The sequence below is a fragment of the Rhamphochromis sp. 'chilingali' genome (genome assembly GCF_963969265.1).
Source record: "Rhamphochromis sp. 'chilingali' genome assembly, chromosome: 1".
Classification (NCBI taxonomy): Eukaryota; Metazoa; Chordata; class Actinopteri; order Cichliformes; family Cichlidae; genus Rhamphochromis; species Rhamphochromis sp. 'chilingali'.
The window spans coordinates 35,573,649-35,857,544 of NC_137929.1; the positions used below are offsets into that span (position 1 = coordinate 35,573,649).

The window sequence follows — 283,896 nt, forward strand, 5'->3', positions numbered from 1 at the left end:
GTCAGTGCAGCCCGGCTCTGAGCAAGTTCTCTTTTGCTGCCCTGTGCAAAACGTCTAACGTGTGTTTCCTTCTGTACATAGATCCCCTGGACCCCTTTGTGGATCAATAAAGTATCTATCTATCTATCTATCTATCTATCTATCTATCTATCTATCTATCTGTAACGTGAGGGTTCACTAGATGGTTGGGAATCTCTCTGAATAATTAGGAACAGCAAGACGGAGACGGATAACTTTTTAGCAGCCTCTTTACTTTTAGCACCCTGCAACAACAACCCACACTTCCTGTGTGCCGCCCTCATGAATACTTCACTGGCCTCTCAGAAGCCAGGAAATCTTATACTCAGATCAAAACAGGGAAAACAACCAGGTAGATATAACACATACTTATTACTGGTTTGAACATGCATGTCTAAACATTCAAACATGTAAACATGTAAATATCAAAACACGTAACCACCAAATAGCTACATAACTAGCTTTATAACCTTTGTAAACACCTCTTTGTATATCAAAATAGATTTAAATTTACTTCTACACTTTACATATCTATCTATCTATCTATCTATCTATCTATCTATCTATCTATCTATCTATCTATCTATCTATCTATCTATCTATCTATCTATCTATCTATCTATCTATCTATCAGTATTGACCTGTTTAATATGTGTCCTATGTTGTAAACTGGCTGTGCTGGATTATTCACTCACATTAGGAACACCATGTAGAAAGAATTTAACGACTGTTACGCCCCTCAAAACAGAAACGCAAAACAACACGGGAAAAGTGTGTAACGCACGCAAAAACCACACAGCTGCTGCTGAATTGACGAGGTTTATTTTTACAAAGCTGAAAAAAAGGAAGACTCGCAATAAACACAGCTGAGCCAGGAAGCTAAAAGCATCAGGCTCTCCAAGGCCAAAATAACAAACAAAAACTCTCCCCCTTCCTAGAAACAAAACACAGGGTAAAACTTCCCTGATCAAGAAAAGGAAGATGCAATGCCTGACCTTCCTGGCTGTCCACAAAACAGGAGAAAACTGGGTTAAACAAAAGTGGGTTAAACCACTGCCTGCTTCCACTCTGCTGAAAACTGGTGAAAAATCCACATGCAGCAACTGAGCTGAATAAACTGGGATCATTACATTTGTGTTTCATTTTTTTTAATGAAATTTACTGAATATGTCTTTCAACTCCACATGCTTCTGTCACAGTCCTGGGTCTGTGAACCAGTGTTTTGATTTTGTATTACAGTGGTCTCTCCCTCGCTACAATGCAATTCACCTCGGTTTCCCTGGATCTTTTCCTGGCTGTTATGAGTAAATTATGAGCTTTGCCGGTGTCGCCCGAGAATACCCCGAGATTGCCACAACAGCACTAAAAACCCTGTTGCCATTTCCGACATCATAACTGTGTGAAGCGGAGTTTTCTGCAGTTACAGCTTCCAAAACAAAATTGCGGCGCAGACTGAGCAAAAGCAACACACTTCAGGTGTCACTGTCCCCCATTAGGCCCAGGTGGGACCGGCTCTTTGCAGAGAAACAAGCACAGGGCTCTCACTGATTCAGCGTTATGGTGAATTATATATTTTCATGTACTTTATTTTTATCTTTTTGTAGTTTTGTCTCTTATTTTGAAAGAAATATTTACGTGTTACCATAGCGATCAGCGAGCATCAGGGAGAGAGGAGGAGGATCTTACTCTCAATGTAAAAGAAAGACTGCGATAAAGGACCGCTGCTGTCCAGTACAGAATGCGTTCAGCTTGTCAAATTTACATAAATCTTTGATCGCTAGCAGTGTGACTCTGAAGTGCTGCACTGTATGTTTGTAAGTTTTCTCCCCAACAAACACAACACTGGCGACAAAACGTGTTGCACCGTCAAAGGCAACCGTGGGTGCCTTTGGTTTCATTCTTTAATTTTGGACTTATTTTTCTAGAAGGTTTGAACTTTGAGAGTTTAAACAAGAGAGAAAACTGTGAAAATGTTCGTGCCTGTCTGAGAAAAGTGAATAAAGTGTGTAGTGAGGGGTTTAACAGCCTTAAAACATCTATAATAATTGTAAAAAATAAAGTTGGCTACTTCGCAGATTTCACCTATCGTGGATTACTTTTAGAATTTAACTCCTGACATAAACGAGGGGACACTGTATTTTCTTGTTCCCCAGTCAGTCGTGTCCAGGGTTGGGTATCGTCACTGATTTCTAGAAGTCGATTCGATTTGAATGTGGGAAATTTTGCCTCAGACAGTCAGAAATATTATAATTCTGATCACTTATCAGTACATATCCATATTTTTACATCTATAAAAACAAAGCTGACACTTGTGAGACTTTATCAAAGGTGTGAGCATCACAGCAGGTGCCTGCTCTCATTTACTGTTTTAGCTGGTTGGTGGCTGTTGAAATCTTGTGGTTTAACCTGAGATTCTGGCGTTTCGGGAAAAATACATTTATATTTAGAAAATCGATTCAGGATTTTATTGAATCAATATCACGTTATTCAAGCTAGAATCGATTTTAATCGGAAAATAGATAATCAAAACCCACCCTAGTCGTGTCTTTTGTCTCTCTGGTCTCTGTGCTCCGTGTTCCCTATGTTCAGTGTCTCGTCCGTGTCTGTGTTATAGGGGAGATCGGGGATAGTTGTAACATTTTTGACATTTCTGTCTGTAAATTGGAGCTCGTTTAAGGTAGTGGGTTCAAAATGTAATGCAAAGTATTTACATGTCTCGGCTATTAAATAGTGCAGCTTTTTTCTCTGCAGCACAATTGCCCATTGCATGGTATGGCCTCAAACACAAAGAGTGAAATGTTACAATTAACCCCATAGTCTGGGTTAGTTGTAACATATCCTGGGGTGAAATGTAACACAATGAAATAAGGGTATTGACAAAATATTAACATGTAATCTTTGTTTATTCAACACATGAATGCACTTAGAGCCATTTATGTAGCTGTGTATGTGTGACAGAATGCAGAAATCTAACTTTTGAACATATTCCAACCCCCCAAAAAAAGACAAATTATGGAATTTTCTGCAACTGAATATTTCATTAATTTTGGTTGGTCTTCCTTGAGTTTGGCCTCATTGGCTCAGTGGGCATTATAACCTACAGCTCTTGCACCAATTTTGAACATAACAATGAAGCTGAAAAATTGTAGTTGTGCACCAGCACCGCAATTCCATTACTTTTTATCATGGCTTACCTTGGTGTGGTTTGCAAAGTGCTTCAGAAAGATGAGGAAATCTGTTTCTTGCACCCATCCTGATTTATTTCCACTACCAATACTTCCTACTGGTCCATCTCTGACACAGTGGTCTGCATAATGTATGTGTGGGAACACAAACAGTGGAGGAATTGTGTTGCCAATGGCATTAACCGCATATACAAAAGCGACCAGTGAACCTCTCTCTGCTGATGCCGTTGCCCCAACTTGTTTAATATAAGTTAAAGTAATAGTGTGGTAAGTTGTAACATCTGCATTATTATTACAACTAACCCAGACTGTTGCTGTTACAACTGACCCAGACTCCTATAGCCATGAACTAACTAACATTACAGCCAACGGCTTAAACATTAGCACTAAAGACCTACACAGAATATATCCCCATAGACATACAAATAACATAATTTAAGTTTGATGAGTTTAACTGCAAAGCAGATAATGCTATTAAACATTGAAATAAAGTAGAAAAACTTACTTTTTGGCATACAAATGACTTTTTTTTTCATGTTAAATTGTCTGTGTTAGACAAAATGTGCTGATTTTTCACATGTGATAGCAGAACTGAGTTGGGCATGCACAGGATGAGTCACATCATTTGAAACTTAGCCCTGACTGGAGAAATTGGAAGTGTTACAACTGACCCACGTTACAACTATCCCCGGTCTCCCCTACTTGCTGTTTTACTTTGACGGTCTCTTGTCCTTTGTCACTGTTTCTAGTTTTGCTTCACCCTGGTCTCGACTGTTCTCCCCTCATGTGTCTCATTCCCTCGTTTCACTCAGTGTATTTCAGACCCGTGTTTCTCTCTGTCAGTGTCACGTCGTCCCCTCACCATGCTGCGTGTTTCCGTGCTCCCTGAGATCAGTGTCACTAGTTTACAGGTTTCCCAGTGTTTTTGTTTTTAGTTCCCATTTTTTTGTTTTATTTTGTTTTTGCAAGTTTTTTTCTTTTCGTGAAAATTATACCACTGCAATAAAGCAGCCTTTTAAGTTCATTGCTCTGATGATTGTTTTGCGTTTGTGTCCTACATCCTCCCTGCCACACAGCCGTATCATAACAGTTTCACTGTGAGTGATTGCTGTGGATTTTATGTAAAACTTTATGTTGCATCTTCAAAAAATAGAAATAAAATAACTGAGACTAACAATGAAGTAACGTTGACACTGGTTTACTGAACCTTCTTTTCAGTGCATGTACAGAACATGAGTATCCATTTTCTACTGCCTCCTACAGGACACACTCTTCTTCCACTTCCTTACAACATTAATGTAACACAGAACCACTACTGCCTCTCCTGGCATTACCATTGTAACGACACACTCATTCTTTTTCTTTCAGATGAATAACAGGAACTTAGGATGTAGGTATCTATGAATAATAACTATTATGCATACTCATATATTTATATAACCAACTAATTTCTTGCGATACCACACTTGAAAACTTGTTTTACGCTACTTTTGACACTAAAATGAGAAGAAAGCCTGCAGTTTTATTGAAAGACATGATATTTTCTTGTTTTTGCATCAAACGTTGTGCAATAGAAATTTTTTTTTTAAAAAAAGGTGAAATATGCCCAACTTACATGACACAGTCAGTGTGATGATGTCACTCCACTGTGTTAACAAATACCCCAGAATCCCACAGTACTGATGAAATTATTTTGTTTTGTTTTTGAAATTAAAATGAAATGTGTCCAACTTACCTGTTACTTTCAATGTGGTGATGTCACTCCACTCTGTCCAGGAAAAGCTTCTTTTGCCCCGGCAGCTGTATCCTCCACTGTCAGACTCAGCAGCGCTGCTGATTCTGTATTCACTGGATGTATGACCTGTGTTTACTTGGCCTTGTCTCCATTCATACGTCCACTGAGCTCCTTCACCTCCCTGAATCTCACATCTGACAGTGACTGTCTCACCGCTGTATATCACACCGCTGTATATCTGAGTCCAGGATGGCTGCAGGGTCACAGTGGGCTTAGGAGGAGCTGTTCAAATAAAAAGATATCATTAGCAGACTGATAATTTGACTTGAAAATCAACAATAAAATGTTTTGTTTTTATTAAATAAATTAAACCAGGTAATTTACTGATCTTTATATTTGACTGTTTACTTATTTCTACATATTTGCATTTATTTATACATTTATGAACATGTAACCTATGAGCTGTAAGTTAGCTGTTGTTTGCAAACAATGCTGTTAAACCTCCAATATATCCAAATAATCACACAAAATTAAAAACAAAACCTGTTGTGTTGTCGCAATACAAAGAATTTTGTTGTGTTTTTGGATGAAACATTGTAATTAAAATGTGTGAAACGTGTCCATCTTACATAATACTCTGAATGTGATGATGTCACTCCACTCTGTCCAGGAAAAGCTTCTTCTGCCCCGACAGCTGTATTCTTCATTGTCAGACTCAGTAGCTCTGCTGATTCTGTATTCACTGGATGCTGAACCTATGTTTACTTGGCCTCGTCTCCATTCATACATCCACTGAGCTCCTTCACCTCCATGAATCTCACATCTGACAGTGACTGTCTCACCGCTGTATATCTGAGTCCAGGATGGCTGCAGGGTCACAGTGGGCTTAGTGGGAACTGTTCACATAAGAATGATCCAGTTAGAAGAGAAACATGAAAACTCTGCTGTTTATAACGTAAGAGTAGAGTGACTGCAAAGCAAATGATTCACAGACAGTTTGAAGTCTGAAAATCAAAACAAAGTCACAATAAAACAATTTATAGCTTTCACACTGTAACACAATATTTTAATATAAAATGTATTAGAATTTACTTTGTAAAGTTATATTTTATTTATACTCCAAAACTCACAGATTTTTCTGCTTTACATTTACTTTGAGGTTAAAATCAGCGTGAAGCTGGGAGCCAGTATGAAAAATGGGAGTGCTGGGATCCTATGTGATGTGTTTGAGCTCAAAGCCTGGCAGCTTAAATCTGTTTGGTCTGCAGTCATTCAGCTGATTGTTTGCTTAGACTGTTGCAGTAATCTAGGCAGGGGCACCGTAAGAGGAAGAAAAGTGATAAAAATTATTAACCTGTCACCACAAAATATTGTTTGCTTCACACTGTACTTTTAAATGTTTATGTTTCATAGCGTTAGTTTTGTTTTTTTCAACAAAGAAGAGGCTAGAGCAGCACCTCTGCAGGACAAAGAGACTGTAGGATGGGTCTGTTAGAAGTAAGGACTGTTTTTTTTTAAATAGAAAAGTGAGACAGGTGGAAATTAAACTCAGAGGAAGTCTGCATGAAAAGCTTTCCTACTATTAGTCAACTTACTTCACTTCTAACAGAAAACAATGTGTTTGTGTGTTTTTTAGCCAACATGCAGTTAGTTGGTGCAGTCAGACCCTTTGTACATATATATGCTAAATCACTTATCTGCTGACCTGCTGGCAAGACAAACAGATCAAACCACTGGCTCAGGCTTAGCTGTCCCACTGCCTCTGCACCCACACTCCTGAAATTGAACCAGCCCACTGATATCTGAAGGAGGAGGTGAGTCTTTTATGTCAAATGTGTCCAGTTGAGGGAGGCCCCTTGGGAATTGTATTTTTTTTTCTGCACACTATTTATTTGGTAATCAAAGAGTAATTTGAAGGGCAAACTGTGCCAAAAGTTCAGGCAAAACAATCACAAAGGCCCAGTCTTAGTCTTAGCCTGTGTTTTAGTCTGCTTCTAGGAACAAATAGAAGCAACTTTTCAGCTGACCTTAGAGTTCTGTTTGGAGTTTGTTTATTTAAAAGATCAGAGAGCTACGAGGGAGTGAATCCATTCAGAGACTTAAAAACAAACAATTAAATAATCATTATAGCCTGACTGCTACCAAAATAAAGCATATTACACAAGAATGGATGAAATAAATGCATGAATTACTTTCTTAAAGTGAGCAGATGACATAACGAACGTCATTTTTGCAAATGCCCGAACCCTTTTACAACACAATTTATTTATTTCTCAAATGAGAAACTGTCATCAAGGATCACCTGCAGATTTTTTTCAAAGAGAGTTCTGAACTTTTTCAGAGGAACAAGGTTACACGAGCAAAACGAGGGTCTGAAGGTTCAAATAATACAATTTTTTTGATCGTTTACATTCAAAAAAATGAATTGCCAACCATGATTTTATGTCATCACAGCAGTCTAGCAAAACTTTTAAATAGACTGTAAAACTCATGTCATCTGTTGGAAGGGTGTTTTATAGGAGTTTGATGGGCAGCAAACATTAAAATCCCCAAGAGTTAGAATGCTGTCAAATCTTTATATGATTCCAAAGAAAAGGGTGGAAATAAAATCCTTGTTTAGCTTGAGGGGATGATAAACAAGCACAGGAGGAGACAGATCCACCATAAATAATTATAGTTCAGAGCTGCCATAAATATCAGCAGTGAGGTGTTGGCATATAAAAGGGTTCAAATAGATGCAAGACCTCTGCTGTGACCAGGTTCCTGCAGGAAGCTGCCTGTGACTGTTGCAGGTGGTGAGAGCTTTCAGTCAGCTGAAAGAATTAAAACCTTTTTGAGTTCCACCAGGTCTCAGCACAGAGACACATTTTAATTTGTTTTACTTTGTTTAAAAATGTATATCCAAAGAATTACTTATGTTATAATTGCCACTATTTAATAGCATAATTACAAACAGTAATTTAAGAAGTAAGAAATGTCTTCTACACTATTTTATAGATAAGAAATTCAACATTAAAAATATAAAAATATTATAACATATGACAATATAACAAAATCTTTTCCATACTTCAGATGTTTAACTTTGAGTCTTTACTGTTAATTTTTATCAAAGCCATTTTTGATAGACTTTTGATAATAAACAACAAATAAACAAAAAAGCATTTGGTGTGTTACAATATAAATTAAAAAAACATAGTGTGAGTGAAATATCTCCAACTTACGTTTTACATTCAGTGTGATGACATCACTCCACTCTGTCCAGGAGGAGCCTCTTGTGGCCCGACAGCTGTATCCTCCACCATCAGACTCACTAACACTGCTGATTGTGTATTCATTGGATGTTGGAGGTGTGTTTAACTTGGCTGGATTCCATTCATACGTCCACTGAGCTCCTTCACCTCCCTGAATCTCACATCTGACAGTGACTGTCTCACCGCTGTATATCTCACCGCTGTATATCTGAGTCCAGGATGGCTGCAGTGTCACAGTGGGCTTAGGCAAAGCTGTTCAAACAAAAATATATCATTAGCACACTGATAATTGGACTTGAAAATCAAAAAGTTCTTTCTTTTAAATAAATAAATTAAATCAGGTAATTAACGGATCTTTATATTCAACAGTTTGCATTTATTTCTACATATTTACATTTCCATATTTATACATTTATGAACATATAATCAATGAGTCATCAGTTAGCTGTTGTTTCCTAACAATGTTGTTAAACCTCCAGTGATGGATTCAAAGCTGGAGGCTGCTCTGCTCTCATAAACTGTTCATAAAATGTGAAATACAAAGTTTTTATGTGGCACCAAAGTCAAAACTGGCAAAGAAAAACTAAGAGTAAAGGTTCAGTAACCAGGAAAGGAGCACAAACTGTTTTTTAAATCACTCTAAAAATACAAAACAGCACCATGAACTCCTCTGTGTCTGTAAGTGATCTGAAGACTGAACAAAGGTGAAACAATGTACTGAGCCTAATAATTAATAATTTGACAGATTTAGTGGTTTAAGTACTGGTGATTAGTGAATATTGATTTCCATTACAATTTGGAGAAGACGTTTTTCAACTCTCAAAATTTTTTAAACTCATCAGTTTCCTGAATAATGACTGAATCGCTTTTAGTTGTGACTAAATTCGTGTTTCTTCTCCTTCCTCTGCAGGTGTAGATGCCTCCATCAGAGACAGAGATTGCACTCTTAGAGCTAAAAGAGATGATCTCATTTTCAGATGAGGTTTTTCTGAACAGAGTAATTCACCTCACAGGTCAGTGTCACACTGCCCCCTGCTGGTGTGGTTGTGCTGTCTGCTGTCAGAATGGCCTTGACTTTAAGTTCTGTAACTTAGACAAATATGAGGCTATTATTGTGGTCCTTTTAGTGGAAGAAGGACAAACCCACCACATCTGCCACACAGATGTTCCAGCTGGTTTTATTTCCTACTGCAACTGAGACTCAAATACAAGGTGAAGAGCAGGTGAGCCTGGCTGAGTAATACGCCACCTGGTGGTTTGTTCTGAGTGTGACAGAAAGCCTGAGCCTGTGAGCCTGAGCTCAGGGTTAATGAACCCTCGATTACAGAAAACCTTCTACACTCATCTGTGGATCTGTCACAGCAGAAGTGCAGCAAAGGTCACAAGTAATAAAACAGACAACAAAGAGAGCAGGTGAGCTGAAACTTGACCACACGTCTGTATTTTAAGTGCTTCATGCAAAACTTTAAGACTTTCCAGCTGATAATATCTGTGCACACAGATGTTTCGACATATTTACAAACCTGATCACACACAGAGATAATAAAATGCACACGAGGGTTAATATATATACACATGACTTTGCTACAGTAAAATCTCCAAACTAAGCTACTATCATAGAAACACCAAATTAGAGAAAAAGTATTTTGTGTCCATTCTTCCAGTAGAGTCCACAGACTTGCAAATATGTGTCTCTGTAACAATGAGTGGAGTGCAGAGGTGTGAACTCAAATGCAGGAAGCAAAATAACTTAAATAAAGCTGAACTAGCTGAAATAGTCTAAAAATGGAAACATACAAAGAATCAAAATGTAAAACCAGAAATAAATAAACTGTCAATAGAAACAACTAAGAGATGAACACACGTGAGTGTTCACAGATGCTCTGACAAAGACTGACAAGACACAGCAGAACTATTTATATATGAAAGAAACAAACCTTCAAATTAAAGAGGAAATATTTTTTTAAAAAGCTAAACAAAGATGAGGAAGAAGCACTCAGAGTAAAATGATGAAAGACCATGACAGTGACAAATGAATAAATCTATATCAATGGCACTTTGTCCAGTTTGTTTTACTTGTTACTCTTGTGTATGTGAAGTCTTATTCATTCATGACTTTAACAACTTTCAGAGGTTTTTTCAAGAGGACACTGAGGCAGACAGCACACCATGACACTATAAATAACTGAGAGTAAAAATTCATAATAAGACTGATTAAAGTCTTCAGGCAGGACTTTAACTGGCTGATCTGTGGTTGAGTCTGTTTTCAGATTTGAGTTACCTGCATTTACCCTCATCACGCTGTGCTGTAATACATTAGATTGATCCTCCAGTTCATCAGCATCTTGTGAATCATAACTGTGATCTGTGAGGATGGACAGATAAATACTCATGAAAAGGAAATCAGTCAGTTTCAAGGCAACAAACTCTAGTAAATATAAAGTTTGTGTATCGGCTGAGTGAAACATCTGCTCACATGGTTGCACTCTTGATATGATCTTTTAATATTTTAACCAATAAATGCAGTGGAGTGTGAGCTGCATCATATACAATATTTTGTCCCTCAGGTTATTCCTGAAATATAGTTTGTTTCAAGTTTGTTATATGACGGGTCGCATTTATTCATCTGCTTCTTCCTGGTCTGCTCATGTCAAAGTCCGCCATCTAGTGGTTAAATGGAGGAAGTGCCGAGTAATAATGGCTAGAGCTCCCTGTCTGTGATAGTTCTGCATCTGCTGCTCTTGAGATGGGATAAAGTGTAAGTTTGGGCAGATGATGGATTGTTTCTACATATTAGTGCTCTGTGGGTCTGTGAAGTTTACATTACTACTGTAAGCTAACTGTTAGTGCTTTGTTTTGCCTGTTAGCATAAAACATGTCAGTATGTGGTATTTGTATTTACGTCACTTGACAGGCTTTGTCCATTTATTGTTAATGTTATGATCTTGCATTGGTCATGTGACATTTGTGCATCTACACTGAGATTAAATGTACCTGCTCTGTTTTGTTGTTACAGTTTTACAGACTGAAAGTGGTACAAATGGTACATCAGTAAAAGCTCTGAAGAACGCCACAGTCTCCACATGGAGCGCTTACTGAAGCCATTTATGTTTAACTGCACAGGCTGAATAGAAGCATTGAGTCTGTGCAGAAGATAACATGTAAACACAGGGAGGATATTATTGAGCACATTATAGGAGATAACAGCTACATATATGAACAGGAAGAAAATAATCATTTCTTACCTTCAGCATTTCCACAGATGACAGTACTGAGCACTAAAATAATGAATAAAACCTCATCAGCCATTATACAACGATTAAAATCAAAACAAAAATAAATTAAGACTTTATTGAAGATGAACAGTAATAACCAGTAATCTGTTTGACAATAAAATAAAATAAACATAAAAATCCAAACTGTTGTAACACAGTGTGGGGTGGCTGTAGCTCAGGTGGCAGAGCAGGTCATCCACTAATCAGAAGGTCGGTGGTTCGATCCCAGGCTGCATCCTGGCTGCATGGCAAATATCCTTGGGCAAGATACTAACCCCGTGTTTTCCTACTGGTGGTGGTCAGAGGGCCCGGTGGCGCCAGTGTCCGGCAGCCTCCCCTCTGTCAGTGCGCCCCAGGGCAGCTGTGGCTACAATGTAGCTTGCCATCGCCAGTGTGTGAATGTGTGTGTGAATGACTGAATGTAGTGTGAAGCGCTTTGGGGTCCTTACGGACTAGAAAAGCGCTATACAAATGCAGGCCATTTACCATTTTACCATTTAACTATAAGTGATGCAAAAAGCAGCAGTGTATCAAACATTTAAACACTTAAAGAATCACAAGTCTGCTTTGTTCCAGCTCTCAGGTAAACAGGTTAAAGCAGTGACTCACTGTAATTCTCACAGATCAGAAACATTTTCATTAATCGCTGCCGTTCAAACAATGCCAGACGTGTACTTACAGAAAAAGCCCATCATGCAGAGCAAAGAGTGCCCCATCGTCACATCCAGCCGGCTGCACTCTGATCCTCAGATAATCAAACAGTTTTAGTTTGCAGAAAAAGGAGAAGTTGTGTTTAATATAGATACAACAAGAGTTTTTCTACAGGCTCTTATTCTGATTGGTCTCTCTGTGCTTCCTGCCCTTTGACATGAAACTTAAACAGCTCGTGTAGCTTTGACCGCAGCAGTTGGTTGACATGTTTATATTTCCTGTCCACTGCAAACATAGAAGCTTGTTTCTTGTGTTGTGTTGTTTCCTTTCTCTATAATATACAAAGCTGTTCTGTTGCTTCATGTCAGGATATTTCTTTTGCCCGTTTGGGGGATTTTTTGGCTGCAATATCCACTAATATTTGTCTCCTGGCAGGTTTCTGCAGACTGGGAGTCACTGAGAGTGAATATAACCAAAACAGCTTTTCTACTTTGGTGCCTGTATTTTCACAAAAGCCTTTTTAAATCATTTTTCTCCTTTTAATTGTTTAACTGCTAAATTAAAATTAAATTCTTACTTTAGGCTGCATTAAAATATGTTTATTTTATTCGACTCTTAGCTGAAACATCATCATGCAGTAATATAGTGAAAAGGCTCCTTTGACCTCAGACCTGTGAAAGTTTCCACCTTGTGGTTAAATTCTGGTTTTAAGTTTTGTGGAGACCCAAACACAGGAAATGACTCAGTGTGTGGCTGACGTGAGACTAAAGACCTTTATGTTTCACCAACTAAAGAACAATTAAATTCATAGATAAATTCAAAGTTATATTTATTATCTGTTGTCATTTCAAAGTAAAGCAGGAACTCATTTATTCTGCAGACTGTTCTTTGTCTTGCTTTGACATGTATGTGCAGATGCACACTGACCTCAGCCTCTGACTACATGTAAACACAATAAAATAAAACAAACTGATGATGTGAAACAATGATTGAAACACTGTAATAATGATGTTTGTGTTGAACACCACATGTTACCAACACAGATCATGTGATTGTGTCCAGAGTCAGTTCAAAAAGCAGACCCATATCCAGAGCAGGACTCAGAGTACCAAACAAAGGTGACCTTTATTATGAAGCTGATAGTTTCAGGCCTCGATGGTAACAAATGAAGAAAACTGAGTTACAGATAACTGATCACATGAACACAGAGACTTACCTGTGGGTCATCACAAAGTCTTCCAGATCACAGAAGTTTCAACTTACACCCTCCAGTCAACATAAATAAATAACTGAGACTTAAACACTGTGTGATTCCACAAATGTTAATCTGTCCAAATGATTCAGTGATGTGTAGACTAATAGATCAGAAGATACTGTGGTGTATTACCTACAACATGACTGTAGACGGATGTTTTTTTTCTGTGTATCTAATGTTATAATAATTATTCCTGATAGACTTTTGCCCTTATTTTTACTCATGTTGCCATAGTAACTTTGAATCGTAAAAGTCTACTGAGAAAATGCACAAAGCAACAAACCACATGTTGCTTCATTGTGTTAAACAGTTCACTTATAACTCGAGCAAACTTCCACTTCCTCTTTACATTTACTGAAGTTTGCTAACAAGAATAAGTAACCACACCAGACACCACATCCACACCAGAGTTTTTGAAGTGTTTTAGAGCGGTGGTTTGATGTGGATGATTGTTTGTCCTTGTATATTATGTGCATGTGATCACAGCCCTGGGCCTTGTCCTCAGCTTGTGACGGGTCCCTGGACTCTGGGAGGGTCGGCTGCCCGTTGCCTCTGGTTCTCAGAAGCTCTCCTCATGGGGTCTCTGTCTTCCTTCTGCTCTCTTTCAGGTGCTGTTTGTTTTCTGTATCGCTACCTCTTTTTTCTCTTTCTCTCTCTTTCCTTCTCTTTCGTTCTTCTAATTTCTTCTTCCTAGTCTGGACCTCCCCACCTGTCAGCTCTGGCACTGTTACAGTAAAGATGTGTAATCTTTTTTTTTTCTTTTACTTTAATACCTGCAAATAGTTAATGTAGCAGTTAAAGCACAGTTTCTATAGTAAATGTTCTTCCTCATTTTAACTCTGCAGGCTGATGAAGGAAACAACAAAAGATCATTGAGGTTTGTTTCAGTGCAGAGATGGTGCAGATAAGACTGCAGCTCTGTGTGAACTTGCAGTTAAACAAATAACAATGTTTACACAATATTTTCCATCATTTTGAGAAGTGATCCTTCCTGTCACAGTCTGATCTACAGGTCAGAGTTTAAACACTTTCTGCATATGTTCATGGTCTCAATCATTAAAGTTTCACATCTTACTGACATGTTAATATTTTAAAGCAGCGGTCCCCAACCTTTTTTGCGCCACGGACCGGTTTATGCCCAACAATATTTTCACGGACCGGCCTTTAAGGTGTCGTGGATAAATACAACAAAATAAAACTAGTACCGGTACCGAAAAAAGAAGATTTATTCATAACACACGTGAAAAGACCAAGGAAAACCGAGTAAATGATAAAAACGATAACAAAATAACGCTGAAAACCGATAAAAACCCTGAAAACTATACATTTCACACCTGAGCCTCAACTCTCGCGGCCCGGTACCAAACGACTCACGGACCGGTACTGGTCCGAGGCCCGGGGGTTGGGGACCGCTGGTCTAAAGTATTGTCCTCATCAGGGTATAAAGAGGACAATAAAGTGCAGTGTGCTTTAGGACCTTATGTTTGCTGGATACTGGTGGCTTAAAATAAGAGATTGCTACACACAAAACTGTTGTTTCAAACCACAGGCTGCATTTCCTCTTTTCTATGTGGCCCAGTCGAATATGAGGCCGTTCAGTGGATTAAAAATAAACCTGTTGCAGAACAGACAACAACCACCAACAACCCTTCATGCACACTGTAGCTGCCGCCCTGTGTGTCGGCATTATTCTGTATTGTCATGTTTGCAGTTTGATGAATTTATAGATAGAGTTAGAAGAATATATATATTTTTTTCTTATTTTAAACATTTAAATATAACTGAAATAACAAGAGAAAAAAGAAAAAACAAAACGTAAAAATCATCAAGTTTTCATGTAAATATCTATGTCTACAGAATGTGTGTGCTCGAAAAGGAGTAGGATGAAGTTTACACTTTTAATAATAGTTTGCATTTATATAGCGCTTTTCAGGACCCCTCAAAGCGCTTTACAATTCCACTATTCATTCACTCTCACATTCACACACTGGTGGAGTCAGCTACAGTTGTAGCCACAGCTGCCCTGGGGCAGACTGACAGAAGCCAGGCTGCCATATTGCGCCATCAGCCCCTCTGGCCATCACCAGTAGGTGGTAGGTGAAGTGTCTTGCCCAAGGACACAACGACCGAGACTGTCTGAGCCGGGACTCGAACCGGCAACCTTCCAGTTACAAGACGAACACCCAACTCTTGAGCCACGATCGCCCTTTTCCTGTTCCTAGCCTCTTATCTCAAATGTAATTGCTTACAGATCCATAGCTAGAATTCAACATTATTTGATCCATACATGTTTAACTATGTACAAGTCTAACACATGAACATACACAAATAAAACCATTTGCAGCATGTAAACCAAAACAACAACAAACGACATTTTTACATAAACTAAGCATCCTGTGTTTAACATCTGCTTAATCTCTGAGCTTATTTTATGTGACAAACACCTTAATAAACACTTTGGTTAAGCTTTGGTTACTCTGGCCTTGATCTATTAGAATGAGGACACAATGAGACAACTCAGTCACTGAGAGGAAGATTTCCTATATTCATGCAATTTATATTATTAGGCAATTGTGTGAATTTTTGTACTGATGTACTTGTCTTGATTTCATCTGTACAGGTGTTCCACACACTAACTCCTCTGACTGTAATGCTGTGATATTTTACATTTGTCCTTACTATTGGCTTGCTGAACATAAGGATTCCTCTCATGAGTATTTGGTCTTATATGGAACAAGTTCTGAATTTGTGGGGCAAAGATTTATTTGCTGATTTGTACATTGTTTGCACAGTTCTGAGGTCAACCAAATCTTTAAATTTGAGAATATTTAATTTGATAAAAAGTGGATTTAATGGTTCTCTTGAACTAGTTTTATTTCTTATGCTTATTGCTCTTTTTTGCAGAATCTATATTGGATGGGTGTGTGTTTTATACGTCTTTCCCCACACTTCCCCACAGTATGTCATGTACAGCAGTATAATAGAACAATAGATAATATAATGATGTTTGATTGATGAGATCCTTAACCTTGTAGAGAATTGCCAGAGAATTTGATATTTTGCCTTTGATATAAGTAGTTTATAGTTTGTGATGTATTATCACACCGATGAATTTTATTTCAGATACTTTGTCTAATTCAATGTTATTTATTGTCAGTTTACTATTGGTAGAATATGTGCGATTCCCAAATATTATGAATTTTGTTTTCTCAGGTTCAATGTTAATTTATTAAGGTCAAACCAGGTCTTCAGATTATTTAATTCACTTTCTAGTTCATTCAGACGTTGCTCCAAGTTACTTCCACAGCACAGTAAGTTTGTATCATCTGCAAATAATATTACTTTAAAAGAGTTTGAAATTGCACATATCTCATTAATGTACAATATGAAAAGCAGCGGCCCCAAAACTGATCCTTGGGGAACCCCTCACACAATTTTGGCATTTATGGCATTTATTTATTTATTTATTTTTACAGTTTTTAAGGTAACTGTTAACCCATGATAATGCCACCCCCCTGATTCCATATGTACATAGTTTGTTAAGTAAAAGGTTGTGATCAACTGTATCAAATACTTTCTTTAAATCTAAAAAAAACTCTGACAGCATATTCTTTGTTTTCAAAACAGTGTTTACTGTACCTATGAACTCCATTAAGGCAAGCGTTGTGGTCCTTTAGGGTCTAAATCAATATTGCTCTTCATATAGTACATTGTTTTTTGTGATAAAGTCATAAAATCTATTGTAAAATATTCTTTCCAGTATCTTAGAGAACTGCAGTAGTAGAGAGATGGGCCGATAGTTTGTGAGAAGATGTTTATCTCCAGCTTTATATATTGGAACTACTTTTGCAATTTTCATCATATCAGGAAATAAACCACTTTGTAATGACAGATTACAAATGTAGGTAAATTGTTTCACAATGCATCCAATAATATCTTTAATTAAGTCCATATCAATGCCATCACAGTCAGTTCATTTCTTGAAGTTAAAGGATGTAACTGCATCAATAATTTCCTCTTCATCTACTCCCCTCATAAACATTGAGTTTGCTACATTAATAGTTTTAGTTTTAGGAGGGTTTCCAGTTTTTACAATTTCTTTTGCCAAGCCAGGACCAACATTAAGAAAAAGGTTATTAAAACGATTTGCATTTTTTTATGTCACTGGTGTCTTTGTGACAAAATTAATATAAATTTAATCCTGTCAGACAGGACAGGATTGGAAGGTTGATGGTTCGCTCCAGTCTGCGTGCCAAATATCCTTGTGGAAGATACTAACCCCAAGCTGCTCTCTGATCCATCTGCTGAAGTGTGAATATGTGACAGAAAGCAAGTAAATAGAAAAAAGTGCTTGGGTAAATTGGGCAAGTTGTGTACAGCGCATTGAGTGCTCAGAATAAAAAAGTGCAGTATAAGAACCAAACCATTTATCAGACATTCCTCAGAGGTTCCTCACACCTCGATGCTCTTCCTGGTTGTGTTGTTTTGTCTTTCTCCAGGTCTTTCCCTGCAGGATGGTGGCCCTCTCTTTTTTTATGTCCACTTCTGCATCACTTATTCTCTGGTGTAGTAGAGAAACATATAATCAGTAGTCAGGGAGTGAATGTTAGTTACAGATGATCTTACACACCACCTCAACATAGTATAGTATAGTTTGTATAGGCGTATAGGTTAGCTTGTAAGCCTCTGTATACACACACAAAAAACAACAAAGTAAAGAATCAACAGCATAATGTAGTGTTTGGGATTTATGAGGTTCAGCAGTGCTGGGAATAGTGGGAGTGTTACTGGGAGGTGCTTGGGTAACAAAAGGCCATGCACAGGTGTAGTTGGCCTCTTTGTCTTAGTTTTGTTGTGTTAATGAAGCTAAGTTTTTCCTCACAAATCAGCTCTGAGCCTGAAGGACTGAAAAGAAACAATTCAAACTTTCACAGCTGCAGAAAAAGATTCAGTGACTTTGTGATTATTTCCTTATTTTCCAACAAAGATCCGAAGTTCAAACTTGTGGCTTCAGACATTTTCACATATCTCAATTCTGTTAAGGAGAGATGCTGACACCATGTGGACAAATGCTATTATTGCTGGTTTGTGGGTTACAAATGTTTTTATCATGGCAAACCATATAAGTAATAGTAATACTGGTCCAGTGTGGAAATATCTGTGTGTCCGTTGTTCCAATAAGTGTTTTTATTCATCATTTCTATGAGGAAAAGAAGAAGGGAAAATGTTTCGACATTAAAGTGGCAAATTTGTGAGAAAAAAGTGGCCCTTTAGTGCCGAACTGCCATCGCCTGCAGTACAGTAACTGATACCCAATGTCTCATTTACAACAGAGACCTGTTTCAGACAAACATATTTAAATTACAACATCAGCATGTTTGTGATATCAGTGTTGTGACCTGTAGATTGTATAATTCAGAAGTGATATGCTCACTCACACAAACAATCACAGACTTTTTCATGTTTTTAATCCTGTAAGGAGACAAAAGTGATCCAGAGGAAATGTTTTAAGCGCACTGGCGTCTGTTGCATCAGCAGTAAGATTATTTCTAAATTGGTGAACCCAAAATCTTCAAGATTTAAGACGAGGATTGTTTCGAAGGCTTAACTGGTGCAAAAGGTCAAAACTCAAGATAAGATTGGGAGATTTGTTAACATATATTTGATTATTTTATTTTTTTAACCTTTTCCTCTATAACATTATTTTTGCTTTTATTTAGGCCAGAAACAAAAGTAGGCTAAATAATTAAATTTGAAAGAGAGATTATTTTGAAGTAAGAAAGTTAAAAAAAAAATCACAAACAAAAAATCACACTTTTAACACTTATTTAAAAAAAAGTAAGATTGATTTTAAAAAAAATTGCTATGGTTACTGCAGGATGCTGCCTTTAAGTTTTCTTAGAGGCGTGAAAAACAAAACAAACACCAAAGAACAAAAATGTCAGCTCTTTCAAACAACAAGGATTTTATTTCTCACAGTTTTACTGACAACAAACTGTATTTATATAATTTATTAGACAAAAGAATTTAAACAAAAACAAAGTCAAGCAGTAAATAAATGTTGTTATGAATAAAAAAAAAAGCCACATTCTTCTTTTTCCAAATATCAGATAAAACAGTAAAGAGTGGAGTGTGTTGTAACACATATTCAAAGTGTTGCAGTCATGTTTCTAATCCAGCTCATTACCAAAACTGTCTTTGAATAATTTTACAGAGAGCAGCGGAAAAACAGAACAACACAACCAAAGATTTTACAAAAACATCAGATGATGTCAGGAAACAGACCAGTTTACTGTTGTTTAGTATAATAGTATAATACTGTATAGGGAAAATTATGAATGCATAGTTGTTATTAGGACTGTCACAAATGATTATTTTTATAGTCGACTAGTCACCGATTATTTTTTTGATTAGTCGACTAATCAGATCATCATCCACTGGACGTAAAACGTACAGCTTATTGCACCAGCAGCATCTGCTTTCATATAACTATCACTAGCTTACAGCTTGAAGTGTTTAAGGTATGTGCTCACTATAAAAAGGACCAGATGATAGTTCATTAAACTTTTCATTAAATTTGCAGATTGTGTCGGTGGATTTTAATAAACTCGGCCTTCTGCTCTTTGCTCCCTAAAATGTAACACTACACAGGAGTAAATTCTCGATCATGTCACACTTCTGTTTAATCAGTTTTCTGTTTGACGTTTATTTCGCCGTGTGAAAACTATAACTTTAATCTCCGCTAAACTGATCTACTCAGGAAAAAGTAAAACACTGAAAAAAGCCAAATAAAAACATTTTTAAGTTATCTAAGTTATCTAAACCGGCGAACCGTGGGCAATATGCCAGGTGACACAGCCTGACGGGACACGTCCACAGACAGGGGAGCAGCAAGAGTGAACTCGCGAACGAGTTCTTTCCCTGCATTCTGTGTCTCCCTGCATCGCCATTTAAGGTTTCAGGTTTGTTTGTGTTAGTATTTTCCAGTTTAGGTTTGCTTAGTTTCCATCCTTGCCTTCGCGGTTTCTCTTTATTTCACCACTTTATGAATAAAACTGACTTGCATCTCAGCTGCCTGCATCTTAGGTCCTAACTCTCAATGTCCAGTCATCTGCCACGGCAGACGTGACAACAATGAATTCAAAAGCAACTGATGTTTGTTTAAAATAATAATAAAAAGTATTTTACCAACCTGGTGAAGCAGGAATCTGTGAAAGAGACAAATGTTATTACACATGTTTGTCATGTATAAATTGTTCCAGTGTAATTTTGTGTCATGAGATCAGAATACATGTATATGTGTGAATAATTAAAGTGTGTGTAGTAAATAAACTCTCTAATACAGCATGAAAAGAAGAGGCTCTTACACTTGGACTGTCTGCAGCGATACAACAAGAGCAGGAGAATAATAATGAGAGAGACTCCACAAACCAGTCCAACCATCAACCACACAGGAGATGAAGAGCTGTCAGCTCCTGACACAGTTACTGTAACAACAAACAATAACAAGACATCTGAGAGCACAAACCTCTGCCAAGGCAGCTCACAGGGAACAGTATCGTAGTATCTATGTATTCCATTGTTTTATTTGTACAATGAGAAGTTTGTAGAGAATAAAATACAATCACTTATTTGGTGGTTGTATGTTATATCTGATATTACAAAACATAGTTTAATGACAGTTATTACAAAATAGACCCGGGTGGCTTCAAACATTAAAAGAGATAATATGATGTTATTTCTAAGCCATGAAACTCATTTACAGAAACACATCAAATGTTTTGATCCTGCTCACCTTTAACTGACATCCAGCTCTGTGCTGACTCTCTTCCTGAGTACTGACACTTGTAGAAACCTTCATCAGACTTTGACACTGCAGAGATCTTCAGCTCCCCTCGGGGATCATTTTGAAGAAGTTTGTCATTGTGATAGAAAAACACATTGGAAAGTATTTTTTGTGTTTTCAAACTGCAGCTCAGACTAACAGAAGCTCCCTCAGTCACAGGATGAACAGGACTCACCAGGATAGAAACATTACCATCATCTGTGACACAATCACACACAATTGTTTCAGTCACATCAGCTGGTGCACACTTTTAGAAAAAGGTGACATATAAATTTGAATTTCTAAAAACTAAACAAAAGTTTGATCTGTAAAGAAAAAAAAACATTTAAAGCATTTCAAATTCCAACTTTGAGTCGTGTCTTATGATCTACACAGAGACCTGACTTCAGAGAGATTTTCTGACCCACTGGTTCAGCTAAATGGCCTTTCAAGTGTTTGTATGGACAAAAACTATAAATCAGGTAAAATGAGGAGTGATGGCCTCATCATTGATAATGATGTAAAAGTTTTACGGTTAAGGATACTGTATTTACTCTTGATCTTGAGCTTTTATGTTTAAGTTTAAAACCTTTTCACCAACTGGGAGAATTCAGTAATATTTTTATGTGTGTTGTAAAAATCCCACATAGCGGACTGGAAATATAGTTTCCAGTCCACTCATGATGAAGGGAGTTTGGATGCTCCCTTCATCTTCCTTGCAGGAGTTAAATAATTATCAACACAATTATTGAATGGTTATGAGTGAAATTGTAAATGAGTTCTCTAGCATATCGAGACTCTTCACACCGTTACATATTCCATATGTACCGGGTACCCCCCTTGGTCGTGGTGCATGGATGCTTCTTTAAGACACTGCGGCTTGCCCAGCCACGCCCCACAACTCACGTATAAAACGGCTGTGCAGATGTGACATCGGTGATTGTTTGATCTCCGACTTGTGTGAGTGACTTTTCTTCGAGTGTTCGAGTGCTGTGTCTGTGTGCATCCGTCCATCAGGAGCCTGTTTCGACAGCCTCCCATGGCCCCGCCTCTGTGAGGACTAGGCCGGTGGAGGTTGACTATCAGGAGGTGGATGTTGAAGAAGCTTCCATCCTCTCCTCCAGTGTCGCCCACCTGTCCCTGGGCTGCTCTTGCAGGACCCCAGGCACAGTGTCGGGCAAGATGGGTCCCTTTAGCTCTTGATTGCAGCATGCTTAACAGGGGCGTGAGGGTAACTGATGCTCCGCTGGCGGCCATTTTGTCGCTCCCTTTTTGGCTGCAGGCAGGCTGGGGACACGGAAAGCCCTCCCCCATCCTGTGCTCCTCAGGCTAAAATGGGGATGATGGCTGCAGCATTCCCTCCCATGGCCCTGCCTCTGTGAGGACTGGGCCAGTGGAGGCTAATTATCGTGAGGTAGATGTTGAAGAAGCTTCCATCCCCTCTGGCTGCCACTGGAGTGGGGCCCAGACAGGTGGACCCATGGTCTGGATCGCCTGATTTCTGGGCCCCTCCCGCAGCGTTCCCACCCATGGCCCCGCTTCTGTGAGGCCTGCGCCGGTGGAGAATGATTGTCGGGAAGTTGATGTTTATGACGCTTGGCTGCAGTCAGACGACCAGGGTTGCCCGATGGGACTGCCTGTTTACCTTGCAGCCACCTCGGTGTGCTGAGGGGCCTATGCAGGCATGTGGGGACGGTCGTGTTCAGGTGAGGTGGTAAGGACTCGGAGCCTAGGCTCATCTGTCCTCCAGCCACCATCCTCCCTCCTGACATCCTTGAGTTGGCCTAGTGGCCAGCACTGGTGCAGGCTGTGTTCCCCTAGCATATTGCCTGTGCTTCGCCGTTTTATAAGCCAGTCAGGCCTCGCTGCGTCTGATGCCTCGGTCAGCAGTTGACAGTTCTCCAGCCTTCAAGGCTGGCTCTCTTTCTGGCAGATTGCTCACATGTTGTGGGTTTACGTGGCCGGCAGGGCCTGCTCAGTGAACTGACACCCCCTGCGAGTCACTTCCCTGGCTGCACTGCAGCTCCAGGCTGTGTTCCCCTGGCGTGTTGCCCGCGTTTCACCGGCTTACGCGCCAGTCAGACCTCGCTGCGGCGAGAGAGCATTATCCAGCCTATTTTAGCCAGGATCTCTCTGGCTAAAATAGGCAGCTGGCATCTCAGCTGTTGCAGCTCCAGGCTGTGTTCCCCTGGCATATTGCCCGTGGTTCGCCAGCTTACATTCCAGTCGTACCTCGCTGTGTCTGATTCCTCATCCAGCGAAAGAGTGTTCTCCAGTGTTCTCTGGCTGGCGATCCTTTGGAGAGCGTGCACACGAGCTTGTCCTAACTCACTGCCCATGCTTTCTGGCATGCTAACCACGTCCGCGGGTTTACACACTTGTCAGACCTCGCATTGTCTGACACTTCGGCCAGTGAGTGCGAGCTCTCCAGCCTGTCTGGTGTGTTTCCTTTGTGTCCCGGCCAGAACAGGCCCGCTCGTCGCCTTGCTCAACCCTCCACTTCAGCAGGCTAGGCTGCCAGCCCCACTCCCTGTCTGTCAACAGCAGGGGGCGGCTTCGGCTCTGTGCATGGACAGGTCTCATCCCTAGCGTGACCTGCTACTGTAGGCTGTGCTCCCCTGGCGTGTTGCCCACTTCATCAGTAGTCGGACCTTGCTGTGGTGAGTGAGAGTTCACCAGCCTGTAGCGCTGACTCTCTGTCTGGCATTGCCTGCATGTGATAGACTAATGCGACCTACTTGGCAGCTAGGTGTGCTGTGCTACCTGGTGGTCTGCTTCGCAGTTCCCGGGCTAACCTTGAGCGGCCGATTACTTGCAGTCCTGCGTCCTGCACGACTGGTTCTGGCCTGATATTTTATAACTACAATAAACTGTTTTACACTACTTTTGATACTAAACTATAAAGACACTCATGGTAGAGTAATCAGGAACGACATGCCACGTCTCCCTGTCTGATCTTTTTTTCCTGGTTGCAGGACACTTATAGCTGTCTACAGGTGCTGCCACTCAGTACCTGTAACACATGATTAACCATTAGCAAAATCACATATAGATATAATTAGCACTCTGTGTTACGCTAACCATAAGGAGGTGGATGTTACAGTATGTCCTTTATGTCACTCTTAAGCCAGAGGATTTGAACCTTGTTGAAAAAATAAACATTTAAATACATTTACAACATGTAACAACCAGGAAGAAAACCAAATTGTTCCTACAGAATCTGATGCTCAAATAACAGATGGACCTTCCTCTCCAGTAATCTGGCATAGATCTTCCAGGACAGGCTGCGAGCTGTGATCCTCTAAAGTTGGAATACACTCTCCAGTCTCCCTGCCTGAAGAGAAGAACCCTCACCCCAGTCTGCCAATCCAAAGGCGCTGTCCCCAACTCCCACACAATATTGCAAGAGTGTGTCAGCCATGAATCCATGAGTCCCATCCACACTATATACAGTGGGGGTACTTAAAGGCTTAAAACCTTCATTTTTGATAAAGCTTATAGTTAAGGCTGGATCACGTGACCCAGAATCCTCCTTTAGTGTAGGCTACTGCAGGGTTCCCATGATGCACTGGGTGTTTCTTGTCCACTCACCTTTTTCACTCATTATGCTGTTTTCTTTCTCCTCTCTCTCCTCCCACCCAACTGGTCACAGTACATGGCAGCCCCCTCCCTGAACAATTCAATTGATAGTCCCCATCAGGCCCGCACACCTCACCTTTCTCAACCTGTGGTGCAACAACTACTCCACTACCTGCCTCATCATCAGAAATTTGATGACGCTGCTCTAGAGTTATTATAGCTGTTTCAAGCAGCCGCACAGCCCGCTCTTCTTCAGTCTCTACCTGCTGGGGAGACTGTTTCATGGGCGGTGACTGCACTCCGCCACAAGCTCCCTCCTCATTAACAAAAGTGGAGCTTTGCTTTATTCTTTCACTCTTCGGGGCTGGAGTGGGTCGTTTGGGCTCTTTAGATATATCACAATCTACATAACCTCCTGTCACTTCTAAAACTTGGCCATTTTCACCAGAGAGACAGCCCTGCTCCACCCTCAGCACAGGGTAAAGGGGGGCGGGGGCCTGATAGGGAGGGGGAAAACCAGTGAGCGATGACTTCACCGGAGAAGCCGGCAGCATCAGCTTCTCAGGCTCCTCCCTTCTCTCCCTCATCCAGTGCTCCACCCCCTGGCATGTCACAGCCCACCTCGTTACGCGGGCTTTCTCCTCCTGCACCTCCTGCAACTGTTTTTTAATCCTCCGCCTTGTCCACAAAGAGGCCTCCTCTAACTGTGTATTAACCTCCTGCTCTTCCTCCTGGAGCTTCTGTGCTATTCCCAGAAGCAATTTTGCCAACGAACCTCTTGTTTCTCCTCTCACTCCTTCCTTATCACACAACTTTTTGACTTTCGCTGCCACAGCTGCAGCCTTTGATTTTTTCTCACCCGCGCTGCCAGGTCGCATGACCCTCAGCGCCCGCAACAACTCCTTCACCTGCTCATCAACAGTTTTCCACTCACCCTGCATCACTCCTTTTTCTATGTCAGATTTAAGACCCGACATATTCACACCACCACACACTTCTCACCCTTTCTCTCCTTTTTTTTTACTTTTAATACTTTTTAAAATGTTTACACCACAGAGTAATACACCCAATTATGCCCGTCTATCTCTATGTGGCTCCAAATTCCCTCTTTATTCTAATTTCACACTCGTCAGGGGACAGGCACACAACAATTTTAACCACTGAAACGAGGAATTTTAACCTTTTTATTTCTTAACTAATCTAGACTCAACCTTTGTTCGCAAAATGTGTCTTGTTCTAGTCCGGAATAAATGTGAACCCGCGATTACGCTGCGGTCCCAGTGTTATTCCGTAGCTTTGCGGGGGCCCTCACCTCCCCAAGTCACCACCTCGGCACCCGGACGCCGCCGGTCCTGGCCGCGCGTCCACGAACAGGAGGGTCGCCACTCCTAGGGCAAAATTATTTCCACAGGTACACTAGGCATCAACCTTTGATCCTAAAATGTGTCTTTGCTCTAATGTCCTCCTAATCAAACACATCAACCGTCACTGTCACTGTGTTCACGCTTCACACTTCACACATAAAACACACTCAGAGCGCGCCTCACTCACACTCAAAACAACACCTAGAGCGCGCTTTACACACAAGACAGCACCCAGAGCGCGCTTCGCAGCTTCGCACACACTCTCACTCAGAGCGCGCCTTCACACACACACACAACACTTTTCCTCAGCGGGAATTTTACACAGAAACCTCTGAGCTCAACTATTAGATTTTCTTAAAGCACACTGCACCATAGACCAAAATACCCCTTTCTCTGCGCTTATGACCGCCACAACGGGGCAAAGTCGCATCATAAAAGTGATGCTTGCATCCCCGAAGTTATACCAGACATCATAAACCAGGTTTTGCTCTATGTACTTCTTGGCAAGTAAAATTTTACTTTGTTTTATGACCGCAGCCCTTAAAAAAAAAACTCGACTGACGCCACAAACCACCGTCAAACCTCTGTTCAATGTACTAAAACTAGCACCCACCACTACTGCACTTCACAGCCGCACCACCGGAACACGGCCGTATCATAAACCAAACCTACGGACGTGTTTCGCTCTCGCGTTGCCAGTGTTCAACCGCACCGTGAAGCCAGCATCTGCTTTTCCTTAAATCAACTTCTATTTCATAGCCGGCAAGAGCTAGGACGTAACCGACACCATAAACAAACTTCAAACCTCGACTTCAATGTACTGAACTAATGGCCGCGTCTTCAGAAGAAATTCTAATGTATTATTGCTACAGAAGCCAGTATTAGACAAAATTAAATGTGGAAGGTAAAGTGGCTGCAACTAGCTCAACGTAGTATCTTATTAGTTTCTCGGTAGAAGCAGTTTACTGCAACTAGCTCAACGTAGTGTCTTATTAGTTTCTCGGTAGAAGCAGTTTATTTAACACACTGGAATTCAGCCTCAACTTATGTTGTTAGTATCTTGCGCCAAAAACCAGACACCGACAAATTTACTGTGAAAATACATGTGACTCAGCGAACAGATTAATTTGGAAAGCCCAATATGCACATTTGGTATACAACAGGCTGTGCTTACCTTTTTGTTGTTAGACCGGTCTTCCGTTCGCCTCGCCCCACGATCTCACCAAAGGCCCAATTTGCACTTCCTCAGCACACCAAAGATCCGGGTCACGGCACCAAGTTGTTGAAATCTCCCAATTCTTTGAATCTTTGGGCTGAAGGAAGGACAATACTCGGTGTATAAATGCTCAATCAACAATCATTTATTTCCATACAATTCAACAGTCAAAGCATTACAACGTCCGGACGGGAGAGATGCTTGCAGAGGTTCGACAGCATGTCTCAAAATGGTAGCAACTTTCACAGACTTTTATAGCTAGTCACAGCCCCCCTCTTTGTCATAAAAGCTGCATCTTCACATGTTTTTCTAATTCTTAGCGAGCCTGGCTCCTGACCTTGCCTCCCTGTCTTTCTGTGTGAAGCAGGAAGGGGGGTAAGGAATGTGGTTTTATCTCTTCTGCCCAGACACCTAGTCTCCCTCTTACAGCCTTCTTCACATGATTCAGCAATAAAACATCTCAAGAAAACAGTGTCAGACATTCACAGCTGATCAAGGATACAGAGTAATGCACACTTTGTCTAATGAACTACAAATGATTATGTTTCTTTTATTCAAGAGTATAATAGAGACTAAACTACATACATAGCACACCATTAGAACTAAAGGATAATAGATGGCCTACAGCTGTTAAGCTAATTTACTACATTGACTACTGGTCATAAAATGGCACATGTTTAACTACTAGTCTCAACATACTTCTATATTTAAATTGCAAAAATGTTGACTACAGCCCTCCAGTCAACCTCAATAAATAAATGAAATGTATATACTGTACAAATCTACAAAAAGTAAGCCGCCTGTAAAAGATAAACTATTATTATTCCCAGAGATGGGAAATTCACTTTGTTACAGCAGCAAAGTAAACAGGGCAGAAATGAATAAATGCAGCAAACCTAAAAACAACACTACTATGCAAAATAGAAGAGAATAAACCATTGAATTATGTGAAGAATAATATGTCAGAGTATACTGTGGTGTCCCTACAATATGACTGAATTAACTCACAACCTCACCAGCGTCACCTCATGTGTCACACACAGAGGTGCTGGTTGGACCAACTGAAGCCTTTTGGTTTGTTTGTTTTTGTTTCTCCAGACAGAATATAAAATATTCACATTTTACTTCATTCAAATTGTGCTGTCACTTAAAAAGTAACATTTCATATGTCATGCAAGAAACCTAAACTGTAACGTAAATGTAAAATGAGCAGCTCGTGTCCAGGTTCACCAAAGTCAGTTTTGTGACTGAAAGCTGTCGGCCAAATTAGCACGATGATGTTTCCACAGGAGAGGAGCTGCATTATTATAAACTGTTCCACCACATAAACCTGAAAACTACCTGTGACAGCTGACCTGGGTGATTTGTAGAAGAACATCAAATTTTATTTAGCATCAAATCCGTGTGTTAATGAAGAACATGTTCCTGTGCCATGAGCATAAATACACATCAATCTTGTTTTTGTGTTTTTCCTGTGGGCTTTGTGAGGCTGCAGGTATTTACGAAAGTCTGACAGACTAACACAGTCATGTGACGACACTGTGAAGAGCCGAGAGTTGCTTCTTCATCTGAAACCTGAAATCAGCTTTAATTCTGTTCAATTTCAACAAAATCCATGTATCATTATTAGAATGGACTAACACTGCACCCATATCTCTGAGTCATCCACCCGTGATTTCTCCCTCTTATTGTGTGTTTTGAAAGTGAAAGTCACTGATAAGCCACCACAATATCAGGGTCCAGGATATGAGAGTACACTCATCCAGCTCTGAAACACCACAGATCACTGTCACATCTGCGACGGACAACATTTAAGCATCTGTCAAACTGCTACAATTAATGCGAATCAGAAAGACCGGAAATATTTAGGCTGGTGTCTGATTTCTACAGTATATAATAGTGTAACGAATGTTAAAGGTTATTTTGCTGTGATAGGTTGAGCATCTCTGTGCACTGTTGCTGGTTCTTTAAGAGACATGTTTGTTTGTGCCGCAGTAAAAGTCAGTGAGTGTGGTTTTTACAGAAGTAATAGTCACTCACCTCAGCGTGACGGCTTTCTTTCCCTTTTTATACTTTTAGGCCACATGTCGAAACTCATAGCCACGAATTTCTCTTTTTTTGGTGAAACCTTGGACTCGTCTCCAAATCTTCCGGCAGAGATCATCCAATCGGATCCTTTTAGGGAATCGGACCTCTAAACTGTCGGTCGTCATGAGACAGGACCACCAACAGATACCTCTTTCCACATTTATCTTCGCCTGTGTTATCACTCCACAACAAATTTGATGAGCTCCAGATATTGTCAGGTTCCCGAAGGAGTAAAACAGCGCCTTTCTGTTTGTTGTAATGGAAACTCGGCTTAAAGAACAATGATGTGTTCATGTTGAAGTCGGAAGTTTCAGCTGGAATGCCCCATCAAGACAGCTACCAAGTCAATAAGCTCCACCTGCCCTGACTTAATGGGAATGGCAGATGAGAAAGTTGGAGGAAGGAGAGATGACTGACTTTTAATTACTTTTATACAAAATGATTGATTACATGGATATAAGAACAAACTAAGCATTTTGTGTTTTATGATCTTGGATTATGTTCCTTTGGACCACCTTACAGGCTAATTATGGCACAGCGGGGAATCAAACTGAAGAAGAAAAGTAGGGTCAAAAGAGCCAAACCACAGAGAGGGATGGGTCTGAGGGCGGGAGTGAGAGTGTTGGTGTTCATGAAATAGTGTCTAAATTTGAGTCAGTGGATTTAAATTTCTTGTTGCATTTAAAGATGTGTGTGAAGAGGCTCAAGATGCACAAACAGCATAAAGATGAGATGAGAAATGTGTTGAATATGAAAATGCTACTGAATGGGAATATTCTTGATTTCTATAAGTCTGAGGTGCAGAGAGTAAAGGCACTGACAGTGATTTGTTCCCAGTCAGGGTAAAAACGGACTGATATGAGCCCTGAGAGTCTGAAAGTGCTGTGTTTAAAGATGTAGAAGCAGCTGAGGTCAAGATTGTAGGTTTAAAGAGTCGGGCACTGCTGTATTGTTGACATTCAGACATGATGCAGTTACAGTGAGCTTGGGGTACATGAGCTATCATGTTAGGCAAATACCAGCAGCCTCCATTGTGATGCAGCGTTTTGGTCCTGTAGCAGCAGTGTGCAGTATTTCCTTAAACAAGTAAAAAAATAAAAGTATAAATCTGTAAGTTTGGTCAGCAGCTGTGGTTCCAGAGGAGATCTTTGGAGTTAGACCAGGATCTCTGAGTTTAGGGTTTCACTACAGTTAAATACAGTATCTCCATAAATTCACCAAGTTACACAGTAAATGGTGGGAAATAACACCAACAACTATATAGTGTATTATGAAGTACTACAAAACAACAACAAAGTAAAACTCCTGTACTGTGGTGTTTCACTGGCTACTTTAAATAAAGGGATATCAAGTATTACTCTGACAGTGTCCTCAGCATCTGTAGCCCACTACACCCCAGATGGTTCAATGATGCCAGTAAACTGAGGACTCATCATCTCCGTCCACAAACATAAGTGTACAGTCTTCTGGGTTGTAACACTGCTCACATGCTAAACTGCTCCAAAGTCTTTTTTATAATTCTTCTTTCATTTGGAAACATTTTGACTCGTCTCGACTTATAACATCGACTTATTGATCACAGTCCTGTCAAAGCAGATCAGCAGATTCATTATAATTAAGCTGTTGAATGATCAGCTCATAAAAGTTATGTTCATGTTTTCAGTGTTTTCTCCATCCAAGCTCATCCCAAAGTCCAGACATGCAGGTGATTAGAAAAGACATCTGATCTGAATGTGCTGCTGACTCTTTGAATATTGTGATTTCCTGATAACCAGGAGAAACATGTCTGGAAAACATGCAAAATGTTTAGAATGAAATAGGCTGTGGAAATGTGCAGTGAATGAAGGTTATAGTAGGAGACACCTGGTCCTGGTCAGATGAACCACTTTAACTGGCTCCTTTCTTTTTAGCCCACAATCATCATTTTGATCTGTGTTTTATTCTCATTATTTTAATGGACTCAGTTAACAAAGACCAGTATAGCAGTAAAAAAGCACAATGGCTGTAAACAATAAAGATCACAGATTAAATTAAGACATCAGCCTAAAGAGCAACATAACAATGAGGTCACATAAAAGAAGCAATTATGAAGCTTTGACTGCAAACTACAGATCTGCTAAAATAAGAAATCAACCAACTAGACTTGATAATTATATTATAACAGCAGGTGGCAGCAGTGTGCTGGTTGGCACTGTCTCCTCACAGCAAGAAGGTCCTGACTGGGTTTTCCCCGGGTCTGCGTGGCCCCTCTCTGGGAACTCCAGCTGCCTCCCACAGCCCAGGGACCTGCATGTTAGATTAACTGGTAATTCTAAAGTGGTCGTAGGTGTGAATGTGAGCCTGAATGCTTGTGTGTCTCTGTCTGATAGTCATATGACACAACTGTGACTTGTCCAGGTGTACACTGCTTCTGGATTGAGGAGTAATAATATTTTAAAAACAAACAGACAAAGAAAGCAGAGCTGCACCTCACAGTTTGTATTGATGATATTTTTGGACCCAGCTGTGTTTTGTTCTTCTAGAAAGCCACATGTGGGACGAGCACAAATGTAAAGGCAGCCAGTGATGCCTCAACATCTTTAAAACTCAAGGCTGCATCATCAACTCACAGAGCTCTGGACACAAATGTCTGCTGGGACCTAACCAACTTGTTTTGATGACCAGGCCTTTATTCTTTCTTCAATAATAAGAAATAGTAATAATGTGTACGAGTACTTCTAAATGGAGAGCACCTTATTGAAAAAATAAAAGGTAACATCACAATATAGCTTCAATAAAAACTTTAAAGCAGCCAATCATGAAGAGTTCTGTGGTCCACTTCCAAACCAGAAAATCTAATCAAGCACAAACAATCTTAAATCTTTACTCTGATAAAAATATAAGAGAAAGTGAAGTCAAGGTTAAGTTTATTCATATATGTTTAAAACAACAGAGCTGATCGCAGCGCTCTACATTTAAAATATATAACCTTAAAAAAAAGTAAAATGTTAAATCCAGAAAAAGTGAGAACAGCAAACAACATTAAATTAAAATTAAATAAAAAATAAAATTCACAGTATCTGACATCAAATGAATCAAGCTCAGCTTTTTCACAAATAATTCATTTTTGCATGATGCAGATCTTTAAACTCAGACAGTAAACGTATTTGTTGGTGTTCATACCAGCACTAATGTGACTCTGCTGACTTTAAGTTGTTGCTTTCAGGTAATAAAAAACACAGACTTAAAACTTTTTTCTCACTTGCTATTGGAACAGGATACATTCAAAATTGTATATCAAAGCTTAAAAATGAATAAAAAAATATCAGCTGCATATAAAGAGCATGGATCTGAAACAGGACACACCTCTGTGTGCTTTATGCTAAAAGATAGTACCAAGTCTATATCATATTATTATTCAATATCATCTTCATAAACACTAAAAAGTGAGCACGTCTGATATTTGGGCAGCAGAGGAGCAACAGTGGAGTCATAAAATGCTCCTTTTTGCTGCTGCAGCTCTCCTCACTGACCTGCAAGACAAACACACAAAGAACAGAAATGTCCAAGTTTCAGGATGTTAGACATTTAATAACTTGAAGAATAACTCATCCTGCACAGAAGCATAATTACCAGGAAAGCTTCCTAACGTGACTTCAGAATAAACTGCTGCATCAGCTGCAGGACTTGATTTTCCTGTGAGTGGAAAGAAGATTTTAAGACCAGATAAACATGTTGAACAACATTCACTGGAGGTGATGGCAGACTTTGTTTACCTGCTTTCTTCTTGGCTTTTCCTTTTTTGGGGCGTTTGACCTCAGCATACATCAGACTGTCCTCTAAGAGAGAAGTCAGAGCTCAGGATACATTTGATCAGCAGGTTTATGACACAGAGCTGTTGGACACATGTGGATTTAAACTCTGCAGATCAAGTCTGATTTGTCAGCCACAGCCATTAGATTATTACTTAAGCTGCCAAGTAAAGAACAGACTATTTTAAGTGCTAAGAGCAGCATGTAAGAACCATTGACAAGATGTGATACGTCACAAGGTTTCTTTTACTGTTACAAAAAAAGTTAACAATTTAGACTTTTGAACACAGGATATTTTATTTAAGCAAATTAGCAGGGGCAAAACAAAAATCTTAATCAACTAGTAATAATCACTTGATTCATTCACCTGAATTTTATCCAAATGTAACTAATCTACTCAGTGCTATTGCTGATTTCAGATATAGTGTGGAGGTGAGGAGAGGGGTAATCAGTGCTGCACTCCTCTCCATCCTGTGCATGAAAGTCCAAATGAGGAAGCAGTAACACAGTACAAAGTCTTCCAACTCTTTTGTGAGACAAAAAATGATAATTTCACTTCATAAGTCCACAGTGATTGTTCAACTGAAACTTTTGACTGTGAACTCCACAGTGTTTGCTTACGATGTTACTCATCTTTAGCAAACTACAAAAAGAACCTCGAACCTTCCCAAACAGCTCCATTTATACTCATCTGCCCGTCTGCATCTCTCCCTTCTTTCATCCCTTACTCATATTTATATGCCCTACATCTATTTCACACACACTTTCCATGCTATCGGCACATCTGATACTTTCCTGTATCAAAAAACCAGCTTAAACAGTTCTCTGCTGTGCCTCCAGTGATCGAGCACACTCAGATTATGCGTTTTATTTGATGGTGTTTGGTTTTGTGATCGTTGGTCTGGTTCAGAAGCTCTGGATGCTGTGATTCAGTAAATCCAGCTGAAAGGGGACTTTTTTTGCCTCCCAGATTAAAGACTTTGATCAAAGGCCTTAGATTAGAGATTAACCTGTGATCTGATGAAGAGACTGAACGCAAACTGTGGAAGAAGTTTGTTTTGAGTTTTCTTCGTTCTTTGCAAACATTCTGACCTGCTGTGTTTCTGAATCACATCAATAAATCTGTTCACCTTCTCCAGTGTGTCTGTGTTTGAGTGCTTTAAACAACGACAACAACACAACAACACAATATCATGTTAAACAAATACACCTGACTTAATGACTAACCCACCAAAACCTAAATGACTGCAGATTAACTCTGCTGATGTATAGTGGTAGTGTGTAGTAGGTAAGCTTGATAAGTGAATAACTAAACTCCATGTTGACCTATAATTAGCTGCAACATAATGAAATGACACATTTCAGTACAAACACTGAATGAGACTGTTGTGTCTGTACCTGCAGCTCCCGTCTTCACCTCAGAGTAAACAGCACTCTGCTCTGGTTCATGATGCTTCCCTGTGAAGATGATCAGGTTATTTGACACAAGAAAATAATTAACTGTTAGATTTTTTAAAATATTTATTTATTTTATTTTACATTACATTTACATTTAATTGCACATGTTTTATGTACTTACTCTTCTTTTCAACGTTTTTAAGTTCAATAAGAGAGTATGTGACATCTTGATGTTCATCTAATCCTGAAATGTTCATATTTTAGTTACAGGATTGTAAACATGTCATATGGAATTAGTTTCATTAAATCAAAAACAAGTTTCATCTGTAACTGCTCTGTGCTTTTCAGCACATATACTGCACCATTTCTGTTGTCTTCCACTTGGCTAACAGATTCATAGAGGTTATTAGTACCTAAAAAAAGATGAACCAGGGTCACATTAATCATTTTAATAAAAACCTAAAGCAGAGTTTAAAAAATTCTGTTTAAGTCAAAACCAGGACTGTAAGATGTTTTCAGACAATAAAACCATAATGTTGTTACTGTTTGTGCTGTTCTGATATGAAACAATAACATTATGGATTTTTTCAGTCGAGTTAAAGACACAATCAGGTTTCTAAAATTATTTTTGTTTCTCATTTAATGTGTCAGTTTACTGTTTGGATGTTTGTCCAACTGGATTTTGACAAATATTCTCTTAAAAGCTGCTGAACACAAAGTTAATCTAAAAACTGTTACTGTTAATGAAGACAGATATAAAAGTCAATATTAATAATGATAATATTATTTAAATGGTTTAAATACTGACCATGTTGAAGAGAGTCGTACTCATGAGTTTCATTCAGGTTGACTCCATGATTTGTGGAGGAGCCCGGACTGTGACTCTCAGACTGGATCGACCTGAAACAGGAAATAAACACAATAAACTCAAAAGTAACTGATGTTTGTTTAAAATAATAATAAAAAGTATTTTACCAACCTGGTGAAGCAGGAATCTGTGAAAGAGACAAATGTTATTACACATGTTTGTCATGTATAAATTGTTCCACTGATATTTTGTGTCATGAGATCAGAATACATGTATATGAGTGAATAATTAAAGTGTATGTAGTAAATAAACTCTCTAACACAGCATGAAAAGAAGAGGCTCTTACACTTGGACTGTCTGCAGCGATACAACAAGAGCAGGAGAATAATAATGAGCGAGACTCCACAAACCAGTCCAACCATCAACCACACAGGAGGTGAAGAGCTGTCAGCTCCAGACACAGTTACTGCAACAACAAACAATAATTAATTATTAATAAAGTGTAAAAGAAGAACTCTGAGAGCACAAATCTCTGCTAAGGCAGCTCACTCTGTTGACAGCATTTACTTTTAAGGAAACAATATTGTATTTTCAGTGTATTTATTTTGTTTTGTTTGTACTGTGAGAAGTTTGTAGTTCAGTAAAATAAGTTCAAAGGCAGATTTTTTCAACATGACAACAAGAGCAGATGTGAAATGTAAAAGTGAGGTCAGAGGTCAAACGTAACATGATATTTTAAATCTTTATACAGTATTTTCTATATGTTGACAATAAACAGCACCTTTATAAGAATCAGTTTCTATGTTAAAGGATTTCTATTTTTATTTTCCCCTTGTTTCAGTTTCTTCCTGCTTCAAGATTCGTTTTCATGCCATCATTCACCTCCAGTCAGACGCCTGCCGCCTTGGATCATTACCCCCCTATTCACCACCACTGCTGCCCCCCTCGGAGCCTCTTCCTCACTTGCCTGCCTGCCCATCGTTCAACAGTTTCCACAGACCTCTGCTTTATCCTTTACCCCCAGCTAGTCTGGACTCCAAGTAAGGCATTGTTGCAGCCACTTTATGAACACTCTCTGTCTTGTCACATTCCCTCAGATTTCCTGCCCTAACTGCTCTCTCCTCTCCCACAGATCTGCCGCCCTCACGCTGTTATGTCCGCTCCTCTGGCCTGTCTCTCTCACCTCAGTTAAGATGTTTTTGTAGGACTCACTCCTTAAGTTTAGGTTCATTTATGTTTTGTTCTTGTTGACTGAGTCAAAGCTCACAATCTGTTGTGTTAAATTATTTATCCTTTGTGTGAATAAAGAAACTTTCACTCATTACTTCCTCTGCTGTTTTCACCTGAGTCCCACACATGAGTCCTGAACCACAACAATATTAAACCTGACAATATAGAGATATTACATAATAGTTTTATAAAGTTCTGACTAAATAGATCCAGGTGGCTTCAAACATTAAAAGAGATAATATGATGTTATTTCTCAGTCATGAAACTCATTTACAGAAAGACACACTGTTTTGATCCTGCTCACCTTTAACTGACATCCAGCTCTGTGCTGACTCTCTTCCTGAGTACTGACACTTGTAGAAACCTTCATCAGACTTTGACACTGCAGAGATCTTCAGCTCCCCTCGGGGATCATTTTGAATAAGTTTGTCATTGTGATAGAAAAACACATTGGAAAGTATTTTTTGTGTTTTCAACCTGCAGCTCAGATTAACAGAAGCTCCCTCAGTCACAGGATGAACAGGACTCACCAGGATAGGAACATCATCATAATAATAATAATAATCTGTGAAAACAAAAAAACATGTTGTTTCAGTCAGACCAGCTGGTGCAAACCTTAGAGAAAAAGCTGTGAGTCGTGTCTCATGATCTACATGCAGACCTGGTTTTCTGAGTGATTATGAGGACTGGAAATATAGTTGGGTTGTTCCCTGCAGGAGTCAAATTATTGACGGTGACATTATTGAATGGTTGAAGGTGAAATTGTAAATGTTTGTATGTTTGTGTTATTTTGCATGATGTGTTTCACAAATTTCTCTGAAATGAGACATTAAAGGTTCATCTAATGTGACGACAGAGATGTTGAGCTTTGTTGAGTTTTATTCTGACAGAGAAAAAAAAATACTGTTGGCAAATTATGACAAACTGGATTATGAACGGATGAAGAGAAATTAGACCAACAACCAAGAATATTTTGATGCTTTGTTGCCTGAAATTGTCTGAAATTCTCATTTTTGTTTGTGTTGCCACATAGAATTACTTCACATAGAGCAAAGCTGAGACAAATGTTCATGTGACGTCTAAATCATTCAGATCCAAGAAGTAAATGTATAATAACATACTCTGTACAGTGATGTTGACTGCACTGCTGAACTCTCCTGATCCAGACTCACACCAGTACACTCCAGTATGTGACTTTGATGTGTGGATGTTACATGTGGATCCAGTCATTCTCCTACAGTCAGAGAGTCGGCCATCAGAGAACTTCCTCACTCTCCACTCAGTGAAGTTTCCCTCACAGGTCAGTGAGACAGAGTCAGAGGTGAAGTGTTGCACTCTGTCAGGACTCACTGTGAGAGACGCTGCTGAATGAACATCTGGAAACAACATGCAGTGAAGAGACAAAGCTCACAGATGTTAGGATTCAAAATATCACAGTGGAAATATTTGTTTGTTTGAAGCTTTTGTTTTGAAAATCAAATTTAATAGTTCAATATGATAAAGTGTTTGTTTGGTGAGACAACACTGAGTCTGACAACAAGCCCTGAATCACACAGACAGTCAAATCAGTGGAAAACAAAGGAGCCGAATACTGACATGTTTAAGATGATCTAACCCACATGCTTTATCTGCTGGCAGCTCATGTAGAGCTTGGTACACGTCATGTGACATCATGAGCTTTGAGTCATCACTCTCAGCATCATCCACCTGATACAGATCACTCTGAACACACTTCAGTCATTTGCTGTAATGTTTCTGTCATAATTCTGTGATATTGTCTGTTTCACAGATTCCTTCTACAGTGAGATATTTTGCAGCAGCAGGACCAAAACTAAAAACCTTTGAAGTATATTTTAAATGAACAATAACAGCAGCTGTTATTTGTGACGTCTTCTTCTAGCGTCCATCTGTAGTCAGTGTTTCTCTTGTATTTGTCAGAGCTGTTAACCTGCCTGCTGACATCTTTGTTTCTTTATTAACTATATTTGACTTTTTTATCTGAACACCTACCTGAGCACTAAACAAAGAGTCTTAACTGTGTAAATCCTGTCTGCGCACTAAGTAAAAATAATCAGTGCAAACAGAAACATGAGTTTAAGTATAAAAGTAAAAGTATTCAAATAGAAAACATTTAAAACCTCATAGAGGTCTTTTTTTCATGTTATCACATTAAATAAAACTGAAAAATAAGAAAAGGAAAATAAATTCAGTTTGGTTTGATCACAGAGAGAAAGGAAAACATTCAGTTCAGTTCTTCTTTTGGGGAGTTTTAATATAAACGGAGATAAATGGTTGTCATGGAGATGAGATTTTAATGGTCTAAATCCTGGTGAATAAAAATGATGAGCTAACATGAGCTCATTGAAAGGACAGAGAGAAACAAACTGACCTGCAGACCAGACAAACTTTGGTTGACTGTGATCAGTGTGATACTCTGGGTCTCCTCTTCCAGCTCTGCACACATATCCTGCTGTGTGTGTCTGTCCATGAATGATGTAGGAGTCCTGTGCAGTCCCACTGCCATCAGGTAGCAGCTCATAACTGGAGGATTTATAGTTGAATGTTTTCAGATCAGGAACAGCTTTATACCAGTAGAAGCTCCATCCTGCAGACGGATGTTCAACCTCACAGTTCAGAGTTACTGAGGCTCCAGGACTCAGCCATGATGGAGACACAGTGAGGACAGGACGGGGTTTATCTGTTCAACAAAGATTTTCTCTCAGTGAACATGTAGTACAGTCTCTGAACAGTGAGCTCAGTTTATACAAAGAATAATAATCTCAGTCTATGAACAGAAACACATTTTACAAAGTGTTCAAACAGCTTAAAGCAAACATGACTTACTGTCAGAAACTGTCAGTGTGACTGAATCACTCCACTCTGTTGTTTCATGCTGTGAACTTTTCACTCGGCCCTTACAGCGATAGTTTCCACTGATCAATGATGAAGCAGAAATAATCCTGTATTCATTTAGATTTGGAGGTTTTCTGTTGCTGTTTGTTTTCCACTCATAATCCCACTCAGTGTCTCCTCCATGGATCTCACATCTGACAGTGATCGTCTCTCCTCTGTATATCTCAGACCAGTTTGGATACAGAGTCACAACAGACCTGTTTGACACTGTTAATGTTCAAGAAAGTACAATAAAAACACATGAAAGACAAAAGGTTCAGTTACCATCAGATGTAGTGTTTTGTAGGAAGTTACATTTACACTCACCAGTTGTGTCAATCCTGACTGGCTGACTGTCCTCTGTGTAGTAAACTGGTTCTCCTCTTCCTCCTCTGCAGCTGTAGCGTCCTCCCTCTGAGACACTGATTTGTCCATTTGTCACAGGTTGATAAGATTTCCCATCTCTGTACCAGTAGTATTTCCATCCAGATGATGATGATGATGATGATGATGATGATGATGATGATGATGATGGGGTCACAGAGCAGGTCAGGGTCACACTGCCCCCTACTGGAACAGCTGTCCTATCAGCTCTCAGTTCAGCCTTTGGTTTCGCTGCAGTTCCGTTTAGAACAAGAACATAAAAGTAAAAATGACTGAATCAGAACAATTTAAAGATGGAAATATGTAAATGATCAAATATCACAAAACCATAGTTGAGATAAAACAAAGTGTGTCACACAAAATATTCTGTAATACTCTTTTGATCAAAACAGTGAATTTTTTTGTTTACTTTTGTGTATTTTCATTTATTACATACATGCACATTTCAAATAATTAATTTGAAGCATGACTGAGTTTATTGATCAATAATGAGGAAGTAACCCAGGTTAATATGATCTGATTGTATTTTGAACATGTGAGAATTGTTCCTAAATGAGTGTGAGCAGTTATCATTTCATTGGTGTTGTTCTTTACTTTTGTTTTTGGTGTATTGGGATTTGGTGAGTAACAGTTAGTTTTCTTTGGTGTCAGTTAGCACGTTATGTCCTTGTGTTCTTCACTCAATCTGATGTTGAAGCCTCTGATAGCTAAGATGAGACCTAGTAAGGTTGTTTTATATTCTTTTGCTGTGGAAGCTGACATTTCCTGTCGCACAGATGTCTTTAGACCACACTAATACGCACAGTCAACTCCAGAGGTGTGGACTCGAGTCACATGACTTGGACTCGAGTCAGACTCGAGTCATTAATTTTATGACTTTAGACTTGACTTGAAAAAATGTTCTAAGACTTGTGACTTGACTTGGACTTTTACACCAATGACCTGGGACTTGAATTGGACTTGAACCGGTTTACTTGAAAAGACTTGATATTTCACCCCAAATATAAAATTTAACATGCATATTATATAGAGATTGAAAATGTGACGTCATTCAGGGGTAGAACCACAAAGGATTCTGGGAACTCGTGGCAAGAGGTACTAGCGCACGCAGGCTTTCAATTGAAATCAGTCACACAGCGATAAAAAGAAACACAAAAATGGCAAGAAGCTGTTGTGTTATTAACTGCAATAGCCGGTCGCATGACAGCCACGGGAAGCCGACGGGTAAAGAGATCGGTTGTTATCGGATTACGTCGTTGAAGAGAAATTGTTCGAGCCATGTTTCCGAAGTAACAAAGACGCGACGGGTGGCCTGGATTGCAGCCATTCAAAGATCAAATATAACGTCCCAGAACCCTCCAGCTCACAGGTTAGTCTGCTCCAAGCATTTACACAAAGGTCAGTCTGCTGTTGTAGTTAATGCGTCATTTTCTTAACATAATTGGTGATATAGGTTACAAGCAAGTCTGGCACTGAACAGAAATTGTCGCTCCTTTGTTTATTGTGCATAAATAGTGAATTGTCCTGACACAATATTGCGTTTCACTTCTGTTATTATGGTACATTGACAAAAACATATACTTTTATTCACAGGATAAAACAGTTGTTTTGTATCACTAATTGCCCAGTACGATTACAGCATACAGTATTATTGTCACTGCTACATTTCTGTGATGCTACCAGAAATTATTTCCACTGCTAATTAATTACCGTTGAGCTCAAAGGTCCTATTAATAAACGGTTAACGAATGTGTATTTATGACGACGATTTGTGAGACTGGTAAACTTATGATAGGTACGATGGTCTTTCGTTCTACACGGTGCATTTCAAGGTCCTGTACCCATCCGTCGGTAAACTGTACCTGGGCTTGTTGCAGTGACCTGAAGTTACTAAACTTCATGAGTGTATGCGCTCACTCCAAGAACCGTATAATTATAAATATGCATATAAATATGCTACGATGAGATAGCTGACTTCATCTAACTAGCAAATGTTTTCCAGGCTACGTTGGTGATACAGTTTTTTTTTAATATGTATGATATTTTTGTCATGCGATTTTAAAGCCGGTCCTACAACCGCATCCAAGAATAACATGCAGCTTATCTCAGAACTGTCGGTGAAAATTATTCTTGGAGCTAGGTTTAATTGAGCTGCATTTTAAAGAGGTGCAATTTCACAATTTGTGTATATTTTCTAAGTTCACTATTTTGTCATGTGTTGAGAAAAACACAGATTTAAAAATTACATGGTCTAATGTTTACATTTAGCATATAACTGCAACATGCTTTTTTCGTTTTTTTTTTTTTAAAGACTCAAAAGGACTTGAAATTCAAAATTTCAGACTTGTGACTTGACTCGGACTTTTACACCAGTGACTTGAGACTCGACTCTGACTTGCCTGACATTACTTGAGACTTGACTTGTGACTTGAGGATAAAGACTTGAGACTTACTTGAGACTTGCAAAACAATGACTTGGTCCCACCTCTGGTCAACTCTACTGCTGACATTGCAGGGAGCAGTTTGGATGTGATTTCCAGCTGAGCTGTTAGGAATGCTGGAATAAGACTCCAGTGTTTGTGTTGCAAAACAGATCAGGTTAATTAGCCGAGAGCAGATCTCAGAACTGAAATCTGAGACTGTTGAATCTTGACGGTTCTGTTCCTGATGGATCAACTCATATTCCAGAGATCAGGAAACTGACTCACACTTCTGAACTGTGACACGACTCCACCATAAACTCTGTTACTGCGACACACAGAGGATTTAATCCAAGAACTGATTCCACACCAGACTGTGACTGTGAAAGTTTTCTCTGTAAATCTGTGGACAGCTAATTTTGTGCGTTCAGTGTTGTAATTCCATTCATTGTGTTGGTGTTGTACTGGTGACTCACTGTGTTACTGATTATAACTAACCAGCCACTCTGCAGGTCTAGTGAGTGAACTGAGCCGACTTATATTGATCAAAGTTTGAAGAGCAGCTGAAAGAAAGCTGGTTAACCCTGAAGGAGCTAACACAGGTTAACAAGTAGTTAACACAGATAAGAGTCAAACTAACCTGAACTAGACAGAGAGAGATATTTTTACATATTGTTGTTTAATTTTATTTAAATATTTTATTCTGGTTTTCGGATGCATAACTTAATGTAAACTGGAAATTGTTGTATATTTCCGTCTTCTGTTTCTCACCTACAAGTTCAAAGTTCACCCTGGTCCTGACTCTTTAACTCAAACCTTAAACCTCTAAGATTGATTTCAACAATGGGCAACATGTACGGGCTCAAATTGTGGTCATAAATATTTTGTACTTGTAAATCAAATGTGTATTTGTGAACTGAGGTTTGTTTTGTAACCTTGTAAACCAAAATATGTGAAAATTGTATGTTTGTGCATCTACAGATGAGAATGTGTGTGTGTGTGTGTGTGTGTGTGTGTGTGTGTGTGTGTGTGTGTGTGTGTGTGTGTGTGTGTGTGTGTAAAAAAGATTTGTGTTTGTATAAAAATATTTACACGAGTTACAATTTTTTTTGTTAAGGTCTGCTTACTGAAACAAAGCAAAAACTATTTGTGATTTTATACTACACACAGTAATTTTGACCTGATTTTTCTTCGTTTCAGCTGATTGGTTAATGTCATATCAATCACAAATGTAACAATCCAATCAGAAAACAGATTTGGCTGCTTGTCGTGCTTTACTGAGCTTCAGGTCCTGGAAGGGTAATACAGTTTAGTGATGTGCGATACCACTGATTTCCTTTCCGATCCGATACCAAGTAAAGTTACGGGTGGTATCGATGATACTGATCCGATACTGATACTTTGTACAAAAACTTAATGTTTCATTGTATTTCATAATACAGTATTTAATTGTATTATGTAATTGTAATAATACTATTAAGATATAGCTTCATAGTGATTACAGGACATCAGACTACTTGTACTTATTGCTTAATATTGCAGAATAATCATATAGAAATTTAAAAAAACTTGAAGTTGTGCGCTATTATTACATATGACTATGAAAGGCATAAGAGGAAGTAATTCCTTCCAATTTAGACGATCCAAATCATATAGAAATATATATCATATATCATATCAATATCATATTTAAAATATCGATATTTTAATATGAGAATCGATTTTAGAACATAAATTACAGGTATCGGAAGAATTGATATTTCAATATCGATCCGCACACCACTAATAAAGTTTAAAGCTGGAGGATCTCTATATAAATATCCCATACAAGCTAGGTCCAGAAACTTTCGGATGCTGTTGAAATAATAAAGTTGTGGTATGTCAGTGGTTAGAAATACCATTATTACTTTAGGATTAGTTTAACACAAAGTCAGTGCTGACCCGGGACTATTGCTGTGAGTCACAGAGCGCAGCATAAAGGCCCTTTCACAGCGGACGCAGCATGCGCTACTAATGCTAAATGCTAACTAAAAGCAAAGGATCCAGAATTTGTTGTGCTGGCCACTGAGCTCTACCTGTACTAAATGCACCTGCTCCTTGTAGTTTCTATCTTTGACTTCATGTCCTCTACTAGAGTTTGTGGTGTTTTATCTTTAATTGTTTAATAAAAACATGTAACGAAGAAAGCTTTGTAACTCTCCCCACTAGTGAAGACTGTCATTTCCACAGCACTGCTTTCCCCCCGAGGTCCGCAGCACTGTTGAAAAGGCTCTGGAGGTCCCTGTGTAAGCACGTAAACCTGTCACACAAAAATCACCGAACTGGGACAAACACTGTTTTCCTGTTCTGTAGAGCTGCACAGCAGAGACGATACTCTGATATGTTTTTTGTCTTCACTGTGAGTAAAAAGTTGCTTTTCATGTTTTTTGTTGTCAAACTGAAACCAAAATATTTTAGTGAGCAGCACAAAAGAATCAGCTACAAATCTGCAAGAAAGCGAGTTTTCACTTATTTTAACAAAATGAATTATCTGTACGGAACATCTTCAACTTACATGATACAGTCAGTCCAGTAACTTTACTCCAATATGTTAACAAATAGTCCCTTCTGCCCCGGCAGCTGTATCCTCCACTGTCAAATTCAGTAACTGTGATTGTGTATTCACTGGATGTTTCAGGTATGTTTTTCTGGCCTTGTCTCCATTCATACGTCCACTGAGCTCCTTCACGTCTCTGAATCTCACATCTGACAGTGACTGTCTCACCGCTGTATATCTGAGTCCAGGATGGCTGCAGGGTCACAGTGGGCGTAATGGGAACTGTTCACATAAGAATGATCCAGTTAGAAGAGAAACATAAAAACTCTGCTGTTTATAACATAAGAGTAGAGTGACTGCAAAACAGCTGGTTCACAGAGAAACAAGTTAAACATAACAAAAAGTCACAACATAAAAGTTTCAAACTGTAACACAATATTTTCAGTAAAATGTAAAAGGTAAAGTCTTTACTTTAGTTTTTGTTTAGATTCCAAAAAATTACAGATTATTTTTCATGAGTTGACAGCAGATTAAGAAGACTGGAAGAAATTATGTGAGAAATGTTTTCTAAAAGTTGTGATGAGGTCATCATGTGAAACTGGTGCAGTTGCTGATTTGGGACATTGGAGAGTGTCACACTTGTAGTTATTGTATAACAAACAGGTTATTGTGGCTCTGACTGATTTTTCATGAACTGAACCTTAAACCACTGATCCACTAATGCATCTGTTCTACACTGGAGGTTCTTCTAGCTGTCGTATCATTAAAGATATTATGACACTCATGAACACCTTTATTTTTCATTAATTAAAATAACTGAATGCCATTAACAGTAATTACAGGAAAGAATCTAAGTGGAACCTGTAATGTAGCAGAACAGTCTCTAATAAAATGAGGTTATATTGTAGTCAAACCTGAAACGTCGAGGAATTAATGTAAAAATGCTAAAAACAAAGGAAGTAACTGATCTGCAGTGATAAACTCCACATGTGCAGCCATGAGGTCAAGATGGGAGCGACTGGGATTATTACATTTGGACTGAAATCTTTCATCAAACTAACAAAATATTTTCCAGATGTTTCACTGAGTGATTATTAAATATCTTTATAATGATACGAAAAGATATTTGAAACTACTTTTGATCCTAAACACAAAATAAACCTACAGTGCTGTTGAAAGACAAAACGTTTGGTTGAGTTGATGAAACATTGTTCAGTACAAATTAAAATATGTGAAATATGTCCAACTCACCTGTTACTCTCAATGAGGTGCTGTCACTCCACTCTGTCCAGGAAGAGCTTCTTGTGGCCCGACAGCTGTATCCTCCACCATCAGACTCATTAACACTGTTGATTGTATATACACTTGATGTTTCACGTATGTTTTTCTGGCCTCCTCTCCATTCATACTTCCACTGAACTCTTTCCCCTCCATGAATCTCACATCTGACAGTGACTGTATCACCGCTGTATGTCTGAGTCCAGGATGGCTGCAGGGTCACAGTGGGCTTAGGAGGAGCTGATCAAAGAGAAAATATCCCATCATCAGACTTATAGAAATATAAAATGATCATTAATGCTTTCCTGGTTTTATTGCTCTTGTTAGTGGTAATCAAAATTTTTTCATCCCAGTGACAATTTGACTGAAAATCAACAATAAAAAGGTAATAAAAAAAAAAATCAGATTAAACCTGGTAATTTGCTGATATTTAGAATCTACCAGCAGAGTGACTGAAAACAACCAGGTGTGCACAAAACTAAACTGTGCGACTGAACATCAACACATCAACACACAATATCATGTAAACAACTTCAGTCTCTCAGATTGTACATTGTAAAAAAGAAGTTTTATACTCAAACATCGCACTATTTACTTATTTCTACATCTTTACATTTGCATATTTATACATTTATGAGCATATAATCCAGAGTTGTCGGTGGGCTGTTATTCTTCTGAATAACCTGAGACCTTACTTTCCTGTCAGGTATAAAATCCCTAACATATTATACACAATATCCATTTTACTTTAACTGTTTTCAACTAGGGCTGCCACAAACGATTATTTTGATAGTCGACTAGTCAGCGATTACTTTTGCGATTAGTCGACTAATCAGATCATCATCCATTGAACATAAAACGTACAGCTTATTGCACCAGCAGCATCTGCTCTTATATAACTATCATTAGCTTACAGCTTTAAGTGTTTAAGGTCTGTGCTAACTAAAAATAAAGACAAGATGATAGTTTATTAAATTTTAATGAAATTTGCAGATTGTTTCGGTGGAGTTTAATAAACTCCTTGCTATCTAAAATATAACAGGACACCGGAGTAGATTCTCACACTTCTGATAATCAGCTGTCTGCTTGATGTTTATTCAGCTGTGTAAAAACTATAACTTTCCTCTCAGCCAAACAGATTTACTCAGGAACAAATAAAACACTGAAAAAAGCCAAACAACATTTTGAAGTTATCTAAGTGACTTATATATCATGTTTAACCTGAGTAGTGAAAGACGGCGGTGGGTTTGAAAATGATCTGCCAGGAGTCCGGTGTTCTCACGGCTCTAGTGAGCCCTGCCCCCGGCTAGCTATCGAGCTAGTGGGTAACAGATGCCTCCGAAAACGTCGGAGCGCTTTTGAAAATATGTGGTGTCCTGATAAACTGAGCAGATATTTGAGGTTTACACAGCTACATTCTCGCCTGAAAATATGTTAAACGTTTATTTTGTGACCCAGAAAGAATAATAAGAATAATATTAAAACTAACCAGCTGCTGCCATTGTTGGAAACTAAGCAGGGCCGCGATGGGCCGCGCTATGAATTCTGGGACACAGTTTCTTCTTCTTTGGTGTTTAACGGCAGCTGGCATCCTTGGACATGCAGTGCTGCCATCTTCTGTTTCAGTCCATTATTACACTCTTAAATCCTGCTACTCATTCCTGCGTCTTTTGTGATCTTACAAAGCTTCAAACGATGCGTTGACTATTAAATTAGTCGTTGACGTTTTTGATAGTCGACTAATCGTGGCAGCCCTATTTTCAACAAATTTAATTTTTACTTTTCTTTTTCACTGTTGTAAATATAAAAATTCCTGCGCTGTCTCATAGAGTAAGGCCCTATTTTCACTTTTTATCATGCTGCTCTAACACAACAATTTGCTTTGTGGATCAATAAAGTATCTATCTATCAGTATTGACCTGTTTAATATGTGTCCTATGTTGTAAACTCGCTGTGCTAACAGCTGGATTATTCACTCACATTAAGAACACCATGTAGAAAGAATTTAACGACTGTTACGCCCCTCAAAACAGAAACGCAAAACAACACGGGAAAAGTGTGTAACCACACAGCTGCTGCTGAATTGACGAGGTTTATTTTTACAAAGCTGAAAAAAAAAAGGAAAAGACTCGCAATAAACACAGCTGAGCCAGGAAGCTAAAAGCATCAGGGTCTCCGAGGCCAAAATAACAAACAAAAACTCTCCCCCTTCCTAGAAACAAAACACAGGGTAAAGCTTCCCTGATCAAGAAAAGGAAGATGCAATGCCTGACCTTCCTGGCTGTCCACAAAACAGGAGAAAACTGAGTTAAACAAAAGTGGGTTAAACCACTGCCTGCTTCCTGCTGCCTGCTTCCACTTTGCTGAAAACTGGTGAAAAATCCACATGTGCAACAACTGAGCTGAATAAACTGGGATCATTACATTTGTGTTTCATTTTTTATGAAATGTACTGAATATGTTTTTCAACTCCACATGCTTCTGTCACAGTCCTGGGTCTGTGAACCAGTGTTTTGATTTTGTATTACAGTGGTCCCTCCCTCGATATAACACGGTTCACCTTTCGTGCCCTCACCGGGACCGTGAGTCATTTGGTACCGGGCAGCGAGAGTTGAGGCTGGAGTGTGAAATTTATGGTTTTCAGAGTTTTTATTGTTAACTCGGTTTCCCTGGATCTTTTCCTGGTTGTCCTTTGTCACTGTTTCTAGCTTTGCTTCACGCTGGTCTCGACTGTTCTCCCCTCATGTGTCTCATTCCCTCATTTCGCTCAGTGTATTTCAGACCCGTGTTTCTCTCTGTCAGTGTCACGTCGTCCCCTCACCATGCTGCGTGTTTCCGTGCTCCCTGAGATCAGTGTCACTCGTTTACAGGTTTCGAAGTGTTTTTGTTATTAGTTCCCAGTTTTTAGTTTCATTTTGTTTTTGCAAGTTTTTTTCTTTTCGTGAAAATTATACCACTGCAATAAAGCAGCATTTTAAGTTCATTGCTCTGATGATTGTTTTGCGTTTGTGTCCTACATCCTCCCTGCCACACAGCCGTATCATAACAGTTTCACTGTTGCTGTGGATTTTATGTAAAACTTTAAAAATTGTTTTACGCTACTTTTGATATTAAAATAGGTACAAATCCTGCAGTTTTATTGACAGACATGATATTTTGTTGTTTTTGCATTAAACATTGTGCAATAGAATTTTTTTTAAAAAAGGTGAAATATGCCCAACTTACATGACACAGTCAGTGTGATGATGTCACTCCACTGTGTTAACAAATACCCCAGAAACCCACAGTACTGACGAAATTATTTTGTTTTGTTTTTGAAATTAAAATGAGAGAAATATGTTCAACTTACATAAGACAGTCAATGTAATGACGTCACTCCACACTGTCCAGAAAGAACCTCGTCTACCCCGGCAGCTGTACAATCCACTGTCAGACTCAGTAACTGTGATTCTGTATTCACTGGATGTTGCAGGTGTTTTTAACTGGCCTCTTCTCCATTCATACGTCCACTGAGCTCCTTCACCTCCATGAATCTCACATCTGACAGTGACTGTCTCACCGCTGTATATCACACCGCTGTTTAACTGAGTCTTGGATGGCTGCAGGGTCACAGTGGGCTTAGGAGGAGCTGTTCAAATAAACAGATATCATTAGCAGACTGATAATTTGACTTGAAAATCAACAATAAAATGTTTTGTTTTTATTAAATAAGGGTTGGCGTAATAAGCAAATGCTTCAGCCAATACCTTTTGATTAGCCTTGTCTCATGCTTTCTTGCTTTGTGGTAGATCTTTGTTCTGTATTCATTGAGATATTTGAATGCTAATCAATAAAATCAAATCAAATCAATCAATCAAATCAATTAAATAAATTAAACCAGGTAATTTACTGATCTTCATATTTGACTGTTTACTTATTTCTACATATTTGCATTTACATATTTATACATTTATGAACATGTAACCTATGAGCTGTAAGTTAGCTGTTGTTTGCAAACAATGCTGTTAAACCTCCAATATATCCAAATAATCTTCATTCAGAAAAAAATTGAATTCTTTCTTTGCCATAAATTCATGATATTTAATTTGGGAATTACAAGATGATCAAATCAAAAAACTGCTGCTATGAGTAAACATACCAACAGTTAGAGAAAGGCTAACGTAGCAGAGCAGTCTCTCCTAAAATGAGACCAAATTGTAGTCAAATGGAAACTTTGAGGAATTGGAAAAAATAAAAATGCTAAAACAAAAGATCTGCATCATGACGCTGAGCTGCAGTGATGAAAAGCAACTGAGCTGAATAAACTGGGATAATTAAATCTGAATTTACAGGGTGGGCCATTTATATTGATACACCGTAATAACATGGGAATGGTTGGTGATATTAAAGTCCTGTTTGTGGCACATTAGTATATGTGAGGGGGCAAACTCCTCTAGATGGGTGATGACCATGGTGGCCATTTAGAAGTCGGCCATCTTGGATACAACTTTTGTTTTTTCAATAGGAAGAGGGCCATGTGACACATCAAACTTATTGGTAATGTCACAAGAAAAACAATGGTGTGCTTGGTTTCAACGTAACTTTATTCTTTCATGAGTTATTTACAAGTTTCTCTTTGTTCACAGCCATTGACATGTTGAAGAGGTTAACACATGAGGAGCGGATCAAAATTGTGTTGATATCTGGTGAACGCAGTAACCGGGTCATTGCAGCAGATTTCAATGCAAGACACCCTACGAGTCCACCCATCTCCCATGTTACAGTCAGCAAACTGCTTGCTAAGTTTCGTGAACTTGGTTCAGTGTTGGATTTGCCAAAATGTGGAAGCAAGAAAACTGTCACTAATGAAGAAACATCAGTGGCTGTCCTAGCTTCATTCAGCAAGAGCCCACAGCGTAGCACTCGCTGCATGTCACTGGAAAGTGGCATTAGTCGAACATCCCTTCAGCAGATATTAACTACTCACAAATGGCACCCTTACAAACTCCAGCTACTGCAGCATCTCAACGAGCATGACCCAGATCGGCACACAGAATTTGCAGAATGGGCAAAACAAAAATTGGAACAGAACCCTCAGTTCACGCAGAAGATTTTGTTCAGTGATGAGGCAAACCTTTATGTGAATGGTGAAGTTAACAAACAAAACCACCCCTATTGGTCTGACACTAACCCACATTCGATGGATCCTCCAAGACTGTTGGAACAACAAAAGTGATGGTTTGGTGTGGTATATGGGGTACAACGATAGTGGGTCCATTCTTCATCAATGGAAACCTCAAGGCCACTGGATATTTGAAATTGCTACATGATGATGTGTTTCCCTCTTTATGCACTGAAGCTGGCACGTTCCCTGAGTTTTTCCAGCAAGATGGTGCACCACCACATTATGGGTGCCAGGTCCGAGCATTCCTAGCTGAACAGTTTCCTGGAAAGTGGATTGGTCATCGTGGGCCAGTTGAATGGCCCCCAAGGTCTCCCGATCTGACCCCATTAGACTTTCATCTTTGGGGTCATCTGAAGGCAATTGTCTGTGGTGTGAAGATACGAGATGTGCAGCACCTGAAACTACGAATACTGGATGCCTGTGCTGGCATTTCTCCTGCGGTGTTGCTATCAGTGTGTGAAGAGTGGGAGAAGAGGGTTGCATTGACAATCCAACACAATGGGCAGCACATTGAACACATTTTATAAGTGGTCTGAAACTTGTAAATAACTCATGAAAGAATAAAGTTACGTTGAAACCAAGCACATCGGGACAGGCCAAAAAAAACCAAAAAAAACCAAAAAAAAAAAACCAAGCACATCATTGTTTTTCTTGTGACATTACCAATAAGTTTGATGTGTCACATGGCCCTCTTCCTATTGAAAAAACAAAAGTTGTATCCAAGATGGCCGACTTCTAAATGGCCACCATGGTCACCACCCATCTTGATGAGTTTGCCCCCTCACATATACTAATGTGCCACAAACAGGACTTTAATATCACCAACCATTCCCATGTTATTACAGTGTATCCATATAAATAGCCCACCCTGTAGTTTTTCAACAAATGTACTGAATATGTTTTTTCTTACCCAGATGTTTCACTGTCAGTGATCACTGTATGTTGTTATAATTAAACAAAACCCGTAGTGTTGTTGAAATACAAAGTATTTTGTTGTGTTTTTGGATGAAACATTGTGTAGTATAAATTATAATGAGTGAAATGTGTCCAACTTACATAATACTCTGAATATGATGGTATCACTCCACTCTGTTAACAAATAGGTCCCTGTGCCCCGGCAGCTGTATTCTCCACCATCAGACTCAGTAACGCTTCTAAATGTGTATTCTCTGGATGCTGAACGTATGCTTGACTGGCCTCGTCTCCATTCATACGTCCACTGAGCTCCTTCACCTCCATGAATCTCACATCTGACAGTGACTGTCTCACCGCTGTATATCTGAGTCCAGGATGGCTGCAGGGTCACAGTGGGCTTAGGAGGAGCTGATCAAATAAAAATATATCATTAGCAGACTGATAATTTTGACTTGAATACATTTTAAAAAATAAATTAAACCAGGTAATTTAATGATCTTTATGTTTCACTATTTACTTTTTTCTACATCTTTACATTTACATATTACACATTTCTAAACATATAATCCATGAGTCATCAGTTAGCTGTTGTTTCCTAACAATGCTGTTAAACCTCCAGTGATGGATTCAAAGCTGGAGGCTGCTCTGCTCTCATAAAGTGATTAATAGTTCATAAATGGTGAAATACAAAGTTTTCATGTGGCACCAAAGTCAAAACAGACTGGCAAAGAAAAATAAGAGTAAAGGTTCAGTAACCAGGAAAGGAGCACAAACTGTTTTTTAAATCACTCTAAAAATACAAAACAGCACCATGAACTCCTCTGTGTCTGTAAGTGATCTGAAGACTGAACAAAGGTGAAACGATGTACTGAGCCTAATAATTATTAATCTGACAGATTTAGTGGTTTAAGTGCTGGTGATTAGTGAATATTGACTTCCATTACAATTTGGAGAAGACGTTTTTCAACTCTCAAAATTTTTTAAACTCATTAGTTTCCTGAATAATGACTGAATCGCTTTTAGTTGTGAGTAAATTCGTGTTTCTTCTCCTTCCTCTGCAGGTGTAGATGCCTCCATCAGAGACAGAGATTGCACTCTTAGAGCTAAAAGAGATTATCTCATTTTTTAGATGAGGTTTTTCTGAACAGAGTAATTCACATCACAGATCAGTGTCACACTGCCCCCTGCTGGTGTGGTTGTGCTGTGTGCTGTCAGAATGGCCTTGATTTTAAGTTCTGTAACTTAGACAAATATGAGGCTATAATTGTGGTCCTTTTAGTGGAAGAAGGAGAACACCACATCTGCCACACAGATGTTCCAGCTGCAGTTTTATTTCCTACTGCAACTGTGACTCAAATACAAGGTGAAGAGCAGGTGAGCCTGGCTGAGTAATACGCCACCTGGTGGTTTGTTCTGAGTGTGACAGAAAGCCTGAGCCTGTGAGTCTGAGCTCAGGGTTAATGAACCCTCGATTACAGAAACCCTTCCACACTCATCTGTGGATCTGTCACAGCAGAAGTGCAGCAAAGGTCACAAGTAATAAAACAGACAACAAAGAGAGCAGGTGAGCTGAAACGTGATCACTTGTCTGTATTTTAAGTGCTTTATGCAAAACTTTAAGACTTTCCAGCTGATAATATCTGTGCACACAGATGTTTTGACATATTTACAAACCTGATCACACACACAGAGATAATAAAATGCATACGAGGGTTAATATATATACACACACTTGTAAATATGTGTCTCTGTAACAATGAGTGGAGTGCAGAGGTGTGAACTTAAATGCAGGAAGCAAAATAACTTAAATAAAACTGAACTTTAATACCTAAATAGTCTAAAAATGGAAACATACAAAGAATCAAAACGTAAAACTAGAAATAAATAAACTGTCAATAGAAACAACTAAGAGATGAACACACGTGAGTGTTCACAGATGCTCTGACAAAGACTGAGGAAAAGATACAGCAGGACTATTTAAACATGACTGGGAATGAGAAACAGTTAAAAACAAACAGGAAAATCATAAAGGAGGAAGAAAAATAACACAAAGGAGGAAAGAAAACAAACCTTTAAATTAAAGAGACAATAATTTTTAAAAAAACTAAACAAAGATGAGGAAGAAGCACTCAGACTAAAATGATGAAATCATGACAGTCATAAATGAGTGAATCTATATCGACGGCACTTTGTCCAGTTTGTTTTACTTGTTACTCTTGTGAAGTCTTATTCATTTATGACTTTAACAACTTTTAGAGGTTTTTTCAAGAGGACACTGAGGCAGACAGCACACCATGACACTATAAATAACTGAAAGTAAAAACTCATAATAAGACTGATTAAAGTCTTCAGGCAGGACTTTAACTGACTGATCTGTGGTTGAGTCTGTTTTCAGATTTGAGTTACCTGCATTAACCCTCATCACGCTGTGCTGTAATAAATTAGATTGATCCTCCAGTTCATCAGCATCTTGTGAATCATAACTGTGATCTGTGAGGATGGACAGATAAATACTCATGAAAAGGAAATCAGTCAGTTTCAAGGCAACAAACTCTAGTAAATGTAAAGTTTGTGTAGCAGCTGAGTGAAACATCTGCTCACATGGTTGCACTCTTGATATGATCATTTTAATATTTTAACCAATAAATGCAGTGGAGTGTGAGCTGTATCATATACAATATTTTGTCCCTCAGGTTATTGACTATGTGCACGTTAGCATATGCTACTTCCGGTGCGGAAACTCCTGTGGGGAGCTTTGTTTCCGGTGTCCTGTTCACGCCCTGTTTACGGTCCAAAACAAGTTAAGCAAATGAATGAATCAAGCGGCGATTTACATTTCTATAGATGTCTTGGGCATTTACCCAATATATCTGTAAATGATGTTCATCGACTTGTCGATATTTTCCCCCTGCGCCTCAGAGCAAAAGAGAAAAGGGATTCAAATGTTATATTTCTCAGCTGTCCCTCGTTTATCGCGGGTGTTATGTTCTAAAAATAACCAGCGATAGGTGAAATCAAGTAGCCAATTTTATTTTTTGACGGTGCAAAACGTTTGGTGGACATCGTCGACATACAGTACTGCACTTCAGAGTCACACTGCTAGCGATCCATGCAGCGATTCTGTACTGTACAGGAGAGACGTCACGGAGGAGATCGTCTGCAGCGATCAGGACGCAGGACACAATGTGACGTAAAAAAAAAGGTGCAAACTTGCACTAAAAAATCCTCAAAACAGCGAGGTGAAAGGTGAACCGTGTTATTGCGAGGGACCGCTGTAATTTTGAAGGTAAGTCACAACATACCCTTCGTACATACTAACGTATCGAAACCGTTACCAGCAATCATTCATTTTTTGTGTGGCTTTTTTCACGGTTTGTTAACATGCTGTGTAGGTGTGTACTTGACTAGCTGATATCGACATAACGGGGAAACATCTGGTTTGACTATTCTTCACCTGTAGTTTGAATGCTGAACATTTGCCTGTTTAAATCATAAGACCAGTCACTATACAGAGATACTTCTGAATGTGGACGATGTGTCTTCTGCTGCAGTAATGCAGTTCTGCTTGTGTTGAGTGATGTAAACAACTGATCGATCTAAACTCTTTAAACGTCAAAATTGATCATTAGATTTTTTTTATGACATAACAGTGGTGAGTGTTTCCACCTTCTGCTCTTTGTAACTTAATGCGATCTTTCCGTTTTCGAGTTTTGGACATGATTTTGGAGTATATCTTCGCAGTAGCGATTGACCACAAAGTAAAGCTACTGGAAATGTACAACCCTACATCCGTTGGGTTGTTCAGTGATGACGCGACGAATCCTACTTCCGGGTCTAAAGTAGTCTGCGTTTAATAGAGATTGAAAATGTGACGTCACTCAGGGGTAAAACCGCAAAGAATTCTGGGAACTCGTGGCAAGAGGTACTAGCGCACGCAGGCTTTCAATTGAAATCAGTTATACAGCGATAAAAAGAAACACAAAAATGGCAAGAAGCTGTTGTATTATTAACTGCAATAGCTGGTCGCATGACAGCCACGGGAAGCCGACGGGTAAAGAGATCGTTTTTATCGGATTACGTCGTTGAAGAGAAATTGTTCGAGCCATGTTTCCGAAGTAACAAAGAGGCGACGGGTGGCCTGGATTGCAGCCATTCAAAGACAAAATATAACGTCCCAGAACACTCCAGCTCACAAGTTAGTCTGCGCCAAGCATTTACACACAGGTCAGTCTGCTGTTGTAGTTAATGCGTCATTTTTCATAACATAATTGGTGATATAGGTTACAAGCAAGTCTGGCACTGAACAGAAATTGTCGCGCTATGCTCCTTTGTTTATTGTGCATAAATAGTAAATTGTCCTGACACAATATTGTGTTTCGCTTCTGTTATTGCCATGGTACACTGACAAAAACATATACTTTTATTCACAGGATAAAACAGTTGTTTTATATCACTAATTGCCCAGTACGATTACAGCATATAATATCACTGTCACTGCTACATTTCTGTGATGGGTACCAGAAATTATTTCTACTACTAATTAATTACCGTTGAGCTCAAAGGTCCTATTAATAAACTGTTAACGAATGTGTATTTATGAAGACGATTTGTGAGACTGGTAAACTTACCTTTGTTCGTAGGATGGTCTTTACTTTCTACACGGTGCATTTCAAGGTCCTGTACCCATCCGTCGGTAAACTGTACCTGGGCTTGTTGCAGTGACCGGAAGTTACTAAACTTCACGAGTGTATGCACTCACTCCAAGAACCGTATAATTATAAATCTGAGCGTGGTGAAAGTTGGGCAGCACGCTAACGTATTTTGTCCCTCTGTGTGCTCGTAAGGGTCTAACACTTTCACTGGTTTGATTTTTTTCCTCGTATCTTTTCTTTGACTTTTCATTAAGACTGTCTTTGTACGGACCGGCATTGTTCTCCTTCGTTTTGTACATACCTTTTTGGGGGGCAAAGAAAAAGCAAGAATTTATTGGAACCGAAGAATGAACGTTTTGCGGTGCTGCAAATGCTTGCATTTGATGCGGTACTTGGATTGTTTTGCCACGAGTTACCGGCATGCAATGCGCGAAAGTCACGTGGTCTGTCAATCTCTATATGGCTTTTGTGTTGTTAACATGTTTAATGTTATGTATTTTCTTTTATTTGATCTCAAAAAGCTCCTAAAACAGTCAGTGATCCCTGTTGACCTCCCTCGGCTTTTATTACCGCTAATCATTTATTTAAGCTCAGTTTTTAAAACCTTAGGATGTAACTACAGCCCAGCCCATGCAGCAGTATATGAATGACTAACCTCGTATTGTGGATGGATTATCTCAGTTGTTCTCCTGGCTGAAGTTTGGTCCTTTTACAGCATCCTGCCATGCGATTACATTTGTTTCTGACCACCGAGAACACTCACGTTAACTTTTATCGAGTGGAAAAAAGTTAGCTTGTTTATATTATGCTAACGTAGCTGTGTCGCTAGCGGTCACGTAGCACATCATTATATACCAGCTAGCCAAACTTCAGTAACCCTACAAACGTCACTGCTGTTTAGTTTTCTGTCTTCATTTATGCTGGAAGTGATAACAGAGCTGTACGTTTGAATTTGTTTCCAAAACCCCGCAGTCAGGACATGCTATATTGTATTTAGATAGAAGCTAGCGAGCTAACTCCCTGCTAACTTCTAACTCCGTTAAATGTCATAAATTCCGTTTTCATGGATGCTTGGATGTTAAACTCAATTGTTACACCTGGTAGAGCAGAACGCTGATCATTTTATTAAAGATGAAAGACTTTATACAGTTTTTCAACTCTCAGTAATGCCATAGTGATCGTTTGATATATGGACCTGCAGCGGAGTTTAGACCCAGACACGGCTAGTGACGTCAGACTGAACAACCGGATATCTTCGCAGTAGTGATTGACCACAAAGTAAAGCTACTGGAAATGTACAACCCTACATCCGGTCTCAAACCAGGAAGTTAGCATTGTCTCGTGCACATAGTCAATCCCTGAAATATAGTTTGTTTCAAGTTTGTTATATGACGGGTCACATTTATTCATCCGCTTCTTCCTGGTCCGCTCATGTCAAAGTCCGCCATCTAGTGGTTAAATGGAGGAAGTGCGGAGTAATAATGGCTAGAGCTCCGTGTCTGTGATAGTTCTGCATCTGCTGCTCTTGAGATGGGATGTCACTACCCGATCCGTACCGGAAACCCGATCGGTACCCCGCATGCGCGAAAGGTTTCTACTTCCGGTCGTAGCGTTTTACGATAGTTATGGGTCAGAGTATCTGTTAAAATGTTAAGAATAACAAGTATATCTTAAAATGTTTGCAATAATGAAGCATTTCAGTACAATGTAGACAAAAACGAAAAATAAAAAGAAAGTTACAGATCAGGACTCTCCAATCCTTACTGCGTGTAAATGACCCAGATTATTTGTTTATTTGATATTTTTCAAATAGTTAAATCCCTGAACGAATTATACCTTATAATATAGATTAAACTCTTATTTTGAAATTCGTAACGGGCAACTTGCGGGAAGGAAGATCGTACCGCAACTGCTTGCCGCAGAAAGGATTAAATGAGAAGGTTATCGTTTTCCATCCATCTTAAAATTAGCATCTAGCTGGAAGGCGAACAGCTCTTACGATGTGTCTATGGCAATTTGTGAATAAATGGGTTGGAATACCCCACCATGGTCCATCCGTAATGATCATTGAGTGCATCGTCTGAATAAAGTCCGGCTGGAATGCTACAGTAAGAGCTGATCCCCCGCATCATCCTGCTGCCATCCTGCACCACAGAACCACGAGGACGAGTCACGGAGCTGTGTTGCTATTCGTCTGGGATTGACAAGACATTTCACGGAGCAACTCAGTGCCATTCTATGGGTCTTCTAGACAGAGACTTTATAATCATCATGCAGCTGGCTTAATGGTTTGATGTGACGGTCAGAAAAGGTATGGAACATTTCATTCTAATCGACAAGGAAAGGACATTCATTCTCATCAGTGGTGGTTAAAGGGAGAGAGAAGGTCGTCAACTACTGTGGACATCTGCTGCATTAAGACACGACGGACATGAAGTAATAACAAGTGAAGTAATTTTGTTTATTGGTATTTACCACCACTACTGTATATTTATCATTCTTTCTACTGACTCAAAAGGGGGTGAAAGAGGGGCATTTAGTTCAATTTGTAACTGTACAATAGTAATGGTGTATTGATCTGTGTTTAGCATAAGAGGTTTACTTTACCACATCAGTTTGCAACAGCTAGCAGGTTGCATTCATTATTTTATACATTTCTTCTCAATGTTGTGTTGGTTATCCGCTTCTATTTCAACTTGGTTTAAAGTGCAAAGATTCTCCTCCCTTCTGTTAATGCAGCCTGTAAGTTATAGTAACCACAAGCAGCTCATTAACTAAAGCCTGCAAATTAGATAAGTAAATAACATAAACACGAAGGAAATGGAGACTCCCTCCTCACAAACAGAACTAGAGCATCAGATAGTCGACCTGCAGAATAAAATCAAAGGGCTTAAAGCGTCTCTTGAAGACACATCAGAAACTACGGAAATAGAACTTTTGGAGAAGGAAATTCAACGCAGAGAAGAAACGTTGAACAACTTACAAGGTGAGCTTAAGGAAGGCCTCCGACGTTCCACTCGAACAAAATTCCCAACTCCAAAGGCGCTCGAAATGCAACAGGAGGAAGCAAGAAAAAGGGAAAGAAAGTTCATCTCAACGTACGAAAGATGGAAGATTCGAGCCCGAGAGTCAAGAGAGCAGCTCAAGTCAGACATTAGTAAAGGCGAGCTGGCATCTTTGATGGATTCTTTGGAGAAAGAGAAAGAAACTGTGTTAAACACTTACCTTGAAATACGAAGTCACATTACACCTTCTCCAGAATTAAGACGTCACGTTGACAGTTGTGAGGCAGTTACAGCCGAAATTATGAAAGTTACCTACGAGAGAATGTCAGATCTCGATGGTGATTATGATGCAGAACAAGTACATTGCCGTCTCAGGGAGCTGCTTAAGAACAGCTACGCACGCTCCATCTATGGATCCACTGCATCTAGAGTGACAAAGTCAATCCGTAGTCACAAAGGCACTACTCTAACACTCAAACAGGCGGATGCAGCAGCAGAGCTAGCTGCTAAGGAAGTCGAATTTGAAGGGTTGCTGGAAGAAGAGAGACAAATGGAGAAGATAGAGGAACAGCACAGAAAAATGGAAGTAGAAAAGCGCAGACTTGAACGCCTCCAAGCAGAAAAGAATTCGAGGGCCGCTCGGGCCAAACTGCAAGTCTACAGCCAGGTAGCCTCGCAGGAAGGCAGTCTCCATTCCTCTAATAGTTCAGTGGGAAACCATCATGTTCCCCCTGCTATCAACCCTCCAACTCCCACCGTCACAGCATCGCCACCCGACCTAAACGTGTCATCCCTTGCCCAAGCCCTACAAGACAGTATGGCTCTAAATAGACTTCCAGTTCCAGAGCCGTCTGTATTTAGTGGGGACCCCATTCAGTTCATCGAGTGGAAAACTTCATTCATGTCACTTATTGACAAAAAGGCCATCTCCCCAGCAGACAAACTTTATTACTTGAGGAAGTATGTAGGCGGCCCAGCTCGTAAAACATTAGAAGGAACTTTCTATAGGAATGACAGCGACGCTTATAAGGATGCGTGGAACAAACTGGATAACAGATATGGCCAAACCTTTATTATACAGAAAGCCTTCAGAGATAAGCTCACAGATTGGCCAAAGATCCAACCAAGAGATGCAGAAGGATTAAGAGACTTCTCAGATTTCTTAAACGCTTGCCAAGATGCAATGACACATGTGAAGAGCCTCGAAATACTGAACGACTGTGAAGAGAATAAGAAGCTAATCCTTAAACTACCAGAGTGGATAGCATCTCACTGGAACAGGAAGGTTACTGAAGCCTTAAAGGGCAATAAGGAATTCCCCAGTTTTAAGGACTTCGCCGCATTTATGGCGACAGAGGCAGAGATTGCTTGCAATCCAATCACCTCAGCTTATGCCCTCCGCAGCTCTGAGTCGAGCACTGCAAAACAAGGCAGCAGAGACCCTAAGAGGAACAAGGCAAGCGTTCTAAACACACAGACTGAGGCTGACACCGAGAGGCTCAAGCCAGTTAAAGGAAAGGAAAGGTCTCCTTGTGCCTTCTGTCAAAATAATCAACACAGACTACATGGATGTCCCAAGTTTATTGCTAAAACTCTGGAGGAGCGTCGAGATTTTGTCAGAGAACATAAGCTCTGCTATGGTTGCACCAAACCTGGACATAGTGCAAAAGACTGTCGACATCGACACTCATGCAACACGTGCAAGGGTAAACATCCCACTTGTTTACACGATGACAACTATTTAAAGAAGGAAAGAGTTCTGCCACAGGAAACCACTATCCTGAGCAATGCCGGCCAAACGGAGGCTGCTGCAACTTCAATGTCAGTGATTACCGGACAGCCAACTAACACATCAATGATTGTGCCTGTGTGGGTGTCAAAAAAGGATACAGGAACTGAGAAACTGGTTTACGCCTTGCTGGACACGCAAAGCGACACGACGTTTGTTGACCAGGAACTGAGTGATGTATTAAAGGCAGATTCCTGTCCAGTTAAGCTGAAGTTAACTACTATGATTGGACGCGACGTGATCGTAAAGAGCCAAAGAGTCTCAGGGCTTTGTGTTCGGGGTTATCGCTCTTCCCTCCTCATCGACCTTCCTCCTGCTTATACCAAGGATTGCATACCAGTAAACAGAGCCCATATCCCAACATGCGAGACAGCTAAAAGGTGGAATCATCTCTCCAAGGTCATAGAAGAGATTCCACCTCTACAGGACTGTGAGGTTGGTTTATTGATAGGCTATAACTGCGCACGAGCAATGGCATCAAGAGACGTCATAACGGGAGGAGACGATGAGCCTTATGCAATTCGTACCGACTTAGGATGGAGCATAGTTGGTGGTACGTCGACATGCCCCGACACCTCAAGTACGGCGGGACAGTGCTTCCAAGTTGCAGTCAGGGAGCTCCCACCAGTCACTCCGGCAGATGCCATTCGCATTCTAGAGTCTGACTTTAAGGATGCTAAGGAAGACGGCAAACCAGTGTCTCAGGAGGACATCCTGTTCCTGGACAAACTCAAGAACCACATCGAAAAGAACAGTCTAGGTCACTACGAGATGCCGTTGCCCTTTAAGGAGAGACCTACCTTACCTGACAACAAACAGCTTGCAGTCATACGTCTGAGCCATCTAAAGAGGAAGCTGTTAAAGGATGAAGGGTACAAAGAACAGTATATCAAGTTCATGGAGGAGGTCATAGAAAGGGGTGATGCAGAGGAAGTCCACGATGATGGGAAAGAGGGCGAAAAATGGTACATACCTCATCACGGTGTATTCCACGACAAGAAGCCAGGCAAACTGCGCGTGGTGTTCGACTGCTCTGCCAAGTACAAGGGAACCAGTTTGAATGATCATCTGCTCACTGGTCCTGACCTGATGAACAATCTCAACGGTGTACTTCTTCGCTTCCGGTTGCACTCCACTGCATTGATGTGCGACATAGAGAAAATGTTTCACCAATTTCATGTGAAGAAGTCAGACCAGGATTACCTGCGCTTCCTTTGGTGGAAGAAAGGAGATCTCGGTGCACAGCCCCAAGAATACCGTATGAGGGTGCATATCTTTGGCGCAGCGTCATCGCCTGGCTGTGCAAACTACGGATTGAAGCATTTGGCTACAGAAAATAAAGACCGGTACCCATTAGGCTCTCAGTTCATTCTGAGAAATTTCTATGTCGACGATGGAGTCACAAGTACAGACAGCTCAGAGAAGGCTATCAAGTTAGCAGAAGAAGCCAGAAAACTTTGTGCCCTGGGTGGTCTTAGGCTCCACAAGTTTGTGTCCAATGACAAAGCTGTCCTGGTAAGCATACCAGCAACTGAACGTGCATCAGACATTAAAGACCTCAACCTTGCCTTTGATAACTTACCTTCAGAGAGAGCGTTGGGTATCCAATGGCACGTCGAATCAGACTGCCTGAAGATCAGCACCAACCTTAAGGAACAGCCTGCAACACGTCGAGGCATATTGTCCATTGTTGCATCCCTGTACGATCCCTTGGGTCTCATAGCCCCCTTTTTGCTCATTGGAAAGGAAGTGCTGCAGCAGATGTGCTGCCATGGAACAGGTTGGGACGACCCTCTAACCAACGAACTTCGTCCACGGTGGGAGAAATGGAAAAACGACCTCAACAACTTGGAGAGGATAAATATACCCCGAAGTTATGCCCCGGCAGATTTCGGAAGGGTTATTAAACGTGAGTTACATCACTTCTCCGACGCAAGCACTACTGGCTATGGACAGTGTTCATATCTGAGGCTTAGCAATGAAGAAGGAGACATCCACTGTGCTTTAGTCATGGCCAAATCTCGCGTCGCCCCAACAAAGGTCACCACGATCCCAAGATTAGAGTTGACGGCTGCAGTCATCTCTGTGAAAACCAGCAATGTTTTGAAGGAAGAACTTGGATATGCGGACATTGAAGAGCATTTTTGGACCGATTCCAAGGTTGTACTAGGGTACATCAATAATGAGGCTCGACGTTTTCATACATTCGTAGCCAACCGTATCCAGAAGATACATCTCTACACGAATCAAAGGCAATGGAGATACGTCCCTACTGACCAGAATCCTGCGGATCGTGCTTCTAGAGGTTGTTTTGTCCATGAGCTAATATCATCGGACTGGTTTACCGGCCCTGCATTTCTATGGGAAAAGGGAGTTGACCTCTCAGAAGAGGTGGCTCCGGAACTGTCAGTCGGAGATCCAGAAGTTAAGGAAACACGGACTCTAAACACGGAAACTGTAGAACAAGATTCTCTTACTTATCGGCTGGCAAAGTTCTCATCCTGGACTCGCGCCATCTGTGCAGTGGCTCGCATTCTTCGAAGGATCAACAAGGATAAGTCAATCGGCCTCTCTACAGTGCAGGAAAGAGAAGAAGCCGAGCGCCTCATCATCAAAGATCTGCAGAGACAAACATATTCGGAGGAAGTGCGGCTACTGAAGAAAGGTTGTCAGCTGCCACCTCATAACAAGCTACATCACCTCAACCCCTTCTTGGACAACAATGGTGTGATTAAGGTGGGAGGTCGACTCCGTGATTCAAACCTTCCTCTCTCAGTTAAACACCCTACCATCATTCCAAAGGAACATCATGTTACAAGGATGATCATAGCATACTGTCATGAAGAAGTCAAACATCAAGGCAAGGGGATGACTCTCAGTGCAATTAGGACAAGAGGTTACTGGATACCAGGAATTGGCAGGACGGTTGCATCCTATCTTCGCCGATGTGTAGTTTGTCGGAAGCTTCGGAGACGGACAGAAGAACAGAAAATGGCCGATCTCCCTCCAGAGCGAGTAAATCCATCTCCACCCTTTACCTACTGTGGAATGGATTGCTTTGGACCCTTCTATAGCAAGCAAGGACGTAGTGTGCGAAAACGATATGGTCTCCTTTTCACCTGCTTCTCCTCCAGAGCCATCCATATTGAAATGCTGGAGGATCTATCTACAGACTCATTCATAATTGGACTGCGCTGCTTCATTGCTATACGTGGAGCCGTACGCCAGATCAAATCTGACCAAGGCAGTAACTTCCTAGGAGCCAAGAATGAACTGCAGGAAGCCCTCACGGAATTAGATGGTGATAAACTGACGAACTTCCTTTCTAAGAAGCAGTGTGACTTCATCCTAAATGCTCCTGGATCAAGTCATGTTGGTGGAGTGTGGGAGCGTCAAATTAGAACAGTCAGGAGTGTTCTCAACGCGACCCTTGGACTCTCACCTGGAAACCTACCTGATGCTTCCCTCCGAGCATTCTTCTATGAAGCAATGACGATAGTTAATAGTCGTCCTCTCACTATTGAAAACCTACATGATCCCAACAGTCTTGAGCCACTGACACCAAACCACTTACTTACCCTGAAGTCTACCATGGCCCTTCCTCCCCCCGGCAAGTTCATAAGGGAAGATATGTATGCGAGAAAGAGATGGCGCCATATACAATATTTGGCCGAGCAGTTCTGGAGCTGTTGGCAGAAAGAGTACTTAGCCAACATTGTCTTTAGACAACGCTGGCGCACCCCAAAGAGAAACCTGCAGATCGGGGATATAGTCATAATGAAGGATGAAGACTTGCCCAGAAATGAATGGAGGTTGGGAAGAGTCGTAGAGACTACAATGGACAGAGATGGACTGGTTAGGAGAGTGAAGCTCTGTCTAGGTGACAGGAAACTTGGCAAAAATGGTGAACGTCTTACTAAGCGGTCAGTGCTCGAACGGCCAGTTCAAAAACTAGTCTTATTGTTGGAAGGTGACTAGTCCATTCCTTGCATACTATGCTTCTGTTGTTTGGTCATTATTTGTATTATGAAATCATTGTGTTCTTTCTTCCTATGTTTATGGAGTTATGTTTTTGAACACTAATGATTTGGTGGGAGTGTAAATGACCCAGATTATTTGTTTATTTGATATTTTTCAAATAGTTAAATCCCTGAACGAATTATACCTTATAATATAGATTAAACTCTTATTTTGAAATTCGTAACGGGCAACTTGCGGGAAGGAAGATCGTACCGCAACTGCTTGCCGCAGAAAGGATTAAATGAGAAGGTTATCGTTTTCCATCCATCTTAAAATTAGCATCTAGCTGGAAGGCGAACAGCTCTTACGATGTGTCTATGGCAATTTGTGAATAAATGGGTTGGAATACCCCACCATGGTCCATCCGTAATGATCATTGAGTGCATCGTCTGAATAAAGTCCGGCTGGAATGCTACACTGCGCATGTGTAAAGTCTGACCGTACAAATCGGGTCTACCCGATCCGTACCGCGCATGTGCAGATGTTTTCTTCTTCTTCTGTTCGTTTAATGGCAGTTTACTCCCCAGTGTACGAGGATACCGCCACCTGCTGACCGAGCGAATAAACCCTATTATAAACTGAATTATCGTCATTACAAACGTGTGTTAAATCTGATTTAGCGATAGTCGAGTGTGTTTATGCTTGTCTGTGAGGAGAGGATTGCTGGAATAGTGATGATGATGTGCGCTATCACTGTCAATTGTCAGTAAACACTTAATCCGGCTGATGAATCTACACGTGAGATATTACAAAGTCTGCATTATTAACTCTGTAATTAGGCGCCATTCTTCTTATTTTACGGCGCTGTTGCTCAATCGGGGGACGCTCTCTGTTGAGGAGAAAAGCATGAATTTGTTTGTACACGGATTATCCATTGTTTAAATGTCCCGGGCAGTCGAAAATGAGGCAGAGCTGTTGAGAAATGCTAGGAGCTAACTGGGCGCTAACCGTACCATTCAAATATATTGAATGTCGCAATGTTGGCAAAGAGAGGAAGTGACGTAAGATTTGCGCATGCGGGGTACCGATCGGGTTTCCGGTACGGATCGGGTAGTGACATGGGATAAAGTGTAAGTTTGGGCAGATGATGGATTGTTTCTACATATTAGTGCTCTGTCCTTCTTGTGGGTCTGTGAAGTTTGTTACATTACTACTGTAAGCTAACTGTTAGTGCTTTGTTTTGCCTGTTAGCATAAAACATGTCAGCATGTAGTATTTGTATTTACGTCACTTGACAGGCTTTGTCCATTTATTGTTAATGTTGTGATCTTGCATTGGTCATGTGACATTTGTGCATCTACACTGAGATTAAATGTACCTGCTCTGTTTTGTTGTTACAGTTTTACAGACTGAAAGTGGTACAAATGGTACATCAGTAAAAGCTCTGAAGAACGCCACAGTCTCCACATGGAGCGCTTACTGAAGCCATTTATGTTTAACTGCACAGGCTGAATAGAAGCATTGAGTCTGTGCAGAAGATAACATGTAAACACAGGGAGGATATTATTGAGCACATTATAGGAGATAACAGCTACATATATGAACAGGAAGAAAATAATCATTTCTTACCTTCAGCATTTCCACAGATGACAGTACTGAGCACTAAAATAATGAATAAAACCTCATCAGACATTATACAACTGACAAGATCAAAAACAATATAAAGTAAGACTTTCTAAAGATACATCCAGATGAACAGCAATCACCAAATTTCTGTGCTTCTGTTTGTCAAACAGGCTCAAACATAATAACTCAAACTGTTGTAACACAGTGTGTAACTATAAGTGATGCAAAAAGCAGCAGCGTATCAAACATTTAAACACTTAAAGAATCACAAGTCTGCTTTGTTCCAGCTCTCAGGTAAACAGGTTAAAGCAGTGACTCACTGTAATTCTCATAGCTCAGAAACATTTTCATTAATCGCTGCCGTTCAAACAATGTCAGACGTGTACTTACAGAAAAAGCCCATCATGCAGAGCAAAGAGTGCCCCATCATCACATCCAGCCTGCTGCACTCTGATCCACAGATAATCAAACAGTTTTACTTTGCAGATAAAGAGAAGTTGTGTTTAATATAGATACAACAAGAGTTTTTCTACAGGCTCTTATTCTGATTGGTCTCTCTGTGCTTCCTGCCGTTACACACAAAACTCAAACAGCTCCTGTAGCTTTGACCGCAGCAGTTGGTTGATATGTTTATATTTCCTGTCCACTGCAAACATAGAAGCTTGTTTCTTTTGTTGTGTTGTTTCCTTTTTCTATAATATACAAAGTTGTTGTGTTGCTTCATGTCAGGATATTTCTTTTGCCCGTTTGGGGTATTTTTTGGGTGCAATATCCACTAATATTTGTCTCCTGGCAGGTTTCTGCAGACTGGGAGTCACTGAGAGTGAATATACCAAAACAGCTTTTCTACTTTGGTGCCTGTATTTTCACTAAAGCCTTTAAAAAAAAAAAAAAAAATTCTCCTTTTGATTGTTTTAAATTAAATTATTGCTTTAGGCTGCATTAAAATGTCTTTATTTTATTTGACTCTTAGCTGAAACATCATCATGCAGTAATATAGTGAAAAGGCTCCTTTGACCTCAGACCTGTGAAAGTTTCCACCTTGTGGTTAAATTCTGGTTTTAAGTTTTGTGGAGACCCAAACACAGGAAATGACTCAGTGTGTGGCTGAAGTGAGACTAAAGACCTTTATGTTTCACCAACTAAAGAACAATTAAATTCATAGATAAATTCAAAGTTATATTTATTATCTGTTGTCATTTCAAAGTAAAGCAGGAACTCATTTATTCTGCAGACTGTTCTTTGTCTTGCTTTGACATGTATGTGCAGATGCACACTGACCTCAGCCTCTGACTACATGTAAACACAATAAAATAAAACAAACTGATGTGAAACAATGATTGAAACACTGTAATAATGATGTTTGTGTTGAACACCACATGTTACCAACACAGATCATGTGATTGTGTCCAGAGTCAGTTCAAAAAGCAGACCCACATGCTAAATGGTTCTTATACAGCACTTTTTTTACTCTTCTGAGCGCTTCACACAACTCGTGCATTCACCCATTCACACTAGCACATTTTTCTTAGTGCTTTCTGACAAACATTCACACACACATCCATACTCCGATGGATGCCTCGGAGAGCAATTTGGGGTTAGTATCTTGCCCAAGAATATGTGAGAATTAGACTAGGGGAAGCCAGGAATTGAACCAGCAACCCTCTGATCAGTAGATGTTCAGCTCTACTGCCTGAGCTACAGCCACCCATGCAAAGCAGGACTCAGAGTACCAAACAAAGGTGACCTTTATTATGAAGGTTTCAGGCCTCGATGGTAACAAACGAAGAAAACTGAGTTACAGATAACCAGTGTTGGGACTAACGCGTTATTAAGTAACGCGTTACAGTAACTACATTTTTATTGTGGTAACGAGCACAGTAACTAGTTGTGTCCTTGGGCAAGACACTTCACCCGTTGCCTACTGGTGGTGGTCAGAGGGCCCGGTGGCGCCAGTGTCCGGCAGCCTCGCCTCTGTCATTGCACCCCAGGGTGGCTGTGGCTACAATGTAGCTTGCCATCACCTGTGTTTGAATGAGTGGATGACAGGTTGTGTAAAGCGCTTTGGGGTCCTTAGGGACTAGAAAAGCGCTATATAAATACAGGCCATTTATTATGCCAAAATCAGGAACGCGTTAGTCGTTACTGGGATTTAGATAGGCTCGTTACTCGTTACTTCGTGTGGTGGCTCTCGCAGAGCTTCCACAGATTCAGTAACATTAGCAAGTGGTGGAGGCAGCAGGTGGATGAGGGAAAGGGGAGGCAGGAGGAGGAGCAGAAACCCGAGGCAGCTGCTGGTCCGAGTGTCAGGTGAACTGAACTTCAGGTAAGAAGTTATGACCTGCAGTCTATCTGAGTCAGATATAAACCAAGTTTAGGTGGAGTTTATTTTCCTTATTCTGACTTTTTCCGTACTGCGTACTAGCTAGCATGACGGAGTTTCTATACAGCTTGGTGGGTGCTATGATGTTACTGATGTTGAATTTTATTTTGTTCATAAGGTTAATTATTAGAGTTGCCAACCGTCCCGTAAAAAACAGAATCGTCTCGTATTCAGAGAAGATATTACGCGTTTCGTATTGAGGTGAAAAGACACACAGCTTGTCCCGGACTGCAGTTTTTGTGTTGGATGTAAAAAGCGCACATGATGCTGTGACGTGGGCTGGAATCATGGCTGCGGTCAACGACGGTCCAGGCGTGGGATTTCTCTTGTGGAAATATGCACATTATTATTATTTTTTCTATTGGTAGGTGGCACAGTGCACTTGTTGCAAGTAAGGAAGCTAGAAGACTGTAAAAGTTATGGAAGCAACACATTAACAAGAGAATTCTGCGTAAACCAAAGTTACTTTCCCTAGTAACTAGTTACTTTGAAAGTAACGAGTAACTTGAAGTAACTGAGTTACTTTTGATAGAAGTTGTCATGGTCCTGGGTCGAGCGACCCAGTGTTTGAGTTTATGTATCTTTTGTATTTATTTGTGCCTTAGCTTAGTTCACCTAGTTAATTTCTAGATTACTGTGTAGTCCTGTTTCTTAGTTATGTCATCTCCCCTGTACTAAGTCTCCCTGGTTCATGCGTCATGTCTGTGTGGTTATGTTCGGTTCCTTGTCTAGTCTGTCATGTGTGTTAGGCCTGTTAAGTTGTGTTGTCGTGTCTAAGTCTGCATGTTTCCTGTTTTATTTTGAAAAGGGTCTTGTATTCTGTGTTCATGTGGTTAGTTTTACTCTTGCCTGTGCATCATTATGTTTATCCTAGTCAGCTGTTTCCTCATGTGTCTCCACTTCCCCTGATCACCTCATGTGTGTATTTAAGTCCTTTGTTTTCTGAATGTCATCGTCGGGTTGTCTGTTATCCCCACCATAGTCTTAGTACTTCATAGTATTTGTTTCTTAGTGGGTTTTTTTTTTTTTTGTTTGCTTAGGTTTCCTTGTTTAACCCCTGCAATCATCCAAATAAAGGATCGCTTTCTGTTTAAACCTGCAACACCTCGTCCACATCTGCTTTTGGGTCCTGTTTCAAAAAACACACCGGCGCACCCCGCCGTGACAGAAGTAAGTAGTAATGTAACTAAGTTACTAATTTAAAGTAACTTACCCAACACTGCAGATAACTGATCACAGGAACACAGAGACTTACCTGTGGGTCATCACAAAATCTCTGTTGAGATCACAAAAGTGTCAACTTACACTTTCCAGTCAACATAAATAAATAAGTGAGACTTAAACACTGTGTGATTCCACAAATGTTAATCTGTCCAAATGATTCAGTGATGTGTAGACTAATAGATCAGAAGATACTGTGGTGTATTACCTACAACATGACTGTAGACGGATCTTATCATAATTATTCCAGAAAGACTTTTACCTTTATTTTTACTCATGTTGCCATAGTAACTTTAACCTCCGAAGACCTGAACTCTTTCATAGCATTTTTATTTCTCTTTGCTATTTGAGCTGATTGGGACCTGATGAATGTAAAAACAAAGAATTACTTTGTACTTGATTTTGCTGTACAAGGGCCTGATATCCACATATGGGGACATTCGATTGAAAATTTGATAGAGCAGTGGCAGAATAATGTGCTCGTGAGTGGATATCAGGTCCTGTGGAGTACTGTGGTCTAGACAAGACAAAATGTGATGTCCACATTTGTGGACGCCACAGGTTAAATCTTGAAAGCATGCTGAGAAAATGCACAAAGCACTGCAACAAACCATTATTGAACTGTTCACTTATAACTGGACCAAGCTTCCAGTTCCTCTTTACACTTACTGAGGTTTGATAACAAGAATAAGACAACACCACATTCACACCAGAGTTTTTGAAGTGTTTTAGAGCAGTGGGTTGATGTGGATGGTGGTTTGTCCTTGTATATTATGTGCATGTGATCACAGCTCTGGGCCCTGTCCTCAGCCCTCCGTCTTCCTTCTGCTCTCTTTCAGGTTCTGTTTGTTTTCTGTGTCATTTCCTCTTTTTTCTTTTTTTAAATCTCTTTCCTTTTTCTAATTTCTTCTTCCTAATCTGGACCTCCCCACCTGTCAGCTCTGGCACTGTTACAGTAAAGATGTGTAATTTTTTTTTATTTTACTTTAGTTAATGTAGCAGTTAAAGCACAGTTTCTATAGTAAATGTTCTTCCTCATTTTAACTCTGCAGGCTGATGAAGGAAACAACAAAAGATCATTGAGGTTTGTTTCAGTGCAGAGATGGTGCACATAAGACTGCAGCTCCGTGTGAACTTGCAGTTATACAAATAACAATGTTTACACAATATTTTCCATCATTCACGTCTTTTTGAGAAGTGATCCTTCCTGTCACAGTCTGATCTACAGGTCAGAGTCTAAACACTTTCTGCATATGTTCATGGTCTCAATCATTAAACCTTTACATCTTACTGACATGTTAATATTCTAAAGTATTTTCCTCATCGGGGTATGAAGAGGACAATAAAGTGCAGTGTGCTTTAGGACCTTATGTTTGCTGGATACTGATGGCTTAAAATAAGACACTGCTACACACAAAACTGTTGTCTCAAACCACAGGCTGCATTTCCTCTTTTGTATGTGGCCGAGACGAAAATGAGGCCGTTCAGTAGATTAAAAATAAACCTGTGGCAGAACAGACAGTAACCACCAACAACCCTTCACACACATATCGGCACTGTAGCTATTCTGTATTGTCATTTTTGCGGTTTGATCTTAATACCTTTAAATTTAATACACAAACAGATGTCATGGTCCTCCAGTCCTCTCTGACTTCCTGTCAGTGCTGTTGTTGTTCCTCTCTCTCTCTCTCCTGCTGTCCTCTCCACCTGGGTGGTGCACCATTCCAGGTTCCTGCCTTTGGCCAAAGCAACTGCTGCTCATCATCCTCATCCGATGCTTAAGGTGGTGGCTGAGCTTTAGGCTTTGCTGGATTGTTGTACTTAGTTTAGTTACTGTAACCAAGACACAGAATAACTCCAGCTTTGTGTCGTTTTCATTGTAGCTGAAGTCCGGGACAAACTGTTCCTTTTCACCTCAACACGAAACGTGTAATATTTTCTCTGAATACGAGATGATTCAGTTTTTAGGGGACGGTTGGCATCTCTACTAATTAACCTTATGAACAAAATAAAGTCCAACATCAGTAACTTCATAGCACCCACCCAGCTGTAGAAACTCCATCGTGCTAGCTAGTACGCAGTACGAAAAGGTCAGCATAACGAAAATAAACTCCACCTAAACTTGGTTCATATCTGACCCAGATAGACTGCAGGTCATAACTTCTTACCCGAAGTTCAGTTCACACTTGGACCGGCGGCCGCCACGGGTCTCTGCTCCTCCTGCCTCACCTTAGTTAGTTTGTTGTCTTGTGTAGTTAGTGTGTAGTGTAGTTGTTGTTTTGTTTTGTGTGTCAGTTCTACTAGTGAACGTCACAGTTGCTGTCTTAAAGCCACCAAAGGCAGACTGCAGTGTAAATGCTGAGTGACACACCTGCTGTCAGACCTGCAGGATTTACCCCTGTGCTGTTCTCATCTGTGTTATAGTGACAGAAACTATTTTTTGGAGTTGCATAAATAATTTGTTCTCTTCTTAGTTGATGCAGAACACCTGATTGTTCTGTAAACAGTTTTAAATGGTTATATAAAAAACGTCTGAGCCTTGGCTGCATTTTTAGGTAAATAGTACCATATAACTTTGTTGTTTGCAAAACTTGTGCATATTTTTTAAAAATGTACAATTTGTATTTGCATTTCAAGTTATGAAAATGATTCATTAAACATGCTTTTGGTTTTTACAGTCAAAAATATCACTTTGTCTGAATTTAGATAAATTGTGCTGATACATTATATCAAAATGGGTAAATAACAGATTGGCAAGATAAACAGTTTTTAAAGGTGAAATATAGAGGCCGAATCAAAAGTAGTCAAAAACGGCCAGTTATACCCTGGACCCCAGAGGGTTAAAGGCTAAAAGCAAAGTTGTCACCGAGTACTGTTTATATTTGTGTGTATTGCTGCAGCTTTTTTAAGTATTAACTTGGTGCCTTTGGGTGAAATAATGGTAATATGACTGATCCATATGCTCACAAAGAATAGCCACTTGTTTCTGTGCTACCAAAAGTTCCCCGGCTTTCATTCAAAATGTGTTTATCGTCAGCACCGACACATTAAACTAGTTAAACATTATAAATGTGTTCAAGCTCACACTGAGGCCTGTGGGGCACAATCAGCCACTGAGACAGTTCACACATTTATATATATTTGTATATGGATATTTCATACTTTAAGGCTGCCTGTTTATTTAAGGAAGATGAACAAAGTACATTGGAATTGCACATAATAATATCATAGATGATAAATTAAATAGATTTTAAGTAGATGCTTGTGCATTCTTAAAGTCTCATATGTTGAATTGAACCATGTGATCTGTTCAAAGCCTCCCAGTCAGTGCTGTTCTCCATGACTGTCTGACTGTGCATGATGTTATCAGCACAAACACTTTAAAAGTGATCATTTAGGACTTCAGCAATAATACAGACAGCAATGTAGTTAGCAACAAAACAGTTAGTTTTAATGGGAATTAACTTAAAAAACAAACAAACATCAGTCTCCTATTTTCTATCACACAGGAAAGAAGCATCAATATCTGATAAGGCGTATTTATTTATTTATTTATTTATTTATTTATTTTGGGGGGGGGGGGGGGTTCAACAGGAGAAGAATATCTCTAACAAGTTTTGTTCACATCTTAATTTTTAAGTGAAATGTGCATTTTGAGTTTATACACCATGTATATAAGGCGACCGTCCTTTTGCAGTATTTTTGTGTGCTGCGTTTTTCTGTCTTAACAAAAGGGGAACAAATGTGTTTAAGTTCACCCAGGATGATTTGTTTTAATTTTCACATGGTCTTACTGAGGTAATGCGAAAAGACTATGTGCACCTTAGCATATGCTACTTCCGGTGGCACCCAAAATGCACACAGATGGAAGCAAAAGGTGAACTTAAATACAGCTTTAATGCTGGACGACAAAACAGAAAACTGGCTGAAGTAAAATACAAAATAAACTTACACAGGCAGACAGAACACACAACATGAATGAGGGTAGATCGCAACACTTTTGCACTTTTGCAAATATGTAATGTCCTGATAAATCGAGCAGATATTTGAAGTTTACACAGCTACATTCTCGACTGAAAATATCTTAAACATTTATTTTGTGACCAAGAAAGAGTAATATTAAAACAAAGTAGCTGCCGCCATTGTTGGAAACTAGAATTGGCTGGGCCGCGCTATGAATTCTGGGTTAGGTGGGGCCACAAAGAATACACCCGACCCATCCTTCCAATCTAGGGAAAAGGACACATTTGGAGGAGTCTTCGAGGTTGGACAGTCTTCGTTGCGTTGCTGTAACGTTATCGACCTACAAATGCGGCCTGCAAAGGATGCAGCCCCTGAATTTGGACACAGCTACGATCCTGGAGACGGCTTCTTCTTGTTTTTGTGTTGAACACTAGCTGACCTGATCGTGACTAGTCAACGAATCGTGGCAACCCCAGTTGTTATTATTGGATGACTCTACACAGGTTTAGCTGAGAGGTCGGTGACAGAAAGTGATTATAGGGTTGTAGCTTACACCGTCCCGATCATTGTGTTCTTATTTCTTAGAGCAAAAGAAGTGTCAGTCTGGACAAATGAACAGAAAAACTAAACAGAGGCAGATTCTGTTGGCATTGATATTTTTTATATTGTCATTTGTGCTAAAATATATAGATATAGAATCATCGCCTTTATCTGTCCTAATATGGCTATAATTATGAAGAAGGCAGACAGTCAGAGGATTTATTTTCAACCTTCTACTATTTCCTTTATCTGTGTCTGTGCTGACAAAATGTGCTTTCTTTATTTAGAGTGCAGCTTAGTCCAGAGATGAGCTATGTTATACATTAGGAAAGCACCATGTTCTGTTTCTTCTAAAGTGCAAGATTTCACACCTTTAAATGTTTGTTTGAGACATGACTTATTACAAGTTCCTGTTTTTATAGTTTAGCAAGGTGCTTGTTTCTGCTTTTCTGCATACCTCATACACACGGTTTAAGGTCATTGAAAGGTCGCATGTCTATGTATGGTATAGCTGGAAACACATACACGCACACATGCAGTCTGAGCAGAAGAAAAGCTGCTCTGGAAACATGAGCAACAGTTTGACAGGTGACCAGAAAGATGGTGAAGCTCAGCAAACACGAAGCAATTTGATACCAGAACAAAAGAGAAATGTCTCCCAAGAACAGCAACGACTTCACAGTTTAAAGAAGAGCGATGATTCATAACCATCAAAGAGCAACTCAGAGGATAAACAGAAGAAAAGTGATTTGATTGAGAGGAGAGTGATTCTCAGAGACGGTCACTGAACAGGAGACGTGACGACTTTCAGGACGCCTCACTGACATTCATTGATGCAGATGATGATTTGACTGTGACTAACCCGAAGATAACAGTTATATTTGTTACCATTTATGATATTTTGACTCTAAATGATGTATTTTTTATTATCGTAAAGCATTTCTAAAACGAGTAACACTGAGATTTTATCCACTTCTGTCTGTAGTTTTGTGTCATGGTCACAAGTCTGTGAAAACAAAGTGAGTGTAATCTCTAAGAGTTCAAACTTAAGTGCAAATTAAAATATTTTGATGAAAATAAAACCATCAGAAATGTTTACATGAACCAAATCACAAAAATTGGAAGATAGAGGATGGAAAACATGGAAAACAATCAGGTACTGAGCAGAATTAATATGTGGAAATGTCACATCAGGTGTTCAGCATTAAAGGGGACATGAAACACTACATGTATAAATGCTGATGTACATCATGGAGCCCAGCTCTCAAAAACTGACACAGATGTAACTCTGACTGTGAGGCTTAATTTAAGAAATAAGTGCTTAGAGTTATAAAAAGATGTTCAGCGCCATCTTCTGTCAGTACAGAGCATCACATCACCAGGTCAGTTGGCTCATTTCAGTCAAAAGACTCACATCAGTTTATGTTAAGTAACTAATAGCAGAACCAATAACTCAGTGAAAATAAGGACACTTAAACTAAACATCAGTTTAATGGGGTCACTGTTGTGCTGCTGTCAGCTGCAACAATGAGTTTTATGTTAAAACGGAGGACATACTGTCTGCTTTCACCGTCTGTCTATTTAGCAGTAAGAGGTTCTGCGTTGTTTGGTTAGCTGCACTGACACAGGAAAATCCAGCTGTTAGCTGTAATGTTCAGGTCTGTGAAGCACTTTATGAACGAGGACTTCATGAAGGAGAGTCTGTTTGACATGTTTTGTGAACTTTAAGTTCTTATTTCTTGAATCCAGTTTCACAGACAGTTACATCTGAGTCAGTGTTTGAGAGCAGGGCTCTAAGATGTAAATTATCGTTCATACATGTGGTGTTTTTTAACGTCCACTATAAAGGACAAATGTAATTTCATGCATTTGAACCTGTTTTACATACAAGAACATGTTTGAGTAAATATTTAACTATTTTTCACGTAGAACCACTTAACAGTGTCCCAGCTGTAGATCTTCTGTCGTGAGCTGAGAGAAGAAGTGTTTCTATAATCTGCTGCAGAGGACTGTGGAAATGTTTGCTGCATAAATCAGCAGCTACAAACACTGAGAACCTGCCTGGATATCAGCATAAGGACGTGTGTGAGGGGTCACTGGCTGCCCCTGTGTCTGTCCCACCTGTGTTGGAGAACAATAAGGTTTATTATAAAAGCATTGTGTCCCCTTGATGCAACGTGAAGTTCTGTTTTGTGTTTGAGTCTTTACAGGTGTGTAATGTTACTGTACCTTATAGGATTTGTTTAGAAGGCGCAGACAGACTCTGTATCTGTGTGGACGAGGAAATCATCTGGTTTTACTTTCATGTAAACATCTGGCCTCAGACACATAACTTATCATTTGTAATTTGTTCTGTGTTGTAAAGATTTTTTTTAAAACATGTGAAGCTGAAACACTTCTCTATCTTCTTCTGTATCAGTAAAAAAACATTAAGACCTCTCCTGGGAACTGACAGTGACTTGAAAAAGTATCATACCCTTTGAACGTTTACACATTTTGTCACCTTACAACCACCAACTTAAATGTTTTTATTAGGATGTTCTGTGATAGACCAACACAAATAGTGCAGAACTGTGAAGTGGTATGAAAATGATACATGGATTTCAAAATTTTAAGCAAATAAAACTCTGAAAAGTGTGGCATGCATTTGTTTTCAACCCACCTTCATCAATACTTTGTAGAGACACTGCTCGCTGCATTTACAGCTGCAAGTCTTTCGGGGTTTGTCTTTACCAGCGTTGCACATCTACAGACTGAAATGTTTGACAATTATTTGTTGCAAAATGGCTCAAGCTCAGCCAGACTGTGAACAGCAATTTTTCAAGTCTTGCCACAGATGCTCAATGGGATTTAGGTCTGGACTTTGACTGAGCCATTCTAACACAAGAATATTCTTTGATCTAAACCAGGGGCAGGCTGGTGTCCTGCAGGTTTTAGAGATCACCCTGGTTTGCAGTTGTAGCATGCTTTTTCCATTTTTGGATGATGGATTGAACAATACTCCTTGAGATGTTCAAAGCTTGGGATATTTTTTTATTACCTAACCCTGCTTTAAACTTATCTCCAACTTTATCCCTGACCTGTCTGGTGAGTTCCTTGGTCATCATGATGCTGTTTGTTCACTAATGTTCTCTAACAAACCACTGAGGCCTCCACAGAGCAGCTAAATAGGTGACTTCTGAAGGTAAATGAATGCACTGGATTTTAATGAGGGATCACAGAGTACAGGTGGCTGAAAACAAATGCACGCCACACTTTTCAGATTTTTACTTGTTTAAAATTTTGAAAACCATGTATCATTTTCATACCACTTCACAAATATGTTCTACGTTGTGTTGGTCTTTCACAGAAAATCTCAATTAAAAAAAGGTGTCAAAATGTGTAGAAGTGCAACAGGTATGAATACTTTTTCCAGGTACTGTAAGCTCATGCTTTGTTCAGATTGATCAGAACTAAATACACAGATTAAAAAAGATGAAAAGAACAAGACAATACATTTGAATAAATGTATTATTCAAATGGGGGGGAATAAATGTCCCCCCTCCCAGCCCCAAAATTAATTTCATACTAATTAAAAAAACTTTCCAAACCAGGTTTTCTTTTTATAAAATTAACTTTGGTGTACTCACTCTTAGTTCTAAGATCTTTAAACTCAATAAGAGAGGAGGTGATGTCATCGTATTCATCTGAACCTGCAATGTTCATATTTTTATTTACAGGATTGTAAAAACATATCACATGAAATTAGTTTCATTAAATCAAAAAAAAGTTTCATCTCTAACTGCTCTGTGATTTCCAGCACATATACTGTACCATTTCTGTTTTTCACTTGTGTGACTGATTCATAGAGGTCAGCAGTACCTAAAGAAAAAAACAAGCCAGGCTCACATTAATCATTTTATTACAGTTACACTAAAGATCAGAGCAAACACAGAAACACTGTGTGAGTCAAAACCAGGACTGTAAGATCTTTAAATGTTCTTTGAAAAACTGCTGAACACAAACTGAACCTGATAACTGTTTGTGTTAATGGAGGTTTAATAAAAGTCAGTATCCATCCATCCATTCGCTTCTGCTTATCCTTTTCAGGGGCGCTGGAGTCTATCCCAGCTGTCATAGGTCGAGAGGCAGGCTACACCCTTAATGTGTGTGTATGTGTTAGTCCCCATAGGGAAATAGTTCCTCTGCATTTAACCCATTCACCCAGTGAAGCAGTGGGCAGCCACCAATGCAACGCCCGGGGAGCAGTGTGTAGGGACGGTACCTTGCTCAGGGGTACCTCAGGGTAGCCGTTCAGTGGAGTTGAACCCCTGACCTTCCGATCATGGGGCCACCACTCTACCTACTGAGCTATCCCTGGACAGGTCGCCAGTCTGTCGCAGGGCTCACACACAGGGACAGACAACCATTCGTGCTCACATTCACTCGCACATTCACACCTATGGGCAATTTAGATTGATCAATTAGCCTTTCCCCACTAAAAGTCAATATAAATAATGATGATAAAGATTGTTTTAAATGCTGACCATGTTGAAGAGAGTTGTACACATGAGTTTCATTCAGGTTGACTCCATGATTTGTGGAGGAGCCCGGACTGTGACTCTCAGACTGGATCGACCTAAAACAGGAAATAAACATAACTGTCATGGTCCTCGGTCTTTTGTGTTTTTCATTATTATGATCTTGTGTTTGTTCTGATTGTGTACTGGGGTTTAGACTTTTTAGTTCCCAGAGTTTGGTTTCTGTGTTTCCTCTGTTTAGTGTCTGTACCGTGTCTCTGTGCATTTCCTGTTTTATTGTTAATTCCATATTCTTAGCCGATACTACCATAAAAGAAATAGTAGCAATCGTAAAAAATTGTAAAAATAAAAAATCTACTGATTGTGAAGGTATAGACATGGTCATAATTAAAAAGACAATAGATTGTATAAGTACTCCTCTTTGTTATATTTTTAATCTTTCGCTACAGTCAGGAGTATTCCCTGACAGAATGAAAGTGGCAAAAGTAATACCATTATATAAATCAGGAGATAAGCATAGTTTTAATAATTATAGGCCAGTGTCTCTTTTATCACAGTTTTCAAAATTGCTAGAAAAACTCTTTGCACAAAGACTTGATAGTTTTATTGAAAAATATCAACTAATACATGAAAACCTATTTGGATTTCGTAAAAATAGGTCAACGGCATTAGCGTTGTTGACTTTTATTGAAGATATTTCATCTGCAACACATAATAATAAATACACAGTGGGAGTATTTGTTGATTTAAAAAAAGCTTTTGATACGATACAACATTCTATTTTGATTTCTAAATTGTATAACCATGGAGTGAGAGGAGTAGCATTGAATTGGTTAATGAGTTATTTAGAGAATAGGTTGCAATATGTTTATTATTTTGGCAATACTTCTGAAAGACTGAAGATTGTATGTGGTGTTCCTCAAGGTTCTATTTTGGGACCTAAACTCTTTAATTTATATATTAATGATATTTGTGACGTATCTAAAAGGTTAAATTCGATTTTATTTGCAGATGACACAAATTTTTATTGCTCTGGAGAGAATTTGAAAGACTTGGTTGAAATTATGACTTCTGAGATGTTAAGAATAAAAAAATGGTTTGATGTAAATAAATTATCTTTGAATCTGACAAAAACGAAATATATGATATTTGGCAATCGTGTAAAGGAGGATAAAGTCATTATGTTTATAGAGGAAGAATTGATTGAAAGAGTTACTGAATTTCGTTTTTTGGGTGTAATAGTGGATGAGAATTTGACATGGAAATCTCATATTGAACATATTAGAAAGAAAATGGTCAAAAGTATTTATATTTTGGGTAGTATAAGAGATTTATTAAATTATAAAACAATGCGTATTTTATATTTTTCTTTGTTTTTTTCATATATCAACTATTGTGTTGAAGTTTGGGGGAATACATATGAGAATACCATAAAACCTTTAAACCTATTACAGAAGAAAGTTATACGAATAATTCATAATGTTAAATATAGAGAACATACAAACAAATTATTTATAGAATCAAAATTATTAAAATTAGGAGATTTAGTGAAATTACGGACATTATTAATTATGTTTAAGGCTAAAAATAATATTTTGCCTTTTAAGTTACAAAGAGTATTTTTGATGTGTTCAAGGGGAGAAGAGAATAGAAGGAAATTTTATTTTAAACATCAGTTAGCCAGGACTACACAAAGATTAATGAGCACAACGGTTAGGGGTATAAGACTGTGGAATTCACTTCATTATAATTTAAAGAATTGTATAAATCTACAATGTTTTAAAAAGTGTTATATGTTTAAAACGATAACTCAGTATGAAGAATGCGAATGAATGTGATGTTGGTTTGGGATTCGACCGGAGAGAAATGTCAATATTAGTTTGTTCCTGATTTTTGGTGCCCATCGGTGATATAAGTTCGATGGTAGATAGGGGGCAGGGTTTAATAAGAATATTTTCTTCTTCCTGCTCCTTTTCACACATGGTTGTTGTGTTTTGTTGATAGAAGATGTGGTTGTTTTGTTTGATTTGTAGTACCAAGTGTGAAATAAATAAAAATGAAATGAAATGAAATGAAATTGTGAAGATCCATGTCTTCTGTTAGTGTGTTCAGATTATGTTTTCCCCTGTCTCGTCAGTTCAATTTGGTTCAGCTGTGTCTGCCTCCTGTTTGCTATTCCACGTTTCCCTCTGTGTGTATTTATAGTGTGTGTCCTCGTGTGCTTGTTGCTGGTTCGTCCGTGTTCTTTCCCTGCATCATTCTGTGTCGTCCCCCGTGTCTCCCTGCATCGCCATTTTGCCTTTGCTGTTTCTGTTTGTTTCACCACTTCATGAATAAAACTCATTTGCATCTCAGCTGCCTGCATCTTAGGTCCTAATTCTCAGCCTCCACTCATCTGCCACGGCAGACGTGACAACAATAAACTCAAAAGTAACTGATGTTTGTTTAAAATAATAATAAAAAGTATTTTACCAACCTGGTGAAGCAGGAATCTGTAAGATAAGATAAGAATACTTTATTAATCTCAGAGGAAACCAAGCGGTCACAGTGGCTCAAAGACAGTAAGAACAAAAACTGACTAAACTAAATAATATAATATATCACAAAGTATGAATAATAATGCACACCACAAAAAGTAGAGAATTTCAATTCTGTTGTACCAGCTGCAAATGGAAGCATTTCATCGTGCAGTCGATGGATGTTAGTAGCAGCAGGTATAGAGTATTGCACATTGAGATATTTACAGACACCAGTGTGTGCATGTGTGCTTTCACATGATGATGTATGTTGTAGAGTCTGACAGCAGCTGGAAGGAAAGATCTCCTAAATCTCTCCTTCACACTGTGGGTGCAGCAGCCTGTCACTGCAGGAGCTGCTCAGTGCTGTCAGAGTGACCTGCGTGGGGTGGGAGGTGTTATCTAACAGGGGTGACAGCTGAGCCACCATCCTGTCACTGACTGCCTCCACTGGGTCATGAGGACGTCCCAGAACAGAGCTGGTCTTCTTCATCAGACTGTTCAGATTCTCTCATTTACAATTATTATGTTTAATTGTTTCACTGATATTTTGTGTCATCAGATCAGAATGAATGTTTGAATAATTAAAGTGAATGTAGTAAATAAACTCTGTAAAACTATCTAATAGTGAAATGTTCATATTTTATTTACAGGATTGTAAAAACATGAAATTAGTTTCATTAAATCAAAAACAAGTTTCATCTCTAACTGCTCTTTGCTTTTCAGCACATATACTGACCATTTCTGTTGTTTTTCACTTGTGTGACTGATTCATAGACGTCAGCAGTACCTAAAGAAAAAAACAAGCCAGGCTCACATTAATCATTTTATTACAGTTACACTAAAGATCAGAGCAAACACAGAAACACTGTGTGAGTCAAAACCAGGACTGTAAGATCTTTAAATGTTATTTGAAAAACTCGTGAACGCAAACTGAACCTGATAAATGTTCGTGTTAATGGAGGTTTAATAAAAGTCAGTATTAATAATGATAATATTATTTAAATGGTTTAAATACTGACCATGTTGAAGAGAGCCGTACACATGAGTTTCATTCTGGTTGACTCCATGATTTGTGGAGGAGCCTGGACTGTGACTCTCAGACTGGATCGACCTGAAACAGGAAATAAACACAATAAACTCAAAAGTAACTGATGTTTGTTTAAAATAATAATAAAAAGTATTTTACCAACCTGGTGAAGCAGGAATCTGTGAAAGAGACAAATGTTATTACACATGTTTGTCATGTATAAATTGTTCCACTGATATTTAGTGTCATGAGATCAGAATACATGTATATGTGTGAATAATTAAAGTGTATGTAGTAAATAAACTCTCTAATACAGCATGAAAAGAAGAGGCTCTTACACTTGGACTGTCTGCAGCGATACAACAAGAGCAGGAGAATAATAATGAGAGAGACTCCACAAACCAGTCCAACCATCAACCACACAGGAGATGAAGAGCTGTCAGCTCCAGACACAGTTACTGCAACAACAAATAATAATTAATTATTAATAAAGTATAAAACAAACACTGAGAGCACAAATCTCTGCTAAGGCAGCTCACTCTGTTGACAGTATTTTCTGTGGGGGTTTTTTTTTTTGTGTGGTTTATTTGTACTGTGAGAAGTTTGTAGTTCAGTAAAAATAAGTCCAAAGGCAGATTTTTTCAACATGACAACAAGGGCAGATGTGAAATATAAAAGTGAGGTCAGAGGTCAAACGTAACATGATATTTTAAATCTTTATACAGTATTTTCTATATGTTGAGAAGACACAACACCTTTGTAAGAATCATAGTTTCTGTGTCATAAGGATTTCTTTTTAGTCATAAAGTTGACCTTGAAGACCTCAGTGGCTGTAAGCCAAATGTTAATGGATAGTTAACATGACTGCAGCTCGTCAGTGAGGTAACCAGGCAGGTCTGCTGGGATCCTTTCTAGGAAAATAAGGTTTGTATGCTAACAGACTTTCCCCTTGTTTCAGTTTCTTCCTGCTTCAAGATTCTTTTCATGCCATCATTCACCTCCAGTCAGACGCCTGCCACCTTGGATCATTGCCCCCCTATTCACCACCACCGCTGCCCCCTCGGAGCCTCTTCCTCACTTGCCTGCCTGCCCATCGTTCAACAGTTTCCACAGACCTCTGCTTTATCCTTTACCCCCAGCTAGTCTGGACTCCAAGTAAGGCATTGTTGCAGCCACTTTATGAACACTCTCTGTCTTGTCACATTCCCTCAGATTTCCTGCCCTAACTGCTCTCTCCTCTCCCACAGATCTGCCGCCCTCACGCTGTTATGTCCGCTCCTCTGGCCTGTCTCTCTCACCTCAGTTAAGATGTTTTTGTAGGACTCACTCATTAAGTTTAGGTTCATTTATGTTTTGTTCCTGTTGACTGAGTCAAAGCTCACTATCTGTTGTGTTAAATGAATTATCCTGTTTGATAAAGAAACTTTCACTCATTACTTCCTCTGCTGTTTTCACCTGAGTCCTGAATCACAACAATATTAAACCTGACAATATAGAGATATTACATAATAGTTTTATAAAGTTCTGACTAAATAGACCCAGATGGATTTAAACATTAAAAGAGATAATATCATGTTATTTCTCAAGCATGAAATCCATTAAAATCCATCAAATGTTTTGATCCTGCTCACCTTTAACTGACATCCAGCTCTGTGCTGACTCTCTTCCTGAGTACTGACACTTGTAGAAACCTTCATCAGACTTTGACACTGCAGAGATCTTCAGCTCCCCTCGGGTATCATTTTGAATAAGTTTGTCATTGTGATAGAAAAACACATTGGAAAGTATTTTTTGTGTTCTCAAACTGCAGCTCAGACTAACAGAAGCTCCCTCAGTCACAGGATGAACAGGACTCACCAGGATAGGAACATCATCATCTGTGAAACAATCACACACAATTGTTTCAGTCAGACCAGCTGGTGCAAACCTTTGAGAAAAAGCTGTGAGTCGTGTCTCATGATCTACATGCAGACCTGGTTTTCTGAGTGATTATGAGGACTGGAAATATAGTTGGGATGTTTCCTGCAGGAGTCAAATTACTGACGGTGACATTATTGAATGGTTGAAGGTGAAATTGTAAATGTTTGTATGTTTGTGTTATTTTGCATGATGTGTTTCCCAAATTTCTCTCTATTGAGATATTAAAGGTTCATCTAATGTGACGACAGAGATGTTGAGCTTTGTTGAGTTTTATTCTGACAGAGAAAATATAAAATACTGTTGGCAAATTATGACAAACTGGATTATGAACGGATGAAGAGAAATTAGACCAACAACCAAGAATATTTTGATGCTTTGTTGCCTGAAATTGTCTGAAATTCTCAGTTTTGTTTGTGTTGCCACATAGAATTACTTCACATAGAGCAAAGCTGAGACAAATGTTCATGTGACATCTAAATCATTCAGATCCAAGAAGTAAATGTATAATAACATACTCTGTACAGTGATGTTGACTGCACTGCTGAACTCTCCTGATCCAGACTCACACCAGTACACTCCAGTATCTGACTTTGATGTGTTGAAGTTACATGTGGATCCAGTCATTCTCCTACAGTCAGAGAGTCGGCCGTCCTCAGAGAACTTCCTCACTCTCCACTCAGTGAAGTTTCCCTCACAGGTCAGTGAGACAGAGTCAGAGGTGAAGTGTTGCACTCTGTCAGGACTCACTGTGAGAGACGCTGCTGAATGAACATCTGGAAACAACATGCAGTGAAGACACAAAGCTCACAGATGTTAGGATCAAAATATCACAGTGAAAATATTTGTTTGTTTGAAGCTTTTGTTTTGAAGATCAAATTTAATAGTTCAAAATGATAAAGTGTTTGTTTGGTGAGACAACACTGAGTCTGACAACAAGCCCTGAATCACACAGACAGTCAAATCAATGGAAAACAAAGGAGCCGAATACTGACATGTTTAAGATGATCTAACCCACATGCTTTATCTGCTGGCAGCTCATGTAGAGCTTGGTACACGTCATGTGACATCATGAGCTTTGAGTCATCACTCTCAGCATCATCCACCTGATACAGATCACTCTGAACACACTTCAGTCATTTGCTGTAATGTTTCTGCCATAATTCTGTGATATTGTCTGTTTCACAGATTCCTTCTACAGTGAGATATTTTGCAGCAGCAGGACCAAAACTAAAAACCTTTGAAGTATATTTTAAATGAACAATAACAGCAGCTGTTATTTGTGACGTCTTCTTCTAGCGTCCATCTGTAGTCAGTGTTTGTCTTGTATTTGTCAGAGCTGTTAACCTGCCTGCTGACATCTTTGTTTCTTTATTAACTATATTTGACTTTTTTAGCTGAACACCTACCTGAGCACTAAACAAAGAGTCTTAACTGTGTAAATCCTGTCTGTGCACTAAGTAAAAATAATCAGTACAAACAGAAACATGAGTTTAAATATCAAAACATTTAAAATCTCATAGATGTCTTTTGTTTTTCATGTTATCTCATTAAATAAAAACTGAAAAATAAGAAAAGGAAACGAAGAAATTCAGTTTGGTTTGATCACAGAGAGAAAGGAAAACATTCAGTTCAGTTCTTCTTTTGGGAAGTTTTAATATAAACGGAGATAAATGGTTGTCATGGAGATGAGATTTTAATGGTCTAAATCCTGGTGAATTAAAATGATGAGCTAACATGAGCTCATTGAAAGGACAGAGAGAAACAAACTGACCTGCAGACCAGACAAACTTTGGTTGACTGTGATCAGTGTGATACTCTGGGTCTCCTCTTCCAGCTCTGCACACATATCCTGCTGTGTGTGTCTGTCCATGAATGATGTAGGAGTCCTGTGCAGTCCCACTGCCATCAGGTAGCAGCTCATAACTGGAGGATTTCTCTGATAGATCAGGAACAGCTTTATACCAGTAGAAGCTCCATCCTGCAGACGGATGTTCAACCTCACAGTTCAGAGTTACTGAGGCTCCAGGACTCAGCCATGATGGAGACACAGTGAGGACAGGACGGGGTTCATCTGTTCAACAAAGATTTTCTCTCAGTGAACATGTAGTACAGTCTCTGAACAGTGAGCTCAGTTTATACAAAGAATAATAATCTCAGTCTATATGAACAGAAACACATTTTACAAAGTGTTCAAACAGCTTAAAGCAAACATGACTTACTGTCAGAAACTGTCAGTGTGACTGAATCACTCCACTCTGTTGTTTCATGCTGTGAACTTTTCATTCTGCCCTTACAGCGATAGTTTCCACTGTTCAATGATGAAGCAGAAATAATCCTGTATTCATTTTGATTTGGAGGTTTTCTGATGCTGTTTGTTTCCCACTCATAATCCCACTCAGTGTCTCCTCCATGGATCTCACATCTGACAGTGATCGTCTCTCCTCTGTATATCTCAGACCAGTTTGGATACAGAGTCACAACAGGCCTGTTTGAGGCTGTTACTGTTCAAGAAAGTCCAATAAAAACACATGAATGACAAAAGGTACAACTACTCTTTGTATATTGCACTGTGTTTAAAGGGTAAAAGAACCCCATGAAACATAGTTTTGAGCACTGATTTTGCTTTGCAGATGCACAAAACTGCTGTGGTGGGGTGGCTGTAGCTCAGGAGGGTTGGTGGTTCGATCCCTGGCTTGCATGCCAAATATCTTTGGGCAAGATACTTATGGCGTATGAATGCGTATGATTGATAGTTAGAAAGCACTTAAAGTATAGATAGTAGTGCTTGTGTGAATGGGTGTGTTGTATAGAGCGCTTTGAGTACTCCAGGAGAGTAGAAAGAACCAGTCCATTTACCATGTGGAACTTGCAATCCTGTAACGTGTTGAGCTACAGAGTTCATGTATTGTGTGAGCAATAAATTAACTCCGGTGAGTCTCAAATTGTGCAAATTAAATTTGATTCACAGTCCGGTTTCTAATTTATAAAATTTATAAAACTTTATGAAACAGCTTCTATGTGATTGTAGAAGCTGTTAACGATGTCTTCGATGTGTTAGCCCTGTGAAAAGTGTGCTAGTGTATCCACATGTGCTACCTTTGCAGGTGCAAGTGTTGCATTTTGAGAAGAATTTGATTTTGAGGAAAGAAAAGCTAAATTTGAGTGAACAAAATGAATTGCTGTGTGCAAAAATGTATTTCAGTGTTTGCTGTTATCCACACATACCCCAATAGCAGCCCCTTTTGCTCTGTTTTTGCATTTGCGTTCGCTCGCAATGTGTTGCTTGCGCTTCTCATTTCTGCCCAGCGCGTTCAGCTCTTTCTGTTAGTGGTGGGCGGATCGATCCAAATATCGATAGTATCGATCCCAAGTCGGCATCGGTATCGGATCGATACTAGCCTGGTGAGATCGATTCTTTACTTTGAGTTCTGCTTGTTTGCTATGCTGTGCTTTCGGTAAAAACGAAACAACCAGGTCACCACTCCTGTGACAGCGGAGAGCACTTTGCTCCCTCTTCCCCCACTCTTATGTTTCGGTGTTGCACTGACACGTCATGTGACTTAGACACTTTGGGGGTTGTTAAGTTGTTTACATATTAATTATATTTTTTTGTTTTTGTTGTTGAGAATTTTAATTGTAATTTTTGTATTAGTTTATCAACAGTATTTGTTTTAATTTGTTTACTGGTTTGCCTGCACTTAAGATTAAAAAAAAAAAAAAAGATCGCCACCACGGCAGACCCGATGGCATTTTCATGCTTTGCAGCATCATTTATTCTTACAATAATCACACAGTTGCTGTAACAGTACATTCAACGGCTGCAGCTCTCCCGCTGGCAGCCGGACACATCATAGGGTTGCCAACCGTCCCTTAAAAAACGGAATCGTCCCGTATTTCGAAACAAAAGTACACGTCCCGTATTGAGCTAATAAGGGACGCACTTTGTCCCGTAATACAGTGAGAATCAAAAGTAGTCTATAAATGTTTATGGAATTAACGCTTTGTTTGAAAACATAATTCCCAGCCCCTCTCCTGCTTTGTGACCAATGAGCTGACAGCACACTTATGACAATTCAGATTACCGCTCATCTCATTGGTCGAGGAAAGGTCGCTTATGGAGAAAATACCGGAAGACAACAGATGACCACAACAAGAAGCATGGCCAACAGGGAAACAAACGCCGACACTGCGGTGCAAGTCTCGGACGACAGTACACCTAAAGCTGGGCAGACACTGTGCGATTTTTTCAGTCACGTTATTCAGCTCCTGCTCAAACTGCACGATTGACTCGCAGGGGTTAGAAGTTGGTAGGTCACGATGCAGGTCTCACACTATACCGCCCGATGCTCTGATGCGACCCGAGTGCTCACACTGTGCCTCCATAACATGAAGGTTATAACAGAAAATCTGTCGCTCGCTCTCTCTGTCTTTCACTCACACAGACACACAAACCACCACCATCAACTTTGCTACATTGCTAATGAAAAACATGATCAGGCAGCTGTGAATGAGCAGCAGTGTAAATCCAACTATTTTCACGGTTGTTGTGGTCGTGATAATTTTGTGAGGCCACATCGAAAAGGCTCGGATGAGCTTTCCAAAGTTCTACAAGTTGTGCCTCCATCGCTTGTGTCCAGATCACACGCTGCACAGCTGTGCTGCTCCGTCTTTTTCACCGACGTTTACCTGTTTGCGCGTGAGCAGTGTGAGCGGCTCACGAGCAATTGATGATCGGGAGCTGCTCGAGGTGTTAATCGCTTCTCGTTACCCCACGTATACTACACGACGCACGATGAAGACCAAAATCGGGCCGATCACCAAATCGGTCGCATGACTCAAAAATCGTCTCAAAATGGGCCAAAAACCGTACAGTGTGAGCCCAGCGTTAGAGCAGCAATGTTTGTTCGCCCAGAGAAAGAAAAAAAAGGCTGCGAAAGTACAGGGAGGAATGGGAAAAGGAAAACACTGGGCTGGGAAAATGCACGATAACGCCTATAAAGCGCACTGCACTGTGCCGGAGCACTTTTTCCATAGGCATGCTTCTAGTGGTGGGCACATGAAGAACATGAGGGGCGTGAAAGCTCGGGGAACCCTTAACCAATTTCTTGTCCACCAGGCCACGGCAGAAGCAGATATGGTATGTAAACACTGGTTTGTTTTTTTAAACCCTCTGGTTAAGATTAATATGGGCATGTGCAGTGAATATCAGCGCTATGTGGCCAGAAGTGTGATAATATAATTTATTTTGTGTAATAAACAACTCCAAGAATAGATGATTACAACAAATAGATCACTAATACATAAAAGTAATACATAGATGAATAATGATGATGAGTTAAGATGCGTAATCATGGGAACAAGTGGGTTTACAAACAGGAGCAGCTGATTAGCTTTAGAAAAGCTGAAATAATACCTCAACTGAAGCCAATTGTACTAAATGCACTAAATGTGCACTGTTACAAGAATATTTTTGTTGTATTGCTTTCTATTAATTTATATAATTTTAAGTTAAGCAGGACAGAGTTCTTTTAAAGAAAGATTTACTTATATTCTCAAAAGTTAAGCATGACAGGCTTCTGTTTAAGAAAGAGACCTGTTTTACTGTGTTAATGTTGTCATTTTGAGCTAAAAATAAATGGCTAAATGATCATTTGTTTCCCATATGGTCATATCACAAAGAATATGCATCTGCTTAAATCAAGTTCAAGTCAAATGGTTAAAAAAATAATTTCACACACAAAAAAAAGAGCTACCACACTGGGAAGGGTGAAGACAACTGGGTTGCCCGGCCCTGGCCACGAGGTGTCCCTTATTTATTTTTCAGGGAGTTGACAACCCTAACACATCACCACCACCTAGGGTTGCCAACTCCCTGAAAAATAAATAAGTGTGGTGAACATTAAAATGTCCTGTCATGTGATCAACTTACATGATACAGTCAGTCTGATGATATCACTCCACTCTGTTAACAAATAGTCCCTTCTGCCCCGGCAGCTGTATCCTCCACTGTCAGACTCAGTAACTGTGATTCTGTAGGCACTGGATGTTGGAGGTGTGTTTAACTTGGCAGGAGTCCATTCATACGTCCACTGAGCTCCTTCACGTCCCTGAATCTCACATCTGACAGTGACTGTCTCACCGCTGTATATCTGAGTCCAGGATGGCTGCAGGGTCACAGTGGGCTTAGTGGGAACTGTTCACATAAGAATGATCCAGTTAGAAGAGAAACATAAAAACTCTGCTGTTTATAACATAAGAGTAGAGTCATTACAAAACAGCTGATTCACAGAGAAACAAGTTAAACATAACAAAAAGTCACAACATAAAAGTTTCAAACTGTAACACAATATTTTCAGTAAAATGTAAAAGGTAAAGTCTTTACTTTGCACAGTTTTTGTTCAGATTCCAAAAAGTTACAGATTATTTTTCATGAGTTTACAGCAGATTAAGAAGACTGGAAGAAATCATCATTTGAGAAACATTTTCTAAAAGTTGTGATGAGGTCATCATGTGAAACTGGTGCAGTTGCTGATTTGGGACACACTTGTCACACTTGTAGTTATTGTATAACAAACAGGTTCTTGTGGCTCTGACTGATTTTCCATGAACTGAACCACAAACCACTGATCCACTAATGCATCTGTTCCACACTGGAGGTTCTTCTAGCTGTAGTATCATTAAACATATTATGACACTCATGAACACCTTTATTTTTCATTAATTAAAATAAATTAATAAACAAATGCCATTAACAACAATTACAGGAAAGAATCTAAGTGGAACCTGTAATGTAGCAGAACAGTCTCTAATAAAATGTCACGGCCAGGGGATCAGCAGGCTGCTGACTAGTAGTGTTCTCTCTCTCGCTCTCTCGCCAGGGCGGAACTCATGGTGGGTTCACGCCCTCGGCCCACGCCCCCTCTGAAGAGGAAACACCTGGGCCTCATCAGCGCAGCCAGCATTTAAGCCAGGGAGTGGCTTCTACTCATCGCTGGATCGTTGTGTGTGACTCGTGTCAGTGCAGCCCGGCTCTGAGCAAGTTCTCTTTTGCTGCCCTGTGCAAAACGTCTAACGTGTGTTTCCTTCTGTACATAGATCCCCTGGACCCGACCCTGCATTCCCCGAGTGGATTCCCTTTTGTGTGAGTGTTTGGAGAGAGAGCCAGAAGAGGAGCAAGTGTCTTTTCCCTACCTGGATTTCCCCAGAGCCCTTTCCCTGTCACCGCTTAGTATATAGCACTATCCCCTGCACTGTTTGTATATACACCTGGTGGAACTGTAAGAAATACTGACTGTGCCTCTGAGTCCTGCGTGTGAGTCCTCAAGCGAACCGTGACATAAAATGAGGTTATATTGTAGCCAAACCTGAAACGTCGAGGAATTAATGTAAAAATGCTAAAAACAAAGGAAGTAACTGATCTGCAGTGATAAACTCCACATGTGCAGCCATGAGGTCAAGATGGGAGTGACTGGGATTATTACGTTTGGACTGAATTCTTTCATCAAACTAACAAAATATTTTCCAGATGTTTCACTGAGTGATTATTAAATATCTTTATAATGACACTAAAAGATATTTTAAACTACTTTTGATCCTAAACACAAAATAAACCTACAGTGCTGTTGAGTTGATGAAACATTGTTCAGTACAAATTAAAATATTTGAAATATGTCCAACTTACCTATTACTTTCAATGAGGTGCTGTCACTCCACTCTGTCCAGGAAGAGCTTCTTCTGCCCCGACAGCTGTATCCTCCACCATGAGACTCAGTAACTCTGTTGATTGTATATACACTGGATGTTCCACGTATGTTTTTCTGGCCTCCTCTCCATTCATACATCCACTGAGCTCTTTCCCCTCCATGAATCTCACATCTGACAGTGACTGAGGTATCTTTGTATATTTCTCCTCCATATATCTGAGTGTAGGATGACTGCAGGGTCACAGTGGGCTTAGGAGGAGCTGTTCAAAGAGAAAATATCCCATCATCAGACTTATAGAAAAATAAAACGATCATTGACGCTTTCCTGGTTTTATTGCTCTTGTTAGGGGTAATAACGTTTTTTTCACCCCAGTGACAATTTGACTGAAAATCAACAATAAAAAGGTAATAAAAAAAAAATCAGATTAAACCTTAAACCTAATTTGCTGATATTAAGAATCTACCAGCAAAGTGACGGAAACAACCAGGTGTGCACAAATCTGTGCGACTGAACATCAACACACAATATCATGTAAACAACTTCAGTCTCTCAGATTGTACATTGTAAAAAAGAAGTTTTATACTCAAACATCGCACTATTTACTTATTTCTACATCTTTACATTTGCATATTTATGAGCATATAATCCAGAGTTGTCGGTGGGCTGTTATTGTTCTGAATAACCTGAGACCTTACTTTCCTGTCAGGTATAAAATCCCTAACATATTATACACAATATCAGTTTTACTTTAACTGTTTTTAACAAATTTAATTTTTACTTTTCTTTTTCACTGTTGTAAATATAAAAGTTCCTGCGCCGTCTCATAGTGTAAGGCCCTATTTTCACTTTTTATCATGCTGCTCTAACACAATTTGCTTTGTGGATCAATAAAGTATCTATCTATCTATCTATCAGTATTGACCTGTTTAATATGTGTCCTATGTTGTAAACTGGCTGTGCTACATTATTCACTCACATTAGGAACACCATGTAGAAAGAATTTAACGACTGTTACGCCCCTCAAAACAGAAACGCAAAACAACATGGGAAAAGTGTGTAACGCACGCAAAAACCACACAGCTGCTGCTGAATTGACAAGGTTTATTTTTACAAAGCTGAAAAAAAAAAGGAAAAGACTCGCAATAAACACAGCTGAGCCAGGAAGCTAAAAGCATCAGGCTCTCCAAGGCCAAAATAACAAACAAAAACTCTCCCCCTTCCTAGAAACAAAACACAGGGTAAAACTTCCCTGATCAAGAAAAGGAAGATGCAATGCCAGACCTCCCTGGCTGTCCACAAAACAGGAGAAAACTGGGTTAAACAAAAGTGGGTTAAACCACTGCCTGCTTCCACTCTGCTGAAAACTGGTGAAAAATCCACATGCAGCAACTGAGCTGAATAAACTGGGATCATTACATTTGTGTTTCATTTTTTTTAATGAAATTTACTGAATATGTCTTTCAACTCCACATGCTTCTGTCACAGTCCTGGGTCTGTGAACCAGTGTTTTGATTTTGTATTACAGTGGTCTCTCCCTCGCTACAATGCAATTCACCTTTCGCGGCCTCGCCGGGACCGTGAGTCATTTGGTACCGGGCAGCGAGAGTTGAGGCTGGAGTGTGAAATTTATGGTTTTCAGAGTTTTTATTGTTAACTCGGTTTCCCTGGATCTTTTCCTGGTTGTTATGAGTAAATTATGAGCTTTGCCGGTGTCGCCCGAGAATACCCCGAGATTGCCACAACAGCACAGAAATGGTGCAACTGAGCACTCGTGATTTCTCCAAATCCATCAGGTTTCAGACAACGACTCACTTCAAACTCGCTCAATAGCTGGAGCTGCTGGAGCCATGTTAACCATCTTTTGGAAAACAGCTCTGGTACGTTATTGTCCCAGCTGATTCCTTCCTGGCATAGATCTCTTAGGATTTTCTTAGCAGTTAAGACCACAGGACTTAGCATTCCAAGAGGATCATAGATAGAACTGACAATTGAAAGGATTCCTCTTCTGGTGAGCGGTCTATCCTTGAGCACAATCTTGAACTTAAAAGAGTCTGATTTTATACACCACTCCACGCCCAAAACTCGCTCGATCATTGAGAAATCCAATTCCATGTTCAACTCTTTCTTTCCTGTGGCTCTGTGACTTTCAGGAATGGATTCCAGCACTCCAGGCTTGTTGGTGATCCACTTTTTGAGCAGAAATCCTCCTTTGGCACACAAAGAAACCAACTCGTGGTACATTAAGACTGCTTCCTCATCAGTTTCAACAGACACAAGACAATCGTCCACATAAAAACAGTGCAACAACTTCTTCACAGCTTCCTCACTGTAGAGATGTCCAAAGTCATCCGCACACTTTCTGAGTGCAAAGTTGGCACAACTTGGTGACGAAGTTGCCCCGAAGAGATGTACCTTCATCCTGTATTCAGATGTTGGTTGTTTCAAATCACCTTTAGGCCACCAGAGAAATCTCAATAGATCTTTATCTTGAGCTGGAACCATGACTTGATGGAACATGGATTCAATATCTCCCATAATTACAACTGGCTCCTTCCTGAATCTTGTGATCACTCCTATTAAAGAGCTTGTAAGATCAGGTCCTTGTAAGAGTTGGGAGTTTAAAGATGTTCCCTGATAACTCATTCCACAGTCAAACACAACTCTGAGTTTCTTCTTGGTCAGATGGTAAACACCATGGTGTGGTATATACCACAGCTTGCCATCATTGCGATTGATCTCCTCTTCCGGGACCTTTTCAGCATAACCTTTAGCCAGAAGCTCATTCATAAAGACTTTGTACTCAGTATGAAACACTGTGTCTCTCTCAAATCTCTTTTTTAGAAAGCGCAGACGTTGTTGAACAACTTTCTTATTGTTTGGCATACTGATACTGGCATTCCGAAAAGGTAATGCTATCTGGATATGACCACCCACATATTTGGCAGAGTTAGTAACTATTTCCAGAAATCTCTGATCCTCTCTTGACAATCCAACCTGCTCATCAACTTTGCTCTCAGGAAAGTCATTCTTGAACTGTTGCTGCCAAAGCTCCTCCAGCGTGACAACAGAAATTCTGTTGACTGTAACTTGTGGATGCTTCTGATCACCTGTAGCTTCACAGTTTCCTGAAAGTGGTCCATTGATGGTCCAGCCAAGCCTTGTCCTTACGGCATACGGTCCTCGATCAACACTACACACCACTTCCAGAGGTTCCAAGGCTTTGGGAATGTTCGTTCCAATCAGAAGTTCGATTCCTGCATTTATTTGAGGCAGGGTTATGTGTTTTAAATGTGCCCATCCTTCAATATCTCCTGGTGTTGTAATATTTCCCTTATGTACAGCCATGGACTCCTGTGTGTACACTTTTGGCAGTTCCAGAAATTCGTCACCACAAAGAGCAGCAACCTCCAGTCCTGATAAAGTGTTGCTGCTCACAATTCTTTCCTGGCCCATGGTTCTGAGGAGGATGTTTCCTTTCCTTCCCTCAAGGTGAAGTCTGCGCATCAGACTCTCAGTGCAGAAAACTGCTGTGCTCCCTTGGTCCAAAAAAGCATACGTTGTAATAATGTTGCTTCCTTTCTTTGACTTTACTTGGACAGGCACAATGGGCAGTTTACAGTCCTGGTCTCCAGCCCCTGTAAGACCACTCGACACCAGTGTGCTCACATGCGGCTGCATGTTCCTGTCGGTCTTTTCAGAAGGTGAACTTTCTTTGTGCAGGATGGTGGGATGTTTCCGGCTCCATTTGGAACAGGAAATCCTCTTACGGCAATCTTTACTGATGTGTCCTATACACAAGCAGCCAAAACAGATGCCATTTTCCTTTAAGAAGGTTATCTTCTTCTCATGAGCCATTTTTCCCAACTGTGCACAGACGTCCAACATGTGTCTTCCTCCACAACAAATACAGACGTTCCTTCCAACCTGATTAATTTTCATTTCCATTTCCGCAGGCTTAGGTGTACTCTCCACAACTTGCATAGTGGTGGCAAAGCTTGTTCCTTTATTTCCAGGTCTGCCTTGATACTTGGCTTTACTCATTCCTTTTATTGGTAAAGAAAGCGGAGAATCTTGAATATTACCGAATACAGGATCAGTTAATATTCTTATTTGCTTCTCCAAAAAGTCTGCAATATCCATAAATTTGGCTCTTCTTTTATGCCTTTCTTGCAGGTCACAAACATGGCTTCTCCATTTGTCCCTAAATTTATACGGCAATTTTTTAATAATGTTCACCATATTAGAAGGCATGTCCAAATCACTCAGATGCTGCACCTCCTCCATTACATTACAGCATCCCCTGAGGAACAAACTGTAGTTCTGAAGAGCTTTTACTTCCTCTGTTTTAATTGATGGCCATGAAAGTGCCTTGTCCAGATATGCAGCTGCGACCTTCTGTTCATCGCCATAGTGTTCCTTTAACAGTGATTTTGCCTTGCGATAACCACGATCCGAGTTCATTTGTTGACAGCTTCTCACCAATTCCTTTGCATGGCCTCTTGTGTACTGTTCCAAAAAATATAAACGATCGCTGTTATTCTTCGTATTGCACTCAACTGCATTCTCAAATGCTTTAATAAATGAATAATATTGAAGTGGATCTCCATCAAAATGAGGTATTTCTCTCTTTGGTAAAGAAAAGAGGCTTTGTTGTTGGATTAAGAGTGTTGTTATTTCATTTTGTTTAGTCATTATTCCAATAACATCATTTTGTGGTTCCAGTTCCACCATACCATTTGTATAACAGTCATTTTGTCCATTTGCATCAGATGGGTTTGAAGGAATAACTGAATATTGTAGAGGATGCTTATTTTGAGAAGATTCAGTCAGCACTGCTTGCTGCATGACACATTCCTGGGTTTTATCTTTTCTCCTGTTTTGAGTTTCAGCATTAGTCAATGGATTTTGTTTTGCAGAAATGTGAGGTATAAATTCCAATGCATCAACATTAAGGGTTTTTTTAGATCTTTCATGGGAAATGTATGAATTCATTCCATCTGAAACTTTTAAAGATCCTTTTTTGCTTGTTATACTTTGAGCTTTAAGGACATTTATTGTAGCCATTTTTTCAGCAATTTCAGTGTCCAATTTTAGCCTTTCCTTTCTTTTACGAAGATGTTCCTCCTCTTCTTCCAGTACGTGTTTCTCATTCAATAATTTCTGCTTTATCATTAAAGCTGCCAACTCTGCCTCAGCTTTCATACGAACAGATGAAGTTGAAGATCTTGATGAAGACGTTTTGTGGCTTTCAACATTTGAAACACTATCACTTGGCTTGATATCATCCTCCACTTCTGTCTCAGTATTTGATGCAACATTGTTTTCCAATAAATTGATTTGCTTTGGACGAACAGCAGGATTTTGTTCTCTTTGATTTATCCAGTTTTGAATTTCATTTAAAAACACATTGGTGTATTTCATGATGCTTGAAAACCATTCCTCTTGTTTTATTACTTCTTCTTCTGGCACCAAAGACAACAACTCAACATGTGAACTTGAAGCCTTTTCACACAGTGCCTTTAAATCCACCAAACACTGCTTAATTTGAGAAAGATTTTCATTGTGTTGCATGAGCGCTTTCATTTTTTGTATTAGTCCTTTCATTTTATTAACATATATTTTGCATTCATTTTGTGATTTTTCGATTTTATTCAACAATGCCTTTCCAGTCATTTTTCTTTCTCTCTTTCCCCCCAAATCATTAGAGGAACAATCATCACCACCTGTTTGACTCATGATTTTCCCGTTTGTTTGTTCGATTTTTTATTTAATCTTCAGTGATCATCCATTAAAACATATATCCACTGGAAGCCACAATAGACTTTGACCATAAAATCCTTTCAACGTAACGGCACTTTAATTGTCCATTTAAACGTCATCCAAGCAGCATAATTAATAAGACACAGCGCAGACATCATTCCAAGAGCGCAGCCAAAAACTTTTAACCAACATCCATTCCATTCCGTTCAGTGTGTCCTTTTGAAGCATCTCAGCGCTAATGCACAATGTGGCTTCCTTTTCCACAACCAGACATACACAGGTATTCTTACCTGCGCTCCTCAGAATTGCGTCAGGTGTGTCGGTGCTGCTGGGCTCACTCATACAGATGCGCTGCACTTACTTGGCGTCTTTCAGGTTCCTTGATCTGATTTCTTTGATCCTGCTTGCGGCTTGCTTCTCCAGAATGCCGTTTTTTGTTGACTAAAGATGTAGCGACTTCCACAGTCGCTAAAGGCCGGGGCTGGAGCCTGCCTATTTGCCTGACGCGCTATCAACTTTACGCAATAATGCGAGAGGTGGAATTGTTTGCTTGTTTATTAAAGTGCTTTGAGAGTTTACAGAGTAATATCATCAGCTCCTGATTCAGACTCTTACAACGTCACAGGCTCTAATATAACGAAGCGAAACATGTCGTGCAGCGGTCAACAAAACTACGGCTACCCAGCCCTCCTCTCTGTCAAAATCAAAACCCAGTGAATGACAGACTGACAACGCCCATTTATGTCACCGCTAGCACCCACGTGACTCCCATAACAACCAAACAAATAAAAACCTAGTGATCATCAAAATTCAATACATTCAATTATGGCTCCTACACGTTGTGCAATAGAATTTTTTTTTTTTAAAAAGGTGAAATATGCCCAACTTACATGACACAGTCAGTGTGATGATGTCACTCCACTGTGTTAACAAATACCCCAGAAACCCACAGTACTGATGAAATTATTTGTTTTGTTTTTGAAATTAAAATGAGTGAAATGTGTCCAACTTACCTGTTACTTTCAATGTGGTGATGTCACTCCACTCTGTCCAGGAAAAGCTTCTACTGCCCCGACAGCTGTATCCTCCACTGTCAGACTCAGCAGCGCTGCTGATTCTGTATTCACTGGATGTATGACCTGTGTTTACTTGGCCTCGTCTCCATTCATACGTCCACTGAGCTCCTTCACCTCCATGAATCTCACATGTGACAGTGACTGTCTCACCGCTGTATATCACACCGCTGTATATCACACTGCTGTATATCACACTGCTGTATATCTGAGGCCAAGGTAGCTGAAGGGTCACAGTGGGCTTAGGAGGAGCTGTTCAAATAAACAGATATCATTAGCAGACTGATAATTTGACTCGAAAATCAACAATAAAATGTTTTGTTTTTATTAAATAAATTAAACCAGGTAATTTACTGATCTTTATATTTGATTGTTTACTTATTTCTACATATTTGCATTTATTTATACATTTATGAACATGTAACCTATGAGCTGTAAGTTAGCTGTTGTTTGCAAACAATGCTGTTAAACCTCCAATATATCCAAATAATCACACAAAATTAAAAACAAAACCTGTTGTGTTGTCGCAATACAAAGAATTTTGTTGTGTTTTTGGATGAAACATTGTAATTAAAATGTGTGAAACGTGTCCAACTTACATAATACTCTGAATGCGATGATGTCACTCCACTCTGTCCAGGAAAAGCTTCTTCTGCCCCGGCAGCTGTATCCTCCACTGTCAGACTCAGCAGCGCTGCTGATTCTGTATTCACTGGATGCTGAACCTATGTTTACTTGGCCTCGTCTCCATTCATACGTCCACTGAGCTCCTTCACCTCCATGAATCTCACATCTGACAGTGACTGTCTCACCGCTGTATATCTGAGTCCAGGATGGCTGCAGGGTCACAGTGGGCTTAGTGGGAACTGTTCACATAAGAATGATCCAGTTAGAAGAGAAACATAAAAACTCTGCTGTTTATAACATAAGAGTAGAGTGACTGCAAAGCAAATGATTCACAGAGAAACAAGTTAAACATAACAAAAAGTCACAACATAAAAGTTTCAAACTGTAACACAATATTTTCAGTAAAATGTAAAAGGTAAAGTCTTTACTTTGCACAGTTTTTGTTCAGATTCCAAAAAGTTACAGATTATTTTTCATGAGTTGACAGCAGATTAAGAAGACTGGAAGAAATCATCATTTGAGAAACATTTTCTAAAAGTTGTGATGAGGTCATCATGTGAAACTGGTGCAGTTGCTGATTTGGGACACACTTGTCACACTTGTAGTTATTGTATAACAAACAGGTTCTTGTGGCTCTGACTGATTTTCCATGAACTGAACCACAAACCACTGATCCACTAATGCATCTGTTCTACACTGGAGGTTCTTCTAGCTGTCGTATCATTAAAGATATTATGACACTCATGAACACCTTTATTTTTCATTAATTAAAATAAATTAATAAACAAATGCCATTAACAACAATTACAGGAAAGAATCTAAGTGGAACCTGTAATGTAGCAGAACAGTCTCTAATAAAATGTCACGGCCAGGGGATCAGCAGGCCGCTGACTAGTAGTGTTCTCTCTCTCGCTCTCTCGCCAGGGCGGAACTCATGGTGGGTTCACGCCCTCGGCCCACGCCCCCTCTGAAGAGGAAACACCTGGGCCTCATCAGTAGTGATGGGATTTCCGGCTCTTTTTAGAGAACCGGCTCTTTCGGTTCGGCTCACTAAAAAGAGCCGGCTCTTTCGGCTCCGAACCGGCTCTTCAGGTTGTTTTGTTGCTTTAATTTATTTATTATTAACAGTATTATAAAATTATGCACAAAAGGAATTACTAACGTAAAAACAAGTGGTTTTATTTATATATGTTTATATATAAATATATGCGGTGGTCCCTAGAGACAAAACACGTACAAACTCCAAGACACATTTCTAGCATGAACTGAACTTCCAAAGCAGAGCTACTAGATCACTTAAATTACACAATTGAAAGCATGTGTGTATTGTTTGTGTATTTATACACAGGCACTCATATATATTCAAATAATTTAAAAAAAAAATGTTCATTTACCTGTTACTACCACACAACAAATCCAGTCATTGGTACTTGCTGGCTTGTGTAGCCACTCGGTAACAACAGTTCAACACTGCCCCCAGCATCCTGGAGCACTTCTGTTGTCTTTTGTACGTGTTTTGAGTTTTTATGTGCTTCTGAGTTTTTACGTGTTTTGGAGTTTGTATGTGTTTTTACGTGTTTTGGAGTTTTTACGTGTTTTGGAGTTTGTACGTGTTTTTACGTGTTTTAGAGTTTTTACGTGTTTTGGAGTTTGTACATGCTTCCGAGTTTGTACGTGATTTGAAGTTTGTATGTGCTTTAGGGGCCACCGTAAAAATACTTTTATTTATTCACTCCACATAAAATGTAATAAATAAATCATATAATACAAAAATCAACTATTCACATTTCAACTTTTAACTATTTAAATTTTCAGCTTTTTCCTTTTACAAATTTAAAGTGAAACAACACAAAACACTGCAAACCACAACACAATTAAATATAAATTAAAATATGAAAACAAAAAGAAACATGCACATTCTCTGTCAAATGGACCTGCATGAATAAACTTTCTGAATCCTTTATCATCTGCAACTGAAAATAGTTGTGGATGATTACTATACCTTTCTAATGTGACGTTGTTGTCCCTGGCTCTCTTTCTCTCTCTCCCCCTCTGGCTCTGTTCCTGTGCTACTGAGTTTAACTACTGCCCCTCCCCCCTCTGCCCAGCGTAAAGCACAAGGCTCGCATGCTGAGTGAAGCAGAAAAAAAGTGCGAGAGAGAGGGTGAGAGAAAGAAAAAAAAAAAAAAACACACGTGACGGCTCGCGATAAGGAGCCGGCTCGCGTCGTTCACGTCAAAGAGCCGGCTCTAAGAGCCATTTCGTTCGCGAACGACCCATCACTACTCATCAGCGCAGCCAGCATTTAAGACAGGGAGTGGCTTCTACTCATCGCTGGATCGTTGTGTGTGACTCGCGTCAGTGCAGCCCGGCTCTGAGCAAGTTCTCTTTTGCTGCCCTGTGCAAAACGTCTAACGTGTGTTTCCTTCTGTACATAGATCCCCTGGACCCCTTTGTGGATCAATAAAGTATCTATCTATCTATCTATCTATCTATCTATCTATCTATCTATCTATCTGTAACGTGAGGGTTCACTAGATGGTTGGGAATCTCTCTGAATAATTAGGAACAGCAAGACGGAGACGGATAACTTTTTAGCAGCCTCTTTACTTTTAGCACCCTGCAACAACAACCCACACTTCCTGTGTGCCGCCCTCATGAATACTTCACTGGCCTCTCAGAAGCCAGGAAATCTTATACTCAGATCAAAACAGGGAAAACAACCAGGTAGATATAACACATACTTATTACTGGTTTGAACATGCATGTCTAAACATTCAAACATGTAAACATGTAAATATCAAAACACGTAACCACCAAATAGCTACATAACTAGCTTTATAACCTTTGTAAACACCTCTTTGTATATCAAAATAGATTTAAATTTACTTCTACACTTTACATATCTATCTATCTATCTATCTATCTATCTATCTATCTATCTATCTATCTATCTATCTATCTATCTATCTATCAGTATTGACCTGTTTAATATGTGTCCTATGTTGTAAACTGGCTGTGCTGGATTATTCACTCACATTAGGAACACCATGTAGAAAGAATTTAACGACTGTTACGCCCCTCAAAACAGAAACGCAAAACAACACGGGAAAAGTGTGTAACGCACGCAAAAACCACACAGCTGCTGCTGCTTATTTTTACAAAGCTGAAAAAAAGGAAGACTCGCAATAAACACAGCTGAGCCAGGAAGCTAAAAGCATCAGGCTCTCCAAGGCCAAAATAACAAACAAAAACTCTCCCCCTTCCTAGAAACAAAACACAGGGTAAAACTTCCCTGATCAAGAAAAGGAAGATGCAATGCCTGACCTTCCTGGCTGTCCACAAAACAGGAGAAAACTGGGTTAAACAAAAGTGGGTTAAACCACTGCCTGCTTCCACTCTGCTGAAAACTGGTGAAAAATCCACATGCAGCAACTGAGCTGAATAAACTGGGATCATTACATTTGTGTTTCATTTTTTTAATGAAATTTACTGAATATGTCTTTCAACTCCACATGCTTCTGTCACAGTCCTGGGTCTGTGAACCAGTGTTTTGATTTTGTATTACAGTGGTCTCTCCCTCGCTACAATGCAATTCACCTCGGTTTCCCTGGATCTTTTCCTGGCTGTTATGAGTAAATTATGAGCTTTGCCGGTGTCGCCCGAGAATACCCCGAGATTGCCACAACAGCACTAAAAACCCTGTTGCCATTTCCGACATCATAACTGTGTGAAGCGGAGTTTTCTGCAGTTACAGCTTCCAAAACAAAATTGCGGCGCAGACTGAGCAAAAGCAACACACTTCAGGTGTCACTGTCCCCCATTAGGCCCAGGTGGGACCGGCTCTTTGCAGAGAAACAAGCACAGGGCTCTCACTGATTCAGCGTTATGGTGAATTATATATTTTCATGTACTTTATTTTTATCTTTTTGTAGTTTTGTCTCTTATTTTGAAAGAAATATTTACGTGTTACCATAGCGATCAGCGAGCATCAGGGAGAGAGGAGGAGGATCTTACTCTCAATGTAAAAGAAAGACTGCGATAAAGGACCGCTGCTGTCCAGTACAGAATGCGTTCAGCTTGTCAAATTTACATAAATCTTTGATCGCTAGCAGTGTGACTCTGAAGTGCTGCACTGTATGTTTGTAAGTTTTCTCCCCAACAAACACAACACTGGCGACAAAACGTGTTGCACCGTCAAAGGCAACCGTGGGTGTGTTTGGTTTCATTCTTTAATTTTGGACTTATTTTTCTAGAAGGTTTGAACTTTGAGAGTTTAAACAAGAGAGAAAACTGTGAAAATGTTCGTGCCTGTCTGAGAAAAGTGAATAAAGTGTGTAGTGAGGGGTTTAACAGCCTTAAAACATCTATAATAATTGTAAAAAAATAAAGTTGGCTACTTCGCAGATTTCACCTATCGTGGATTACTTTTAGAATTTAACTCCTGACATAAACGAGGGGACACTGTATTTTCTTGTTCCCCAGTCAGTCGTGTCCAGGGTTGGGTATCGTCACTGATTTCTAGAAGTCGATTCGATTTGAATGTGGGAAATTTTGCCTCAGACAGTCAGAAATATTATAATTCTGATCACTTATCAGTACATATCCATATTTTTATATCTATAAAAACAAAGCTGACACTTGTGAGACTTTATCAAAGGTGTGAGCATCACAGCAGGTGCCTGCTCTCATTTACTGTTTTAGCTGGTTGGTGGCTGTTGAAATCTTGTGGTTTAACCTGAGATTCTGGCGTTTCGGGAAAAATACATTTATATTTAGAAAATCGATTCAGGATTTTATTGAATCAATATCACGTTATTCAAGCTAGAATCGATTTTAATCGGAAAATAGATAATCAAAACCCACCCTAGTCGTGTCTTTTGTCTCTCTGGTCTCTGTGCTCCGTGTTCCCTATGTTCAGTGTCTCGTCCGTGTCTGTGTTATAGGGGAGATCGGGGATAGTTGTAACATTTTTGACATTTCTGTCTGTAAATTGGAGCTCGTTTAAGGTAGTGGGTTCAAAATGTAATGCAAAGTATTTACATGTCTCGGCTATTAAATAGTGCAGCTTTTTTCTCTGCAGCACAATTGCCCATTGCATGGTATGGCCTCAAACACAAAGAGTGAAATGTTACAATTAACCCCATAGTCTGGGTTAGTTGTAACATATCCTGGGGTGAAATGTAACACAATGAAATAAGGGTATTGACAAAATATTAACATGTAATCTTTGTTTATTCAACACATGAATGCACTTAGAGCCATTTATGTAGCTGTGTATGTGTGACAGAATGCAGAAATCTAGCTTTTGAACATATTCCAACCCCCCAAAAAAAGACAAATTATGGAATTTTCTGCAACTGAATATTTCATTAATTTTGGTTGGTCTTCCTTGAGTTTGGCCTCATTGGCTCAGTGGGCATTATAACCTACAGCTCTTGCACCAATTTTGAACATAACAATGAAGCTGAAAAATTGTAGTTGTGCACCAGCACCGCAATTCCATTACTTTTTATCATGGCTTACCTTGGTGTGGTTTGCAAAGTGCTTCAGAAAGATGAGGAAATCTGTTTCTTGCACCCATCCTGATTTATTTCCACTACCAGTACTTCCTACTGGTCCATCTCTGACACAGTGGTCTGCATAATGTGTGTGTGGGAACACAAACAGTGGAGGAATTGTGTTGCCAATGGCATTAACCACATATACAAAAGCGACCAGTGAACCTCTCTCTGCTGATGTCGTTGCCCCAACTTGTTTAATATAAGTTAAAGTAATAGTGTGGTAAGTTGTAACATCTGCATTATTATTACAACTAACCCAGACTGTTGCTGTTACAACTGACCCAGACTCCTATAGCCATGAACTAACTAACATTACAGCCAACGGCTTAAACATTAGCACTAAAGACCTACACAGAATATATCCCCATAGACATACAAATAACATAATTTAAGTTTGATGAGTTTAACTGCAAAGCAGATAATGCTATTAAACATTGAAATAAAGTAGAAAAACTTACTTTTTGGCATACAAATGACTTTTTTTTCATGTTAAATTGTCTGTGTTAGACAAAATGTGCTGATTTTTCACATGTGATAGCAGAACTGAGTTGGGCATGCACAGGATGAGTCACATCATTTGAAACTTAGCCCTGACTGGAGAAATTGGAAGTGTTACAACTGACCCACGTTACAACTATCCCCGGTCTCCCCTACTTGCTGTTTTACTTTGACGGTCTCTTGTCCTTTGTCACTGTTTCTAGTTTTGCTTCACCCTGGTCTCGACTGTTCTCCCCTCATGTGTCTCATTCCCTCGTTTCACTCAGTGTATTTCAGACCCGTGTTTCTCTCTGTCAGTGTCACGTCGTCCCCTCACCATGCTGCGTGTTTCCGTGCTCCCTGAGATCAGTGTCACTAGTTTACAGGTTTCCCAGTGTTTTTGTTTTTAGTTCCCAGTTTTTTGTTTTATTTTGTTTTTGCAAGTTTTTTTCTTTTCGTGAAAATTATACCGCTGCAATAAAGCAGCCTTTTAAGTTCATTGCTCTGATGATTGTTTTGCGTTTGTGTCCTACATCCTCCCTGCCACACAGCCGTATCATAACAGTTTCACTGTGAGTGATTGCTGTGGATTTTATGTAAAACTTTATGTTGCATCTTCAAAAAATAGAAATAAAATAACTGAGACTAACAATGAAGTATCGTTGACACTGGTTTACTGAACCTTCTTTTCAGTGCATGTACAGAACATGAGTATCCATTTTCTACTGCCTCCTACAGGACACACTCTTCTTCCACTTCCTTACAACATTAATGTAACACAGAACCACTACTGCCTCTCCTGGCATTACCATTGTAACGACACACTCATTCTTTTTCTTTCAGATGAATAACAGGAACTTAGGATGTAGGTATCTATGAATAATAACTATTATGCATACTCATATATTTATATAACCAACTAATTTCTTGCGATACCACACTTTAAAACTTGTTTTACGCTACTTTTGACACTAAAATGAGAAGAAAGCCTGCAGTTTTATTGAAAGACATGATATTTTCTTGTTTTTGCATCAAACGTTGTGCAATAGAATTTTTTTTTTTAAAAAAGGTGAAATATGCCCAACTTACATGACACAGTCAGTGTGATGATGTCACTCCACTGTGTTAACAAATACCCCAGAATCCCACAGTACTGATGAAATTATTTTGTTTTGTTTTTGAAATTAAAATGAAATGTGTCCAACTTACCTGTTACTTTCAATGTGGTGATGTCACTCCACTCTGTCCAGGAAAAGCTTCTTTTGCCCCGGCAGCTGTATCCTCCACTGTCAGACTCAGCAGCGCTGCTGATTCTGTATTCACTGGATGTATGACCTGTGTTTACTTGGCCTTGTCTCCATTCATACGTCCACTGAGCTCCTTCACCTCCCTGAATCTCACATCTGACAGTGACTGTCTCACTGCTGTATATCACACCGCTGTATATCTGAGTCCAGGATGGCTGCAGGGTCACAGTGGGCTTAGGAGGAGCTGTTCAAATAAACAGATATCATTAGCAGACTGATAATTTGACTTGAAAATCAACAATAAAATGTTTTGTTTTTATTAAATAAATTAAACCAGGTAATTTACTGATCTTTATATTTGACTGTTTACTTATTTCTACATATTTGCATTTATTTATACATTTATGAACATGTAACCTATGAGCTGTAAGTTAGCTGTTGTTTGCAAACAATGCTGTTAAACCTCCAATATATCCAAATAATCACACAAAATTAAAAACAAAACCTGTTGTGTTGTCGCAATACAAAGAATTTTGTTGTGTTTTTGGATGAAACATTGTAATTAAAATGTGTGAAACGTGTCCAACTTACATAATACTCTGAATGCGATGATGTCACTCCACTCTGTCCAGGAAAAGCTTCTTCTGCCCTGACAGCTGTATTCTTCATTGTCAGACTCAGTAGCTCTGATGATTCTGTATTCACTGGATGTATGACCTATGTTTACTTGGCCTCGTCTCCATTCATACATCCACTGAGCTCCTTCACCTCCATGAATGTCACATCTGACAGTGACTGTCTCACCGCTGTATATCTGAGTCCAGGGTGGCTGCAGGGTCACAGTGGGCTTACTGGGAACTGTTCACATAAGAATGATCCAGTTAGAAGAGAAACATGAAAACTCTGCTCTTTATAACGTAAGAGTAGAGTGACTGCAAAGCAAATGATTCACAGACAGTTTGAAGTCTGAAAATCAAAACAAAGTCACAATAAAACAATTTATAGCTTTCACACTGTAACACAACATTTTAATATAAAATGTATTAGAATTTACTTTGTAAAGTTATATTTTATTTATACTCCAAAACTCACAGATTTTTCTGCTTTACATTTACTTTGAGGTTAAAATCAGCGTGAAGCTGGGAGCCAGTATGAAAAATGGGAGTGCTGGGATCCTATGTGATGTGTTTGAGCTCAAAGCCTGGCAGCTTAAATCTGTTTGGTCTGCAGTCATTCAGCTGATTGTTTGCTTAGACTGTTGCAGTAATCTAGGCAGGGGCACCGTAAGAGGAAGAAAAGTGATAAAAATTATTAACCTGTCACCACAAAATATTGTTTGCTTCACACTGTACTTTTAAATGTTTATGTTTCATAGCGTTAGTTTTGTTTTTTTCAACAAAGAAGAGGCTAGAGCAGCACCTCTGCAGGACAAAGAGACTGTAGGATGGGTCTGTTAGAAGTAAGGACTGTTTTTTTTTAAATAGAAAAGTGAGACAGGTGGAAATTAAACTCAGAGGAAGTCTGCATGAAAAGCTTTCCTACTATTAGTCAACTTACTTCACTTCTAACAGAAAACAATGTGTTTGTGTGTTTTTTAGTCAACATGCAGTTAGTTGGTGCAGTCAGACCCTTTGTACATATATATGCTAAATCACTTATCTGCTGACCTGCTGGCAAGACAAACAGATCAAACCACTGGCTCAGGCTTAGCTGTCCCACTGCCTCTGCACCCACACTCCTGAAATTGAACCAGCCCACTGATATCTGAAGGAGGAGCTGAGTCTTTTATGTCAAATGTGTCCAGTTGAGGGAGGCCCCTTGGGAATTGTATTTTTTTTTCTGCACACTATTTATTTGGTAATCAAAGAGTAATTTGAAGGGCAAACTGTGCCAAAGTTCAGGCAAAACAATCACAAAGGCCCAGTCTTAGTCTTAGCCTGTGTTTTAGTCTGCTTCTAGGAACAAATAGAAGCAACTTTTCAGCTGACCTTAGAGTTCTGTTTGGAGTTTGTTTATTTAAAAGATCAGAGAGCTACGAGGGAGTGAATCCATTCAGAGACTTAAAAACAAACAATTAAATAATCATTATAGCCTGGCTGCTACCAAAATAAAGCATATTACACAAGAATGGATGAAATAAATGCATGAATTACTTTCTTAAAGTGAGCAGATGACATAACGAACGTCATTTTTGCAAATGCCCGAACCCTTTTACAACACAATTTATTTATTTCTCAAATGAGAAACTGTCATCAAGGATCACCTGCAGATTTTTTTCAAAGAGAGTTCTGAACTTTTTCAGAGGAACAAGGTTACACGAGCAAAACGAGGGTCTGAAGGTTCAAATAATACAATTTTTTTGATCGTTTACATTCAAAAAAATGAATTGCCAACCATGATTTTATGTCATCACAGCAGTCTAGCAAAACTTTTAAATAGACTGTAAAACTCATGTCATCTGTGGTTTTAGGAGTTTGATGGGCAGCAAACATTAAAATCCCCAAGAGTTAGAATGCTGTCAAATCTTTATATGATTTCAAAGAAAAGGGTGGAAATAAAATCCTTGTTTAACTTGAGGGGATGATAAACAAGCACAGGAGGAGACAGATCCACCATAAATAATTATAGTTCAGAGCTGCCATAAATATCAGCAGTGAGGTGTTGGCATATAAAAGGGTTCAAATAGATGCAAGACCTCTGCTGTGACCAGGTTCCTGCAGGAAGCTGCCTGTGACTGTTGCAGGTGGTGAGAGCTTTCAGTCAGCTGAACGAATTAAAACCTTTTTGAGTTCCACCAGGTCTCAGCACAGAGACACATTTTAATTTGTTTTACTTTGTTTAAAAATGTATATCCAAAGAATTACTTATGTTATAATTGCCACTATTTAATAGCATAATTACAAACAGTAATTTAAGAAGTAAGAAATGTCTTCTACACTATTTTATAGATAAGAAATTCAACATTAAAAATATAAAAATATTATAACATATAACAATATAACAAAATCTTTTTCATACTTCAGATGTTTAACTTTGAGTCTTTACTGTTAATTTTTATCAAAGCCATTTTTGCTACTTTTGATAATAAACAACAAATAAACAAAAAAGCATTTGGTGTGTTACAATATAAATTAAAAACACATAGTGTGAGTGAAATATCTCCAACTTACGTTTTACATTCAGTGTGATGACATCACTCCACTCTGTCCAGGAGGAGCCTCTTGTGCCCCGACAGCTGTATCCTCCACCATCAGACTCACTAACACTGCTGATTGTGTATTCATTGGATGTTGGAGATGTGTTTAACTTGGCTGGACTCCATTCATACGTCCACTGAGCTCCTTCACCTCCCTGAATCTCACATCTGACAGTGACTGTCTCACCGCTGTATATCTCACCGCTGTATATCTGAGTCCAGGATGGCTGCAGGGTCACAGTGGGCTTAGGAGGAGCTGTTCAAATAAACAGATATCATTAGCAGACTGATAATTTGACTTGAAAATCAACAATAAAATGTTTTGTTTTTATTAAATAAATTAAACCAGGTAATTTACTGATCTTTATATTTGATTGTTTACTTATTTCTACATATTTGCATTTATTTATACATTTATGAACATGTAACCTATGAGCTGTAAGTTAGCTGTTGTTTGCAAACAATGCTGTTAAACCTCCAATATATCCAAATAATCACACAAAATTAAAAACAAAACCTGTTGTGTTGTTGCAATACAAAGAATTTTGTTGTGTTTTTGGATGAAACATTGTAATTAAAATGTGTGAAACGTGTCCAACTTACATAATACTCTGAATGTGATGATGTCACTCCACTCTGTCCAGGAAAAGCTTCTTCTGCCCCGGCAGCTGTATTCTTCATTGTCAGACTCAGCAGCGCTGCTGATTCTGTATTCACTGGATGTTTCAGGTATGTTAACCTGGCCTCGTCTCCATTCATACGTCCACTGAGCTCCTTCACCTCCATGAATCTCACATCTGACAGTGACTGTCTCACCGCTGTATATCTGAGTCCAGGATGGCTGCAGGGTCACAGTGGGCTTAGTGGGAACTGTTCACATAAGAATGATCCAGTTAGAAGAGAAACATGAAAACTCTGCTGTTTATAACATAAGAGTAGAGTGACTGCAAAGCAAATGATTCACAGACAGTTTGAAGTCTGAAAATCAAAACAAAGTCACAATAAAACAATTTATAGCTTTCACACTGTAACACAACATTTTAATATAAAATGTATTAGAATTTACTTTGTAAAGTTATAGTTTATTTATACTCCAAAACTCACAGATTTTTCTGCTTTACATTTACTTTGAGGTTAAAATCAGCGTGAAGCTGGGAGCCAGTATGAAAAATGGGAGTGCTGGGATCCTATGTGATGTGTTTGAGCTCAAAGCCTGGCAGCTTAAATCTGTTTGGTCTGCAGTCATTCAGCTGATTGTTTGCTGAGACTGTTAAAGTAATAGGCAGGGGCACCGTAAGAGGAAGAAAAGTGATAAAAATTATTAACCTGTCACCACAAAATATTGTTTGCTTCACACTGTACTTTTAAATGTTTATGTTTCATAGTGTTAGTTTTGTTTTTTTCAACAAAGAAGACGCTAGAGCAGCACCTCTGCAGGACAAAGAGACTGTAGGATGGGTCTGTTAGAAATAAGGACTGTTTTTCAAAAAAGAAAAGTGAGACAGGTGGAAATTAAACTCAGAGGAAGTCTGCATGAAAAGCTTTCCTACTATTAGTCAACTTACTTCACTTCTAACAGAAAACAATGTGTTTGTGTGTTTTTTAGTCAACATGCAGTTAGTTGGTGCAGTCAGACCCTTTGTACATATATATGCTAAATCACTTATCTGCTGACCTGCTGGCAAGACAAACAGATCAAACCACTGGCTCAGGCTTAGCTGTCCCACTGCCTCTGCACCCACACTCCTGAAATTGAACCAGCCCACTGATATCTGAAGGAGGAGCTGAGTCTTTTATGTCAAATGTGTCCAGTTGAGGGAGGCCCCTTGGGAATTGTATTTTTTTTTCTGCACACTATTTATTTGGTAATCAAAGAGTAATTTGAAGGGCAAACTGTGCCAAAAGTTCAGGCAAAACAATCACAAAGGCCCAGTCTTAGTCTTAACCTGTGTTTTAGTCTGCTTCTAGGAACAAATAGAAGCAACTTTTCAGCTGACCTTAGAGTTCTGTTTGGAGTTTGTTTATTTAAAAGATCAGAGAGCTACGAGGGAGTGAATCCATTCAGAGACTTAAAAACAAACAATTAAATAATCATTATAGCCTGGCTGCTACCAAAATAAAGCATATTACACAAGAATGGATGAAATAAATGCATGAATTACTTTCTTAAAGTGAGCAGATGACATAACGAACGTCATTTTTGCAAATGCCCGAACCCTTTTACAACACAATTTATTTATTTCTCAAATGAGAAACTGTCATCAAAGATCACCTGCAGATTTTTTTCAAAGAGAGTTCTGAACTTTTTCAGAGGAACAAGGTTACACGAGCAAAACGAGGGTCTGAAGGTTCAAATAATACAATTTTTTTGATCGTTTACATTCAAAAAAATGAATTGCCAACCATGATTTTATGTCATCACAGCAGTCTAGCAAAACTTTTAAATAGACTGTAAAACTCATGTCATCTGTTGGAAGGGTGTTTTATAGGAGTTTGATGGGCAGCAAACATTAAAATCCCCAAGAGTTAGAATGCTGTCAAATCTTTATATGATTTCAAAGAAAAGGGTGGAAATAAAATCCTTGTTTAGCTTGAGGGGATGATAAACAAGCACAGGAGAAGACAGATCCACCATAAATAATTATAGTTCAGAGCTGCCATAAATATCAGCAGTGAGGTGTTGGCATATAAAAGGGTTCAAATAGATGCAAGACCTCTGCTGTGACCAGGTTCCTGCAGGAAGCTGCCTGTGACTGTTGCAGGTGGTGAGAGCTTTCAGTCAGCTGAAAGAATTAAAACCTTTTTGAGTTCCACCAGGTCTCAGCACAGAGACACATTTTAATTTGTTTTACTTTGTTTAAAAATGTATATCCAAAGAATTACTTATGTTATAATTGCCACTATTTAATAGCATAATTACAAACAGTAATTTAAGAAGTAAGAAATGTCTTCTACACTATTTTATAGATAAGAAATTCAACATTAAAAATATAAAAATATTATAACATATGACAATATAACAAAATCTTTTTCATACTTCAGATGTTTAACTTTGAGTCTTTACTGTTAATTTTTATCAAAGCCATTTTTGCTACTTTTGATAATAAACAACAAATAAACAAAAAAGCCTTCGGTGTGTTACAATATAAATTAAAAACACATAGTGTGAGTGAAATATCTCCAACTTACGTTTTACATTCAGTGTGATGACATCACTCCACTCTGTCCAGGAGGAGCCTCTTGTGGCCCGACAGCTGTATCCTCCACCATCAGACTCACTAACACTGCTGATTGTGTATTCATTGGATGTTGGAGATGTGTTTAACTTGGCTGGACTCCATTCATACGTCCACTGAGCTCCTTCACCTCCCTGAATCTCACATCTGACAGTGACTGTCTCACCGCTGTATATCTCACCGCTGTATATCTGAGTCCAAGATGGCTGCAGTGTCACAGTGGGCTTAGGAGGAGCTGTTCAAACAAAAATATATCATTAGCACACTGATAATTGGACTTGAAAATCAAAAAGTTCTTTCTTTTAAATAAATAAATTAAATCAGGTAATTAACGGATCTTTATATTCAACAGTTTACTTATTTCGACATCTTTACATTTCCATATTTATACATTTATGAACATATAATCAATGAGTCATCAGTTAGCTGTTGTTTCCTAACAATGTTGTTAAACCTCCAGTGATGGATTCAAAGCTGGAGGCTGCTCTGCTCTCATAAACTGTTCATAAAATGTGAAATACAAAGTTTTTATGTGGCACCAAAGTCAAAACTGGCAAAGAAAAACTAAGAGTAAAGGTTCAGTAACCAGGAAAGGAGCACAAACTGTTTTTTAAATCACTCTAAAAAGACAAAACAGCACCATGAACTCCTCTGTGTCTGTAAGTGATCTGAAGACTGAACAAAGGTGAAACGATGCACTGAGCCTAATAATTAATAATTTGACAGATTTAGTGGTTTAAGTGCTGGTGATTAGTGAATATTGATTTCCATTACAATTTGGAGAAGACGTTTTTCAACTCTCAAAATTTTTTAAACTCATCAGTTTCCTGAATAATGACTGAATCGCTTTTAGTTGTGACTAAATTCGTGTTTCTTCTCCTTCCTCTGCAGGTGTAGATGCCTCCATCAGAGACAGAGATTGCACTCTTAGAGCTAAAAGAGATGATCTCATTTTCAGATGAGGTTTTTCTGAACAGAGTAATTCACCTCACAGGTCAGTGTCACACTGCCCCCTGCTGGTGTGGTTGTGCTGTCTGCTGTCAGAATGGCCTTGACTTTAAGTTCTGTAACTTAGACAAATATGAAGCTATTATTGTGGTCCTTTTAGTGGAAGAAGGAGAAACCCACCACATCTGCCACACAGATGTTCCAGCTGGTTTTATTTCCTACTGCAACTGAGACTCAAATACAAGGTGAAGAGCAGGTGAGCCTGGCTGAGTAATACGCCACCTGGTGGTTTGTTCTGAGTGTGACAGAAAGCCTGAGCCTGTGAGCCTGAGCTCAGGGTTAATGAACCCTCGATTACAGAAAACCTTCCACACTCATCTGTGGATCTGTCACAGCAGCAGTGCAGCAAAGGTCACAAGTAATAAAACAGACAACAAAGAGAGCAGGTGAGCTGAAACTTGACCACACGTCTGTATTTTAAGTGCTTCATGCAAAACTTTAAGACTTTCCAGCTGATAATATCTGTGCACACAGATGTTTCGACATATTTACAAACCTGATCACACACAGAGATAATAAAATGCACACGAGGGTTAATACATGACTTTGCTACAGTAAAATCTCCAAACTAAGCTACTATCATAGAAACACCAAATTAGAGAAAAAGTATTTTGTGTCCATTCTTCCAGTAGAGTCCACACACTTGTAAATATGTGTCTCTGTAACAATGAGTGGAGTGCAGAGGTGTGAACTCAAATGCAGGAAGCAAAATAACTTAAATAAAACTGAACTTTAATACCTAAATAGTCTAAAAATGGAAACATATAAAGAATCAAAACGTAAAACTAGAAATAAATAAACTGTCAATAGAAACAACTAAGAGATGAACACACGTGAGTGTTCACAGATGCTCTGACAAAGACTGACAAGACACAGCAGAACTATTTATATATGAAAGAAACAAACCTTCAAATTAAAGAGGAAATATTTTTTTAAAAAGCTAAACAAAGATGAGGAAGAAGCACTCAGACTAAAATGATGAAAGACCATGACAGTGACAAATGAATAAATCTATATCGATGGCACTTTGTCCAGTTTGTTTTACTTGTTACTCTTCTGTATGTGAAGTCTTATTCATTCATGACTTTAACAACTTTCAGAGGTTTTTTCAAGAGGACACTGAGGCAGACAGCACACCATGACACTATAAATAACTGAGAGTAAAAATTCATAATAAGACTGATTAAAGTCTTCAGGCAGGACTTTAACTGGCTGATCTGTGGTTGAGTCTGTTTTCAGATTTGAGTTACCTGCATTTACCCTAAACTCATCACGCTGTGCTGTAATACATTAGATTGATCCTCCAGTTCATCAGCATCTTGTGAATCAAAACTGTGATGTGTGAGGATGGACAGATAAATACTCATGAAAAGGAAATCAGTCAGTTTCAAGGCAACAAACTCTAGTAAATATAAAGTTTGTGTATCGGCTGAGTGAAACATCTGCTCACATGGTTGCACTCTTGATATGATCTTTTAATATTTTAACCAATAAATGCAGTGGAGTGTGAGCTGTATCATATACAATATTTTGTCCCTCAGGTTATTCCTGAAATATAGTTTGTTTCAAGTTTGCTATATGACGGGTCGCATTTATTCATCTGCTTCTTCCTGGTCTGCTCATGTCAAAGTCCGCCAACTAGTGGTTAAATGGAGGAAGTGCCGAGTAATAATGGCCAGAGCTCCGTGTCTGTGATAGTTCTGCATCTGCTGCTCTTGAGATGGGATAAAGTGTAAGTTTGGGGAGATGATGGATTGTTTCTACATATTAGTGCTCTGTCCTTCTTGTGGGTCTGTGAAGTTTACATTACTACTGTAAGCTAACTGTTAGTGCTTTGTTTTGCCTGTTAGCATAAAACATGTCAGTATGTGGTATTTGTATTTACGTCACTTGACAGGCTTTGTCCATTTATTGTTAATGTTATGATCTTGCATTGGTCATGTGACATTTGTGCATCTACACTGAGATTAAATGTACCTGCTCTGTTTTGTTGTTACAGTTTTACAGACTGAAAGTGGTACAAATGGTACATCAGTAAAAGCTCTGAAGAACGCCACAGTCTCCACATGGAGCGCTTACTGAAGCCATTTATGTTTAACTGCACAGGCTGAATAGAAGCATTGAGCCTGTGCAGAAGATAACATGTAAACACAGGGAGGATATTATTGAGCACATTATAGGAGATAACAGCTACATATATGAACAGGAAGAAAATAATCATTTCTTACCTTCAGCATTTCCACAGATGACAGTACTGAGCACTAAAATAATGAATAAAACCTCATCAGCCATTATACAACGATTAAAATCAAAACAAAAATAAATTAAGACTTTATTGAAGATGAACAGTAATAACCAGTAATCTGTTTGACAATAAAATAAAATAAACATAAAAATCCAAACTGTTGTAACACAGTGTGGGGAGGCTGTAGCTCAGGTGGCAGAGCAGGTCATCCACTAATCAGAAGGTCGGTGGTTCGATCCCAGGCTGCATCCTGGCTGCATGGCAAATATCCTTGGGCAAGATACTAACCCCGTGTTTTCCTACTGGTGGTGGTCAGAGGGCCCGGTGGCGCCAGTGTCCGGCAGCCTCCCCTCTGTCAGTGCGCCCCAGGGCAGCTGTGGCTACAATGTAGCTTGCCATCGCCTGTGTGTGAATGACTGAATGTAGTGTGAAGCGCTTTGGGGTCCTTACGGACTAGAAAAGCGCTATACAAATGCAGGCCATTTACCATTTTACCATTTAACTATAAGTGATGCAAAAAGCAGCAGTGTATCAAACATTTAAACACTTAAAGAATCACAAGTCTGCTTTGTTCCAGCTCTCAGGTAAACAGGTTAAAGCAGTGACTCACTGTAATTCTCACAGATCAGAAACATTTTCATTAATCGCTGCCGTTCAAACAATGCCAGACGTGTACTTACAGAAAAAGCCCATCATGCAAAGCAAAGAGTGCCCCATCGTCACATCCAGCCGGCTGCACTCTGATCCTCAGATAATCAAACAGTTTTAGTTTGCAGAAAAAGGAGAAGTTGTGTTTAATATAGATACAACAAGAGTTTTTCTACAGGCTCTTATTCTGATTGGTCTCTCTGTGCTTCCTGCCCTTTGACATGAAACTTAAACAGCTCGTGTAGCTTTGACCGCAGCAGTTGGTTGACATGTTTATATTTCCTGTCCACTGCAAACATAGAAGCTTGTTTCTTTTGTTGTGTTGTTTCCTTTCTCTATAATATACAAAGCTGTTCTGTTGCTTCATGTCAGGATATTTCTTTTGCCCGTTTGGGGGATTTTTTGGCTGCAATATCCACTAATATTTGTCTCCTGGCAGGTTTCTGCAGACTGGGAGTCACTGAGAGTGAATATAACCAAAACAGCTTTTCTACTTTGGTGCCTGTATTTTCACAAAAGCCTTTTTAAATCATTTTTCTCCTTTTGATTGTTTAACTGCTAAATTAAAATTAAATTCTTACTTTAGGCTGCATTAAAATATGTTTATTTTATTCGACTCTTAGCTGAAACATCATCATGCAGTCATATAGTGAAAAGGCTTCTTTGACCTCAGACCTGTGAAAGTTTCCACCTTGTGGTTAAATTCTGGTTTTAAGTTTTGTGGAGACCCAAACACAGGAAATGACTCAGTGTGTGGCTGACGTGAGACTAAAGACCTTTATGTTTCACCAACTAAAGAACAATTAAATTCATAGATAAATTCAAAGTTATATTTATTATCTGTTGTCATTTCAAAGTAAAGCAGGAACTCATTTATTCTGCAGACTGTTCTTTGTCTTGCTTTGACATGTATGTGCAGATGCACACTGACCTCAGCCTCTGACTACATGTAAACACAATAAAATAAAACAAACTGATGATGTGAAACAATGATTGAAACACTGTAATAATGATGTTTGTGTTGAACACCACATGTTACCAACACAGATCATGTGATTGTGTTCAGAGTCAGTTCAAAAAGCAGACCCATATCCAGAGCAGGACTCAGAGTACCAAACAAAGGTGACCTTTATTATGAAGCTGATAGTTTCAGGCCTCGATGGTAACAAATGAAGAAAACTGAGTTACAGATAACTGATCACATGAACACAGAGACTTACCTGTGGGTCATCACAAAGTCTTCCAGATCACAGAAGTTTCAACTTACACCCTCCAGTCAACATAAATAAATAACTGAGACTTAAACACTGTGTGATTCCACAAATGTTAATCTGTCCAAATGATTCAGTGATGTGTAGACTAATAGATCAGAAGATACTGTGGTGTATTACCTACAACATGACTGTAGACGGATGTTTTTTTTCTGTGTATCTAATGTTATAATAATTATTCCTGATAGACTTTTGCCCTTATTTTTACTCATGTTGCCATAGTAACTTTGAATCGTAAAAGTCTACTGAGAAAATGCACAAAGCAACAAACCACATGTTGCTTCATTGTGTTAAACAGTTCACTTATAACTCGAGCAAACTTCCACTTCCTCTTTACATTTACTGAAGTTTGCTAACAAGAATAAGTAACCACACCAGACACCACATCCACACCAGAGTTTTTGAAGTGTTTTAGAGCGGTGGTTTGATGTGGATGATTGTTTGTCCTTGTATATTATGTGCATGTGATCACAGCCCTGGGCCTTGTCCTCAGCTTGTGACGGGTCCCTGGTCTCTGGGAGGGTCGGCTGCCCGTTGCCTCTGGTTCTCAGAAGCTCTCCTCATGGGGTCTCTGTCTTCCTTCTGCTCTCTTTCAGGTGCTGTTTGTTTTCTGTATCGCTACCTCTTTTTTCTCTTTCTCTCTCTTTCCTTCTCTTTCGTTCTTCTAATTTCTTCTTCCTAGTCTGGACCTCCCCACCTGTCAGCTCTGGCACTGTTACAGTAAAGATGTGTAATCTTTTTTTTTTCTTTTACTTTAATACCTGTAAATACTTAATGCAGCAGTTAAAGCACAGTTTCTATAGTAAATGTTCTTCCTCATTTTAACTCTGCAGGCTGATGAAGGAAACAACAAAAGATCATTGAGGTTTGTTTCAGTGCAGAGATGGTGCAGATAAGACTGCAGCTCTGTGTGAACTTGCAGTTAAACAAATAACAATGTTTACACAATATTTTCCATCATTTTGAGAAGTGATCCTTCCTGTCACAGTCTGATCTACAGGTCAGAGTTTAAACACTTTCTGCATATGTTCATGGTCTCAATCATTAAAGTTTCACATCTTACTGACATGTTAATATTTTAAAGCAGCGGTCCCCAACCTTTTTTGCGCCATGGACCGGTTTATGCCCAACAATATTTTCACGGACCGGCCTTTAAGGTGTCGTGGATAAATACAACAAAATAAAACTAGTACCGGTACCGAAAAAAGAAGATTTATTCATAACACACGTGAAAAGACCCAGGAAAACCGAGTAAATGATAAAAACGATAACAAAATAACGCTGAAAACCGATAAAAACCCTGAAAACTATACATTTCACACCTGAGCCTCAACTCTCGCGGCCCGGTACCAAACGACTCACGGACCGGTACTGGTCCGAGGCCCGGGGGTTGGGGACCGCTGGTCTAAAGTATTGTCCTCATCAGGGTATAAAGAGGACAATAAAGTGCAGTGTGCTTTAGGACCTTATGTTTGCTGGATACTGGTGGCTTAAAATAAGAGATTGCTACACACAAAACTGTTGTTTCAAACCACAGGCTGCATTTCCTCTTTTCTATGTGGCCCAGTCGAATATGAGGCCATTCAGTGGATTAAAAATAAGCCTGTGGCAGAACAGACAGCAACCACCAACAACCCTTCATGCACACTGTAGCTGCCGCCCTGTGTGTCGGCATTATTCTGTATTGTCATGTTTGCAGTTTGATGAATTTATAGATAGAGTTAGAAGAATATATATATATTTTTCTTATTTTAAACATTTAAATATAACTGAAATAACAAGAGAAAAAAGAAAAAACAAAACGTAAAAATCATCAAGTTTTCATGTAAATATCTATGTCTACAGAATGTGTGTGCTCGAAAAGGAGTAGGATGAAGTTTACACTTTTAATAATAGTTTGCATTTATATAGCGCTTTTCAGGACCCCTCAAAGCGCTTTACAATTCCACTATTCATTCACTCTCACATTCACACACTGGTGGAGTCAGCTACAGTTGTAGCCACAGCTGCCCTGGGGCAGACTGACAGAAGCCAGGCTGCCATATTGCGCCATCAGCCCCTCTGGCCATCACCAGTAGGTGGTAGGTGAAGTGTCTTGCCCAAGGACACAACGACCGAGACTGTCTGAGCCGGGGCTCGAACCGGCAACCTTCCAGTTACAAGACGAACACCCAACTCTTGAGCCACGATCGCCCTTTTCCTGTTCCTAGCCTCTTATCTCAAATGTAATTGCTTACAGATCCATAGCTAGAATTCAACATTATTTGATCCATACATGTTTAACTATGTACAAGTCTAACACATGAACATACACAAATAAAACCATTTGCAGCATGTAAACCAAAACAACAACAAACGACATTTTTACATAAACTAAGCATCCTGTGTTTAACATCTGCTTAATCTCTGAGCTTATTTTATGTGACAAACACCTTAATAAACACTTTGGTTAAGCTTTGGTTACTCTGGCATTGATCCATCAGAATGAGGACACAATGAGACAACTCAGTCACTGAGAGGAAGATTTCCTATATTCATGCAATTTATATTATTAGGCAATTGTGTGAATTTTTGTACTGATGTACTTGTCTTGATTTCATGTGTACAGGTGTTCCACACACTAACTCCTCTGACTGTAATGCTGTGATATTTTACATTTGTCCTTACTATTGGCTTGCTGAACATAAGGATTCCTCTCATGAGTATTTGGTCTTATATGGAACAAGTTCTGAATTTGTGGGGCAAAGATTTATTTGCTGATTTGTACATTGTTTGCACAGTTCTGAGGTCAACCAAATCTTTAAATTTGAGAATATTTAATTTGATAAAAAGTGGATTTAATGGTTCTCTTGAACTAGTTTTATTTCTTATGCTTATTGCTCTTTTTTGCAGAATCTATATTGGATGGGTGTGTGTTTTATACGTCTTTCCCCACACTTCCCCACAGTATGTCATGTACAGCAGTATAATGGAACAATAGATAATATAATGATGTTTGATTGATGAGATCCTTAACCTTGTAGAGAATTGCCAGAGACTTTGATATTTTGCCTTTGATATAAGTAATGTGGTGAATCCAGCATAGTTTGTGATGTATTATCACACCGAGGAATTTTATTTCAGATAGTGTCTAATTCAATGTTATTTATTGTCAGTTTACTATCGGTAGAATATGTGCGATTCCCAAATATTATGAATTTTGTTTTACTCAGGTTCAATGTTAATTTATTAAGGTCAAACCAGGTCTTCAGATTATTTAATTCATTTTATAGTTCATTCAGATGTTGCTCCAAGTTACTTCCACAGCACAGTAAGTTTGTATCATCTGCAAATAATATTACTTTCAAAGACTTTGAAATTGCACATATCTCATTAATGCACAATATGAAAAGCAGCGGCCCCAAAACTGATCCTTGGGGAACCTCACACACAATTTTGGCATTTATGGCATTTATTTATGTATTTATTTATTTTTACAGTTTTTAAAGTAACTGTTAACCCATGATAATGCCACCCCTCTGATTCCATATGTACATAGTTTGTTAAGTAAAAGGTTGTGATCAACTGTATCAAATACTTTCTTTAAATCTAAAAAAACCTCTGACAGCATATTCTTTGTTTTCAAAACAGTGTTTACTCCATTACTTAACTCCATTAAGGCAAGCGTTGTGGTCCTTTTGGGTCTAAATCAATATTGCTCTTCATATAGCACATTATATGACTTTATCACCAAAAACAATCTATTGTAAAATATTTTTTCCAGTATCTTAGAGAACTGCAGTAGTAGAGAAATGGGACGATATTGGAACTACTTTTGCAATTTTCATCATATCAGGAAATAAACCACTTTGTAATGACAGATTACAAATTTAGGTAAATAGTTTCACAATACATCCAATAATATCTTTAATTAAGTCCATATCAATGCCATCACAGTCAGTTCATTTCTTGAAGTTAAAGGATGTAACTGCATCAATAATTTCCTCTTCATCTACTCCCCTCATAAACATTGAGTTTGCTACATTAATAGTTTTAATTTTAGGAGGGTTTCCAGTTTTTCAAATTTCTTTTGCCAAGCCAGGACCAACATTAAGAAAAAGGTCATTAAAACGATTTGCATTTTTTTATGTCACTGGTGTCTTTGCGACAAAATTAATATAAATTTAATCCTGTCAGACAGGACAGGATTGGAAGGTTGATGGTTCGCTCCAGTCTGTGTGCCAAATATCCTTGGGGAAGATACTAACCCCAAGCTGCTCTCTGATCCATCTGCTGAAGTGTGAATATGTGATAGAAAGCAAGTAAATAGAAAAAAGTGCTTGGGTAAATTGGGCAAGTTGTGTAACGCGCTTTGAGTGCTCAGAATAAAAAAGTGCAGTATAAGAACCAAACCATTTATCAGACATTCCTCAGAGGTTCCTCACACCTCGATGCTCTTCCTGGTTGTGTTGTTTTGTCTTTCTCCAGGTCTTTCCCTGCAGGATGGTGGCCCTCTCTTTATGCCCACTTTCTGCATCACTTATTCTCTGGTGTAGTAGAGAAACATATAATCAGTAGTCAGGGAGTGAATGTTAGTTACAGATGATCTTACACACCACCTCAACATAGTATAGTATAGTTTGTATAGGTGTATAGGTTAGCTTGTAAGCCTCTGTATACACACACAAACAACAACAAAGTAAAGAATCAACAGCATAATGTAGTGTTTGGGATTTCTGAGGTTCAGCAGTGCTGGGAATAGTGGGAGAGTTACTGGGAGGTGCTTGGGTAACAAAAGGCCATGCACAGGTGTAGTTGGCCTCTTTGTCTTAGTTTTGTTGTGTTAATGAAGCTAAGTTTTTCCTCACAAAACAGCTCTGAGCCTGAAGGACTGAAAAGAAACCATTTAAACTTTCACAGCTGCAGAAAAAGATTCAGTGACTTTGTGATTATTTCCTTATTTTCCAACAAAGATCCGAAGTTCAAACTTGTGGCTTCAGACATTTTCATGTATCTCAATTCTGTTAAGGAGAGATGCTGACACCATGTGGACAAATGCTATTATTGCTGGTTTGTAGGTTACAAATGTTTTTAGCATGGCAAACCATATAAGTAATAGTAATACTGTTTCAGTGTGGAAATATCTGTGTGTCCGTTGTTCCAATAAGTGTTTTTATTCATCATTTCTATGAGGAAAAGAAGAAGGGAAAATGTTTCGACATTAAAGTGGCAAATTTGTGAGAAAAAAGTGGCCCTTTAGTGCCGAACTGCCATCGCCTGCAGTACAGTAACTGATACCCAATGTCTCATTTACAACAGAGACCTGTTTCAGACAAACATATTTAAATTACAACATCAGCATGTTTGTGATATCAGTGTTGTGACCTGTAGATTGTATAATTCAGAAGTGATATGCTCACTCATACAAACAATCACAGACTTTTTTCATGTTTTTAATCCTGTAAGGAGACAAAAGTGATCCAGAAGAAATGTTTTAAGCGCACTGACATCTGCTGCATCAGCAGTAAGATTATTTCTAAATTGGTGAACCCAAAATCTTCAAGATTTAAGGCGAGGATTGTTTCGAAGGTTTAACTGGTGCAAAAGGTCTAAACTCAAGATAAGATTGGGAGATTTGTTAACATATATTTGATTATTTTATTTTTTTAACCTTTTCCTCTATAACATTATTTTTGCTTTTATTTAGGCCAGAAACAAAAGTAGGCTAAATAATTAAATTTGAAAGAGAGATTATTTTGAAGTAAGAAAGTTTAAAAAAAAAATCACAAAAAAAAAAAAAAAAATCACACTTTTAACACTTTTATTAAAAAAAAAAGAAAGAAAGTAAGATCGATTTAAAAACAAATTGCTATGGTTACTGCAGGATGCTGCCTTTAAGTTTGCTTAGAGGCGTGTCAGCTCTTTCAAACAACAAGGATTTTATTTCTCACAGTTTTACTGACAACAAACTGTATTTATATAATTTATTAGGCAAGAAAATTTAAACAGAAACAAAGTCAAGCAGTAAATAAATGTTGTTATGAATAAAAAACCCACATTCTTCTTTTTCCAAATATTAGATAAAACCGTAAAGAGTGGAGTGTGTTGTAACACATATTTAAAGTGTTGCAGTCATATGTTTCTAATCCAGCTCATTACCAAAACTGTCTTTTAATAATTTTACAGAGAGCAGCGGAAAAACAGAACAACACAACCAAAGATTTTACAAAAACATCAGATGATGTCAGGAAACAGACCAGTTTACTGCTGTTTAGTATAATAGTATAATACTGTATAGGGAAAATTATGAATGGATAGTTGTTATTAGGGCTGTCACAAATGATTATTTTTATAGTCGACTAGTCACCGATTATTTTTTTGATTAGTCGACTAATCAGATCATGCATCCACTGGACGTAAAACGTACAGCTTATTGCACCAGCAGCATCTGCTTTCATATAACTATCACTAGCTTACAGCTTGAAGTGTTTAAGGTATGTGCTCACTATAAAAAAGACGAGATGATAGTTCATTAAACTTTTAATTAAATTTGCAGATTGTGTCGGTGGATTTTAATAAACTCAGCCGTCTGCTCTTTGCTCCCTAAAATATAACACTACACTGGAGTAAATTCTCGATCATGTCACACTTCTGTTTAATCAGTTTTCTGTTTGACGTTTATTTCACTGTGTGAAAACTATAACTTTAAACTCTGCTAAACCGATCTACTCAGGAACAAGAAAAAAGCCAAATAATAACATTTTTAAGCTATCTAAGTTATCTAAACCGGTGAACCGTGGGCGATATGCCAGGGGACACAGCCTGATGGGACACGTCCACAGACAGGGGAGCAGCAAGAGTGAACTCGCGAACGAGACACTTGTAGGCAGCCAGGAGGTTTCAGCTCACTGAGTGAGTCCCTGCTGGCCGCGTAAACCTGCGGCACGTAGGCAATACCCCTCACATGGAGCCGGCACTGCAGGCTGGAAAACACTCACTTGCCGCCTGTGTCCCAGGGGAACACAGTCTGCAACAGCACAGCTGCTGAAAGTGTAGGGCCGAGGTAGGGAGGTCACCCGAAGGGTCCAGCCCCAGAGCTGCGAAACACCCCGTGCCTTCTGCAGACTGGGAAGGGGACTGGTGGCCAAGCCCGCTGAAGGCCAAGCAGGGACTCAACACAAAGGTCTGGCGAACCACGGGCAATATGCCAGGAGATGACATCTTAAAGAAGTGTCTACACGCCACGACCATGCACCCCGTACATATGGAATATGCAACGGAGTGGAAAGATAGTCTCGATATGATGGAGAACTTCTGTTGTGAGCTGAGAAAAGAAGGGTTTCTATAATCTGCTGCAGTGTTTGAATGAATGGAAGAATCCAGCTCTGACCTCACATGACTGTGGAAATGTTTGCTGCAAAAGTCTGCAGCTACAAACACTGAAAACCTGCCTGGATATCAGCATAAGGACGTGTGTGAGGGGTTACTGGCTGCCCAACATGCCTGTCCCACCTGCGGCTTCCTGTTGAAGAACAATAAAGTATATTTTAAAAGTATTGTTTCCCCTTGATGTAAAGTGAAGTTCTGTTTTGTGTGTTTGAGTCTTTACAGAAATTGTGTAAAGTTAACTGTACCTTACAGACTTTGTTTAGAAGGCGCAGACAGACTTTGTATCTGTGTGGAGGAGGAAATCACCTGGTTTTACTTTCATGTAAATATCTGGTCTCAGACATACACACATCTTATCATTTGTAACGTGTTTCGTGTTTTACAGATTTTTTACGCAAAACATGTGAAGCTGAAGCACTTCTCTATCTTCTTCTGTATCAGTAAAAAATCATTAACACCTCACCTGGGATACTTGAAACAATGGTGTGTTTTGTACGGTGATGCTGTTACTCGACTAAATCAAACTGACCGACAGTGACTTGAAAAAGTATTCATACCCTTTGAACTTTTACACATTTTGTTACCTTAAAACCACAAACTTAAATGTTTTTTTATTGGGATGTGATAGAACACAAATAGTGCAGAACTGTAAAGTGGTATGAAAATGATAAATCGTTTTCAAAATTTATGTAAATAAAAATCTGAAAAGTGTGGCGTGCATTTGTTTTCAGCACCCCCTGCGTCAATACTTTGTAGAGCCACCTTTTGCTGCACTTACAGCTGCAAGTCTTTCAGGGTATGTCTTTACCAGCGTTGCACATCTAGAGACTGAAATGCTTGTCAACTCTTTGTTGCAAAATGGCTCAAGCTCAGACGGACTGGATGGAGAGCATCTGTGAACAGCAATTTTCAAGTCTTGCCACAGATGCTCAATGGGATTTAGGTCTGGACTTTGACTGGGCCATTCTAACACAAGAATATTCTTTAATCTAAACCAGGGGTCGGCTGGTGTCCTGAAGGTTGTAGATATCACCCTGGGCAGGGCTCTAGACTAACTTTTTGCCATGGGCGTACCGGTACGCCTAACTTTAAAAAGTTAGGCGCACACAAATTTTATAATAATTTATATAATATAATGTGTTTTTCTGGATACACTGTGCTTTTTCAGCATTCAAAGATTGATGACACCGTGTCAGAGCACTGGCTATGAATTTCAGAAGGATCAGGCCTTAACTTAACAGAAAAGTTAGCAATAGTTCTTTTCCTATTACAGCTACATCCACTTCTGTCGTGCCTAGGCTGCTCACTAGGGCTGGGTATCATCACTGATTTCTATAATCCATTTGATTCCGGTTTTCAAAGTCCTGATTCGATTCAACTTAGCCTCAGACAGTCAGAAATATTATAATTCTGATCATTTATCAGTACTGACTTCATCAGAATTGTGAACATCACAGCAGATGCCTTTGTGTGAAAGTAACTGAGAATAAAACACAGAAAAACATGAAGGAGATTTTCCTGGTCTGGCTTTTTATAGCAGATAACCTTAAAAATATTCTACAATGTTCTGCATATAAAGTTTAAATTTCTTCAGTATTGAACAACAGAAAAAAATAGGCTTATGGATCCATGTGTACGGGGTACGACCCCCCCTGGGTCGTGGCGTGTGGATATTTCTTTAAGACACTCCGGCACGCCCGGCTACGCCCCACAGCAAACGTATAAAACAGCTGTGCAGACGTGACACCGGTGATCGTTTGATCAGAACGCGTCTCCGAGTGGCCTCACGGTGGAGAGATAGTCCCTCACTAAGAGAACCAAGGTTACACCGTAACCGTAAGGTCTGCGCTTGGGTTCTGTTCAAGTTGCTGGCCGCCGTCCAGCGTGACAGTGCTACTGGAAACTGAATTTCTGGAAGGAACCAGATTAATAGGTTCATCTAATCTAATCTAATCTAATCTAAAAGGAAACAAGGAAATTCAGTTTGGTTTGATCACAGAGAGAAAGGAAAATATTCAGTTCAGTTCTTCTTTTTGGGAGTTTTAATTTATACAGAGATAAATGGTTGTCATGGAAACGAGATTTTAATGGTCTAAATCTTGGAGAATAAAAATGATGAGCTAACATGAGCTCATTGAAAGGACAGAGAGAAACAAGCTGACCTGCAGACCAGACAAACTTTGGTTGACTGTGATCAGTGTGATACTCTGGGTCTCCTCTTCCAGCTCTGCACACATATCCTGCTGTGTGTGTCTGTCCATGAATGATGTAGGAGTCCTGTGCAGTCCCACTGCCATCAGGTAGCAGCTCATAACTGGAGGATTTCTCTGATAGATCAGGAACAGCTTTATACCAGTAGAAGCTCCATCCTGCAGACGGATGTTCAACCTCACAGTTCAGAGTTACTGAGGCTCCAGGACTCAGCCATGATGGAGACACAGTGAGGACAGGACGGGGTTCATCTGTTCAACAAAGATTTTCTCTCAGTGAACATGTAGTACAGTCTCTGAACAGTGAGCTCAGTTTATACAAAGAATAATAATCTCAGTCTATATGAACAGAAACACATTTTACAAAGTGTTCAAACAGCTTAAAGAAAATATGACTTACTGTCAGAAACTGTCAGTGTGACTGAATCACTCCACTATGTTGTTTCATGCTGTGAACTTTTCATTCTGCCCTTACAGCGATAGTTTCCACTGTTGGATGATGAAGCAGATCTAAACCTGTATTCATTTTGATTTGGAGGTTTTCTGATGCTGTTTGCTTCCCACTCATAATCCCACTCAGTGTCTCCTCCATGGATCTCACATCTGACAGTGATCGTCTCTCCTCTGTATATCTCAGACCAGTTTGGATGCAGAGTCACAACAGGCCTGATTGAGACTGTTAATGTTCAAGAAAGTACAATAAAAACACGTGAATGACAAAAGGTTCAATTACCATCAGATGTAGTGCTTTGTGGGAAGTTCAAGTTTGAGCTCACCAGTTGTGTCAATCCAAACTGCCTCACTGCTTCACTTCTTCCTCCTCTGCAGCTGTAGAGTCCTCCCTCTGAGACACTGATTTGTCCATTTGCAGTGTTGGGGAGTAACGGAATACATGTACCGCCGTTACGTATTTAAAATACAAAATATGAGTAACTGTATTCCGTTACAGTTACCGTTTAAAAAGGTGGTATTCAGAATACAGTTACTTTGTTGAAATAAATGGATTACACTGCGGTACGGGGTACAACCCCCCTTGGGGGTTTTTAACCCCTGACATGTTGGTTACTCTGGGGTCTAAGTTATTGTGTTATTGAAAGTACTTGAATTTGAAAATCTATGGAACTTCCTGTTTCATATTGTCGTGGGTCAGGACTGTTTGGGTTTTGTTTGACAGCTACGTTCTGTTGTTCCAGGCGGTAGCGTTACGGTTGCCATGGTTACAGGGCGACGCTCTCTCTCTCTCTCTGCGACTGTGTGTTTCCTGGGTGAGAGAGCCTTTTCGTTGTTGTTGTTGTTGTGCTAAGCTAACAGGCAGAATGCTACAAGCATAGCTCTAAAGAATGTAGCATCATGGGCAGTGTAGTCCGTGCTGCAGGGAGAATGGACTGCCATACACGTTATGTGTCTGTGAGCGCGAGGAGGGAGAAAAAGGGGAGTGGAAACGTACGAGCAGTCATCGAGAAAAAACGGGAGATGGAAGCATGTAAATATAATAATAACCACTTCAGCCAAGAAGAGTGCCTGACGAGCCCAGTTGTAAGTAAGCTATTAAGACTCGACTGTACACCGTGTTCGTGTTTTCCTCCGAAAACAATAAGTTCCGTTGGAGCAGTCTTTCAACGCCTCTCTCTGTCTCTCGCAATAAAAGTTGACCCACACAACAAAGTAGAGCTATTTTTCGGCTACGAGCCGACACGGACCCCGCCGTATTAGTCAGAGGTCCCTTTACTACAGTTCGGAGTCGCGGACCTTCAGTAATAGTAATAAATCACACAGCAATAGTGCATTCACGTTGTTGTAAAAAGCATGATAATATATTAAGTAATCCAAAGTATTCAGAATACGTTACTCTCATTGAGTAACGTAACGGAATACGTTACAGAATACATTTTGGGGCATGTATTCTGTATTCTGTAATGGAATACATTTTAAAAGTAACCTTCCCAACACTGTCCATTTGATAGAAAAACCAGAGCAGGTCAGGGTCACACTGCCCCCTACTGGAACAGCTGTGTTATCAGCTCTCAGTTCAGCCTTTGGTTTCGCTGCAGTTTAGTTTAGAACAAGAACATAAAAGTAAAAATGACTGAATCAGAACAATTTAAAGGACCGGGTGGAAATATGTAAATGATCAAATATCATGAAACCTTAATGGTGAAGCTGTAAAAAACTGTTAAACAAAATACTCTGAAATACTGTTTTGATCAACAGTATGTTTTTAATATTTACTTATTTGCATTTGCAAAATTACAAAGCCTCATATATTACGTCCACTGAGCTCCTTCACCTCCCTGAATCTCACATCTGACTGTCTCACCGCTGTGTATCTGAGGCTAGATGTGTCGCAGGGTCACAGTGGGCTTAATGTGAACTGTTCATATAAGAATGATCCAGTTAGGAAACAAACAGAAACATAAAAACTGCTGTTTATAACATAAGAGTAGAGCGACTGCAAAACAGCTGATTCACAGACAAACAGTTTGAAGACGCAACATAAAAAAGTCACAACATAACAATTTATAAGTTCAAGCATTTAGTAAAATGTATCAGTATTTACTTCGTACAATTATCTTTATTTATATTAAAAATATAACAGATTCATTGGAATACATCTGCTTCACTTTATGAACTTTGAGGTGAACAAGCATATCAGTGTGAATAAACTGAAAAATAAATCAAAAAACTTTAGATTTTCAAAGGATTTTTTTCTTGAATCAACATGAATAGAAACTGCAACTTATTTTATTTTTTTGTTGTTGTTGTTTTTACCAAAATATGTTATTTTTGAAGCTCCAATAAATTCATGAAAGGCTTGAATAATTTTTGCTTGTTTGACCTTCTGTTTTGTTTTTTCCTTCCAGAATTAGATGGGCTCTTGAAGAGTGCAAGGTCAACCTTGAATCACACAATTTTAAAGGATCCACAACAAACTCAAGAAGTTCTAATATTTTGCTTTTTGAGATGCCTAAAATCAAAGAGATCAAATTCTTTAAAAGTAATCAAAAAAATTGAATTAAATTCTAAAACATGCTGGGGGCCAGTTAAAGGATGGGAATGATGTCTCTCCATCTCTTTCTTTGAGTTAAAAGCTGAAGCTGGGAGCTGATTTCTGTATCGTCTGCAGTGATTCAACTGATTTTTGTTAAGGCAAGTAAAGAGCCTGTTGCATCAATTTGGATATGAAGAAATGAAAGCACGTAAAATAGTGTCTGTGTATTTAGATGTTAAAATAGATCTCTGGTGTCAGCCAGAGGGGCCGATGGCGCGATATGGCAGCCTCGCTTCTGTCAGTGTAGCTGTGGCTACTGTTGAGCGTGTGCTTCCACAGGCCCCGCTAGTTTAGAGACTTATTCCTCATGAAGAACGAAAACAAGACAGAACATCTTCAACCGGTCTTTTACTCGCTAACGAGGAAAGACTTGGTCAGAACCAGGCTGTGAAGCTAAATGCTCCTCACCTGTCTCCAGACCAACTCCTTCAAAGAGCAGCTCTCCTTGCAGCTATTTATTGACAAACTGTTACAATACACATCACAACATAAGCACCTCCCACCGTAAAACCCCCTTGGTTACAAAAGACAAGGCACTGTGTGTGTGTGTGTGTGTGTGTGTGTGTGTGTGTGTGTGTGTGTGTGTGTGTGTGTGTGTGTGTGTGTGTGACTTCTTGATCACAACATCCTTGGCAGTGTTGGGAAGGTTACTTTTAAAATGTATTTCAGAATCAGAATCAGAATCAGAATCAGAAAGGGTTTTTATTGCCAAATGTTGAGCAGGTTTACAACATTAGGAAATTGCTGCGGTGCTTCAGTGCAAACATACTGTCATAAAAATATAAAAATAAGAATAAGAATTAAAAGTGCTAAGTGGATAGATATATACATGATATATACATGAGTGCAGGTGGTGATCAGTGCCAAACATGGAATGATGCAGTGAACACAGCGTAGGGTCATGTGTTAGTGGTGGGAACAGTCATACAGTTATTGTTCATGTGTCCAACAGCAGAGGGGAAGAAACTGTTCTTATGGCGAGAGGTTCTGGTGCGAATGGACCGGAGCCTCCTGCCTGAGGGGAGCAGGTCAAACAGACTGTGTCCAGGGTGAGAAGGGTCAGCTGAGATCCGAGCTGCACGCCCCAGTGTCCTGGAGGTGTACAGGTCCTGCAGAGATGGGAGTCTGCAGCCAATCACCTTCTCAGCAGAGCGCACAACACGCTGCAGTCTCTGTTTGTCCCTGATAGTGGCTCCAGTGTACCACACGGTGATGGAGGAGGTGAGGATGGACTCGATGATTGCAGTGTAGAATTGCATCATCGTCCGTGTTGGCAGGTTGAATTTCTTCAGCTGCCTCAGGAAGTACATCCTCTGCTGGGCTTTCTTAATGACGGAAGTGATGGTGGGCTCCCACTTCAGGTCCTGGGTGATGGTGGTACCCAGGAAGCGGAACGAGTCCACAGAGGTGATGGGGGTGTCAGTCAGGATGATGGGGGGGAGTGGAGCTGTGTGCTTCCTGAAGTCCACAATAATCTCCACTGTCTTCTGGGCATTCAGCACCAGGTTGTTGTGGCTGCACCAGGACACCAGACGTTCAACCTCCCTCCTGTAGGCAGACTCATCCCCGTCCGAGATGAGTCCAATAACGGTGGTGTCATCTGCAAACTTGATTAGCTTGACAGACTGGTGGGTGGAGGTGCAGCAGTTGGTATACAGGGAGAAGAGCAGAGGAGAAAGAACACAGCCCTGAGGGGAGCCGGTGCTGATGGTCCGGGAGTCCGAGACATTCTTTCCCAGCCTCACGTGCTGCTTCCTGTCCGTCAGGAAGTCAGTGATCCACCGGCAGATGGGATCAGGCACATTCATCTGGGAAAGCTTGTCTCGGAGATGGTCTGGAAGGATGGTGTTGAAGGCAGAGCTGAAGTCCACAAACAGGATCCTGGCGTAGGTTCCTGGGGAGTCCAGATGCTGCAGGATGAAGTGTAGGGCCATGTTGATGGCGTCATCTACAGACCTGTTGGCTCTGTATGCAAACTGCAGGGGGTCCAGGAGGGGGGCTGTGAGGGTCTTGAGATAGGGGAGAACCAGGCGCTCAAATGACTTCATGACCACAGATGTCAGAGCCACGGGTCTGTAGTCATTTAGTCCAGTGATCCTAGGTTTCTTGGGGACAGGGATTATGGTAGAGGACTTGAAGCAGGCAGGCACATGACATGCCTGCAGTGAGGAGTTGAAAATGCCAGAAAACACTGGGGCCAGCTCGTTTGCACAGTGTCTGAGGGTGGCAGGAGACACACCGTCTGGGCCGGGAGCTTTTCGAGCATTCAGACTCTTAAACTGCTTCCTCACATCTGCTTCATGAATATGAATATGAAGAGTGGTGGGAGGAGGTGGTGTGAAATCCTCTTTTGTGTGGGGTGAGGAGGGGGGTGTTGCAGGTGAAGTGATTGAGGGTGGTGATGGCTCTATGGAGGGGGGAGAGGTGGGGGAATTAGTGTCCAAAGTGCCTCTATTGTTGGGGCCGTTGGAGGTGTGAAGGCTGCCTGATGGCTCGTCAAAACGGCAGTAAAAGTCGTTAAGGGTGTTGGCTAAGAGCAAGTCATCAGTGGAGTGGGGGGTTTTAGGCTTGTAGTTGGTGATATTCCTAAAACCTTTCCACACAGAGGCCGAGTCATTTTCTGAGATCTGCTGCTGCATCTTCTCAGAGTGCTGATGTTTAGCGATGTCCACTTCTTTAGTGAACCTGTACTTGGCCTCTCTGTAGCAGTCCCTGTCTCCGCTTCTGAACGCCTTTCTCTTTTCCAGCCACAGCTTTTTGAGTTTAGGAGTAAACCAGGGTTTGTCATTGTTATAACTCACCCTGGTGCGTGATGGCACAATGCTGTCCTCACAGAAGTGGATATAGGAGGTGACAGTGTCCGTAAACTCGTCCAAGCTGTTAGAAGCAGCCTTCATTGTGTCCCAGTCTGTAGACTCCAAACACGTGCGAAGCTCCTCCACAGCCTCGTTGCTCCACAGTTTTTTGGTCCTCACGACAGGTTTGGAGCGCTTCAGCCTCTTTCTGTATGCGGGGATTAGGTGGATCATGACGTGGTCAGAAAGTCCGAGTGAAGCGCGGGGCACCGCACGATAGGCCCCGCTGATCGTGCTGTAACAGTGGTCCAATGTCCTCTCCTCTCTGGTCGGGCATTTAATATACTGCTTGTATTTGGGAAGCTCATGGCTCAGATTGGCTTTGTTAAAGTCCCCAAGAGCAATGATGAGAGAGTCCGGGAATGTCCGCTCCATGTGCAGTATCTGCTCCGCGAGTGCGCACTGAGCTGCCTGCGCATCCGCGTCTGGCGGGATGTAAACAGCGGCCAGGATGAATGAAGCAAACTCCCGCGGAGAATAAAACGGTTTGCAGTGAATAAAAAGGTATTCCAGAGAGGAAGAGCAGTGCTGAGCAATCACTGTTACATCTGTGCACCAGCCACTATTAATGTAGAAGCAGACACCTCCACCTTTGGTCTTACCAGAGAGAGAGGCCTGCCGGTCCGCGCGCAGCAGATGAAAGCCCTCCAGCTTGAGCGCACTGTCCGGGATGTCCTCACAGAGCCACGTCTCCGTAAAACATAACACACAGGAGGAGGCAAAGTCTCTGTTCATGCTTCTCATCAGGGCCAGTTCATCTGTCTTATTCCTGAGTGATCGTACATTGGAAAGGAAGATCCCAGGAAGAGCAGTTCGCAGTCCACGTCTCTTCAGACGCACGAGTGCGCCGGCTCGCTTACCTCTCTTACGGCGTCTCACTTTCCTGATCAGAGTCTGCAGTAAATCTGCCGCGGATGCGACAAATATTGGAAGTAAATCCACAGGTGTTGTAGTCCTGTGGTTAAGAAGCTCTTCTCTGGTGTAAGAATATCCAGAGGAGTGCCCAGACACAGAAGTTATGCACAAAAACAAGACAGAAGTAACGCACTGAAGCACCAGGGCATCCATACGCGGCGCCATCTTGGAAATTTCATTGCAGATTACAGAATACATGCCCCAGAAATGTATTCTGTAACGTATTCTGAATACTTTGGATTACTTAATTTGTTATCATGCTTTTTACAACTACGTGATTGTACTATTGCTGTGATTTATTACTGTTACTGAAGGTCTGTGGCTCCGAACCCGTAGTAAAGGGACCTCTGACTAATACGTCGGGTTCTGTGTCGGGCTCGTAGCCGAAAAATAGCTTTACTTTGGTGTCTGAGTCAACTTTGCCAGCGAGAGACAGAGAGAGGCGTTGAAAGGCTGCTCCAACGGAACTTATTGTTTCGGAGGAAAACACGAACACGGTGTACAGTCGAGTCTTAATAGCTTACTTACAACTGGGCTCGTCAGGCACTCTTCTTGGCTGCAGTGGTTATTATTATATTTACATGCTTCCATCTCCCATTTCTGGACAGTGACAACTCGTACTTTTCGACTCTCCTTTTTCTCCCTCCTCGCGCTCACAGGCACATAACGGGTACGGCAGTCCATCCTCCCTGCAGCACGGACTACACTGCCCATGAGGCTACATATTCGTTAGGGCTATGCCTGTAATACTCTGCCTATTGCCTTCATATTAAATCATTTTTTTAAATGTTAACAGTAACAGAATACAGTTACTCATATTTTGTATTTTAAATATGTAATGTATTCATGTATTATGGTACATGTATTCCGTTACTCTCCAATATTGATATTTTATAACTACAATAAACTGTTTTACACTACTTTTGATACTAAATTATAAAGACACTCATGGTAGAGGAATCAGGAACGACATGCCACGTCTCCCTGTCTGATCTTTTTTTTCCTGGTTGCAGGACACTTATAGCTGTCTACAGGTGCTGCCACTCGGTACCTGTAACACATGATTAACCATTAGCAAAATCACATATAGATATAATTAGCACTCTGTGTTACGCTAACCATAAGGAGGTGGATGTTACAGTATGTCCTTTACTTCACTCTTGGATGGAGATAAGCCAGAGGATTTGAACCTTGTTGAAAAAATAAACATTTAAATACATTTACAACATGTAACAACCAGGAAGAAAATAATATTGTTCCTACAGAATCTGATGCTCAAATAACAGATGGACCTTCCTCTCCAGTAATCTGGCATAGATCTTTGAGGACAGGCTGCGAGCTGTGATCCTCTAAAGTTGGAATACACTCTCCAGTCTCCCTGCCTGAAGAGAAGAACCCTCACCCCAGTCTGCCAATCCAAAGGCGCTGTCCCCAACTCCCACACAATATTGCAAGAGTGTGTCAGCCATAAATCCATGAGTCCAATCCACACTATATACAGTGGGGGTACTTAAAGGCTTAAAACCTTCATTTCTGATAAAGCTTATAGTTAGGGCTGGATCACGTGACCCAGAATCCTCCTTTAGTGTAGACTACTGCAGGGTTCCCATGATGCACTGGGTGTTTCTTGTCCACTCACCTTTTTCACTCATTATGTTGTTTACTTTCTCCTCTCTCTCTTCCCACCCAACTGGTGGCAGCCCCTCCCTGAACAATTAAATTGATACTTCTATATTTAAATTTCAAAAATGTTGACTACAGCCCTCCAGTCAACCTCAATAAATAAATGAAACGTATATACTGTACAAATCCACAAAAAGTAAGCTGCCCGGAAAAGATAAACTATTATTATTCCCAGAGATGGGAAATTCACTTTGTTACAGCAGCAAAGTAAACAGGGCAGGAATAAATAAATAAATGCAGCAAACCTAAAAACAACACTACTATGCAAAAATAGAAGAGAATAAACCATTGAATTATGTGAAGAATAATATGTCAGAGTATACTGTGGTGTCCCTACAATATGACTGAATTAACTCTCAACCTCACCAGCGCCACCTCATGTGTCACACTGCTGGTGCTGGTTGGACCAACTGAAGCCTTTTGGTTTGTTTGTTTGTTTTTGTTTCTCCAGACAGAATATAAAATATTCACATTTTACTTAATTCAAATTGTGCTGTCACTTAAAAAGTAACAGTAATTAAGAGCTTGGGGAAACTCTTTGACTCCAGCCTGAAAGACTCTACTGCTATTCAGAAGGCAAATGAGGAGCTGGGAGCGTGGCTCATTAAGGTGGATAAGTCCGGCCTGCCTGGAAGATTTAAAGCCTGGATCTACCAGCATTCCATCCTGCCCCGAATCCTGTGGCCCTTGCTTGTCTATACAGTTCCAATAACTACTGTGGAATCCCTTGAAAGAAAGATCAGTGGCTTTCTTCGTAAGTGGCTGGGACTTCCCCGCAGTCTCACCAGCGCTGCCTTGTATGGGGCAAGCAACAGCGTGCAGTTACCCTTCAGTGGTCTCACAGAAGAGTTCAAGGTGGCTCGCACACGAGAAGCCCTACAGTACAGAGATTCTAAAGACTGCAAGGTGGCATCAGCAGGTATTGAGGTAAGGACAGGAAGAAAGTGGAAGGCTGAGAAGGCAGTTGAGGTGGCGGAGTCACGCCTAAGGCAGAAAACACTGATGGGGGTCTTAGCAACAGGGGGAGCAGGCTTGGGGTACGTCCCAAAGGCCCAGGTCAGCAGGGCACAGGGAAAGGAGAGACACCAGCTACTCCAGGAAGAGGTCCGAGCAGATGTGGAGGAGGAGCGAGTAAGTAGAGCTGTAGGCCTTAAGCGGCAGGGAGCATGGACAAGTTGGGAGAGCACCTTGCAGCGCAAGGTCACCTGGGCAAACATCATGCAGGCAGACTTCCACCGGATCCGATTCCTAGTGCAGGCAGTATACGACACTCTGCCAAGCCCAGCAAACCTCCATCTGTGGGGAAAGAGCGAGACACCTGCCTGTCCCCTGTGCTCTGGAAGAGGGACCCTAGAACACCTCCTTAGCAGCTGCCCAAGGGCCCTGGCCGATGGTCGGTATCGTTGGCGGCACGACCAGGTGCTCAGAGTTGTTGCTGAAAAGATTGCCTCAGCAATCAGCACCAGCAAGCATCATCATGCTCCGAGGAAGGCAATCTCTTTTATTAAGGCTGGAGAGAAACCCCAGGTGCGCCCACATTTGACAACTGGCCTCCTCAACACAGCCTCTGATTGGCAGCTACAGGCTGACCTGGGTAAACAACTAAAGTTCCCTCAGAACATTGCAAAAACATCACTCCGGCCAGACATGATAATTATTTCTGAGGCCTCAAAACAGCTGATCATGCTGGAACTCACAGTGCCCTGGGAAGAGCGGATTGAGGAGGCTAATGAAAGGAAACGAGGAAAGTACCAGGAACTAGTGCAGGAGTGCAGGGGAAGGGGCTGGAAGACTTTCTATGAACTCATAGAAGTGGGTTGTAGGGGCTTTGCAGGACGATCACTCTGCAAAGTCCTAGGCCGGCTGGGCGTGGCTGGGGCAGCCAAGAAGAGGGCCATCCAGGCTGTGAGTGAAGCGGCAGAGAAAGCCACAAGGTGGCTGTGGATCAAGAGGGCTGATCCGTGGGTAGCTACTGGTACGCAAGTCGGGGCCTGATCACCCCCGGCTGGGTCGCCTGGGCGAGGGTGTATGATGTTGTGAGACCCGAAACACCTGATGACCCTAGGATACATCACTGAAGATGCGTACCAGTGCATCCAGGAGATGTGTCTTTATAGTTAAAAAGTAACATTTCATATGTCATGCAAGAAACCTAAACTGTAACGTAAATGTAAAATGAGCAGCTCGTGTCCAGGTTCACCAAAGTCAGTTTTGTGACTGAAAGCTGTCGGCCAAATTAGCACGATGATGTTTCCACAGGAGAGGAGCTGCATTATTATAAACTGTTCCACCACATAAACCTGAAAACTACCTGTGACAGCTGACCTGGGTGATGTGTAGAAGAACATCAAATTTTATTTAGCCTCAAGTCCGTGTGTTAATGAAGAACATGTTCCTGTGCCATGTGCATAAATACACATCAATCTTGTTTTTGTGTTTTTCCTGTGGGCTTTGTGAGGCTGCAGGTATTTACGAAAGTCTGACAGACTAAAACAGTCAAGTGACGACACTGTGAAGAGATGAGAGTTGCTTCTTCCTCTGTGCAGAAATGTAACTAAAAACCTTAAACCAGCTTTAATTCTGTTCAATTTCAACAAAATCCATTATTACAATATCAATATCATTATTGGAATGGACTAGCACTGCACCCATATCTCTGAGTCATCCACCCGTGATTTCTCCCTCTTATTGTGTGTTTTGAAAGTAAAAGTCACTGATAAGCCACCACAATATCAGGGTCCAGGACATGAGAGTACACTCATCCAGCTCTGAAACACCACAGATCACTGTCACATCTGCGACGGACAACATTTAAGCATCTGTCAAACTGCTACAATTAATGCGAATCAGAAAGACCGGAAATATTTAGGCTGTCTGAATTCTACAGTATATAATAGTGTAACGAATGTTAAAGATTATTTTGCTGTGATAGGTTGAGCATCTCTGTGCACTGTTGCTGTTTCTTTAAGAGACATGTTTGTTTGTGCTGCAGTAAAAGTCAGTGAGTGTGGTTTATTTTTTAGAGACAGAAGTAATAGTCACTCACCTCAGCGTGTCGGCTTTCTTTCCCTTTTTATACTTTTAGGCCACATGTTGAAACTCATAGCCACTAATTTCTCTTTTTTTGGTGAAACCTTGGACTCGTCTCCAAATCTTCCAGCAGAGATCATCCAATCAGATCCTTTTAGGGAATCAGACCTCTAAACTATCGGTCGTCATGAGACAGGACCACAAACAGATACCTCTTTCCACATTTATCTTCGCCTGTGTTATCACTCCACAACAAACTTGATGAGCTCCGGACAATTGTCAGGTTCCCGAAGGAGTAAAACTGCGCCTTTCTGTTTGTTGTACTGGAAACTCGGCTTATAGAACAATGATGTGTTCATGTTGAAGTCGGAAGTTTCAGCTGGAATGCCCCATCAAGACAGCTACCAAGTCAATAAGCTCCACCTGCCCTGACTTAATGGGAATGGCAGATGAGGAAGTTGGAGGAAGGAGAGATGACTGACTTTTAATTACTTTTATACAAAATGATTGATTACATGGATATAAGAACAAACTAAGCATTTTATGTTTTATGATCTTGGATTATGTTCCTTTGGACCACCTTACAGGCTAATTATGGCACAGCGGGGAATCAAACTGAAGAAGAAAAGTAGGGTCAAAAGAGCCAAACCACAGAGAGGGATGGGTCTGAGAGCGGGAGTGGGAGTGTTGGTGTTCATGAAATAGTGTCTAAATTTGAAAGAGTCAGTGGATTTAAATTTCTTGTTGCATTTAAAGATGCACAAACAGCATAAAGATGAGATGAGAAATGTGCTGAATATGAAAATGCTACTGAATGGGAGTATTCTTGATTTCTGTAAGTCTGAGGTGCAGAGAGTAAAGGCACTGACAGTGATTTGTTCCCATTGAGGGTAAAAACTGACTGATATGAGCCCTGAGAGTCTGAAAGTGCTGTGTTTAAAGCTGTAGAAGCAGCTGAGGTCGAGATTGTAGGTTTAAAGAGTCGGGCACTGCTGTATTGTTAACATTCAGACATGATGCAGTTACAGTGAGCTTGGGGTACATGAGCTATCATGTTAGGCAAATACCAGCAGCCTCCATTGTGATGCAGCGTTTTGGTCCTGTAGCAGCAGTGTGCAGTATTTCCTTAAACAAGTAAAAAAATCAAAGTATAAATCTGTAAGTTTGGTCAGCAGCTGTGGTTCCAGAGGAGATCTTTGGAGTTAGACCAGGATCTCTGAGTTTAGGGTTTCACTACAGTTAAATACAGTATCTCCATAAATTCACAAAGCTACACAGTAAATGGTGGGAAATAACACCAACAACTATATAGTGTATTATGAAGTACTACAAAACAACAACAAAGTAAAACTCCTGTACTGTGGTGCTTCATTGGCTACTTTAAATAAAGGGATATCAAGTGTTACTCTGACAGTGTCCTCAGCATCTGTAGCCCACTACACCCCAGATGGTTCAGTGATGCCAGTAAACTGAGGACTCATCATCTCCGTCCACAAACATAAGTGTAAAGTCTTCTGGGTTGTAACACTGCTCACATGCTAAACTGCTCCGAAAGTCTTTTTTATAAATCTTCTTTCATTTGGAAACATTTTGACTCGTCTCGACTTATAACATCGACTTATTGATCACAGTCCTGTCAAAGCAGATCAGCAGATTCATTATAATTAAGCTGTTGAATGATCAGCTCATAAAAGTTATGTTCATGTTTTCAGTGTTTTCTCCATCCAAGCTCATCCCAAAGTCCAGACATGCAGGTGATTAGAAAAGACATCTGATCTGAATGTGCTGCTGACTCTTTGAATATTGTGATTTCCTGATAACCAGGAGAAACATGTCTGGAAAACATGCAAGTGTTTAGAATGAAATAGGCTGTGGAAATGTGCAGTGAATGAAGGTTATAGTAGGAGACACCTGGTCCTGGTCAGATGAACCACTTTAATTGGCTCCTTTCTTTTTAGCCCACAATGATCATTTTGATCTGTGTTTTATTCTCATTATTTTAAATGGACTCAGTTAACAAAGGGCCAGTATAGCAGTGAAAAAGCACAATGGCTGTAAACAATAAAGATCACAGATTAAATTAAGACATCAGCCTAAAGAGCAACATAACAATGAGGTCACATAAAAGAAGCAATTATGAAACTTTGACTGCAAACTACAGATCTGCTAAAATAATAAATCAGCCAACTAGACTTGATAATTACATTATAACAAGATGTTGAAATGGATGTTACTTATACAGCAATTTAACCTGAAAAGAGGACGTTACTCTCAAGTGGTGAGGGATTATTTACAGGTAACATTTAGTGGACAAAAAAGGTGTGTGGATAAACTGCACACATGCATTCCTGGGATTACTGTTCCAGAGTAATGCAATAAGAAACCAGCAGGTGGCAGCAGTGTGCTGGTTGGCACTGTCTCCTCACAGCAAGAAGGTCCTGACTGGGTTTTCCCCAGGTCTGCGTGGCCCCTCTCTGGGAACTCCAGCTGCCTCCCACAGCCCAAGGACCTGCATGTTAGATTAACTGGTAATTTTAAAGGTGTGAATGTGAGCCTGAATGCTTGTGTGTCTCTGTCTGATAGTCATATGGCACAACTGTGACTTGTCCAGGTGTACACTGCTTCTGGATTGAGGAGTAATAATATTTTAAAAGCAAACAGACAAAGAAAGCAGAGCTGCACCTCACTCTTTGTATTGATGATATTTTTGGACCCAGCTGTGTTTTGTTCTTCTAGAAAGCCACATGTGGGACGAGCACAAATGTAAAGGCAGCCAGTGATGCCTACACATCTTTAAACCTCAAGCCTGCATCATCAACTCACAGAGCTCTGGGCACAAATGTCTACTGGGACCCAACCAACTTGTTTTGATGACCAGGCCTTTATTCTTTCTTCAATAATAAGAAATAGTAATAATGTGTACCTACATGAGTACTTCTAAATGGAGAGCACCGCGTCTTATTGAAAAAATAAAACGTAACATCACAATATGGCTTCAATAAAAACTTTAAAGCAGCCAATCATGAAGAGTTCTGTGGTCCACTTCCAAACCAGAAAATCTAATCAAGCACAAACAATCTTAAATCTTTACTCTGATGAAAATATAAGAGAAAGTGAAGTCAAGGTTAAGTTTATTTATATATGTTTAAAACAACAGAGCTGATCGCAGTGCTCTACATTTAAAATATATAACCTTAAAAAAAGTAAAATGTTAAATCCAGAAAAAGTGAGAACAGCAAACAACATTAAAATAAAATTAAATAAAAAATAAAATTCACAGCATCTGACAGTATCTGACATCAAATGAATCAAGCTCAGCTTTTTCATGTTTTTATAACAAATAATTCATTTTTACATGATGCAGATCTTTAAACTCAGACAGTAAACGTATTTGTTGGTGTTCATACCAGCACTAATGTGACTCTGCTGACTTTAAGTTGTTGCTTTCAGGTATTAAAAATCACAGACTTCAAAACTTTTTTCTCACTTGCTATTGGAACAGGATACATTCAAAATTTTATATTAAAGCTTAAAAATGAATAAAAAATATCAGCTGCATATAAAGAGCATGAATCTGAAACAGGACACACCTCTGTGTGCTTTATGCTAAAAGAATCTATATCATATTATTATTCAATATCATCTTCATAAACACTAAAAAGTGAGCGTGTCTGATATTTGGGCAGCAGAGGAGCAACAGTGGATTCATAAAATGCTTCTTTTTGGCTTTGCTGCTGCAGCTCTCCTCACTGACCTGTAAGACAAACACAAAGAACAGAAATGTCCAAGTTTCAGGATGTTCGCCATTTAATAACTTGAAGAATAACTCATCCTGCATGGCAGCATAATTACCAGGAAAGCTTCCTAATGTGACTTCAGAATAAACTGCTGCATCAGCTGCAGGACTTGATTTTCCTGTGAGTGGAAAGAAGATTTTAAGACCAGATAAACATGTTGAACAACATTCACTGGAGGTGATGGCAGACTTTGTTTACCTGCTTTCTTCTTGGCTTTGTCTTTTTTGGGGCGTTTGACCTCAGCATACATGAGACTGTCCTCTAGGAGAGAAGTCAGAGCTCAGGATACATTTGATCAGCAGATATATGACACAGAGCTGTTGGACGTAGAGGTGATTTAAACTGCAGATTTGTCAGCCACAGCCATTAACAGCATTAATGCTACGCTCCCCTTAATGATTCTCGCTCTTTGTAGTTTCACTAGATTATTACTTTAGAAAAGAACAGACTACTTTAAGTGCTAAGAGTAACAAGAACCATTGACGAGATGTAATACGTCACAGGTTTCTTTTACTGTTACAAAAAAGTTAACAATTTAGAATTTTGAACACAGGATATTTTATTTAAGCAAATTAGCAGGGGCAAAAACCTTAATCAACTAGTAATAATCACTTGATTCAGTCACCTGAATTTTATCCAAATATAACTAATCACAAGTACAAAGTCTTCCAACTCTTTTGTGAGACAAAAAAAATGATAATTTCACTTCATAAGTCCACAGTGATTGGACAACTGAAACTTTTGACCGTGACTCCACAGTGCTTTCTTCAGATGTTGCTGATGTTACTCATCTTTAGCAAACTACAAAAAGAACCTCGAACCTTCCCAAACAGCATCATTTATACTCATGTGCCCGTCTGCATCACTCCCTTCTTTCATCCCTTACTCATATTTTATATGCCCTACATCTATTCCACATACACACAAGTTTCCATACTATTGGCACATCCAATACTTTCCTGTATCAAACAACCATCTTAAACAGTGCTCTGCTGGGCCTCCAGTGATCGAGCACACTCAGATTATGTGTTTTATTTGATGGTGTTTGGTTTTGTGATCGTTGGTCTAGTTCAGAAGCTCTGGATGCTGTGATTCAGTAAATCCAGCTGAAAGGGGAGTTTTTTTGCCTCCCAGATTAAAGACTTTGATCAAAGGCCTTAGATTAGAGATTAACCTGTGATCTGAGGAAGAGACTGAACTCAAACTGTGGAAGAAGTTTGTTTTGAGTTTTCTTCGTTCTTTGCAAACATTCTGACCTGCTGTGTTTCTGAATCACTCAATAAATCTGTTCGACTTCTACAGCGTGTCTGTGTTTGAGTGCTTTAAACAACGACAACAACACAACAACACAATATCATGTTAAACAAATACACCTGACTTAATGACTAACCCACCAAAACCCTAAATGACTGCAGATTAACTCTGCTGATGTATAGTGGTAGTGTGTAGTAGCTAAGCTTGGTATGGGAATAACTAAACTCCATGTTGACCTATAATTAGCTGCAACAAAATGAAATGACACATTTCAGTACAAACACTGAATGAGACTGTTGTGTCTGTACCTGCAGCTCCCGTCTTCACCTCAGAGTAAACAGCACTCTGCTCTGGTTCATGATGCTTCCCTGTGAAGATGATCAGAATATTTATCATGAGAAAATAATTAACTGTTAGATTTTTTAAAATATTTATTTATTTTATTTTGCATTACATTTACATTTAATTGCACATGTTTTATATACTTACGCTTCTTTTCAAAGTTTTTAAGTTCAATAAGAGCGTATGTGACATCTTCATGTTCATCTGATCCTGAAATGTTCATATTTTAGTTACAGGATTGTAAACATTTCACATGGAATTAATTTTATTAAATCAAAAACAAGTTTCATCTGTAACTGCTCTGTGCTTTTCAGCACATATACTGCACCATTTCTGTTGTCTTCCACTTGGCTAACAGATTCATAGAGGTTATTAGTACCTAAAAAATGATGAACCAGGGTCACATTAATCATTTTAATAAAAACCTAAAGGAGAGTTTAAATAATTCTGTTTATGTCAAAACCAAGACCATGAGATATTTTCGTACCATGAACCCATAATGTTGTTACTGTTTGTGCTGTTCTGATATGAAACAATAACATTATGGATTTTTTCAGTCGAGTTAAAGACACAATCAGGTTTGTAAAATTATTTTTCTTTCTCATTTAATGTGTCAGTTTACTGTTTGGATGTTTGTCCAACTGGATTTTGAAAAATATTCTCTTAAAAGCTGCTGAACACAAACTTAATCTAAAAACTGTTCCTGTTAATGAAGACTGATATAAAAGTCAATATTAATAATGATAATATTATTTAAATGGTTTAAATACTGACCATGTTGAAGAGAGTTGTACTCATGAGTTTCATTCTGGTTGACTCCATGATTTGTGGAGGAGCCCAGACTGTGACTCTCAGACTGGATCGACCTAAAACAGGAAATAAACACAATAAACTCAAAAGTAACTGATGTTTGTTTAAAATAATAATTAAAAGTATTTTACCAACCTGGTGAAGCAGGAATCTGTGAAAGAGACAAATGTTATTACACATGTTTGTCATGTATAAATTGTTCCACTGATATTTTGTGTCATGAGATCAGAATACATGTATATGTGTGAATAATTAAAGTGTATGTAGTAAATAAACTCTCTAACACAGCATGAAAAGAAGAGGCTCTTACACTTGAACTGTCTGCAGCGATACAACAAGAGCAGGAGAATAATAATGAGAGAGACTCCACAAACCAGTCCAACCATCAACCACACAGGAGATGAAGAGCTGTCAGCTCCAGACACAGTTACTGTGACAACAAACAATAATTAATTATTAATAAAGTATAAAACAAACACTCTGAGAGCACAAATCTCTGCTAAGGCAGCTCACTCTGTTGACAGTATTTGCTTTTAAGGAAACAATATTGTATTTTCAGAGTATTTATTTTGTTTTATTTGTACTGTGAGAAGTTTGTAGTTCAGTGAAAATAAGTCCAAAGGCAGATTTGTTTCAACATGACAACAAGGGCAGATGTGAAATGTAAAAGTGAGGTCAGAGGTCAAACGTAACATGATATTTTAAATCTTTATACAGTATTTTCTATATGTTGACAAGACACAACACCTTTGTAAGAATCATAGTTTCTGTGTTATAAGGATTTCTTTTTAGTCATTAAGTTGACCTTGAAGACCTCGGTGGCTGTAGCCAAATGTTAATGGATAGTTAACATGACTGCAGCTCGTCAGTGAGGTAACCAGGCAGGTCTGCTGGGATCCTTTCTAGGAAAATAAGGTTTGTATGCTAACAGATTTTCCCCTTGTTTCAGTTTCTTCCTGCTTCAAGATTCTTTTCATGCCATCATTCACCTCCAGTCAGACGCCTGCCACCTTGGATCATTGCCCCCCTATTCACCACCACCGCTGCCCCCTCGGAGCCTCTTCCTCACTTGCCTGCCTGCCCATCGTTCAACAGTTTCCACAGACCTCTGCTTTATCCTTTACCCCCAGCTAGTCTGGACTCCAAGTAAGGCATTGTTGCAGCCACTTTATGAACACTCTCTGTCTTGTCACATTCCCTCAGATTTCCTGCCCTAACTGCTCTCTCCTCTCCCACAGATCTGCCGCCCTCACACTGTTATGTCCGCTCCTCTGGCCTGTCTCTCTCACCTCAGTTAAGATGTTTTTGTAGGACTCACTCATTAAGTTTAGGTTCATTTATGTTTTGTTCTTGTTGACTGAGTCAAAGCTCACAATCTGTTGTGTTAAATAAATTATCCTGTTTGATAAAGAAACTTTCACTCATTACTTCCTCTGCTGTTTTCACCTGAGTCTCACACTTGAGTCCTGAATCACAACAATATTAAACCTGACAATATAGAGATATTACATAATAGTTTTATAAAGTTCTGACTAAATAGACCCAGATGGGTCATTAAAAGAGATAATATCATGTTATTTCTCAAGCATGAAATCCATTGAAATCCATCACGTTTTGATCCTGCTCACCTTTAACTGACATCCAGCTCTGTGCTGACTCTCTTCCTGAGTACTGACACTTGTAGAAACCTTCATCAGACTTTGACACTGCAGAGATCTTCAGCTCCCCTCGGGGATCATTTTGAATAAGTTTGTCATTGTGATAGAAAAACACATTGGAAAGTATTTTTTGTGTTCTCAAACTGCAGCTCAGACTAACAGAAGCTCCCTCAGTCACAGGATGAACAGGACTCACCAGGATAGGAACATCATCATAATAATAATAATAATCTGTGAAAACAAAAAAACAAACATATTGTTTCAGTCAGACCAGCTGGTGCACACTTTTAGAAAAAGCTGTGAGTCGTGTCTCATGATCTACATGCAGACCTGGTTTTCTGAGTGATTATGAGGACTGGAAATATAGTTGGGATGTTCCCTGCAGGAGTCAAATTACTGACAGTAACATTATTGAATGGTTGAAGGTGAAATTGTAAATGTTTGTATGTTTGTGTTATTTTGCATGACGTGTTTCCCAAATTTCTCCCTATTGAGATATTAAAGGTTCATCTAATGTGACGACAGAGATGTTGAGCTTTGTTGAGTTTTATTCTGACAGAGAAAAAAAAATACTGTTGGCAAATTATGACAAACTGGATTATGAACGGATGAAGAGAAATTAGACCAACATCCAAGAATATTTTGATGCTTCGTTGCCTGAAATTGTCTGAAATTCTCATTTTTGTTTGTGTTGCCACATAGAATTACTTCACATAGAGCAAAGCTGAGACAAATGTTCATGTGACGTCTAAATCATTCAGATCCAAGTAGTAAATGTATAATAACATACTCTGTACAGTGATGTTGACTGCACTGCTGAACTCTCCTGATCCAGACTCACACCAGTACACTGCAGTATCTGACTTTGATGTGTGGATGTTACATGTGGATCCAGTCATTCTCCTACAGTCAGAGAGTCGGCCGTCCTCAGAGAACTTCCTCACTCTCCACTCAGTGAAGTTTCCCTCACAGGTCAGTGAGACAGAGTCAGAGGTGAAGTGTTGCACTCTGTCAGGACTCACTGTGAGAGACGCTGCTGAATGAACATCTGGAAACAACATTCAGTGAAGACACAAAGCTCACAGATGTTAGGATTCAAAATATCACAGTGAGAATATTTGTTTGTTTGAAGCTTTTGTTTTGAAGATCAAATTTAATAGTTCAAAATGATAAAGTGTTTGTTTGGTGAGACAACACTGAGTCTGACAACAAGCCCTGAATCACACAGACAGTCAAATCAATGGAAAACAAAGGAGCCGAATACTGACATGTTTAAGATGATCTAACCCACATGCTTTATCTGCTGGCAGCTCATGTAGAGCTTGGTACACGTCATGTGACATCATGAGCTTTGAGTCATCACTCTCAGCATCATCCACCTGATACAGATCACTCTGAACACACTTCAGTCATTTGCTGTAATGCTTCTGCCATAATTCTGTGATATTGTCTGTTTCACAGATTCCTTCTACAGTGAGATATTTTGCAGCAGCAGGACCAAAACTAAAAACCTTTGAAGTATATTTTAAATGAACAATAACAGCAGCTGTTATTTGTGACGTCTTCTTCTAGCGTCCATCTGTAGTCAGTGTTTGTCTTGTATTTGTCAGAGCTGTTAACCTGCCTGCTGACATCTTTGTTTCTTTATTAACTATATTTGACTTTTTTATCTGAACACCTACCTGAGCACTAAACAAAGAGTCTTAACTGTGTAAATCCTGTCTGTGCACTAAGTAAAAATAATCAGTACAAACAGAAACATGAGTTTAAATATCAAAACATTTAAAATCTCATAGATGTCTTTTGTTTTTCATGTTATCACATTAAATAAAAACTGAAAAATAAGAAAAGGAAACGAAGAAATTCAGTTTGGTTTGATCACAGAGAGAACGGAAAACATTCAGTTCAGTTCTTCTTTTGGGAAGTTTTAATATAAACGGAGATAAATGGTTGTCATGGAGATGAGATTTTAATGGTCTAAATCCTGGTGAATAAAAATGATGAGCTAACATGAGGTCATTGAAAGGACAGAGAAACAAACTGACCTGCAGACCAGACAAACTTTGGTTGACTGTGATCAGTGTGATACTCTGGGTCTCCTCTTCCAGCTCTGCACACATATCCTGCTGTGTGTGTCTGTCCATGAATGATGTAGGAGTCCTGTGCAGTCCCACTGCCATCAGGTAGCAGCTCATAACTGGAGGATTTATAGTTGAATGTTTTCAGATCAGGAACAGCTTTATACCAGTAGAAGCTCCATCCTGCAGACCGATGTTCAACCTCACAGTTCAGAGTTACTGAGGCTCCAGGACTCAGCCATGATGGAGACACAGTGAGGACAGGACGGGGTTCATCTGTTCAACAAAGATTTTCTCTCAGTGAACATGTAGTACAGTCTCTGAACAGTGAGCTCAGTTTATACAAAGAATAATAATCTCAGTCTATATGAACAGAAACACATTTTACAAAGTGTTCAAACAGCTTAAAGCAAACATGACTTACTGTCAGAAACTGTCAGTGTGACTGAATCACTCCACTCTGTTGTTTCATGCTGTGAACTTTTCACTCTGCCCTTACAGCGATAGTTTCCACTGTTGGATGATGAAGCAGAAATAATCCTGTATTCATTTTGATTTGGAAGTTTTCTGATGCTGTTTTTTACCCACTCATAATTCCACTCAGTGTCTCCTCCATGGATCTCACATCTGACAGTGATCGTCTCTCCTCTGTATATCTCAGACCAGTTTGGATACAGAGTCACAACAGGTCTGATTGAGACTGTTAATGTTCAGGAAAGTACAATAAAAACACATGAATGACAAAAGGTTCAGTTACCATCAGATGTAGTGCTTTGTGGGAAATTTAAAGTTTGAACTCACCAATTTTGTCAATCCAGGCTGACTCACTGTCCTCTGTGTAGTAAACTGGTTCTCCTCTTCCTCCTCTGCAGCTGTAGAGTCCTCCCTCTGAGACACTGATTTGTCCATTTGTCACAGGTTGATAAGATTTCCCATCTCTGTACCAGTAGTATTTCCATCCAGATGATGATGATGGGTTCACAGAGCAGGTCAGGGTCACACTGCCCCCTACTGGAACAGCTGTCCTATAAGCTCTCAGTTCAGCCTTTGGTTTCGCTGCAGTTCAGTTTAGAACAAGAACATAAAAGTAAAAATGACTGAATCAGAACAATTTAAAGATGGAAATAAGTAAATGATCAAATATCATGAAACCCTAGTTAAGATGAAACAAACTGTGTCACACATAATATTCTGTATTTCTGTTTTGATCAGCACAGTGTTAGTTTTTTATATTTGCCTTTGCTAAAATTACACAAGTACAGCAGCAACAGAAAGGCTGAAAAACAAAAGAGTGAAGGTTTCACAATTGTTGAAACAAAGTTCAGAGCTCAAACTGACTGAAATGCTGTGGAAGAACCTAGAGAGCGATACATAAACACATCCCTACAAACTTAAATGACAGTGGGCCAAAATACGACTGCTGTTACTGCTGCGAGACAATAGAGCAAAGTGGGGCAGGAGAATGGCAATAGAGCGTATAACACTATCTAAGCTGTACTATCAACTATAAATAAAGAAAATAAATAAGTACAAAAAACAAACAAACAAAAAAAAAAACGGCGACTGGATCTGATTGTATTTTGAACATCTGAGAATCGCTTCTAAATGAATGTGAGCAGTTATCATTTCATTGGTGTTATTTTGTACTTCTGTTTTTGGTGTATTGTTCCTTTATCACATGTACCAGTGACAGCCAATCAGTGTAACCACAGCGAGCAACAGAAACCTGAGTGAGGGGAAGAGATTCAACAACAAAGCAAGTTGTGAACAGATGCATTTTTATTTCCAGTCTTTCACAGTGATGGTGTCCAACTTCAGTCCTTGTGGATAAAATCTGTTTGATGCAGTTTGAATGAGGATTTGGTGAGTCACAGTTGGTTTGCTTTGGTGTCAGTTAGCACGTTATGTGCTTGTTCTTTACTAAATCTGATGTTGAAGCCTCTGATAGCTAAGATGAGACCTAGTATGTGTGTTTTATATTCCTTTGCTGTGGAAGCTGACATTTCCTGTTGCACAGATGTCTTTAGGCCACAATAATAATCACAGTGAACATCACCGCTGACATTACAGGGAGGGAGCAGTTTGGATGTGATTTCCAGCTGAGCTGTTAGGAATGCTGGGACAAGACTCCAGTGTTTGTGTTGCAAAACAGATCAGGTTTATTAGCCGAGTGCAGATCTTGGCGCTGAAACCTGAGACTGTTGAACCTCGATGGTGATCCACGCCTAGGAGATGTGAACTTCCACTAAAGTCTTCTGTTCCTGCTGGATCAACTCATATTCCAGAGATCAGGAAACTGACTCACACTTCTGAACTGTGATACGACTCCACCATAATCTCTGTTACTGCAACACACAGAGGATTTAATCCAAGAACTGATTCCACACCAGACTGTGACTGTGGAAGGTTCTCTCTGTAAATCTGTGAACAGCTGATTTTGTGCGTTCAGTGTTGTAATTCCATTCATTGTGTTGGTGTTGCACTGTGTTACTGACTATTCCTAACCAGCCACTCTGCAGGTCTAGTGAGTGACTTTTACTTTTATTTATATTATTCTATGACATTGATTATAAATTAATGTGCACTGGAAGGTTTTTCTATATTTCAGTTTTCTGTTCCCCATAAACAAAGTTCTGCTCTTTGGTCTGTTATTTTAGGGCTGCTAGTTGTAAAGTGCTCGTGTGAACTGAGATTCTAGTTTTAGCTATCTGTAAATGTCTCCAGTGCAACAAGAAGATGACCGGAGAATAAAAACAAACATTTCATTCAAAAGCACGAAAGAAACAGCTGCAAAGCTTTAAGAGAAACAAGTGTTTTCACTTATTTTAATAAAACAGATAATCTGGATGAAACATCTTCAACTTACTGTGAAAAACTGTCAGTGTGACTGAATCACTCCACTCTGTTGTTTCATGCTGTGAACTTTTCACTCTGCCCTTACAGCGATAGTTTCCACTGTTGGATGATGAAGCAGAAATAATCCTGTATTCATTTTGATTTGGAAGTTTTCTGATGCTGTTTTTTACCCACTCATAATTCCACTCAGTGTCTCCTCCATGGATCTCACATCTGACAGTGATCGTCTCTCCTCCGTATATCTCAGACCAGTTTGGATACAGAGTCACAACAGGCCTGTTTGAGACTGTTCATGTTCAAGAAAGTACAATAAAAACACATGAATGACAAAAGGTTCAGTTACCATCAGATGTAGTGCTTTGTGGGAAATTTAAAGTTTGAACTCACCAATTTTGTCAATCCAGGCTGACTCACTGTCCTCTGTGTAGTAAACTGGTTCTCCTCTTCCTCCTATGCAGCTGTAGCGTCCTCCCTCTGAGACACTGATTTGTCCATTTGTCACAGGTTGATAAGATTTCCCATCTGTGTACCAGTAGTATTTCCATCCAGATGATGATGATGATGATGATGATGATGATGATGATGATGGTGATGATGATGATGATGGGCTCACAGAGCAGGTCAGGGTCACACTGCCCCCTGCTGGAACAGCTGTCCTATCAGCTCTCAGTTCAGCCTTTGGTTTCACTGCAGTTCAGTTTAGAACAAGAACATAAAAGTAAAAATGACTGAATCAGAACAATTTAAAGATGGAAATATGTAAATGATCAAATATCATGAAACCCTAGTTAAGATGAAACAAACTGTGTCACACATAATATTCTGTATTTCTGTTTTGATCAGCACAGGGTTAGTTTTTTATATTTGCCTTTGTGTTTTTACAATTCATTACATACATGGACAGTTCAAATAATTAATTTGAAACATGACTGAGTTTATTGATCAGTAATCCAAAAATAACCCAGGTTTATATGATCTGATTGTATTTTGCACATTTGAAAATTCTTCCTAAATGAGTTTGAGCAGGATTAAATACATTTTTGTTATTTTGTACTTCTGTTTTTGGTGTATTGTTCCTTTGTCAAATGTACCAGTGACAGCCAATCAGTGTAACCACAGCGAGCAACAGAAACCTGAGTGAGGGGAAGAGATTCAACACCAGAGCAAGTTGTGAACAGATGCATTTTTATTTCCAGTCTTTTGACAGTGATGTCTTTTATTCATAAGCAGGAATGAAAAAGCTACAAAGCTGTAAGAAAAACCCATTTTTCACTTATTTTAATAAAACAGATAATCTGGATGAAACATCTCCAACTTACATGATACAGTCAGTGTGATGGTTTCACTCCACTCTGTTAACAAATACCCCCTTCTGCCCCGGCAGCTGTACAATCCACTGTCAGACTCAGTAACTGTGATTCTGTATTCATTGGATGTTGGAGGTGTGTTTAACTTGTTAGGTCTCCATTCATACGTCCACTGAGCTCCTTCAACTTCCTGAATCTCACATCTGACAGTGACTGTCTCACCGCTGTATATCTGAGTCCAGGGTGGCTGCAGGGTCACAGTGGGCTTACTGGGAACTGTTCACATAAGAATGATCCAGTTAGGAGAGAAACATGAAAACTCTGCTGTTTATAACATAAGAGGAGAGTTACTGCAAAACAGCTGATTCACAGACAGTTTGGAGACTGAACATCAAAACAAAGTCACAATAAAACAATTTATAGCTTTCACACTTTAACACAACATTTTAATATTAAATGTATTCGAATTTACTTTGTAAAGTTATATTTTATTTATATTCTAAAACTCACAGATTTTTCTGCTTTAATTTTACTTTGAGGTTAAAATCAGCGTGGAGAGCCAGAACACTGATGACGCTCTTTCAAAGCAATCAATAAAATGTTGAAGTGAGTTCTAAAACATACTGGGAGCCAGAAAATTATTAACCTATCACCACAAAATAATGTTTGCTTCACACGGTACTTTTAAATGATTATGTTTCATAGTGTTAGTTTTGTTTTGTTTTTTCAACAAAGAAGAAAATCTGCCTCTCCCTTCTTATTTTCATGATCAGAAGCAACTTATCAGCTGACCTTAGAGTTCTGTTTGGAGTTTGTTTAGTTAAAAGATCAGAGACTAAACAATCATTATAGCCTGACTGCTACCAAAATAAAGCATATTACACTAGCCTGGATGAAATAAATGCATGAGTTACTTTCTCAAACTGAGCAGATGACAAAACGTCTATCATTTTTGCAAAGGCCCTCAGGAGGCAGAGTCTGGCTTCTACAACTGAATTTATTTATTTCTCAAATGAGGAACTGTCATCAAAGATCACCCCCAGAGTTTTTACAAAGGGAGGTCTGAACTTTTTCAGAGGAACAAGGTTACACTTAAGAACAAAACGAGGGTCAGGAGATTTGAAAATACAATCTGTTCTTTGATTGTTTACATTCCAGAAATGAATTGCCAACCATGATTTTATGTCATCACAGCAGTCTAGCAAAACTTTTAAATGGACTGTAAAACTTTTTTTTAATGCCATCTGTTGGAAGGGTGTTTTATAGGAGTTTGATGGGCAGCAAACATAAAAAGAGTTAGAGTGCTGATTCCAAAGAAAAGGGTGGAAATAAAATCCTTGTTTAGCTTGAGGGGATGATAAACAAGCACAAGAGGAGACAGATCCACCATAAATAATTATAGTTCAGAGCTGCCATAAATATCAGCAGTGAGGTGTTGGCATATAAAAGGGTTCAAATAGATGCAAGACCTCTGCTGTGACCAGGTTCCTGCAGGAAGCTGCCTGTGACTGTTGCAGGTGGTGAGAGCTTTCAGTCAGCTGAAAGAATTAAAACCTTTTTGAGTTCCACCAGGTCTCAGCACAGAGACACATTTTAATTTGTTTTACTTTGTTTAAAAATGTATATCCAAAGAATTATTTAGGTTATATTTGCCACTATTTAATAGCATAATTACAAACCTTTAAGCAGTAAAAATGTCTTCTGCACCATTTTATAGATAAGAATTTAAATTTCAATCATTAAAAAAAATAATAATAATAATGAATGGTTTGTACACATGTCATGGGTCTTGTACAAAATTTAAAAAAATTAAAAAAGAGTACATCTATGCAGAATATTTATCCATGTCTGCACAGCATTATTATTTTTAGGATTGGCATGGTTTGCAATATTAAGGTGGTCTCTGTGGTACCAATGAATCCAGGTGTGAGGACATAAGATGTAAAATAGTGTCTTTGTCTTTAAAGACTTTATTTTTTTATTCTTATTTTGATCAAAACTGATCAAATAAAAATATTTCATAAGCAGACTGATAATTTTGACTTTGAAAATCAACAATACATTTTAAAAAATAAATTAAACCAAGTGATTCAATAATCTTTATATTCCAGTATTTGCTTTTTTTTCTAAATCTTTACATTTACATATTACACATTTATGAACATATAATCAATGAGTCATCAGTTAGCTGTTGTTTCCTAACAATGTTGTTAAACCTCCAGTGATGGAGTCAAAGCTGGAGGCTGCTCTGCTCTCATAAACTGTTCATAAAATGTGAAATACAAAGTTTTTATGTGGCACCAAAGTCAAAACTGGCAAAGAAAAACTAAGAGTAAAGGTTCAGTAACCAGGAAAGGAGCACAAACTGTTTTTTAAATCACTCTAAAAAATGTAAGTGATCTGAAGACTGAACAAAGGTGAAACGATGCACTGAGCCTAATAATTCATAATTTGACAGATTTAGTGGTTTAAGTACTGGTGATTAGTGAATATTGAGTTCCATTACAATTTGGAGAAGACCTTTTTCAATTCTCAACATTTTTTTAAACTCATCAGTTTCCTGAATAATGACTGAATCGCTTTTAGTTGTGACTAAATTCGTGTTTCTTCTCCTTCCTCTGCAGGTGTAGATGCCTCCATCAGAGACAGAGATTGCACTCTTAGAGCTAAAAGAGATGATCTCATTTTCAGATGAGGTTTTTCTGAACAGAGTAATTCACCTCACAGGTCAGTGTCACACTGCCCCCTGCTGGTGTGGTTGTGCTGTCTGCTGTCAGAATGGCCTTGACTTTAAGTTCTGTAACTTAGACAAATATGAGGCTATTATTGTGGTCCTTTTAGTGGAAGAAGGAAGGAAAATAATAATAATAATAATAATAATAATAATAATAATAATAATAATAATAATAATAATAATAATAATAATAATAATAATAATAATAATAAATCCGAGCAATAGTAATAAGTGTGCCTTTTGGCATAGGCACACTTAATAAAACTGAACTTTAATATCTAAATAGTCTAAAAATGGAAACATACAAAGAATCAAATTGTAAAACTAGAAATAAATAAACTGTCAATAGAAACAACTAAGAGATGAACACACGTGAGTGTTCACAGATGCTCTGACAAAGACTGACAAGACACAGCAGAACTATTTAAACATGACTGGGAATGAGAAACAGTTAAAAACAAACAGGAAAATCATAAAAGAGGAAGAAAAATAACACAAAGGATGAAAGAAAACAAACCTTTAAATTAAAGAGGAAATGTTTTTTTTAAAAGGCTAAACAAAGATGAGGAAGAAGCACTCAGACTAAAATGATGAAAGACCATGACAGTGACAAATGAATAAATCTATATCAATGGCACTTTGTCCAGTTTGTTTTACTTGTTACTCTTGTGTATGTGAAGTCTTATTCATTTATGACTTGAACAACTTTCAGAGGTTTTTTCAAGAGGACACTGAGGCAGACAGCACACCATGACACTATAAATAACTGAGAGTAAAAATTCATAATAAGACTGATTAAAGTCTTCAGGCAGGACTTTAACTGGCTGACCTGTGGTTGACTCTGTTTTCAGATTAGAGTTACCTGCATTTACCCTAAACTCATCACGCTGTGCTGTAATACATTAGATTGATCCTCCAGTTCATCAGCATCTTGTGAATCAAAACTGTGATGTGTGAGGATGGACAGATAAATACTCATGAAAAGGAAATCAGTCAGTTTCACGGCAACAAACTCTAGTAAATATAAAGTTTGTGTATCGGCTGAGTGAAACATCTGCTCACATGGTTGCACTCTTGATATGATCTTTTAATATTTTAACCAATAAATGCAGTGGAGTGTGAGCTGTATCATATAAAATATTTTGTCCCTCAGGTTATTCCTGAAATTTAGTTTGTTTCAACTTTGTTATATGACGGGTCACATTTATTCATCTGCTTCTTCCTGGTCTGCTCATGTCAAAGTCCGCCATCTAGTGGTTAAATGGAGGAAGTGCCGAGTAATAATGGCCAGAGCTCCGTGTCTGTGATAGTTCTGCATCTGCTGCTCTTGAGATGGGATAAAGTATAAGTTTGGGCAGATGATGGATTGTTTCTACATATTAGTGCTCTGTCCTTCTTGTGGGTCTGTGAAGTTTGTTACATTACTACTGTAAGCTAACTGTTAGTGCTTTGTTTTGCCTGTTAGCATAAAACATGTCAGCATGTGGTATTTGTATTTACGTCACTTGACAGGCTTTGTCCATTTATTGTTAATGTTATGATCGTGCATTGGTCATGTGACATGTGTGCATCTACACTGAGATTAAATGTACCTGCTCTGTTTTGTTGTTACAGTTTTACAGACTGAAAGTGGTACAAATGGTACATCAGTAAAAGCTCTGAAGAACGCCACAGTCTCCACATGGAGCGCTTACTGAAGCCATTTATGTTTAACTGCACAGGCTGAATAGAAGCATTGAGCCTGTGCAGAAGATAACATGTAAACACAGGGAGGATATTATTGAGCACATTATAGGAGATAACAGCTACATATATGAACAGGAAGAAACTAATCATTTCTTACCTTCAGCATTTCCACAGATGACAGTACTGAGCACTAAAATAATCAATAAAACCTCATCAGACATTATACAATCAAACTGTTGTAACACAGTGTGTAACTATAAGTGATGCAAAAAGCAGCAGTGTATCAAACATTTAAACACTTAAAGAATCACAAGTCTGCTTTGTTCCAGCTCTCAGGTAAACAGGTTAAAGCAGTGACTCACTGTAATTCTCACAGCTCAGAAACATTTTCTTTAATCGCTGCCGTTCAAACAATGTCAGACGTGTACTTACAGAAAAAGCCCATCATGCAGAGCAAAGAGTGCCCCATCGTCACATCCAGCCTGCTGCACTCTGATCCTCAGATAATCAAACAGTTTTAGTTTGCAGATAAAGAGAAGTTGTGTTTAATATAGATACAACAAGAGTTTTTCTACAGGCTCTTATTCTGATTGGTCTCTCTGTGCTTCCTGCCCTTTCACACAAAACTCAAACAGCTCCTGTAGCTTTGACCGCAGCAGTTGGTTGACATGTTTATATTTCCTGTCCACTGCAAACATAGAAGCTTGTTTCTTTTGTTGTGTTGTTTCCTTTTTCTATAATATAAAATGTTGTTGTGTTGCTTCATGTAAGTATGTTTTGCCCGTTTGGGGTATTTTTTGGCTGCAATATCCACTAATATTTGTCTCCTGGCAGGTCTCTGCAGACTGGGAGTCACTGAGAGTGAATATACCAAAACAGCTTTTCTACTTTGGTGCCTGTATTTTCACTAAAGCCTTTTTAAATCATTTTTCTCCTTTTAATTGTTTAACTGCTAAATTAAAATTAAATTATTGCTTTAGGCTGCATTAAAATGTCTTTATTTTATTTGACTCTTAGCTGAAACATCATCATGCAGTAATATAGTGAAAAGGCTCCTTTGACCTCAGACCTGTGAAAGTTTCCACCTTGTGGTTAAATTCTGGTTTTAAGTTTGGTGGAGACCCAAACACAGGAAATGACTCCGTGTGTGGCTGAAGTGAGACTAAAGACTTTTATGTTTCACCAACTAAAGAACAATTAAATTCATAGATAAATTCAAAGTTATATTTATTATCTGTTGTCATTTCAAAGTAAAGCAGGAACTCATTTATTCTGCAGACTGTTCTTTGTCTTGCTTTGACATGTATGTGCAGATGCACACTGACCTCAGCCTCTGACTACATGTAAACACAATAAAATAAAACAAACTGATGTGAAACAATGATTGAAACACTGTAATAATGATGTTTGTGTTGAACATCACATGTTACCAACCAAGATCATGTGATTGTGTCCAGAGTCAGTTCAAAAAGCAGACCCACATGCTAAATGGTTCTTATACAGCACTTATTTTACTCTTCTGAGTGCTTCACACAACTTGTAAATGGCCTGTATTTATATAGCACTTTACTAGTCCCTAAGGACCCCAAAGCGCTTTACATATCCAGTCATCCACCCATTCACACACTGGTGATGGCAAGCTACATTGTAGCCACAGCCACCCTGGGGCGCACTGACAGAGGCGAGGCTGCCGGACACTGGCGCCACCGGGCCCTCTGACCACCACCAGTAGGCAACGGGTGAAGTGTCTCTCCCAAGGACACAACGATCGAGACTGTCCGAGCCGAGGAACAAACCAGCAACCTTCCGATTACAAGGCGAACTCCCAACTTGTGCATTCACCCATTCACACTAGCACATTTTTCTTAGTGCTTTGTGACAAACATTCACACACATATTCATACTCCGATGGATGCCTCGGAGAGCAATTTGGGGTTAGTATCTTACCCAAGGATATGTGATAAGCAGACTAGGGGAAGCCAGGAATTGAACCAGCAACCCTCCGATCAGTAGATGTTCAGCCCTACCGCCTGAGCTACAGCCACCCTTGCAAAGCAGGACTCAGAGTACCAAACAAAGGTGACCTTTATTATGAAGCTGATAGTTTCAGGCCTCGATGGTAACAAACGAAGAAAACTGAGTTACAGATAACTGATCACAGGCACACAGAGACTTACCTGTGGGTCATCACAAAATCTCTATTGAGATCACAAAAGTGTCAACTTACACTTTCCAGTCAACATAAATAAATAAGTGAGACTTAAACACTGTGTGATTCCACAAATGTTAATCTGTCCAAATGATTCAGTGATGTGTAGACTAATAGATCAGAAGATACTGTGGTGTATTACCTACAACATGACTGTAGACGGATCTTATCATAATTATTCCTGAAAGACTTTTACCTTTATTTTTACTCATGTTGCCATAGTAACTTTAATCTCCGAAGACCTGAACTCTTTCATAGCATTTTTATTTCTCTTTGCTATTTGGGCTGATTGGCACCTGATGAATGTAAAAACAAAGAATTACTTTTTACTTGATTTTGCTCTACAATGGCCTGATATCCACATATGGGGACATTCGATTGAAAATTTGATAGAACAGTGGCAGAATAATGTCCTCGTGAGTGGATATCAGGTCCTTGTAGAGCAAAATTTAGTACTGTGGTCTAGACAAGACAAAATGTGATGTCCACATATGTGGACGCCACAGGTTAAATCTTGAAAGCATGCTGAGAAAATGCACAAAGCATTGCAACAAACCACTATTGAACAGTTCACTTATAACTGGATCAAGCTTCCACTTCCTCTTTACACTTACTGAGGTTTGATAACAAGAATAAGACGACACCACATTCACACCAGAGTTTTTGAAGTGTTTTAGAGCAGTGGGTTGATGTGGACGGTTGTTTCTCCTTGTATATTATGTGCATGTGATCACAGCTCTGGGCCCTGTCCTCCGTCTTCCCTCTGCTCTCTTTCAGGTGCTGTTTGTTTTCTGTGTCATTTCCTCTTTTTTCTTTTTTTTAAAAATCTCTTTCCTTCTTCTAATTTCTTCCTCCCCACCTGTCAGCTCTGGCACTGTTACAGTAAAGATGTGTAATCTTTTTTTATTTTACTTTAATACCTGTAAATAGTTAATGTAGCAGTTAAAGCACACTTTCTATAGTAAATGTTCTTCCTCATTTTAACTCTGCAGGCTGATGAACGAAACAACAAAAGATCATTGAGGTTTGTTTCAGTGCAGAGATGGTGCACATAAGACTGCAGCTCCGTGTGAACTTGCAGTTATACAAATAACAATGTTTACACAATATTTTCCATCATTTTGAGAAGTGATCCTTCCTGTCACAGTCTGATCTACAGGTCAGAGTCTAAACACTTTCTGCATATGTTCATGGTCTCAGTCATTAAAGTTTCACATGTTACTGACATGTTAATATTATAAAGTATTTTCCTCATCAGGGTATGAAGAGGACAATAAAGTGCAGTGTGCTTTAGGACCTTATGTTTGCTGGATACTGATGGCGTAAAATAAGACACTGCTACACACAAAACTATTGTCTCAAACCACAGGCTGCATTTCCTCTTTTGCATGTGGCCGAGACGAAAATGAGGCCGTTCAGTAGATTAAAAATAAACCTGTGGCAGAACAGACAGTAACCACCAACAACCCTTCACACACATATCGGCACTGTAGCTATTCTGCATTGTCATTTTTGCGGTTTGATCTTAATGCCTTTAAATTTCATACACAAACAGATGTCATGGTCCTCCAGTCCTCTCTGACTTCCTGTCAGTGCTGTTGTTGGTCCTCTCTCTCTCTCTCCTGCTGTCCTCTCCACCTGGGTGGTGCACCATTCCAGGTTCCTGCCTTTAGCCAAAGCAACTGCTGCTCATCATCCTCATCCGATGCTTAAGGTGGTGGCTGAGCTGTGGGCTTTGCTGGATTGTTGTACTTAGTTTAGTTACTGTAACCAAGACACAGAATAACTCCAGCTTTTTCATTGTAGCTGAAGTACGGGACAAACTGTTCCTTTTCACCTCAATACGAAACGCGTAATATTTTCTCTGAATACGAGATGATTCAGTTTTTTAGGGGACAGTTGGCAACTCTACTAATTAACCTTATGAACAAAATAAAGTCCAACATCAGTAACATCATAGCACCACCCAGCTGTATAGAAACTCCATCATGCTAGCTAGTACCCAGTACGAAAAGGTCAGCATAACGAAAATAAACTCCACCTAAACTTGGTTTATATCTGACCCAGATAGACTGCAGGTCATAACTTCTTACCTGAAGTTCAGTTCACCGCCTCGGGTCTCTGCTCCTCCTGCCTCACCTGCTGGCCTCCACCACTTGCTAATGGTACTCAGTCTGTGGAGGCTCCATGATAGCCACCACACGAAGTAACGACCCTATCTAAATCCCAGTAACGATTGACACGTTCCTGATTTTGGCATAATAACTAGTTACCGTGCTCGTTACCACAATAATAACGTAGTTACTGTAACGCGTTAGTCAACACTGGTGAGAGCTTTGTGATGTTTACTGTGTTTGGAGTCTCAAGTTAGTTTGTTGTCTTGTGTAGTTAGTGTGTAGTGTAGTCGTTGTTTTGTTTTGTGTGTCAGTTCTACTAGTGAATGTCACAGTTGCTGTCTTAAAGCCACCAAAGGCAGACTGCAGTGTAAATGCTGAGTGACACACCTGCTGTCAGACCTGCAGGATTTATCCCTGTGCTGTTCTCATCTGTGTTATAGTGACACAAACAATTTTTTGGAGTTGCATAAATAATTTGTGTGCCTTTTTATTTGATGCAGAACACCTGATTGTTCTGTAAACAGTTTTAAATGGTTTTATAAAAACGTCTGAGCCTTGGCTGCATTTTTAGGTAAATAGTACCATATAACTTTGTTGTTTGCAAAACTTGTGCATATTTTTTAAAAATGTACAATTTGTATTTGCATTTCAAGTTATGAAAATGATTCGTTAAACATGCTTTTGGTTTTTACAGTCAAAAATATCACTTTGTCTGAATTTAGATAAATTGTGCTGATACATTATATCAAAATGGGTAAATAACAGATTGGCAAGATAAACAGTTTTTAAAGGTGAAATATAGAGGCCGAATCAAAAGTAGTCAAAAACAGCCAGTTATACCCTGGACCCCAGAGGGTTAAAGGCTAAAAGCAAAGTTGTCACCAAGTACTGTTTATATTTGTGTGTATTTCTGCAGCTTTTTTAAGTATTAACTTGGTGCCTTTGGGTGAAATAATGGTAATATGACTGATCCATATGCTCACAAAGAATAGCCACTTGTTTCTGTGCTACCAAAAGTTCCCCGGCTTTCATTCAAAATGTGTTTATCGTCAACACCGACACATTAAACTACTTAGACATTATAAATGTGTTCAAGCTCACACTGAGGCCTGTGGGGCACAATCAGCCACTGAGACAGTTCACACATTTATGTGTGTTTGTATATGAATATTTCATACCTTAAGGCTGCCTGTTTATTTAAGGGAGATGAACAAAGTACATTGGAATTGCACATAATAATATCATAGATGATAAATTAAATAGATTTTAAGTAGATGCTTGTGCATTCTTAAAGTCTTATATGTTGAATTGAACTATGTGATCTGTTCAAAGCCTCCCAGTCAGTGCTGTTCTCCATGCCTGTCTGACTGTACATGATGTCATTAGCACAAACACTTTAAAGGTGATCATTTAGGACTTCAGCAATAATACAGACAGCAATGTAGTTAGCAACAAAACAGTTAGTTTTATTGGGAATTAACTTAAAAAACAAACATCAGTCTCCTATTTTCTATCACACAGGAAAGAAGCATCAATATCTGATAATTTATTTATTTGGGGGGGGGGGGGGGGGGGGGGGGGGTCAACAGGAGAAGAATATCTCTAACAAGTTGATTTGTTCTCATCTTAATTTTTAAGTGAAATGTGCATTTTGAGTTTATACACCATGTATATAAGGCGACCGTCCTTTTGCAGTATTTTTGTGTGCTGCGTTTTTCTGTCTTAACAAAAGGGGAACAAATGTGTCTAAGTTCACCCAGGATGATTTGTTTTCATTTTCACATGGTCTTACTGAGGTAATGCGAAAAGACTATGTGCACCTTAGCATATGCTACTTCCGGTGGCACCCAAAATGCACACAGATGGAAGCAAAAGGTGAACTTAAATACAGCTTTAATGCTGGACGACAAAACAGAAAACTGGCTGAAGTAAAATACAAAATAAACTTACACAGGCAGACAGAACACACAACATGAATGAGGGTAGATCGCAACACTTTTGCACTTTTGCAAATATGTAATGTCCTGATAAATCGAGCAGATATTTGAAGTTTACACAGCTACATTCTCGACTGAAAATATCTTAAGCATTTATTTTGTGACCAAGAAAGAGTAATATTAAAACAAAGTAGCTGCCGCCATTGTTGGAAACTAGAATTGGCTGGGCCGCACTATGAATTCTGGGTTAGATCGGGCCACAAAGAATACACCCGACCCATCCTTTCAATCTAAGGAAAAGGACACATTTGGAGGAGTCTTCGAGGTTGGACAGTCTTCGTTGCGTTGCTGTAACGTTATCGACCTACAAATGCGGCCTGCAAAGGATGCAGCCCCTGAATTTGGACACAGCTACGATCCTGGAGACGGCTTCTTCTTGTTTTTGTGTTGAACACTAGCTGACCTGATCGTGACTAGTCAACGAATCGTAGCAACCCCAGTTGTTATTATTGGATGACTCTACACAGGTTTAGCTGAGAGGTCGGTGACAGAAAGTGATTATAGGGTTGTAGCTTACACCGTCCCGATCATTGTGTTCTTATTTCTTAGAGCAAAAGAAGTGTCAGTCTGGACAAATGAACAGAAAAACTAAACAGAGGCAGATTCTGTTGGCATTGATATTTTTTATATTGTCATTTGTGCTAAAATATATAGATATATAATCATTGCCTTTATCTGTCCTAATATGGCTATAATTATGAAGAAGCCAGACAGTCAGAGGATTTATTTTAAACCTTCTACTATTTCCTTTATCTGTGTCTGTGCTGACAAAATGTGCTTTCTTTATTTAGAGTGCAGCTTAGTCCAGAGATGAGCTATGTTATACATTAGGAAAGCACCATGTTCTGTTTCTTCTAAAGTGCAAGACTTCACACCTTTAAATGTTTGTTTGAGACATGACCTATTACAAGTTCCTGTTTTTATAGTTTAGCAAGGTGCTTGTTTCTGCTTTTCTGCATACCTCATACACACGGTTTAAGTTCATTGAAAGGTCGCGTGTCTATGTATGGTATAGCTGGAAACACACACACGCACATGCAGTCTGAGCAGAAGAAAAGCTGCTCTGGAAACATGAGCAACAGTTTGACAGGTGACCAGAAAGATGGTGAAGCTCAGCAAACACGAAGCAATTTGATACCAGAACAAAAGAGAAATGTCTCCCAAGAACAGCAACGACTTCACAGTTTAAAGAAGAGCGATGATTCATAACCATCAAAGAGCAACTCAGAGGATAAACAGAAGAAAAGTGATTTGATTGAGAGGAGAGTGATTCTCAGAGACGGTCACTGAACAGGAGACGTGACGACTTTCAGGACACCTCACTGACATTCATTGATGCAGATGATGATTTGACTGTGACTAACCCGAAGATAACAGTTATATTTGTTACCATTTAAGATATTTTGACTCTAAATGATGTATTTTTTTATTATCGTAAAGCATTTCTAAAACCAGTAACACTGAGATTTTATCCACTTCTGTCTGTAGTTTTGTGTCATGGTCACAAGTCTGTGAAAACAAAGTGAGTGTAATCTCTAAGAGTTCAAACTTAAGTGCAAATTAAAATATTTTGATGAAAATAAAACCATCAGAAATGTTTACATGAACCAAATCACAAAAACTGGAAGATGGAGGATGTAAAACATGGAAAACAATCAGGTACTGAGCAGAATTAATGTGTGGAAATGTCACATCAGGTGTTCAGCATTAAAGGGGACATGAAACACTACATGTATAAATGCTGATGTACATCATGGAGCCCAGCTCTCAAAAACTGACACAGATGTAACTCTGACTGTGAAGCTTAATTTAAGAAATAAGTGCTTAGAGTTATAAAAAGATGTTCAGCGCCATCTTCTGTCAGTACAGAGCATCACATCACCAGGTCAGTTGGCTCGTTTCAGTCAAAGACTCACATCAGTTTATGTTAAGTAACTAATAGCAGAACCAATAACTCAGTGAAAATAAGGACACTTAAACTAAACATCAGTTTAATGGGGTCACTGTTGTGCTGCTGTCAGCTGCAACAATGAGTTTTATGTTAAAACGGAGGATATACTGTCTGCTTTCACCGTCTGTCTCTTTAGCAGTAAGAGGTTCTGCGTTGTTTGGTTAGCTGCACTGACACAGGAAAATCCAGCTGTTAGCTGTAATGTTCAGGTCTGTGAAGCACTTTATGAACGAGGACTTCATGAAGGAGAGTCTGTTTGACATGTTTTGTGAACTTTAAGTTCTTATTTCTTAAATCCAGTTTCACAGACAGTTACATCTGAGTCAGTGTTTGAGAGCAGGGCTCTAAAATGTAAATTATCATTTATACATGTGGTGTTTTTTAATGTCCACTATAAAGGACAAATGTAATTTCATGCATTTGAACCTGTTTTACATACAAGAACATGTTTGAGTAAATATTTAACTATTTTTCACGCAGAACCACTTAACAGTGTCCCAGCTGTAGATCTTCTGTCGTGAGCTGAGAGAAGAAGTGTTTCTATAATCTGCTGCAGAGGACTGTGGAAATGTTTGCTGCATAAATCAGCAGCTACAAACACTGAGAACCTGCCTGGATATCAGCATAAGGACGTGTGTGAGGGGTCACTGGCTGCCCCTGTGTCTGTCCCACCTGTGTTGGAGAACAATAAGGTTTATTATAAAAGCATTGTCTCCCCTTGATGCAAAGTGAAGTTCTGTTTTGTGTTTGAGTCTTTACAGGTGTGTAATGTTGCTGTACCTTATAGGATCTGTTTAGAAGGCGGAGACAGACTCTGTATCTGTGTGGACGAGGAAATCATCTGGTTTTACTTTCATGTAAACATCTGGCCTCAGACACATAACTTATCATTTGTAATTTGTTCTGTGTTGTAAAGATTTTTTTGCAAAACATGTGAAGCTGAAACACTTCTCTATCTTCTTCTGTATCAGTAAAAAAACATTAAGACCTCTCCTGGGAACTGACAGTGACTTGAAGAAGTATTCATACCCTTTGAACGTTTATACATTTTGTCACCTTACAACCGCCAACTTAAATGTTTTTATTAGGATGTTCTGTGATAGACCAACACAAATAGTGCAGAACTGTGAAGTGGTATGAAAATGATACATGGATTTCAAAATTTTAAGCAAATAAAACTCTGAAAAGTGTGGCATGCATTTGTTTTCAACCCACCTTCGTCAATACTTTGTAGAGACACTGCTCGCTGCATTTACAGCTGCAAGTCTTTACCAGCTTTGCACATCTACAGACTGAAATGTTTGCCAATTATTTGTTGCAAAATGGCTCAAGCTCAGCCAGACTGTGAACAGCAATTTTCCAATCTTGCCACAGATGCTCAATGGGATTTAGGTCTGGACTTTGACTGAGCCATTCTAACACAAGAATATTCTTTGATCTAAACCAGGGGTCGGCTGGTGTCCTGCAGGTTTTAGAGATCACCCTGGGTTTGCAGTTGTAGCATGCTTTTTCCATTTTTGGATGATGGATTGAACAATACTCCTTGAGATGTTCAAAGCTTGGGATATTTTTTTTTATTACCTAACCCTGCTTTAAACTTATCTCCAACTTTATCCCTGACCTGTCTGGTGAGTTCCTTGGTCTTCATGATGCTGTTTGTTCACTAATGTTCTCTAACAAACCACTGAGGCCTCCACAGAGCAGCTAAATAGGTGACTTCTGAAGGTAAATGAATGCACTGGATTTTAATGAGGGATATCAGAGTACAGATGGCTGAAAACAAATGCACGCCACACCTTTCAGATTTTTACTTTTTAAAATTTTGAAAACCATGTATCATTTTCATACCACTTCACAAATATGTTCTACGTTGTGTTGGTCTTTCACAGAAAATCTCAATTAAAAAAAGGTGTCAAAATGTGTAGAAGTGCAACAGGTATGAATACTTTTTCCAGGTACTGTAAGCTCATGCTTTGTTCAGATTGATCAGAACTAAATACACAGATTAAAAAAGATGAAAAGAACAAGACAATACATTTGAATAAATGTATTATTCAAATGGGGGGGAATAAATGTCCCCCCTCCCAGCCCCAAAATTAATTTCATACTAATTAAAAAAACTTTCCAAACCAGGTTTTCTTTTTATAAAATTAACTTTGGTGTACTCACTCTTAGTTCTAAGATCTTTAAACTCAATAAGAGAGGAGGTGACGTCATCGTATTCATCTGAACCTGCAATGTTCATATTTTTATTTACAGGATTGTAAAAACATATCACATGAAATTAGTTTCATTAAATCAAAAACAAGTTTCATCTCTAACTGCTCTGTGATTTCCAGCACATATACTGTACCATTTCTGTTTTTCACTTGTGTGACTGATTCATAGACGTCAGCAGTACCTAAAGAAAAAAACAAGCCAGGCTCACATTAATCATTTTATTACAGTTACACTAAAGATCAGAGCAAACACAGAAACACTGTGTGAGTCAAAACCAGGACTGTAAGATCTTTAAATGTTCTTTGAAAAACTGCTGAACACAAACTGAACCTGATAAATGTTCGTGTTAATGGAGGCTTAATAAAAGTCAGCATCCATCCATCCATTCGCTTCTGCTTATCCTTTTCAGGGGCGCTGGAGTCTATCCCAGCTGTCATAGGTCGAGAGGCAGGCTACACCCTTAATGTGTGTGTGTGTGTTAGTCCCCATAGGGAAATAGTTCCTCTGCATTTAACCCATTCACCCAGTGAAGCAGTGGGCAGCCACCAATGCAGCGCCCGGGGAGCAGTGTGTAGGGACGGTACCTTGCTCAGGGGTACCTCAGCCGTTCAGTGGAGTTGAACTCCCAACCTTCCAATCATGGGGCCACCACTCTACCTACTGAGCTATCCCTGGACAGGTCGCCAGTCTGTCGCAGGGCTCACACACAGGGACAGACAACCATTCCCTCGCACATTCACACCTATGGGCAATTTAGATTGATCAATTAGCCTTTCCCCACTAAAAGTCAATATTAATAATGATAATAAAGATTGTTTTAAATGCTGACCATGTTGAAGAGAGCCGTACACATGAGTTTCATCCTGGTTGACTCCATGATTTGTGGAGGAGCCCGGACTGTGACTCTCAGACTGGATCGACCTAAAACAGGAAATAAACATAACCTGTCATGGTCCTCGGTCTTTTGTGTTTTTCATTATTATGATCTTGTGTTTGTTCTGTTTGTGTACTGGGGTTTAGACTTTTTAGTTCCTAGAGTTTGGTTTCTGTGTTCCCTCTGTTTAGTGTCTGTACCGTGTCTCTGTGCATTTCCTGTTTTATTGTGAAGATCCATGTCTTCTGTTAGTGTGTTCAGTTTATGTTTTCCCCTGTCTCATCAGTTCGATTTGGTTCAGCTGTGTCTTCCTCCTGTTTGCTATTCCACGTTTCCCTCTGTGTGTATTTATAGTGTGTGTCCTCGTGTGCTTGTTGCTGGTTCGTCTGTGTTCTTTCCCTGCATCATTCTGTGTCGTCCCCCGTGTCTCCCTGCATCACCATTTTGCCTTTGCTGTTTCTGTTTGTTTCACCTCTTTATGAATAAAACTCATTTGCATCTCAGCTGCCTGCATCTTGGGTCCTAATTCTCAGCCTCCACTCATCTGCCACGGCAGACGTGACAACAATAAACTCAAAAGTAACTGATGTTTGTTTAAAATAATAATAAAAAGTATTTTACCAACCTGGTGAAGCAGGAATCTGTAAGATAAGATAAGAAAACTTTATTAATCTCAGAGGAAACCAAGCGGTCACAGTGGCTCAAAGACAGTAAGAACAGTAACTGACTAAACTAAATAATATAATATATCACAAAGTATGAATAATAATGCACACCACAAAAAGTAGAGAATTTCAATTCTGTTGTACCAGCTGCAAATGGCAGCATTTCATCGTGCAGTCGATGGATGTTAGTAGCAGCAGGTATAGAGTATTGCACATTGAGATATTTACAGACACCAGTGTGTGCATGTGTGCTTTCACATGATGATGTATGTTGTAGAGTCTGACAGCAGCTGGAAGGAAAGATCTCCTAAATCTCTCCTTCACACTGTGGGTGCAGCAGCCTGTCACTGCAGGAGCTGCTCAGTGCTGTCAGAGTGACCTGCGTGGGGTGGGAGGTGTTATCTAACAGGGGTGACAGCTGAGCCACCATCCTGTCACTGACTACCTCCACTGGGTCATGAGGACGTCCCAGAACAGAGCTGGTCTTCTTCATCAGACTGTTCAGATTCTCTCATTTACAATTATTATGTTTAATTGTTTCACTGATATTTTGTGTCATCAGATCAGAATGAATGTTTGAATATTTAAAGTGAATGTAGTAAATAATCTCTGTAAAACTATCTAATAGTGAAATGTTCATATTTTATTTACAGGTTTGTAAAAACATATCACATGAAATTAGTTTCATTAAATCAAAAACAAGTTTCATCTCTAACTGCTCTGTGATTTTCAGCACATATACTGTACCATTTCTGTTTTTCACTTGTGTGACTGATTCATAGACGTCAGCAGTACCTAAAGAAAAAAACAAGCCAGGCTCACATTAATCATTTTATTACAGTTACACTAAAGATCAGAGCAAACACAGAAACACTGTGTGAGTCAAAACCAGGACTGTAAGATCTTTAAATGTTCTTTGAAAAACTGCTGAACACAAACTGAACCTGACAAATGTTTGTGTTAATGGAGGTTTAATAAAAGTCAATATTAATAATGATAATAAAGACTGTTTTTCAATGCTGACCATGTTGAAGAGAGCCGTACACATGAGTTTCATTCTGGTTGACTCCATGATTTGTGGAGGAGCCTGGACTGTGACTTTCAGACTGGATCGACCTGAAACATGAAATAAACACAATAAACTCAAAAGTAACTGATGTTTGTTTAAAATAATAATAAAAAGTATTTTACCAACCTGGTGAAACAGGAATCTGTGAAAGAGACAAATGTTATTACACATGTTTGTCATGTATAAATTGTTCCACTGATATTTAGTGTCATGAGATCAGAATACATGTATATGTGTGAATAATTAAAGTGTATGTAGTAAATAAACTCTCTAATACAGCATGAAAAGAAGAGGCTCTTACACTTGGACTGTCTGCAGCGATACAACAAGAGCAGGAGAATAATAATGAGAGAGACTCCACAAACCAGTCCAACCATCAACCACACAGGAGATGAAGAGCTGTCAGCTCCTGACATGGTTACTGTGACAACAAACAATAATTAATTATTAATAAAGTATAAAACAAACACTGAGAGCACAAATCTCTGCTAAGGCAGCTCACTCTGTTGACAGCATTTGCTTTCAAAGAAAAAACATATTGTATTTTCAGTGTATTTTTTTGTTTGTACTGTGAGAAGTTTGTAGTTCAGTAAAAATAAGTCCAAAGGCAGATTTTTTCAACATGACAACAAGAGCAGATGTGAAATGTAAAAGTGAGGTCAGAGGTCAAACGTAACTTGATATTTTAAATCTTTATACAGTATTTTCTATATGTTGACAAGACACAACACCTTTGTAAGAATCATAGTTTCTATGTTATAAGGATTTTTATTGAGTCATAAAGTTGACCTTGAAGACCTCGGTGGCTGTAGCCAAATGTTAATGGATAGTTAACATGACTGCAGCTCGTCAGTGAGGTAACCAGGCAGGTCTGCTGGGATCCTTTCTAGGAAAATAAGATTTGTATGCTAACAGATTTTCCCCTTGTTTCAGTTTCTTCCTGCTTCAAGATTAGTTTTCATGCCATCATTCACCTCCAGTCAGACGCCTGCCACCTTGGATCATTACCCCCCTATTCACCACCACTGCTGCCCCCCTCGGAGCCTGTTCCTCACTTGCCTGCCTGCCCATCATTCAGCAGTTTCCACAGACCTCTGCCTTCATCCACTAAACCCAGCTAGTCTGGACTCCAAGTAAGGCATTGTTGCAGCCACACTCTCTGTCTTGTCACATTCCCTCAGATTTCCTGCCCTAACTGCTCTCTCCTCTCCCACAGATCTGCCGCCCTCACGCTGTTATGTCCGCTCCTCTGGCCTGTCTCTCTCACCTCAGTTAAGATCTTTTTGTAGGACTCACTCATTAAGTTTAGGTTCATTTATGTTTTGTTCTTGTTGACTGAGTCAAAGCTCGCAATCTGTTTTGTTAAATGAATTATCCTTTGTTTGAATAAAGAAACTGACTGATTACATCCTCTGCTGTTTTCACCTGAGTCCCACACATAAGTCCTGAATCACAATGATATTAAACCTGACAATTTAGAGATATTACATAATAGTTTTATAAAGTTCTGACTAAATAGATCCAGGTGGATTTAAACATTAAAAGAGATAATATGATGTTATTTCTCAGTCATGAAACTCATTTACAGAAACACATCAAATGTTTTGATCCTGCTCACCTTTAACTGACATCCAGCTCTGTGCTGACTCTCTTCCTGAGTACTGACACTTGTAGAAACCTTCATCAGACTTTGACACTGCAGAGATCTTCAGCTCCCCTCGGGGATCATTTTGAATAAGTTTGTCATTGTGATAGAAAAACACATTGGAAAGTATTTTTTGTGTTCTCAAACTGCAGCTCAGACTAACAGAAGCTCCCTCAGTCACAGGATGAACAGGACTCACCAGGATAGGAACATAATCATAATAATAATAATAATCTGTGAAAACAAAAAAACAAACATATTGTTTCAGTCACATCAGCTGATGCAAACCTTTGAGAAAAAGCTGTGAGTCGTGTCTCATGATCTACATGCAGACCTGGTTTTCTGAGTGATTATGAGGACTGGAAATATAGTTGGGTTGTTCCCTGCAGGAGTCAAATTATTGACGGTGACATTATTGAATGGTTAAAGGTAGAAATTGTAAATGTTTCTATGTTTGTGTTATTTTGCATGACGTGTTTCCCAAATTTCTCTGAATTGAGACATTAAAGGTTCATCTAATGTGACGACAGAGATGTTGAGCTTTGTTGAGTTTTATTCTGACAGAGAAAATAAAAAATACTGTTGGCAAATTATGACAAACTGGATTATGAACGGATGAAGAGAAATTAGACCAACATCCAAGAATATTTTGATGCTTTGTTGCCTGAAATTGTCTGAAATTCTCATTTTTGTTTGTGTTGCCACATAGAATTACTTCACATAGAGCAAAGCTGAGACAAATGTTCATGTGACGTCTAAATCATTCAGATCCAAGTAGTAAATGTATAATAACACACTCTGTACAGTGATGTTGACTGCACTGCTGAACTCTCCTGATCCAGACTCACACCAGTACACTCCAGTATCTGACTTTGATGTGTGGATGTTACATGTGGATCCAGTCATTCTCCTACAGTCAGAGAGTCGGCCGTCCTCAGAGAACTTCCTCACTCTCCACTCAGTGAAGTTTCCCTCACAGGTCAGTGAGACAGAGTCAGAGGTGAAGTGTTGCACTCTGTCAGGACTCACTGTGAGAGACGCTGCTGAATGAACATCTGGAAACAACATGCAGTGAAGAGACAAAGCTCACAGATGTTAGGATTCAAAATATCACAGTGAAAATATTTGTTTGTTTGAAGCTTTTGTTTTGAAAATCAAATTTAATAGTTCAATATGATAAAGTGTTTGTTTGGTGAGACAACACTGAGTCTGACAACAAGCCCTGAATCACACAGACAGTCAAATCAATGGAAAACAAAGGAGCCGAATACTGACATGTTTAAGATGATCTAACCCACATGCTTTATCTGCTGGCAGCTCATGTAGAGCTTGGTACACGTCATGTGACATCATGAGCTTTGAGTCATCACTCTCAGCATCATCCACCTGATACAGATCACTCTGAACACACTTCAGTCATTTGCTGTAATGTTTCTGTCATAATTCTGTGATATTGTCTGTTTCACAGATTCCTTCTACAGTGAGATATTTTGCAGCAGCAGGACCAAAACTAAAAACCTTTGAAGTATATTTTAAATGAACAATAACAGCAGCTGTTATTTGTGACGTCTTCTTCTAGCGTCCATCTGTAGTCAGTGTTTCTCTTGTATTTGTCAGAGCTGTTAACCTGCCTGCTGACATCTTTGTTTCTTTATTAACTATATTTGACTTTTTTATCTGAACACCTACCTGAGCACCAAACAAAGAGTCTTAACTGTGTAAATCCTGTCTGTGCACTAAGTAAAAATAATCAGTACAAACAGAAACATGAGTTTAAATATCAAAACATTTAAAATCTCATAGATGTCTTTTGTTTTTCATGTTATCACATTACATAAAAACTGAAAAATAAGAAAAGGAAACAAGGAAATTCAGTTTGGTTTGATCACAGAGAGAAAGGAAAATATTCAGTTCATTTGTTCTTTTGGGGAGTTTTAATATAAACGGAGATAAATGGTTGTCATGGAGATGAGATTTTAATGGTCTAAATCCTGGTGAATAAAAATGATGACCTAACATGAGCTCATTGAAAGGACAGAGAAATAAACTGACCTGCAGACCAGACAAACTTTGGTTGACTGTGATCAGTGTGATACTCTGGGTCTCCTCTTCCAACTCTGCACACATATCCTGCTGTGTGTGTCTGTCCATGAATGATGTAGGAGTCCTGTGCAGTCCCACTGCCATCAGGTAGCAGCTCATAACTGGAGGATTTCTCTGATAGATCAGGAACAGCTTTATACCAGTAGAAGCTCCATCCTGCAGACGGATGTTCAACCTCACAGTTCAGAGTTACTGAGGCTCCAGGACTCAGCCATGATGGAGACACAGTGAGGACAGGACGGGGTTCATCTGTTCAACAAAGATTTTCTCTCAGTGAACATGTAGTACAGTCTCTGAACAGTGAGCTCAGTTTATACAAAGAATAATAATCTCAGTCTATATGAACAGAAACACATTTTACAAAGTGTTCAAACAGCTTAAAGCAAACATGACTTACTGTCAGAAACTGTCAGTGTGACTGAATCACTCCACTCTGTTGTTTTATTCTGTGAACTTTTCATTCTGCCCTTACAGCGATAGTTTCCACTGTTGGATGATGAAGCAGAAATAATCCTGTATTCATTTAGATTTGGAGGTTTTCTGATGCTGTTTGTTTCCCACTCATAATCCCACTCAGTGTCTCCTCCATGGATCTCACATCTGACAGTGATCGTCTCTCCTCTGTATATCTCAGACCAGTTTGGATGCAGAGTCACAACAGGCCTGTTTGAGACTGTTAATGTTCAAGAAAGTACAATAAAAACATGTGAAAGACAAAAGGTTCAGTTACCATCAGATGTAGTGTTTTGTAGGAAGTTACATTTACACTCACCAGTTGTGTCAATCCTGACTGACTGACTCCACTCTGTGTAGTAAACTGGTTCTCCTCTTCCTCCTCTGCAGCTGTAGAGTCCTCCCTCTGAGACACTGATTTGTCCATTTGTCACAGGTTGATAAGATTTCCAATCTCTGTACCAGTAGTATTTCCATCCAGATGATGATGATGGGTTCACAGAGCAGGTCAGGGTCACACTGCCCCCTACTAGAACAGCTGTCCTATCAGCTCTCAGTTCAGCCTTTGGTTTGGCTGCAGTTCAGTTTAGAACAAGAACATAAAAGTAAAAATGACTGAATCAGAACAATTTAAAGATGGAAATATGTAAATGATCAAATATCACAAAACCATAGTTGAGATAAAACAAACTGTGCCACACAAAATATTCTGTATTTCTGTTTTGATCAAAACAGTGAATTTGTTTTATTTACTTTTGTGTATTTTAATTTATTACGTACATGCACATTTCAAATAATTAATTTGAAGCATGACTGAGTTTATTGATCAATAATGAGGAAGTAACCCAGGTCAATATGATCTGATTGTATTTTGAACATGTGAGAATTGCTCCTAAATGAGTGTGAGCAGTTATCATTTCATTGGTGTTGTTCTTTACTTTTGTTTTTGGTGTATTGGGATTTGGTGAGTCACAGTTGGTTTTCTTTGGTGTCAGTTAGCACGTTATGTCCTTGTGTTCTTTACTAAATCTGATGTTGAAGCCTCTGATAGCTAAGATGAGACCTAGTAAGGTTGTTTTATATTCTTTTGCTGTGGAAGCTGACATTTCCTGTCGCACAGATGTCTTTAGACCACACTAATATGCACAGTCAACTTCACCAATGCCATTACAGGGAGCAGTTTGGATGTGATTTCCAGCTGAGCTGTTAGGAATGCTGGAATAAGACTTCAGTGTTTGTGTTGCAAAACAGATCAGGTTTATCAGCCGAGTGCAGATCTCAGAACTGAAATCTGAGACTGTTGAACCTTGATGGTGATCCACACCTAGGAGATCTGAACCTCCACTGAAATCTTCTGTTCCTGCTGGATCAACTCATATTCCAGAGATCAGAAAACTGACTCACACTTCTGAACTTTGATACGACGCCACAATAATCTCTGTTACTGCGACACACAGAGGATTTAATCCAAGAACTGATTCCACACCAGACTGTGACTGTGAAAGGTTTCTCTGTAAATCTGTGGACAGCTGATTTTGTGCTTTCAGTGTTGTAATTCCATTCATTGTGTTGGTGTTGTACTGGTAACTCACTGTGTTACTGATTATAACTAACCAGCCACTCTGCAGGTCTAGTGAGTAAACTGAGCCGACTTATATTGATCAAAGTTTGAAGAGCAGCTGAAAGAAAGCTGGTTAACCCTGAAGGAGCTAACACAGGTTAACAAGTAGTTAACATAGATAAGAGTTCAAACTAACCTGAACTAGACAGAAAGAGAGATTTTTACATATTGCTGTTTAATTTTATTTAAATATTTTATTCTGGTTTTCAGATGCATAAATTAATGTAAACTGGAAACTGATTGTATATTTCTGTGTCTTCTGTTTCCCAACTACAAGTTCAAAGTTCACCCTGGTCCTGGTATGTATTATTGGTTATTAGTTGTTATTTTATTTTAATTTTAATTTTGTTTTATCTTTAGTGAAGTATTGAGTTTTCCCATGTACCATGAATGCACCGCTGCACTGCTCATGTTAACTTTCTTTCACTGCAGCTCTCTGCAGGCAGCAAGGTAAATTTCTCTGTATATTGCACTGTGTTTAAAGGGTAAAAGAACTCCATGAAACGTAGTTTTGAGCACTGATTTTGCTTTGCAGATGCACAAAACTGCTGTGGTGGGGTGGCTGTAGCTCAGGAGGGTTGGTGGTTCGATCCCTGGCTCCCCTAGTTTGCATGCCAAATATCCTTGGGCAAGATACTTATGGCGTATGAATGCGTATAATTGATAGTTAGAAAGCACTTAAAGTATAGATAGTAATGCCTGTGTGAATGGGTGTGTTGTATAGAGCGCTTTGAGTACTCCAGGAGAGTAGAAAGAACCAGTCCATTTACCATGTGGAACTTGCAATCCTGTAACGTGTTGAGCTACAGAGTTCATGTATTGTGTGAGCAATAAATTAACTCCGGTGAGTCTCTGATTGTGCAAATTAAATTTGATTCACAGTCCGGTTTCTAATTTATAAAACTTTATAAAACAGCTTCTATGTGATTGTAGAAGCTGTTAACGATGTCTTCGATGTGTTAGCCCTGTAAAAAAATATGCTAGTGTATCCACATGTGCTACCTTTGCAGGTGCAAGTGTTGCATTTTGAGGAGAATTTCATTTTGAGGAAAGAAAAGCTAAATTTGAGTGAACAAAATGAATTGCTGCGTGCAAAAATGTATTTCAGTGTTTGCTGTTATCCACACATACCCCAATAGCAGCCCCTTTTGCTCTGTTTTTGCATTTGCGTTTGCTCGCAATGTGTTGCTTGCGCTTCTCAACATTTCTGCCCAGCGCGTTCAGATCGATAGTATCGATCCCAAGTCGGCATCGGTATCGGATCGATACTAGCCTGGTGAGATTGATTCTTTACTTTACAAACTCTGCTTGTTTGCTATGCTGTGCTTTCGGCAAAAACGAAACAACCAGGTCACTGGACTCACCGCTCCTGTGACAGCGGAGAGCACTTTGCTCCCTCTTCCCTCACTTTCGGTGTTGCTGACATGTCATGTGACTTAGACACTTTGGGGGTTGTTAAGTTGTTTACATATTAATTATATTTTTTTGTTTTTGTGAATTTTAATTGTAATTTTTGTATTAGTTTATCAACAGTATTTGTTTTAATTTGTTTACTGGTTTGCGTGCACTTAAGATTTAAAAAAAAAAAAAAAAAAAAGGATCACCACCACGGCAGACCTGATGGCATTTTCATGCTTCGCAGCATCATTTATTCTTACAATAATCACATAGTTGCTGTAACAGTACATTCAATGGCTGCAGCTCTCCCGCTGGCAGCCATACACATCACCACCACCAAACCTGCAGCGGAATCGCAGAACACGCCCTGCCACAAAACAGCCAATCAGAATTTTTTGCATCCTTTTTTTTTGCCTGTCCCGTTTGGCTCTTTTGCCATCAGAATTATTGTCTAAAGGCAAAGAAAGACACCCAACGGATTTACTTTACCAAATTGACCATCCCAGCCTTGCCATAATGGTCCATTTGAGTCACCTTTTGTTTATTTTATTTTCACTTGCTGAATACGGGACAGACTTGACTGGGGGAAAGAAGGGGAGAAAGAAAGAGGGAAAGAGAAACAGCTGAGAAGAGGGACGGGGGAGAAGGGCAAAAAACAAAAACCAACAGAATGGGCAGGAAAAAAAAAGAAAGAAAAAAAAATGCATATATCGATCACCTGGATCACCTGTTGAGAAAGAAAAAGGAAAACAAGCAGAAGAGAAGAAGAGTAATAGAATAAACAACATCACAATGCCGCTCTTTCGGCTCCGAACCGGCTCTTCAGGTTGTTTTGTTGCTTTAATTAATTTTTATCTCTAAAAAGAGCCGGAAATCCCATCACTACTGGGTGGACCAATTACAATACATCCCTATTGAGATGAAAAGGAACACAGTTTGTCCCGTACTTCAGCTAGAATGAATGTTTTTCCTATCCGGTTGTTCAGTGATGACGCGACGAATCCTACTTCCGGGCCTAAAGTAGTCTGCGTTTAATATAGCTTTTGTGTTGTTAACATGTTTAATGTTATGTATTTTCTTCTATTTGATCTCAAAAAGCTCCTAAAACAGTCAGTGATCACTGTTGACCTCCCTCGCTTTTATTACCGCTAATCATTTATTTAAGCTCAGTTTTTAAAACCTTAGGATGTAATTACAGCCCAGCCCATGCAGCAGTATATGAATGGCTAACCTCGTATTGTGGATGGATTATCTCAGTTGTTCTCCTGGCTGAAGTTTGGTCCTTTTACAGCATCCTGCCATGCGATTACATTTGTTCCTGACCACCGAGAACACTCACGTTAACTTTTATCGAGTGGAAAAAAAGTTAGCTTGTTTATATTATGCTAACATAGCTGTGTCGCTAGCGGTCACGTAGCACATCATTATATACCAGCTAGCCCAACTTCAGTAACCCTACAAACGTCACTGCGGTTTAGTTTTCTGTCTTCATTTATGCTGGAAGTGATAGCAGAGCTGTACGTTTTAATTTGTTTCCAAAACCCCGCAGTCAGGACATGCTATATTGTATTTAGATAGAAGCTAGCGAGCTAACTCCCTGCTAACTTCTAACTCCGTTAAATGTCATAAATTCCGTTTTAATCGATGCCTGGATGTTAAACTCAATTGTTACACCTGGTAGAGCAGAACGCTGATCATTTTGTTAAAGATGAAAGACTTTAGACAGTTTTTCAACTCTCAGTAATGCCATAGTGATCGTTTGATATATGGACCTGCAGCGGAGTTTAGACCCAGACACGGCTAGTGACGTCAGACTGAACAACCGGATAATACCTGGTGGTCTAGTCAATACACGGGCAGATTTTTGGACGGCACACTTGGGATGTCATTGTCCTCCATTGTCCATGATTACATTCATTGCAGAGAAACAAGCACAGGGCTCTCACTGATTTAGCGTTATGACTAATTATATATTTTCATGTACTTTATATTTGTTTTTTAGTTGAGGACATTTTAGGAGGACACTGCAAGTTACACAATTACGCAGTGAATTGGTGTTTATTATTATTATTATTATTATTATTATATCTACAAGAGTTTTGTTGTTGGTCTTATCATTTTATTTTGTTGTATTTATCCGCGACACGCTAAGGCTGGTCCGTGAAAATATTGTCTGACATTAAACCAATTTGTGGCACAAAAAATGTTAGGGACCGCTGATCTAAGTGACTTATATATTATGTTTAACCCGAGTAGGGAAAGACCACAGGGGGGGGGGTTGAAAACAATGTGCGGGAGCCTTGACCAGCCGGTCAGCTGGTGGGTAACAGGCATCTCTGAAAACGTTAGAGCACTTTTACAAATATGCGATGTTTTGATAAATCGAGCAGATTTTTGAAGTTTACACAGCAACATTCTCACCTGAAAATATTGTAAAAGTTTATTTTGTGATCCAGACAGAGTAATATTTTAAACTCCGCCACTCTGCGTTCTTCTGCCACTGCCTCGTTTGAGTTTTGGATGAAATGCATTCTGGGATATTTGCCTGGGTTTAGCTACAGCAGCTAGTGAGCTGATTAGAGACCAAAACAGCCAATCAGAATTTTTTGCATCCAAGTCTGTGATTGGTTGGTTTTGTGGCACAAATATAAAAGCATGCAGAAACAGTTGAACGCGCAGGGGTAGAAATGTTGAGAGCGCAAGCAACACATTGCAAGCAGGTCCGTGATCTGAACAAGAGCAAATGCAAAAACTGAGCGAGAAGGGCTGCTGTTGTGTGTGTGTATGGATAATTGCAAAATTATGGATATGGATAATTGCAAACACTGAAATGAAGCAGCAATAAATCTTTGTTCATTCAAATTTAGCTTATCTTCGCTCAAAATAAATTTCTCTTCCAAATGCAACACTTGCACCTGCAAAAATCTTTTATACGTGCGCTTAAAATAGTGGCACAAAAATAACGCCATAGCTTACATGTGAGGTTTTAACTAACTCTCCATTGGAAACACTTTTCATGGTTTATTCGATTTGCACTGAAATGTATTTTTATTGTTGGTATATTGGTATTGGCCAGTAGGGATGGGTACCGATATGGGTTCTGACAAAAAAATAAAAATATAAGAGGCTTTTGGACAAAGTTTGTGTTCTCCATTCTTTAAGCAACGGTTTGAGCACCGTTTAAGCACCAGCACGTTTCAAAAGTAACGGTTTGGCACCGGATAAAACCTAAATGATACCCATCCCTATTGGCCAGTAAGAACTGTATAGATGATATCTAAAGAAAAAATATAACACTTAGAGGAATTTGATTTTACTCTTCTTTTAATTCATACAAATGAGATACAGGGAAAATTAGTCGGTAGCAGGGCCTTTTTTAGCCAATTTTTGGGGGTGCTGAAGCAAAATCCTTTTTTTTTTTTTAAACAATATTTGCTGTTTGTTTGACACACTACTAAAAATATATAAAAAAAAAAACATACAGCACTTGGTTGAGACGTAATATTTTAACAACAAAAGTATAGATACCCCCCCTCTCTCAAAATGGTTTGTTCCAGCTCGCCTTTCCCCTGCTCTGACTCTAGCGCCCTTTCTGCCAAACCGAATGTGGCTGAGACGCAGCGGAGCGGAGGTGTAAGTGCCTGGCTTAAAACAGGACATATTAGCTGCATTTAACCATCAGTTACTCTTTATATAGTTAGGTAGGAGTCAGACCATGTTTCTTTTTAACTGAAAAACATTACACCAGGTAACCTGCAGGGTTGAAAACGTGTTTCCCGACGTTTGCTACCCTACAATGCGTCCTGCTCTGTAGTAAAATCAGCAACATTTGACCGTCCTGTTGCTCCATTGAAATGTATACAGCCTATTTAAAATCTAAAACTTAAAATTGTCTGTAGCCTGCTGTTGTTACCACTGTCCTGTTTGAACAGAGCGTTCTCACTCCCGAGGCGTAACATGTCGACGTTTTGTCACGTCCCGCGGCGTTCCTGAGGAACGCGAAAGGAGACCTTCGGCGTTCTTATGGTACGCGGCGGGTTATGGCTGGAATCCAGTGCAATGACGCTCCCGCGGTAATAGACGTTCCAGCCCTGTATTCCAGCCCTAAACCTAACCTTATCCCTAGCCCTGACCATAACCTTATTCCTGACCTTAACCAGGACTTTAATGATGTTAAATAGCGTGTTTCTAAGCGATTTGAAGAAAAAGAGCGAACATGTGTAGGTTCAGTCCAGACGGTTCTCATATTTCCTCTTTTTCCGAGGTCGTCATTTAGGAACGTGGTGGGTAGCCGAAAACGTAATATGGTGACGATTTGTCACCTAGCGTAAAATGTTACGCTTTGGGAGTGAGAACGGGTTGGTTTGAAATGGATACTAACTAGCTAACTGACTGGGTGCCCATTAACCTTATATGTTACTGTGTGTATGTGCGTGTGTGTACGTGTACAGAGAGACAGCCAGGTTCATAATGGATATTAGGACGTTTTCAACAAAAAAAAAAAAGGAGCCACATTCAGGTAAAAGTGTAAAATCAAATGATCCATCAATCAAGAATAATGTTGGTCTAGTGTTTCAATATTTATATCTTTTATTAGATGTTCATGTGGTTTGGTTATTTGCCTTTTGGTTGAAAGTACACTGAGAGAGGACTTCTTGTTAGGGATCTTAATAGTATTTTTTTCATATTAATGTAATTTTTTTCATCTAATTGAATCTATTTGTGTATGATTGTCAGTCCAAAGAGGGAGAGAGGAAAGAGGGGAACGTGAGGAGAAAGTACAAGGTCAGGAAGAACCAGGTAAGAAAACAGACAGGGAACAGTGACAGGCAAAACAGAAACTGTTAAACTGACAAAGAGAAAAAAACTAATTTTACTCATAAAATCTGGAAGTTGTGTTCTCCTGATATTAAAGATGCTAAACAGAATCTGCAAAACAAATTGTGTTGAAACATTTTTTGAACACAACATTATAATTGATTGGGGAGATTAAAATTAATGATATATTTTTATGTGGTTCAGTCACAACTCTACTAAAACCTCAGGTAATAATAGATTGGGCCAACTTTTGGACCGTCCAGTTGTCTGAGTGACTGCCGCAGTACGTACAGAGCAGAGTGCTCTGTTTATATTCTAAAGATGTTTTAAGCTAGCTTGTTTCAAAGATTCTGTACAGCAGCTTTAAATATTTTCCACAAGCACACATAGAGGCTCCTGACTACGGCAGTAATGCTCCGACAATCCACCAAGCAATGCGGCTTCGTAGCTTGCCATTTTCTGACAGATTTCTGAGCGCTGTGGACCACATAAAATTGGTTCGAGGTCAGTAAGCACAGCCAGAATTCATATATAAGGCGCACTGTTGATTTTTGAGAAAATTAAAGGATTTTAAGTACGCATTATAGTGTGGAAAATACAGTATACAGAAGAAAATAATATATCGCAATATATATCGTTACCGCACATGCTTCAAATTATACCATGATATGGATTTTTGTCCGTATCGCCCAGTCCTAACCTGAATTAATAGACCAGCGTGTTCTGACAAACCATCCTACTTTGACAAACCGTCCCACCGTAAGTAGTTTATGCACATTTCTGCTGTCACAGAATAATTCCAGCACAAATTTAAGTTGGTATGACGGTTTGCCACTTAACTTTGCCCATCAGAGTATGCTTGTAGCTCATAATTATAAAGCCAGGACGGTTTGCCACTTCATTTTACCCGTTATAGTATGCTTGTATGTAACAATCGCAAAGGTAGCATGGTTTGGCACTTCATTTTACCCGTCAGAGTATGTTTCCAGCTCTTATTAAAAAAGGTAGGATGATTTGACACTTAATTTTAGCTGTTAAAGTATGCTTGTAGGTCACATTCACAAAGGTAGGATGGTTTGGCACTTAATTTCATGGACAACATGTACGGGCTCAAATTGTGGTCATAAATATTTTGTACTTGTAAATCAAATGTGTATTTGTGAACTGAGTTTTGTTTTGTAACCTTGTAAACCAAAATATGGGAAAATTGTATGTTTGTGCATCTACAGATGAAAATGTGTGTGTGTGTAAAAAAGATTTGTGTTTGTATAAAAATATTTACACGAGTTACAATTTTTTTGTTAAGGTCTGCTTACTGAAACAAAGCAAAAACTATTTGTGATTTTATGCTACACACAGTAATTTTGACCTGATTTTTCTTCCTTTCAGCTGATTGGTTAATGTCATATCAATCACAAATGTAACAATCCAATCAAGAAACAGATTTGGCTGCTTGGGGTGCTTTACTGAGCTTCAGGTCCTGGAAGGGTAATACAGGTTAGTGATGTGCGATACCACTGATTTCCTTTTCGATCCAATACCAAGTAAAGTTACGGGTGGTATCGACGATACTGATCCGATACTTTGTACAAAAACTTAATGTTTCATTGTATTTCATAATGCAATATTTAATTGTATTATGTAATTGTAATAATATAGCTTCATAATAATTACAGGACATCAGACTACTTGTTCTTATTACTTAATAATGCAGAATAACCATATAGAAATAAAAAAAAACTTGTTGAAAAAAAAAAACAAAAAACGTTGTGCGCTATTTGAACATGTTGCTGCCTGCAGCACTAAAGGACTCTGCGAGAGACGTCTGTCTCGCCCTAGCAGCACCTGTCCCTCTCCTCCTCTTCAGTTCACCTCAACATAAGCTCGTCATATTCTGTGATATGATTTACTCTGAGGTTCTTGACGAGGTTAGAGGTGTTGCCACAAAACCTCACTGTCTTGCCACATGTATCAAAAACCGCATCTTGGCTTTTTGTCGAGGTAAAATATGTCCACACATCACTCCGTTTACGAACAGCCATTGTTGTGAGTCCGCACACCAGAGGCTGCAACACATTTATACAGCCGTAATTTGCATATGACTATGAAAGGCGTAAGAGGAAGTAGTTCCTCCCAATTTAGACGATCCGAATGATATTGTTTCTTTCCACTGTGTTCCTGTTAATGAAAAACTACAAATTTACTCCAAAGTACTAAAATATTGATATTTTAATATGAGAATAGATTTTAGAACATAAATTACAGGTATCGGAAGAATTGATATTACAATATCGATCCGCACACCACTAATAAAGTTTAAAGCTATAGGATCTCTATATAAATATCCCATACAAGCTTGGTCCAGAAACTTTCAGTAGCTGTTGGAATGATAAAGTTGTGGTATGTCAGTGGTTAGAAGTACCATTATTACTTTAGGATTAGTTTAACACAAAGTCAGTGTTGACCCGGGACTATTGCTGTGAGTCACAGTGCGCAGTATAAAGGCCCGTTCACACGCTACTAATGGTAACTAAAAGCAAAGGATCCAGAATTTGTTGTGCTGGCCACTGAGCTCTACCTGTACTAAATGCACCTGCTCCTTGTAGTTTCTATCTCTGACTTTATGTCCTCTACTAGAGTTTGTGGTGTTTTATCTTTAATTGTTTAATAAAAACATGTATCGCTAATTCATAACGAAGAAAGCTTTGTAACTCTCCCCACTAGTGAAGACTGTCATTTCCACAGCACTGCTTTCCCCCCGAGGTCCGCAGCACTGTTGAAAAGGCTCTGGAGGTCACTGTGTAAGCACGTAAACCTGTCACACAAAAATCACAGAACTGGGACAAACACTGTTTTCCTGTTCTGTAGAGCTGCACAGCAGAGAAGATACTCTGATATGTTTTTTGTCTTCACTGTGAGTAAAAAGTTGCTTTTCATGTTTTTTGTTGTCAAACTGAAACCAAAATATTTTAGTGAGCAGCACAAAAAAATCAGCTACAAATCTGCAAGAAAGCCAGTTTTCACTTATTTTAACAAAACAAATTATCTGTACGGAACATCTTCAACTTACATGATACAGTCAGTCCAGTAACTTTACTCCAATATGTTAACAAATAGTCCCTTCTGCCCCGGCAGCTGTATCCTTCAGCATCAGATTCAGTAACTGTGATTGTGTATTCACTGGATGTTTCAGGTATGTTTTTCTGGCCTTGTCTCCATTCATACGTCCACTGAGCTCCTTCACCTCCCTGAATCTCACATCTGACAGTGACTGTCTCACCGCTGTATATCTGAGTCCAGGATGGCTGCAGGGTCACAGTGGGCTTACTGGGAACTGTTCACATAAGAATGATCCAGTTAGAAGAGAAACATAAAAACTCTGCTGTTTATAACATAAGAGTAGAGTCATTACAAAACAGCTGATTCACAGAGAAACAAGTTAAACATAACAAAAAGTCACAACATAAAAGTTTCAAACTGTAACACAATATTTTCAGTAAAATGTAAAAGGTAAAGTCTTTACTTTGCACAGTTTTTGTTCAGATTCCAAAAAGTTACAGATTATTTTTCATGAGTTTACAGCAGATTAAGAAGACTGGAAGAAATCATCATTTGAGAAACATTTTCTAAAAGTTGTGATGAGGTCATCATGTGAAACTGGTGCAGTTGCTGATTTGGGACACACTTGTCACACTTGTAGTTATTGTATAACAAACAGGTTCTTGTGGCTCTGACTGATTTTCCATGAACTGAACCACAAACCACTGATCCACTAATGCATCTGTTCTACACTGGAGGTTCTTCTAGCTGTCGTATCATTAAAGATATTATGACACTCATGAACACCTTTATTTTTCATTAATTAAAATAAATAAATAAACAAATGCCATTAACAACAATTACAGGAAAGAATCTAAGTGGAACCTGTAATGTAGCAGAACAGTCTCTAATAAAATGTCACGGCCAGGGGATCAGCAGGCCGCTGACTAGTAGTGTTCTCTCTCTCGCTCTCTCGCCAGGGCGGAACTCATGGTGGGTTCACGCCCTCGGCCCACGCCCCCTCTGAAGAGGAAACACCTGGGCCTCATCAGCGCAGCCAGCATTTAAGACAGGGAGTGGCTTCTACTCATCGCTGGATCGTTGTGTGTGACTCGTGTCAGTGCAGCCCGACTCTGAGCAAGTTCTCTTTTGCTGCCCTGTGCAAAACGTCTAACGTGTGTTTCCTTCTGTACATAGATCCCCTGGACCCGACCCTCCATTCCCCGAGTGGATTCCCTTTTGTGTGAGTGTTTGGAGAGAGAGCCAGAAGAGGAGCAAGTGTCTTTTCCCTACCTGGATTTCCCCAGAGCCCTTTCCCTGTCACCGCTTAGTATATAGCACTATCCCCTGCACTGTTTGTATATACACCTGGTGGAACTGTAAGAAATACTGACTGTGCCTCTGAGTCCTGCGTGTGAGTCCTCAAGCGAACCGTGACATAAAATGAGGTTATATTGTAGTCAAACCTGAAACGTCGAGGAATTAATGTAAAAATGCTAAAAACAAAGGAAGTAACTGATCTGCAGTGATAAACTCCACATGTGCAGCCATGAGGTCAAGATGGGAGTGACTGGGATTATTACATTTGGACTGAATTCTTTCATCAAACTAACAAAATATTTTCCAGATGTTTCACTGAGTGATTATTAAATATCTTTATAATGACACTAAAAGATATTTTAAACTACTTTTGATCCTAAACACAAAATAAACCTACAGTGCTGTTGAAATACAAAACGTTTGGTTGAGTTGATGAAACATTGTTCAGTACAAATTAAAATATTTGAAATATGTCCAACTTACCTATTACTTTCAATGAGGTGCTGTCACTCCACTCTGTCCAGAAAGAACCTCGTCTACCCCGGCAGCTGTATCCTCCACCATCAGACTCAGTAACTCTGTTGATTGTATATACACTGGATGTTTCATATATGTTTTTCTGGCCTCCTCTCCATTCATACATCCACTGAGCTCTTTCCCCTCCATGAATCTCACATCTGACAGTGACTGAGGTATCTTTGTATATTTTTCCTCCATATATCTGAGTGTAGGATGACTGCAGGGTCACAGTGGGCTTAGGAGGATCTGTTCAAAGAGAAAATATCCCATCATCAGACTTATAGAAATATAAAACGATCATTGACGCTTTCCTGGTTTTATTGCTCTTGTTAGGGGTAATAACATGTTTTTCACCCCAGTGACAATTTGACTGAAAATCAACAATAAAAAGGTCATAAAAAAAAATCAGATTAAACCTTAAATCTAATTTGCTAATATTAAGAATCTACCAGCAAAGTGACGGAAACAACCAGGTGTGCACAAATCTGTGCGACTGAACATCAACACACAATATCATGTAAACAACTTCAGTCTCTCAGATTGTACATTGTAAAAAAGAAGTTTTATACTCAAACATCGCACTATTTACTTATTTCTACATCTTTACATTTGCATATTTATGAGCATATAATCCAGAGTTGTCGGTGGGCTGTTATTCTTCTGAATAACCTGAGACCTTACTTTCCTGTCAGGTATAAAATCCCTAACATATTATACACAATATCAGTTTTACTTTAACTGTTTTTAACAAATGTAATTTTTACTTTTCTTTTTCACTGTTGTAAATATAAAAGTTCCTGCGCCGTCTCATAGTGTAAGGCCCTATTTTCACTTTTTATCATGCTGCTCTAACACAATTTGCTTTGTGGATCAATAAAGTATCTATCTATCTATCTATCTATCTATCTATCTATCTATCTATCTATCTATCTATCTATCTATCTATCTATCTATCTATCTATCTATCTATCTATCTATCTATCTATCTATCTATCAGTATTGACCTGTTTAATATGTGTCCTATGTTGTAAACTGGCTGTGCTGGATTATTCACTCACATTAAGAACACCATGTAGAAAGAATTTAACGACTGTTACGCCCCTCAAAACAGAAACGCAAAACAACACGGGAAAAGTGTGTAACGCACGCAAAAACCACACAGCTGCTGCTGAATTGACGAGGTTTATTTTTAGGAAGCTGAAAAAAAAAGGAAAAGACTCGCAATAAACACAGCTGAGCCAGGAAGCTAAAAGCATCAGGCTCTCCAAGGCCAAATTAACAAACAAAAACTCTCCCCCTTCCTAGAAACAAAACACAGGGTAAAACTTCCCTGATCAAGAAAAGGAAGATGCAATGCCTGACCTTCCTGGCTGTCCACAAAACAGGAGAAAACTGGGTTAAACAAAAGTGGGTTAAACCACTGCCTGCTTCCACTCTGCTGAAAACTGGTGAAAAATCCACATGCAGCAACTGAGCTGAATAAACTGGGATCATTACATTTGTGTTTCATTTTTTTAATGAAATTTACTGAATATGTCTTTCAACTCCACATGCTTCTGTCACAGTCCTGGGTCTGTGAACCAGTGTTTTGATTTTGTATTACAGTGGTCCCTCCCTCGCTACAATGCAATTCACCTTTCGCGGCCTCGCCGGGACCGTGAGTCATTTGGTACCGGGCAGCGAGAGTTGAGACTGGAGTGTAAAATTTATGGTTTTCAGAGTTTTTATTGTTAGCTCGGTTTCCCTGGATCTTTTCCTGGCTGTTATGAGTAAATTATGAGCTTTGCCGGTGTCGCCCGAGAATACCCCGAGATTGCCACAACAGCACTAAAAACCCTGTTGCCATTTCCGACATCATAACTGTGTGAAGCGGAGTTTTCTGCAGTTACAGCTTCCAAAACAAAATTGCGGCGCAGACTGAGCAAAAGCAACACACTTCAGGTGTCACTGTCCCCCATTATGCCCAGGTGGGACCGGCTCGTTGCAGAGAAACAAGCACAGGGCTCTCACTGATTCAGCGTTATGGTGATTTATATATTTTCATGTACTTTATTTTTTATCTTTTTGTAGTTTTGTGTCTAATTTTGAAAGAAATATTTACGTGTTACCATAGCGATCAGCGAGCATCAGGGAGAGAGGAGGAGGATCTTACTCTCAATGTAAAAGAAAGCCTGCGATAAAGGACCGCTGCTGTCCAGTACAGAATGCGTTCAGCTTGTCAAATTTACATAAATCTTTGATCGCTAGCAGTGTGACTCTGAAGTGCTGCACTGTATGTTTGTAAGTTTTCTCCCCAACAAACACAACACTGGCAACAAAACGTGTTGCACCGTCAAAGGCAACCGCGGGTGTGTTTGGTTTCATTCTTTAATTTTGGACTTATTTTTCTAGAAGGTTTGAACTTTGAGAGTTTAAACAAGAGAGAAAACTGTGAAAATGTTCGTGCCTGTCTGAGAAAAGTGAATAAGTGTGTAGTGAGGGGTTTAACAGCCTTAAAACATCTATAATAATTGTAAAAAATAAAGTTGGCTACTTCGCAGATTTCACCTATCGTGGATTACTTTTAGAATTTAACTCCCGACATAAACGAGGGGACACTGTATTTTCTTGTTCCCCAGTCAGTCGTGTCCAGGGTTGGGTATCGTCACTGATTTCTAGAAGTCGATTCGATTTGAATGTGGGAAATTTTGCCTCAGACAGTCAGAAATATTATAATTCTGATCACTTATCAGTACATATCCATATTTTTATATCTATAAAAGTTGAGACTTTATCAAAGGTGTGAGCATCACAGCAGATGCCTGCTCTCATTTACTGTTTTAGCTGGTTGGTGGCTGTTGAAATCTTGTGGTTTAACCTGAGATTCTGACGTTTCGGGAAAAATACATTTATATTTAGAAAATCGATTCAGGATTTTATTGAATAAATATCACGTTATTCAAGCTAGAATCGATTTTAATCGGAAAATAGATAATCAAAACCCACCATAGTCGTGTCTTTTGTCTCTCTGGTCTCTGTGCTCCGTGTTCCCTATGTTCAGTGTCTCGTCCGTGTCCGTGTTATACTTGCTGTTTTACTTTGACGGTCTCTTGTCCTTTGTCACTGTTTCTAGTTTTGCTTCACCCTGGTCTCGACTGTTCTCCCCTCATGTGTCTCATTCCCTCGTTTCACTCAGTGTATTTCAGACCCGTGTTTCTCTCTGTCAGTGTCACGTCGTCCCCTCACCATGCTGCGTGTTTCCGTGCTCCCTGAGATCAGTGTCACTAGTTTACAGGTTTCCCAGTGTTTTTGTTTTTAGTTCCCATTTTTTTGTTTCATTTTGTTTTTGCAAGTTTTTTTCTTTTCGTGAAAATTATACCGCTGCAATAAAGCAGCCTTTTAAGTTCATTGCTCTGATGATTGTTTTGCGTTTGTGTCCTACATCCTCCCTGCCACACAGCCGTATCATAACAGTTTCACTGTGAGTGATTGCTGTGGATTTTATGTAAAACTTTATGTTGCATCTTCAAAAAATAGAAATAAAATAACTGAGACTAACAATGAAGTATCGTTGACACTGGTTTACTGAACCTTCTTTTCAGTGCATGTACAGAACATGAGTATCCATTTTCTACTGCCTCCTACAGGACACACTCTTCTTCCACTTCCTTACAACATTAATGTAACACAGAACCACTACTGGCTCTCCTGGCATTACCATTGTAACGACACACTCATTCTTTTTCTTTCAGATGAATAACAGGAACTTAGGATGTAGGTATCTATGAATAATAACTATTATGCATACTCATATATTTATATAACCAACTAATTTCTTGCGATACCACACTTGAAAACTTGTTTTACGCTACTTTTGATACTAAAATGAGAAGAAAGCCTGCAGTTTTATTGAAAGACATGATATTTTCTTGTTTTTGCATCCAACGTTGTGCAATAGAATTTTTTTTAAAAAAAAGGTGAAATATGCCCAACTTACATGACACAGTCAGTGTGATGATGTCACTCCACTGTGTTAACAAATACCCCAGAAACCACAGTACTGATGAAATTATTTTGTTTTGTTTTTGAAATTAAAATGAAAGAAATATGTTCAACTTACATAAGACAGTCAATGTAATGACATCACTCCACTCTGTCCAGAAAGAACCTCGTCTACCCCGGCAGCTGTATTCTCCTCTGTCAGACTCAGTAGCTGTGAAGATTTTGTAGTCATTGGATGTTGGAGGTGTGTTTAACTTGGCTGGACTCCATTCATACGTCCACTGAGCTCCTTCACCTCCCTGAATCTCACATCTGACAGTGACTGTCTCACCGCTGTATATCACACCGCTGTATATCACACCGCTGTATATCTGAGTCCAGGATGGCTGCAGGGTCACAGTGGGCTTAGGAGGAGCTGTTCAAATAAACAGATATCATTAGCAGACTGATAATTTGACTCGAAAATCAACAATAAAATGTTTTGTTTTTATTAAATAAATTAAACCAGGTAATTTACTGATCTTTATATTTGACTGTTTACTTATTTCTACATATTTGCATTTATTTATACATTTATGAACATGTAACCTATGAGCTGTAAGTTAGCTGTTGTTTGCAAACAATGCTGTTAAACCTCCAATATATCCAAATAATCACACAAAATTAAAAACAAAACCTGTTGTGTTGTTGCAATACAAAGAATTTTGTTGTGTTTTTGGATGAAACATTGTGCAGTATAAATTAAAATGTGTGAAACGTGTCCAACTTACATAATACTCTGAATGCGATGATGTCACTCCACTCTGTCCAGGAAAAGCTTCTTCTGCCCCGGCAGCTGTATTCTTCATTGTCAGACTCAGTAGCTCTGATGATTGTGTATTCACTGGATGTTTCAGGTATGTTAACCTGGCCTTGTCTCCATTCATACGTCCACTGAGCTCCTTCACCTCCCTGAATCTCACATTTGACAGTGACTGTCTCACCGCTGTATATCTGAGTCCAGGATGGCTGCAGGGTCACAGTGGGCTTAGTGGGAACTGTTCACATAAGAATGATCCAGTTAGAAGAGAAACATGAAAACTCTGCTCTTTATAACGTAAGAGTAGAGTGACTGCAAAGCAAATGATTCACAGACAGTTTGAAGTCTGAAAATCAAAACAAAGTCACAATAAAACAATTTATAGCTTTCACACTGTAACACAATATTTTAATATAAAATGTATTAGAATTTACTTTGTAAAGTTATATTTTATTTATACTCCAAAACTCACAGATTTTTCTGCTTTACATTTACTTTGAGGTTAAAATCAGCGTGAAGCTGGGAGCCAGTATGAAAAATGGGAGTGCTGGGATCCTATGTGATGTGTTTGAGCTCAAAGCCTGGCAGCTTAAATCTGTTTGGTCTGCAGTCATTCAGCTGATTGTTTGCTTAGACTGTTGCAGTAATCTAGGCAGGGGCACCGTAAGAGGAAGAAAAGTGATAAAAATTATTAACCTGTCACCACAAAATAATCTTTGCTTCACACTGTACTTTTAAATGTTTATGTTTCATAGCGTTAGTTTTGTTTTTTTTCAACAAAGAAGAGGCTAGAGCAGCACCTCTGCAGGACAAAGAGACTGTAGGATGGGTCTGTTAGAAGTAAGGACTGTTTTTTTTTTTAAATAGAAAAGTGAGACAGGTGGAAATTAAACTCAGAGGAAGTCTGCATGAAAAGCTTTCCTACTATTAGTCAACTTACTTCACTTCTAACAGAAAACAATGTGTTTGTGTGTTTTTTAGTCAACATGCAGTTAGTTGGTGCAGTCAGACCCTTTGTACATATATATGCTAAATCACTTATCTGCTGACCTGCTGGCAAGACAAACAGATCAAACCTCTGGCTCAGGCTTAGCTGTCCCACTGCCTCTGCACCCACACTCCTGAAATTGAACCAGCCCACTGATATCTGAAGGAGGAGCTGAGTCTTTTATGTCAAATGTGTCTAGTTGAGGGAGGCTCCTTGGGAATTGTATTTTTTTTCTGCACACTATTTATTTGGTAATCAAAGAGTAATTTGAAGGGCAAACTGTGCCAAAAGTTCAGGCAAAACAATCACAAAGGCCCAGTCTTAGTCTTAGCCTGTGTTTTAGTCTGCTTCTAGGAACAAATAGAAGCAACTTTTCAGCTGACCTTAGAGTTCTGTTTGGAGTTTGTTTATTTAAAAGATCAGAGAGCTACGAGGGAGTGAATCCATTCAGAGACTTAAAAACAAACAATTAAATAATCATTATAGCCTGGCTGCTACCAAAATAAAGCATATTACACAAGAATGGATGAAATAAATGCATGAATTACTTTCTTAAAGTGAGCAGATGACATAACGAACGTCATTTTTGCAAATGCCCGAACCCTTTTACAACACAATTTATTTATTTCTCAAATGAGAAACTGTCATCAAAGATCACCTGCAGATTTTTTTCAAAGAGAGTTCTGAACTTTTTCAGAGGAACAAGGTTACACGAGCAAAACGAGGGTCTGAAGGTTCAAATAATACAATTTTTTTGATCGTTTACATTCCAAAAAATGAATTGCCAACCATGATTTTATGTCATCACAGCAGTCTAGCAAAACTTTTAAATAGACTGTAAAACTCATGTCATCTGTTGGAAGGGTGTTTTATAGGAGTTTGATGGGCAGCAAACATTAAAATCCCCAAGAGTTAGAATGCTGTCAAATCTTTATATGATTCCAAAGAAAAGGGTGGAAATAAAATCCTTGTTTAACTTGAGGGGATGATAAACAAGCACAGGAGGAGACAGATCCACCATAAATAATTATAGTTCAGAGCTGCCATAAATATCAGCAGTGAGGTGTTGGCATATAAAAGGGTTCAAATAGATGCAAGACCTCTGCTGTGACCAGGTTCCTGCAGGAAGCTGCCTGTGACTGTTGCAGGTGGTGAGAGCTTTCAGTCAGCTGAACGAATTAAAACCTTTTTGAGTTCCACCAGGTCTCAGCACAGAGACACATTTTAATTTGTTTTACTTTGTTTAAAAATGTATATCCAAAGAATTACTTATGTTATAATTGCCACTATTTAATAGCATAATTACAAACAGTAATTTAAGAAGTAAGAAATGTCTTCTACACTATTTTATAGATAAGAAATTCAACATTAAAAATATAAAAATATTATAACATATAACAATATAACAAAATCTTTTTCATACTTCAGATGTTTAACTTTGAGTCTTTACTGTTAATTTTTATCAAAGCCATTTTTGCTACTTTTGATAATAAACAACAAATAAACAAAAAAGCCTTCGGTGTGTTACAATATAAATTAAAAAAACATAGTGTGAGTGAAATATCTCCAACTTACGTTTTACATTCAGTGTGATGACATCACTCCACTCTGTCCAGGAGGAGCCTCTTGTGGCCCGACAGCTGTATCCTCCACCATCAGACTCACTAACACTGTTGATTGTGTATTCATTGGATGTTGGAGATGTGTTTAACTTGGCTAGACTCCATTCATACGTCCACTGAGCTCCTTCACCTCCCTGAATCTCACATCTGACAGTGACTGTCTCACCGCTGTATATCACACCGCTGTATATCTGAGGCCAAGGTGGCTGAAGGGTCACAGTGGGCTTAGGAGGAGCTGTTCAAATAAACAGATATCATTAGCAGACTGATAATTTGACTTGAAAATCAACAATAAAATGTTTTGTTTTTATTAAATAAATTAAACCAGGCAATTTACTGATCTTTATATTTGATTGTTTACTTATTTCTACATATTTGCATTTATTTATACATTTATGAACATGTAACCTATGAGCTGTAAGTTAGCTGTTGTTTGCAAACAATGCTGTTAAACCTCCAATATATCCAAATAATCACACAAAATTAAAAACAAAACCTGTTGTGTTGTCGCAATACAAAGAATTTTGTTGTGTTTTTGGATGAAACATTGTAATTAAAATGTGTGAAACGTGTCCAACTTACATAATACTCTGAATGTGATGATGTCACTCCACTCTGTCCAGGAAAAGCTTCTTCTACCCCGGCAGCTGTATTCGTCATTGTCAGACTCAGCAACGCTGCTGATTCTGTATTCACTGGATGCTGAACCTATGTTTACTTGGCCTCGTCTCCATTCATACGTCCACTGAGCTCCTTCACCTCCATGAATCTCACATCTGACAGTGACTGTCTCACCGCTGTATATCTGAGGCCAAGGTGGCTGAAGGGTCACAGTGGGCTTAGTGGGAACTGTTCACATAAGAATGATCCAGTTAGAAGAGAAACATGAAAACTCTGCTCTTTATAACGTAAGAGTAGAGTGACTGCAAAGCAAATGATTCACAGACAGTTTGAAGTCTGAAAATCAAAACAAAGTCACAATAAAACAATTTATAGCTTTCACACTGTAACACAATATTTTAATATAAAATGTATTAGAATTTACTTTGTAAAGTTATATTTTATTTATACTCCAAAACTCACAGATTTTTCTGCTTTACATTTACTTTGAGGTTAAAATCAGCGTGAAGCTGGGAGCCAGCATGAAAAATGGGAGTGCTGGGATCCTATGTGATGTGTTTGAGCTCAAAGCCTGGCAGCTTAAATCTGTTTGGTCTGCAGTCATTCAGCTGATTGTTTGCTTAGACTGTTGCAGTAATCTAGGCAGGGGCACCGTAAGAGGAAGAAAAGTGATAAAAATTATTAACCTATCACCACAAAATATTGTTTGCTTCACACTGTACTTTTAAATGTTTATGTTTCATAGCGTTAGTTTTGTTTTTTTCAACAAAGAAGAGGCTAGAGCAGCACCTCTGCAGGACAAAGAGACTGTAGGATGGGTCTGTTAGAAGTAAGGACTGTTTTTTTTTTAAATAGAAAAGTGAGACAGGTGGAAATTAAACTCAGAGGAAGTCTGCATGAAAAGCTTTCCTACTATTAGTCAACTTACTTCACTTCTAACAGAAAACAATGTGTTTGTGTGTTTTTTAGTCAACATGCAGTTAGTTGGTGCAGTCAGACCCTTTGTACATATATATGCTAAATCACTTATCTGCTGACCTGCTGGCAAGACAAACAGATCAAACCACTGGCTCAGGCTTAGCTGTCCCACTGCCTCTGCACCCACACTCCTGAAATTGAACCAGCCCACTGATATCTGAAGGAGGAGCTGAGTCTTTTATGTCAAATGTGTCTAGTTGAGGGAGGCCCCTTGGGAATTGTATTTTTTTTTCTGCACACTATTTATTTGGTAATCAAAGAGTAATTTGAAGGGCAAACTGTGCCAAAGTTCAGGCAAAACAATCACAAAGGCCCAGTCTTAGTCTTAGCCTGTGTTTTAGTCTGCTTCTAGGAACAAATAGAAGCAACTTTTCAGCTGACCTTAGAGTTCTGTTTGGAGTTTGTTTATTTAAAAGATCAGAGAGCTACGAGGGAGTGAATCCATTCAGAGACTTAAAAACAAACAATTAAATAATCATTATAGCCTGGCTGCTACCAAAATAAAGCATATTACACAAGAATGGATGAAATAAATGCAGGAATTACTTTCTTAAAGTGAGCAGATGACATAACGAACGTCATTTTTGCAAATGCCCGAACCCTTTTACAACACAATTTATTTATTTCTCAAATGAGAAACTGTCATCAAGGATCACCTGCAGATTTTTTTCAAAGAGAGTTCTGAACTTTTTCAGAGGAACAAGGTTACACGAGCAAAACGAGGGTCTGAAGGTTCAAATAATACAATTTTTTTGATCGTTTACATTCAAAAAAATGAATTGCCAACCATGATTTTATGTCATCACAGCAGTCTAGCAAAACTTTTAAATAGACTGTAAAACTCATGTCATCTGTTGGAAGGGTGGTTTTAGGAGTTTGATGGGCAGCAAACATTAAAATCCCCAAGAGTTAGAATGCTGTCAAATCTTTATATGATTTCAAAGAAAAGGGTGGAAATAAAATCCTTGTTTAACTTGAGGGGATGATAAACAAGCACAGGAGGAGACAGATCCACCATAAATAATTATAGTTCAGAGCTGCCATAAATATCAGCAGTGAGGTGTTGGCATATAAAAGGGTTCAAATAGATGCAAGACCTCTGCTGTGACCAGGTTCCTGCAGGAAGCTGCCTGTGACTGTTGCAGGTGGTGAGAGCTTTCAGTCAGCTGAAAGAATTAAAACCTTTTTGAGTTCCACCAGGTCTCAGCACAGAGACACATTTTAATTTGTTTTACTTTGTTTAAAAATGTATATCCAAAGAATTACTTATGTTATAATTGCCACTATTTAATAGCATAATTACAAACAGTAATTTAAGAAGTAAGAAATGTCTTCTACACTATTTTATAGATAAGAAATTCAACATTAAAAATATAAAAATATTATAACATATAACAATATAACAAAATCTTTTTCATACTTCAGATGTTTAACTTTGAGTCTTTACTGTTAATTTTTATCAAAGCCATTTTTGCTACTTTTGATAATAAACAACAAATAAACAAAAAAGCCTTCGGTGTGTTACAATATAAATTAAAAAAACATAGTGTGAGTGAAATATCTCCAACTTACGTTTTACATTCAGTGTGATGACATCACTCCACTCTGTCCAGGAGGAGCCTCTTGTGGCCCGACAGCTGTATCCTCCACCATCAGACTCACTAACACTGTTGATTGTGTATTCATTGGATGTTGGAGATGTGTTTAACTTGGCTGGACTCCATTCATACGTCCACTGAGCTCCTTCACCTCCCTGAATCTCACATCTGACAGTGACTGTCTCACCGCTGTATATCACACCGCTGTATATCTGAGGCCAAGGTGGCTGAAGGGTCACAGTGGGCTTAGGAGGAGCTGTTCAAATAAACAGATATCATTAGCAGACTGATAATTTGACTTGAAAATCAACAATAAAATGTTTTGTTTTTATTAAATAAATTAAACCAGGCAATTTACTGATCTTTATATTTGATTGTTTACTTATTTCTACATATTTGCATTTATTTATACATTTATGAACATGTAACCTATGAGCTGTAAGTTAGCTGTTGTTTGCAAACAATGCTGTTAAACCTCCAATATATCCAAATAATCACACAAAATTAAAAACAAAACCTGTTGTGTTGTCGCAATACAAAGAATTTTGTTGTGTTTTTGGATGAAACATTGTAATTAAAATGTGTGAAACGTGTCCAACTTACATAATACTCTGAATGTGATGATGTCACTCCACTCTGTCCAGGAAAAGCTTCTTCTACCCCGGCAGCTGTATTCGTCATTGTCAGACTCAGCAACGCTGCTGATTCTGTATTCACTGGATGCTGAACCTATGTTTACTTGGCCTCGTCTCCATTCATACGTCCACTGAGCTCCTTCACCTCCATGAATCTCACATCTGACAGTGACTGTCTCACCGCTGTATATCTGAGTCCAGGATGGCTGAAGGGTCACAGTGGGCTTAGTGGGAACTGTTCACATAAGAATGATCCAGTTAGAAGAGAAACATGAAAACTCTGCTCTTTATAACGTAAGAGTAGAGTGACTGCAAAGCAAATGATTCACAGACAGTTTGAAGTCTGAAAATCAAAACAAAGTCACAATAAAACAATTTATAGCTTTCACACTGTAACACAATATTTTAATATAAAATGTATTAGAATTTACTTTGTAAAGTTATATTTTATTTATACTCCAAAACTCACAGATTTTTCTGCTTTACATTTACTTTGAGGTTAAAATCAGCGTGAAGCTGGGAGCCAGCATGAAAAATGGGAGTGCTGGGATCCTATGTGATGTGTTTGAGCTCAAAGCCTGGCAGCTTAAATCTGTTTGGTCTGCAGTCATTCAGCTGATTGTTTGCTTAGACTGTTGCAGTAATCTAGGCAGGGGCACCGTAAGAGGAAGAAAAGTGATAAAAATTATTAACCTATCACCACAAAATATTGTTTGCTTCACACTGTACTTTTAAATGTTTATGTTTCATAGCGTTAGTTTTGTTTTTTTCAACAAAGAAGAGGCTAGAGCAGCACCTCTGCAGGACAAAGAGACTGTAGGATGGGTCTGTTAGAAGTAAGGACTGTTTTTTTTTTAAATAGAAAAGTGAGACAGGTGGAAATTAAACTCAGAGGAAGTCTGCATGAAAAGCTTTCCTACTATTAGTCAACTTACTTCACTTCTAACAGAAAACAATGTGTTTGTGTGTTTTTTAGTCAACATGCAGTTAGTTGGTGCAGTCAGACCCTTTGTACATATATATGCTAAATCACTTATCTGCTGACCTGCTGGCAAGACAAACAGATCAAACCACTGGCTCAGGCTTAGCTGTCCCACTGCCTCTGCACCCACACTCCTGAAATTGAACCAGCCCACTGATATCTGAAGGAGGAGCTGAGTCTTTTATGTCAAATGTGTCCAGTTGAGGGAGGCCCCTTGGGAATTGTATTTTTTTTTCTGCACACTATTTATTTGGTAATCAAAGAGTAATTTGAAGGGCAAACTGTGCCAAAGTTCAGGCAAAACAATCACAAAGGCCCAGTCTTAGTCTTAGCCTGTGTTTTAGTCTGCTTCTAGGAACAAATAGAAGCAACTTTTCAGCTGACCTTAGAGTTCTGTTTGGAGTTTGTTTATTTAAAAGATCAGAGAGCTACGAGGGAGTGAATCCATTCAGAGACTTAAAAACAAACAATTAAATAATCATTATAGCCTGGCTGCTACCAAAATAAAGCATATTACACAAGAATGGATGAAATAAATGCAGGAATTACTTTCTTAAAGTGAGCAGATGACATAACGAACGTCATTTTTGCAAATGCCCGAACCCTTTTACAACACAATTTATTTATTTCTCAAATGAGAAACTGTCATCAAGGATCACCTGCAGATTTTTTTCAAAGAGAGTTCTGAACTTTTTCAGAGGAACAAGGTTACACGAGCAAAACGAGGGTCTGAAGGTTCAAATAATACAATTTTTTTGATCGTTTACATTCAAAAAAATGAATTGCCAACCATGATTTTATGTCATCACAGCAGTCTAGCAAAACTTTTAAATAGACTGTAAAACTCATGTCATCTGTTGGAAGGGTGGTTTTAGGAGTTTGATGGGCAGCAAACATTAAAATCCCCAAGAGTTAGAATGCTGTCAAATCTTTATATGATTTCAAAGAAAAGGGTGGAAATAAAATCCTTGTTTAACTTGAGGGGATGATAAACAAGCACAGGAGGAGACAGATCCACCATAAATAATTATAGTTCAGAGCTGCCATAAATATCAGCAGTGAGGTGTTGGCATATAAAAGGGTTCAAATAGATGCAAGACCTCTGCTGTGACCAGGTTCCTGCAGGAAGCTGCCTGTGACTGTTGCAGGTGGTGAGAGCTTTCAGTCAGCTGAAAGAATTAAAACCTTTTTGAGTTCCACCAGGTCTCAGCACAGAGACACATTTTAATTTGTTTTACTTTGTTTAAAAATGTATATCCAAAGAATTACTTATGTTATAATTGCCACTATTTAATAGCATAATTACAAACAGTAATTTAAGAAGTAAGAAATGTCTTCTACACTATTTTATAGATAAGAAATTCAACATTAAAAATATAAAAATATTATAACATATGACAATATAACAAAATCTTTTTCATACTTCAGATGTTTAACTTTGAGTCTTTACTGTTAATTTTTATCAAAGCCATTTTTGCTACTTTTGATAATAAACAACAAATAAACAAAAAAGCCTTCGGTGTGTTACAATATAAATTAAAAAAACATAGTGTGAGTGAAATATCTCCAACTTACGTTTTACATTCAGTGTGATGACATCACTCCACTCTGTCCAGGAGGAGCCTCTTGTGGCCCGACAGCTGTATCCTCCACCATCAGACTCACTAACACTGCTGATTGTGTATTCATTGGATGTTGGAGATGTGTTTAACTTGGCTGGACTCCATTCATACGTCCACTGAGCTCCTTCACCTCCCTGAATCTCACATCTGACAGTGACTGTCTCACCGCTGTATATCTCACCGCTGTATATCTGAGTCCAAGATGGCTGCAGTGTCACAGTGGGCTTAGGAGGAGCTGTTCAAACAAAAATATATCATTAGCACACTGATAATTGGACTTGAAAATCAAAAAGTTCTTTCTTTTAAATAAATAAATTAAATCAGGTAATTAACGGATCTTTATATTCAACAGTTTGCATTTATTTCTACATATTTACATTTCCATATTTATACATTTATGAACATATAATCAATGAGTCATCAGTTAGCTGTTGTTTCCTAACAATGTTGTTAAACCTCCAGTGATGGATTCAAAGCTGGAGGCTGCTCTGCTCTCATAAACTGTTCATAAAATGTGAAATACAAAGTTTTTATGTGGCACCAAAGTCAAAACAGACTGGCAAAGAAAAATAAGAGTAAAGGTTCAGTAACCAGGAAAGGAGCACAAACTGTTTTTTAAATCACTCTAAAAAGACAAAACAGCACCATGAACTCCTCTGTGTCTGTAAGTGATCTGAAGACTGAACAAAGGTGAAACGATGCACTGAGCCTAATAATTAATAATTTGACAGATTTAGTGGTTTAAGTACTGGTGATTAGTGAATATTGACTTCCATTACAATTTGGAGAAGACCTTTTTCAACTCTCAAAATTTTTTAAACTCATTAGTTTCCTGAATAATGACTGAATCGCTTTTAGTTGTGACTAAATTCGTGTTTCTTCTCCTTCCTCTGCAGGTGTAGATGCCTCCATCAGAGACAGAGATTGCACTCTTAGAGCTAAAAGAGATGATCTCATTTTCAGATGAGGTTTTTCTGAACAGAGTAATTCACCTCACAGGTCAGTGTCACACTGCCCCCTGCTGGTGTGGTTGTGCTGTCTGCTGTCAGAGTGGCCTTGACTTTAAGTTCTGTAACTTAGACAAATATGAGGCTATTATTGTGGTCCTTTTAGTGGAAGAAGGAGAAACCCACCACATCTGCCACACAGATGTTCCAGCTGGTTTTATTTCCTACTGCAACTGAGACTCAAATACAAGGTGAAGAGCAGGTGAGCCTGGCTGAGTAATACGCCACCTGGTGGTTTGTTCTGAGTGTGACAGAAAGCCTGAGCCTGTGAGCCTGAGCTCAGGGTTAATGAACCCTCGATTACAGAAAACCTTCTACACTCATCTGTGGATCTGTCACAGCAGAAGTGCAGCAAAGGTCACAAGTAATAAAACAGACAACAAAGAGAGCAGGTGAGCTGAAACTTGACCACATGTCTGTATTTTAAGTGCTTCATGCAAAACTTTAAGACTTTCCAGCTGATAATATCTGTGCACACAGATGTTTCGACATATTTACAAACCTGATCACACACAGAGGTAATAAAATGCACACGAGGGTTAACATATATACACATGACTTTGCTACAGTAAAATCTCCAAACTAAGCTACTATCATAGAAACACCAAATTAGAGAAAAAGTATTTTGTGTCCATTCTTCCAGTAGAGTCCACACACTTGTAAATATGTGTCTCTGTAACAATGAGTGGAGTGCAGAGGTGTGAACTCAAATGCAGGAAGCAAAATAACTTAAATAAAACTGAACTAGCTGAAATAGTCTAAAAATGGAAACATACAAAGAATAAAAATGTAAAACTAGAAATAAATAAACTGTCAATAGAAACAACTAAGAGATGAACACACATGAGTGTTCACAGATGCTCTGACAAAGACTGACAAGACACAGCAGAACTATTTATATATGAAAGAAACCAAACCTTCAAATTAAAGAGGAAATATTTTTTTAAAAAGCTAAACAAAGATGAGGAAGAAGCACTCAGACTAAAATGATGAAAGACCATGACAGTGACAAATGAATAAATCTATATCGACGGCACTTTGTCCAGTTTGTTTTACTTGTTACTCTTGTGTATGTGAAGTCTTATTCATTCATGACTTTAACAACTTTCAGAGGTTTTTTCAAGAGGACACTGAGGCAGACAGCACACCATGACACTATAAATAACTGAGAGTAAAAATTCATATTAAGACTGATTAAAGTCTTCAGGCAGGACTTTAACTGACTGATCTGTGGTTGAGTCTGTTTTCAGATTTGAGTTACCTGCATTTACCCTAAACTCATCACGCTGTGCTGTAATAAATTAGATTGATCCTCCAGTTCATCAGCATCTTGTGAATCCTAACTGTGATCTGTGAGGATGGACAGATAAATACTCATGAAAAGGAAATCAGTCAGTTTCAAGGCAACAAACTCTAGTAAATATAAAGTTTGTGTATCGGCTGAGTGAAACATCTGCTCACATGGTTGCACTCTTGATATGATCTTTTAATATTTTAACCAATAAATGCAGTGGAGTGTGAGCTGTATCATATACAATATTTTGTCCCTCAGGTTATTCCTGAAATATAGTTTGTTTCAACTTTGTTATATGACGGGTCGCATTTATTCATCTGCTTCTTCCTGGTCTGCTCATGTCAAAGTCCGCCATCTAGTGGTTAAATGGAGGAAGTGCCGAGTAATAATGGCCAGAGCTCCGTGTCTGTGATAGTTCTGCATCTGCTGCTCTTGAGATGGGATAAAGTGTAAGTTTGGGCAGATGATGGATTGTTTCTACATATTAGTGCTCTGTCCTTCTTGTGGGTCTGTGAAGTTTGTTACATTACTACTGTAAGCTAACTGTTAGTGCTTTGTTTTGCCTGTTAGCATAAAACATGTCAGTATGTGGTATTTGTATTTACGTCACTTGACAGGCTTTGTCCATTTATTGTTAATGTTATGATCTTGCATTGGTCATGTGACATTTGTGCATCTACACTGAGATTAAATGTACCTGCTCTGTTTTGTTGTTACAGTTTTACAGACTGAAAGTGGTACAAATGGTACATCAGTAAAAGCTCTGAAGAACGCCACAGTCTCCACATGGAGCGCTTACTGAAGCCATTTATGTTTAACTGCACAGGCTGAATAGAAGCATTGAGCCTGTGCAGAAGATAACATGTAAACACAGGGAGGATATTATTGAGCACATTATAGGAGATAACAGCTACATATATGAACAGGAAGAAACTAATCATTTCTTACCTTCAGCATTTCCACAGATGACAGTACTGAGCACTAAAATAATGAATAAAACCTCATCAGACATTATACAACGATTAAAATCAAAACAAAAATAAATTAAGACTTTATTAAAGATGAACAGTAATAACCAGTAATCTGTTTGACAATAAAATAAAATAAACATAAAAATCCAAACTGTTGTAACACAGTGTGTAACTATAAGTGATGCAAAAAGCAGCAGTGTATCAAACATTTAAACACTTAAAGAATCACAAGTCTGCTTTGTTCCAGCTCTCAGGTAAACAGGTTAAAGCAGTGACTCACTGTAATTCTCACAGATCAGAAACATTTTCTTTAATCGCTGCCGTTCAAACAATGTCAGACGTGTACTTACAGAAAAAGCCCATCATGCAGAGCAAAGAGTGCCCCATCGTCACATCCAGCCTGCTGCACTCTGATCCTCAGATAATCAAACAGTTTTAGTTTGCAGATAAAGAGAAGTTGTGTTTAATATAGATACAACAAGAGTTTTTCTACAGGCTCTTATTCTGATTGGTCTCTCTGTGCTTCCTGCCCTTTCACACAAAACTCAAACAGCTCCTGTAGCTTTGACCGCAGCAGTTGGTTGATATGTTTATATTTCCTGTCCACTGCAAACATAGAAGCTTGTTTCTTTTGTTGTGTTGTTTCCTTTCTCTGTAATATATAAAGCTGTTGCTTCATGTCAGGATATTTCTTTTGCCCTTTTGGGGTATTTTTTGGGTGCAATATCCACTAATATTTGTCTCCTGGCAGGTTTCTGCAGACTGGGAGTCACTGAGAGTGAATATACCAAAACAGCTTTTCTACTTTGGTGCCTGTATTTTCACTAAAGCCTTTAAAAAAAAAAAATTCTCCTTTTGATTGTTTTAAATTAAATTCTTACTTTAGGCTGCATTAAAATGTCTTTATTTTATTTGACTCTTAGCTGAAACATCATCATGCAGTAATATAGTGAAAAAGGCTCCTTTGACCTCAGACCTGTGAAAGTTTCCACCTTGTGGTTAAATTCTGGTTTTAAGTTTGGTGGAGACCCAAACACAGGAAATGACTCAGTGTGTGGCTGACGTGAGACTAAAGACTTTTATGTTTCACCAACTAAAGAACAATTAAATTCATAGATAAATTCAAAGTTATATTTATTATCTGTTGTCATTTCAAAGTAAAGCAGGAACTCATTTATTCTGCAGACTGTTCTTTGTCTTGCTTTGACATGTATGTGCAGATGCACACTGACCTCAGCCTCTGACTACATGTAAACACAATAAAATAAAACAAACCGATGATGTGAAACAATGATTGAAACACTGTAATAATGATGTTTGTGTTGAACACCACATGTTACCAACACAGATCATGTGATTGTGTCCAGAGTCAGTTCAAAAAGCAGACCCACATGCTAAATGGTTCTTATACAGCACTTTTTCTACTCTTCTGAGCGCTTCACACAACTCGTGCATTCACCCATTCATACTAGCACATTTTTCTTGGTGCTTTCTGACGAACATTCACACTCCAATGGATGCCTCGGAGAGCAATTTGGGGTTAGTATCTTGCCCAATGTGATAAGCAGACTAGGGGAAGCCAGGAATTGAACCAACAACCCTCTGATCAGTAGATGATCTGCTCTACCGCCTGAGCTACAGCCACCCATGCAAAGGAGGACTCAGAGTACCAAACAAAGGTGACCTTTAGTATGAAGCTGATAGTTTCAGGCCTTGATGGTAACAAACGAAGAAAACTGAGTTACAGATAACTGATCACAGGAACACAGAGACTTACCTGTGGGTCATCACAAAATCTCTATTGAGGTCACAAAAGTGTCAACTTACACTTTCCAGTCAACATAAATAAATAACTGAGACTTAAACACTGTGTGATTCCACAAATGTTAATCTGTCCAAATGATTCAGTGATGTGTAGACTAATAGATCAGAAGATACTGTGGTGTATTACCTACAGCATGACTGTAGACGGATCTTATCATAATTATTCCTGAAAGACTTTTACCTTTATTTTTACTCATGTTGCCATAGCAACTTTAACCTCCGAAGACCAGGTTAAATCATTCTGAGAAAATGCACAAAGCATTGCAACAAACCACTATTGAACTGTTCACTTATAACTGGACCAAGCTTCCAGTTCCTCTTTACACTTACTGAGGTTTGATAACAAGAATAAGACGACACCACATTCACACCAGAGTTTTTGAAGTGTTTTAGAGCAGTGGGTTGATGTGGACGGTTGTTTGTCCTTGTATATTATGTGCATGTGATCACAGCTCTGGGCCCTGTCCTCAGCCCTCCGTCTTCCTTCTGCTCTCTTTCAGGTTCTGTTTGTTTTCTGTGTCGTTTCCTCTTTTTTCTTTTTTTTTAAATCTCTTTCCTTCTTCTAATTTCTTCTTCCTAGTCTGGACCTCCCCACCTGTCAGCTCTGACACTGTTACAGTAAAGATGTGTAATTTTTTTTTATTTTACTTTAATACCTGTAAATAGTTAATGTAGCAGTTAAAGCACAGTTTCTATAGTAAATGTTCTTCCTCATTTTAACTCTGCCGGCTAATGAAGAAAACAACAAAAGATCATTGAGGTTTGTTTCAGTGCAGCTCTGTGTGAACTTGCAGTTATACAAATAACAATGTTTACACAATATTTTCCATCATTTTGAGAAGTGATCCTTCCTGTCACAGTCTGATCTACAGGTCAGAGTCTAAACACTTTCTGCATATGTTCATGGTCTCAATCATTAAAGTTTCACATCTTACTGACATGTTAATATTCTAAAGTATTGTCCTCATCAGTGTATGAAGAGGACAATAAAGTGCAGTGTGCTTTAGGACCTTATGTTTGCTGGATACTGATGGCTTAAAATAAGACACTGCTACACACAAAACTGTTGTCTCAAACCACAGGCTGCATTTCCTCTTTTGCATGTGGCCGAGACGAAAATGAGGCCGTTCAGTAGATTAAAAATAAACCTGTGGCAGAACAGACAGTAACCACCAACAACCCTTCACACACATATCGGCACTGTAGCTATTCTGTATTGTCATTTTTGCGGTTTGATCTTAATGTCTTTAAATTTAATGCAGAAACAGATGTCATGGTCCTCCAGTCCTCTCTGACTTCCTGTCAGTGCTGTTGTTGTTCCTCTCTCTCTCTCTCCTGCTGTCCTCTCCACCTGGGTGGTGCTGAGCTGAGCTGTAGGCTTTGCTGGATTGTTGTATTTACCTTAGTTACTGTAACCATGGTTCTCTCTTGCTTTGTTTGTCGTGTTTCTGATTTGGATGTGTTTCCCTTCCCTGGCTTCCCTGGAGCTCCCTTTCCCTTCACCATGGTATAAAGCACCTGGTGTCACTTCTGTAAATAGAGTCACCTTTATTATGAACATTCAGAGTCCCGCGTTTGATGCTCAACATCTCATCAAGTTTTCAAGTTGTTGAGTTTGACTATACACTGTGTATTCAGACACGTGTTGGCAGTGCTGCCTAAAACAGTCCAGTGCAATAACAATAAACTGTGAAGCGACAGTTTATAAAAAGATCAAATTAAGTTTTAGCAGAAATGAGCTCAGCTTATTTGTGCGGCTTTTACAACAGTTCTTGGTTCTCATGTGGCTGCTCAGGAAAATGAGTTACCAACCCTGTTTCTGAGGGTCTCTGTGCCACAGCAACGACCCAACGTCACACCAACACCTGTGTGACGTTGATCTGTGAGGTTCAGAGCAGGTCATCTACTAATTGGAAGGTCGATGGTCGATCACTGTCTGCTCTAGTCTGCATGCCAAATATCCTTGAGCAAGATACTAACCGCACGTTGCTGTCAGATGCATCCATTGGAGTATGAATGTGTGTGAATGTTAGTCACAGATGATTTTACACCCCCTCAACATAGTATAGTATAGCAGGTATGGGTTTATAGATTAGCTTGTAAGCCTTTATATACACAAACAAACAACAACAAAGTAAAGAATCAACAACATAATGTAGTGTTTGGGATTTCTGAGGTCCCTCAGAGGTTCAGCAGTGCTGGGAATAGTGGGAGTGTTAGTGGGAAGTGCTTGGGTAATAAAAGGCCATGCAGCAGGTGTAGTAGGCCTCTTTGTCTCAGTCTGTTTTGAAAACTTGTGTTAATGAAGTACCAGCTGACTTATTATAGTTTTTTTTAGCTAAACTTTAATTAGAATGTAATCATTTTGGACCAATCAGCATTACAGTCAGTTTGGCTCCTCATGAATCAGCTCTGAGCCTGAAGGACTGAAAAGAAACCATTTAAACTTTCATGGCTGCAGAAAAAGACTCAGTGACTTTGTGATAATTTGCTTATTTTCCAATAAAGACCCAAAGTTCAAATGTGGCCTCAGACATTTTCACGTATCTCAACTCATTTTAGAGATGCTGACACAATGTGGACAAATGCTTTTGGGCAGGTTTGTGCGTTACAAATGCTTTTATCATGGCAAATCATATAAGTAATAGTAATACTGTTTCATCTGTGTGTCGGTTATTCCAGTAAGTTTTTTTTTTATTCATCATTTCTGTGAGGAAAACAAGAAGGGAACATTTTTCGACATTAAAGTGGCAAATTTATGAGAAAAGTGTCTCTTAGTGCTGAATTGCCGTCACCTGCAGTACAGTAACTGATACTCAATGTCTCATTTACAACAGAGACCCGTTTCAGACAAACATAAAAATTACAACAGCATATTTGTGATATCAGTGTTGTGACGTGTGTATTGTATAAGAAATGATATGCTCATTCATACAAACAATGACCGTCTTGATGCATTCTCAATCATCCAGGAAAGTAAATCTCCAAAAGTTCATCTGGACGTAGCGTTTTGTGGGAGAAACGTTTCGTCACTCATCCAAGTGACTTCTTCAGTCTCAGCTGACTGCAGGTTTCCCCAAATCTTATAAACAGTACATTTGCATAATGACTGAAACCAGCCCACTGAAGGAACAATGGGCTGGGAGGTCAATTCCTTAATCATGCAAATTCTTATGACCATTGATCAACAACCATTGATCAAAGACCACTGATCAATGGCCATGAGTACCATTCACAGAGAGTTGGGGAATGGAGGAGGAGAGAGAGAAGGACAACTGCTGCCCAAGCGAAAACCTGTAGTGATCCCATATATGTCAGGAGTATCGGAACAGTTGAGACACATTTTTTCTAAACACCAGATTGCCAGGATTTACACATCGGGGAAACCAAACAACCTCTGGCGAAGCGGATGGCACAACACAGAAGAGCTACCTCATCAGGACTCTGCAGTCTATTTACACCTACAGGCCAGTGGACACTCTTTCAATGATGAGGATGTACACATCCTGGACAGGGAGGAACGCTGGTTTGAGCGCGGAGTCAAGGAGGCCATTTACGTGAAAAGGGAAAGACCATCTCTGAACCTAGGAGGGGGCCTAAGGATACATCTTTCGCCATCTTAAAATGGTGGGTGAGGTGCTGGATGAGCAGATGGCTGAGCTAGGTTTTCTGAGCCTACGGAGCCTGAAGAAAACTGCTGGATGGGCCCACCTGAGGCTCCAGCAGGGTCAGATACAGGTGCAGGGGCATGCTGGGAACTAGCCGCTCCCACCCGCGGGTGTAGGTACGGGTGCAGAGGTAGGCTGTGTCCTGGCTAGCCTCACCCTGGGAACCAGAACAGGCACCGGCGACGGCTGGGCAGCTGCTGTCCACACCCGAGGAACAGGTATGGGTGCAGGGACTAGCAGAACTTCAGCCGGCCTGGGAACAGGAGCAGGGATCAACTGGGCCCTAGCCCCCCTCACCCGAGGAACTAAGTGCATGGGATGGCTGGACCGCAGCTGCCCTGAGAGCAGGAGCACAGGGAGGCAAAGGATCAGGCTCAATGAAAACCAGCTCATCTACAATAGATGTCGACCCTTTCCCACCACGTTTAACAGTCTTTGTTTTGGCGGAAACGGGCTTCCATAAAACACTTGTTTTACAACATTTGTAAGTTATCTAAGTGACTTACTGTATACGTCATGTTTAACCTGAGTAGTGAAAGACTGCGGGGGTTTTGAAAACGTGAGTCTCGACCTCCCAGTCAGCTAAGGAGCTGGAGGGTGACAGACGTCTCCGAAGACGTCGGAGCACTTTTGCAAATATGTAATGTCCTGATAAATCGAGCAGATATTTGAAGTTTACACAGCTACATTCTCGACTGAAAATATCTTAAACATTTATTTTGTGACCAAGAAAGAATAATATTAAAACAAAGTAGCTGCCGCCATTGTTGGAAACTAGAATTGGCCGCGCTATGAATTCTGGGTTAGGTGGGGCCACAAAGAATACACCCGACCCATCCTTTCAATCTAGGGAAAAGGACACATTTGGAGGAGTCTTTGAGGTTGGACAGTCTTCGTTGCGTTGCTGTAACGTTATCGACCTACAAATGCGCCTGCAAAGGATGCAGCCCCTGAATTTGGACACAGCTACGATACTGGAGACGGCTTCTTCTTGTTTTTGTGTTGAACACTAGTTGACCTGATCGTGACTAGTCAACGAATCGTGGCAACCCCAGTTGTTATTATTGGATGACTCTACACAGGTTTAGCTGAGAGGTCGGTGACAGAAAGTGATTATAGGGTTGTAGCTTACACCGTCCCGATCATTGTGTTCTTATTTCTTAGAGCAAAAGAAGTGTCAGTCTGGACAAATGAACAGAAAAACTAAACAGAGGCAGATTCTGTTGGCATTGATATTTTTTATATTGTCATTTGTGCTAAAATATATAAATATATAATCATTGCCTTTATGTGTCCTAATATGGCTATAATTATGAAGAAGAAGGCAGACAGTCAGAGGATTTATTTTCAACCTTCTACTATTTCCTTTATCTGTGTCTGTGCTGACAAAATGTGCTTTCTTTATTTAGAGTGCAGCTTAGTCCAGAGATGAGCTATGTTATACATTAGGAAAGCACCATGTTCTGTTTCTTTTCAAGTGCAAGACTTCACACCTTTAAATGTTTGTTTGAGACATGACTTATTACAAGTTCCTGTTTTTATAGTTTAGCAAAGTGCTTGTTTCTGCTTTTCTGCATACCTCATACACACGGTTTAAGGTCATTGAAAGGTCACGTGTCTATGTATAGTATAGCTGGAAACACACACACACACACGCGTGCACACACACAGGCGTATACATTGCTCACACACACATGCTTGCCTTAAAACTGTCACGTGGTTAACTGAATTATGTGTAACCTCTGCTGTCAATAAAAGAGTGAAGCGGACACAGAGGAGTTGGAGTTGCTTGTACAGTCGCAGCAGTGCTCTCCAATGCTCCCCCTGCAAGTAAAATGTACACTGGTGTCTGTGTGGTTGCTTCCAGTAACAGGTTCTGTTTACCAGCAGGGTTGACTTAAATCCAACAGATTTAGAAAGTTTTTCTCATCAAACAGCGGAAAGTTAAAAACTAAAAGGAGCAACGTAAGAATCTGAGGAAGAGTTTGATCAGCATACAGAGATGAAGGTCTATGAAATTAAAGGAGTTTGACATCTGGACAGAAGAAAACAGAATAAAGACAACAGAGGACAGAGAGACATTCTTGACTTTAGACTGAGCAGAAGATGAGTGACTCTGAACAGAAAAGGAGAAAATCAATAAATGCACCTTAGAACACACATGCATCAACACTACAATGAGCGGGTGGAGGGAGGTTTGGAGTCTTCTCTCACCCCTGTTCTCTGCGGCCTGCTGGAGCGGGGGGGCTAGGAGGAGTTGGCCGTCCGACTGCAGTCTGGAGTGTGGGGCCTCCCTGCTGCTGCGGAGTCGGGGCGGTCTGCTTCTCCCCACCGCAGGGAAAAGGGTAACACCACCTGGGTCTGGGTGCAGTTCCCCCCTCCAGGGGCAAGGGTACCTAGACCCGGTTCGTAGAGTACGCTTGGGGAGTGTGATCGTGTGTACAGCGTCTCTTTATGTCTGTCTCCATGTTGGTTGAGTGTGGAGTAAGTGCATATGAGAGCATGAGGGTGGGAATGGATGTTTGTATCTGTGTGTGCCTGTATGTCTGTGTCTATATGTCAGGTTGGGTATCAGGCGCCACCTCTCTGGGGACACCTCAGGCCCTCCAAGGTTTGGAGGTCTATCTCCACCCACCACCACTTCCCCTGCCAGTGGCGGACTCCCTCAGACATCGGTGCATTGGTGGTTCTTTGTGTCTGGGGGTGGGCGTCCAGGTACACACCGGCTCACTCCTTGGTGGCTGCTTATCGGGGCCTGGAGCCTGGGGCTCGCTCGGGCTACTTCGGGGGTGGGGTGCCCCCGGCCTCTCGGCCTGGAGCTCGGTCACTCAGGCGCGGCTGGCTGCCGGCAGAGCTCACGGGCACGTCTCTGCAACACCCTCTGGCTTCTGCTCCGCGGCTGCTGAGTGACCCCTCATCTGGGGCTCTCCTCAGCTCTTTCTGGGACAGTGGCGCGGCTGCCCCTCTGTTGGTCTTCCTTGGTCTCTTGTGTTCTGGGTGCCTCTGGATGTCTGGAGTTTTGATCTCCTCCATACCTGCTTCATGCCCTGGAGGACGGGGCTGTGGCCCCCCCCCCACACTCCCTAGCAGATCATTACATGAAGGAACCTTTTAAAAACAAGCGCGTCCATGCTCACAGGTGTACACACGGGTGATCACACACACAAACTACACCCTTTTTGGCTCCTACCTCAAAGCACACTGTGCGCTGCCGATCTTACGTGCTGCACAATAATGTTTAATATTTAGTATTTACTGTTATATTCCCATAGATCATCGTGATGTTCATTTCATTTCATTTATTTATTCATTTTCAGGCACAACAAATACCTATATTGAACATAAAATACACAAAACAAAAAACAAAACTTGCCTGAAAAAGGAGTGGGACGAAGAAAACTTATTAAATCCCACCCCTATACTCACTCATCAACAAAAAAAAAACAATAAACTTCCCGCAGCTACGCCCATCATTGCATACAGACCCATCAACAGCCCCGGGCAGATACAAGCATCTAAGCGGCAGCTCGCAACCAACAATTAGAGCCTTCATAACTGAATACAGAATATATAAATTATAAATTGCATTACCACAGGTAACAGGCAGTAATAACTACAAGTAACAGACACACATACATATACATACATATATATCTACACACACAAGTACATATATGTACATACATACGCACACTTTATTTTTTATTTTTTATTTTGGAATCCATACCAGCAATGGTAAGAGGACAGACATTACAGAGCACACTAAAACCCATCATTGAGTATACTGTGACCAGACCAACTGTTTGTAGAGAAATTTAAATCTATGAATATTTTTGCATTGTTTCAATTGTAAACTCAGACTGTTCCAGATTTTCACACCACATACAGACACACAAAAGCCTTTACGGGTTGTTCGAGTTCTGGGTAATTTGAATTCTCCAAAGCCTCTCACATTATAAACCTTTTCTCGAATTTCAAATCTAGTTTGTAAATTTGCCGGTAAAAGTTTAGTAAAAGCTTTATACAAAATTATGGATGTATTGTAATTAACCAGATCCTGGAATTTAAGTAACTTTGCCTGAAGAAAGAATTTGTGAGTATGATCTAGATAACCAGCCTTGTGAATAATACGCAGTGCTCGTTTCTGTACTGTGACTAATGGATTAGTTGTATTTTTATATGTATTTCCCCACACTTCCACACAATATGTAAGATATGGAAGAACCAGGGTACAGTACAGAGTACGAAGTGCATCTTTATCAAGGAATTGTTTCACTTTGTTCAAAACTGCGAGGCTTCTAGAAATTTTGGTTTTTATGTGTCTGACGTGGGGTTTCCATGAAATTTTGTTATCAATTATAACTCCCAAAAATTTGTTTTCACTCACATTATCAATTGGTACACCTTCAATGATAATTGGTAATTCTATATTATATTTTAAATTACCAAAAAACATTGCTTTAGTTTTATTTATATTTAATGATAATTTATTTATGTCCATCCATTTTTTTATTAATTTTAGCTCCCTGTTTACAGTCATTACAAGATCAGTATAATCATCGCTACTGAAAAATATGTTGGTGTCATCTGCGAACAGTATGAGTTTAAGTACTTGAGAAACATCAAAAATATCATTTATGTATACATTGAAAAGTTTTGGTCCCAACACTGACCCTTGGGGAACACCACATGTAATACCAAGTTTCTCTGAATGGTAATGCCCTATGCTAACATATTGTTCCCGACCTGTTAGGTAACTTTTTAACCAGTTACCAGCTTTCCCTCGAATACCATATCTTTCCAATTTATCCAGTAAAATTGAGCGATTGATTGTGTCAAAGGCCTTTTTGAGGTCAACAAAAATACCAACTGCATATTTATTTTTATCCAGTGTATCAGTAATTTCTTCTACTGCCTCAATTATCGCCATTGAAGTGGTTCTTTGCGTTCTGAAACCATACTGACCAACATTTATTATTTGATGTTTTTCAAGGAATTTTTCTAATCTTGAATTAAAAAGTTTTTCTAGAATTTTTGAGAATGTTGTTTATTGTATTGCTCTCCTTTTCTTCTGCTTGTTTTCTTTTTTCTTTCTCAACAGGTGATCCAGGTGATTGGAATATGTATTTTTTGTCTGCTTATTTAGTTGGTTTTTGGTTTTGTCTATATACTGACAGACAGTTTGGCAACAGAACAGAAAACAAGTGATTCTCAATAACTGAGCAACAATTTGGCAAATCGACAAAACAAAACTGAGTGAACTTTTTTTTTAAAGTCTGAGCAGAAGAAAAGCTGCTCTGGAAACATGAGCAACAGTTTGACAGGTGAACAGAAAGATGGTGAAGCTCAGCAAACACGAAGCAATTTGATACCAGAACAAAAGAGAAATGTCTCCCAAGAACAGCAACGACTTCACAGTTTAAAGAAGAGCGATGATTCATAACCATCAAAGAGCAACTCAGAGGATAAACAGAAGAAAAGTGATTTGATTGAGAGGAGAGTGATTCTCAGAGACGGTCACTGAACAGGAGACGTGACGACTTTCAGGACGCCTCACTGACATTAATTGATGCAGATGATGATTTGACTGTGATTAACCCGAAGATAACAGTTATATTTGTTACAATTTATGATATTTTGACTCTAAATGATGTATTTTTTATTATCGTAAAGCATTTCTAAACCAGTAACACTGAGATTTTATTCACTTCTGTCTGTAGTTTTGTGTCATGGTCACAAGTCTGTGAAAACAAAGTGAGTGTAATCTCTAAGAGTTCAAACTTAAGTGCAAATTAAAATATTTTGATGAAAATAAAACCATCAGAAATGTTTACATGAACCAAATCACAAAAACTGGAAGATGGAGGATGGAAAACATGTAAAACAATCAGGTACTGAGCAGAATTAAAGTGTGGAAATGTCACATCAGGTGTTCAGCATTAAAGGGGACATGAAACACTACATGTATATGACTGATTCATAGATGTCAGCAGTACCTAAAGAAAAAACAAGCCAGGCTCACATTAATCATTTTATTACAGTTACACTAAAGATCAGAGCAAAAACAAACACTGTGTGAGTCAAAACCAGGACTGTAAGATCTTTAAATGTTCTTTGAAAAACTGCTGAACACAAACTGAACCTGATAAATGTTCATGTTTTTGGAGGTTTAATAAAAGTCAGTATCCATCCATCCATTCGCTTCTGCTTATCCTTTCCAGGGGCGCTGGAGTCTATCCCAGCTGTCATAGGGCAAGAGGCAGGCTACACCCTGGACAGGTCGCCAGTCTGTCGCAGGGCTCACACACAGGGACAGACAACCATTCACTCCCACATTCACACCTATGGGCAATTTGGATTAACCAATTAACCTATCCCCACAAGCTGCATGTCTTTGGACGGCAGGAGGAAGCCGGAGTACCCGGAAGAAACCCACGTGAACACGGGGAGAACATGCGAACAAAACTCCACACAGAAAGACCCCAACCTGATGGTGGAATTGAACTCAGGACCTTCTTGCTTTGCGGCAACAGTGCTAACCACCGTGCCACCGTGCTGCCCAAAACCAACAGTAACTGAAAGTAGTATCAAAGTAACTTGCCCAACACTTTTGGTTGCTCTCTATTCTGCCACAGTTTTATTTTTAATCTACTGAAAGATGTCACAATTTGTGGCTGGGCCTCATAGAAAACAGGAAATACATGCAAAAGTCTTCTATGTAGCAGATACATAGTTTTAAGTCTTCAGAAAACAGCAGAGAGTTATCAAGACAGACAAAGAGCACAGTGAGAATTTCATTTTGCTCTCATTATTATTATATTATTATTACATGAAAGTGTTGGGACTGTCAGGAGAGTTTCCACCTCTGGGCTACAGAGCTTCAGTTGATGCAGTGTCATTGTAAGACAAACAGTCAGTGTAACCATGGCTTGTAAGTCAAGACTGCCTTTCTGTGTGTAAAAATTACTTACCTGTTTTCTGCTTTATGTCCCCTAATCTTGAGAAGTGGAGCTGGAGAACTCAGAGACTTTTTATAAATAGTTCTGTAAAAGCTGTGGAGGGAGTGTTTTTGTATTTGGAGAATCCTGATATCAACAAGGCATTTTAATCCAGATAACTGCCACTCACTGGGGATTTTCTCCTTTCTGATCTCTTCTCTGCAAACCCTAGAGATGGTTGTGTGGAAAATCCCAGCAGATTTTCAAATAACTCAGACCAGCCTGTCTGACACCAACAACCATGTTACATTCAATCACCTTTATTCCTGATGCTCAGTTTGAAGATGAATAATATAGCAGACCAGTCACTAAAAAAACGAGTCAATGAAATGTGGCCAAAACTGAAGATTAGGCTTAAAATGTTCCTTTTTGAGGAAGTTTATAATAAGGACTCGATTAGGGGACCCTGAATCCCTCACACTGCAGTAGGTCTAGTTCTAATCTGGGGGTTCCCAGTGTTTACACACCAGGTAAAGAGTAACATTTCATATTTCATGCAATAAAAAGTTATAAATGAATGATCAAACTATCATCATGATATCTCCTGATTAACTAACAGTGGGTGCAAAGCAGCTCTTTAGGCATCAAAAATCTGTTTTCCACATTCACCAAAGAGGCAAAGTGTCAGTTTTGTACTTAAAGCTGGGGGCCAAATTAGCATGATGATGCATTTGTAAAACTGAAATTGGAAAGTTGTGCTAACAGTGCGCTAATTTAAAAAGATGCAGTCATTTCATTTCAATAATTACCTGCTTAACAGCTCAGAAACGAGCCCAGCCAATGAGGGAGGGTGAGAGAAGGATCTAATTGTTTTAAATAATGATTTATGTTTTTCTGTACATGTAGCGCACAGGTTACAGAATACAAAGTGGGTGAATCCTGCTTCAACCTGAGTTCTCAAATTTATCTTAAACTTTGACGTCACTGTGCTAAAACAACCTTAGAAACAGATTTTAACTCAAATGTGTGCGCGCACATGTGGGTGTGACCGCTAACTTAGCACCTCTGTTCATATGGTGCTGATCATATAGCTGCGGGCAGCAGTTGTGTTTTGTATTGTATTTGGTGACAGTAGCAATAATCACTCACCTCAGTGTGTGGAGTTTCTTCCCATCCCTTTTTTTGTGCTTGCTGAGTGTTGAGTGGACTTTCTTCATCATAGCCACGAGCTCCCCTTGTTTTTGTGAAACTTCAGTGTGAGATAAGACCACTATCGGATAACCCTTCCCACATTTATCTATTATTATTCCAGCGATATCACTAGGGATGAGAAGTTCAAACATTTCAACACTGTGCTGAACTTGCTTAGCGCAGATGTTTCAACACACTGCTCCGAAGCCTGGTTCAAAACACCCAGATCACGTGACCACGACTTAACGAGGTTTTAGCAACCCAGTTTCTGCAGGTGGCGTACCTGCTGCTTTTAGGTATTGCCAGGAGCAGGTATTCCCATTTTTTTTATTAACCAGAGTCTTTTGGGCTGGGCCTTGTAATCACTGAATTAATGCGTATGATGCTACTGCTTCAATTAATTACACGCACATATTTAAAAGGAAGTGATACCCTCTGTGCTGTTATTATTTTTGCTGTGGCTTGTGAAAACTAATGTAGACTCTCCAACCACTTAAACATTGCAGTCCAAAGTGTAACCAAATAAACATTATACAGATATATAAATATCTTATTTTAATGATGAGAGAAAGCGAGAGAGCGAGACTGATGAGTGAGCTCCATTCACTCCTATCAGCAAAAAGAGAGCGGCACACTGCGCTGTAAAATCAACAAAATATCTCACTGAACACCACCTCTGCGTTCAGGCAGGAAACAAAACACTGAAAACACACATTTTCAGCTCTGACTCTGACTGTTTTCAGGTTTTTTTTACTTTCAACAGAAAATGTAATTTGCTGCACCAAGAGACGTCACACACTGCGGTATTCACACACTTCGTCACCATAAAGAATATGTTTATACTGCAAAAAGAAAAGGAAGAAAAACTGCTTTTTCATGTTTTTATACCAAATAATTCATTTTTACGTGATGCAGATCTTTAAACTCAGACAGTAAAAGTATTTGTTTGTGTCCATAGCAGCACTTCCTGATGTAACTCTGCTGACTTTAAGTTGCTGCTATCAGCTACTAAAAATCAGAGACTTTTTCTCACTGCTGTTGGAACAGGATACATTCAAAGTTTGATATTAAAGCTCAACAATGAATAAAAGGTGAATATGAAGAGCATGGATCTGAAACAAGGACACACCTCTGTGTGCTTTATGCTAAAAGATAGTACCAAATCTATATCATATTATTATTCAATATCATCTTAATAAACACTAAAAAGTGAGCGTGTCTGATATTTGGGCAGCAGAGGAGCAACAGTGGATTCATAAAATGCTCCTTTTTGGCTTTGCTGCTGCAGCTCTCCTCACTGACCTGTACGACAAACACACAAAGAACACAAATGTCCAAGTTTCAGGATGTTCACCATTTAATAACTTGAAGAATAACTCGTCCTGCATGGCAGCATAATTACCAGGAAAGCTTCCTAACGTGACTTCAGAATAAACTGCTGCATCAGCTGCAGGACTTGATTTTCCTGTGAGTGGAAATAAGATTTTAAGACCAGATAAACATGTTGAACAACATTCACTGGAGGTGATGGCAGACTTTGTTTACCTGCTTTCTTCTTGGCTTTTCCTTTTTTGGGGTGTTTGACCTCAGCATACATGAGACTGTCCTCTAAAAGAGAAGTCAGAGTTCAGGATACATTTGATCAGCAGGTTTATGACACAGAGCTGTTGGAAGTAGAGGTGGATTTAAACTCTGCAGATCAACCCTGATTTGTCAGCCACAGCCATTAACAGCATTAATGCTACGCTCCCCTTAATGATTCACGCTCTTTGTAGTTTCACTAGATTATTACTTTAGCTGCCAAGAAAAGAACAGACTACTTTAAGTGCTAAGAGCAGCATGTAAGAATTATGTATGAGATGTATTTACAGTTAAAGTTGCCTTTACTGTTACACAAAAAGTTAACAATTTAGACTTTTGAACACAGGATATTTTATTTAAAGAAATTAGCAGGGGCAAAACAAAAATCTTAATCAACTAGTAATAATCATGTAATTCAATCACCTGACTGTTATCCTAATGTAACTAATCTACTCAGTGCTATCACTGATTTCAGATATAGTGTGGAAGTGAGGAGAGGGGTAATGCCCCGGTCAGTGTTGCACTTCTCTCCATCCTGTGCCTGAAAGTCCAAATGAGGAAGCAGTAACACAGTACAAAGTCTTCCAAGTCTTGTGAAGGACAAAAATGATCATTTCAGTTCATAAATTCACAGTGATTGGACAACTGAAACTTTTGACTGTGAACTCCACTGTGCTTTCTTCAGATGTTGCATCATCCCCTACTTTCATCACTTACTCATATTTATATGCCCTACATTTATTCCACACACACTTTCCATGCTATTGGCACATCCGATACTTTCCTGTATCAAACAACCAGCTTAAACAGCTGTGCTCAAGCTCTGCTGTGCTTCTAGTGGTGCACCGCACTCAGATTATATGCTTTATTTGTTTGTGTTTGGTTTTGTGATCAGTGCTCTGGTTCAGAATCAGTGGATGCTGTGATTCAGTAAATCCAGCTGAAAAGCTGACTTTTTTGCCTCCCTGATTAAAGACTTTAATGAAAGCCCCAAAAAGTTGATTCTGTTCATCTGGACATACCAATTTTTGGCGCAGCGTGTTTTGGGGTTTAAAAGCCACAGAGACGCAGTGTTTAGAGAAAATGCGTCTCAGCTGTTCCGATACTCCTGACACAAATGGGATCACTACAGGTTTTCACTTAGGCAGCGCTTGTCCTTCTCTCCTGGATCAGCTGGAGCTTTCTTTAGGTGCCTTCCCAGCTTTGACAAATGTCTAGCTGGGATAACCACATTTACTCAGGGCCTTCTTGATGTAATGTTTTTCTGCTTCCCTGGACGCTGTGTCTGTGGGGATGGTGTTTACTCTGTGTTGTAGCGTCCTGGTGACTTTTTGGGCTTCACTTGCCTGGATGATTGAGCATGCATCAAGACACTTTAATGAAAGGCAACCCAACAAACCTGTTGGTGACATTAACCTGTGATCTGAGGAAGAGACTGAACTCAAACTGTGGAAGAAGTTTGTTTTGAGTTTTCTTCATTCTTTGCAAACATTCTGACCTGCTGTGTTTCTGAATCACTCAATAAATCTGTTCAACTTCTCCAGTGTGTCTGTGTTTGAGTGCTTTGAATGACAACAACACAACAACACAGTATCATGTTAAACAAATACACCTGACTTAATGACTAACCCACCAAAACCTAAATGACTGCAAATTAACTCTGCTGATATGTAGCAGCTAAGCTTGGTAAGGGAATAACTAAACTCCATGTTGACCTATAATAACCTGCAACATAATGAAATGACACATTTCAGTAGAAACACTGAATGAGACTGTTGTGACTGTACCTGCAGCTCCCGTCTTCACCTCAGAGTAAACAGCACTCTGCTCTGGTTCATGATGCTTCCCTGTGAAGATGATCAGGTTATTTGACACAAGAAAATAATTTTTTTTAATCTTTATTTTTTGTATTTTTACATTATATTTACAGTTATTATTTTTAAACTGCATGTGTTTTATGTACTCACTCTTCTTTCCAAAGGTTTTAAGTTCAATAAGAGAGTATGTGACATCTTGATGTTCATCTAATCCTGAAATGTTCATATTTTAGTTACAGGATTGTAAACATGTCACATGGAATTAGTTTCATTAAATCAAAAACAAGTTTCATCTGTAACTGCTCTGTGCTTTTCAACACATATACTGCACCATTTCTGTTGTCTTCGACATGAGAAACTGATTCGTAGATGTGATTAGTACCTAAAAAAAGACGAACCAGGGTCACATTAATCATTTTAATAAAAACATAAAAAAGAGATTAAATATTTCTGTTCATGATATTTTCGGACCATGAACCCATAAAGTTGTTACTGTTTGTGTTGTTATGATATTAAACAACAACATTGTGGATTCTTTCAGTCGACTTAAAGACACAATCAGGTTGTAAAATCCTGTTTATTTCTCATTTTATGTTCATGTGTCAGCTGGCTGTTTGGATGTTTGTTCCACTGGATTTTGACGAACGTTCTTTGAAAAGCTGCTGAGCACAAAATGAGCCTAAAAACTGTTCCTGTTAATGAAGACTGATTTAAAAGTCAATATTAATAATGATGATAATAAAGATCGGTAAAATGCTGACCGTATTGAACATAGCCGTACTCATGAGTTTCATTCTGGTTGACTCCATGATTTGTGGAGGAGCCCGGACTGTGACTCTCAGACTGGATCGACCTAAAACAGGAAATAAACACAATAAACTCAAAAGTAACTGATGTTTGTTTAAAATAATAATAAAAAGTATTTTACCAACCTGGTGAAACAGGAATCTGTGAAAGAGACAAATGTTATTACACATGTTTGTCATGTATAAATTGTTCCACTGATATTTAGTGTCATGAGATCAGAATACATGTATATGTGTGAATAATTAAAGTGTATGTAGCAAATAAACTCTCTAATACAGCATGAAAAGAAGAGGCTCTTACACTTGGACTGTCTGCAGCGATACAACAAGAGCAGGAGAATAATAATGAGAGAGACTCCACAAACCAGTCCAACCATCAACCACACAGGAGATGAAGAGCTGTCAGCTCCAGACACAGTTACTGTAACAACAAACAATAATTAATTATTAATAAAGTATAAAACAAACACTCTGAGAGCACAAATCTCTGCTAAGGCAGCTCACTCTGTTGACAGTATTTGCTTTTAAGGGAGCACTATTGCATTTTCTATGTATTTATTTATTCTATGTAGTGCAGCCACTTTATGAACACTCTCTGTCTTGTCACATTCCCTCAGATTTCCTGCCCTAACTGCTCTCTCCTCTCCCACAGATCTGCCGCCCTCACGCTGTTATGTCCGCTCCTCTGGCCTGTCTCTCTCACCTCAGTTAAGATGTTTTTGTAGGACTCGCTCATTATGTTTAGGTTCATTTATGTTTTGTTCTTGTTGACCAAGTCGAAGCTTGCAAAATGTTGCGTTAAATGAATGAACCTTTGTTTGATGAAGAAACTTTCACTCATTACTTCCTGCACTTGAGTCCTGAATCACAACAATATTAAACCTGACAATATACAGATATTACAAAATATTACAAAAAGTTCTGACAAAATAGATCCAGGTGACTTCAAGCCTTTAAACAGACAATCTAATGTTCCTTCTCAAGCATGAAATCCATTAAAATCCATCAAATGCTTTGATCCTGCTCACCTTTAACTGACATCCAGCTCTGTGCTGACTCTCTTCCTGAGTACTGACACTTGTAGAAACCTTCATCAGACTTTGACACTGCAGAGATCTTCAGCTCTCCTCGGGTATCATTTTGAATAAGTTTGTCATTGTGATAGAAAAACACATTGGAAAGTATTTTTTGTGTTTTCAACCTGCAGCTCAGATTAACAGAAGCTCCCTCAGTCACAGGATGAACAGGACTCACCAGGATAGGAACATCACCATCTGTGAAACAACCACACACAATTGTTTCAGTCACATCAGCTGGTGCACACTGTTAGAAAAAGCTGAGACATAATAACAAGGATGGATTACAGAAATGCTTTTTATGATGAAGATCTGATCTTGTATTTAAAATCTACTGTATATGTCCTATTTTTACCAAATAATTTCTATAGTACTTGTTTTGAATTGCTATTTGCAAAATAAAAAGTTAATCTCTTAAGGTCTCGGTTATTGTTTACGTAACGTGAATGAAGCACAACAAATGCTACATTAATGTAGTCACAGTAGTGCCATACGTCTCCTCAGTAAATGTGCTCCACCCAGAAAGGTCACATGTGAACACAAAAACTTCACTCAACCAAACCTCATTACAATGAAGAAAAATATGAGACTGAGTTCTCTTTAGAAAGTGTGATGGTGGAAGTTTTAACCGGGACTGTGATGATGATGATGATGATGATGATGAGTTAAGGTATGGCTTGTTTGCTTTAGAGAGGATGAGAACATGTTTATTACAGTATGTTGATGCGCTACCGATTTTTAGCTTTTAAAAACTGAACAAATCTGTAAAGAAAAAAACAACCAAACATTTAAAGTAGTTCAAATTCCATTTGCTGCAAAGCCGAAAAGGTTTCCACTCCACAATCTGAAATGCACATGTTTAACAAGCATCTGACTAAATTAGATGATGATATTCATGTTTATATGTGACTGCTCTAGTAGTGAGGTGTGGTTTCAGCACAGCTGCAAGAGGAGAGGTGGGGCAGAATAGATCTGCACTGAGGAGAACTGACACACAGCATGATCTTTGACACCACTGCACTTTTTTACATGATTATCTTTACGAATAACACTTTGATGACAGAGTTGTTGAGATTTTTAGTGGTTTAAATACAAAAGAGAAAATATGAAAACAACTTTTTGCTAAAAATCATTTATAAAAATCCATCAAATGTTTTGATCCTGCTCACCTTTAACTGACATCCAGCTCTGTGCTGACTCTCTTCCTGAGTACTGACACTTGTAGAAACCTTCATCAGACTTTGACACTGCAGAGATGTTCAGCTCCCCTCGGGGATCATTTTGAATAAGTTTGTCATTGTGATAGAAAAACACATTGGAAAGTATTTTTTGTGTTCTCAAACTGCAGCTCAGACTAACAGAAGCTCCCTCAGTCACAGGATGAACAGGACTCACCAGGATAGGACCGTTACCATCATCTGTGACACAATCACACACAATTGTTTCAGTCACATCAGCTGGTGCACACTTTGAGAAAAAGCTGTGAGTCGTGTCTCATGATCTACATGCAGACCTGGCTTCAGAGAGATTTTCTGAGAGCCTGGTTTTAATGACTGGAGAGACGTTTGAACAAGTGACAACATTTCAGTGCTTAGATGTTCAGTTACAGTGGGTTCATCATGTGGACCATCAACACTTCGTGTCGTCAGCACTTGCATTTTTGTTAGAAGGCTGAGGGTCCATGGAGTGTATAATTGCATCATGTTACTATTTTATGTGGAGATTGTTGAATCTGCTATTTGTGATATCACTACATGTTTTGGCAAACTTTCTGTCAAGCTCAGATCCCAAATTCAAAATTTGATTAAGAGGACTGGAAATATAGTTGGGATGCTCCCTTCATCCTCCCTGCAGGAGTCAAATTATTAACAGTGACATAATTTAATGGTTATACTTGAAATTGTAAACATTTGTATGTTTGTCTTATTTTGCATCACGTGTTTGCCTGAATTTTTCTGAATGGAGACAATAAAAGTTCATTTAATCTGATGACCGAGATGTTGAGCTTTGTAGAGTTTTATTCTGACACAGATCATATAAAATTACTGTCTGCAAATTTTTACAAACGTAATTATGAAAAAATAGAATGAAATGAGACCAACAAATTAGAATATTTTGATGCTTTTCTGTCTAAAATTGTCAGAATTTTTTTTGTTTTGCCACATAGAATTACTTCACATACAGCAAAGCTGAGACAAATGTTCATGTGACGTCTAAATGATTCAGATCCAAGAAGTAAATGTATAATAACATACTCTGTACAGTGATGTTGACTGCACTGCTGAACTCTCCCGATCCAGACTCACACCAGTACACTCCAGTATCTGACTTTGATGTGTGGATGTTACATGTGGATCCAGTCATTCTCTCACAGTTATAATAATATAAAGGATCACTCTGGGGAACAGTCATCACTCTCCACTCAGTGAAGTTTCCCTCACAGGTCAGTGAGACAGAGTCAGAGGTGAAGTGTTGCACTCTGTCAGGACTCACTGTGAGAGACGCTGCTGAATGAACATCTGGAAACAACATGCAGTGAAGAGACAAAGCTCACAGATGTTAGGATTCAAAAGATCACAGTGAAAATATTTGTTTGTTTGAAGCTTTTGTTTTGAAAATCAAATTTAATAGTTCAATATGATAAAGTGTTTGTTTGGTGAGACAACACTGAGTCTGACAACAAGCCCTGAATCACACAGACAGTCAAATCAATGGAAAACAAAGGAGCCGAATACTGACATGTTTAAGATGATCTAACCCACATGCTTTATCTGCTGGCAGCTCATGTAGAGCTTGGTACACGTCATGTGACATCATGAGCTTTGAGTCATCACTCTCAGCATCATCCACCTGATACAGATCACTCTGAACACACTTCAGTCATTTGCTGTAATGTTTCTGTCATAATTCTGTGATATTGTCTGTTTCACAGATTCCTTCTACAGTGAGATATTTTGCAGCAGCAGGACCAAAACTAAAAACCTTTGAAGTATATTTTAAATGAACAATAACAGCAGCTGTTATTTGTGACGTCTTCTTCTAGCATCCATCTGTAGTCAGTGTTTGTCTTGTATTTGTCAGAGCTGTTAACCTGCCTGCTGACATCTTTGTTTCTTTATTAACTATATTTGACTTTTTTATCTGAACACCTACCTGAGCAATAAAGAGTCTTAACTGTGTAAATCCTGTCTGTGCACCAAGTAAAAATAATCAGTACAAACAGTATGTACACAGACATCAATAGTTGTCATGGAGATGAGATTTTAATGGTCTAAATGTTGTTGAATAAAAATGATGAGCTAACATGAGCTCATTGAAAGGACAGAGAGAAACAAACTGACCTGCAGACCAGACAAACTTTGGTTGACTGTGATCAGTGTGATACTCTGGGTCTCCTCTTCCAGCTCTGCACACATATCCTGCTGTGTGTGTCTGTCCATGAATGATGTAGGAGTTGTTTGCAGTCCCACTGCCATCAGGTAGCAGCTCATAACTGGAGGATTCCTCTGATAGATCAGGAACAGCTTTATACCAGTAGAAGCTCCATCCTGCAGACGGATGTTCAACCTCACAGTTCAGAGTTACTGAGGCTCCAGGACAGGTTCATCTGTTCAACAAAGATTTTCTCTCAGTGAACATGTAGTACAGTCTCTGAACAGTGAGCTCAGTTTATACAAAGAATAATAATCTCAGTCTATGAACAGAAACACATTTTACAAAGTGTTCAAACAGCTTAAAGCAAATATGACTTACTGTCAGAAACTGTCAGTGTGACTGAATCACTCCACTCTGTTGTTTCATGCTGTGAACTTTTCATTCTGCCCTTACAGCGATAGTTTTCACTGTTGGATGATGAAGCAGATCTAATCCTGTATTCATTTTGATTTGGAGGTTTTCTGATGCTGTTTGTTTCCCACTCATAATCCCACTCAGTGTCTCCTCCATGGATCTCACATCTGACAGTGATCGTCTCTCCTCTGTATATCTCAGACCAGTTTGGATGCAGAGTCACAACAGGCCTGATTGAGGCTGTTACTGTTCAAGAAAGTACAATAAAAACACATGAATGACAAAAAGTTCAGTTACTATGAGATGTAGTGTTTTGTAGGAAGTTACATTTACACTCACCAGTTGTGTCAATCCAAACTGACTCACTCAACTCTGTGTAGTAAACTTGTTCTCCTCTTCCTCCTCTGCAGCTGTAGAGTCCTCCCTCTGAGACACTGATTTGTCCATTTGTCACAGGTTGATAAGATTTCCAATCTCTGTACCAGTAGTATTTCCATCCAAAAGATGATGATGATGATGATGATGATGGGCTCACAGAGCAGGTCAGGGTCACACTGCCCCCTACTGGAACAGCTGTCCTATCAGCTCTCAGTTCAGCCTTTGGTTTGGCTGCAGTTCAGTTTAGAACAAGAACATAAAAGTAAAAATGACTGAATCAGAACAATTTAAAGATGTAAATATATATATATATTGTCACAGACGGTGAAGGCGCTACAGGGAAAACAAATCCTTTTTTGTCTCCCCGCTTTTGCATGCACAGCGGTGGGCCCGAAGGAATATGGAGTGCCAGGACTGCCATAATGAATTAATTAAATACACCATTAAATAATTAATTAAATGTGGCAATAATTAATTAAAATTGGAATTAATTAATTAAATAAATAGTTATGCCACATGTAATTAATTAATTATTGACACATTTAATTAATTATTTATGTATTTCACATTTTAATTAATTATTGACACATTTAATTAATTATTGACACATTTAATTAATTATTGAATGATATATTTATTTATTTCATTTTGGCAGTCCTGACGCCTGGCTCTCATCATGAAATAATTTTATCTGTCAGCCTCACCCATCAAACTCAGGGGGCGGGGTTAACGCTGCCCATGCAGCTTCTCTAACATTTGATTGGTTGCCGTGCAAAGTAAGTCAAAACAGGTCGATCCTAGATAATCGATTGCTTGTGTAGACTTGGGGCAGCCAGGTATCCCAGAATGCAGATCAAATCACAGGCAGCAATGGTGGTGGTGTAGTTTTAAAATACCCCGTTTTTCTGTCACCAGCTACACTTTTAACAGTGTTTTAGCCGCGAATGTCGCGACGTACGTCTGGTCAGGTTGTCAACATAGAACATGTTTGCAAAAGTGCTCAGATGTTTTCAGAGATTTCACTAGCTCTGCTAACAGTTAGCATGCAGAGTGCACCCAGGGGGTTATGTTAACCGGTTTGTTTACATATTCCACTCTCCGTGTTCCACATGTTGCATTCGCAGATTCTCATTTTCACCGAACGATCGTCTCTTTCCGCCTGGTCTTGTGTCTCTGTGCTTCTGCAACATAAAGAACGAGCTGACATTTTTCTCACGAAACCAGCGATCAGCTCAACAGACCCTCAGTTTACCTGCATGCATCCTCCTCCTCATCTGTCAGCTGTTTAACACCTGCTGCTAATTCAAGAAACACGCCTAGTTACCTGGTGATAGTCACAGTTTAACTGGGCAGCCGGTGCTCGATATAACGCAATGTCAGCGCATTTTTCTGCACAAGATAAGTAAATATAGTGTTTTCCCCGAGCGCAGAGCTGCTGGAGCTTGTTTCCTTACAGAGCACTTCATCAGCGGCTGATGTCCAATCACCGGCACACAGCTTTGAAACCTCAGCTGAGTTTTAGCTCTCAGTGGTTAAACGCTGGACTTCATTCACTCAGGTTCTGTCTGTCGGGTCACGTTTACTTCGCTGTTTTATTTACAACTGAGCAAATCGGTTTGGCTGAGGTTAAAGTTACGTTTCATAACTGCATAGTTTCACAGACGTTTAATGGTTCACTGGCACATGTGTTAGACTGAACTATCAGCTAAATATCATCTGTTTTTTAATAGTTATTCAACTGTATTCTAAGCACCAGCTGTCTGTTAGAATGTGATTTTTTTTCTCTCTCTGTTGGCAGAGGTATAAAAATGCGCAGGAAAATCTGACGTGCATGGCAAACTTCACCGACGATATTTAGGGAGGAATAAACACACATCAAACATAAATGAACCATTTGTCTGTCTCCATAATTGAGAGCATTTTCTCTTATGTCAACACTCTCTCTCTCTTTTTTTTTTTTTTTTTTTTTTTTTTTGCTTTTTCGGTCATGTTATGTTTACCTGTCAAAGGCTTGTTACAAACTATGAAACACATTGTGCAGACTTCTGGATGTTAGAAGAAAACGAATACTGCTCATGAAGGAGACTAAAGGCAGGAAGGTGTCCTTTAAAACTAAACATGTTAATAGGACCTCCCTATTTATATCATAGTTTATGATATAGCACATGTATTTCAGTAATAGCCTGCTGATTTCAGTGGTGAACAGTCACACAGCTCACGTGGGCGTTATCTGTGATACCCCTTAACTATAATTTATCCAAGTTAACTTCAGTTAACCATTCAGACGGTTCTTTTGCAATGAAAAACATAAACACCCATGCTGCCTGTAGGTTTCCTCAGTGCCAGCTGTTAACATTATAGCTGATTATGCAGTAACCATGGTAACCACGGACTCTGAGCGGCTGGATCGACGGAGGTCAGACAACAATTTTACATGTATGATCTTAAAACAGGACACAGCCACTATACGTGCTGGCCTCATATCAAATGTGAAGGCAGACTGAGTCTATGTTTGACGTTTTTTATATCTAATCTTCCTTTTCAAACATTTAAACAGCAGCGAGTCTGCAGCTGAGGGAATACAAACTCAGATTGTCGGAACAGGTTTGCTCGTTTCTTGGATTCATTTGGTGATTTATTAAATGTATAACTATTATTCTAATCTGCTGCTGGGTCTCTTACACTTTTCTTTATGCTGTATATTTTCACGTCTCTGGAATAGTTGGAAGTTAGATAGTCAGTTGAGAAACTTTGTGTTAACTCATGGAGCTGAGGATATCGTGGATATCGTGGATATGCTGACCTCGCTGCATGGTGTACAGAGCGAGGTCAGCATGATTAATATTCACAATAAAAATATTAGCCGAACATCATGAAGTCTGTATGTGTTTCATAGTGTCGAACAACCTTTGTACAGTTAAAGCCAGCAATTACTACATGACAGAAACACCAACGTTATCTCTTTTATGCGTTTATACACAGGTCACACTGATTACTGAACAAAAACCCAAAGATCAGATGTTAAACAGATTTATTTGCTCTCTCTCCTCCTTAAACATGTTTTTAATGTTAGTAATAATTCAGAATTGGCGACTGAAACACGTAGGACACATAAGAACATCAGGAAATAAAACACCGATAAATATAACCTCAGTAAAAGAAGTCAGCGGGGGTTACTACAGCTGTGTACCGGGGCCTGCGCTTTGTCGGTGGGATTGCTTGCGAGGCGAGCGGGTCTATCCCACGCTTTGCCGTGAGACTGGACAGACATCTCCGAAATCATCGAAGCACTTTTGCAAAGAGGCTGTATCTTGACAAACCGACCAGACACATGAAGATTAAACCACTACATTCTCGGCTAAAAAAATATTAAAACGGTATTTGGTGACACACAAACAGGGTTTTTCAAAGTTCAGTTCTGTTAGCTTCCACATGCCGGTTGTTGTGTGCTAGAAACAATGGCCACCAGGCCAAAGCAATGGTTTTGACTCGATCAGCGTTAACCCCGCCCCCTGAGTTTGATGGGTGAGGCTGACAGATAAAATTATTTCATGATGAGAGCCAGGCGCCAGGACTGCCAAAATGAAATAAATAAATATATCATTAAATAATTAATTAAATGTGTCAATAATTAATTAAATGTGTCAATAATTAATTAAAATGTGAAATACATAAATAATTAATTAAATGTGTCAATAATTAATTAATTACATGTGTCATAACTATTTATTTAATTAATTAATTCCAATTTTAATTAATTATTGCCACATTTAATTAATTATTTAATGGTGTATTTAATTAATTCATTATGGCAGTCCTGGCACTCCATATAGGAAGACGGCACTGAAGATTTGCCTTTTTCTATAGTGTTTTGCCCATTTGGAGTCATGTGTGAGTTGCCGTCCCTTTTTAACCTGTGTGCTATGTTGATTTGTTTTTAAACGGTTCCCCGCAGCGCTTGTCCTGTCTCACGGGCAATCATACAGTTTTATCATTTTTTAATAAGGTAAAGTTTTTAATTGTTTTTAGGTGCCGCTGTTACACTGTTTCTTTTATTTTGTATTAAAAATTAAACTCTTTTAAACTGACTGTGCGCCTACGGCTCTGTCCTATTTTAAATAGGTACCTACCACGGGTCACAAGTAGATTAAACCTAATCAAAGCATCAAATAAATAAAGACATGAATGAGCAAAGCTACCATGTCTAGAGGAATGATGGCTTTTATGTATGTGCTCATGTTCTAAAACCAAACCAATATATCACTACTGGTGCCCACAAATCTGGGAACCACCAAATCTGCTGTCAGCTAGTGATGGCCAAATGAAGCTTTCTGAAGCACTGAAGCTTGTATTGAAAAACGGTTCATTACTCGAAGCTTTTCAACACAGTCCTATCTGGTGGCCAAAAATATGAAGTGCAGCTTGAATCCACAAAATAAAACCAACCGCTTCATAATGATTGCCCACTCTACAGAGTGGAATTCTGTCTGATATTGGGCCGCTGTTGTGTTGCTTTGAACGTGTATTTTTTGGTGGTTAAAAAAATGTGTTTTATTTGTTTAATAAATAGTTTTGACCAGTAAACTCTCCTTGTTTAAATATGCACCATGGTGTGGTCTTTCTTTGCTTGTGACTTCTTGATGTTGGTAAATACAATAATTGAAAAATACCACGTTACATATAATATATACATATAATAATGTACAACACATTATGGAGTATGCTTCTGCTGTGAGGTCTTGCCTCCATGCACGTATGCATTTAATCGCTAGACGGGTGTATTTATAAATAATATTATATTAGGGAAATTTTCCCAGACATATTTTTGACCTTCGAACATAAGAGTGTCCATAAGTGCACATGGCACCAGGATGCTCTAGGCCGTAGGTCGATGATCGATTTTGTAATCGTATCACCAGACCTGCGACCATATGTTCTGGACACTCGGGTAAAGACAGGGGCTGAGCTGTCAACTGATCACCACCTGGTGGTGAGTTGGATCAGGTGGCGGGGGAGGACACTGGACAGACCTGGTGCACCTAAACGCGTAGTGAGGGTGTGCTGGGAACGTCTAGCAGAGGCCCCAGTCCGCGAGATCTTCAACGCACACCTCCGGCAGAGCTTCAACAGCATTCCGAGGGAGACTGGGGACATCGAGTCCGAATGGACCATGTTCAGCGTCTCCATTGCCGAAGCTGCTGCATTGAGCTGCGGCCGCAGGGTGGTTGGTGCCTGCCGTGGTGGTAATCCCCGAACCAAATGGTGGTCACCAGAGGTGAAGGGAGCCACCAGGCTGAAGAAGGAGTCCTATCAGGCTTGGTTAGCCTGTGGGACTCCGGAGGCAGCCGACAGGTATCGACAGGCCAAGCGGAATGCGGCTCGGGCAGTGGCTGAAGCAAAAACTCGGGTGTGGGAGGAGTTCGGAGAGGCCATGGAAAAAGAATTTCGGACTGCCTCGAAGAGATTCTGGCAAACCGTCAGGCGTCTCAGGAGGGGAAAGCGGTGCTCTACCTGCACTGTGTATAGTGCTGGCGGAGCGCTGTTGACGTCGACTGAGAAAATTGTCAGGCGGTGGAAGGAATACTTCGAGGACCTCCTTAATCCCACTGACACGTCTTCCGAGGAGGAAGCAGAGTCTGGGGATGAGGGGAATGACCCGCCAATTTCCGGGGGCGAGGTCACTGAGGCAGTTAAACAACTCCTTGGTGGCAGAGCCCCTGGTGTTGATGAGGTCCGCCCCGAGTTCCTGAAGGCTCTGGACGTTGTAGGGCTGTCCTGGTTGACACGCCTTTGCAATGTTGCGTGGAGATCAGGGGCAGTACCTGTGGAATGGCAGACCGGGGTGGTGGTCCCCATCTTTAAGAAGGGGGACCGGAGGGTGTGTTCCAACTACAGGGGGATCACACTCCTCAGCCTCCCAGGGAAAGTCTATGCCAGGGTGCTGGAAAGGAGAGTTCGTCCGCTAGTCGAACCTCGGATACAGGAGGAACAATGCGGTTTTCGTCCTGGTCGCGGAACACTGGACCAGCTCTTTATCCTCTCGAGGATACTTGAGGGTGCATGGGAGTTTGCCCAACCAGTCTACATGTGTTTTGTGGACTTGGAGAAGGCATTCGACCGTGTCCCTCGGGGTGTCCTGTGGGAGGTGCTGCGGGAGTATGGGGTGTCTGGCCCATTGCTACGGGCCATTCGATCCCTATACAACCGTTGCAAGAGCTTGGTTCGCATTGCCGGCAATAAGTCGGACTCGTTCCCGGTGGGTGATGGGCTCCGCCAGGGCTGCCCTTTGTCTCCGGTTCTGTTCATAATTTTTATGGACAGGATTTCTAGGCGCAGCCAAGTGGCGGAGGGCTTTCGCTTTGGTGGCCTCAGAATCTCATCTCTGATTTTTGCGGATGATGTGGTTCTGTTGGCTTCATCGGGTGAGGGCCTCCAGCTCGCACTGGAGCGGTTCGCAGCCGAGTGTGAAGCAGCGGGAATGAGGATCAGCACCTCCAAATCTGAGGCCATGGTTCTCAGCCGGAAAAGGGTGGAGTGCCCACTCCGGGTCGGGGATGAGTTCCTGCCCCAAGTGGAGGAGTTCAAGTATCTCGGGGTCTTGTTCGCGAGTGATGGGAGAAGGGAGCCGGAGATCGACAGACGGATTGGGGCTGCAGCTGCAGTAATGCGGACGCTGCACCGGTCCGTCGTGGTGAAGAGGGAGCTGAGTGTAAAAGCGAAGCTCTCAATTTACCGGTCGATCTACGTCCCTACCCTCACCTATGGCCACGAGCTGTGGGTAGTGACCGAAAGAACGAGATCGCGGATACAAGCGGCAGAAATGAGCTTCCTCCGAAGGGTGGCTGGCCTCTCCCTTAGAGATAGGGTGAGAAGTTCGGCCATCCGGGAGGGGCTCAGAGTAGAGCCGCTGCTGCTCCACATCGAAAGGAGTCAGCTGAGGTGGTTCGGGCATCTGACAAGGATGCCCCCTGGGCGCCTCCTGGGTGAGGTGTTCGAGGCATGTCCCACCGGGAGGAGGCCCCGGGGCAGACCCAGGACACGCTGGAGAGATTATATCTCTCGGCTGGCCTGGGAACGCCTTGGTATTCCCCCGGATAAGCTGGAGGAGGTGGCTGGGGAGAGGGAGGTCTGGGCCTCTTTGCTTAGGCTGCTGCCCCCGCGACCCGGCCTCGGATAAAGCGGATGAAAATGGATGGATGGATGGATGGATGGATATTTTTGACCTGGGGGTAGAATTGATTGAGAAATGGAAAAGGAAAATGCTTATGAACTTGCAAATTAAAAACATGATGCATTTAAGGTAACCCTTTTCCATTTTTATTTAAAAAGAGAATTTGTTCTAGTGTGCGATGGCCGAACCTGCTCCTTTTCATGGCGATAATTTCTCCTGCCTTAAGGAAAATCCCTTCACATGGCACAGAGGAGGCTGGAGTGCAGAGAAACTGGTAGAGATGCAGTTATACAGTCTACCTGGGCCCCACAAACTATCAGCTAAAGAGAATAAATAAATTCAATTGCTGCACATTTGGCAGACTAACATTTTCAGATTAATTAAACAATAAAATATATATTTTTACAACATTACATGTAAAGAATCAAGTGGAAGTTTTTCTAAAGTTATTTAATGATATTTATATTATGGAAGCAGATGTTTGACATTTTACCTTTTTCCCGTTTTCAGATATAATAAACACGCACAAAACAAAAGCAAAAAGCCAGAACACAAAGCTGGAAAACCCACCCGATTGACAAAAATCAACTCAAAATTCTCCCACACAACAGAACCTCCTCTATTCCTCGCTGGCTCCAAATCTCTCAGTAGAATGATCAGTGGTTCGCTATCTGTCACCATCAAAACACTCCACAAATCCCGCGAATGATTCACCTGCTTATAAACCATTGAATCAGACACCGAAGCAGTTAGGTTCTAAATGAAGCTTCGGACGTCACTGATCACGTGACTCTGGCCAAACGAATCAAGCTTCAACACAGTGCTTCTGAAGCAGTGTATTGATTTTTTTGACACACGCACCTGAGCTTCAGCTTCAAGCGGGCCATCACTAGCTGTCAGCCCTGTGTGGGCACACCCACTTAATAATAATAATAATAATGGATTGGATTTATATAGCGCTTTTCAAGGCACCCAAAGCGCTTTACAATGCCACTATTCATTCACTCTCACATTCACACACTGGTGGAGGCAGCTACAGTTGTAGCCACAGCTGCCCTGGGGCAGACTGACAGAAGCGAGGCTGCCATATCGTGCCATCGGCCCCTCTGGCCAACACCAGTAAACACTTGTGTCCACAGTGTATGTTTTCCTGCCTACACAACCCCGCAGCTACCCAGGTCTAAGGAGGGTCCCAAGTGTCAAAAAGCATTAATTAAATACACCATTAATTAATCAAAATGGGAAATAAATAAATAAATGTTTAAAATGAAATTAATTGACATTTAATTGTTATTTATATATTTAATTAAGGACTATTTCAAATATTGATTAATTCATGTAACATTTAGTCTAAGGAGCTTGGAAAGAAAAGTGTCTGGGCTTCTTTAGGTTGCTTGAAGTGGAGAGTCCCAGATTTAAGCCCTAACCCAAGAGGGACAATTGACCCCCTGATGATCCTCTATCTAATCACACGAGCCAAGGTGTGAAAACGGGTGTAGGTCACAATCAGCCAAGGTTTCGGGTGAGCTCATTGTGAAACCTAACCCCACCCTATCATGTGATTTCCTGAGGCGTCATTCATATAATATACACATATATATATATTAGGGGTGCAACGATATTCGTATCGATATTGAACCGTTCGATACAGTGCTTTCGGTTCGGTACGCATATGTATCGAACAATACAACATTTGTAATTAATTTTATCAACTTTCCTTCTGACGATGCTGTCTGTGTGGAGCGCTCAGTGAATCTGCGTTCGACTACTCCGCCTAGGCTGCACTGTCGAGCGCAGATCCACTGAGCGCTCCACACAGACAGCATAGTCAGAAGGAAGAGCGCAGGGCAAGCTAGCGAGACAGAAGTTAAGCTCTCCTTGCAACATGGCAAATTGAACCTCCCCCACCCTCATTCAGATCTGGCGTTTGGAATTATTTTGGTTTTCATGTGACGTATGACCCTGAAGGTAAGCACGTCATGGACTAAAGTAAAACAGTATGTTGGATGTGCCACGCAATGCTCAATTACATGGGTGGGAGCTAGTGTGTTAGCGCAGTTAGCTCGTTAACGTGTTGGCTGTCTAGCCCCATGCACGGGGCTATCAGGGGTAGCTCGTTAATGGAGATTTGCCGTGTTGTGGCGTTAAGGTCATTTTAACGAGGTTAACCTGAAAGCACTAGTGGGAACACAACGAATATGACTGAACATTTATGCCGACATCATCCTAGTGCAAAGACAAGTGAAAGATGACAAAAACAACAAGCATGCATGCTACAAACTTTACCCGAGTCATATAGACAGCCGTTAGCACATGATTCTCCTCATGGGGACCTGATATGTTTAATATGCTGCTGAGAATATAGCCCAGAAGAAGCGGATAGTATAGCTTTTATTTTGGAAAGAGACATTTCTCTGTAATAAACTCTCTTTTCCAAAGATGAGTGATTCCTCAATCAGATACAGGGCTCGCAAAATCGCTAGCCCGACGTCCTGGGGCTAGAGATTTTTCCAGTCGGGCTACCAAAATCTATCTCTGCCCTGCCCGTCCGGCTATTGTAGGAAGGAAAAATATATGTCAATGCTTTTGCAGTCTTTCGGAAATGTAGCTGGGTAATTATGTCATTGGCATCGGTGAGCCACTGTCAATATGTGACATATTGAAATCGCGTTTGAATTTGCGCTTGTTTTTTGCTTTCACTTTGCAATCGCGTGAACTGTGTATAGAGAGCGACAGTACTGATTGGTGAGTGATGATAATTTGTGCACCAATTCCTCTGACATTGTCTTATTAATCGTTAGCTTACTACGCAAACATGACAAGTGAAATCTCCCGCAGCAAGCTTAAACATGTGAGAGGTTGATCGCGCAGAGAATCGCTGAGCGTTATGTGAGTGCGTGTGTAAAAGCAACAGGATATATATTTTAGTTCTGCTGAGCCAAATAAGACAGGTCAGGGTGAAGAAGTGACAGCCAAAGAAAAGCTTACCACAAAACGGAAAAGTTATGACAAATCAGACTATAAGGCAAAAAGAAAGTGCAGCTTTATGGTTTCATGGACAAAAGAATTTCTGTGGCTGCGATATGATGAGCTAAATAACCAGGGGTGCACATAAGTGGTCCACAGGTGCGCATTCGCTGTCAAAATAAAAAACACGCACAAGGGTTAGGGTTAAATTTAAAAACTGTACTTTTGAGTTAAAATATATATTTATAATTTTAATAAATGACAAATTAAAAAGGCATGAACATTTTTTTTGTATCGAAAAAATATCGAACCGTGATACCAAAGTATCGAACCGAACCGAACCGAACCGTGAATTTTGTGTATCGTTGCACCCCTAATATATATATATATATATATATATATATATATATATATATATATATATATATATATATATATATATATTATATATATATCGTGGTTGTAGGTATTGTCCGTAGTGCTGCATTAACATCATCTAGCAGACCTTCTGAGGGTACTTCACGTAATCTTGGTAACCGGCTACGGGGGATCCAGGTTTCAAGCTTGGCCATGATCCTATTTTTCTATTATTTACCGTAACGGTGGTCCCCGTGGTAATCGGAGCACTAGGTGCGGTGACTCCCAAGCTAGGCGAGTGGCTCCAGCAGATCCCGGGAATAACATCGGAGATCTCTGTCCAGAAGAGCGCAGTCCTGGGAACAGCTAAGATACTGCGCAGGACCCTCAAGCTCCCAGGCCTCTGGTAGAGGACCCGAGCTTGAAGGATAAACCGCCCGCAGGGGCGTGCTGGGTGTTTTGTTTTTTATATATATACATATACATATATATATATATATATATATATATATATATATATATATACACAACTGTCACCTAGTTGTGTGTGTGAAGCCTTGTTCTTTTTTAAATTTGACAGCTTTTAGAGGTATTTCCAGAGGACACTGAGGCAGACAGCACACCATGGAAGTTTAAATGTATAACAGTGTAAGAATTTACACAGCAATAACATTCAGCTATTCATTGAGTAATTAAAATAACTTTATTATTTTAAAAAATCTTCAACACAAATTTGTTCCTCCCACGCTTGATGACTGTGTAACACTCGGTTGTCAGCACAACGTTTTACTCAAATTTGTGAATAAAAACAGACCTGCAGTAGAAAACCTGCAGCAGGCTCACATGTTAGTTCATGCATTTATTACTTCCAGGCTGGACTACTGTAATTCATTATTATCAGGATGTCCAAAAAACTCACTGAAAAGCCTTCAGCTAATCCAAAATGCTGCTGGACAGCAAGAGTCCTGACAGGGACTAGAAAGAGAGAGCATATTTCTCCTGTTTTGGCTTCCCTTCATTGGCTTCCTGTTAAATCCAGAATTGAATTCAAAATCCTGCTCCTCACATACAAGGTCTTAAATAATCAGGCCCCATCTTATCTTAATGACCTTGTAGTACCATATCACCCTATTAGAGTGCTCCGCTCTCGCTCTGCAGGCCTACTTGTTGTTCCTAGAGTATTTAAAAGTAGAATGGGAGGGAGAGCCTTCAGTTTTCAGGCCCCTCTTCTGTGGAACCAGCTTCCAGTTTGGATTCGGGAGACAGACACTATCTCTACTTTTAAGATTAGGCTTAAAACTTTCCTTTTTGCTAAAGCATATAGTTAGGGCTGGACCAGGTGACCCTGGATCCTCCCTTAGTTATGCTGCAATAGATGTAGGCTGCCGGGGGATTCCCATGATGCATTGAGTTTTTCCCTTTCCAGTCACCTTTCTCACTCACTATGTATTAATAGACCTCTCTGCATTGAATCATATCTGTTATTAACCTCTGTCTCTCTTCCACAGCATGTCTTTATCCTGTCTTCCTTCTCTCACCCCAACCGGTCGCAGCAGATGGCCGCCCCTCTCTGAGCCTGGTTCTGCCGGAGGTTTCTTCCTGGTAAAAGGGAGTTTTTCCTTCCCACTGTCGCCAAAGTGCTTGCTCATAGGGGGTCATATGATTGTTGGGTTTTTCTCTGTATCTATGAAGCGCCTTGAGGCGACTTTTGTTGTGATTTGGCGCTATATAAATAAAATTGAATTGAATTGAATTGAATTGAATGTGTGAATAAAGAGTATGATGGCATTAAGCCCACACAGCCCACAGTCAACACAAAAAGACTGATAACACAACAGAAGCAGTGACAATGACGCTGGCATGTTTTAGTATAGAGGACTGTCTATACTAACACACTACAAAGAGCAAAAAGGCCCAGCTGTTACAGAGACTGTGAGCTCAGGTAGAAAGAAAACATTTTTCTAGGGTCCAGAACAGCAGCGCCTCTTATTATAATCACCATAAAAGACCACGGACAGAGCCCTTCAACACAACACCTGATCCACCAGCTGCAACATGAAGAAAAACAAACCTTCGCACTTTCTACTGATAGGCAGGGATAGGCCAATAAAAATATACATGGGCCAGTAAAACTCTGACCTGACCTGAGCCTGTTAGGTTGGACACTGAATTATTATTCTGCACCGTCATAACATCTGTTTTCAGCAGCAAACTTCAGAATGCTGATGTGCTTTTCTTCATTGCAGCCAACAACATGAAATTGTCCAAAATGTCTCGGTATGCTGAAGCATTAAGAGTTTTTTTCACTGGAACTAACTCCTGATAAACAGCCCCACACCATAATCCCCCCTCCACCTAACTTTGCACTTGGCACAGTGCAGTGAGACAAGTGCTGTTACCCTGGAAGCTGCCAAAACCACACTCATTATCAGATTGCCAGATAGAGAAGTGTGATTCGTTACTCCAGAGAACACATCTCCACTGCTCTAGAGTTCAGATGAAGCGTGCTCAAGACTTGGAGCTGCTTAACCATGGAAACCCATTCATGAAGTTCTGTACGTTCTCTTCTTGAGCTAATCTGAAGGCCACATAAAGTTTGGAGGTCTGTAGTGATTGACTCAGTAGAAAGTTGGAGACCGCTGCACGTATCAGTATCCACTAACCCCTCTGTGTGGTTTTACTTAACCTACCACTTCATGCGTTGCTGTCGTTCCCAATCACTTCTACTTTGCTATAATACCACTAACAACTGACTGTGAAATATTTAGTAGTGACAAAATTGGACACAGGTGGCATCATATCACAGTGCCACGCTGGAATTCACTGAGCTCCTGAGAGCGACTCATTCTTTCAAAGATGTTTGTAGAAGCAGCCTGCATGCCTACATGCTTGATTTTATACACCTGTGGCCATGGACGAGCCGCAGGTCTCACTGAGAATTCAATGATTTGGATGGCTGAGTGACATTTGGCAATATAATGTACCTTTTGAATATTTATTCATACAAATTATTATAGTATAGTAAGTATTTCTTATCCATTTACTTGATTAATCAGTTGAAAATCAATACAACACTTGATTACTAAAATAATCAATAGCTGTAGCTCTAAATAAGACTCAGTACTGTGATCTGTTTGAATGGTCAGTAATAACAGCTGCATATGCGAACTGCAAGAAAAACAGCATTTCTTACCTTCAGCATTTCCATAGATGACAGTACTGAGCACTAAAATGATAAATAAATAAAAGCTCAGTAGACATTATACAACTGATTAAATCCAAATAAATATAAAGTAAAGCTTCTGTTAATGAGTCAGTGCCATTCAAACAATGTCAGACGTGTACTTACAGAAAAAGCCCATCGTGCAGAGCAAAGATTGCCCCATCGTCACATCCAGCCTGCTGCACAAAGAGTTTTACTTTGAACAAAGAAGATGAAGAAAAAAGAAGTTGTGTTTAGTTTAGATACAACAAGAGTTTTTCTGCAGTTTCTTCATCTGATTGGTCTCTCTGTGCTTCCTTCCCTTTTACACAAAACTCAAACAGCTCCTTTAGCTTTGACCACAGCAGTTAGGTGACAGGTTTACATTTCCTGTCCACTGCAAACATAGAAGTTTGTTTCTTTTGTTGACATCTTTCTCTGTAACATACAAAGCTGTTCTGTTGTCATATTTATTTATTTGTTTGCCATTTTCTTCTTTAAAGCTCTTCTGTGATTTTTGCAGTTTCCTGTGGATCATTGTCACACTGCATTATTGCTTTTCTGGCAGACTGGGAGTCACTGCGAGTAAAAATATGAAAGCATCCTTTTCTGCTTTTATTTTCTATGAAGTCTTTTTAATTCATTTGTTTTTTTCTTTGTTTATGAGTCTCTGTATGCAAACATGTAGATGTATTTCACAGTTAGCACAAATGTTATCATGCAGTGAAAAGGCTCCTTTGATCTGTGAATGTTCACAACTTGTGGTTAAATTCTGGTTTTAAGTTTGGTGGAGACCCAAACACAGGAAACGACTCAGTGTGTGGCTGAAGTGAGACTAAAGACCTTCATGGTTCACAAAGTAAAGTAACAAAGACAGCAAATAAATTCATAGTTACATTTATTATCTGTTGCTATTTAAAACGAAGCACAAACTCATTTATTCTGAATTCTTTGTGTTGCTTTGACATCTTGCCATCTGACTACATGTAAACACTATAAAAGGATACAAACAGATGATGTGAAATAATGATATAAACACTGTATTAATGATGTTTGTGTTGAACACTATATGTTACCAGCAGAATTATGTGATTCTGCTCAGAGTCAGTTCAAAAAGTAGACCCACATGCAGAGCAGGACTCAGAGTACCAAACAAAGCTGACTTTAATTTCAATAAGGACACATTGTTAGAAAGAATGAACATGATTTATTGAGGAACAGAATAAAGAAGGTGTTTGGACTCCAATGGCCCGTCTGGGTGCTCTGTCTGGGGAGCCCCTTCTTCCTTCTACTCTCTTTCAAGGGGGTTGTTTGTTTTTGGACTGTATTTTGTTACACATGCAGCAGGTGGTGACCCATCATGCTTTACTTCAGCTTTGTTCTTTTTTTCTTTTCTTTTTTATCTTTTCTTGTATTTCCACCTCATTTCTCTATCTCTGTGTCTTTATTCTTTATCTCCTCTCCTTTCTTCTTCCTAGTCTGCACCTCCCTGCTTGTCAGCTCTGACACTATCACACTACAAATCCAGATAAGCTTGTAGCTGTGTGTTTACTTGCAGTTATACAAACAAATAGCTCATACAATATTTTCTATCAGTCATGTCTTTTTGAAAAGTGACCCATTCTTTCAGGTCAGAGTTTCAAACATCATGAAACATTTTCTGGATATGTTTATAGTCTCAGTCACTAAAGTCTTAAATGTTACTGTCATGGAATGGACATGTTATAGTTGTTTAGAAGTGTTACTACCACCTAGTGGTAATGGAGCACAATGTCTTCTTTTTTTTTTGTAGAGAAAGTTGTCTACAGGAAGTAGTGTGCGCTGGTGATGGTAAATTCGATTCTTTTTACTGAATCGAGTTTGAATGAGTCACTCACCAAAATGAATCGAGTTTTTTGAGTCATTTGACTCACTGAGTCAGTTGCCCAGAGAGTGCAAGAAATTTACATATTCACTCAAATTTAATTTGTTTCTCTTTACATATAAATCCTACTTCTAAGATGAGTGATTAACAATGAAAAACAACTATTTTATAGAGGAAAAAAGAGCACAAAAAATAAGATTTCTAAAGGGAACATTTGTTTTATTTTATTTATTTTATTTTATTAGTATTTTCCTTAAATGTGTCAAATATATATATTCTCATCTAAATAATTTAGTGAAATAGCAAATTTATGATTATTTTACTTACATTATTGCAACAGCAGAATGCGAGTCAGACACTGTAGTTTTTTTAATGGTGGTGGAACTGAGTTCATATATTTTTTCCTTTAGCCTGCTTATTATCTTTGCAAAACAAACAAAGTGTAGACTGACTGTAGCGTGAGCATCCACTGAGCTGTGAGCCAGGGGGCAGTAATGCACCTTAATGTCAGTTGCCAACCAAGAAGTAGAAGAAGAAGCTGTGAGTGAGTCCTAAGTAGGGATGGGTACCGGTGTCCGGTGCCATGATGGCACCGGTTCTGACACAAACGGTAGTAACCAGACCGAAAAGCAGCGCACATTTAGGTGCTTTATTTCGGTGCTTTTTTTTTCCTGAGCTGTGATACACTTTAGATTCTAGCCAATCATTTTACGTTTCCGAGGATAGTAGGCGGGTCCAGGTACGTACGTTCTTTTAGAGCAGAGCTCCAGATTAAAAATGCCCAAGGCGAAGCGGTCAAAAGTCTGGCTGTACTTCACAGCAAAATATGCAAACTCAGCAGCCTGCAACAAGTGCTTTAAGCTGATACTGTGATACTGTCAAAGGAGGTAACACCTCAAATCTGACGAAACACCTGGCGACGCATAGCATTTTTTTTAAAAGCCGAGAAATGCACCGTATTTGATAGCTTGCTGCGAGACCTCACACCGTGCACATCTACTGCGGGTGGGTTGCCTGTTATCGGACCTGGAGCAACATCCCCCAAAAACACGAAGAGGAGAGTCCTGGCTCCTAGCCCTGCCAGTGTAGCAGAAATGATGACGGATGATGATGGCAATTTACGTTGAGTAGGCTAATCACGTTATTACATTAATGCATGTAAGGTGAACTAGCAAACATCATCATAGCTACATGCGGCTGTCTTCTTGTTTGATGGCAGATACTCCCTTCACCCTGGCCAAAAAGGCTAAAATGACCAAAGAAAAAGAGGGAAACAGCTGAACATGAGAGGTTTTTGGACCAATTTTGTGTTCTCCATTCTTTAAGCACCGTTTAAGCACCGGCACCGTTTCAAAAGTACCGGTTTGGCACCGGTATCGGATAAAACCTAAACGATACCCATCCCTAGTCCTAAGGCTGTATCCCAATTCAGGGTCTGCAGCCTTAAAGTACGCAGCCTCAACGATCCTCAAGGGCCACGTACTCAAAGACCGCTAAGGCCGGAAGTGCGAGGCTTGTGAAATGGGACGGTCTAGCCTCCGTTGCGCTGCCCAGGTTGCCTAGCAACCATGATACTAACAGCTGGAAACGTGTCAGACAGCTTTGTTTGACAGAAATGAAGGAGAAAATCTTTTGTTCATTTGTTTATTTGTTTCTACATGAGCTTTGATCATTCTCTGTAAGATTAAGGTCAGCTATTGAACGGCGTATATTTTAAAGTAAAGGCCTTAAAACCAAGTTAGTACAAACGTCACTAATGTCACATAACTTTGCCGACATGTGGCCAACAGTAATGTTTAATGTTCTTCGTTATTAAACATTTGCACATAAATAAGTGACATAATATTCAGTACTTACTTAAAGTTTACTCTTCGGCCGCCCCTCATCCGCCGTTTTTTTTCGGCAAAATTATCTACACCCACCGCCGCGCTATGCATTCTGGGATATGTTGGGCCATGAAGTCTACACTGCCACAGCCTTAAAATTCAGGGAAATGAAGGACGCATTTCAGGGCCGCATTTCGAGCAGCCTTTGAATTGGGACAGCCTTCGGCGCGCCGCTGTGACGTAATCGGCCTTGAAATGCGTACTTTAAGGCTACAGACCCTGAACTGGGATACAGCCTAAGTGATTCGTTCGTGCTATGATTCAGCACAGGAAGGGAGGTAGTGAGTGAATGAGTGAGTGATTCGTTCATGCTACGATTCAGCACAGGACATTAGCTCCCATGAAGGGAAGGGGTGAGTAACTAAAATGTGCTGTTAGCACGTTAGCAGAGCGATGCTACTGTGAACTTTTGAGCTATTGTCTTGATGTGAGCTTTCTACTCATGGGTTTTTCTTCCATCCCAGAGCAGAAATGTTTTTGTTAAGAAACTGGCTGTTGTTTTTTCCCACAATTTTAATGATAAGCTAGATATATTTCTGCTAGTGAAATTAGTTTGCTAACAGTAACAGGGATGAGTCAGTGAATGAGTCAGTTGGGCTTGTGAATCATGATTCACGAGTCAGTAAAGTGATTCTCGAGTATTGAAAGGTTTGTTCATTATTCGCACATCACTGGTGTGCTCTTTTGCTGCAGTGAAAAAATTGTAATCTGATGGCAATTTCTGCAATCCTGGGGTTCCTATTATATTTTTATATGCTGTAGTGCAATTTTTGGGAGCATTTCAAGTTGCTATACGTCAATGCAACCATTATAGCCCAAATTTTAATAATATGCATTAAGTGCATAGTAATTACATAAATTGCAAAAAAAATGCAATAAACTACAAAAAAAATCGTTTTTGTTTTTTTAACATATATTTCTAGTTAGAGAAATTTAAGAGGCTTATCCCTCAAAACTGTAAATACAAAAAAGTTGCACAAAATAGTTTCCCACCACAGGAAATTTATTTTGAGTGTCTTCATAGTTTTATTTTTGAAATACACCAATTTTTATATACTGCAGGAAAAACGAAAATAATTATTTTAATGCAAATTTGCAAAAAAAATCATATGCATCAAAATAAACAATTTCCAGCAGTGCAATTTGAGTTCTAAGCATCCCAGAAACTATTCAGAAAGTCATAAAGTCAAACATGACTTTTAAAAACACCAGTATTGTCAGGGTTTCTGGATCGTTGACCGAGTATTTTCAGTTCACGTTCACTGTTTATCTACTGCCTGTTCCACTTCCTGTTTTATTGTGTTAGCCTTGGTCTGTGTGCATTATGTTCAGTCCTCTTCCCATTTATCATTAGTTCATTATGTTCAGCTGTTCACTCACCTGTCTCCAATCGTTGTCATTGTTAGTCATGTATTTAAGCCCTCTCTTCCCTTCAGCCCTTGTCGTGTCATTGATGTTATGTTGTCATTCCTGTTAGTGCTCAGTTATTCAGCCAGCCACTCAGTCTTTCAGTCAGCTAGTCAGTTCTTCCGTTCCTGTTTTGTTCATTCACCCGCTCCAATAAATCCTCATCATTTCTGCACCGTGAGTCCTGCGTGTGGGTCATCTCTTCCACGCCTCCACACACAACCCCTGACAAGTATAGGCTTATAAGGCCCTGAAGGTAAAAACTACATTTCCGCAAAAACGACGTCACTTCCGGTTTCGGGCAGGACTTGCGATAGTTCGCGCTGATGTCTATTCCAACGTAGGAAGTGTTACAAACAGCTGATCGGACCGGCAAATATTATGTTTTTGTTGCTGCAAGTGCTTTTTATGCAATTTTTGCAAAGCTATATGTGGAAGGAAACCGTGACCTAGGACAAGCTGATGGCATAAGATGTAAGTACAACTCCTCCGGTTTCATATGCAAAGAAAATTATTGCGCTAGCTTATGTGGTTTCAGTTCTACCGGGATTTAAAAATAGTTACGCAAAACGGAGCGTGCCTGCTCCGACCGGGTCCAAAGCATTAAAGTCCACAATATCGGCCTGTTTCTTGGAGGATGAAGTGCTGGGAATAAAGAATGTTATGCTAGCTGTATAGCTGAAATTACGTTGCTTGCAACAAACTTTAGTGAGGACAGCATAGTTACTCACATGTTAATTTTGTCAAATTTGATCCTCATCAGAGTCAAAAAGGACAAAGTATGCTTTAGCATGTTGCTACCTTCTGGAGAACATGCTTTTCTGCTATACTACAATAAAGTGTAAGTCCACATCCACTACAGTACCAAGCATGCGCACACACAGCACAGAGCAGGAAATATGAAGTGCAGCATACAAACCATTGCAAATAATTAAAAGGGACGAAAACAAAGGCGGCACGGTGTTTAGCACTGTTGCCGCACAGCAAGAAGGTCCTGAGTTCAATTCCACCATCAGGCCGGGGTCTTTCTGTGTGGAGTTTCCATGTTCTCCCCGTGTTTGCGTGGGTTCCCTCCAGGTACTCCGGCTTCCTTCCATCGTCCAAAGACATGCAGTTAGTGGGGATAAGTTAATTGGTCAATCTAAATTGCCCATAGGTGTGAATCTGTGAGTGAATGCGAGTGCAACTGGTTGTCTGTGTCTCTATGTGTTAGCCCTGCGACAGACTGGCGACCTGTCCAGGGTGTACCCCGCCTCTCGCCCTATGACAGCTGGGATAGGCTCCAGCACCCTCCGCGACCCTGGAAAGGATAAGCGGAAGCGAATGAAAACAAAGGTGCAGAGAGAGTCGAGATAAGAGACAAACAAAAGTCTCCCGAAAGTTAAGACGAGGAAATATGGCGAAGCGTATGTAGCGCTGAAGTTGATCTATAATTTTCTTTTTTCTTTAATGTCAATAAGGATACAATGTTACAATTGTACTTACAGGAACAATTTTATAGCCAAACGATATTATTTATAGTCGTGGGGAAGAGTGGGGGGAGCGCAAAATGTTTTCTTTTTCCTAATGAGGGTGTCACAGAAAATAATTCAGAAGCACTGACTTTGACTGTTTTCTGTATATTCTGACACATGATGGCAGTGCGGGGTAAAAAGTGCTCTGTGAAACAATATTTGGAGCATTTGTGCTGTAGGTTTATCGAGGTGTTCTCCACAGTGACCCCTGCTGGCCATTGTGACAATCACTATATTTTGATGAAGCTGTTCTGTGAAGCAGTAACATAGACAAGCCCTCCAAAACTCCAAAGAAAGATACTCATTATATCAGACTGTCAATGGTTGTGTCCAAACACAAGCAAGGCAATAAACATATTGATAAAGACAGCAAGCTGTGACTTTAATGATCCGTGTGCTTCAGCAAAATCCTCTTTCTGTTAACATATGTGTTGCTCCCAATAAATCAATTTATAAAGTAAAACATACAGAGAAAAGACTGCACTGAAACCAACTGTATTGACAGGAGTGCTGGTAAAAGACGAAGAGCAAAACAAGGAAGTGATGGAAGTACCATCTGTGAGGAAGGCTGCATGTTAACCCTGCCATGAGTGTTAATGATGAAGATTAGTCTTCATATTTAACTGTCGTGGCGTCTCTTTATGGAGATTCAGATGATGAGGATTTAAATCAAGCTATAATTGCCAGCTTGGAGAGTCACATGTGAGTAGCAAATCAACAGAACTTCAGCTTAAGAGGGGCAGTCATGGAATTGTCAAATGAATAATGAAAAATCTCACTTTAAGAGATATACGAGTGGAACTGTCAAGCAAAATTAGCACAAACAGATTGAAAAATTTAATAAGAATAAAAAGTTGTTTTTTTTTCTTAAATCTAGAAGCAACATGAAAAGAGACTGCAGCAGGATCCACTGACTTACTATGCTACTTTAATATTTTTTTTCCCTCCGATAAGTAGATGGGCACTTGGAAAGAGCATTCTCTGTGGAGGCCAATCAATAATTTCACAATTTTAAAGGAGCGTGTAGCCACAAAAAAAATTCAATAAGTTCTTCTGTATCCCAAGCAAAGCCACTAGATCTATCTCAGTTTGGCAGAAATATAATAATTAAATTCATAGATTTGGAGAATTGAGACTTCATTCATTCTCTGAAGAAAACTGTATAACTCTGTTATGTTTGGACTTTAATTCTACCCTCAGTCTTTTATCCTATTGCATCAACTCATTCGTATGTAGGTCCTCCATGTGTCTGCATTTTCCCTGTTTAGTTTTCACATTTCCTGCTTTATTTTATTTTGTTGCCTTAAATGTTACCTCCTTTGCCTCATCAATTGGCGATTGGCTTCAGCCCTGTCTCATTTTCTTGAGCTGTCTCCACTCCTCTAATCATCCTTCTGTGTATATTTAGTCGCTGCCTCTCCTTAGTTTTGTGCCAGTCTTCCTTCTGTGTTTTTGGTCGTCCTCTCTACAACATACATGACGGTTTATTTGGGTCGGTTATCTCAGTTTGATGCCATGTTTACATCCATGTAGCATGCCCTTGACATTCTACCACAATCAAATAACTTTACTTCACAGGAATACGAAATGCAGAAGAAAGAGAAGCACTGTTTAATATAGATATAAAAATCCCTTTTTACAACGCATGTTCTGATTGGCCTGTCTGTGTCCTTCCTTCTTACACCAACCTCAAACAGCTCCTGTGGTTTTGACTGGATGTTTATATTTCCTGTCCTTTTCAAAAACAAAAGCTTGTTTCTTGTGTTGTGTTGTTATCTTTATCTATAGATGTGCAAAGTTGTTCTGTTTCTTCAAGGGGACATATTTCGCCAGGTCATAATTTTCACCATTTTCTTCTTTAAAAACTCTTATGTTGTTTTTTTGTTTGGTTTTTTTTTGTATTTTTAAATATATCATTATCTTGCAAAGAGCTGCATCATCTTATCAAAAGCACCTTGTGCAACAGAACTCCACTGGAACAGGATCTTGGGTGAAGTGAAACAGGTTATAGGAGACTTCAGCAGCTACTTTACTAAAATCATGGCTGAATATGTGATAAAAGTTGGCAAGAGAACTGTGGACTTACAAATTGGATCTGTGTTATTTGCCGCTCTCTGCTCATCTGTACTATGTGGATTATAATTTTCAGAAGGAATTGGACTATTATGTTGGATATATATAACTGATGTGATTTGATGATTATTTTGTGATGATTATTTTTGAATCTGCTTTTGTTTTACTCCTGTTAAATTGCTTTAATAAAATTTCATGCAAACAGTAAAAGGAAAACTGCAAAATATAATAATTGAATGGGTTTTCCACGTGTCTGCATGGCCCCTCTCCAGGTACTCCAGCTCCATCCCACAGTCCAGAGACCTGCATGTTAGGTTAACTTGTGATTCTAGAGTGGTCGTAGGTGTGACTGTGAGCCTGAATGTTTGTGTCTCTGTGAGTTAGTCATGTGACACAATGGTGAACTGTCCCAGTGTGTTACAGCTGGGAGAGGCTCCTGTGATTCTGAATTAATAAGTGGAAGAACATAGGTTGATAATTCCTTTTTACATGATGTAGATTTTTAAACTCAAATAGTAAAAGTATTTGTTGGTGTCCACACCAGCACTTCCTAAGAAACTCTGCTGACTTTAAGTCGTTGCTATCAGCTACAAAAATCACAGGCTTCAAACTTTTTTCTCACTGCTGTTGGAACAGGATACATTCAAAGTTTTATACAAAAGTTCAACAGTGAATATTAAAAAAAAATATCAGCTGAATATAAAGAGCTTGGATCTGAAACAGGACACACCCTTGTGTGTGTTATGCTAAGCGAAAGTAACAAGTCTATATCATATTATTATTCAATATCATCTTCATAAACACTAAAAAGTGAGCGCGTCTGATATTTGAGCAGCAGAGGAGCAACAGTGGATTCATAAAATGCTCCTTTTTGCTGCTGCAGCTCTCCTCACTGACCTGTACGACAAACACACAAAGAACAGAAATGTCCAAGTTTCAGGATGTTCGCCATTTAATAACTTGAAGAATAACTCATCCTGCATGGCAGCATAATTACCAGGAAAGCTTCCTAATGTGACTTCAGAATAAACTGCTGCATCAGCTGCAGGACTTGATTTTCCTGTGAGTGGAAATAAGATTTTAAGACCAGATAAACATGTTGAACAACATTCACTGGAGGTGATGGCAGACTTTGTTTACCTGCTTTCTTCTTGGCTTTGTCTTTTTTGGGGTGTTTGACCTCAGCATACATCAGACTGTCCTCTAAAAGAGAAGTCAGGATACATTTGATCAGCAGGTATATGACACAGAGCTGTCGGACGTAGAGGTGGTTTAAACTCTGCAGATCAAGTCTGATTTGTCAGCTGCAGCCATTAACAGCATTAATGTCACAGATGATTCTCGCTCGTTGTAGTTTCACTAGATTATTACTTTAGCTGCCAAGAAAAGAACAGACTACTTTAAGTGCTAAGAGCAGCATGTAAGAACTATGTATGAGATGTAATACTTCACAAGGTTTCCTTTACTGTTACACAAAAAGTTAATACTTTAGACTTTTGAACACAGGATATTTTATTTAAGGAAATTAGCAAAACAAAAATCTTAATCAACTAGTAATAATCATGTAATTCAATCACCTGTCTGTTATCCTAATGTAACTAATCTACTCAGTGCTATCACTGATTTCAGATATAGTGTTAGTGTAAAAAAAAAAAATTAAAAAAAAAGATAATTTCAGTTCATAAGTCCACAGCGATTGAGCAACTGAAACTTTTGACCGTGAACTCCACAGTTCTTTCTTCCAATGTTGCTGATGTTACTCATCTACAGCAAACTACAAAATGAACTCATATACTCATTTATACTCTGCATCACCCACCCTGTGTTTGAGTGCTTTGAATGATGACAACACAACAACACAGTATCATGCTAAACAAATACACCTGACTTAATGACTAACCCACCATAAACCTAAATGACTGCAGATTAACTCTGCTGATGTATAGTGGTAGTGTGTAGTAGGTAAGCTTGATAAGTGAATAATTAAACTCCATGTTGACCTATAATTAGCTGCAACATAATGAAATGACACATTTCAGTACAAACACTGAATGAGACTGTTGTGTCTGTACCTGCAGCTCCCGTCTTCACCTCAGAGTAAACAGCACTCTGCTCTGGTTCATGATGCTTCCCTGCGAAGATGATCAGATTATTCAACATGTGAAAAAAATTAACTGTTAATTTTTTAACATTTTTTATTTATTGTATTTTTACATTACATTTACATTTATTGTTTTTAAACTGCATGTGTTTTATTTACTTACTCTTCTTTTGAAGGTTTTTAAGGTCAATAAGAGAGTATGTGACATCTTGATGTTGATCTGATCCTGAAATGTTCATATTTTAGTTACAGGAATGTAAACATGTCATATGGAATTAGTTTCATTAAATCAAAAGCAAGTTTCATCTCTAACTGCTCTGTGCTTTTCTGCACATATACTGCACCATTTCTGTTGTCTTCCACGTGCATAACATATTCAGAGAGGTTATTGGTACCTAAAAAAAAAGACAAGCCAGGGTCACATGAATCATTTTAATAAAAACCTAAAAGAGATTAAATATTCCTCTTTAAGTCAAAACCAGAACTATGAGATATTTTCAAACCATTAACCCATAATGTTGTTATTGTTTGTGTTGTTATGATATTAAACAACAGCCGTTCTCACTCCCGGGGCGTAGCATACCAATGTTTTGTCACGTCCCGCAGCGTTCCTGAGGATTGTGAAAGGTGACCTTCCTTGTATGGCAAGCCATCCTGGCCAAATATCGCGATGGCTTGCCATATCCACGTTCTTATGGTAGGCGCCGGGTTATGGATGAATTCCTGTGCAATGACGGTCCCGCGGTAATAGACATTCCAGCCATGTATTCCAGCCCTAAACCTAACCTTATCCCTAACGTTAACCAGCACTTTAATAAAGTGAAATAGTGTTTTCCAAAGCAATTTTAAGAAAATGAACAAACATGTGTAGAGTGCGTCCAAACGGTTCTCATGTTTTCTTATTTTTCCAATGTTGTCATTTAGGAACGTGTTGGGTACCCAAAAGCGTAAAATGTTGATGATTTGTCACCTAGCATGAAATATTACGCTTGGGGAGTGAGAACGTGTTGGAAACAACATCTCTGTGGATTCTTTCAGTAAAGATACACTCAGGTTGTAAACTCCTGTTTGTTTCTGATTTTATGTTCATGTGGCATTTGGCTGTTTGGATTTTTGTCCAACTGGATTTTGATAAAGATCCTTTGAAAAACTGCTGAACACAAACTGAACCTGTTTGAAACTGTTTCTGTTAATGAAGACTGAATGAAAAGTCAATATTAATAATGATAATATTATTTAAATGGTTTAAATACTGACCATGTTGAAGAGAGTTGTACTCATGAGTTTCATTCTGGTTGACTCCATGATTTGTGGAGGAGCCCGGACTGTGACTCTCAGACTGGATCGACCTAAAACAGGAAATAAACACAATAAACTCAAAAGTAACTGATGTTTGTTTAAAATAATAATAAAAAGTATTTTACCAACCTGGTGAAGCAGGAATCTGTGAAAGAGACAAATGTTATTACACATGTTTGTCATGTATAAATTGTTCCACTGATATTTAGTGTCATGAGATCAGAATACATGTATATGTATGAATAATTAAAGTGTATGTAGTAAATAAACTCTCTAACACAGCATGAAAAGAAGAGGCTCTTACACTTGGACTGTCTGCAGCGATACAACAAGAGCAGGAGAATAATAATGAGAGAGACTCCACAAACCAGTCCAACCATCAGCCACACAGGAGATGAAGAGCTGTCAGCTCCAGACACAGTTACTGTAACAACAAACAATAATTAATTATTAATAAAGTGTAAAAGAAGAACTCTGAGAGCACAAATCTCTGCTAAGGCAGCTCACTCTGTTGACAATATTTACTTTTAAGGAAACAATATTGTATTTTCAGTGTATTTATTTTGTTTTATTTGTACTGTGAGAAGTTTTTAGTTCAGTAAAAATAAGTCCAAAGGCAGATTTGTTTCAACATGACAACAAGGGCACATGTGAAATGTAAAAGTGAGGTCAGAGGTCAAACGTAACAGGATATTTTAAATCTTTATACAGTATTTTCTATATGTTGAGAAGACACAACACCTTTGTAAGAATCATAGTTTCTGTGTCATAAGGATTTCTTTTTAGTCATTAAGTTGACCTTGAAGACCTCAGTGGCTGTAAGCCAAATGTTAATGGATAGTTAACATGACTGCAGCTCGTCAGTAACCAGGCAGGTCTGCTGGGATCCTTTTTAGGAAAATAAAGTTTGTATGCTAACAGACTTTCCCCTTGTTTCAGTTTCTTCCTGCTTCAAGATTCGTTTTCATGCCAACATTCACCTCCAGTCAGACGCCTGCCACCTTGGATCATTACCCCCCTATTCACCACCACTGCTGCCCCCCTCGGAGCCTCTTCCTCACTTGCCTGCCTGCCCATCGTTCAGCAGTTTCCTTGGGCCTCTGCTTTATCCTTTACTCCCACATAGTCTGGACTCCAAGTAAGGCATAGTTGCAGCCACTTTATGAACACTCTCTGTCTTGTCACATTCCCTCAGAATTCCTGCCCTAACTGCTCTCTCCTCTCCCACAGATCTGCCGCCCTCACACTGTTATGTCCGCTCCTCTGGCCTGTCTCTCTCACCTCAGTTAAGATGTTTTTGTAGGACTCACTCCTTAAGTTTAGGTTCATTTATGTTTTGTTCTTGTTGACCAAGTCAAAGTTTGCAATCTGTTGTGTTAAATTATTTATCCTTTGTTTGAGTAAAAAAACCTTCACTTATTACATTCTCTGCTGTTTTCACTTGAGTCCTGAATCACAACGATATTAAACCTGACAATATAGAAATATTACATAATAGTTTTATAAAGTTCTGACAAAATAGATCCAGGTGACTTCAAGCCTTTAAACAGACAATCTAATGTTCCTTCTCAAGCATGAAATCCATTAAAATCCATCAAATGTTTTGATCCTGCTCACCTTTAACTGACATCCAGCTCTGTGCTGACTCTCTTCCTGAGTACTGACACTTGTAGAAACCTTCATCAGACTTTGACACTGCAGAGATCTTCAGCTCCCCTCGGGTATCATTTTGAATAAGTTTGTCATTGTGATAGAAAAACACATTGGAAAGTATTTTTTGTGTTCTCAAACTGCAGCTCAGATTAACAGAAGCTCCCTCAGTCACAGGATGAACAGGACTCACCAGGATAGGAACATCATCATCTGTGAAACAATCACACACAATTGTTTCAGTCACATCAGCTGGTGCACACTTTTAGAAAAAGCTGTGAGTCGTGTCTCATGATCTACATGCAGACCTGGCTTCAGAGAGATTTTCTGAGAGCCTGGTTTTAATGACTGGAGAGACGTTTGAACAAGTGACAACATTTAAGGATTGAAATGTTCAGTTACAGTTGGTTCATCATGTGGATCATTCAGCACTTGCATTTTTGTTAGAAGGCCGAGGGTCCATGGAGTAAATAAATGCATCATGTTACTATTCTATATGGAGATTGTTGAATCAGTTATCTATTATGGTATCACTACATGTTTTGGCAAACTTTCTGTCAAACTCAGATCCCAAATTCAAAATTTGATTAAGAGGACTGGAAATATAGTTGGGATGCTCCCTTCATCCTCCCTGCAGGAGTCAAACTATGAAATTATTTAATGGTTAAAGTTGAAATTGTAAATGTTTACTTTTTTTGTTTTATTTTACATGACGTGTTTCCCTATTCCTTTATTCTGAAAGGGAGAATATATAAAATATTGTCTGCATATTTTGACAAACTTGATTATAGAAAGATCGAGTGAAATGAGACCAACAATCAAGAATATTTTGATGCTTTGGTGCCTGTCTGAAAATGATCATTGATCATTGTTGTTTGTTTTGCCACATAGAATTACTTCACATACAGCAAAGCTGGGACAAATGTTCATGTGACGTCTAAATCATTCAGATCCAAGAAGTAAATGTATAATAACATACTCTGTACAGTGATGTTGACTGCACTGCTGAACTCTCCTGATCCAGACTCACACCAGTACACTGCAGTATCTGACTTTAATGTGTTGATGTCACATGTGGATCCAGTCATTCTCCTACAGTCAGAGAGTCGACCGTCCTCAGAGAACTTCCTCACTCTCCACTCAGTGAAGTTTCCCTCACAGGTCAGTGAGACAGAGTCAGAGGTGAAGTGTTGCACTCTGTCAGGACTCACTGTGAGAGACGCTGCTGAATGAACATCTGGAAACAACATGCAGTGAAGAGACAAAGCTCACAGATGTTAGGATTCAAAAGATCACAGTGAAAAAAATAGTTCTTGCTAAACCCACCATAACTGCAAATAAATCTATGAATGAGATTTGTTAATACAGATTTAAATGTTGTGACTCCTGTAGCTGGAAAGATTTCACTGAACCATCTGGGTCTCTCAGTAATAATCTCACAGCATCATTAGAAGCTACATTAGAAGTTTCTGTAAGCCTGCTTTCCTACAGTTTGTCCACAGCGTGCATGTTTGTTGTTTCACAAGCAAATATCTTCACCATCTGTCATGTAATAAGATGTCTGACATTTGTGACCTTATTACAAACAGTCAGATCATTATCAGACAGCTTAACATCAGCAGATCTTAAATGTTTGTTGTCTTTGCTTCTACAAATCACGACAGCACTTTACAGGCATCATGTCTGATATCATTTTTCACAGCAAAAGAAGAAGAAGCTGGTAAGGAGCTGCTTGAGACCACGAGATCATCTGTGTACATAATGTGCTTCACAGGAGTGCTGCCAGCTTTACAGACTTTCTAATCATCAACATGAATTTAAAAAGACCTGGAGACAAAATTCCTCCTTGTTTAACTCGGTGAGAAACAAACAAGGAGGAATTTGAATAACAACAGAAGTGTTTGACTGAAGCTCAGTTTACTTGAATGTAGTGAGAAAGGATGAGATTCACTTTAATGCTTCTGAGGAAACTTAAGTATAATCGTTTAATGCAATTTAATTGTAATTGGACATCAGATTTCAATGTCAGCATGCCGCTGCAAGAAAAATAATGGTGAATTAAAGTGATGACATAATTTATTAGAGAGAAACAAACTGACCTGTAGACCAGACAAACTTTGGTTGACTGTGATCAGTGTGATACTCTGGGTCTCCTCTTCCAGCTCTGCACACATATCCTGCTGTGTGTGTCTGTCCATGAATGATGTAGGAGTTGTTTGCAGTCCTATTGCCATCAGGTAGCAGCTCATAACTGGAGGATTTCTCTGATAGATCAGGAACAGCTTTATACCAGTAGAAGCTCCATCCTGCAGACGGATGTTCAACCTCACAGTTCAGAGTTACTGAGGCTCCAGGACTCAGCCATGATGGAGACACAGTGAGGACAGGACGGGGTTCATCTGTTCAACAAAGATTTTCTCTCAGTGAACATGTAGTACAGTCTCTGAACAGTGAGCTCAGTTTATACAAAGAATAATAATCTCAGTCTATATGAACAGAAACACATTTTACAAAGTGTTCAAACAGCTTAAAGCAAACATGACTTACTGTCAGAAACTGTCAGTGTGACTGAATCACTCCACTCTGTTGTTTCATGCTGTGAACTTTTCATTCTGCCCTTACAGCGATAGTTTCCACTGTTCAATGATGAAGCAGAAATAATCCTGTATTCATTTAGATTTGGAGGTTTTCTGATGCTGTTTGCTTCCCACTCATAATCCCACTCAGTGTCTCCTCCATGGATCTCACATCTGACAGTGATCGTCTCTCCTCTGTATATCTCAGACCAGTTTGGATGCAGAGTCACAACAGGCCTGTTTGAGGCTGTTACTGTTCAAGAAAGTCCAATAAAAACACATGAATGACAAAAGGTACAACTACCATCAGATGTAGTGCTTTGTGGTAAGTTCAAGTTTGAGCTCACCAGTTGTGTCAATCCAAACTGGCTGACTGTCCTCTGTGTAGTAAACTGGTTCTCCTCTTCCTCCTCTGCACCAGTAGAGTCCTCCCTCTGAGACACTGATTTGTTCATTTCTCACAGGTTGATAAGATTTCCCATCTCTGTACCAGTAGTATTTCCATCCAGATGATGATGATGGTGATGATGATGATGCTGATGATGATGATGATGGACTCACAGAGCAGGTCAGGGTCACACTGCCCCCTACTGGAACAGCTGTCCTATCAGCTCTCAGTTCAGCCTTTGGTTTCGCTGCAGTTCAGTTTAGAACAAGAACATAAAAGTAAAAATGACTGAATCAGAACAATTTAAAGATCTGGATGGAAAAATGTAAATGATCAACTTTATTGGTGAAGCTATAACAAAGTGTGTGACACAAAATACTCTGAAATACTGTTTTGATCTGCACAGCAAATTTTTTTAAAATTTACTTCAGTGTATTTAAAATTAATTAATAAATGCATAGTTCATTTACTCTCATTAATTTGAAGCATGACTTAGTTAATTCATCTGTAATGAGAAAGTAACCCAGGTTAATATGATCTGATTGTACTTAGCATGCTATGTCCTTGTGTTCTTTACTAAATCTGCTGTTAAAGCCTCTGATAGCTAAGATGAGACCTAGTAAGTGTGTTTTATATTCTTTTGCTGTGGAAGCTGACATTTCCTGTCGATGTGCACAGATGTGTCAGAATGGGTTTTAAAAGACACATCGATGGTTTGGAGGAAGTAATTACTGAAGCTAACTCAGAAAGATCAATTAGAGAAAAAACTCTAAATAAATAGGTACTGAAAGTAGCTGCACATAATGTTTTGTCTGTGAGATGATTATGAGTAATTTCTATACTCATTAAATGTAATTACTCTAAATTAATAACATACCAGCACAGACCAGCATCCAATAAAATGAGGCCATATTGTCGTCTGCAGTTCAGAGTTCATGAAATGGCCTGTATTTGTATAGCGCTTTACTAGACCCTAAGGACCCCAAAGCGCTTTACACATCCAGTCATCCACCCATCCACACACACATTCAAACACTGGTGATGGCAAGCTACATTGTACCCACAGCCACCCTGGGGCGCACTGACAGAGGCGAGGTTCATTAAGAGAAAAAGACCCAGTGTGTGTTTGTCATGAGACCAGACTCTTTAACTAAAACCTGAATCCTCTAAGATCATTTCAACAATAGACAACATGCTAAAAACAACTGAAGGAACTGCATCATATGTTGGTGCAACAGGGAGTAATAAAAATAAAAATAACACAAATACAGAAGTGAAAATATTGGATGTAACTGTTGTTCTTAGTGGATGTGGTGGAGCAGCTGAAACAGGTTCAGCATTTGTTCTGCACTTCATGTATTAGAGCTGCACAGCAGAGAAGTTACTCTGATATGTTTTGTTCTCTTCACTGTGAATAAAAAGCTGCTTTTCAAAATATGTTACTGAACAGCACAAATGAAACAGCTACAAAGCTGCAAGAACAACAGATTCTTACTAATGTTGATAAAACAGATCTCCAACTTACATGATACAGTCAGTGTGATGGTATCACTCCACTCTGTTAACAAATAGGTCCTTGTGCCCCGACAGCTGTATTCTACACTGTAAGACTCAGCAAGTCTGCTGATTCTGTATTCATTGGATGTTTCAGGTATGTTTGACTGGCCTCGTCTCCATTCATACGTCCACTGAGCTCCTTCACCTCCCTGAATCTCACAGCTGACAGTGACTGTCTCACCGCTGTATATCTGAGTCCAGGGTGGCTGCAGGGTCACAGTGGGCTTACTGGGAACTGTTTACATAAGAATGATCCAGTTAGGAGAAGAGAAACATAAAAACTCTGCTGTTTATAACATAAGAGTAGAGTCACTGCAAAACAGCTGATTCACAGACAAACAGTTTGAAGACTCAACATCAAAACAAAGTCACAATAAAACTATTTATAGCTTTCAAACTGTAAGACAACATTTTTAGTAAAATGTACAAGTATTTACTTTGTACAGTTATCTTTTATTTATATTCTTTATAAATAAATTTATTATTTACAAAAAGTTACTGATTTTTTTTAATGAGTTGTCTTAAGTCTGATTTACTTTCACAAAGATGCGATCTTTGAGGTGTATAAGCAAATCAGTGTGGATAAACAAGAAAACACTTTAGATTAAATCTAGAAACAGGATGAGGAGAGACTTTTTTAAATCCCAGGATTAGTTAGGCTCTTGAAGAGGTTACTCTGTCAAGACCGATCCTTAATCTCACAGTCTTAAAGTAGACACAACAAAACTGAAGTTCTTCTATTTTTCTATTTCCATCTCTCCAAGTAATCTTGCTGTCAGAAAGAGAAACAAAAGAACAGACTAGTCCCCAAAGACAGGACGTAACAGTAATGACAACTTTATACAAGACTTTTCAAACTCAAAATTTCACAACTCTTTATAGGAGCAGAAGAATAAATAAACAAAAGTGACAAATGTAGAAAAACAGCAACACAGTTCAAAGAACATTAACATGTCGAGTAAAACTGGAGAATTCGTCTCATGGATATATTACTTAAACGAATTAAAAGGACGTGACTGACTCCATGTCAGACTCAAGGCCATGAAGCACCTTAAAAGCAAATAATTAAATCCTGAAATCAGTTTGAAAACATGCTGGGAGCCAGTGTAACAGTGGGACAGGTGTAATCCCATGTGATGTGATTCGATGTGATGTGATGTGTTTGAGTTGGTCTGTAGTCATTCATCTGATTGTTTGCTGAGACTGTTTCAGTGATCTAGGTGTGAAAAATCAAAGCATGTAAAGTGGTTTCCTGTCTTTAAATGTTGTAAAATGATTCATAACTTATGTTGCAATTAATCCAGAAATATTTTTGTTATTGTCTTGAGATTTTCCAGCAGAGAAGCAGCTGATGGCAGCATGTGTTCAGCGTGTGTTCAGCGTGTGTCCAGCATGTGTTCAGCGTGTGTTCAGCATGTGTTCAGCGTGTGTTCAGCGTGTGTTCAGCATGTGTTCAGCATGTGTTCAGCGTGTGTTCAGCATGTGTTCAGCGTGTGTTCAGCATGTGTTCAGCGTGTGTCCAGCATGTGTTCAGCATGTGTTCAGCGTGTGTTCAGCATGTGTTCAGCGTGTGTTCAGCGTGTGTTCAGCATGTGTTCAGGAGATTCAATGGCAACATTTAAAGTTTCTCCTGAGTTTAGCTGAAAGACATTAGCTCACATTCAGTTTTGAAACAGTGATGGAAACTCGGAGTTTGCAGCCACAGACACAAGGCAGCTGGGACAATGACAATTGCATTTATTTTTTTCATGTTACAAACACATTTTTTTTCTTTTCCGGATGTTTGACTCTGAATGACGACTGAATATTTTTATAAAGGAAAAACTGTTTTACATGACTTTGGATACTAAACTAAAAAAAAAAAAAAACCTGCAGTACTGTTTAAAGTATTTTGTTGTGTTTTGGGAATTAAAATGAGTGAAATGTTTCCAACTTACCTGTTACTTTCAATGTGGTGATGTCACTCCACTCTGTCCAGGAAGAGTTTCTTTTGCCCCGACAGCTGTACCCTCCACTGTCAGACTCAGCAGCGCTGCTGATTCTGTATTCACTGGATGCTGAACCTATGTTTACCTGGCCTCGTCTCCATTCATACGTCCACTGAGCTCCTTCACCTCCCTGAATCTCACATCTGACAGTGACTGTCTCACCGCTGTGTATCTGAGTCTTGGATGGCTGCAGGGTCAGAGTGGGCTTAGGAGGAGCTGTTAAAAAATATCATTAACAAACTTAAATATAAAATCATTATTAAAGTTGTCCCAGTTTTTATTGCTCTTGTTAATGGTAATCATAATTTTGCATGCTGTAGACAATATGAGTTGAAAATCAGCAATAAAAAAGTTTTGTTGTATTAATTATTACTAACAGACATAAATGCATGACTGCATTTCTTTTGTGATATGAGGACATTGGCTGATATTCAGTCTGAGCCTCACAAAGACAGTCATTAAGAGAACTCAACATGCCAGGGTCACATGTAATTTTACAATCCAACTCCAAACTTTTCTGAACCAGTGGATTTAGCACTAGACTTTTTTTAATAATCAGGAATGTAAACATGTGACAGGAAACAGTTTAAAACATCAAGCACATGGGCTCAACAAAGTTTACTAAAAACTTCATCAGCAGCGGATCAAGGTAACTCTCAGTGATTTTCATGAACTGAACTGTAAACAAATGATCCACATATGGACCTGTTCTACATTACAGGTTCTTCTGAGGTATTCTGACACTCGTGAACACCTGTGGTGGGTGTGGTTTGGGGCTCAGCTGCAGGTTCAGGGGACAGAGTCAGGAGTGGGTGGCAGAAACAGCTGATCCCAGCCGCACTAATGACCTTTTCCCTTATTTTAGTAGCTGCTGGGGTCTGGAGGAGGGGAGTCAGACTGAGACTGAGAGTCAGAGTGTAGCAGAATGGAGGGAAGTGTGTGTGTGTGTGTGTGTGTGTGTGTGTGTGTGTGTGTGTGTGTGTGTGTGTGTGTGTGTGTGTGTGTGTGTGTGTGTGTGTGTGTGTGTGTGTGTGTGTAAACAACAGAGATAAAAAGTGAGCACAGGATCTAAAAGCTCTCCCCTTGTGTGTGTGTTTGGGCGTGTCGTACTGAGGAAACATGTCAGAGTGCTATAAACCATTAGTTTTTCATTCATTTATAAATGTATTCATTAACATCAATCAGTGGAAAGAATCCAAGTAAAACCTGTTGTGAGAAAGGCTTACATAGCAGATCAGTCTCTGATACAATTATATTGTATTTTTAGGCCAAACTTGAAGAGAAATTAATGTAAAAATGCTAAAAACAAAAGAACTGATGGAACTGCAGCAATAAATCCACATGTGGAAATCTTTTTTCCTTCCAAGTGTTTCAATGTGAGTACTTATGATATGAATCTAAAAAACAGTATAATTGAAAGACAGTATTTTGTTGTGTCTTTGGATGAAACATTATGCAGTGTAAATTAAAATGTGTGAAATATGTCCAACTTACCTGTTACTTTCAATGTGGTGATGTCACTCCACTCTGTCCAGGAAGAGTTTCTTCTGCCCCGACAGCTGTATCCTCCACTGTCAGACTCAGCAGCGCTGCTGATTCTGTATTCATTGGATGTTGGAGGTGTGTTTACCTCAGCTGGTCTCCATTCATACGTCCACTGAGCTCCTTCACCTCCATGAATCTCACATCTGACAGTGACTGTCTCACCGCTGTATATCTGAGTCCAGGGTGGCTGCAGGGTCACAGTGGGCTTAGGAGGAGCTGATCAAATAAAACATAGCATGAGTAGACTGATAATTTGACTTAAAAAATCAACAATAAAAGTTGTTTTTATACTTTTTAAATGTTTTATACATTTATGAACATATAATCCATTACTTGTCAGTTAGCTGTTGTTTGCTAACAATGCTGTTAAACCTCCAGTGGTGGATTCAGAGCTGGAGATTTAAAGATAAACGCAGAAAACTGCTGCTATGAGTAAACATACGAGCAGTTTGAGAAAGGCTAACATAGCAGCAGTTTTCTGCGTTTATCTTTAAATCTCCAGCTCTGAATCCACCACTGGAGGTTTAACAATGCTGTTAAACCTCCAGTGGTGGATTCAGAGCTGGAGATTTAAAGATAAACGCAGAAAACTGCTGCTATGAGTAAACATACGAGCAGTTTGAGAAAGGCTAACATAGCAGACCAGTCTCTCCTAAAATGAGGACAATCATTTATTATTGTTTTACACTGCTTTTGTTAGTATTTTGTTCTGTTTTTGGATGAATTGTGTAATACAAATAAAATAAGTGAGGAGATGCGTTTAACTTGTATCCCTGAATCTTATATCTGACAGTGACTTTCTCACCTCTGTATATCTGAGTCGTGGATGGTTGGAGGGTCACGGTGGGCTCAGGAGGAGCTGATCAAATAAAAATATATCATTACAAAACGATCCTGGTTTTATTGCTCTTGTTAATTGTAATTATATTTTTGTGTCCTGGTAAAAATGTGACTAAAAATCAACAATAAAAAGTTTAGTTTTTACCAAACAGATTAAATGATATTTAGACTCTACCAGCAGAGTGACTGAACACAACCAGGTGTGCACAAATCTAAACTGTGACACTGAACATCAACGCATAAACACACAATATCATGTAAACAACCTCAGTTTTATAGTCAAATATCACACAATTTACTTATTTCCAGAGGTGGGGAGTAACGAAGTACAAATACTTTGTTACTGTACATAAGCTATCTGTACTTTACTTGAATATTTATGTTGACATTGTGTTTTTCATAGTGTGAAGCATGCTGCAAAACAAACTGAGGTAGAATCACTGTGTTATTTAAGGCTGCATGAAAATCCTCTACAGATTAGTGCAGGATAAACAGGTTAGTTTGCTGTACTGTGATGGATTTAAAGGAAAGACCAGTGTGTGACTGGTGCACAGTGACAGTCCAATATAAAGTCAGTATAAACAGTGTACTGTGAGTGTAGAGACGAGGACAACTCATGAAACGTCTGCTTACATCAGACTGAATTCAGGTGGATAAATCTGTAAAGAGCAGCAAGACAGCTGATCACAGCTCATACATTAAGAAAATCTACTGGAGCTCTCAATAGAAAATAGCCTGAGCCATTAAAAACTGATTTTAGGGTTTTCCACACGCTGAATCCCACTTTAAACTCTTGTCCATTCTCTTCCGCTTATCCTTATCAGGGTCGCAGGAGGCTATAGACTATCCCAGCTATCAGAGAGCGAGAGGCAGGGTACACCCTGGACAGGTCGCCAGACAGAGACAGAGACAAACATTCGCACTCCCACTTATTTAAAATAATCAATTCACTTAACCCCACTAAGTGCATGTCTTTAGACTGTGGGAGGAAGCCGGAGTATCTGGTATTTCCTTTCATTTTTATCCATGTAGCTTTGTACAAGGATTTTGAGAACTCCAAGAGTTAATACAAAAGCGTACACTGAGGTAAGCAGCACACATGCCAATATCAGTGAGATACACTGCACTACTCACACAAATCATCATCTTCTTGTAAATCTGTACTGTAAACTGTTCAGATAAACATCCATGAAAAGAGAATTAGTCTGTATGAAGGCAGCACACTCTTAATATGATCATTTTAAACACTCTGCGTTCCTCCGCCACTGCCTCGTTTAAGTTTTGGACAAAATGGATTCTGGGATATTGCATTTCGTCATTTCGAGCTGATTGGAGACCAGAACAGCCAATCAGATTTTTTTTGCATCCAAGTCTGTGATTGGCTGGTTTTGTGGCACAAATATAACGGTGTACAGAAAGAGTTGAGCGCGCACGGGCAGAAATGTTGAGAGCGCGAGCAACACATTGCGAGCAAGCGCAAGTGCAAAAACTGAGCGAGAGGGGCTGCTGTTGTGTGTGTGTGTGGATAATAGCAAACACTGAGATACATTTTTTGCACGTAGCAATGAATTTTGTTCACTCAAATTTAGTTTTTCTTCACTCAAAATAAATTTCTCCTAAAAATGCAACACAAGTTTTTTTTACGTGCGCTCAATCTTTTTTTTTGATCGGTCAGAATAGTGGCACAAAAATAACGCCATATAAAACCGACTGACAACTGATTCCATAAATATACAAGATGGTGATGAGGAAACACACGGAGAAGACAGCTGAGGGGAATAAACATAATGACACAATACAGGAAGCAAAACTGAACACAGGATGGGACACTGTCAAAGTAAAACAGGAAAGACTGAGACCTACACCTGAGACACACGGACTTGACAACAACAGTGATAAACAAACAGGGAGGCAATAGCAGAGACACAAGGACAGGAACAGATTTACAGTATTTAACTGTTTTTCTACATGATGAAGAAAAAGCTGCTGTGAGAAAGAGAGAAACCTGTCGGCACCACCCTTTGACTTAAATTGTAAGAAACAAATGTGTAAAAATAGAAAGAAACTTCTGGCAGCTCATCATTATTATATCTATACTATATTTCTATAGTAGATGCTGAAAAATAGAAACATTTCTGTTTACCTGCACTTTAATCATTTGCTGTTTTACCTGTTTGGTAGTTGTTGAAATGATTTGGCCTGTACCACTAAACTTGCTGTCTTCAGAACGTCTGCCCCCCTTCTTTCTTTCATAAAATGGTATGATCACAGCCTGTCTTTGCATGCGATTGGTGCGCCCATCAAAGCACGGATTCGTAGCAGGGCTGAAGATTCAGCTCCCACATACCGAGGGTCCATTAATAACTGGCTCGCAGGCCGGAAATAATTGTATCGAGGGCCGAATGTGGCCCGTGGACCGTAGGTTTGACACCCCTGATTTCGAGCATTGTAGGAGATAACAGCTACATATATGAACTGGAGTAAAAACAGTGTTTCTTACCTTCAGCGTTTCCACAGATGACTGTACTGAGCACTAAAATAATGAATAAAAACTCATCAGATATTATACCTCAGAGTAAAGTTTTTTTTTAAAGGCTTTACTCTGATTATTGATTATTGTAAATTTAGGGATGAACAATAATCACCAAATTTCTCCTGTTTGCTAAACAAGCTCTAAACAGTGACTCACTAATTCTCAGAGATCAGAAACATTTTCATTAATCGCTGCCGTTCAAACAACGTCAGACGTGTACTTACAGAAAAAGCCCATCATGCAGAGCAAAGAGTGCCCCATCGTCACATCCAGCCTGCTGCACTCTGATCCTCAGATACTCAAACAGTTTTACTTTGCAGAAAAAAAGAGAAGTTGTGTTTTGTTTGGGTGTGACAGAGTTTTTCTACAGGTTCTTCTTCTGATTGGTCTCTCTGTGCTTCCTTCCCTTTTACACCAAACTCAAACAGCTCCTGTAGCTTTGACCGCAGCAGTTTTGTGACATGTTTTCCATCGCTTTAAGTCATATCTTACCAGGTCTTTTTTTACTCTGACAGCGTCCCCTGGATCATTATCATGCTGCAATGTTACTTGCATCATGATAAAGTCTTTTTAATGATTTTTTTATATTTTGATTCTTTATCGGAGGAATTATGTGGAAATTCTTCTTTCATGCTGCATAAAAACAGAAAACAGATTTTATCTGACTCTTAGCTGAAACATCATCATGCAGTGCTATAATAAAAATGACCTTTGACCTCAGATCTGTGAATCTTTTCACCTTGTGGTTAAATTCTATGTTTGGCTGACACCCAAACAGAGTAAATGACTCACTGTGTGGTTGAACTGAAACTAAAGACCTGTATGTTTCACAAATTAAATTAACAAAGACAGCAAATAAATGTATCTTCTATTGGCACATCAAAGTGAATGTTACATGTTACCAACAAAGACTATGTAATTCTCTCCAGAGTCAAATGCAGACGAGGTGACCTTTACTAAAGCTTACTGAAGCTGATCATTTCAGGCCCCAATAGTAACAAATGAAGAAAACTGAGTTACAGATAACTGATCACTGGAACACAGAGACTCTGGGTCATCACAAAATCTTCCATATGGTCTCTATCAAGGTCACAAAAGTTTCAACTTACAACATAAATGAGAATAACATCCGGTATGATTCGACAGAAGTTCAGTCTGTTTAGCTATGTGTAGACTGATATGTCAGATGATATTATGGTGTCCCTACAATACGAGTGAATAAACTCTTAAACATTATCAACACTTATTCATTATTTTCAGTTTTACTGTGGATTGTAATTATTTATTAAAAACTAAAAATCATTTGCAGAAGGTCAAAAACAGAGGAGAGATGTCAGGAGGTTTTTATTGTGTATCTAAAGGCATTTTAGTAATTATTCCTTAAATCATTTATTTTTATATTTTTACTCATGTTGCCATAGTAACTCTAAACTTGAATGCATATTGAGTAAATACACAAAGCACTGAAACAAACCCCATGTTGCTTCATTGTGTTAAATATTTCAATTTGGTCATGACCAAACTTCCAGTTCCTCTTTACACATCCTGAGGTTTGATAGCAAGAATAAGACATAATCACATAGCACAGAGCCAAAGTGTTTTCAGGAGACATTGAGATTCATTCTGTGGGCTGATGGAGAAAAACATGAGATCACTGAGGGTCTTTAAGTGCAGATAAGCCTGCAGCTGCGTGCAAACTTTCATTCATACTTCACAGAAATACTGACACAGGGTGAAGGGTTTTAGAACGGTGGGTTGATGCAGGTTTGTGCATGTGCCCAGAGCCCTGGGGCTCTGTCCTCAGCTCGTACTGGGGTGGCCAACCTCTGACAGGATCAGCTGCCGTTTGGTTTTTAGGTGATCTTTCTTTTTGGCTCCTTGTTGCTTCTGCTGGTGTGGACACGTGTTTGTTTTTGGGTCTCCTGGATCTTTCTGTGTTTTCTCTGTTGTGTGTCTGTGAAGGTTCTCAGTCATCCAGGTCATCATAGTCTAAGGAGCTTGCAAAGAAAAGCGTCTGGACTTCTTTAAGTTGCTTGAAGACGTTTCACCTCTCATCCGAGAAGCTTCTTCAGTTCTAAGGTCAAATGGTGGGGAGTCCCACCATTTGACTCTCTGTTGTGGTTTTGCACCCTCATGATCACGTATGTTTTATCTCGCACACACACACACACACACACACACACACACACACACACACACACACACACACACACACACACACACACACACATACATGAGGTCATTGATGTTTGTTTAAGTGCAGAGATGGTGCAGATAGACTTGCAGCTATTTGCGAACTTGCGGTTTCAAAAATGTTAACACAATATTTTCCATCAGCCACGTCTCTTTAAAAAGTGATCCTTCCTGTCATGGTCTGATCTAAAGGTCCGAGTTTAAAACACCAGTAAATACTTTGTGCAAATAATTGTGGTCTCAGTCACTGCAGTTTCAAATCTTACTGCATGTTAATTTAGTAAAACAAGCTCCTCATTAAAGTCAAAAAGGACAAGAAAGCACTTGATTAGAAAGCTCCTTCCTTATATATGCTGACGTAAAACAAAATATCAGCTACACAAAATACTGCTGTCTGAAACATGCTGCATTTCCTCTTTCCTGCATGGCACAGATAAAAATGAGGCCTTTCAATAGATTAAAAATAAAATGTGGCAGAGTATAGAGTATCCTTAATTTCATTGTACATGTACGATGAGAATAAAGGGCTATTCTATTGGCGGTGTGAAGAGGGAAGGAATGAGGATTTGACCCAAAATGCAGACTCTTAGAAAAGGTTAACTTAAACCCAGCTGTATTGCTGGAATACAAAAAAAAATGCAAAACTACAAAAAAAATTATTTGAAACTAAACGGCAGGCAGAACACACAGCTGTACGATGAGGGAGACCGCGATGCAGGACAGAGAGAGATGCAGGCATAAATACACACAAGAACAAACAAGGGAACAAACCACAGGAGGGAATCGTAGCTAAGAGGAGCTAAGGAAGCACAGCTGGACACAATTTAAACTGAACATGATGCACAAAGCACAAGTGACTATCAAAGTAAAACAGGAAGTGTGCAAAACGCACATTGAGACACAGGCTGTGTCCAAATTCAGGGGTAGCATTCGTCGATGGCTGCATTTGTAGGCAATTACGTCACAGTGACGCGACGAAGGCTGTCCAAATTTGAAGAGTCCTCCAAATGCGGCGGCAAATGTATCCTTCATTTCCCCAGATTTGAAGGATGTGTTGGCTGTATCGTTCGTGGCCCACCATATCCCAGGATTCATTTTGGATTTCAGGATTTCAGTTTGACATGTTTTAGGGAACAAAGACCAAATGGCTTAATTTCTTAAAATGAGAGGAGAAAACGATCACCTCTTCACTGGGGTGAAGAATTCGGCCACTGTGGCATGGAGGTACAAGAATAAATCAATTTGCACATCATATTCATATGAGTATGGTTTTATTAACCCTCATACTGTACAGAACCGGTGATGTCCAGACGGTATTCCTCTTGTGTTCTGCTGTGAAAACTTTAGGGATTAACATACTTGCCATGTTTTTCTCTCTTCTCTTATTTTTTGTGTGTGATCAGGACAATTCTGGAGAAGATGGGCCTGCATGGGAAAGTCACCCGCATGCAGGCTAGAAGAAATGGGATAACTGAAGGGTGGCTGGCCTCTCCCTTAGAGATAGGGTGAGAAGTTCATCCATTTGGGAGGGGCTCTGAGTAGAGCCGCTGCTGCTCCACATCGAAAGGAGCCAGTTGAGGTGGTTCGGGCATCTGACAAGGATGCCTCCTGGGCGAGGTTTTCCGGGCATGTCCCACTGGGAGGAGGCGCTGGGGCAGACCCAGGACACGCTGGAGAGATTATATCTCTCGGCTGGCCTGGGAACGCCTTGGTGTTCCCCCGGATAAGCTGGAGGAGGTGGCTGGGGAGAGGGAGGTCTGGGCTTCTCTGCTTGGGCTGCTGCCCCCGCAACCCGGCCCCGGATAAGCGGAAAAACATGGATGGATGGATGGATGGACAAACAATAACAATAAAACAAGAATATTTATAATACATCAACAAAAATAAAGCCTGGGATCCTCCTGGTTTAAAATACGGTCCACGACTGGGACACTCAGGTTAATCCTGCAGTACAAGGGTCTGCTCTGGTTAAGGAAAAGGTGGAGAACAACAAACAGTTTTAGTAGAAAGGTATGATTTTATTTATTTTATGACATCAAAGCATTATTGTGATTATCAAGCTTAAGTCAAATATACTAATAGGCTGTGAAAAGACTTAAAATTTATACACTTCATTTGTGTAACTAACTGTTAGGTTTTATGTTGGCACAAACGGCAATTATACTGCAGCTAGCAAAAGCATGAAGCACCAGGCAGAACTCTTTGTGTGATCTTGTGCACGAGGAAGATGACCGAGACGAGCGCTGTTCCTGGAGCCCCAGTCCCTCTCAGTCAGCTCCCCCGTAGCACTGCTCTTTATTGTGGTTACATGAATATGCATAGATTCATTAACATATGACATCTCACACAGGCATGCATGTGCTCAAATAATACCATCTGTGTACGTGTAAGTATGCGCGCGTGTGTGTGTGTGTGTGTGTGTGTGTGTGCGTGGGGGAGGTTGTGTGTACATGGATGTGTGTATGTGTGTGTATGTGGGTCAAAATATGACCCAAAGCTGGTGCTAGGAGCCCAGCTGACCACCTAAATAAAAGGCACTTATACTTATATAAGTATATATATAAGTATAGTAAGTAAGTATATACTTATACTCAACAGATGCAGAGTAGATGTCCTCCTATAATATAAATCAGAAAGAGAAGGTACGACCTCTCTCATGACCTTAGGATGTGTGTGTATGCCAGAGCACTGTGGAACGCACACAGAGCCTTTGCAGACTACTAAGGATGAGACAATCTATCAATATGTAATCGATTATATACCTCTAAGCATATATGATTATATGGTTCCAAGCATAAATGACAAACCAACAATATAACTCTGACACGAAGCTTTTTTGTGAACTCAGAAATAATCATGTTTTCAGCTTTGTCACATTTTTACAGCCCATCTATGCACATAAATAAGTTACAGGATCAAATGAATAACAGAAAATAAATGGAAATAGAAAATGTTCTTCTATAAGTTTCAAAGAGATTTAGTTTACATATTTTATATAATAAAGTGAATGTGTACGAATGACCGGCAATCATTCAGTCACTGGAATTATGAAAAATGCTAAGTAATTCCTAAATGCATGTAGATTAAAGACAATTATTTTACCTGGATATCACTGTCTCTGACGAGCCTAAGGTACAAAACATGCCGGCGACGACGATAAAGTTTTTAAGCTCCTAGAGAATTAAAAAAGTACAAAAAACTGAGCGACATTTCTGAGTCCTTTTCAAAGTTTTCGCGCTGCGGTGCTAGCGACCGGAAAAATGCAGAATTAAGTGCGGACTTGAACGAAGGCTAGAAGACTGTCCAGTTTCACAGCCGTTTGCTTCCAACCTACCGGCCTTTCTGCTGGAGTGGACACGTGATTGTTTGGTCTCCTGGATCAAACTGCTGGGGTGCATTGTTGCTGTTTCTCACTCTCATGATCAAGTATGTTTCGTGACACACACACACACACACACACACACACACACACAAACTAGGTAAGAAAACTAAGACGACCTAAAAGCATAAACAGAGGGATAACAACTAGACAGGGCAGAATCATGACCTCTGAATATTAAATAACCCAAAACTATAAAGTCCAAACACAAAACGCTGGGTGCAAACCCAGGATCACGACTATATTTATATACCAACAACAGCCTTTGACACACATGTAGGCAATGTGGCTGCTTAGAAGAACAAAGATGTCATTCTGTAATGCCATGTTTGTAGTTTGATCTCATATTATTACTGCATGATCTTACTTGTTGAATAAAAATATCACTGTACAATTTTGTAGACTTAAATTAAGTAAAAACAATTTTTTAGGGTTTAAAAAGTTTTAATTTATCAAAACATAAACAATATTTTCCTTTTGCATAGTCTTCAGTGAGACGGCTTCAGAGCGTAAACAGGTCAAAAACAAGCTTTGGTGCTCAGCAGCTCTAAAAGTGTTTAAGTTGTTGACTTTGACTGTTCTCTCTGTATTCTGACACATGATGGCAGAGCCGCATAAAAAAGTGCTGCCAAGTAAAAAAGCAGTAAAAGAGTCACAGACACAGAAAAAGCTCTTCAAAATTCACCAGTGACTCAGTGACTCAGTTCATTTCAAAACACTTTATTAAACTGAATTATTGCAGAGACAAAACAAGACAAACAATCAGCGTAATAACAAAAAGCTGTGAAGGGCTTTTTTTCTAACTCTGTCTGTTTCACATTTTCGTTGCCTAATTGTAACGTCCACTCTTACCAGTACCAGTTTATACAGAGATCAAATTAGTACTGAGCAGGATTGAGTTCAGTTTATTGATGCGGCCCTCCACAACAGGCCCAGTTTCTCATGTGGACCCTCAGGAAAATGAATTGCCCACCCTGCTTCAGAGGGTCTCTGTGCCACAGCAGACTCCTGACCCAGAATCACACTTACAGTAAGTCATCGTCTTCAAAAGCAACCGAATGATCTGTGAGGTCAAGCTGTTCAGTTATTATTCATTTCTGGCTCTTTTCCACAGTGTTACCCCAGCAGGTGGTAGATGACCGCCCCTCTCTGAGCCTGGTTCTGTCAAAAGTTTCTTCCTGTTAAAAAAATAGTTTTTCATTCTCACTGTCACCAACTGCTCACTCATAGTCGTCTGATTTGGAGTGTTTCTCTGTATTGTTGTACAGTCCTTACAGTATAAAGCCCCTGGAGGCGACTGTGGTTATGATTTTGCACCTTATAATAAAAATTGTCAACTTTTATTTATATAGAACCAAATTACAGCAACAGACAGCTAAACTGAATTGAACTGAATTACTTGACAGTTGTGTGCGCTGTCTGAGGACAGTCACTGTGTTTGTAAGTAGCCGTGTTCATTTTGTCACATGTTCTTTCTACTTTCTCCTCTTTGGATTTTAAACAATTTGTTGAGCACTAATGTGCACATGAAGCCCATTAGTGCTTTGAGTGCTCCAAGCGGGTAAAAAAGCGCCTCCGTCCAGTGAAAGAGCGCTGCCTGCTGCCGCTCAAAGAGGTCAGAGTCCGCTGGGTCCACAACGCAGGGTCGTGTCATTCTGTCAGGGGTGTCGAGTGTGGATGCGAGGAAAGGAGGACCCAAACGCTGGACTCACAGGGAGGTGAAGGCTGGTGTTTATTATGACGAGCAGATGAGCTGAACATAAGATGACTGGCTGAACTGAAATGACTGGCTTAACTGAACACACGTGCAGAGTAGACAACATTAACATCAATGACACGACAAAGACCAGGATGAAACTGAGGACTTAAGTACACTGGCTAATGATGATGATTAGGGACCGGTGAGAACACAGCTGAACATAATGAAACAGGAAGTAGAGCTAATGACACTGAGACAGAGGGCTGGCACGGTGAAGCGGGAAACATGAATGTGGAACATAAACTGAACATGAACTGAAAACACCAGGTGAACCACCCAGGAACCCTGACACAGTCTTGACTTTAGACAACTGAGCAGAAGATGATTGAATCTGAACAGAAGAGGAGAAAATCAGATGTCTGAGACAAAGTTTGAGCAGAAAACTGAGAATAAATTATTCTGAAAGACAGTTTGGAAACTCAACAGAAGAGAAATATTTTATTTAACTGCAATGCAGCCTGTGAACTGAGATGAACTTCGATTCAAAGCAACTGAGCAGCAACTTGGCAACTGAACAAGAGCAAATTAATGTCTATATGAAACTGACAGACAGTTTGGCAACAGAACAGAAAACAAGTGATTCTCAACAACTGAGCAACAATTTGGCAAATCAACAAAACAGAAATGACTGTAAATTTTTAATCTGAGCAGAAGAAAAGCTGCTCTGGAAACATGAGCAATAGTTTGACAGGTGAACAGAAAGAGCTTGAAACTCAGCAAACACGAGGCAGTTTGATACCAGAACAAAAGAGAAATGTCTCCCAAGAACAGCAACAACTTCAAGTCTGTGAATGTAAAGTGAGTGTAATCTCTAAGACTTGGAACTGCAGATTAGAATATTTTGATGAACATGAAACCATCAGAAATGTTTACATGAACCAAATCAGTAAAAGTGGAAGATGGAGGATGGCAAACATGCAAAAGAAAAATCAATACTGAGCAGAAGTATTGTTGTGTGAAAATGTCACATCAGGTGTTCAGCATTAAAGTGGACATGAAACACTACATGTAAAAAAAGGTTAATTTACATCATGGAGCCCAGCTCTCAAAAACTGACACAGATGTAACTCTGACTGTGAAGCTGGATTTAAGAAATAACTGCTTAAAGCTATAAAAACACATGTATCGCCATATTCTGTCAGTACAGAGCATGACTCCACCAGGTCAGTTGGCTACTTTCAGTCAAAAGACTCACATTAGGTTGTGTTAGGTAACTAATAACAGAACCAATAACTCGAGCAAAATTAGGACAGTAAAACATCAGTTTAATGGGGTCACTGGCTGCACCTCGTGCCTGTCCCATCTGTGGCTTCCTGTTGGAGAACAATAAAGTTTATTATAAAAACATCGTCTGCCCTCGATGTAAAGTGAAGTTCTGTTCTGTGTGTTTGAGTCTTTACAGAGAGTGTAACGTTAACTGTACCTTATTGACTGTTTAGGAAGTGCGACCCTCAGACGCACCTCTGTACCTGTGTGGAGGAGGAAATCATCCTCATTTACTTTCATTGATTTAAACATGTGGTCTCTGATATACACATGGTATCATTTGTTGTGTGTTCTGTATTGTAAAGATTTTTTTTGTGCAAAAATGTGAAAATGAAATGAAATGTGTTTTCTTCTTCTCAGAGCAGGTGATACAGAGCTGAGTGTGGAGCTGGAGAAAAAGCTTTATGTGTAAAACTGGTTACAAAGTAGCTGTTAGTCAGCCAGCAGGTGATAAAAGCATCCAGGAAGCTCAGACTTTGTATCCAGTGTCTCTGTACATTATGTGCTTCTGTGAGGTGGAGAGCTAACAAACCAAACACTGCATGGGACTGTTGTGACTGTACCTGCATCCCATCTTCATTGTAGTAAGCAGCGCTCTCCTCTGGTGTGTCGTGTTGGCCTGTGAAGATGATCAAATTCATCCACAAATGAAAAAAAAACATGTTTTTAAAGGATGTTTGTTTTATTTTTAAACTGCACGCGTTTTATGTACTCACTCTTTCTTCTAAGATCTTTAAACTCAATAAGAGAGGAGGCGACGTTTTCATATTCATCTGCTCCTGAAATGTTCATAATTTTATTTACAGGATTGTAAAAACATTGAATTAGTTTCATTAAATCAAAAACAAGATTCATCTCTAACTGTTCTGTGCTTTTCAGCACATATACTGACCATTTCTGTTTGTCACTTGTGTGACTGATTCATAGACGTCAGCAGTACCTAAAGAAAAAAACAAGCCAGGCTCACATTAATCATTTTATTAGTTAGACTAAAGATCAGAGCAAACACAGAAACTCTGTGTGAGTCAAAACCAGGACTGTAAGATCTTTAAATGTTCTTTAAAAAACTGCTGAACACAAACTGAACCTGACAAATGTTCGTGTTAATGGAGGTTTAATAAAAGTCAATATTAATAATGATAATAAAGACTGTTTTTCAATGCTGACCATGTTGAAGAGAGCCGTACACATGAGTTTCATTCTGGTTGACTCCATGATTTGTGGAGGAGCCCGGACTGTGACTCTCAGACTGGATCGACCTAAAACATGAAATAAACACAATAAACTCAAAAGTAACTGATGTTTGTTTAAAATAATAATAAAAAGTATTTTACCAACCTGGTGAAACAGGAATCTGTGAAAGAGACAAATGTTATTACACATGTTTGTCATGTATAAATTGTTCCACTGATATTTAGTGTCATGAGATCAGAATACATGTATATGAGTGAATAATTAAAGTGTATGTAGCAAATAAACTCTCTAATACAGCATGAAAAGAAGAGGCTCTTACACTTGGACTGTCTGCAGCGATACAACAAGAGCAGGAGAATAATAATGAGAGAGACTCCACAAACCAGTCCAACCATCAACCACACAGGAGATGAAGAGCTGTCAGCTCCAGACACAGCTGCTGAAATGACTAATAATAATTAAGTAATAATAAAGTATAATACTTATTATTATACTGCATATTTCAGTTCTCACAAAATAGATCCAGGTGACTTCAAGCATTAAACAGACAATCTAATGTTTCTTCTCAAGCATGAAAATCATTAAAATCCATCAAATGTTTTGATCCTGCTCACCTTTAACTGACATCCAGCTCTGTGCTGACTCTCTTCCTGAGTACTGACACTTGTAGAAACCTTCATCAGACTTTGACACTGCAGAGATCTTCAGCTCCCCTCGGGTATCATTTTGAATAAGTTTGTCATTGTGATAGAAAAACACATTGGAAAGTATTTTTTGTGTTCTCAAACTGCAGCTCAGACTAACAGAAGCTCCCTCAGTCACAGGATGAACAGGACTCACCAGGATAGAAACATCATCTGTGAAACAATCACACACAATTGTTTCAGTCAGACCAGCTGATGCACACTTTTAGGAAAAGCTGACATGCAAGCTTCAGGGAGATTTTCACAGAAGCGACTCTGTGAAACAGATGATCGACTTGAATCCAGGTAAGAAAGAAATGCATGTAGTAAATGAAGTAGAATGGCTGATCCTTTTATTTTGCAAGCTCATAATGTGATCTAACAGAGACTCACTTAGTAACTGATCTAAGGGTTGTGAATAGAATGAAATAAAAATAACTGCATTAAAAAACTTAAGTACCAAGAAGGCCTGTGGGCCTGATGCTGTTACATTTGCTGATGAGCTGACTCCAGCTTGGAGTCCTGTTGATATCAGCTTCATCCTCACTATATAGAAAAAGGCTGCAATCAGCATAATAATGATCACAGACGTGCAGCAGTAACATCAGTAGTAATGAAATCCTTTGAATGCATTATGGTTGAGCACTGAATGGAAAGTACAATTTGAATATAATTACTTTAACTCACTTGATTTTAAAGCATTTAGAAAACCCCTCAGCTTATGCACGATTGTTATTTATGATCTAAGATCAGCGTTTAATACCACAAACACTTATACACTGTTAAATAACATGAAAGTGGATCCCTATATAATCAGATGGTTGTTTGGCTATTTTCATTAAAAAAACAACAGGAAGTTAAAGTCAGTTCTGCTCGTTCACACATACAATTTATAAGAACAAGAGTCTCACAGGGCTGTGTGAGATCTCCTGTTCTTTTCACATTTTATTTTAAAAATTGTGGAAATCAGAAGGGATTGTGCAGTGGTATAAGAAACACACCTTTGTGTTAAATATAAAGAAAAATAATCGTCATATTTATAACGATCATTGATGAAAGATCTATTGGAGATCTCAGCTTGGTTTCAATGACTGGAGAGAAGTTTGAACAAGTGACAACATTTCAGTGTTTAGTCTTCCCTGCAGGAGTCAAATTATTATCAATACAATTGCTGAATCATTATGGGTGAAATTGTGGGTGAGTGTTTGCATTTTTGTTTGTTTTTTGCATGATGTGTTTCCCTAAGTTACTCTGAATGGAGACAATAAAAGTTTATCTAATGTGATGACAGAGATGTTGAGCTTTTTAGAGTTTCATTCTGATGGAGAAAATATAAAATACTCATTTAATTAGAGAACAAAAACCAAGAATATTGTTTGAAGCTTTGGAGCCTAAAATCATCTGAAATTCTCATTTTTGTTTGTGTTGCCACATAGAATTACTTCACATAGAGCAAAGCTGGGACAAATGTTCATGTGACGTCTAAATCACTCAGATCCAAGAAGTAAATGTATAATAACATACTCTGTACAGTGATGTTGACTGCACTGCTGAACTCTCCTGATCCAGACTCACACCAGTACACTGCAGTATCTGACTTTGATGTGTTGATGTCACATGTGGATCCAGTCATTCTCCAACAGTCAGAGAGTCGGCCGTCCTCAGAGAACTTCCTCACTCTCCACTCAGTGAAGTTTCCCTCACAGGTCAGTGAGACAGAGTCAGAGGTGAAGTGTTGCACTCTGTCAGGACTCACTGTGAGAGACGCTGCATGAACATCTGGAAACAACATGCAGTGAAGAGACAAAGCTCACAGATGTTAGGATTCACAATATCACAGAGAAAAAATAGTTCTTGCTAAACCCACCATAACTGCAAATAAATCTATGAATGAGATTTGTTAATACAGATTTAAATGTTGTGACTCCTGTAGCTGGAAAGATTTCACTGAACCATCTGGGTCTCTCAGTAATAATCTCACAGCATCATTAGAAGCTACATTAGAAGTTTCTATAAACCTGCTTTCCTACAGTTTGTCCACAGCGTGCATGTTTGTTGTTGCACAAGCAAAGATCTTCACCATCTGTCATGTAATAAGATGTCTGACATTTGTGACCTTATTACAAACAGTCAGATCATTATCAGACAGTTTAACATCAGCAGATCTTTAATGTTTGTTCTCTTTGCTTCTACAAATCATGACAGCACTTTTATGGGCATCATGTCTGATATCATTTTTCACAGCAAAAGCACAACAACATGAGGACTAAAGACCACGAGATCATCTGTGTACATAATGTGCTTCAGAGGAGTCCTGCCAGCTTTACAGACTTTCTAATCATCACCATGAAGATTAAAAAGACCTGGAGACAAAATTCATTCTTGTTTAACTCGGTGAGAAACAAACAAGGAGGAATTTGAATAACAACAGAAGTGTCTGACTGAAGCTCAGTTTACTTGAATGTAGTGAGAAAGGATGAGATTCAATTTAATGCTTATGAGGAAACTTAAATAAAATCATTTAATGCAATTTAATTGTAATTGGACATCAGATTTCAATGTCAGCATGCCGCTGCAAGAAAAATAATGGGGAATTAAAGTGATGACATAATTTATTAGAGAGAAACAAACTGACCTGCAGACCAGACAAACTTTGGTTGACTGTGATCAGTGTGATACTCTGGGTCTCCTCTTCCAGCTCTGCACACATATCCTGCTGTGTGTGTCTGTCCATGAATGATGTAGGAGTCCTGTGCAGTCCCACTGCCATCAGGTAGCAGCTCATAACTGGAGGATTTCTCTGATAGATCAGGAACAGCTTTATACCAGTAGAAGCTCCATCCTGCAGACGGATGTTCAACCTCACAGTTCAGAGTTACTGAGGCTCCAGGACTCAGCCATGATGGAGACACAGTGAGGACAGGACGGGGTTCATCTGTTCAAAAAAGATTTTCTCTCAGTGAACATGTAGTACAGTCTCTGAACAGTGAGCTCAGTTTATACAAAGAATAATAATCTCAGTGTCATGGTCCTGGGTCTTTTGACCCAGCGTTTTAAGTTTGAGTTTATTTTGTTCATTAGGTTATCTAAGTTCATTTGGTTATTAGACTCCTTGTGTTTTCTTCCCCTGTATTTAAGCTTCCCCTCACCCTTCGTGTTTCATGCTGCGTGTCTTATGTTATCAAGTTTGTATTATTATGCCTAAGTGTTTCTAGTTATTATTTTCCCCTCGTGTTTCCAACCATGTTAAATCTCCCCTGCTCTTCATGCGTTTCATGTCTGTGTCTTACGTTGTCAAGTTCGGGTTGTCATGTCTGTCTCATTATGTTTCCTGTTTTATTGTGAAGAGGTCTGGTGTTCTGTGTTCATCATGTTCAGTTTTACTCTCCCACTGTGACGTCATTATGTTCATGTGTGCCAGCTGTTTCCTCATGTGTCTCCACTTCCCCTAATCACCTCCTGTGTATTTAAGTCCTCTGTTTTCAGTGTGTGATTGTCAGGTCGTCTGTTGTCCACGCCATGTTTCCTATGCCATGCTTCCAAGTTTCTTGTCTAGGTTTTTCTTATTGTTTGTTTAGATTTCCCAGTTTAGGTTTGTGTTAATTTTGCTTCAGTTTGCCTTGCCCTTTGTTTGTACCTTTTTTACCAGCCATATTAAACGGCTCGCTTTTTGTTAACATTAAAGTTTTGTTCCCTGTTCCTTGGAGTCTGCATTTTGGGTCCTTTTTCAATTCATACAGTCTGCCCTCGCCAGACTGTGACAGAACGACCTGACCAGAATGGACCCAGCAGACATCTTTGAGGATTTTTGGGAGTTCAGCACTCGTGTGACCATTCTCCATGGACAGTGGAAAATCTATTCTGCGTGCAGACAGGAGAGTGAGAAGGAGTCAGTTAGAGTTCAGCTGTACCGGATTCTGTCTGCATACCCGGCTTACATGGAGGGATTGTCGGAGGATTTGCACGGCTTCATCCGCACCGTGTTGCCAAAGCAGCCCCCCAGCATGCAGACTGAATTACTCCAGCCCCTCTGTGACGCAGCCCTCCCTATGCCAGCTATAGGAGCTAAAGTTGGCGTGTTGAGTCTCCCGCCTGTCTCCATGTCCATGTCGCCACTGCAGCAGACAAGTGCTGCGTTTTCCTCACCTCAACCGGTGGCTGCTTCCAGCGCTACATTCATCTCAGCCGTAGCGGCGCCGGCCTCCACGACCACGGCTTCCAGGAGGAGGCGGCGTCCAGGTCGTCACCACGGCTCACAGCAACATGAGGTGGGTGATTGTATTCTGAATCCACGCGTTTTTTCTAAGGACAATATTGGAACAAACACTGCCTTAAAGGTTCATGGGCATGTTTATGAAATGACTAAGACTGAAAAATCACCAGCCAAGTCTTCCACGGAATATCTTATCCCTCTGCACAATTACCTAGCATCCCAGTGTATTGATCATGCTATGAACTTTGCTTCCAAGAAGCCAAATTATAAGACTGTTTGCACTGGAAGTGCTAGCCATGAGGCTCAGCTAAGCTACTGTGGGACCGAGATCCAGGCCAGGTTGGAGCCAGGGGCTAAGTTGGAGTTTGTGCAGCCTTTTCCTGTGTCTGCTGGAGGGCCCGAGGAGCCCGTCCAGCCTCATGCTTCGTCAGCTGGCGGGCCCGAGGAGCCCGTCCAGCCTCATGCTTCGTCAGCTGGCGGGCCCGAGGAGCCCGTCCAGCCTCATGCTTCGTCAGCTGGCGGGCCCGAGGAGCCCGTCCAGCCTCATGCTTCGTCAGCTGGAGGGCCTGAGGAGCCCGTCTGGCCACCTTCTGCTTCACCACCTGTGGCTGCAGCGCCACCTCCTGCGGCTCCCGTGCCGCCGCCTGCAGGACCACCACCTGCTGCGCTACTGCTTGCTGCTTCTACGCCTCAGCCTGAGGACGACGCCTCACCTGGTTCTGCCACACCTCAGTCTGAGAACTCATACGAACTCATTTCACCCACTATAGACTGTGTGTTGCTGCAACTTGAAAAGCAACCTGCCTCGTCAGCTGGAGGGCCTGAGGAGCCCGTCCAGCCTCATGCCTCGTCAGCTGGAGGGTCCGAGGGGACCGTTCAGCCGCCACCTGCGGCCGCCTCGTCGTCACCTGGTCCAGCTTCGTCAGAGTCTTCAGCCTCGTCTGGTCCAGCTTCGTCAGAGTCTTCAGCCTCGTCTGGTCCAGCTTCGTCAGAGTCTTCAGCCTTGCCTGGTCCGGCCTCTGCTGCGTCTGGCCCT

At 39.5% G+C, this 283,896-nt stretch overlaps 7 protein-coding genes and 1 long non-coding RNA gene across 8 annotated transcripts; all 8 read right to left on the reverse strand.

The window, feature by feature from the left end:
* Window positions 1–32,318: 32,318 nt before the first annotated feature.
* Window positions 32,319–35,906, reverse strand: LOC308393160 (uncharacterized protein). Its single transcript, XM_080876691.1, has 9 exons — window positions 35,786–35,906; window positions 35,611–35,626; window positions 35,440–35,531; window positions 34,994–35,044; window positions 34,813–34,875; window positions 34,632–34,691; window positions 33,198–33,260; window positions 33,055–33,117; window positions 32,319–32,954 (listed from the first exon to the last, which is right to left on the reverse strand). The coding sequence occupies exons 1-9, from the start codon at window positions 35,859–35,861 to the stop codon at window positions 32,947–32,949; spliced, it is 492 nt and encodes a 163-aa protein (XP_080732817.1). The 5' UTR covers window positions 35,862–35,906; the 3' UTR covers window positions 32,319–32,946.
* A 1,831-nt stretch (window positions 35,907–37,737) lies between these two features.
* On the reverse strand, window positions 37,738–198,660 carry LOC308407851 (basement membrane-specific heparan sulfate proteoglycan core protein-like; the record flags this gene model as incomplete). Its single annotated transcript, XM_080899766.1, has 16 exons — window positions 37,738–38,045; window positions 39,059–39,367; window positions 39,514–39,789; window positions 39,889–40,176; window positions 91,313–91,576; window positions 93,065–93,346; window positions 99,861–100,172; window positions 100,520–100,786; window positions 107,798–108,079; window positions 108,427–108,693; window positions 114,221–114,397; window positions 194,018–194,107; window positions 196,433–196,714; window positions 197,062–197,328; window positions 198,139–198,235; window positions 198,625–198,660. The coding sequence occupies 16 exons, from the start codon at window positions 198,658–198,660 to the stop codon at window positions 37,738–37,740; spliced, it is 3,804 nt and encodes a 1,267-aa protein (XP_080755892.1).
* On the reverse strand, window positions 75,922–79,968 carry LOC308393168. The gene is made up of 5 exons (XR_013970938.1): window positions 79,924–79,968; window positions 79,211–79,258; window positions 79,027–79,089; window positions 77,627–77,666; window positions 75,922–77,518 (listed from the first exon to the last, which is right to left on the reverse strand). It is a non-coding gene; the product is annotated as an uncharacterized lncRNA (long non-coding RNA).
* On the reverse strand, window positions 83,156–87,666 carry LOC308400079 (sialoadhesin-like; the record flags this gene model as incomplete). Its single annotated transcript, XM_080887578.1, has 8 exons — window positions 83,156–83,223; window positions 83,456–83,547; window positions 83,627–83,642; window positions 83,802–83,921; window positions 85,095–85,340; window positions 85,899–86,156; window positions 87,155–87,454; window positions 87,603–87,666. 8 exons carry the CDS (start codon window positions 87,664–87,666, stop codon window positions 83,156–83,158), a joined length of 1,164 nt encoding a protein of 387 aa, XP_080743704.1.
* Window positions 144,296–193,313, reverse strand: LOC308400088 (Fc receptor-like protein 5; the record flags this gene model as incomplete). Its single annotated transcript, XM_080887588.1, has 11 exons — window positions 193,189–193,313; window positions 189,054–189,335; window positions 187,282–187,545; window positions 176,694–176,948; window positions 154,664–154,927; window positions 151,290–151,544; window positions 147,063–147,182; window positions 146,717–146,845; window positions 145,909–145,968; window positions 144,545–144,607; window positions 144,296–144,303 (listed from the first exon to the last, which is right to left on the reverse strand). The coding sequence occupies exons 2-11, from the start codon at window positions 189,211–189,213 to the stop codon at window positions 144,296–144,298; spliced, it is 1,578 nt and encodes a 525-aa protein (XP_080743714.1). The 5' UTR covers window positions 189,214–189,335; window positions 193,189–193,313.
* On the reverse strand, window positions 152,790–154,233 carry LOC308400096 (uncharacterized protein; the record flags this gene model as incomplete). The annotated part of the gene is made up of 4 exons (XM_080887600.1): window positions 152,790–152,833; window positions 153,355–153,630; window positions 153,732–154,031; window positions 154,227–154,233. The coding sequence occupies 4 exons, from the start codon at window positions 154,231–154,233 to the stop codon at window positions 152,790–152,792; spliced, it is 627 nt and encodes a 208-aa protein (XP_080743726.1).
* A 51,950-nt stretch (window positions 198,661–250,610) lies between the features above and the next one.
* On the reverse strand, window positions 250,611–256,762 carry LOC308400183 (uncharacterized protein). Its single transcript, XM_080887711.1, has 10 exons — window positions 256,714–256,762; window positions 255,401–255,520; window positions 255,226–255,241; window positions 255,055–255,146; window positions 254,142–254,192; window positions 253,961–254,023; window positions 253,769–253,828; window positions 252,837–252,899; window positions 252,694–252,756; window positions 250,611–252,593 (listed from the first exon to the last, which is right to left on the reverse strand). The coding sequence occupies exons 1-10, from the start codon at window positions 256,724–256,726 to the stop codon at window positions 252,586–252,588; spliced, it is 549 nt and encodes a 182-aa protein (XP_080743837.1). The 5' UTR covers window positions 256,727–256,762; the 3' UTR covers window positions 250,611–252,585.
* Window positions 256,763–258,771: 2,009 nt separating this feature from the next.
* On the reverse strand, window positions 258,772–273,764 carry LOC308407861 (Fc receptor-like protein 5; the record flags this gene model as incomplete). Its single annotated transcript, XM_080899779.1, has 8 exons — window positions 258,772–258,782; window positions 258,846–259,145; window positions 259,294–259,575; window positions 259,670–259,957; window positions 261,236–261,502; window positions 263,205–263,471; window positions 264,750–265,016; window positions 273,701–273,764. The coding sequence occupies 8 exons, from the start codon at window positions 273,762–273,764 to the stop codon at window positions 258,772–258,774; spliced, it is 1,746 nt and encodes a 581-aa protein (XP_080755905.1).
* Window positions 273,765–283,896: the final 10,132 nt, after the last annotated feature.

Coding starts and splice junctions, on each gene's coding strand:
- LOC308393160 (XM_080876691.1), bottom strand. CDS start 35,861: ATGGTTGGACTGGTTTGTGGAGTCTCGCTCATTATTATTCTCCTGCTC. Junction 34,876..34,993: donor AGTGGAAGACAACAGAAATG/GTGCAGTATATG, acceptor TGAACATTTCAG/GATTAGATGAACATCAAGAT. Junction 33,118..33,197: donor AAAAGCCAAGAAGAAAGCAG/GTAAACAAAGTC, acceptor TTCCACTCACAG/GAAAATCAAGTCCTGCAGCT.
- LOC308400183 (XM_080887711.1), bottom strand. Junction 254,193..255,054: donor GTACAACTCTCTTCAACATG/GTCAGTATTTAA, acceptor CTTTTTTTTTAG/GTACCAATAACCTCTCTGAA. Junction 252,900..253,768: donor GGTGAAGACGGGAGCTGCAG/GTACAGACACAA, acceptor CTTCTCTTTTAG/AGGACAGTCTGATGTATGCT.